The sequence below is a fragment of the Marmota monax genome, unplaced genomic scaffold (assembly GCF_021218885.2).
Source record: "Marmota monax isolate L192 unplaced genomic scaffold, Marmota_monax_Labrador192_F-V1.1 WCK01_AAM20220418_F8-fsc00190, whole genome shotgun sequence".
Taxonomy (NCBI): domain Eukaryota; kingdom Metazoa; phylum Chordata; class Mammalia; order Rodentia; family Sciuridae; genus Marmota; species Marmota monax.
In genome coordinates, this window is record NW_026693010.1 from 119,769 (window position 1) to 356,507 (window position 236,739).

At 43.9% G+C, this 236,739-nt stretch overlaps 1 protein-coding gene and 1 long non-coding RNA gene across 11 annotated transcripts; one reads left to right on the top strand and one right to left on the bottom strand.

Moving 5' to 3' along the window:
* The first annotated feature begins 80,976 nt into the window (after positions 1 to 80,976).
* On the top strand, positions 80,977 to 220,970 carry Ppp2r5c (protein phosphatase 2 regulatory subunit B'gamma). 10 transcript variants are annotated; one of them, XR_006853547.2, is made up of 17 exons: positions 80,977 to 81,099; positions 81,730 to 81,795; positions 100,548 to 100,713; positions 161,338 to 161,537; positions 184,650 to 184,760; positions 185,875 to 185,967; positions 186,049 to 186,179; positions 192,044 to 192,103; positions 193,922 to 194,030; positions 194,970 to 195,023; positions 200,417 to 200,587; positions 202,883 to 203,010; positions 205,982 to 206,083; positions 207,674 to 207,746; positions 212,293 to 212,409; positions 218,212 to 218,979; positions 220,522 to 220,970. XR_006853547.2 is itself a non-coding variant. In XM_046453200.2 (17 exons), the coding sequence occupies exons 1-16, from the start codon at positions 81,073 to 81,075 to the stop codon at positions 215,945 to 215,947; spliced, it is 1,656 nt and encodes a 551-aa protein (XP_046309156.1). In that variant the 5' UTR covers positions 80,977 to 81,072; the 3' UTR covers positions 215,948 to 215,955; positions 218,212 to 218,349. The 10 variants fall into 10 exon arrangements, 9 of the variants coding, with proteins under 9 accessions (XP_046309156.1, XP_046309154.1, XP_046309155.1 ...); XM_046453200.2 differs by lacking the exon at positions 220,522 to 220,970 and adding an exon at positions 215,900 to 215,955 and having other exon boundaries at positions 218,212 to 218,349; XM_046453198.2 differs by having other exon boundaries at positions 218,212 to 220,970.
* LOC124098348 (uncharacterized) lies at positions 120,306 to 123,749 on the bottom strand. Its single transcript, XR_006853548.1, has 2 exons — positions 123,659 to 123,749; positions 120,306 to 121,777 (listed from the first exon to the last, which is right to left on the bottom strand). It is a non-coding gene; the product is annotated as an uncharacterized LOC124098348 (long non-coding RNA).
* Positions 220,971 to 236,739: the final 15,769 nt, after the last annotated feature.

Sequence of the window (236,739 nt, forward strand, 5' to 3'; positions counted from 1 at the left end):
AAATCAAAATATTGATTAACTATTATTCCCCTTACAAAAGGCTCATCTAGAACATGCTTTACATCATACAAACACTAAAGGACTTTGTAAAAAATACAAAATAACTGTTCATCATGTGCTCCTTTTAATATTCCTTACTGTCCTCCTGGTGTTGATCCAAGGGGACTCCATCCTAATGCCCTTTCACAAATGGATGTTGTTATAATTCAGTCATTTGTACAACTAAGATATGTACATCATACTATTGACACTCATACTCATTTTCTATGGGCCACAGTTTATCTTAAAAAAAAAGGCTGATACAATCATTTCTCATTTATTATCTTGTTTTGCTATCATGGAAATTCCTTAAAAACTTAAAACTGACAATGCACCTATATATACCTCACAAAAATTACATTCATTTTTACAAAAATATTACATTACACATACATTTGATATACCCTATAATAGTCAAGGTCAAGCTATTATAATGAGGACAAATCATATGTTTAAAAATATATACTAAAAATAAAAAGGGGGGATATGGCTATGGCTTATACACCTCAAAATATACTTCATAAAACTTTACTAACTTTAAATTTTTTAAATGTCTGGTCAACTTCCAAGGTTCCTGCAGCCCAGCAACATTTCTCTACATTTAAATCTCAGCCATTATTTCTAAAAATTAAAAATACCTATGTGGAACAGGGATGAAAATAAAGAATGGATTTCTAGGTTGTTGCACCACATGGGAAGGGGATTTGCTCTTATTTCTACAGGTAAAACACCTTTCTAGGTACCTTCAAGACTTATCAACTTGCAGAATGAGTGACCCATTTGTCAGACAATTTCAGGAGCTGGCTATGCAGAAAACTTCTACAATGGCAACGAGAACAGCAGACCCCCCAACATGGGGACAGATAAAAAAGTTGACTCAAGAAGCTAAAAAAACCCTTCAAAAGGCAAATCAGCCTTTAAATCCTGTTAATATTTTATTAGCTATGCTTGCAGTTATTAATTGCCAGGTAAATATAGTTTCTGCTCATTCTTTTGCTTATTGGGCCTGTGTTCCTAACCCTCCTTTGGTGCGCAGTGTTTCCTGGGGAGAACCTGAAGTTCATGTGTGTACTAATAATATTAATTTCCCCCCTCCTGTATGTGGGGGAATTAAAAATATTCCATTCCATAAAAATCTGTATAATATTTCTAATATAACTGTAGCTGTTGAAGGAGTCCCATTGTGTATAGGGGCCCGATCTTTCTGTTTGCCTCTTATAGCACATAATGACTCTCATTCCTATAATACTTGGGGAGTTAATTATCGTAGTTATTCTACTGCTGTTTTTACTGTCATGATATCTTCCCAAGGATTTAATACCTCTAGTATGTATGTTAATCAATCATAGCTATTATCTGAAGAATGCTTTGTCAGAACTCATCTTCCTTTATGTTCAGCTAAATATTTTGAAACATTTTTAACTCATTTAAAGTGGGATAAATGTCATGACCATCACCCTAAAACACTAGTCAAATATCAAAATATCACTACAGTTGATTGGAGTCCTGATCATTCTAAATTTATAGAAAGTTGGTCAAATCGTACTTTAAGATGGCATCAACATAATGGGACAATAAATGCTTGGGGTAATGAGACAATTAAAATGCAACATTATGCTTTGGTCCCTCCAATGTTACAGCATATAAGGTTTTCCAATATTCAAGGGGATATATGGAAATTATGGGCAGTATCTGGGAAACTCACTGTATGGACTAGAAATTTCATGTTAGATGTATCCCATTCCTCTCCTTTTGAAGTACATCTACATAATAATCTGACTTATTTTGCTTCTACATGTGTTAAATTCCCTTATTCTCTTATGATTGGAAACTGGGAATGAAATGTAACTTGGGGAACAATATCATGTATAGACTGTTATCTTACTCAATGTGTAAATAGAACTAATTGGCAATTAATAAAAATTAATAATTATTCTTTAGTTATTGTTAAAGCTCGCACAGAATTGTGGGTGCCTGTTAATTTGACTCATCCTTGCTCTGATTCATTGTTACTCATTTGTACAATGCTGTTCAAGTTTTGTTACATCGCTCTCTACGATTAATAAAAATAGTTATAGCTTCATTCCTTGCAGTTGCTTCTGTAACTGCCACTGCTGCAGTAGCTGGAGTTGCTTCACATCAAGACATTCAAACTGCAAATTTCGTGAAAACATAGCATCAAGATGCTCATTTATTATGGCAACAACAAAAGGACTTAAACTCTCAATTGGCTACAGATGTGATCAATTTACAACATATTGTTTCCTGGCTTGGCGATCAAGTGACTATCTTGGCTACCAGAAGTGTTCTGAAGTGTGACTGGAATTCTTCTCATATTTGTGTGACTCCTGTGCCATATAATACCAGTGATTTCTGGGAAACTGTTAAAAGACGGTTAAATGGACATCAAAATTTAACTTTTGAAATTATAAATTTTTTTAAAAAACTATTATGGATACCTTTAGTAAGACATTATCTGAACTAACAGGATCTGACATTTTACAAAAACTGTCTTCAAGTATTGCTAATTTAAATCCTTTAAGTCATTTCTCTACCTTGTTGCCAACTTCTTTAGGTAACACTGTAATAATTTTTGTTTTGTGTTTTGTTTTGTATATAGTCTTCCAATGCTGGAAAAAGCGAAGGCAACTGAAACATGAAACCTTTCTTTTCGCTTCTGCTATGGCTCATTTACAAAAACAAAAGGAGGGAGATGTAGAGAATCAGATGTAACTGCGTTACTATTACTGTCCTTGATGGAGTCTGCCTGCAAACAGGATATTCTGTCAAGGTATAGATAGGTAACAGAGGACATGCTTGAAAACGAGGTGTCTGCTGTCCTTGGGAGGGCCTACTTGCAAATAAGAGGCTCCTTCAAGGTTTAGATAAGGTAACAGCGGACATGCTTGAAAACAAGGTGTCTGCTGTCCTTGGGAGGACTTGCCTGCAAACGGGATGTTCTGCCAAGTGGGCTAGGAGGGCGCTGAGAAAAATTTTATTATCTGTTCTTAACAAAGAGCAGAGCTCAACATACTCCGGGCCAAGAATAGATTAGCCATGAGAAGCGGGTCACTTCTGATTAGAAAGTAAAACTTCTGTATGCTATGTTTAATTAGCTAAAAGACCTGATTTATTGATGTTGGAAGGCTGCCTTCTTCGTTCACAATACTATAAAAAGATTGCTTGTACACAATAAAGGACTTTTTTTCTGCTGCTGCTTTGCTTGCTCTGCTTCTTCTTTCTTTTCCCATGCTCACCTGCACGTGAATTACTGCTACAGAGTGGGCTAAATGAATCCACTCAATAACTCCCAATCTTTGCTATATGGCTCCTGTTGGGGTATGCACAGTTGCAAATATTAATAAATATACTAGTTCATTAGGATTAATCCTAGTAAGCTGTACATTTTTAATTGCACTTTAAACCTTTTTTAAAGCTGCTCCAGCCTCTATTGTCAGCTAATGTGGAGAGGTTGGAGAAGGATCTCCTTGCAATATCTGAAATAAAGGACTTAAATCAGAAGTAGTTAGTTTTAAGGATGGCCTCAGCCAATTAATATCTCCTAATAATTTTTTTTTTTTTTTTTTTTTTAAAGAGAGAGTGAGAGAGATAGAGGTAGAGAGAGAGAGAATTTTTTAATATTTATTTTTTAGTATTTGGCGGACACAACATCTTTGTATGTGGTGCTGAGGATCGAACCCGGGCCGCACGCATGCCAGGCGAGCGCGCTACCGCTTGAGCCACATCCCCAGCCCCTCCTAATAATTTTTGAAAGTCATTAAGGGTATGTAACTCCTTAATTTTTATCTGTAGATTTTGAGGATGGATTGTATGTCCTTGAATTATCTGACCTAAATATTGAAAGGGAGGCACCTTTTGTATCTTTTGAGGAGCAATGCACAAACCCATTGCTGTAAATGAAGCCTCTAACTGAGTAAAAATTTCTAAAAGTACTTCTGATTAGCATGAGCCAATAACATATCATCCATAAAATGAATAATATATTCATCAGGAAAATTCTCTCTTATAGGAGCTATCGCTTGACCCACAAATTTTTGACATAAAGTTGGACTATTACACTCCCCTTGAGGCAAACCCTTCCAGCAATATCTTTTAACAAGTTCTTTAAAATTAATTGCTGGGACACTAAAAGCAAATTTTTCACAATCATCAGGATGCAATCTTATTGAGAAAAAACAATCTTTTAGATCTATTACCATTAAGCTATAATTTAAAGGAATTGCTGTGGGGGAAGGAAGTCTGGGCTGCAATGATTCCATAGGCTGAATTGCATGGTTTATTGCCCTTAAATTCTGTAATAACCTCCAATTATCTGACTTTTTCTTAATAACAAAAATGGGGGTGTTCCAAGGACTAAGCATTGATTCTATATGACCAGCCTGAATTTGTTCCTCAACTAACATATGAATTATCTTAAGTTTTTCCCTGAGATGGGCCACTGAGAAATCCATTTAGGCTCTTCTGTGAGCCAGGTGATCTGTTCTGCTGTCTTCTGAATCGGGGAGACACTCAGGGCCCCTAGTAAAAATTTTGGTTTGGAGTATTTACTAATCTCTGTCAAGAAGACTGGTTTGTAAGCAGATACTCTCCCTGATAAGTTCCCTCATTATCTCCAGGAAGAAGCCCTTGATTAATTTCCTCAAATGATCTCATAGAATTTGAAATTACTAATAATAATTTTATTTTGTTTAATATATTTCTTCCCCATAGGTTTATTGGTAAGGACTCTAACACATAAGGTTTAAAAACTCCACTGTTTCCATCAGGATCCTCCCAATGGAGATAATTTGCACTTTGAGCAGGCTGTGAGACTTGTCCAATTCCCTTTAGGTTAGCTGGTGTTATATGTAAGGCCAATTTTTAGGCCAGATGTGACTAGACAGGACTGATATATAGGCTCCTGTGTCCACTAGGCCTTTGAACTTTTTATGATTAATTTTAAGTTCCAGTAGAGGGCACTCCTGCCACACTAATTGAGACCAGTACACTCTGGCGGTTTGGAAACTGAATTTACTTGTGGGTGTCCATCTGAATTACAAGGTAATAAAATTAATTGAGCAAATGTATTTTTTGGAGTAAGCCGAAGGGCATAATTTGATTTTACAATAACATTTAATTCTCCTTCAAAATAAGAATCTATTACTCCAGGTATTAAATTGATGGCCCCTTTTAAATTGTTACGTCCCAAAATTAACCCTATACTTTTTCTAGGGAGTGGCCTGAAAATCCCAGTAGGGATTTGTTGTGGCCCTAATTCAGGATTTAATTCAATTGTCATTGAGGGTCATAAAGAAACTGTCTGTGAGATTCGCTCCAGTAAAAATGGCGGCTCCCCATGGTCAGTGGTGATGAAATTAAATTGTGCGAACTTCCGTCTAGTTCCCTTGTTTTTTCAGCCCGGGGATGGGCCGACCAGAAGTTTTTTGTCTTCCTACCAGGCAGAAGTGAGCGCAAGAAGGCAGGCTGATCAATGCCATCTTGGTCGGCCATGTGGTCTTCAACCCTGTAATATTTACTTCCAACAGAAGAGGGAGCCCTGAGCTTAAAATTACAGGCATTACAATTTAGCAAGTAATGGCCATTCCTTTCACAATGAAAGCATCTCCCACAGGGTCTGAGTACTAATTCTTGGAGCTGCAGAGTTTATTTTAAACCCGCGGCAAGCATAATTATTTGTAAATGGGCTGGATCGATATCAGAACACAAGCAAGTAAATTCTGAAACTGTGCCCTTTTTTCTATGGGGTCTGAGAACATCCTGACAATATTTACTTGCATTTTCAAATGCCAATTGTTTAACAATAAACTCACAAGCACCCGGATCTCCAATGGAATGGTTTGCAGTTTGATAAAGTTGTGCTACAAAATTGGAATAAAACTCATTGGCACCTTGTTTAACTTTAGTCAGAACTAAGCTAGATTAGTCCCTGGAAGTAATCTGTCTCCAGGCGTACTTTGCACAGGCTGTAATCTTATCAGACACTGCAAATTCATAATTTAGCTGCCTTTCCAAATCAATAAATTCACCCATTCCTAAAAACATCTCCCCCCCACTCAAGCAAGCCCTAGAGATGGAAATCCAGTCACTCAGTGGGAGCAGTTGAGAGCAAATAGTCTCAAGCAAGCTCTGCATGAATGGTGAATTTGGACCATAGACCTTGAAGGTGTTTTTTAACTCTTTAATAGTTTTAAAAGGAATTACCATGTGGACGCAAACACGCTGGTCTTGATCATTAACCTGCTCAAAAACTGGGAAGAGCTGAAATTTGCTAGTATCTTTCCCAGCTTCCTGTGCCTTTCTAATTCCCTGCTGGAACAGAGTAAGAAAGTCATTGCCAGCTCAGAGTATATGTTAAAATTTGTCCTTTTAACAGACAATGGCCAAATTTGAATGGCCAGGGCAGGTGCTGTTAAACACAGCCTGTTGAAATTCCCTGGTAAATCCTGGATTTCATTGTCGAATACTCTCCTTCAGATTGCGATTCCACTGTAGATTCTCCCCTGTTGCCATGTTGAATCTGGGACTTTCTATCTCTCTATGTATCTCTTCCAGATTTTCTTCTCTGGGAGAAAGAACTTCTATCCCCCCAGAGGCTTCCTCTCTATGATCTCCCTTTATATGGTCTTCCTCCAGACTACTCTGGTTTGGTGCAAGGCTAGGTTTTTGTCACGAGCAGCTTCTCAGCCTTGTCTGGTTACCAGGAGTTCCCTTCCGGATATCTGCACTGGACCCCGGACCGCGACGTACGCGAACACCAAGCACGAACTCGATTGCCTTTTGAAATGCTGGTTTATTCGCACACCACACAAAGCAATACACGAGGTGGCTGGCTCACACTGCACGATCTTACTCTCAGGCGATGAGAGTTGATTGTGAGCAAATACATGGAGTTTCCCTCGCGCTTATATACTCTATATGTTTACAACAAACTTGTTTATGTCTAACTTATCTAACATAAGCACACTACCTAGTTACATCATCAACTTATCTAACATGGGCATACTATCTAGTCATCCTATAACCAAAACATGTTTACAACTAAAAAGTCACTTAGTCACTGCAAAGTCCAAAACAAGTCCAAAACAAGTCCTTTTGCTGATTCATGTTGTTTATTCATCCTTGATGTTTACTCCTGTCAGTTTTTACTTTCGGTTTTGCCCTGAGGTTTTTTGTTTGAATATAATGTGTCTTAGTTTTTTGCTGGCTTAGAGGAAAAGACATTTCCTTAGCCTCAGGCAATTTTTCCATTTGAATAGACTTAATGGCTCTCTGAACACCTTTCAATAGATCTTGGGGGTGGGGGGCATGGACTATGGCCTATGTAATCACGAAGACAGATCTTTAATGCAGTCCAAACCTTTTGAATATTCTCAAAGTTTCTGGGTAATTCATTAGAAAGGCAAATTTTATGTAATTTCCTTTCTAATTTGTCCCATGTATGTGAATTTGGTAAATCTTGGTCACAAAACCAAGGGCAAAATTCACCTACAACCTTTAAGAATTGGAGAAACTGAGTCTTTTTTAACTTGCTTTCCCTTTTGATTAATTATTGTCTCTACAATAGTCAAATACATGTCTTTATCAGTAGAAGTTGAATTCCCCATTATTAAAATTTTTTAATGTCTCTTCACTCCAAAAGCTGCCTGGTACTTCCATGACCCTAAAAATGTCACAAATTCTGTATTTCTATAGCACGTTCCCTAACTCAACCTAGTCAATTTAACCCAAGAGCCCCACGTTGGGTGCCACTTCTGCCACGCGACCAGCGCTGGCTTTATGAAAGACGGTTTTATTCATGAGTAAATGCTAGGGAGTTTTAAATTAAAGAGACAAGACTCTTATTACCTTTAATACCAGCTCTGGGACAGCTTCTCCTAGCTCCTGCCTCCAGCCACCTAATTCGATAGCGAGGTTTACAAAAGAGACTAGCAAGAGAGAGAGAACATGCCAGGGAGTGGGCTTTTATTGGGGAACAAAAAATTCAAGAGAAAAATCCCATCCAATGAAGGTTAAGGGGGGCAGCATCCCCAGGTCAGGGGCGACAATTGGGTCTTTGGGACAGTGGCCAGGCACGCCTCTGCATGGACAAGCCCTTTGACCTGGAAAAGGGTGGGGAATAGCTCTGACACAGCTGTGTCTAAGCACCTCTCACCCAGCCAGGGAGGTAACTCAAATCATGTGCAAGGATGGCCTTCCACAGCCAAGTCAAGTTAAATACCAAAAATAAACAAAAATGGCTGGGAATACAAATAATGTCTCAATAATAACCCTAAATGTTAACGGCCTTAACTCACCAATCAAAAGACATTAACTGTCAGGTTGGAATTTTTTTTAAAAAAAGACCCAATAATATGCTGCCTTCAAGAGACTCATTTCATAGGAAAAGACATCCACAGACTAAAGATGAAAGGTTAGGAAAAAACATACCACTCACATGGACTCCAGAAAAAAGCAGGAGTTTCCATCCTCATATCAAATAAAGTAGACTTCAAGCCAAAGGATAAATAAGGACATTTCATACTGCTAAAGGGAACCATACATCAACAAGACATAACAATTATAAATATATATGCCACAAACAATGGAGCATCTACATTCATCAAACAAACTTTTCCCAAGTCCAAGAATTAAATAGACCACAACACAATAATTCAGGGTGACTTTAGCACACTTCTTTCACCATTGGATTGATCTTCCAAACAAAAGAAACTATGGAATTCAATAATACAATCAATAACTTAGACTTAACAGACATATATAGAATATTTCATTCATCGACAAGTGAACACACTTTCTTCTCAGCAGCACATGAATCCTTCTCTAAAATAAACCATGTATTATGCCACAAAGCAGCTCTTGATAAATACAAAAAAAAGCAGAGATACTACCCTGCATTCTATAATATCATAATGGAATGAAATTAGAAATCAATGATAAAATAAAAAATAGAAGCTACTCCAACACCTGGAGACTTAAAAATGTGCTACTGGATGAACAATGGGTTGCAAAGGACATCAAAGAGAAGATTAAAAAATTCTTTGAGAACACTGATACAACATATCGAAATATCTGGAACACTATGAGTGCAGTATTAAGAGAAAACTTTACTGCATGGGGTTCGTTCCTTAAAAAATGAAAAAGTCAACAAATAAACCTAAAATTACATCTCAAAGCCCTAGAAAAAGAACAAATCAACACCAAAAGCAGTAAAAGACAGGAAATAATTAAAATCAGAGGTGAAATCAATGAAATTGAAATAAAAGAAATGCTTGAAAAAATTGATCAAAAAAAGTTGGTTCTTTGGAAAAAATGAATAAAATTTATAAATCTTTAGCCATGCTAACAAAGAAAAGGAGAGAGAAAACTCAAATTACTAACACCCATGATGAAAAAGGAAGTATCAGGATGGACACTACAGAAATACAGAAGATAATTAGAAATTATTTTGATAATTTGTACTCCAATAAAATAGAAATTATTGGAGGCACTGACAAATTTCTAGTCATAAGATTTGCCCAGACTTAATTAGGATGATATACACAAGTTAAACTGATCAATTTCAATCAATGAAATAGAAGCCTACCAACCAAGAAAAGCCCCGGACCAGGTGGATACAAAGCTGAGTTCTACAAGACCTTCAAAGAACAAATAATACCAATACCCCTCAAGTTATTTCATGAAATATAAAAAGAGGGAACTCTTCCAAACTCATTCTATGAGGCCAATATCACCCTGATTCCAAAATCATGCAAAGACACATCAAAGAAAGAAAACCCCAGACCAATATTGTTAATGAACATAGATGCAAAAAATTCTCAACAAAATTCGCACAAATCAAATACAAAAACATATCAAAAAGATAGTGCACCACAATCAAGAGGGGTTCATTCCAGGAATGCAAGGTTGGTTCAACATATGGAAATCAATAAATGTAATTCATCAAATAAATAGTCTTAAAGAATCATATGATCATCTTAATAGATGCAGAAAAAGCATTCAACAAAATTCAGCACCATTTCATATTCAAAACACTAGAAAAACTAGCAATGACTGGAACATATCTCAACATTGGAAAAGCTATCTATGCTAAGCCCCAGGCCAGCATTATTCTAAAAGGAGAAAAATTGAAAGCATTCCTCTAAACACTGGAACAAGACAGGGATGCCCTCTTTCACCACTTCTATTTAACATAATTTTTGATACTCTAGCCAGAGCAATTATACAGATGAAAGAAATTACAGGGGTATGGATAGGAAAAGAAGAACTCAAACACTGTTTGCCACTGACAAGATTTTATACCTAGAGGATCCAAAGAATTCAACCAGAAAACTTCCAGAACTAATAAACTAATTCAGCAAAGTAGCAGGATACAAAATCAACATCCATAAATCAAAGGCATTTCTGTACATCAGTGACAAATCCTCTGAAAGAGAAACTAGGAAAACTATCCTATTTACAATAGTCTCAAAAAAATAAAATACTTTGGAATCAACTTAATGAAAGAGGTGAAAGACCTCTACAGTGAAAACTACAGAACACTAAAGAAAGAAATTAAAGAAGACCTTAGACAATGGAAAGATCTACCTTGTTCTTGGATAGGCAGAATTAATACTGTTAAAATGACCATACTACCAAAATCATTATACAGATTTAATGCAATTCCAATCAAAATTCCAATGACATTCCTCACAGAAATAGAAAAGGCAATCATGAAATTCATTTGGAAAAATAAGAGACCCAGAATAGCTAAAGCAATCCTTAGCAAGAAGAGTGAAGCAGGTGGCATCACTATGCTACAGAACAATAGTAACAAGGGCTGGGGCTGTAGCACAGTGGTAGAGCAACCGCCTCACACATGTGAGGCACTGGGTTCGATCCTCAGCACCACATAAAAATAAATAAAGATAATGTGTCCAACTGCAACTAAAAAAATATTTTAAAAAAAGAACAATAGTAACAAAAATGGCATGGTATTGGCACCAAAATAGACTTGTAGACCAATGGCATAGAACGTAGGACACAGAAATAAACCCACATAAATACAGTTATCTCATATTAGACAAAGGCACCAAAAACATATATTGGGGGGAATAGATTCATGAAAAAACAAGGGAAATAAACCAGATACTCCAATAAAAGGATCCACTGACACCACCATGAAAGAAATGTTAGAGAAGGTATTTAGAATGTACATGGTTAAAATGATTTGTGAAGTAAGGACAATGTATGGAGTGAATTCAGAGAGAAAATAAAGAAAATGAAAGATCACTTTGATAAAGAGATAGGGATTCTGAAAAGAAATGCAGAAATCCTCAAAATTAAGGAATAAAAAAATTAAAAATTCAATGGAAAGCATCAACAGACTACACCACTTGGAAGCTCACATTTCAGGTAAGGAAGACAAAATATGTAATCTTGAAAATAAAATTTACTTTGGAGAAAAGAAGGGACCATGAACATAATGTCTAAGAAACAAGGGATAACCTGAAAAGTTAAATTTAGGATTCATCAGGATACATGAAGGCTTGAAGATACAAACCAAATGAATTCACATCTTTTCAATCAAATAATATCAAAAAATTTTCCAAGCCTAAAAAAATGAAATGGAAAATTAAATACAGGAGGCTTATAGGACCCCAAATATACAAAATTGTAACAGACCCACATTAAGGCAAATTATTATGAAAATATATAACATACAGAATAAGAATAGAAAGTTAAAGACTGCCAGAGAGAAACAACAGGTGACATTTAGAGGGAAACCAATCTGGATCTCAGCTGATTTCTCAACCCAGACCCTCAAAGCTAGCAGTTCTTGGAATCATATACACCACCCACTGGAAAAAAAAAAATGAATGCCAGCCAAGAATACTATACCCAGCAAAATTAGGCTTCATAATTGACAAAGAAATTAAGCTTTCCATGATAAACACAAGTTAAAAGATTTCACAACTAGAAAGTCTGCACTACAAAACACTCAATAAGATATCTCATAAAGAGGAAATGAAACATAAAAGTGAAAAACAACAAAGGGAGGGACTACAATAGAATAGTCAACCAAAAAACTAATTCAAATTAAAAACCAGAAAAAGGTCAAATAACAGGGAATAAAAATTATTTCTCAATAATGACATTGATTGTAAATGGCATACACTCACCAATCAAAAGACATAGACTGTATGATAGGATTTAAAATCAAGACTCAACAATATGCTGTCTCCAAGAGACTCACCTCATAGACAAAGATATCAACAGACTGAAGGTAAAAAAGATGGGGGAAAGGACTGGGCTGTAGCTCAGTGGTAAAGCCCTTACCTCACACATATTAGGCACTAGTCTGATCCTCAGCATCACATAAAAACAGGTGAATAAATAAAGATATTGTGTCCATCTACTGTGGTGAGCCGCTTCTGCCGTTTCTGCAGACTATGGTCACCATTACAAGATGACGCTGGCTCCGCTGTGGTCTGTGACAAACAACTCCTTATCTGGGAAAGTTGGCACATGATTTTTCACCACCCTGTGAGAAAGCTCCACGCGGCAGCTTTGCATTGGGGCTTGGGATGCTTTATTAAGGCTGGGAGGGGCATCCGAGAGAGAGAAGAAGAAATATCAAGGGCCTGAATAAACTGCTGAAAGAAGATTCCTGAGTTGCGTCTTCCTTGCGGGCAAGGGGTCGCGACAAGTGGTGCCAAAACCCGGGAACCAGAACTTTCAGCAGTCAGGGGTGGTGCACCGGTTAGTCCCAATAAGTGGGATCCGCGACCAAAGCGGGGTTAGTCCCAGGTAAGTGGGATCCGCTACCAAAGCGGGGCAGCTCCTCTGTAAAGAAAGAGAGAGCATTACATTTTATTGCAGCTGCACTGTGTACTTTCGCTTTTGTTTTTTGTGCTTCTTTTGTTGTTGTGACGACAGGGACGCTTCCCTGTAAAAGGAAGAGAGCGGGGAATTCATAGAACGGAACGCTCCCCTGTAAAAGGAAGAGAGCGGGGACTTTTGTACTTTCACTTTCTTTATAGCTCTAAAAACATTATGGGTGTTGCTTCTTCAAGCCCAATTTTGTTGGCCCTAGATGGGTTGTTACATTCAAAAGGACTTAAGATAAAGCAGAGTACTTTGCAGATGTTTTTAAGAGAAGCTGATATAGCGGCTCCTTGGTTTGCTTTTTCAGGGAGTCTTACGGTTCCCAGCTGGGACAAATTAGGGAAAGATCTAGATTTCGCTCATGAGCAAGGTACCTTGCAGGGTGGCATTATACCACTTTGGAAGTTAGTTAGAGGATGTATAACAGATGGTAAATGCCAGGAAGCTGTGAGTGAGGGTCAAGCTATTCTTGAGCAGCTGCATGAGGAAAAATCTGAAGGATCATGTAGTGAAGTGGCAGAGAGTATTAAAAGTAACAGTAGTGAGAAGGCAAAAGAGCCTGAAGATAAAAATAGGAGAAGGCTCTACCCAGACTTGACCGAATTAAAAACGCCTGAGAACACAAGCGACTCAGAGAGTTCTGAGGACCTTGATATATTGTTACAACAACTACATAAGATAAAAATGAAAAAGAAGAAAAAGGAGACACAGGGCACGCAGGCCTACTGTAAGAAGGGGAAGGGAGTTAACATTGGTCAACAAAACTCTGAGGAGGAGGAGGTAGAATATCTAGAAGAAGATATGGTGCCGATTGCCCCACCTCCGTATGTGGGGGGAGCCAAGGTTCCGGGAGATCTTTTCATGCACAAGTTTGGAGGACAGTTAATACAGATATGGGACTTGCATACCCTGTATTTCAGGACAATAACAGGGGAAGATATCATGAGCCTTTAGACTTTAAGATAATTAAAACCTTGGCAGAATCTGTCCGCACTTATGGCATAGATGCCGCTTTCACTCTCACTCAGGTGGAGGGACTTACTAGATTTTGCATGACTCCCTCAGATTGGGCTAGTCTAGTCCGCGCTTGTGTTTCCCCAGGGAAATATTAGGAGTCCAAAGTTGGCTGTTTAATGTTTCTGGCAGTACCCAAGACTCGGAGCGAGGTAGGAGACTTAAAATTACTTCACATAATTCACAATTATCTAATGCTACATTACCCTCCGCAGCAGTCTGTCTCCAATCTCCGTTCCTGTTTCTTTTGGCTAATGTTACATTACAGGGGATGCTTAATTGCTCTAATATTACCTGTTATTTGTCTGAGTGTTGGAATGGATCCTGGACTACGGCAATGGTTATGAAATTTCCAACTTTTGTCCCGATCCCGGTTACTGCAGATCCAGAGTCATTTCCTATTGTTGAACTGATTAGAGCCCGTAGAGATTTTGGAATTACGGCAGCTATAGTGACAGCTGTGGCGGTGTCTGCTGCTGCAGCAGTTATAGCTGGAGTAGCCATGGCCAGCCAGGTACAAACTGCTGCCACTATTAATCAGGTTATTCAACAAACATCCACCATACTTGAATCTCAAAGTAGAATTAATCAACACATTTTATCTGGGATTCTGGCTGCTAATCAAAGGATAGATCTACTTCAAGCTCAAGTTGAGGAATTGTCTGATCTAGTACATTTGGGTTGTGTTGACCAACGTGCACATTTATGTATAACCTCTGTCAGATTTAATGATTCCAGAAATGCCTCCCGCATCATCGGAGAGTATCTATCCAGAACCTGGTCCATGGCAGCGGAAGACATGATCCAGTCTCAACTAACCCAGATAGCTGTCTTGAACAGTACTCGTGTCGATCCTGTGACTTTGGGTCAATTCACCGATTGGATATCTTCTGCTTTTTCCTTCTTCAAAGAGTGGGTGGGAGTAGGCATTTTTGGGGCAATGTGTTGCTTCAGTGTTGTGCTTTGTTTGTGGCTCCTCTGTCGCCTTAAAACTCGCCATGCACAAGAAAAGGCTATGATCATACAAGCTCTTGCAGCTTTAGAAAATGGCAACTCGCCTCAAGTCTGGCTTGCGCATCTTAAGCAGTAAACCTTTGTCATGGTCGTTACACCCCAAGTTATTATAACATTGCACTGGGATCGACATGACTTTCCTTGTTATTCTCTTAGTGTTGGAAAGCCCTTGCACTCTGCCGGTCTTACTGCCATTGCACGCAGATGGGTTTCCACACTAGTACTTTTCTATCGCCTTGAAGTTCGTGCCTTTCTTTCAGGGTGCTGTCAACTTGTTTGTCGTTATAAACAGCCACAGTTCAGCCTCAGCTATCCCCCTTCGTCCACCATCGTCACGATACAGGATGCGAGGCAAGGCACTGCACTTGAGTGATCCTTGACGTGGACCTCAAGGAGAGCATGTCCTATTGCATGCGGGTTAGACGCGTCCACGCCCCGCCCCACGGAAAAAGGCGTCGGCTGATATGGCCTCAGATCTGGGGAAGGGCCCTCCTTAGGACTGAGCCATACTATGCAGCCACTTCTGCACAGTGGGATAGGACCTCTACTCTCGCCTGTATTGTTTTAAGAAAACAGAAAGGGGGAACTGTGGTGAGCCGCTTCTGCCGTTTCTGCAGACTATGGTCACCATTACAAGATGACGCTGGCTCCGCTGTGGTCTGTGACAAACAACTCCTTATCTGGGAAAGTTGGCACATGATTTTTCACCACCCTGTGAGAAAGCTCCACGCGGCAGCTTTGCATTGGGGCTTGGGATGCTTTATTAAGGCTGGGAGGGGCATCCGAGAGAGAGAAGAAGAAATATCAAGGGCCTGAATAAACTGCTGAAAGAAGATTCCTGAGTTGCGTCTTCCTTGCGGGCAAGGGGTCGCGACAATCTACAACTAAAAATATATTTTTTAAATATGGAAAAAAACTTATCATGCACATGGATCTCATAAACAATTGGGGTTCCGATCCTCATATCTGATGAAGTGGATATCAAATCAAAGATAATCAGAAGGGACAAAGAAGGTCATTTCATACTGCTTAAGAGAATCATATATCAATAAGACATAATGATCTTAAATATTTTTGTCCCAATCAATGCAGCATCTAAGGGCATCAAACAAACCCTTCTGGATTTCAAGAATTGAATAGACCACAGCACAATAATACTAAGTGACTTTAACACACCTCTCTCACCTAGATGGATGTTCTAAATAAAAACTAAATAAAGAAGCTATAGAACCAAAAAAATTCAATGAAAAATTTAGACTTCACAGACATATATACAATATTTTATTCAACGATGACTAAATACACTTTCTTCTCAACAGCACAAGAATCCTTCTCTAAAATGGACTATATCTTAGTCCACAAAGCAACTCTTAGCAAATAAAAAGTAGAGATAATACTTTCATTCTATCAGATCATAATGGAATGATATTAGAAATCAATAGTAAAATAAAAAATTAAAGATACTCTAATACCTGGAAAGATCAATATGTTATTGAATGATCTCTGGAAAGCAGAAAAAATCAGGGATAAAATTAAAAACACTTAAAGGTAAGTATATATACTTACCTTTAAGTATTATGTGTGTATATATATATATATATATATATATATATATGATATATTTGGTTGTTATTTAATGAAAATAACAACCAAATGTATCAAAATATCTGGGACAGTCTAAAGGCAGAACTAAAAAGAAAATACACTGCATTCAGTTCATTTGTTAAAAGAATAGAAAGTCAACAAATAAATAAACTAACATCACATCTCAAAGCCCTAGTAAAATAAGAACAAATCAACAACAAAATCAGGAGAAGACAGGAAATAATTAAAATCAGAGCTGAAAACAATGAAATTGAAACAAAAAAAATCATAAAATCAATGATGCAAAAGTTGTTTTGTTGAAAAACTAAATAAAAGACCCCAAAAATTCCACCAGAAAAATTCAAGAACTCATAAATAAATTCAGCAAAGTAACAGGATATAAAATTAACACCCATAAATCAATTGTGTTTCCATATATTAATGATGAATCAACTTCAAGAGAAATTTAAAAAATAATCCCATTCACAATAGCATCAAAAAAATTGGGAATCAATATAACAAAAAAGGTAAAAGACTTTACAATGAAAACTATAGAACAGTAAAGGAAGAAATTGAAGAAGGCTTTAGAAGATGAAAACATCTCTCATGTTTTTGGATAAGCAGAATTAATATTGTCAAAATGTCCATACAACCAAAGCCACTATACAGATTTGGTGCAATTAAACCAAAGGAGAAACTAATTCAAATTAAAAACTCGAAATAAATCATAATGACTGAGAATACAAATCATATCTCAATAATAATATTGACTCTGAATGCCCTAAACTCACCAATCAAAAGACATAGACTAGCAGATTGGCTTTAAAAATAAGACCCAACAATATGCTGTCTCCAAGAGTCTCACAACATAAACAAATATATCCACAGAGTGAAGATGAAAGGATGAGGAAAAAAACGTATCACTCACATGGATCACGTAAACAAGAAGGAGTTTCTATCCTCCCATCAGATGAACCAGATTCAAGACAAAATTAAACAGAAGGAACAAAGAACATTTCATACTGCTTAAGAGAATTATACATCAACAAGACATAACAATCATAAATATTTATGCCCCAAGAAATGCAGCATCTATACACATCAACAAACCCTTCTCAATTTCAAGCTTCAAACAGACCACACACAACAGTACTGGGTGACATTACCACACCTCTCTCACTAATGGATAGATCCTCCAAACAAAAACTAATGAAGCGTCTGGGGTTGTGGCTCAGTGGTAGAGCACTTGCCTAGCATGTGTGAGGCACTGGGTTCGATCCTCAGCACCACATAAAAATGAATAAATAAAATAAAGATATTGTGTTATCTACAACTAAAAAGTTTAAAAACTAATTAAGAATCTATAGAACTAAATAATACAATCAATAACTTAGTCTTGAGATGTACAGAATTTTCATCCATCAACAAGTGAACACACTTTCTTCTCAGCAGCACATGGATCCTTCTCTAAAATAGATCATGTCTTATGCCACAAAACAACTCTTAGCAAATACAAAAAAAATACACATAATACCCTGTATTTTATCAGATCACAATAGAATAAAATTAGAAATCAATGATAAGCAAAAAACTAAAAGCTATTCAAACACATGGAGAGACTAAACAATATGCTATTGAATAATGAATGGACGGACAACAGAAGAAATCAGGAGGAAATAAAAATTACTTAGAGGTAAATGAGAATATTCATACAACATATAAAATCTCTAAAACACTACAAAGGCAGTGATAAGAGGATAGTTCAACATTACATCTCAAAGCCCTAGAAAAAGAAGATCAAATCAACATGAAAAGCAGGAGAGAACAGGAAATAATTAAAATCAGAGCTGAAACCAATGAAATTGAAACAAAATAAACAATTCAAAAACTTGACAAAACAAAAAGTTAGTTAATTGAAAAAAATGAAAAATTGATAATCCCTTACCCACACTGATGAAGAGAAAGAGAAAACTCAAATTACTAAAATTTATGAAGAAAAAGGAAATGTCACAATGCACACTACTGAAATACAGAAGATAATCAGAAACTATATTGAATATGCCAATAAAATAGAAAATCTTGAAGATATCAATATATTTCTAGAGGTATATGACCTACACTAATTGAATTAGGAGGACATAGAAAATTTAACAGATCAATTCCAAGCAATGCAATTGATAATGCCATCAAAAGTCTATGTAGAGCGCTGGGGATGTAGCTCAAGTGGTAACGCGCTAACCTGGCATGCACAGGGCGCTGGGTTCGATCCTCAGCACCACATAAAAATAAAATAAAGATGTTGTGTCCACTGAAAACTGAAAAATAAATATTAAAAATTCTCTCTCTCTCTCTCTCTCTCTCTCTCTCTCTCTCCCTCTCCCTCTCCCTCTCCCTCTCCCTCTCTAAAAAAAAGGTCTATGTAGAAAGAAAAGCCCAGGACTAGATGTATTCTCATCAGGTTCTACCAGCCTTCAAAGAAGAACTTACACCAATAACCCTCAAATTATTCCATTAAATAGAAAAAGAACCCCCACCAAAGTCATTCTATAAAGCTATTATCACCCTGATACCAAAACCAGATAAATACACATCAAGGAAAGAAAAATTCAGACCAATATCGCTGATGAACATAGTTGCAAAAATTCTCAATAAAATATACCATTGCATACAAAAACATATTAAAAAGATAGTGCACTATGATCAAATTGGGTTCATCCCAGAGTTGCCAGAGGGTTCATCATATGGAAATCAATAAATGTAATTACCACATCAGTAGACTTAAAGACAAGAATAAAATAATCATCTCATTAGATACAGAGAAAGCATTTGATAAAATACAGCACCACTTCATGTTTAAAACACTAGAAAATCTAGGGATAGTAGGAACATACCTCAACATTCTAAAGGTTATGTATTCTAAACCAACATCATTCTAAATGGAGAAAAATTGAAAGCATTCCCTCTAAAAACTGGAACAAGACAAGGATGCCCTCTTTCATGACTTTTGTTCACCATCATCCTTGAAACTCTAGCCAGAGCAATTAGAAGAATGTAATTAAAGGGGTACAAATAGGAAGAGAAAAACTCAAACTATCACTATTTGCAGAAAATAAGATTCTAAATTTAGGAAATCAAAAGAAATCCACCATAAAACTTCTAGAAGTCATAAATGAATTCAGCAAAGAAACAGGATATAAAATCAATACTCACAAATTAAATGCATTCCTATATATCAGTGATGAATACACTGAAATAGAAATTGGAAAAACTATCCCATTCACAATAAAATTGCCCCCCAAAAAAAACATTTGGGAATCAATCTAACAAAAGAAGTAAAAGACCCCTACAAGGAACACTAAGGAACACTAAAGAAAGAAATTGAGGAAGACTTTAGAAGATGGAAAGATCTCCCATGCTCTTGGATAGGCCAAGTTAATATTGTCAAAATGGACATACTACTAAAGATGCTATACAGATTTAATTCAATTTCTATTAATATCCCAATGATGTTCTTCATAGAAATAGAAAAAGCCATCAGAAAATCCATCTGGAAAAATAAAAGACAACCCAAATAAATACAGTTCTCCCATACTAGAAAAAGGTGCCATAAACCTACATTGGAGAAAATATAGCCTGTACATCAAATGATGCTGGCATAACTGATATACATATGTAGCAAAATAAAATTAGACCCCTATTGCTCACTCAAAACTCAAAGTGGATCAAGGATGTAGGCACTAGAACAGATCCTGCACCTAACATAAGAAAAAGTAGGTTCTAATCTCTACCATGTGGAGCTCAGAAATTAACTTCCATTACAAGACTCCTAAAGCACAAGAAGTAAAATCAAGAATCAATAAATGGGATGCAGTTAAACTAAAAGACTTCTTCACAGTAAGGAAACAATCAATAATGTGAAGAGAGAGCCTACAGAATGGGAGAAAATCTTTACCATCTGCAACTTAGATAGAGCTTTAATCTCCAGGATATATAAAGAACAAAAAAATATAACACCAAAAAAAACCAAATAACCCTATAAATTATGGACTAAGGAACTGAACAGACACTTCACAGAAGAAGAAATACAATTGATCAACAATATGAAATTAGAAAAATGCATATCAAAACTTCACTGAGGGGCTGGGGTTGTGGCTCAGTGGCAGAGCACTTACATAGCAGTGTCAGGCCCTGGGTTCAATCATCAGCACCAAATAAAAATAAATGAATAAAATAAAGCTATTTTAAAAACTACACTGAGATTCCATCTCACTCTAGTCGAATGGCAATTATCAAAAGTACAAGTAACAATAATTATTGACATGGATGCTGGGGAAAAGTTTCACTCATAGATTCTCATGGGACTGAATTTGGTGCAACCAATCTGAAAAGCAGTAGGGAGATTCCATAGAAAACTTGGAATGGAACGACCATTTGACCCAGTCATACCACACATAAGTTTATACCCAAACAACTTAAAATCAGCATTCTACAGTGACACTGTCACATCAATGTTTATAGAAGCTTAATTCACATAGCTAAACTATGGAACTAACCTAGGTGCCCTGCAACAGATGAATAAATTCTAAAAAGTGTGGTATATATGCATGATGGAATATTACTCACCCTCAAAAATGAAATTATGGCATTTTTCTGGTAAATGGATGGACTGAAGAACTTCATTCTAAGTGAAATAAGCCAATCCCAAAGAATCAAAGACCAAATATTTCTCTGATATGTGGAAGCTAATGCACAATAAGAGGGATGGGGAAAATGGAAATACTTTGGATTAGACAGAGGGGAGTGAAGGGAGGGAAGCAGGATGGGGGTAGGAAGGACAGTAGAATTAATCAGACATTATTGCTCTATGTGCATATGCAACTACACAACCTGTGTAACTCTACATCATGTGCAACCAGAAGAATGAGAATTATACTCCATTTATGTATGATGTGTCTAAAGGCATTCTACTGTAACATGTAATTAATTAGAACAAATTTTTTTAAAAAAGAAAACTTGGAATGGGACCACATTTGACCCAGTTATCCCACTCCTCAACATATAAATGACTTAAAATCAGCATGCTATAGTGATGTCAGCCACATCAATGTTTTTGGCAGCTCAATTCACAATAGCTAAGCTATGGAATAAACCTAGTGACCTTCAATACATGGCATATATACACTATGGAATATTACTAAGCCATAAAGAAGAACGAAATTATGGCATTAGCCAGTGAATGGAACTGGAGATTATCATGTTAAGTGAAATAAGCCAATCCCCAAAAACCAAAGGCCTAACATACTCTCTGATATGTGGATGCTAAACCATAATGGGGGTGGGGTGGGGGGTAGAAACAGCAGTTCACCGGACTAGACAAAGGGGAAAGAAGGGAAGGGAGGGGAGGCGGAAATAGCAAAGAGTGTTGAATGAATCAGTGATATCTTTGCTGTGTTCACATATGAATACATGTCCAGGGTAACTCCACACCTTGTACAACCACAAAAATGGGAAGTCATATTCTATGTATATATGATAGGTCTAAAAAGAACAAATAAAAACATTTTAAAAAGATAGTTGTTCTTTTGTTTTGTTTTGGTTTGGTTTTGTTGTTTTGCTTTGTTTTAAACAATCATTATTTTAATGTAATTTAACATGTACACTTGTGTCAGAACCACCCACAGTAAGCAAAGCCGGAGGCTATAAAGGAAGGATTCTTAGTCAGGAGGGCCTGATAACTAACAAAAGAGACTGTCAGAGTCACAAGCTTCTTTAAATTAATTTGAGACCTGCAAATCTTCATGACATTTTAGATAGGCAGGGCTGAACTGTTTCTGTGCTTGCTACAATGATTATCTAGCCCTGCTATTTATCCCTCATATCGGTCTAGAAGATGCAATGTGGCACATAAAAGACCTAGCTAACTTTACCAAGAAAGCCCCAAGTGACAGAGATAAAGGGATCTCTATTAAACCCAGAGATAATGCCAATGGAAAGGTATTTTTAAAATAATCAGATGGGAATAGATATCTTAACTGTACCTCATGGGGACATCTATGACACTATAAAAACTAAGTGTTGTGTAAGTATATCTAACAATTCTGCTAATGTGTCTAAAACCTTAAATGGTCATGTGGGACTCCACCTTAAGCTTCAAGGGGTTGTTGTATTCATGGTTTTCAAAGACTGACCATTAATACTGATTGCCTTTGTGCCTACTGATTGCAAGAAAATTATGCTTTGTTGTCCTATGTGTTGTTCTAGCATGATCCTGGCCCTATGTACACCTCACCCAGTGGCCTGCCAGCTGCTGCCAAGGGACTCTGACTCCCTGATGCTGAATGCCCTTGAGTGTCCATGCCTCACCTGATAGAAAAGCATTGACAATCTAGGGAATTAAGCTACAAACCCATTCCATAAGTGGACCCAGACACTGCACTGTCTCATCTTGACCAGACAGGGTGGGTTCTGTGAATTCCAAATAACAGGGACAACAGTCCATTATCTATCTGAAGCAGTCACAAGAAGATGAGACCTTCACCCCCTCAGCCACCCAAAAAGAATTTGGGGATCAAGTCTCCCATGGAGAAATGTTAGGTAGGTGTTCAGGGACACCAAGATGGCAGAGTCAGGGTATTAGGAAGAAGTCACCGGATTGCAGCAGCTCAGGAGGCAGAAACAGGAGGATCACCTGCTCAAAGCCAGCCTCGGCGACTTAATGAGGCCCTAAGCAACTCAGCAAGATTCTGTCTCAAAATAAAAAATAAAAAGGGCTGGGGTGTAGATCACTGGTTAAGCACCCCTGGGTTCAATCCACAGTACCAAAAAAATCAAAAAAGGTGCTGGAGGACGACAAGGAGACGAGTCCTGTCCCTGTTTGTGATAACCTCCATCACTGTGACAACTCCCACCACAGCTTCAATGCTCTAAAATAACCAATGGGGGGAAATTGGGCAACATTCCAATTAGATATCATAAAGTGACTAATGGGAGCAGTGGGTTCATATTGGGAAAAGAACTCCTCGAAGGTCAGCATGTCAGATACTAACTTCCGGAAATCCAGGCTTGGGCTTCTCTCTCCTGCTGGCCCACTCCACTCTACCTAAAGGAGTCTTACTTCCACCTTCAGTAAATCCGTGCTCTGCCTGTTACTTGTGTGTCTTGGTCAATTCTTTCTTGGGGACACCAAGACCTGGACCCCATCTGCCCTAATGATAATACTGATGATAACAATCTCTTCTTTCTCTATCCTGTGAGGTATCCTGTGAATGTGCTCATTTGGGAGATATCTCTCTCTCTCTCTCTCTCTCTCTCTCTCTCTCTCTCTCTCTCTCTCTCTCAATATACAGGCATTTATTACTATAAACTTCCCTCTTTTGCCTGCTTTTGCTGTGTTCTGTAAGTTATGTTGTCCTGTGTTTCCATCTTAATTCGTTTCAAAATATTTGTAAATTTCTCCTTTGACTTACTGTTTGTGTAAGAGAGTGATGTTTAATTTCCACATATTTGTGAATTTCCTGAAGTTCTTCCTGTATCAGTTTCTTGTTTCATACCTTTGGGCTCAGAGAAGATATTGGATAGGACCTTGTACATTTGCTGACTTGTTTTGGAGTCTACATAGACCTGCCCTGGAGCACGTCTGTGTGGACCTGATTGTTGACAGTTTGACTGTGTTTCTTGTGCTAATCTTGTCTGGGGTGAATCTTACTGGAGATCTTACATCTTTCTGTACCTGGATATTTAAAATTTTTCCCAGGTTTGGAAAATTTTTTCTTTTTCTTCCTTTCTTCCTTCCTTTCTTTCTTTCTTTCTCTCCTCCTTTCTCTGGTAATGGGAGTTTCCCACAGGGCTCTGTGTGTGTTAGGTAAGTGCTCTAACAGGAGCTATACCCCCGTCTCTAACTTTTTTATTGTTTTAACTTTTAGGACTTGGTCTAAATTGCCCTGGCTTCCATCAAACTTGCCATCCTTCTGCTTCAGCCTCCTGAATAGATGCCATTACAAGCATGTGCCCCCTAGCCTGGCTTGGTATTGTTTTTCTTTTATGCTTTTTAAACATTTTGTTAGTCTATTACACTGACACATAACAGTGGGCTTCATTTTGACCTATTCATAAGTGTTGTAATATGATTTGCTCCCTTGCAATCCCCAGTGCCCCTGATTTCCCTCCATGTCCCTTGCCCTGCTCTCTTTCCTCCCCTCTACTGGTCTGTCTTCTATTCATTTATTTTTTGGTTGGAGCTGTATACATATACACAAGTGTCGAGTACAGTGTGATGGATTCATACACGCACACGCATCATTCACTCAATTTCATTCTGAAGTTCTCCCCTCTGCCATACCTCCTCCCTCTGCCCCCTCCTTCATCTACTCCCCTGTTCTCCCTTAAGTTCGTGGGATTCCTCCCTTTTAGAAATCCCTTATTTCTCTCTAGCTATGAGAGAAAACATCCACCCGTTGACTTTCTGTGTCTGACTTAGTATGATGTCCTCCAGTTCCGTCCATTGACCAGTAAATAACATAACTTAATTCTTCTTTGGGGCAGAGTGAGACTCCACTGTGTGATAGCACCTTGTCTTTACGGGATGATCTCACTGCACAACTGGGCTGGTTCTTTGATCTGGCTATCATGAGTCGAGCTTGTCCTCTTCCAATTCTTAGAGAAAAAGGTTTAAAATTTCCACAATCGAGCATGACATGTGAAGTGACTTTATGACACTGTGTGTGTAATTTGTTGTGAGATATATCTATATATATAAACTGTTTATTCATTGTAAACAGCAACACAGACACAGGCCATAGAAACCCAAAGGCAGAGGTGCGGCTCGTGGGGACGCTGCTCACTTTGGATGGGAGGCGCCTTAGGACACCAGGTTCTGAGCAGGGTGTGGGCGGGAGGGACAGGGGCGGCTCTGAACGCGAAGCAGGCTGCATCCGAGCAAAGGAACTGGCTCCTGGGGGCTTACCCAAGTATAAGAGTTGATCATTTCACAGCAGCTGAAATACTGGCGTCAATGTTAAAATGAAAGCAAGTTTCACACAACACCAAAAACACAAAACACTGAAGGAGGAGACCCTGAGTGAAAAACTGGGGCAACTCGGCGCCTGGAGAAAATGGGAGGGTCCGCCCCACCCTCCCGGCCACCGGTACCTGCACGAGCGACTGGAGATTTGCAAAAGGTGTGACCAGCTCTTCCAGGTCGCAGTCCACGAGGGTGCAACGTCTGGGCCTGGGCTCGGACCTTCTGCCTGCTCCACCTGCTGCGGCAGGTCACCGTGGGGCCTCGCGGAGCCGGGTCCACTTAGTCCCTTATTCCTAACACGGTCTGCCCGACGGGTCCTCGTCCCCTCCAGGACGCACAGACACGGCCCGGGAAGGGGCCCCCTTGAGCCAGCGGGAACCAGCAGGGGCTCCAACGGGAGGACCCCCTTTGAGGAGCATCCGCGGCTTGAACAAGCTCCTTCCCACGGTCCCCTCCTCTCCTGGGACGGCACATGCCCAGCTCAGAGGTCCCTTCTGCCCTCGGGGTCTTGGTTGGGACAGCCACAAGCCAAGGGGACAGTCCTGCCTCCGGCTCTTCTCTCCCTGGGTCTGCTGTGAGATTTTAACACGAAGTGACATTGAACTTTGTAAAGTGACTTTTCTGTGCTTTTGAGATAGTTGTTATTCTATGGTTTTTATTATGATACACCACATTTATTTTATTTTTATTGAATATTTTTTAGTTACACATGACAACAGGATTCATTTTGACACGATTATATATGCATGGGATATAATTCGTTCTAGTTCGGTCCCCAGTACTTCTCCTTCCCCGGGCCTCCTCCCTCCCACGTTCCCTTTCCTATACTCTTCTGATTTCTCTGGCATTTACTGTTTGTTTCTTTGTTTGTTTGTTTGTTTTTCAAAAATATTAGTGGCTTGTGGATGAACATCCCAGTGAGATTCACTGAGATATACTCCCAAATTTACATAGAAAGATTAGGTCAGATTCATCCCACTGACCTTCCCTATCCCTCTCTCCCTCCCTTCCCTTCACTCTCCTTTGTCTAATTCACTGATCTTTCTTCTATTCTATTTTATCCTTGCCCCCATTATTTTGTATTAGCTTCCACTTATCAGAGAAAACATTCAACCTTTGACTGTTTGGGACTGGTCTATTTCAATTAGCATAATAGTCTCCAGGTTCATCCTTTTACTAGGAAATGTCATAAAATCATTCTTCTTTATGGCTGACTAATACTCCATTGTGTGTATAAACCACATTTTCTTTATTCATTCATCTGTGACAGCCACCTGTAGGTTCCATAGCTTAGCTATTGTGAATTGTGCTTAGCTATAAACATGAATGTGGCTGTGTCACTGAAGTATGCTGATCTTAAGTTCTTTGGATATATACCAAGCAGTGGAATACCAGGGTCATTTGGTAGTTCCAATCCTAGTTTCTTGAGGAATCTCCCTACTGCTTTCCAAAGTGGTTGCACTGTTTGCAATTACACCAACAATGTATGAATGTACATTTTTCCCCACATCCACACCAACATTTATTGTTACTTGTATCTTTTTTTATTTGTTCTTTTTAGTTATACATGAAAGTAAAATGTATTTTGGAATATTATACGTACATGGAATATAACTTATTCAAATTAGGAACCTATTCTTGGGGTGATACACAATGCAGAGTTAACCTGGTTGTGTATTCAAATATAAGGCTAGGAAAATTATGTCTGATTAATTCTATTTCCCTTCCTATTCCCCTTCCTTCTCCTTTCCATTTGATTCTCTTTGTCTAATCCAATGGACTTCTATTCTCCCCTCCCCACACTGCCTTGTTGTGGGTTACATATCAGAGAGAACATTTGTCCTTTGGATCTTGTGGACTGGCTTATTTCATTTAGCATATTCTCCCATTCCATCCATTTACTGGCAAATGCCATAATTGCTTTCTTATTGATAGTTGAGTAGCATTCCATTGTGTATATATACCATATTTTCTTTACCATTCATCCATTGAAGGACACCTAGGTTGTTTCCATAGCTCGGCTATTGGGAATTGAGCTGATATCAACCTTGATGTGGCTGTATCACTGTAGTATGCTGATTTTAAGTCCGTTGGGTATACACCAAGGAGTGGTATAATTGGATCAAATGGTGGTTCCATTCCAAATTTTCTAAGAAATACCTATCCTGCTTTGCAGAGTAGTTGCACCAATTTGCAGTCCCACCAGCAATGTATGAGAGTACCTATCTCCCCAATCCTCGCCAATATATATTGTTACTTGTATTTCTGATAATTGCCATTTTTACTGGACTAATATGGAATCTCAGTGTTGTTTTAATATGCTTTTCTCTAATTGCTAACGATGGTGAACATTTTCTCACATATTTCTTGTCCACTTGTGTTTCTTCTTCTGTGAAGTGTGGTGGGACTAAGATATGTCAAACTGCATTCTACTACAGTGAGATGAAATCTAAGTTTTCATTTTCATTTCTCTAATTGCTAAAGATGTTGAACATTTTTTCATATGCTTGTTTTGTTTTGTTTTTTTTTATTTTTTTTTATTTTTTTTTCATATGCTTGTTAATATATTGTACTTCCTCTGTGAAGTGTCTGTTCAATTCCTTAGTACATTTATTGATTGGGTTATTTGGTTTTGTTGTTGTTGTTGTTGTTGTTGTTGTTGTTTGGTGTTAAGTTTTTTTAATTCTGTACATATCCTGCAGTTTAATGCTCTATCTAAGGTGCAGGTAGTAAAGATTTTCTCCCATTATGTAGGCTCTCTCTTCCCATTTTTGTTTCCTTTGCTGTAAAGAAGATTTTATTTGATACCATCCCATTTATTAATTCTTGATTCTACTTCATGCACTTTCAGTGTCTTGTTGAGGAAGTCAGTTCCTAAGCCAATGATAATGGAGTGTTGGGCACACTTTTTCTTCAAGAACAGAGTTATCTGGTCTAATGCCTAGGTCCATGATCAGCTTTGAGTTTTGTGCAAGGTGAGAGAAAGAGGTTCAATATCGTTTGCTACTATGAATTTCCAGTTTTCCCAGAACCATTTGTTGAATTGGTTAGTTTTTCTCCAATTTATGTTTATGTCACTTTTCTCTAGTATGAGGTAACTGTATTTATGTGAGTGTGTCTCTGTGTCTTCTATTCTGTACCATGATCTATGTATCTGTTTTAGTGTCAGTACCATGCTGTTTTTGTTACTATAGCTCTGTAGTATAATTTATGGTCTGGTATTGTGATACCACCTGCTTCAAATTTCTTTTGGAGAATTGCTTTGTCTATTCTGGGCCTCCGGTTTTTCCAAATGAGTTTCATGATTGCCTTTTCTGTTTCTATGAGGAATGTCATTAGTATTTTAATGAGAATGGCATTAACTCTGTGTAGCACTTTTGGTAGTATGTCCATTTTGAGAATATTAATTCTGCCTATCTGGGAACATGGAAGTTCTTTAAATTTTCTGAGGTCTTCTTCAAGATCTTCCTTGAATGTTATGTAGTTTTTATTGTAGAGGTCTTTGACCTCTTTTATTAGATTGATTCCCAATATTTGGGGGGTGGGTATTATGAAGGGGATAGTTGTCTTGATTTCTTTCAGCTTGACATGTTACTGGTGTATAGGAATGCAATTGACCTATTGCTGTTGACTTTATATCCTGCAACTTTGCTGAGTTTGTTTACGAGTTCTATAAGCTTTCTGGAGAAGTTTTGGGAGTCTTCTAAACATAGAATTAAGTCATCAGCAAATAGGGATAGTTTGAGTTGTTTTCCTATTCATATCCCTCTAATTTCTTTCTTCCTTCCTTCCTTCCTTTCTTTCTTTCTTTAATTGCTCTCACTAGAGTTTCAAGGGCTATGTTGAATAGGAATGGTTAAAGAGTGCATACTTGTCTTCTCGCAGTTCTTAGAAGGAATGCTTTCGATTTTTCTGCATTTAGAATGATGTTGGCCTTGGGTTTAGCATATATAGTTTTTAAAATGTTGAGGTATGTTCTTACTACCCCTAGTGTGTCTAGTGGCTTGAACATGAAGGGATGCTATATTGGGTCAAATGCTTTTTCTGCAGATGTTGAGATAGTCATGTGGCTTATATCTTTAAGTCTTTTGATGTGGTAAATTACATTTATCGATTTCCATATGTTGAACCAATTTTGCATCCCTGGAATGAACCCCAATCCATCATGGTACACTCTTTTTAATATGTTTTGGTGTGTGATCTCCCAGTATTTTATTGATAATTTTTGCATCTATATTTATCTCAGGGATATTGGCCTGAAGTTTTCATTCCTTGATGTGTCTTTGTCTGGTTTTGGTATCATTCATAGAATGAATTTGGTGGGGTTCCCTCCTTTTCCATTTAGTGGAATAATTTGGGGCGGGGGGGAATTGATGTTAATTCTTCTTTGAAGACCTAGGAGAACCCAGTGAGAATCCATCTGGTCTTGCGCTTTTGTTGTTGTTGTTGTTGGTAGGCTTTTAATGGCATCTTCTATTTCATGCTTGAAATTGATCTGTTTAAATTTTCTATGTCCTCCTGATTCAATTAGAATAGGTCACATGTCTCTAGAAATTTGTTCATGTCTTCAAGATTTTCTATTTTACTGGAGTATAAATTTTCAAAGTAGTTTCTGATTATCATCTGTTTCTCAGTAGGGTCAATGTTGATATTTCTTTGTCATCATGAATTTTAGTAACTTGAGATTTGTCTCTCTTTTCTTCATTAGCTTGTCTGCATCATTGTTTTTTTTTTAATATTTACTTTTTAGTTATAGTTGAACACAATATCTTTATTTTATTTATTTATTTTATGTGGTGCTGAGGATTGAACCCAGGACCTCGCACGTGCTACGGGAGCTCTCTACCACTGAGCCACAATCCTAGCCCCTGCATCAGTTATTATATATCTACTCCTAAACTGGGAGATGTTATAAATCTTCAGGGACATTATAATTCTATAAAGTAGACACCCTACTTCCTCAAAACCAACTGTTAGATGGGTAGACATACAAAAAAAAACATGAAAAAGCAAGGGAATAATTCACCTCAAACAAACCAAAATATATTAAAAACAGAATCCATAGACACCACAATGGAAGAAATGTTAGAGAAGGAGTTGAGAATGTTCATAGTTAGAATGATATGTGAGGTAAAGGATGATGTAAGGGAGAAAATGCAAGATGCAAAAGATCACTTCAATGAAGAGAGAGAAATTCTGGAATAAAAAAGAAGTCCTCAAAATGAGGGAATCAATAAAACAAATCAAAAATCATTGGATGGTGTTACCAACAGACCATTGGAAGACAGAGTCTCAGGCAATGAAGACAAAACATATAACCTTGAAAATAAAGTTGGCCACAGAGAAGTTAAGAGACCATGAACAGAACTTCCAAGAAATATGGGATAACATGGAAAGACCAAACTTTAGATCTATCAGGATAGACAAACTCTATAGATAGATAGTCTATCCTGAGATAGTCTATCCAGAGATACAAACCAAAGGAATGCACAATCTTTTCGATAAAGTAATGACTGAAAATTTCACAAACCTAAAGAAGGAAATGGAAATCAAATACAGGAAGCATGCAGGACCCCAGTATTCAAAACTACAACAGACCCACAATAAGCACATTCTTATGAAATTGCCTAACAGAGAAAATAAGTATAGAATTCTAAAGACTGCCAGAGAGAATGTCATATCATGTTTAGAGGGAAACTAATTTACATCTCAGCTGATTTTTCAACCCAGATCCCTAAGGCTAGAGGGTCTTGGAATAACATATCAAGCTCTGAAAGAAAATGGAGGCCAACCAAGAATACTTTACCCTGCAAAACTAAGGTTCAGATTTGAGGAAATAGAAACCTTCTGTGATAAAAAAAAAAAACTTAAAAGAATTCACAACTGAAAAGCCTACACTACAATATATCTCATTAAGAAAAAATTAAAAATTAAAATTAAAACCAGAGAAGGGAGGAACTACACTAGAAGAATAGTCAATCAAAAGATTAAAAATTTTAAGATAAAATATTTACCTCAAGAAATAATTCAAAATGACAGAGAATAATTATAATAATAAATAATAAAAAATATTTTATTATTATTATCTCAATAATAACATTGAATGCAAATGGCCTAAATTCATCAATCAAAAGACATAGACTGGTAGATTGGATTAAAAAACAAGACCCAACAATATGCTGTCTCCAAGAGACTCACCTCATAGGCAAAGACATCCACAGAATGAAGGTAAAATGATTGAAAAAAAAAACTACAATTCACATGCATCTCCCAAACAAGAATGTTTTTATCATCATATCTGATAAAGTTGCAGGCTACAAAACATAAAAATCAGCAGCATTTATATACCCTAGCAACAAACTATCTGAAAAACAAGATCAGTAAAACAAACCTATGCATAATAATTACAAAGAAATAAAGGAATAACTATAACCAAGGAAGTGAAAGATCTCCACAGTGAAAATATAAAGCACTCATGAAAGGAATTAAAGTCAAAAATAAATGAGAATATATACCATGTTCACGAATTTAAAAAATTAATTGATGTTCTTTAAAATGTCCATATGAGCCAGATGCAGTGGAATATGTCTGTAATCCCAGCAACTTGGGAGGCTAAGGCAGGAGGATCCCAAGTTTAAGGTGAGCCTCAGTAACTTAGCAAGACCCTGTAGTTCGGTGGTAGAGTACCCCAGGTTTATTCCCAGTACCTAAAAAAAAGTCCACACTTCCCAGAGCAATCTACAGATTTAATGCAATCCCCTCAAACTTGTGGTATTTTTTTCATATAAATAGAAAAAAATCCTAAAATTATGGAACCACACAAGATAAAAACAGTCAAAGCAATATTGAGCAAAATAAAACAAAGCCAAAGCATCATACTACCTGATTTAAATACTATTACAAAGTTCCAGTAATCAAATAGGGTAGTACTTCATAAAAACAAACCCCTAGACCAATGCATCAGAGCAGAGTGCAGAAATAAATCCATGCACTAACAGTCAGTGATTTTTCAAGAAAGATGCCAAGAACATACCATGGAAATGACAGTCTCTTCAATAAGTGGTGCTGAAAAACCCTGGATGTCCACATACAGAAGAAAGAAATTGGACCCTCATCTCCCACTATATACAAAACAATTCAAAATGGATTGCTAGAAACATAAATGTCAGTCCTGAGACTGTAAAACTGCTAGAAGGAAACAGAAGCAATGCTACAGGGCATTGGTCTGGGTCGATGAGTGTTTTTGATGTGACCCAAAAGCACAGGCAACACAAGCAAAAATAAATAAGTCATCTGCATCAAACAAAAGGCTTCTCCACAGCAAAGCATACATCAACAGAGTGAGGAGACAACCTACAAGGGTGTATATTTGCAAATTCTACATCTGATTAGGGGTTAATATCCAAAATACAAGGAAATCAGAAAACTCAATATCAAGAAAACAAAAACTCCAACTAACAAATGGACCCAGAACCTGCCAATTCATCTTCCAAAAGAAGTCATGCACATGCCCCAGAGGAATATGGGGAAATGCTCAACATCACCAGCCAGAGAAATGCAAACTAAAACCACAGTGAGAAATCACATCATGCCTGTCAGGATGGCAATTACCAAAAGATGAAAGATAACAAGGGTTGAAGAGGATGCAGAGACAAGGGAACCCTAGCACACTGCTGGTGGGAATGTGAATTAGTAAAGCAGCATTACCCGCTACCTGAACCTAAGAAGGACACAACAAAAAGAAAAATACAGATGAATATCCTGCATGAATACAGATGCAAAAATCCTCAATAAAATACTTGAAAATCAAATTCCACATCACATTTAAAAAATCATACACCATTATCAAGTTATTTTGACCCAGGGATGCAAGGTTGGTTCAACATGTAAATTAATAAATGAAATACATCACATAAATAGAATCAAGGATTAAATTGCATGATCATCTCAAGGAATGCATTAAAAGCATTGATAAAATGCAACACCCCCTCAAAATAAAAACCCTGAATAAATTGGTTATAGAAGAAAAAAACGTCAACACAATACAATAAGCCCATTGCCAACATCCCGCTAAATGGGGAAAAACTGAAAACATTTCCTCTACAATATGGACTAAGACAAGAGTACCCACTCCCACCATCTTGTTCAACATAGTGTAGAAGCTTTAGCAGGGCATTCAGACAAGAGGAAGAAATAAGAAGGTACACGTAGGAAAAAATAAAGACAAATTCCCTCTATTTTCATTTGATATTATTTAAATACCTTGAAAAAAAGTAATAAGTCCACCAAAAACCTCTTAGAACTGACAAATTCAGCAAAGTAATAGGCTACAGAATCGATATACAAAAATCAGTAACTTTCCTGTATGTCATCAATGAACTCACTGAGAAGGAAATCATGAAAACAATCCCATTCATAAAAGCCTGAAAAAAAAATAAGATAAAAGGCCTAGAAATAAGCCTAAGGAGGTGAAAGAGCTAGCTGTGCGATGAAGGGGAAAACTGAACATTCAAGAAGAGGGGAAGACATCCCATGTTCATGGACGGGGAGAATTAACAAGGCCAAGATGACTCTACTACTGGAAGCAATCTGCAGATTCACTGCAATCACCATCAAAATACCAGTGATATCCTATACATAACAGAAAAAAACTATCCTAAAATTCATATGGAACCATAAAAGGCCCCAAATTGCCAAACCAACCCTGAGCAAAAACGAACATTGCCGACTACAGCCCAATGCCCAATTTCAAAATATACTCTAGAGCCATGGTAACAAAACAGTATGGCATCGGCATGAAAGTAGATCAGTGAAACAGATTAGAGGACCCAGGAATAACCTCACACATCTGCAGCCATCCAATTCTCAACAAAAGAACCAAACACATACATTGGAGAAAAGACAGCCTCTTCAGCAAACGGTGCTGGGAAAACTGGACCTCCACTGTGGAAGATTGAAACTAGATCCCTGTCTCTCACCCTGCACAAAAATCAACACAAAATGGATCAAGACCTGAAAATCTGAAACTCCTAGAGGAAAACACATAAGGATACTGCCGCAGTCTGGCTGGGCACAAATCACGAGCCACTGAAGCAGGAACAAACTTTATTTTTAAACTGCAGGAAAACACTTCACACAGCTCCGGGGGAATCCTCCCGATCGCGCCAGGAGGCTTGTCCAGGAACCCCCAGCCGGAAATATCTCTCCCGGAAATCCCTCCTCCTGCACTTCCCCAACCAATGGGAACTCTCGGGGAATCCCCGGAAATCCCCACGAGAACTCCAAAATAGTGCGAGAACTCAAAAGTTGCGGCAGAGGCGGATAGTAATGCCTCGCCTGTCAATCAATACTGTTGGCAAAATGCCAGGGGACATACAGACTCGGCCATGGCTCTCAGCAGGATACAGGTATAGGTAATGATTTCCTAAATGGGACTCTGATAGCTCAGGAAATAATAGCAAGTATTGATAGATTCTTTTTAAAAAATATATTTTTTTAGTTGTAGTTGGACACAGTCCTCAGAATGCAAGGAAAGATTTTCCAGATGTCCCTCTGGAAGAGGATTAATATCCAGAGTACATAAAGAACTCAAAAATTCAACAACAGTAATCCTGTTAATAAATGGGGGAAACAGCTGAACAGACACTTCTCAAAAGAAGAAGTACAAATGGCCACTAAAAGTACAAAAAAATGCTCAATATCTTAGCCATCAGGGAAATGCACATAAAAACTACATTGAGATTCCCTCTCATCCCCATAGAATGGCTCTTATCAAGAAAACAAGCTGGGTATGGTGGCGCAGACCATAATTTCAGGGATTGGGAGGCTGAGGCAGGAGGATCTCAGGTTCAAGGTCAGCCTCAGCAACTTAGAGAGGCTCTAAGAAACTCAGTAAAACCCTATCTAAAAATTTAAAATTTCTAAAATGGGCTGGGGATGTGGTTCAGTTGTTAAGCGCCCTTGGGTTCAATCCCTAGTACCAAAAAGAAAAGAAAAAAAAATAACAAATTCTGGAGAGTACTGCCCCCCGCCAGCGCAGGCAGCCAACTAAGGGTCACTTGAGTGAATTTCCTAAGGTACCAAAATAAAACGCAGACACACAATTTACCTTTAATACAAGCCCCAGGATGGCTCCTCTGCCCTCAGCCTCAAGTTCCCCAAATGGGAGAGCGAGGAATGTCACAAGAGGCTGGAGAGAGAGAGAGAGAGAGAGAGAGAGAGAGAAATGCGAGTGAGAATGCTAGCACATTCAGGAGTGGTCTTTTATTGGGGGGACTCTCATTCTTCAGAAATTTCCACCTAATAAAGGTCAAGAGGGGCGGGGTTACAAGGACAGGTAAGGTCACTCGACCCCTGGGGCCGTAGGAAGGCACTCCCACACATGAAGACACATTTTGCGACATTTTTACGACTTCCAAGATTGCAGCCACTGTCTAGGGCCACTTTAATGTGGCCAGATCACAGGAAGTGACCGGCAGAGCCTCACCAATCAGGGAAGGTAAGTGCTGGTCACATGGCGTGGTGACCTCCCACAGGAGAGGATACGGAGAGAAAGGAACCTCACGCACAGTTGGAGGGAATGTAAATGAGTGCAGCCACTATGGAAAGCAACATTAAGGTTCCTCAAAAATCCCAAATAGAGGGCTGGGGTTGTGGCTCAGCGGTAGAGCACTCACCTAGCACCTGCAAGGCCCTGGGTTCCATCCTCAGCACCACATATAAAAAAATAAATAAATAAAATAAAAGTACTTTTAAAAATCACAGATAGATCTACCAAAGAGTCCAGCTATACTAGTCCTGGGTGTGTATCCTTAGGAAACAAGGTGAGCATAGTATGGAGACACCTGCATGCCCTTCATTACTGCAGCACTAGTCACAACAGCCAAGTGGGATACCCATCAGTGGATGAATGGAAAAAGAAAAGGCAGTCCATGATGGAATATTATTCTGCCATAATGAAGAACAAAATTGTGTCCGTTGCAGGAAAACAAATGAAACTGGAGATCATCATGTTAAGCAGAGTAAGCTGGACTCAGAAAGACAAGGGTCACATGTTTTCTCTCCTATGTGGAACCTAGAAAGAAAACAAAGACAACATGAAAGTGGAAAGGGGGCCACTCGGAAAGGGGAAGGGATCCGGGGAGGGAAGAGGCAGGCTCCCATCAAAGCTCATTGTGTGCATGTGTGGAGCCGCCACGATGAGACCCGCTGTTTGTACAATTAATATGCGATAATAATCATAATTTTAATTGTATTGATACCTTATCAATTTTATTGATAAACACCTGCATCCTCAGTGACATTCCACAACAGGGAGAGAGAAGGGAGGGCCCCTTGTGAAAGAAGCTGATTCACGTAAAGCAGTGGTGGGCTCAGGCCCCACTCTGGTCCCCAACTGGTGAGGTGCTCAGGGAGTGACCAGGCCTCGGGGTGACAGTGCTTGAGTGTGGCAGACGTCATCCACGTCCCACCATCTGCCTTACTCAAGCTCATGGGCTTTCTGACCAGGCCCAGGCAAGCCGGCAAGCCAGGGATGTGGGGGTCTCAGCAACCCCCCAAATCGCCCACCACAATGACCCACAAAGGTTGGTGCATGAACAGCTGGACTCTCCTGGCGCCTCAAGTGACACCGTCCCAAGGCCTGTGTTTGACACCTCTTCCTGGAGACCCCTGCAGTGCCTGTGGTCACTGGCTTCATAACACACTGCTATGACTGTGTCCCCTCCAGGTGCCACTTCACTCCCTTCCCACAGGCAGTTCTGCTCTCAGGTGCTCAGGACCAGCTGTAGGAGGACCACAGCCAACAGTAGTGGTGCCAGGAGCAGTCCCCAAAAACAGGTGCTCTGAGGGGATTCTGGACAGACCACCAGCCACAGGACATGGTGTGAGTGGGACAGGCATTCCCTATAGCCCCTCACAGTGTCACGGTCTCTAGGGCTGTCACCTGTGAGAGGCAGGTGAGGGGCATGAAATAGCTCAGCTATTCACATAAAGAAAAAAGACAGCGCGGGCAGCCAGCCACTAACCCGGGGCAGTGTGACGGTGCCAAGGTGGCCCCATCTCCTACAGCTGCAGGGCAACAGCTGAGGGAGGGTGGGGACTGCAGGCAGCCTCACTTCCCAGCCCAGCAAACCTCCTCAGATACCTTCAGGGCTCTGCCTGGAGGACGAGGGTCTGAACCCTGATGTGGTCATCTGGTGTGTACATGTGGTGAAGCTGGACAGTCCCCTGTGCCCGCTGGGCCATCAGGGACAGCACATACACATGTCACAGGGAATGGGTTCCCTTCCCCTTTGTACAGACCCTAAGAGCCCCTGCTGAGGCTCCTCAGGATTTAGACCCTACTCACTGCCCCCCACCTCAGGTCCTAGGACAATAAAGAGAATATGACCTCTGAAATAAATAGGTGGACATCACAAAATATGTAGTGCATATTGTTTTGTACAATTAATATGCAATAATAATTATAATATTTATGTATTTAAATAAAAATACTTTATATTAGAGTCCCTTTATAATAAAGTAAATAGGCTGTAATCCAGGCTGAGCTTGGCTGGCAGTGGCCAGGTCTGCGGTTAAAAAACAAACAGCAAGGACACAGGTGGTCACAGGAGGCTTTAGTAAGGACTATCCTGGGGCCTTGACAACAGCTTCACTGAGTCCCAGAGCTTCTCTGTGGGAAGCTGAGTTAACCAAAATGCTGCAAAGCCCAGTCTCCTTCAGTCTCGTGGTGCCTGGGTGACAGAGGCCCTTGGGGCTCCTGGGGACAGGTGCAGGCTGGAGTCCCCAGGAGCATCAGTTGACAGGAGCCACTGCTGCATTTCCTTGGGACGCTTGGGCTGATGAATAATGACAGTTTCTGACAAAGACCCCGAGGGAACCTGTCCCCAGGGAGTCCAGATTACAACAAGTCACAGTCCTTCAGGTGGAAGGAAGCCCTCCTGACCCAAGCTCCGGAGGGCAGGTGGGAGGGAGGAGGCTGGAGCTCACCTGTGGTTAAACCTATGGCAGCGCTGACCGCCCAGCAGAGCCGGCAGGGTCATGCCAAGCTTGGCACACAGGCATAGAAGGGGAATCTGTCCCAACAGAGAAGCAGGATGCAGCCAAAGACCCCCTCACGTCCAGCTCCCCTGGGAAATGAAAGAAAGAAAAATGCATCCCGGGTGTCAGGAGTCAGGCAATGTGTGTTGGACCGGACGGACATCCAGTGCAAATCACAGGACAGCAAGAAACATGTGGCACAACCAGAGCGGGAGGAGATGAACAATGTCAAACACTGAGAGGCCAAGGGGAGGACAGAGGTCAGGAGGAGGCGGGTAAGACCCAAAGCCAAGGACGACCTGAGAGGAGTGAGCCTGGCTACATCAGCAAGGGCCAGAAACACGTTCCGATCACCAGGATAGAAACACAGACACAGCTGTGAGTCCAATATGAGATCAGCAGGAGGGTGAGAGCCAAGGGACGGGAAGAGGAATAGGAAGCAAAGTGAGCAAGGCAGATGCACCCACACCCACACCGGAAGGGGTCCAAGGTCAGGCAGGAGATGTTACCTGGAAAAGGCAGCAAAGGAGTTACCCCCAAGAACAGTGCACACCCTAACTCCAGATGCACTTGGTAAGGTGGCCTGGGGACCATTGTGCAATAGTGACACGATTAGCAGGAAAACAGACAAATCCATTGTTAAAGTATGGTATCTTAAAACTTCTCTTCTCCTCTCCCTCAACCCCTCTCTCTCCGTTTTTGTTTTTTGGGTGTTTGGGGACTGGGGTTGAACCCTGGGATGCTTACCCACTGAGCCACATCCCGACCACATGGTGGTTGTTGTTTTGAGATAGGGTCTTGCTAACTTGTGTAGGGCCTCTCTAAGTAGCCCATGCTGGCCTTGAACTTGGGATCCTTCTGCCTCAGCCTCTTGAGATGCTGGGATTACAGGCATGAGACACCAGCCAAAAATTTCTGTAACTAATAAAAGAGACAAAAATTATCTGTAAAGATTTGAAAGATCTAAACACAAAATTGACAATTTTGACATGGTCACATATGTAAAACACTGTGCATTAGCTCTATTAACTGGACCCTGAACAAATGTCCACCTGCAGATAGGCGAATCAGTCAGCAGTGCTCTGTCAGGGTTGGGCCACATTAAGAACAAAACCAGCTACACAAAATCCTATGCAGGAATCTCAAAGTAATGACCGTGAGAGCAGCAGCCAGACACAGGGGCCAGAGCACATGATGCTATGCAAACACCAAGCTCATCTGCAGTGATAGACATCTGCACAGAGGCCACCACCTTCTTTCGGGGTAGGGGTTTAAAACCCAGAAGATGGCACAGAAAAGCCCCGGAGGCTTGGCCCTGGTAGCTTGATCTGCATGCTGGTTCCAGAAGGTTAGTGAGCATCCCTCCAAGTGTGCACTTGTGACCTGCAGAGCATTGTGTGTGTGACACTTGAACCAAGCTCTGTTAAAGGGTGGTGTCCCACTATAACTAAAAAATATATATTATAATGTCTAGGACACTTCTTTGCAAAGGGCAATGTCTTCGGGAGAGGCTGGCGTGGTGGCAGCTCTCACCCCGCACACCTGGCCCTGTGCCTGTGGGCTCTCCAACACTGCCTGGCTTGCTCTTTTCACCTTGAGGGTTTTGGGTCGCTTCACCTATTGTTTGAAGGGCTGGGCTGGCTGTCCTGAATGCTGCCTGGCACCTGTATGCTATTGTTAAAGGACGGTCCCTCCCACCAACAGCCTGGATGCTCCCAGCAGGAAAAGGTGCCATCTTCCAGACTCCATGGTGCTGACCCAGAAAACAGGCCAGTGTCCACGAGCCATGGGGTCATCCATTCATTCCCAGACACTGACCATGTGGTGTTCATCATGCACTGGACGAGGTGCTGGCAAGCTATGGCTACACAAGTCAAGCACAGTAAAAGGTGAACATTCCCATTTGGTTTATTTTTGTTTTCTTGGTTTTGGGGGGTTTTCCCCTAGGGAAAAAACAAGCTAATGCAGTTCTGAAGACCTTGTTGTCCCAAAATATAATTTTTTTAAAAGTCTTAAAATTAAATTTAAACTAGGAGCTGAGGTTGTGGCTCAGAGGTAGATCACTCGCCTAGCATGCGTGAAGCACTGAACTCAATCCTCAGCACCACATAAAAATAAAATAAAAATAAAATATTTTTATAACTAAAAAATATATATTTTAAAAAATTAATATTAAACTATAATTAAAATGATTTCTATCAAAAGTTTTGTTAATATCAGAAAAAGTAGCACTTAGAATGAATAGAATTAAATGCATTTAAGAAAGACTGTCAATTAATGAGCTAGGTCTCCATGGTAAAAAGATAGAAAAAAAAACTCAGGGGGCTGGGGATGTGGCTCAAGCGGTAGCGCGCTCGCCTGGCATGCGTGCGGCCCGGGTTCGATCCTCAGCACCACATACAAAGATGTTGTGTCCGCCGAGAACTAAAAAATAAATATTAAAAAAATTCTCTCTCTCTCTCTCTCTCTCTCTCTCTCCCACTCTTAAAAAAAAACTCAGAATAAATGTAAATAAAATTTTAAAAAGTAATAAACATAAAAGATGAGATTAATATATAAAAAAGAGAAAAAAGCCAAAATTCATGCTTTAAGCAAACTAAATAAGATACACCTCTGGTGAAACCAACATGAAATAAAGAATGCACAAATAAAAAATACTTAAAATATTAAAAAGGCCAAACTAAATGAAAAGGAAACTGCATCACATCAAAATTAGTAGGATATTGGCCAATACAGTATTGAAAGAAACTTGAGAGTATTGTGTTATTATACTAGAAAAAATAAAGGTCTCAAATTAATAATCTTTATTTTGTTTATTTTTTTAATGTGGTGCTAGACATCGAACCCAGTGCCTCACGCGTGCGAGACAAGCCCTCTACCACTGAGCCCAGCCCCAGACCCTCAGTCAATAATCTAAGCCTCTATTTAACAAACTAGAAAAGTAAAAGCAAGAATAAGCCAAAAAAAAACACAAAAAGGAGGAAAACAGAAGAGCAGAAATCAATTAAGTTGAAAACAGAAAAATCAGTGGAGATGAATTAATGAAATTGGAAGCTGATGCTTTGAAAAGATGGATAAATTGACAGAATACCAGTCAGACCGACAGGCAGGAAAGAAACTGTTACAGAAATAAGGAACATAAAGGACAGAAGTTACTGATTTCAGAAATAAAAGAGGGGCTGGCTGCAGTCCCCACAACCACGGCAGGGCCAGGGAGGACGGAGCACAGCTCTGCCCACGGGCTGCACCGTGGAGGTGAAACGGCATCCCCAGGGGGCACCACCTGCCCAAGCTCACCCAGGGAAAACAGGCAACTGCCAACCTCATGTATAGGAAAGAAACTGAACTTACAGCTTAAAATCTTCTGAAAAGAGAACATCATGCCAAGATGGTTTCAATAGCGAGTTTTACCAAATGGCTATTAAAAAAAGAAAAAAAAGAAAGAAAAGAGAAAAGAAATCAGGTCTACACAATCCCTTCCAGAAATTAGACAGAAGGGAATGCTTTTAAGTTCATTTGATAGGCTAGTGATTTCCCTGATACAAAAGAAGGAAGGAGGGGGGGTGGGGAAGAGACAAAGTCAGTACAAGAAAAAAAAAAATTATAAACCAATAGTCCTTGTGAATATAGGCAAAAAATCCACAACACAAAATTGTGAAATAGTTCAGCAATATACAAAAGAACGACACATAAAAACCAAGTGAGTTTTATCCCAGAAATGCAAGGCTGCTTCAGAACTGAAATCCATCAGGTAATCCACCCTATTAACAAAAGACAGAAAACTATGTGATTAGAGCAATAGATGCAGAAAAAGCACTTAACAACATGAGCCCATGCACATGCTGAACCTCAGAACCAGCATACAAAGCAGTAATTTCACATGTAAATTTAAAATTAATAAAGTCAAACTAAAAATAAGGCTCCAAAAATCAGATGGAACTAATTTAGAGTGTATTCTCCAACCACCATGAATTTAAGGTAGAAAGAAATGACATTTAAAAAATTTAGAAAATGTTCAATTATAAGTGATACATTTTTAAATAATTGTTTGGTCAAATAAGATATCCAAATAGAAATTAGACAATGTTATTGAACTAAATTATAAAAAAAATAGGACATTTTCTAATTTGGGGAATGTGCTAAAACAATGTTTAGAAATAAATTTGTAGATTTAATTGCAAAAGGTTTACAAAATTTTAAAAGGCCTAAAAAACAATCAATTACTTAAGCCTTCATCTCAAAAGGATAGAAAAAGAAAAGTTAATAAATTGAAGGAAAGTAGAAAATATGAGCAGAAATTAATAAAATACAAAACACCCATTTAATTGAGAAATTAATGATATTGAAGTTGATTCTTTCAAAAAAATGAATGAAATTTTAAGCCCTAACAAGAATGATAGAGATAAAACAAAGACAAAATCAAAATTGTTTATATCAATTTTTAAAATATAGTTGTAGATGGACACAATAACTTTATTTTATTTATTTATTTATTTTTATGTGGTGCTGAGGATCAAACCCAGTGCCTCATGCATGCTAGGCAAGCGCTCTACCACTGAGCCACAACCCCAGCCACCCCCCATGTCAATGTTTTGAAAAGGAACAACTCTTCATACCCCACAGATGTCAAAAACAATGGTGAATACATAAACACAATATACCCATAAATTTGACAATCTGGATTAAATATACAAATTCTTCAAATAATACACCCTATCAAGCTGACAGAATAAAATTAAAATATGAGTAGTCCAATAAAGTAATTGAATTTGTCTAATCTTCTGATAAAGAAAAACTCAGAACCAGGTGGCTCTGCTTGTGGATTCTCCCAATTCGGTATGAAATGACACTAATATTGCCCAATTTATTCCTGGGAATAGAGAAAGAAGAAATATTTTCTAACTCTTTTTATGAGGCCAACATAATCTTGACAAAGCTATTACAGGAATATTTTAAAAATATATAGACCAATTAGTCTCATAAACAGATATGCAAAAACATTATAAGCAAGACTAATTTAACCAATCAAATTCAGTAACAAATGTTAAGGGAGAAACACACAATTGACCTGTATGGGAAAATACCTAACAATAAACCAGGATTTATCCCAAGAATGCAAAAGTGCTTCAACCCTTTTTTTTAAAGCAGAGTAATTCTCTACTTGTGATGATTAATTTTATGGGTCAGCTTGATTAAGTCACAGGGTGCCCAGACATTCAACCAAACATAATTTTGGGACTGTCTCTGAGGGTATTTCTGAATGAGACTAAAACTTGAACCAGTGAACTCAGTGAAACAGATTGCCCTCCCAAAAGTTGGTGGGCCTCATACAATCACTTGAAGACTTCAACAGAATAAAAAGATCAAGTTAAGAGGGAACTCCTCCTGCCTGCCTACCTGTGCTGAGAGAGTGTATATGTTTACACACATATGTGCTGTATATGTATATTCTTAGTATACATATAGTATATTATACATAATTCTGTGAGTATGTTATATAGTAATATATTATACATTATATAGTAATATACATAAAATAATTATATATTAATATATTATTATATTAACATAAGTGACATTGTATATCAATATATTTATATATTATAAATATGATGAACATTATTATATAATATGCTGTATATTAATATTTATACATAAATGTAATTTTATATATGATATACCATATGTACTCTCAGCTCTGTCTTTCTGGAGAACCCTGACTAATAAAATTCATCAACAGGAAAAAAATTTTTTTAAAAATCCCATGACCACTTAACAGATGAAGGAAAAGTATTTAACAGAATGAATGATTAAAAACCTTTAGAACACTTAGAATGAAACATTCATCATCTGATAAATGATCTGCAGAAATCCCACACAAATTGGCAAAATATTGAGAGTCTAGCCCCTGAAATCCAGAACAAGACAAGAATATCCACTCTGATCATGCCATTCAACAGTCCTGAGGGTCGCAGTCAGGATGGTAGAGCCAAGGAAAGAGGTAAACAGGATCAGGATTTTAAGACTGTCCCTATTTGCAGATAACAACTATGTATTAGAAAATCCAAGTGAATCACCGACAGTCTAGCACAGGCAAGGCCATTGATTGGATCCTCAGCATCACTAAATAAATAAATAAGACTTTCTGATTTCCTTCTTCCTGAGTGCTTTGAATTTAGCAATGTTGTTGGATATAAGAGCAATATAAAAAAAATCAATTCCATTTCTATAAGCCATCAATAAGCCAGAATATGAAATGTTAGAAACCATACCATTTACCAAACCATTAAAAAATATAAAACCCATAAGAACAAATGCACAGGATCTCTACACTGAAAGCTAAGGAGCACTGTTAAGAGAAATTAAAGACTTAAATAAACAGAATATCCCTGCTGGTTGGTTGGAAGTCTCAGTATTTTGAGGTCAATTCTGCCCCCAACTCATCTAAAGATGTGGTACAATGAGAATGCAGAGAAGACAATGATCCATGGGACCTTCAAAAAGGAGATGGTGGAGGATGAAGGTTCAGAGGAACTAGAGGTAAGGAAGGCCGTGATGTGGGTGCAAAATCAGAGAAACCAGCCAGCCAACAATTACTGAGAAACACTCACACATACTCAGTCACCTGGACTGTGACATGGTGACCCAAGAGCACAGCAATCTGACTTACCACTAAATGGTGCTGGGTTAATGGATGTTTATCTAAAAAAATAAAATTATTGTCACCCACTAATCCAAACAGGCCATGCACAACTGTGAAGCTGTGAAGTCCAGACAGATTGCAGGGTTGTTTTGTTTGGGTTTGGGTTTGGGTTTGGTTTGGGTACCAGGGATTGAACCCAGGGACGCTTAACCAGTGAGCCACGTTCCCAGCCATTTTTATGTTTTATTTGAAGACAGGGTCTGGCTAAATTGCCTAGGTTGGTCTTGAAATTGCAATCCTGCTGCCTCAACCTCCTGTGGTGCTGGGATGACAGGTGAGCTCCATCAGTCCCAGCAGACGATGGACCTAAACCATAAAGGTCAAACACTAAAGCTTTTTTCTAAAAAAAGATTTTCTCTTATTTTTTCCATATTCAATTTAACTGGTCACTACTCTTACATTTGTGATTGCCTGGCTGGGGTGCAGCTCAGTGGGAGCCGCCTGTCTAGCACAGGCAAGGCCATGGATTGGATCCTCAGCATCACTAAATAAATAAATAAGACTTTCTGATTTCCTTCTTTCTGAGTGCTTTGAATTTGTTTGCTCTTCTTCTGGTTTCTTAATGTACATAGACTGTTGGTGTGGGAACCTGCTTGGTTTCTTGCATACAACTTCAATGCTACAAATGCTTAGCCAGAACTTCATAGAGATGAAGTGTGCCTGTGACTACAAATTACCTTCAAAGGGTTCCAGAAAAATATGCCTACATAAAAAGACTGAGAGAAAACAAATGTGGCAAAAGGTTATCAACTTTGAACAATTACAAAAGAATTTTTTTGGCATGCTGGGCATGGTGCTGTATGCCTATAATCTCAGCACCTCAGGAGGCTAAGGCAGAAAGATTGAAAGTTCAAGGCCAGCACCAGCAACTTAGCAAGGCCCTCGGGGGACGTAGCGAGACCCTGTCTCAAAGTAAAATTTTAAAAGGGCTGGGGGTGTGGCTCAGTGGTAGAGCACCCCTCGGTTCAATCCTAGGACCAAAAGCAAAAACTATTTTGGCCTCCCATCTTTCTGTGGATTTGGATATTTTGTCTAGTCCCCAATCCTAACAGTGTGGTGTCACACCTGTCCCAAGCACAGTTACCTGTGACCTTCTCAACTACAGGGAAGAAGCCTGCAGGGAAGAAGGGACACCAGGAGGGGCATGTTCAGTGAGGACCTCAGGCTGCTCCCTGCGGCCTCGGGAGTGTGGAGTCCTCCCATGGCCCATCCACCTGTTGCTGCATGGCCCAGGCACCTCTGGGTTCCACAGCACTGTCTCTGAGGTGACCTGTTCATGTAGAACTCAGTCCCACCAGGGAATCTCCCCACACTGTGCACACACACACTCACACACGCCCTCACCCCACCAGCACCACCTGCAGTTGCTCCATTAGACACTATTCCTTTTTCTTCAATGGTCAACGCCTACTAAGAGCATCTGTCCTCGGGATGGCCACCCTGAAGGCCATCACTGTGAAGCAGTGTGGGAAGGTGAGGAAACCAAGCAGAAGATGCCCTCCTAGGGACACAGGAGCTCAGGGCAGCTCCAGGCATGGAATTTCAGAATTTGCCCCTGTCCCTGGGAAGGGGAAAGGAAGCCCAAGGACCTGGGGGCCACAGTCAGATCAGGTTCTCAGGCACAGGTACTTGGGCTCCTACACCCAGAGGGTGGTTCATGGGGAGGGCGACCCCACCTCCCAAGAGGCAGAGCATGTGTGCTCCTGTGCAGACCATAGGGACCCAGTGTTGGGTGGGGGTCTTGCCCTGTGATCTGGACCAGGGGCAGGGGCAAATTCTAAAACAGCCCCTGCTGCCTCCCAGGACCAGCAACTGTCACCAACTGTCATCCACCTGGGCAGAGGGGACACGTCAATCACATGACTGGGCCACTTACCCAGCCAGTCCCAGGCACAGGCACTTCATTGAAGGGAGACCTTCTACACCCTCATGGGGTTCACAGCTTGATCCTATAGTGCTTGGACTCATGCTCTCCCCCAACCCCTAGTGTCCCCAATCAGCCCTGGACTCTCTGTCCTCAGCCAAGACCCTGGAGGTTTCTCTCCACCGGCCTCCCCGACCTTAGCCTTCGGTCTCTCCCTCTGGCCACATTGCAGCAGCCCCTGCCTGACCCCCCACCCGGGGGGACCTGATGACTCAGCCTACACCTCCCCTGGCCCAGGGAGAAACCTGACCTGTCGGAAGGACCTGAAGGTCAGGGATGGAGAGTCCTGGCCCCCTTCAGCCTGGGGTGGCCTCCTACATCCGGTAGCATCCCTGTGGAATTGGGATCTATTGGGCTCCCAAACTTGTGAGTCTGGGCCAGCAAGGCAGCCCTCCTGACTCAGCAAATGTTCACTGACAGCTCCTGGGAGCCAGGCCCTGGGCTGGGCACTGGGACACAGGGGAGGGACAGACATTTCTCACCCTTCCCTAAGATGAGAGCACGGGAGGAGGCTGCCCTGGAGAGAGATCAGGCAGGTTGTCCTAAGGAGGACCCTCCCAGACCAGGCAGGATGGCAGAGATTCCGTCAAGACTGTGTTACGGGTCCTTGAGCAGAGGGCTTCGGGGCACAGCTGTAGCCCATCCTCCCAGTGACACTTCAGGGCAAGGTCACTTCCCCATTTTTCCAGGGAAAAAACCCTTGGTGTGGTGGGGACCAGGCACAGAGCTGTGGGGAAGGATGATGAGTGGTGGCAGGAGAAAGAGGAGGAGGGGAGCTAGAGGGGAGCAGACCCCTGCTGCCCTGCGGCTGGGACAAGGGTGGCTGCTGGGGACACACAAAGGGGCTTCAGGAAAGATCTGCCCTCCCCCTGCAAGCAGTAAGGAGGTGAGTGGTCTCCAGAGAGTTCAAAAACAATAAGAAATGGGCTGAAAGCTCCATCGAATTCTAAACATCAGTGATAAAATAGTCCTTCCCCGCCCCAGCCGCAGACCACGCCGAGGGAGCGACAGATGCACATGTAGAATTAACAGCCCTTCTGTTTTCAGTGTCTCCATCTTTAGCTACCTTTGGTTTCCGGCGAGGGACACAACTCATCTCCGTTTCCAGCCTTGATATAAACGTTGTTTTTCCAAGCTGGACTCCGAGTCCCCCCAACAAGAGGACTGGCGGACGGCACGTGGGGCGCACTCCCCTTGGCCCGTGGACTTGACCTCCCTGGGTCACCGGACCCTGAGGACCTCGAGCGCCCACGGTGCAGAGCGCAGGGGAAAGAGCAGGGAGAGGCCGGCTTTGCCACCTGCAAGACCACACGGAAATGCCCCGCAAGCCCAGGGGAGGAGGGGGGGCTGGAGCGAGCGGTGGGACCCAGATGAGGAAGCCCTGGGGTACGGCTCAACAGCCTCCCCCAAGCACTGAGCGCCCCCCAGCCGCAGCCCAGGTCCCTGCTGCAAGTACTGACACGCCTGCCTCCCCGCCTTGTTAGCCGCCAGGAGCACCGGGGACGGGCGCCATTCTGAAGCGCCCAGGGTACGGTATCAGCGCAGCGTCCTGAGGAGGCTGCTAAGCAAGGTCCTAGGGGCTGGCCCACAGCAGTTAACCACCAGCTGCTGGCTGCAGTGAGGAATCACCCAGATGGGCACAATCTAGGGTGTAATGGCAGACTTATGGCTACCAGATGGCGCTAAATGATCAGCTTTGCTTTCAGTATCTCAGCCCGCAGAAAATCTCAGCACGCGCCAGCCACTCACTGGTGCAAGCTTATTGCTTGTATTAACACACTCCTCACTCCACAACCACTGTATAAGAAGTTTGTTGCCATTTTACTAATTAAGTTCAGAGAATTGCAGTAACTTGCCTGAGGTCACACAGCAGTGACACTCGGAGGCAGGTTCAGACCCTGGCCTTGTTTCCAGAGACTGTACTCTGCACCCACTATATTGCTTCCTGTTTGACCTGTGTGCTATCTTATACAGTTCATGTTCTAGCATATTCTCTTGTCTATGATGGCAAATATTAACTTGAAATGATGAACAGGGCACATACAGCTCAGGGAAAAGTCTGTGAGTCATGGGGTACAGGTTGTGCCCCCGAGGCTCCCTCATCCCCGCCAGTGTCCAAGCGTCCTCAGCACCATGGATGGCCACCATGGGCCATCCCAAGCCATCATGCAGGCTGTTTCAGAGGGGAACCTACCCAGGAGTCCACCTCTGAGCTGGTGAAAGTTACATTTCCAGCTGGGCCCACAGAGCAGGCTCAGCAAACATGGCCCATGGTCCAAGACCCAGGAAGTCCTGGCCAGGTCTAGAGGCTTCTGTAACATTGTCAGCTGAGGAGGGGCCACGTGGCATCAGCTGAAGATTCCTCCCTATTCCCCCTAATCTGCAGCTTCAGATGGTCCTGGAGACCCAGCTCTGAGAGAACTCCAGCTCTGCATGGCAGGGGCCACATCCTCACCCCCAGCTCTGCAAAGCCCCAACAGGGAGTGATGTTCCCCACGAATAGTCAGAGGGAAGGAGCAGGGAGGAGAGAGGGCAGAACGCAGGGAAGGGAGTATCCGGCAAAGGACCGCAGGTACACAGCCAGCCTGGTCCACTTGACAATCTGCAGGGGTTCCATGTGCCTGCTGAGGACGGTGAGTGTGGACAGAGAAGAGCCACCTGTGTGAGCTGGGAAGGACTTGGGCCTTACCCTAAGTGATTCCATGTGTCCAGCTCACATGAGCAGTTACATTTTGGAAATGTTTTTGCAGATTGGCTTTTTAAGCACAAGCATTATTGAAACCCCAGTCTTCTGGGCAGAGAGTGTTGGTACTGGCCTCACAGATGGTTTTAAGGATTGAGTGGGCTCCCGGCAATGCCTGAGGTTGTGAACCCCAGTGTTCATAGTGAGGAAACTGCTGACCAGGTGGACTCTGCCCACACCCCTTCAGCTGGGGCAGCTCTGCTTCTGTCTCTGTAGTGTTATATATATTTTTAAAAGGTAGTGAATGCAATTAATCCGTCTTTATTATTTCTCTGTGTTATCGCCCCTGCTGTTGAGACTATGTCCATCTGGGGTCTCTGTACGGTGGAGACCCTGTAGCACTGTGAGCTGTGTCTCTTCCTGCCCCACACACATTATAACTGCAGGTTGCTTTGAATTTGGCCCCAGAAGGCATATTTAAACCATGGAAACCTCAAATGCTCCGAATGAGGGCTCTTTGTCCAGAGTCGGCTGTTAAACATTCACGTGTAAGCAACCCACTGCTGTCTGTTGGGATCAATGTGTGCAGACTGTAACTTTTAAAAGATCTTGAGAGCAGGAGAGCCAGGAAATGTGGCTCAAGTACAAGCATGAAGTGGCAGGACCAGGTCGCACCTGAAATCCCAAGGGCTTTGAGAGCAGCTGCTGGCTGGGGCCTGGCAGAGACCAAGCCACCCCCAGTCAAGGCCTCTCGCTTGCACCGCGAGGCAGAGTTTAGACCTCTGGTCCAACTTCTCCACAGATAGAGGAAGTTGCCTGCCAAGCACAGCCCCCACGCTGGGCCCCAGCCTGCTCTGGGGTGTATGTCTCTTGCTCCCCACTTCTTGCTGGGAGGGCCTCTCTGCCAGGGCCTTTTGCTGCCCAGGAGGAGGGTAGGGGGTGGCTGTGCTGGTCAGCAAGCTGGAGTCGCCACCCAGTCCTCTCATTGCCAGAGATGAGGAGGCTGCAGAGAAAGAGGGCAGGGCCAAGGTGGGGAGGCCCAGGGCAGGTGAAGTTCCAGACTCCGGTCACACTGAGTCCAAAGCCAGGGCGGCAGGAGAGGCGAACTTGGGCATGGTTGGCTGATAGATGAGACCTCCAGGGATAAGCAAGGTAGACAAATAAAAGGGTTGAGGGGAAGAGAAGGAGCTGAGGACGTGGGGTGGGGCCCTGACAGAGACAAAGGGCCCCTGCAAAGAGCTCACACCCAGGCTGGAGAAGTGCCTGCTGCAACCATGTCACCCCACTGCCTTTGCTAGTCCAGCTGAGCTGCAGACATCACAGCCTGAGTGAGGAGACAGAGGACACATCTGCCCCAGATGTATCTTAGGTGACCTGGCTCCTCAGACCTGCCCTTGGCCCTCAGGATGGACTGTCCATCAGCACAAGGGTCCAGGAGGTGGGAAGTGGAAAGGTGATACCTTTTATGCAGTGGCCACATCCACGGACCACACCTGCTGACCACACCTGCTGCCTCATGTGCCCCTACCAGTGGCTGCAGTGTCATTCATTCCCCCAGGGGTGGCACTGTAGGGGATAGGCGGGGAGGCTCAAAGGTGAGCTGTGGTCAAGAAGCCCTCCTCCCCAACCAATATCACAGGTGAGGCCCAACACTACAGAGACAGAAGCAGAGCTGCCCCAGCTGAGGGGGTGTGGGCAGAGTCCACCTGGTCAGCAGTTTCCTCACTATGAACACTGGGGTTCACAACCTCAGGCATTGCCGGGAGCCCACTCAATCCTTAAAACCATCTGTGAGGCCAGTACCAACACTCTCTGCCCAGAAGACTGGGGTTTCAAGAGGCCCACCAACAGTCCAAGAGCACACATGCAGGAGTAGGCCAGGCCCTGCCCAGCCACCCCACCACGCTCCCCGTTCCCTCTCTGCCCTCTTAGCTCTTAAGTGGACAGTACACCAGGCCCTGCCCAGCCACCCCACGGTGTGCAGAACAGGTCATCAGGCTGGAGACCTTGTAAAGCAGCAATTTGAGCTGTTGCATTCTGAGTACCGGTGCCAAGTCTGAGCCAGTTTGCACCTTGTTTGCCCAAGTGAACACCCACAGCTCCACCACAGGCACAGGGTGATAAACAACTTAAATATGCCAACTCAAACTAAGCCAGGAGCACCTGGACATGCAGACATCCCAGATCACATCTCACTCCTATCAGAATGGCAATCATCAAGAATATAAGTAACCATAAGTGTTGGTAAGAATGCACAGAAAAAGGTACACTCATACATTGCTGGTAGCACTGCAAGTTGGTGCAACCACATAGAAAGCAGTATAGAGAGTCCTTAGAAAACTTGCAATGAAACCACCATTTGACCCAGTTATTCCACTCCTTGGCATATACCCAAAGGACTTAAAATCAGCACACATTAATGCTCATAGCAGCTCAATTCACAATAGCTAAGTTATGGAACCAACCTAGATGCCCTTCAACAGATGAATGGTTAAAGAAAATATGGTATGTATACACAGTGGAATATTACTTAGCCTTACAGAAGAATCAACTTACAGCTGTGCTGGTAAATGGATGGAACTGGACACTACCATGCTAAGTGAAATAAGCCAATCCCAAAAAACCAAAGGCTGAATGTTCTCTCTGATATGCAGATGCTGACTCAAAATAGAAGGTGGGAAAGGAGGAGTGTCACCAGATTGGACAGTGGAGAGTGGGGGAAAGTGAGGGGGGATGGGCAGAGGAAAGACAGTTGAGTGAACTGGACATCACTTTCCTATGTTCATATATGAATACACGACCAATGTAACTCCACATTCTGTACAATCACAAGAATGGGAAGTTATAATCTATGTATGTATAAAATGTCAAAATACATTCTACTGTCATGTATATCTTAAAAGAACAAATAGGAAAAAAAAATCATTGTTCGACAGCCTATAATGACTCTTTGACCCTTTGCATTCATATCTTTCTCTGCCTGCACTCGGCACATCGTCATGGAACCCTGTGGCCATCTTAACCCTTTTTAAGTCTTTCTGTGATACACACATGTGTATGTGTGAGTGGGTCGGTGTGGGTGTGAGGTATGATATGTGACTTGAATATTATAGATATAGAAATTAAGATGGGAATAAAAGGACTTGTGTTTGCCTGGCTCATGACCACAGACGACCCTCCAGTGTCCTGTGGATGCCATTGCTCAAAGTGGGACAGCCTGTGATTGACTGGTATTCAGTACACAAAGGCACTTGGTCTGAGTTCATGGTGTAACTTGCTCACACCGTACAGCTTTTGGGCGGCGGCCTTGTGGATGGTCTTCACTGGGCTCATTCTGGTTTCCCTGTGACCTTCGCCTCTGGCACGTGTGACTCTGCCTGCGAGGCTCAAAGCTGCTTCCATCTAATTATTTGTCTTTTCATTTTATATTTAGCACCAAGAACCTGGAGCCATCAGGGTGCCCACTGGAAGTTACTGCCCGGTTTTGGGTGCCAGGCACGGGGCTGGGAAAGGCACCCCCAGTAAATCAGCACCACCGGCCTCATCAGCTCCTGCAGTCTTTGGATTTCTGTCATCAGGGCCTGCCGGGCTCTCTCCAAACAAAACAAAATAAAACATGTAGGGAGCCAACCAGAAGACACCAGCAACTCAAAGGACCAAAGGGCAGAGGGTGCCACAGTCCAGGTGTCAGCATCCCCCAGAAAGTGAAGTGTTGGCATCCTAGCCATCACAGCAACGGCCTTCGGGGAACTTGACACCGAGGAGTAGGAGCTGCTGTGACAAATACCTAAGCAGCTTTGGAACCGGGTAACCACTGGGGGCTAGAAGAATTTGGAAGTGCCTAACCTGAAAAAGCTTCCCCGCCTGAACAATCTGAGGCGATCCTGGAGAGGGCCCAGGAAGAAAAGCAGAGGCTGCGGGGAAAGCCCCCTGTTCCTCGAGGGGCCACAGGATCCTGAGGAGGCCCTGCAGCGAAGGGGGCAGCGGAGGCCACGCCTGGGCTCGAAGGCAGTGAGGCAGCTGTGGCAGTGCAACAGGAAGAACTTCCCTGCTGGAAAGCCAGAGGACCTGCCGGGTGGAATTGTGTCCCGGGGAGCCGAGCCCGGGAGAGGTGAGCCAGCTGGGTGTGTGGCCGAGGAGCTTCCAGGAGGTGCTGAAGGAGCAGCCTGGTTCCCCTTGACTGCTTCTTAAGCAGGTGCTCATCAAAGGGACTCGGGACAAAGATTCACAAGACCCTCAGCTTTCCCTGCATGGTGAAGAGTGAGGGGCACTTTCAGAAGGAAGTGGAGGTGTGGCCAAATGACCTGAGGCTGGGAGACTCCCCAGCCACCTCAACAGCACCAGAACCTGCTATTGTTCAAGACATGGACCAGCCCCACAAAGGTCAGGGCCGGCCTCTCAGAGCACCAATCTCAGAGAGTGAGCGGCCACCACATACAGCCCCGGGTCGGGCATACTCAGCGGTGCCAGAGGGGCCACATGGCCCCAGACTGATAGAGCCACCAGCGGGGATCCCTGCATGACCCGGCACAGATCCACCATGGAGCTGGGGCCACCACAGAGAACTGCCCTGGATCAAGGCTTGGAACGGAGCTGCTGCAGGGCAGAGCTGCCAACCTTGAGGTTCCAAACCCTCGCTGGCAAAGCCACGGAGGCAGGATCTTGGCCTCCGAGCCTCTGGACGTGGATCCTCACCCCCTCACCCGCCGTGTGTGTGCAGAAGGTCCCTGCCCTGCGCAAGCAGAACCGCCAGCCCAAGAGGATCTCCCTCAGCCTCAGAGTTGAGGGGGTTCGCCCCCCAGGCGCTGGACTAGCTCGCTCCCTTCTTTGCGAAGTCCCTTTTGCATGGGAACGCCAACCCCATGCCTGACCTACGTGTGTTTTGGAAGCTTGTGACTTGTCACAGGTTCAGAGTCGGAGAGCAGTTTGCCTCAGGGCGCACCGTACCCTGAGCCTCACTGAATCTGATTTGGGTGATATTTAGATGATACTTTGATCTTTAGACTTTGGAGATGATGCTAGAACAAGTTGAAACTGTGGTGCTGTTGCAATGGAGTTTTGCAAGGAAGAAGAATATGGACTTGGGGAGCCCAGGGAAAAATGTTCAGGTCTGAATGTTTGTGTGGCACCAGACACGCGTGTTGAACCGGGTTGAACCGCTGACCTCCAAGGCCGTGGTGCCGGGAGGCAACGCCCTTGGGGTGATGACATCACGAGTGTGAGGCCTCAAATGGGAATCAGCGCCTCTGTGAAAGGAACCCCAGGGCCTCCAATCTCTCCTGCCCGTGAGGACACAGCCACGGAAAGCCAGCTGCAGATGAGCCAGTGAGTGGGCCGAGCAGCTGGGCCCCATGTGAGTCAGAGCCAAGCAGTGACTCTCTGGTGGGTCGCAGAACATGCTGGAACATCGGGACTGAGAATGAAATGAAATCTCAGAAAGAATCCAGTGAAAACCCAGGAGCCCACGGAACCAGCTCCCAATGGCCAAAGCTGGGACCATTTGAGCAATAAATAAATAGCAAAGCACTGGATTATAACCCAAAGCACAAAACAAACACCCACCCAGCCCCACTGACAAACAGACGATCAGATAAATAACTGAATGGGGAAGAGAGGAACCTGCCTGCACAATTCCAGACCGCTGCACAGAAACACTCCCTGAGGAGGCGGAGCCTGGCCCCTCTCCTCCAAGGCACCTACACACTGAGTGTCCTACAGTGAAGACCCGGAAAGGCAAGGGGGACCAGGGGAGGAGTGGCTTTTATTTTATTTTATTTTATTTGTCATTTTGTCAGGAAAAACTTGATAAGCATTATCTCAGCCCGGTGGTCAAGGACAACATCAACAGTGATAAATCGCGTTGATAATATTTCTTGTTGATATGATGTGATAGAATGGCTTCTACTTCTGCGGACCTCCCTGTACCCAAAACCCCAGTCAATTATGAGAGAAACAGAAGACAGGTCCCTGCAGAAGGATGTCCTACAAGGGGCTCCACCAATGCCCTCAAAACCATCAAGGTCAAACAACGGACAGTGAAAGAGACAGGCTCACCAAGCGGAGCCTCGGAGCCCTGATGCGTGATGATGGGCGACGTGGTGTCCCAGATGGGGTCCTGGAACCGGCAGGGAGTCATGAGAACTCAGGAAATGCGAATGGATTTCCTTGCCTTGGGGTGAACGGGAACCCTCTCGCCACCTGCACAGTGACTCTGAGGCTATAAAACTGTCCAAAAGGAAAGACTTTTTTAAAAAATGCGTGTTGGTAAATATTTGAGTAACCTGAAACAAGGAAGTTCTTCCTACGTGTTGCTCCAAAGGGAAAACACACGAGAGAGCTTGACTTCATGATAAAACACCTAGTGTGGCCAAGAGGAAGAAACCACTCTCCACAAACTCTCTGTCCTGCTCACTGCACCCAGGCACCGCTGTCACCTCACTAACCCAATTAACCCCACGACACACCTAGGGAGTAGTCATTGTATCCCAAATTATAGCTAAGGACCCTGTAGGAGAAGCAATCTGGCACAGGTAGGTGTTGGCAGGGAGTGTGACTCCAGCTGCACCCTTAACCGCAAACACAGAGGACACACCACAACCGGAAGACTTCGGAAACCATATGTAAAAAGCAAAGATTGGTATTTTTTTTTTTTGTAGTTGTAGATGGACAGAATGCCTTTATTTTATTTGTCTATTTTTATGTGGTGCTGAGGGTTGAACCCAGTGCCTCACGCATGCTGGACAAGCGCTCTGCCACCGAGCCCCAGCCCCAGCCCCCGCCCCCGCCCCAAGATTGCTATCTTTATGACAGTAATGAATGTGTGCACTCTCACCAACAGGAGAAAGACAAGCCACTCAACAGAAAGGCAGGCAGAGGAAGTTACACTTCAGTCCACCCAGGAAGTCGTGGAGGAGATTGACCTTGCCCGCTGGCAAAGAAAGGCCAATTGAAAGGAGCACCTCCCACCGATGCTCGTTTTAAGGTTCCAAGGGTTTAACAACTGACTCGGGCCAACCGTCTCCAGGCAGCGGGCCCTGCAGGTGGGTCTTGGGAAGCCGTGAGCAGGCAGCAGGAGTCTGTGAGGAACGTGCCTGAGCACCAACAGCTGTGGAAAGAGGGCAGAAGCAGGAGTGCACGGAGGAAAGCTCATACAGACCCACCACAGCCCTGGGGATCCCACAGGGAGAAACTGGGTGGGACTGGTCCAGGGAGCCTTGTCCAGAGTTGGCAGAGATGACCCCCACATTGATGTGTCACTCAGTGAGGATGCCCAGGGAGGGGCAGGACTTTGGGAAGGGTGCTTTGCAGCACGTCCTGAGGGATTGACAGCTGAATCACCCCAAGAAGCTGAGGTGGCAAGTCCTTCCTGGACAAGAAGTCTGCAAGACTCACCACAGTGACAATATAGAAATATTAAATTGTGGAAGCCCGGCTCAGTGGTATGTGCCTAGCCACTTGGGAGGCTGAGGCAGGAGGTTTGCTTGGGCCCGGGAGTTCAAGATCAGCTGGACAGCATAGCAGTACCCCGTCTCAAAGAAAGAGCTGTTTATATTAGAGGAATGCAAATCAAAACTACAGTGAGCTTGGAGTGCACTGGTATTATTACTGAAAAAAGAAAATAATAAGTGTTAGTGAGGATGTAGAAAAGTTGGAACTTGGACACTGATGGTGGGAATGTGGTCTAAACACTGTGGAAAACAGCATCAGGATTCATCAAAAAAATCGAAAATAAAATCACCATATGGCACAGCAATTTTACTTGTGGGTATATAGAAACTAAAAAAAAAAATTGAAAGCAAGGTCAAAGAGCTATTTGTACAGCCACATTCATTGTAGCATCATTCACAATAGCTAAATGGAAAGCAACCCAAGTGCCTGTGGATGGACGAATGGATACCATGGAATATTTTTCCACCTTGAAAGAGAAGGAGATTCTGCAGTATGCAGGAAGAACCTTGAGGACATCATGCTAAGTGAGAAAAGCCCGGCACACAAAAATGCAACTGTAGGCTGTGCTTGCACCAGCTCCCAGGGGGTGCAAACAGAGACAGAAAGAAGAAGGGTGGTCTTAGCATCTAATAGGGAGAGAATTTCAGTTTTCAAGGTGAAAGTGCTATAGAGACAGTCGGCAGTGGGGTGGTTGCACATTACGAAGGTACTTAAAACGGTTGGGATGGTAAACTCTATGTCATATGTATTTTAGCACAGGAAAAAAAAATCTGAAAAACATAAGTCACTGAGATGTGCAACCCAGAGTCTCTATGCTCTGTGACAGAGGTTGCAAGGGGGTTACAGCTCTGAGTGACTGTGACAAGACCCCAGACCCCTCCCCAGCCTGCCGCCCTCTCTTACCTCACTCCACACCCTCTGCTTTAGAGACCACTGGTGCCTACCCAGTGGGCCTCAAGCCAGTGGTCTGCTGCTGGAGCTGGCTTGTAGCCGCTTGCAAGAGCTGATTGCCAAAAAATTAGGTTTTGTGCAAGCCAGTTATTACACCACTGAAACCTTAAAATGGTGTGAGCAGTCACCCCACAAAATCAGCACACACTGCCAGAGAGGCCACAGAGTGGGGCTGACTAAGCCTGTAGCACACAGCTGATCTCCTTCACCAGACACCCAGGACACACGCGCCCTCCACACCAGCCCCTAATCCCCATCAGGCTGTGCTCATTCCCAGCCCAACTTCATCCTCCTCCTTTCTCTGTTTCCAAGGACCCTCGATGGCCCTGCAGAGCAGAAGTGCCTTTCCTGCCCTTTCTCTGGGCCTTCTTGCTCTGCCAGCACCCAGCTCCCTGCAGTGCCCTCCTTGCCTCTCAGGGGTATCTCCAGGTGGCCAATGCCCTTTGCTTCCCCAAACCCTCCAGCTTTGAAGCTCATACCATGGAAAGATAGATACCCTTCCCGGTGTCACTCCCCTGCAGAACCTAGCCTGCTGCCCTTGTTCCTAGAAGAACAAGGCTGGCTCCTTGTCACTCTGGCTGGGCCAGTCCCATCCTGATTCTTGGTGGTTCAAATCCCCACGAAGAGGACCTCTTTGTTCCTTGACCTTCTTCCACCAGTGAACTTGTCTTCCACCCCATCTCGGCCACCACTTCCCTCCCAAGGTCATTCCCTAGCCCTGTGCTATCCAATGCAGTGGCCCCAAGCCACCTGAAATATGGCTCTTCAAAAATGAGCTTCACTGTCAGGGTTTCAAACATGACGGTTTTCAAAGACTTCATACGGGGAAAATGTAAAGCACTTCTGTAACTTTTGATGTTGACGACATGCTGGGATGATGACATCTGGGACATATTTAGGCTCACATGAAATATATTCTCTAAATTAATTTTGCCTGCTGCTTCTTACTCTTTTAATGTAGCTCCTAGAAAATTTTTAAATCATGCAGGTGGGATTCGGAACGCGTGCCTCCCGTGCTGTTTCTATGAACAGCTCCTCTCTAGGCCTTTGCAGTATCCACCATCCACCCATAGCCTGGGTTCAAGCCCACCATGTTCTGACCACCAGCTCCTGTCTTTCCAGTCCACTGCCCCAGTCCCCCAGGCTAAAAACTCTTCAAGCCACTGGGACCTATCAGCCATTAATTAGTCCTTCCACTTTTTTTTTTTTTTTTTGTACCAGAGATTGAACTCAGGGCATATAACCACTGAGTCACTTCCCCAGCCCTATTTTGTATTTTATTTAGAGACAGGGTTTTACTGAGCTGCTTAGCAGCCTTGCTTATGCTGAGGCTGGCTTTGAACTCGCCATCCTCCTGCCTCAGCCTCCCAAGACACTAGAATTACAGGCATGTGCCACCAAAACAAAGACAACTTCAGACAAATGAATCTTAAAGAATTCATCACCAGCAGTCCTGCACACAGGAAATGTTAAAGGACATCCATAATGCAGAAAGAAAATGGTACCAGGTAGAAATATGGATCTATACAATAAAGAACACAGAAAATGGTGACTTCATGGTTACTAGTTATCTTAAAAATTTTCCTTAAATTTCTTTAAAATATAATGTACTCTTTAAACAAACTAAAAATAATGTGTGGTGAGGTTTTATGACATATATAAAATAAAATGTATCATAGTGGCATATATGAAAAGAGAGGTTATACCATGGAGGTATATTACTGTATGGTTCTTTAAAATTTTTTATTTGTTCTTTTTAGTTATACAGGACACTGGAGAGTGGTTTGACATATCACACATACGTGGACTATAAGTTGCCATTTTTGTGGTTGCGTATTATAGGATTCTTATATGTGAAGTGATATAACATCATGAAGGTAGACTAAGTTAAATATGCATATCATAACCCTAAGCAGCCACTAAAATAACAAAGATTTATAGCTTGAAATCAACAAAGGAATAAAATGGAATCATAAAAGTTACTCAATAAAACAGAAAGCAGAAAGGAGAAAAAAATAAAGAATAAATGGGACAGATAAAAATAGCAACATGATAGTCTTAAATGTAACCATATTGATAATCACATGAAATGTGCTCTAAACACCCCAATTTAAAGGTAGAGATTCTCAGATTGAAGTTTTATTGGTTTTTTTTTAAAGCAGTATTCAACCATGTACTACCTACAAGAATTGCAATTTAAATATAAAGCTATTGACCAACTAAAAGTAAAAGAAAATGACATAGTATACTAACACTAATCAAAAGAAAGATGGTGTGATTCTATTAATGCAACACAAAATAGCCAGATGTGGTGGTACATACCTATAACCCCAGTGACTTAGGAGGTTGAGGCAGGAGGATAGCAAGTTTGAGACCAGCCTTAGCTATTTAGCAAAAGCCTCAGCAACTTAGTGAGACCCTGTCTCAAATTTTAAAAATAAAAAGCGCTTGGGATATAGCTCAGTGCCAAAGCACTCATAAATTCAGTCCCTAGTACCAATAAAACAAAACTATATATAAATATTTATATCAATATAAATATCAATCAATATATTTATTAATATATTTCAATATATCAATATATTTGATATATTGAAATATATATCAAATATATTTCTATTTACATATAGATATATAGTTATTTTCATATGTAGTTATCGCACACAAAATCAATTTCAAATTTAAAAAAAAATGTTTCAGGGAGAATGAAGATAGTTCCCCAATGATAAAAATGTTGATTCATCAAAAGGACTTAACAATCCTAAACACTTTTGCACTTAAAGTCAGAACTTCAAAATACATGAAGGAAGAATTATTAGAATTGCAAAAAGAAATAGATAAATTCACAGTTATAGTCAGAGATTTCAGAAGGTTTTTTTTTTTCAAAAGTTTATAGGACAAGTAGACAGAAAACCAGTAAGGATACAGCAAAAGTTGAACACCATCAATCAACTTGAGCTAATTGACATCTATAGACACTCATCCCACAACATCCAAATATACCTTCTTTTCAAGTGCACGTGGAACATTTATTAAGATAGATAATATTCTGGGCTAGAAAACAAGTATCAATACGTCTAAAGGATTCATAGAATTCAAAGTAAGTTTTCAGCTAAAAACAGCAGAGAACCCAATGAAGCCAAAGCTGGATCTCTGAGATCAGTCAGACGGATACGGCAGATGGATCAGGAAGCAGGGAGAAGCCACAAGTCACCAAAACCAGGAGTGGAAGGCATAACATCGCACAGACAACACGTCCCAAAGGATGATAAGGTGATATTCTGAGCAGCTTTGTGCCTACACTGTAGACAGTTGAGATCAAAAACTGAAGTGCCTTACTTGATGTGAACAATCCAAATTTTCTCAAGAAAAGAAATAGATAACTCCAATAGGTTTACCTATTATTTATTTATTATCTACCTATTATCTTTATTAATTAAATAAACATTTATAGCTAAAAAATTCCACTCAGATGTCTTCACAGTATGAATCCTAATTGACAAAAAAAAAAAAAAGCTCCTTCCAGAAAATTGAAAAAAAAAAAAAGTGAACATTTCCCAATTTACATGAGTCCCGGATGACCCTCATACTAAAACCAGGAATGAAACTACAAAAAGAAAAGAAGGAAGAGAGGGAGGGAGGGTAGAAGAAAGACAACCACAGACCAAGTCTCCTTGTGCACCGGCACAGAATGCCAAACAAAATTACGGCAAATAGAACCAGTGACACATGCAAAAGGCTACCGCGCCATCGCCGATTCAGGTCTGTGCTGGAATGCAAGGTTGAGTTACTGACACACACTGCTAGAGTGATGAGTCTCAAAATAATAACACGGAGTGAAAGACAGACAAGAACACATATCACATGACTACCTCTATGCAAACTTTTAGAAATCCTGTATTATACACAGTAATAGAAAGCTGGTCAGTGTTTGCCTGGGGTAGAGGGGACATGGAGGAGTATGGGTGGACTCCAAAAGACCTGGAAGAACCCCACACATGAGAAGGGGCTTGTTCTTCCCTTGTCAAAAACCTGCTTTCCTATCTGCTGGGCTCTTCTCCTTCTTCTGCAGTACTGGGATTGAACACAGGTGTGCTACTGAGCTACATCCCCAGCAGTTTTTATTTTGAGTCACAGCCTCACTAAATTGCTGAGTCTGGCCTTGAACTTGCAATTCTCTTGCCTCAGCCTCTGGAGTTGCCGGGATTACAGGCGTGTGCCACTGCACCTGGCTTCAGTTGTGCTCTGGAATGACCAGGCTGGACGCTGAGAGCCCTGAGGCGTGCCTGCTGTCCCCAAGCTCAGAGTGGGGAAGGGGCATGGGAGGGGTACTTGGGGCCCACTGTAGTTTGGTTTAGGTCAGAGTTACTTATTTCAAAGAGGGCCAAACCTGAGTTGTCCTTGGGCATACTGTGCATTATTCTGCAGTTTCTGGTGATTTTCAACTTCCTCCCAGAGATAGCAACTGTGCAGGTACCTAGGGGTATGGGTGAAACTACCAAAAAAAAAGAAAGAAAAAGAAAGAAAAAGAAAAAAGAAAGAAAGAAAGAAACTAGTGCTTGATGCTTTTAGCAATCTCTCAGATCAGGGGTTTGCAAACTTTGGTGTCTGCATCAAAGTATGAGGAAGCCTTGCTAAAAACGCAGGTGTCTAGTCCCACCACAGCCTACAAAATAAAAGCTCTTTAGAAGGTTCTAGCTCCCCCTCCCCCCGCCCAAGAGATTCAAACACTCACAGGCATTCGCAGAACTCTCACTTGGGACCTGAATGACCCAAACTCTGAGCACAGAGTTGTCCCTGATCACATGTGGGAATAACGTCCCTTCACTCTCTCCTACATGGTAGCTGAGAGGAGGAGAGGAGGGCGACACCAGGAAGACTGGGGCTGCTGGAGGCATTTGAAGCAGAGCTGTGGGCTGGAGCGGTGGAAGGAGCAACATGGGCTTCCCAGAATCCTTGGTGCAGGGCACAGCAGGGCTGGTGACAGAGCCCTGGGAGCCAGAGCCAGCTGCTGAGAAAGGGCCACCTGTCAATAGCAGAACCTTCATGCTTCCCTGCCTCCATCTCTTAAATCCTTCCAGGTATGGAAGGAGGTGACTAGAGGCTTTGCCCCCTCTGAAAGCTCATCACCAGCAAGGGAAGAGCAGGGAGGAGGACTTAGAGGAGCCACAAGCCACCCTGTTTAGCGTATGCTGAGAGGAAGTCCTGCCCCAGCTGGGACCGGAGGTGAGTCATCCACTGTGTCCTCAGCAGCGAGACTGTCCTCATCAGACCAGAAGACTGTCACGTAGCAGAAAGACCTTGGACTTTGCCCCCAGCAGTCGTGGGTTCAAACTCCAGCTTTATCATTTACAAGTCCTTGGGAGCTATACCCACACTGCACAGCCCCTCCCAAAGCTTCAGCCTCATTTAATATTCATAATTTTGCATTCTTTCTTCCAGGGGCATCCCAAATATAAAATCTTTAAGCCCTACAGGATCTGAATCACCCACTTGATGGGCAGGATCTCCCCTACCAGAGGATTCTAATCACCACTGGGGACCAAGAAGACGGAGAGCAACGTGTCACACACCCAGAAGGCATCCAGGCCCGGTGCCTGATGTTACTACCCAAACACCATCACATTGACCACAAGGACATGCATCCCTGAATTTTTTCCTAAAGCTTGAGGCTTGGGATAAAAGCCCATTGCAAGGCTTCCTGGGCCAGTGTATCTTAATAGCTCCTGCAACCAAAGCATTTCAATATTTAGACACTGCACTTTTCTGATTGGTGCTGGGATCAAAATAACAAAAATTCAGTCCAGAAAGGCAGGATAGAAACCTCAGATTTATTATTTCACAGGCTGTTCTTCCCAGGTAATCACACCTAATAATATCTGCTTAATTAATGAACAGCATTGTCTGTGAGGCCCTAGCTCCAAGGATGTTCTGCATCTCTTAGCAGCCTCCACCCACCCATCTCAGACAGCCTGGCTGATAGTTAAGTGGGGCAGATGAAATTTGTGCATCCAGTAGGCAATATCACGTGCACACACTGAAGCATGCCATGTGCAGACGGCCAGGCAGCATCGCTCGTGCCCATGCGGTCAGCTCGTGTCCTATAGGCCCACTTATGTGCTGTTCCAGCACTTGTTGCTGTCTTATGAATCATCCCCAAACAAAGTGGCTTCAACAGCAAGAAGCCTTTTACGATGGCATGCTCCATCTAGGCGCTCCTGCAGCCACAGCCGGCTGGGCTGGGGTCCTCTGAAGGCCTGCTTACTGGTACAGCTGTGGGGGATCCGCTGGGCCCTCGGCATGTGACTGTGCTTCCTGCTAGCAGGGAGGCTGGGCCCTGAGCCCCAAAGTCCAGAGAGGGGCTGGCGGAAGCTGTGTCACCGATTACGGCCTGACCTCAGCAGTTACATAGGCTACATCAGCCATGGTCCTAGGCCTGCCAGTTTCAAGGTCAGGGAGCACAAACCCCAACTCTTGACATCATAAGAAGAGCAAGTGGGATGGGAGACCTCATTCAGCCACCCTGGGAATGGTGACCCGTCATACACACTTAAGCACGAAGAGTAAAGAGTGAATCATGCTTCTCTGGTGTTCAGCCTCTGAGGAGGCCTGGAGGATGTGCTCTGAATCTAGTTGCCATCACTGTCCACGTGATGAATTTACGATTAATGAGGAGTGCGGTCCCTTGAATAATGAAAATCCATGACTCAGTTTCCCTGCTCACATCAATCTCTCCACTTCTCCATAAGAGTGGTTCCACTCTATTTTCTGGGAGGATCCATCTCCTGAGTGGCTCTTGCGACTCCCAAGGCCAAGCAGGGGTCTCTCTCTCTCTCTCTCTCTCTCTCTCTCTCTCTCCACATTAATATAGTATATCTATATTTATATGTATACATATGTATATATTATGTGACTATAATCACACACACACACACACACACACACACACGAGAAGGCCTTCCCAGACACTTGGGTTCCATTTCGCCCCTCTACCTTTTGGCTTGGGGACAGACCACTTTGAGTCCCCCACCCCAAAGGCCTTGCAGGCAGTGGCCTTGGGCGGTTGGAAAGCCATGTCTGCAGATGCAGAGAAGAAGTGTCAAAGGAAGGAGGAGAGCTCACTTGCCTTCAAAGCCACTCTGGACAGGAGCTGCGCCAAATGCAGAGAGCAGCAAAGGTTCTCTCTGGGTGACAAGTTCAAGAGGCACAGCCCAGAATGACGCTGAATGTCTCACAACCAGACTGGGTTCCATGCCAAGGCCATTTGCTCCCATGGGAAACTCACGGAGCTCATTTTAAAAGCTGGTTTGTTTGGCAGCTGGGCTGTGTTAGAGGCAATGTGTTGCGTCACTGGGGGCCTCAGCACTTAGGGGCCACTCCTAGATTCTGGAAGAGCTCTGTACTAAGCTCCGGTTAAGGAAGTGGCCAGACACAGCTGGCCCTCAGGTTCCCAGTGGGGTGCACAAGTTTCTCCCTGTAGGGAGACAGGCCACATGGGTAAGAGGGCTAAGGGAGCCCCAGAACAGTTCCCTGGCCCCAGAGTGAGCCAGACGGTGGAGAAGGAAGCCCCAGGAGAGGTAGTTAGCCAGGGGAAAGGAGGGGCCGGAGGAGCTTTGGGAATCCCAGGAAGAAAGCGCAGAGTCGCAGAGTTGCATGAGCCCTTCAAGAGCTCCAGGCCAAGCCCAGGGGTGGAGTTCATGCTGAAGGGAGATAACAGGACCAGATTTGGGGTTTTAATGTGTGGTTCTGGCTGCTGGGTGCAATGGGATTGGAGGGAAAGGGCTGGACTCTGAGGTAGGCTGATGGGCACTTTGGAAGCTGCAGATTCTGAGTTTGAGAAGCCCCACAAACACCAGATCCAACTTGTTTAAAATGCACTCACAATCTACACTTGAAATATATAATTCCTCTGTGCTAGAAGACATATTTGGAAGATTTTTAAATATTTTACTTTTGAAATTCTTTGACTGTGAATTGCTTCTCATGCAGTCATTCATCAACTCTTACTGTGCATACCAGCAGACTCCCTCCTCACCTCCATGAGACTGGGGCAAAAGGACAGATGGAGGCCCATCCCACACCTACACAGGTCTCACATGTGTGGCTGCTGAGATTCCAGCCTTCACATCAAGCTCCCTGTACCCTGCCTCTTAAACAGCCTGGGGACTAGAAGGCCAGCTGTCTATGCTTGGGAGAAATGGAGGAGAGCTCTGCACGGTCCAGGAGAAAAGCCTGGGGTTTGGGAGTAAGGAATTTCAGGATCCCGAGTACCGGAGGGAGGGGGCTTTAGGTGAGGCCCTTGTTCCTCCCAGGTAAATGGGCTTGCTGGAGATGGTGGGCCAGGGTGGAGCCTGGTCAGAGACCCCGGGCGTCCATCCTTATGGCTGCACTTTGTCTTCGGGAAGCCTTGGGAAGCCAGAAGCCCTAGCGCTGCCATGGCTCTCAAGAAGCTTTGTGGTCTTGCTCGCTGTAACCGCTGAAATTGGCATGACCCCAACTTGCCTCTTTGTGTTTTTCTGGCCCCTGAGACACTGGTCCTTGCCTAGTAAGTGTGGTGGCCTGGCTGGGACACCAAGGCGGCTGCTGCTGTCCCTGTGAGGGGTGGAGGTAGGGACCCAGCAGCCCCGAGGCTTTGCCAAATGCTGCTGGGAACCCTGTGTGTGCCACACGGTCTGCTCTCCTCCGGGCTCCAGCCTTCTGCAAGAAGATGTGGCCTGCTGTGGGGAGAGCCCAGCCCTGCTCCGGGGTGGCCGGCTGCTCCTGGCTGGTAGCCCATCTGGAGCCAGGGACGCAGCCTGGCGACCGTCACTCAGCCTGCCTCGCCTTCCTAGAGGGAAGTGATTCATTCCCTGCTCAGGCTGGGGTCCTCTTTCTCTCTGGTTTCCTCACCTCTGGGAAACCTCTCCCAGCAGCCCAGATGCACGACTTTGAACTTCTCTAAGACTCCAGCGCTGGAGCTCAGAGCGTGACCTATTTTCTCAATATGCGGCTCCCTCGCCCTCCGGATCCTAGTCACTCCCTCCCCCACCTTTCCCCTTCCCTTGAACTGCCCAGGTCTTCTCTTCCCCCTCCAAATCACACCTTTACAACGTGATGCTACAACTAGATACACTTTCAGCTCTCTAGGACCCCAGGCCATAAGGTGACCTCTCCTGTCGTGAGTAGAATTAATTGTGTCCCCCTCAAAAAACACACTGAAGTCTCAACATCTAGTGCCTTAGAAAGAGACCCCATTTGGTTATGGGGTCTTTATCTATAAGGTCTTTATTAAGGAAAGGTAAGGTCATTAGGATAGATCCTAACACCGCACAGTTGGTGGGCCTATGAGGAGGGAGTGTGAGCCCGAAACAGGCACAGAGGGAAGAGGTGTAAAGAGACAGGGAGAGGGTGGCCATTCACGAGCCAAAGAGGGACCTGGAATAGATGGTCTCCTCACTGCCTTCCAAAGGAACGGACCCTGCCAGTGTGGCACACACCTAGAGTCCCAAGTACTCAGGAGGCTGAGGCAAGAGGGTCACAAACTGGAAGCCAGCTTCATCACCTTAGCAAGACCCTGACTCAAAATTAAACGTAAACCAGGGCTCGGAACTGGGGTGCAGCTCAGAGGTAGAGTATCCCTGCGTTCAAACCTCAGCACCAACAAGGAAGGAGGAGGAGGGAGAAGAATCCAGCCCTGCCCAGGTTTTGACCTCAGACTTCCAGTGTCTAGAACTTCAAGACAAAAAATTGGTCATCGTCACACACATCTGTGGGGCTTTGTGACAGCAGCAGCCTGGGGGCAAACTCACCTGCCTGTTGAATTTCCACAGTGAAACAGACACGTAGAGCTGCTGTGTAAGGGGGAAGACCACTGAGTCCGTGTCCCATGAGCTGTCACTGAGCGTGGACAGTGTGCCCGGGGCCACAGCTGGGTGCAAGGAGTTGGCACAACCAACTCTGATAAAGCCTTTCACCTGTTTCCTCTACAGGAGTCTTTTGCCAGGCCTCTGTAGAGGTGGGGTCCGCCTGAGTGGGTGACGGTCCTCACAGCTCCCTGTGAATCATTAAGCACATGGCATGTGCTTCATGAATGCCTAAAGAATTGGCTTCCTATGGATTTGAAATAATTGCAAGGTTTTCCGTGTGTAGGTCTGTGCGTGGGTGTGGGTGCTGGATATTTTACAGTCTAGAGCAACATCCAGAAAAACAAACCACAGCTTGGGATCAAAACTGCCTCATCTTGCACTATGACAGGCCTGCCCTGTTGTGTAGGGCACAGGACAATGAGCCCAAAGTGACAGCATGCTGCCTGCCTTCACAGCCCCATCCTGTCTTGCAGGGTGTGAATGGTGGCTCTGGAGAGTGTCTGGGGTGAGACCACGTTTTCCGCATGCAGCTGCCTGTGGATTCATTTAAGCATCTGTGTCTGTCACTTCAAACTGGTCTTTCGGAAGTTCTGTACTATTCAAGGGTGTGTGGAGGGAAGACAGGAGGAAGGAAGGCAGACAGATATCTGGGGCAAAATCAGTGTGGACATCACATGATACCTGGCAGAAGGGTCCTCAGCACAAGACAAGGAGGCCAAACGCATCCATCCCGGTGCTGTCTTTCTCTGGCCATGATTATAGGAGCCAAGTGCCTCAGGGTGCTATGGCACCCTGGGGCCATCACATCACTTTTCTTTGCTCCTCTGGGGTCCAGAGAACTCAGCATGACTTAGCACCTGGCCACAGCACCCTGACCTGGGAGAAATGAATGAGAGCCTGCTTTCAAGATGTGTTCAGAACACATTTCCCGAGTGCCCAGGTCCTGTGGGAACCCAGGCAGGCCTAATGTGTGGCCTGGCCTGGCAGTTCAGCCCCACAGTCATTTATTGAGTGACTACTGCATACCAGGCACAGTGCTGGTTCAGGGGTGGAGGCACAAGATGAAGCTTTCATGATTCTGACCCCCAAGGGATCATAGATCAATGGAGAAAGGTACATAAGGGTCACTTATTTTCTCTTTCATTCTCATAGCAGAGGCACGATGACTTCACATATGTGGCAAATGCCCTGAGGAGTCTGGGCAAGGACCTAGCACAGCTCCCTGTGCTGGGCTACAGAATGGGTGAAAGACCAGGGGATGGGCTGGTAAGCAGCCCATGAGGATGCAGGAAAGGGCAAAGACTGCCTCCTAGAGGTGCTCAGACAGTGTCCTTGGAACTAAGAGGGGAGAGACTGCAACAGGGACACTGGGAGAGGTGTCTGACTTGGGGTGGGATTTGAGCTGAGTTTGGAAATCCAGCTGATGTGAGGACCTCAGGGAAGTCATGTCCACCTGCCCAAAGACCAAGAGGAGGCTGGGAAGAGGCAGAAGACAGGCCTGACAGCCAGAAGGTGGCAGTCCTCCGCTGACTGTTCTCGCAACACAGAGGGCTGCCAGGAGGTGACTTTCAAGAGCTCAGCAGAGAGACAGAGGGAGGCAGGCAGGGGACGTGGAAGGTGACTGTGCCTCTGCTCCAGGGCACCAGGGTGAAGACAACCTCCCCAGCAGGAGCACCCAGAGAAGCCCCACAGGAGCAGCATTGTCTTTGGAGAAGTCAATCACAAAACTGTAGGTTAGTGTGGTCACAATTGAGTCAACGAGGAAAATACCTAAGCATAGAAAAAAAAAAAAAAGATGGACACAAAACACGAACCATGATTGTCTTCAGGGGGTGGGGATTATGGTATTTTAAAACTTTTCCTTCTCTTGTTCAGTGGGCTTGCTAAGACCCATGCAGTGCGTATTTTATTTGTGGAGTGAGCCGAGTGTTGCAGAAAGGAGACCGATGGTACAAGAAGCCATTCCTGGTCGTGTCAGAACTGATTCTAACAGCAGTTTGTGAACATGGTGTCACCAGGCTGGTTGGTGTCACAGTAATAGCACAGTGAGCCCCAGAGTGACAAAAGTGTGACATTATCAAATACTTTTTTTCTGTACAATCGAGGTGATCCTCTTTGTTCTGAAATCGTGCTGGAGTACATTGATTGACTTTTATTCCAGGAATAAATTCCCCTTGGTCCTGGGGTATAATCCTTGGAGTAGCTGTTGAATTCTGCTTGTCAGTATTTTGTTGAGCACTGTTGCACTGATATTTATCAGAGATACTGGTGTGCAGGTTTTTTGTGTGTCTAAGTTTAGTAGCACGCTATTATTGTTTGGTCTAAGATTATTCCCCAAAGGCTCATGTTTAAAGATTGGTCCCCAATGCAGTGATGTTCAGAGGTGGGACTATTCGGAAGTGATTGGATCATGAGATTTCTGACCTTGTCAGTGGATTGTCATTGATGTGTTCATAATTTGATGGCATTATTGGGAAGAGGTGGGAACTGTGGCAGTGGGGCATGGTTGGAGGAATTGGATTACTGGCGATATTCCCTGGAAGGGGGTATCCTGTCCCCTGCCCCTTCCTCCCTCTCCTCTCTGCTTCCCAGCAGCCATCAAATGAGCAGATCTCCTCCACCACACCTTCCTGCCATGATGTTCTGCCTCACCTCAGGCCCAGAGAAATGGAGATGGCAGACCATGGAATGAAACCTCTGAAACCTTGAACCCCAATAAGTCTTTCCTCCTTTAAGTTGTTTTTCTCAGGTATTTTGTCTCAGTGACCAAAAGCTGCCTAACACCTATACTAACCTTAAAGAATGAGTTTGTGTTTCTTACTATTCAATTTCTTGGAAGATTTTGAGGAGCACTGGTGTGAATTTTTCTTTAAATACTTCATAGAATTCCCCAGTGCAGCAATTCAATACTGATTCCATGACATTGCCTTTAGAATGAATTTTATAATTTTTACATCCCCCAAAAACTTCTGTCAGAGGAATAGTTCATAACTTTGGGAGGTGACTTTTCATAGTAATGTGATTTTCTCAGAAGATTATTAGAACATCTTGTTGAAATAGTGAGTTTTGATTACTTCACTGCCATAATTTCTATTTCTTAAGTATCATAATTTGTTTTCTTCTTAAACAACCCCCATCCCCCTAAAAAAAAATCAAGTAAAACCAGTCAGTAGCCTTGACCTTACCCAACGTGGCACACATGACCTTTGGCTTTTTGGGTTATCCAATCCACACTCAGAAAATAAAGATTTGCTACCATTCCAGGTACATACTAGAATGTGCCAAAGGCTGTGGATGAGCTCTAATTCACAGAACATGAATTTACAACTGACGACAGATGGTTCCTTTGCATGGTAAGTTCTTAGGAAGGGCTGTCCACAGGCCTTGGCAGCCCTGATTTCACAGCAAGAACAGAGAGTGCAAGACGTCCTGCATGGATATGGCTTTGGCCACGTGCTGCCCGTGCTGTCTTGAGCAGCCTTGCAGAGCTGATTTTCTGTGGTTTCTCAGAGCAGTGCTAGCCTGGGAATAAAGCCATTAGCTCTGGCCCAGTGACAGTTAGCATCCTTGGGGTGTCCCTTAATGTGAACTTGTGGACTAGTGACAAGAACACTGACTTTGAAGTTAAAGCCACTGTCATTCATCCAACCACCCATATATTCATTTATCCATTTATTCTTTTCACTAAGTCCCCAGAAGTACACTTGTTCATTTAATTGCCTTGGGGCTCAGCTTCCTCATCAGTTCAATGGTGATAAGAGTACCCCCCCACAGGCTTTGTAAGATGAAGTTCCCGGCAAGTGTGCAGTTGGGGTTGGTTTCGTGGACCTGAGACGTGTGCAGTCAATCAGGGCATCGTGCATAGGAGGGCCCTCTCTTTACTTACTGCTCAAATATTACCATCCTGAAATTCTTCAGTTTCTTGAATGAGGGGTGCTGTGTACACTTTTCCTGTTGGGCCCTTCCATCACCTAGCACGTGAAAGCTGCCTTGGTGCTGGAGGGAGTCCTTATGACAATAGTCTCTAGACCACCTGGTAGCTGCTCATACTTTTCCCCACCTCTTTTCTCTGGGCTTTCTGAATCCTGAGAAGCTTCTGGCAGGCACCCAAGGAGGGCATCTTCAGCATGTACCTTAACTGCCATGGTCTACAACCTCACTCTGAGCCATGACGTGCATATGCAGGTGTTGGATGTCAGCAGGGGCCCTCTCTGTATTGCTCTACTTCCCAGTTTCAGGGCAATGTAGCCTTTCTGCCTTGGGCTCTATACTAGTCCTTTTTTTTTTTTTTTCTATAACAAAGTACCTGAGGCAGGGTACATTATTAAAAAAAGATATTCATTTACTCTACAGTTTTGAAGACTGAAAGTCCAAGATCATGTGGCCCCATCGATCTAGCCTCTGGTGGGGACCTCCATGGCAGATGGCATCACAGTGGTAGAGGTGCCTGTGAGGGTGATCACACAGTGAGGCAGGAAGCCTGAAGTGGAGAGTGGCCAGTCTTGCTCTTTTATAACAATTTGCTCTAATGAGAGGTGAGTCAGGGTCCTGTGAGAACTACCCTCTTGAGAGTGCTCCAGTAACCTAATTACCTTTCACTAAGCCCCACCACTTAAAGGTTCCACCACTACCCAGCACTGGGATGAAAATAAACATTTCCGCCAGTTGTGTTCTGTGGGCCACAGGCAGGAGCCCCCGGGAGCACATGATCCAACTACAGGTTACATGAAAGCTGGGCCTCCTGCGCACAGACAAGATGGAAGCACTCGTAGCCAACACTCAGACCTCTGTAAGTCTTGGGGATACATGGCAACGCCTCTGGGCAGAGCATTGGAAAAGCACTGTGGATAGCAGTGCACAGCAACTGAGGGGCGTGTGTACGTGTGTGCATCCAAGGCTCACCTCAAAACAAGACAGAAACATGAAAGCCAGGTACTGTTTAACCCATCAAAGCCACATGTGAACATCTCATCTATTTTTTCTTTATATTTATTTAGAAATGATTTTCAAAATTTACAAATATAAAAATAGTATGAAGAACATCCATATACCCCATACTCAGATTGACCTATTAACATTTACCTTGTTTGCTTGACCTCTTTCTATCATCTGTTTGTTTGTTTGTTATTTTGTGGTGCTGGGGATGGAATCCCAGGGCTTCACACATGCTGGGCAGGCACTCTACCATGGAGCCACATCCCCAGTGGTGCAGCCCATTTCCCTCCCAGGACCTGAGTTTTCATTCCCTGAGATTGGGGCTGCTCTCACACGGACTCAGTCCATAAATTTGTATCAACTTAATGCTTTAATCTATTGCCCTCCTTCCCCTTTCATCAGTTGACCTAATATCAGCTTTTATGACATGTTTTTGCCCTCCAGTACAGGACCCAACCTAATGTCAGGCATCGCATTAAATGTTGACGTCTCCTTAACCTCTTCCACCTGGAGCATCCTCACAGCCTCTCTGTGTCTCTTTTGATATTGACATTTTTAAGGAGTACAGCCCTCCCACTCTAAGGAGAACTCCTCATTTTTATATTTCCTTTGATTCACTTATGTTTATCCATTCCTCCCTTTTTATTTTATCGTGTGTGTGTGTGTGTGTGTGTGTGTGTGTGTGGCACTAGGCATTGACTCCAGAGATGCTCTACCACTGCGTCCTTTATTCCCCTAGTCCTTTATTTTTCTTTGGGGGACAAATTCTTGCTAATTTACTAAGGCTGGCCTCAAACTTGCCATCCTCTGTCTCAGACTTATGAGGCTCTAAGCAACTTAATGAGACCCTGACTCTAAATAAAATATTAAAAATGGCTGGGATATGGCTCAGTGGTTAAGTGCCCTTGGGTTTAATCTCCTGTTCCACGCTCCCCCCCAAAAAAAAAAACCCATAAAACTCTTGGAAGGAAGCCTAGAGGAATAGCTTCAGGACATTGGATTTGGCAATGATCTTTTGGATATGACAGCAAAGCAAAGACAACAAAAGTAAAAATATAAATAGTGCTACATCAAAATTGAAAACTTCTGTGCATCAAAGGACACAACTGACTGAAAGGCAACCCAGGGGATGGGAGGAAATACATGAAAATCATATAAGTAATAAGGAATTAATGTCCAGAATACATAAAGAATTCTTACACCTCAACAACACCCAAATAACCCAATTTTAAATGGGCAAAGCACGTGAAGAGATGTTTCTCCAAAGAGTCTACGGTACAATATCTGACATGTTCAGCATCACTAATCATTGGGGAAATGCGAATCAAAACCACAAGGATGTGCCATCTTCACACCTTTTAGGATGGCTGTGATTAAAGAAAGAAGAAGAAAGGGAGGGAAAAGAAAAACAAGTGTGGGAGAGGATGTGGAGAGACTGGAATGTATGTGCATTGTCAGTGGTAACATAAAATGGTGCAGGATCTATGAAAAACAGGAGGGTATTTCTTCAAACAAATAAAACTAGAATTCCACATCTGGGTGCATATTGAAAGAATTGAAAGGACCTCAATTCTTGTTCATAGCAGCATTACTCACAACAACCAAGAGATGGCAGCACCATCCATGGAGAGAGAATTAGAAAAAACAATTGTGGTGTATACATACAATGCAACATCATTGCACTTTAAAATATGAGGGAAATGCTGGCAGATGCTGTAGCATGGGTCAACCTCAGGACAAAGCCAGCCACAAAAGGATGGACATTGTACAATTCTATTGCATGAAGTCCTTTGAACGACCCTTCAGAGACAGAATGGTGGTTCATGAGGGACCAGGGCGAAGGGCTACAGAGTTGTTTACTGGGGATAGACTTCAGTTTGGGAAGATTAAAAAAAAAAAAAAGTTCTGGAGATGGATGGTGGTGGTGATATCACAACAGCGCAACAGCGTGACCAGCATGAGGGTACTTAGTGCCACTCAAGCGTGCACTGAACAATGGTCAAGGTGATGCACGTTATGTGGTATGGGTTTTGCACGACAAGCAGGTGGACCTGGAAGATACTCCCCTGGCTGGGGCACCAGCTGCTCTCATCTGTCTGAGGCACGTTCAAGGTTTCTCTTCCTCCACACAAAAGGCCACACAGAAGACAATTGTGCAGGGTGTGACGTGAAAAGCTCCATTGGGTGGAGAATGTCTTCTCACAGGACATCGGAGGGCACAGTCTGACTTTGGCCACTGTCCTCTGAGACACCGTGGGCCAGTGAAGGGCGGGCAAGTTGCCACCCCCACTCTCCCTGAGTCTAGCCAGCTTTCTTCCCTTCAGTGCTGCTGACTTAGGGGGCTGGAGGGTCCCTGCAGTAGGGGCCACTCTGCACCTTGTGAATGTTGCGTGAAATCCCTGCCTCTACCCACTAGATGCTGATAGCACTCCCCACCCACCCAGTGGGGACAACCAACGCCCTGTCCCTGGGGGAGGGAGGGAGACTACCCTGTGTGAGTACTTTCCTTTTCAGTATTTGAGACTCACAGTCCACATAAACCACATCTGCTAATTCCAAGGGTCTCATTTCGCCACAGCCAGGTTGCTCTCCATCTGAAGTGCCCTCGAGAGCCACGGCCTCTCTCAGCCCTGCTCCCAGCCCTGGAGCCCATGCCTAGGGCACACCCCCACTGGGCTCCCTGACCCTCTGGCTCCAGGTTGGGACAGGGGAGCACTGATGTGAAAGGAGGGTGGTACAATAGCTGCCCACCCTGCCCCACTAGCTGCACCCCAGGATTCTGACAGCTGCTCCTGACAGGCCCTGGCAGCATCTTTGCCTCCCTCTGACCAGGCAAGTTGCCACCCCAGGACACTGGTGCCACTAGCCCCATGCACTTGGCTCTCTCTAGTCTCTCTCTCTCTGACCCTTGCCTGTCTCCAAACACACACCACTTTTTAAATTATTTCCAATTAACCCCCATTGATGGTGCCATCTGTTCCCTGCCTGTCAAAACCAACAACCCCAAACTTAGGACAAGAACTAAAATCCGAGGCTTGAACACACTGTGGCTCTTTATCAAAGCCTCTCCTCGCAGCACACTGGCACCGCCCACGTTGGAGTGTGCCTGCCTCTCCCTGAAACCTCCAGATCTGGGTCTCTAATGCTCTTAAGGTATTCTGTCTCCACCTCGGGTTATTTCCGTACCTTCTTATCTCCTCTGCTGGACTTAGGGATTTGTGAGGAAAGAAGAAAGGGATTGTATTTCACCCTATTTATCTAAAAATGAATTATTTGTGTGTTGTTGCCCATTTTTCTTCAATTCTTGGAGATAAAATTTTATTAGTTTCTAGAACATTTCATGAAACTTACAATTTTTAGAAGTTTATGGATTCTCCCATTTGGTGTTCACAGGGTTAGTAAGTAGCCTGCACGTGTTACCACAAGGCCAGAGGGTATCTATACCCAGCCATGGGGCTGACTGGTCCTTGGTGTCCACAGAAGCTCCTCAGGAGCCAAGCAGAAGACTTGCTTAGCCTAACAGAGCTCTCTGGGTACCCTTGGGCCTTAAAGGTATGGCTTTTGGGTTTTCCTTGGAGTCCTCAGAACCCAAAGGCACCTCATGTCAAATCACTGTGCTCTTGTTGGCAACTGGATTTACTGAGAGCTTGATAGGTGCCTGGCACTGGGATCCACAGTCTGTATGTGTGGATAATTAATTTAAAAGTAATCCCACTTGTATCTACTCCCCACCCCTCTGCCCCAAATCTGCAAGCAACTTTGTAGTGGAAGGAGTTGGGTGTGTGAATTCATAGATCCAAACTCAATAAAAAAATGATTATGAATGACATTTCAGTGGAAATGAAGTGAGCACAAGGCAGGGGTTGAACTTCTAGTTTGGTCCTTGCTTAGCATCTGGATAGCCATCTTAAGTGATAGCCACCAACTTAAGAAAAAGTTTTGCTTTCCGCCCAAGGACGGTTCTGATGTTTCTGAGAAAGGCTCACTACTCCCTCATACCAACCCCACCCTTATCCACCCACATTAGGACCCACTGGGCTCTAATCCCTGAAAAGTCTGGAACCCAAGCCTGTATTGCCTCTCTCCATCTATGGAGACATAGCCTTTATTTGTCAGCTCTGACAAATAAATTCTTGTATGCATCTCTGCCTGGTCTCTGTCTTTCATTTCTCACTCGCCTGACTCCTTGTTTTCCTTTCAGCCTTAGAGAAGTAACTGTTCAATACAGACGGTCCCTGGCTTGGAAGGGTGAGGAGGGTCTGGATACTGGGGCTGGTGACGTGGACAAGGCTGGGGGAGACAATAGCACAAAGAAAGGTGGCGTAAGGTTACAGAACATATCTCAGACATGGGGTCAAACCACAATAAGCAGCAGACTCAGTTTCCCCCAAAGCTGAGTACATGGGTAACAAAGACCCGAACACTGCCCCTAGGAAGCTCAGCCAGAAATCTAAGCATGTCCCAGGCATGTTGGCCCTGGCCTGTAATCCCAGCAACTTAGGGGCTGAGGCAGGAGGACAAGTTCAAGGACAGCCTCAGCAACTTAGTGATAGTCCGTCTAAAAAATAAAAAGGGCTGGAGAGGCAGCTCAGTGGTAAAGCACACGGGGTTCAATCCCCAGTACAAAACAAAACAACACACACACACACACACACACACACACAGAGAAATCCAAGTATGCAAGATTGCTTTGACATCCAGAGCACCTGGCTGGGCAGCAATGACATGAAGGAAGCCCCACAAGAAGTGACTTCCTGGGGCAGTAAGGTTACCGCTGCAGCAGGTGAGGCAACACAGCTTCACACCACCTTAGAGGCAGCAAACCTGCAGCAGGTCAGGTGCAGGACCAGCACCTGAGCAGACAAGCAGGATGGGAGGCCAGCACAGCTGAGTGTGGGCAGGGGTCAACCCTCCTCCTGCTCTGCACTGCCCCTGCTCCCCAGTGTGCGCAGGACTCTGCAGGTCCTTGCCTGACAGGGGGGGGTCACCTGGGAACCTCTCTGACCCTCCAGAGGGATATTGGGGGTGTAAGTGAAACCATCCACCATTTATCTCCTCCTGTAGTAGCTGGTCATGGACAAAGTACACCCAGGTTACCTGGCTCCTCCTTGAAGTGTCCCTGAAAGGTGGGGGCCTGAAGAAAAGGAGTTTTGTGTGATATGGGATATGCCTTTATGAACATAGAAAAGTGGGGCTGACCTGGAAGAGGTGCCACTCAGGCACACTCACACCCTTACACACACATGTGCACACACGCACGCACACACATTCACACTGTCGCTGTATCCCCTGGTGATAGCCTATTCTGAACCCGTCTTTTGAGAGCAGGAACAACATCTATCATTGGCGTTCCTGTGAAGGCCACAATATGCAGTACACTGCACAATACCCAGGATCCTCTGTGAGTGGCCAAAAACTCTCAGTTAATATTGGTCATGGAATTGCACCCTCTAATGTGGGCCCATGAAAACCAGTTCAGTGTGCCACTGACACGTGTGTCAGGTGACAGTGTTGAGTCAGATTTCTCCAGTTACTATGGTTTCAAGGTCACTGGGTGTAACTAGGCAGCTTTTCTATTATTGCTATGCTTTCCCTGGAACTCAAAATTGACCTGACAAATACCCAACTTGACAAGCAGCTAGACCTCTCTGCTTTGTTTCCAACTGCCACTTGGACCCTCAGTATTTTGCACACATAGTTCAAACTCAACATGTCCCAAACCCAAATCACCATGTTCTCTCACAGCTTGCTCTCTATTTGCATCCCCTCATCACTGTTATGCAAATGGAAAACACAGCTCTACTCTTTTATCTGTCACCCTACCTCTACTGCCTCAGCCACATCCTGGGCATCTGTAAGCCTGCCTCCTGTCACTGCAGAGGATGAGACTCACACCTGGACAGTTCCTGCCTCCTGTGGGCTCTTTGCCTCCTGACTTCGCCAACTCTAAGCTCCTTCCCACACTCCCACCACAGATGCCTCCTAAAGTGCAATTGTGAGCACACCACACATCACTCTCCAATTTAATTATTTAGGAGATCAGCAACCCTACATTGCATTCAGAAACAAATCCAATGCTTTGGCAAGCCGAATCAAGTCTCAATCCAGAGCCTTTGTACATACATCTCCTCTCTGGCCACAAGAAAACATCCTGTGCAGTATTCCTTCATGCTTCCAAGTTCGGTCACCCTCACTCCAGTCCTTGAAGACTTGACATATGTCAAGACTTCTGAGAGGGTTTTCTTGTTTCCATCCAAGCATGTGAATTGCCAGAGAACAAGAATAGTGTAGAACCTCTTGCATCGTGCTTTACACATGGTGGATATCCAAAAACTGTCTGTTAAATCCAAGAATGATGTGCAAAACTGGATCAGAGGCTGTGATACAAGGATGTTAGTGGCACAGACTTATCTTGGAGAACCCCTCAAGCCTCCTTAGAGTTCAGCAGTCAAAACCCAATAATTTTAGTTACTCCTATTGATATGGATTTATGATAGTGTTTTATTTTCAAAATGTCATTAAATTAACTACAGACAATGTTCTAGCCTCTCACGTTTTTAGCTATTTATTTTGGGGAAACTATTAAAGAGCAGTTTCTTTTCCAGAGATAGCTGTTTGGGACTCTTCTGCTTACCTGCAGACAGTCCTCTGCGAGCACAGAGGCACCTGCAGGCAACAATTAATCTCAGAACCCCCCACAACAGCCCTCATTTTAGATCTTTTCCTTTTTTTCTTCTTTTCACTTTTCTGTTGTAGGGCAACAGAGAACATCTAAAAATGCTTTGCTTGGCAACTTTCAGGAACAAAACGGGGGCTGAGAGGATTTGTAAGTGCCCAGTCAAGATGCTGCTCCTTAATGTTCAAAGCCCCCAATGCCTTTCACGCTTGAAATCCGTTCACTCCCAATCTTCCTACCTAATGCATTTCCGAAATCTCGGATATCTATCATTAACACCTCCAAATTGCTTGGGGGCTCCAACCGGACTGCGGAAGAAGTGTAGTAAAAAGTTAAGTTTTTTCCCTTGAAAAATTCATCTCCCCGGGTCTATTAGTGAGGCAAGAGAAATTAAGTGGCTCCTGGTCATCGTGCAGAAATTTTCTCACGCGCCTTAAGATAGAACCACAGCAAAAAAAAAAAAAAAGAAAGAAAGAAATAAACCCCCTTGGAACAGCACCGCCCAGTTTGCGGGCGGAGCCAGCGAGGGAAGGGTGGGTGGGGCTGGCCAGGTGGGCGGGGCCTGGAGAGGCCCTGCGAAACCGCCGCTCCCGGACTTCCTCGGTCACCCACGTGTACCGCGTGGGGACCCCCTCGTTTTGCAAGAGCCGGAGGGACGAGGCCGGAAGGCCGCCGTTCGCGCCCCTCCGGCTGCAGAAATTATTGTCACACATTTCAAACGTACAATTTCCATGCCTCGCTCGTCCCCGGCTCTCTCGGTCCGGCACCTTCACAGCCGGCAACGGCCCTGTCACCAGTCACCACAGTAGCTGCAGCACCCCCAGTCCCCGCCGAGTTCCCCAAGCCGCCGGCCCACCTCAGACCCCGGCCCCCCAGAGCCTGACGCTAGCCGAGCGGTGCGAAGGGGGCGGGGATAGGCCGCGCAGGGGGCGGGACGGCGCGGCAGAGCGTTAGGGCACGTGAGGGCGCATCGCCCAATGGCAGGGCGCCGTTGAGGGCGGCGGGGCGGGGCTTGAGGCGGCGCCTGACGGGCCGGGGCGGGCCGGGGCGGGCCGGGGCGGGCCGGGGGAGGGGCGGAGAGACGCCGCCGCCGCTGCCGCCGCAGCCGCCGCCGCCGCCGCGGCTGCCGCAGCCTCTGAGAGCCTGGAAAAGGGGAAGCGAGAGCGAGCAAACGACTCAGTCCCCGGGCGGCGGCGGCGGCAGTGGCGGCGGCGGCAGCCGGGGCGGCGCGACGGCCGGGGCGGGGGCGCTGCTGCGGCGGGGTCAGGCGGCGGCAGGGGCAGGAGCGGTGGCGGCGGCCCGCACTAGCCATGCCGAATAAAACCAAGAAGGAGAAAGTGAGTGGGGCCGGGGCCGCCGGGACGGGCCGCGGCGCGGGGGGCGGGCAGTCGGGGGCGCAGGTGCGGCGGGCCGGCCGCCAGCCTCGCGGCCGGGAGGGACGCCGAGCCGGGCGGCGAGCGGAGCGGACCCGCGACGCCTGCAGAACTGCGTGCGCGGGAGCGACGGCGGGGCTCCGGGCTGGGCTCCGGGGCTCGGCTCGCGCTGCTGGCGCGGCGCCTTGCGCTCTCGGCGGCCTGGGTGCGCTGCCTCAGGTGGAGCTGGAGCGTGTCAGGGTGGCCCCAGAAATCCTCGCTCCCAGGTGCGGGTGGGCACGAAAGGGCTGCGAGGTGGTCCTTTGGAAACGCCAGGAGCACTGGATGGACTTGGGCTTCTCTGTCGCTGCTTAAAGTTTTCAACCCGAATACTGACGAAGGAAACCAGAGAATCCGAATTTGGGTGGGTGGGGTGTAGTATCGCAGTACTGTATCTTTAAACAGTATGACGTAAATTTCCTGACGGTGTGGGTTAAAACCACCAGAACCTCTGGTTAAATTATATAAATCAGTTTTGAAACTGCATGTAGTTTATCTGATGTTTAACAGTCTAAAGATTGAGAAAATTAATTGCTTTTGTTTGATGTTTCCCAGGAACCACCAAAACCAGGGAAGAGTGGGAAAAGTTCAAAAGAAGGACAAGACACAGTAGAATCAGAGGTAATGGTCTTCAGATATTCACTTGAGTTTTTCGTGAACAGCTTTTAATTTAAAATATGAAAACTGGGGGTGAGCCTCCTGCCATGGCACACACTTATAATCCCTGATCCAGGGGCTGGGGTGGGGGACTGAGGCAAGATTGCAAGTCAAGGCCAGCCTCCGTAAATTAGTGTATCCTGTCTCCAAAATAAATAAATAAATAAATAAGGGGTGGGAATGTAGCTCAGTGGTTCAGTAGGACCCTTGGGTTCAATTTGAAGTATTACCCCCCCCCCCAAAAAAAAAAAAAAAAAAACCGAGCATAATAAAAACCAGGGTTTTCAACAAAAGTTGTTTATCTGTGGAACTGGTATTTTTTAGTTCATTTTCCACCTCGACCCTAGCAGCCCTCCTGTGAAGGGGGTGCCTTTGACTGGAATTCCTTTTGGCCTTGGGGATCCCCCCTACCCGCCCTCCACCTTTGCAAGCTGCCAGGTGGCTTTCTGAGGGGTTTCTGTCACCCTTGTTCTTCTTGGTGCAGTCTCTGCTCCTGGTGTTCTGGGAAAGCTTCCTTTTTCTGTTGTTGGCTGGTTGCTTAGCTTTTTTCAACCCAGTAGCAGTGGTATTTTTTATATACCTAGTTTGGGTATTTTTGTAGATTCTTGTATTTCTCCTCTCCTCCCTCCCCCACCTTTTTTGGTGAGTTGACTTTTTTTTTTTTTTTTTTTTTTGGCTTATGGTCTTTGGTCCCATTTAAGAGTTGGAACCTTTATGTCTACCTGCTGAAGTCTGTGTTCCTTGACATGGTTGTGCCTTGAGAGGATTTTCAGAGTCACCACTTTCCTTTGCCTTTTCTTCCTTGTGACTAATTGTCAGGAACTAGAACACCTAGGGCCAAGGGTCCAAGAGACATATAGGCCCAGACAGAGCTGGTAGGTCCTTTTGAATGCATGCGTAGTGTCAGTTCTGCAGGCCTGGATCATGGAGGTCCCTGGTCTTAGCGTAGATGACATTAACTTTGTGAGCATCAGACCCTTTCCTGTAAACTAAATTAGTAGTTAAGTTCTGCCTGGGAAGTACAGTAGACTTTTTTTTAGCCCCAGGTTATCTTTTCTCTGTCATTTGGTATATGCTAAGCCTCCCTCCTCAGCAGCAGGTGGTTCATTCTAGCAAATCTGTTGCCCTGCCTAGAGCAAATAGTAGAACTGGAAAATGTTCCTTAAGTACCAATAGTTCGGATTATTTGTGCCAGTCTTTCCCTAGCCTTTCTTTACAGCAATCAAGTTTTACTGTGGCCTGCTTGGATTTGACTTGCTTACTTCCTGTGCCACCCTTATTAGAGTGTAGATCATATAGTTGCTCTGCAGGGGTGCATGTAGCATGCTTTCTTTTTCAGTGTGTTGCTTTCATTAAAACTGCTAAGACTTCCTACTGTTCCCTAAATCTTTCTTGCTAATATACCTGTCTTCCCTTGCTGTTAGGATCACAAAGAAATATCAATCTGCACATTTATTTTATTCCCATTTTAGTGGAAAGAACTTGGCTATAAAAATGAATAATGTTAAGTTTGAACCTGAAAAATCCATCAGCAATTCAGAGATGCCAAAACTGCTACTGTGTGTGTTTGTGAGATGAACTGGGTTTTGGGGCTGTCAGTTGAGTAGACTAGAGTGGCCTGCAGTGTCTGAGTGTGATGCCCCACTTGTCTTTTTGTATTTTTTCTAGTGCTACTGTCTAGGAGCTGGAGCCACAGAGTTGAAATTACCACTGAAAAACACTGAAATATTGGGTCCTTCACTACTTCCTCATAAGGAGACCAGAGGCAGCATGGCACATTAAGCATGACACTGTGTCGTTATCTTGCAGGAGTACAAACTGAGGCTCTTCAGTTCATGTGAACTTTGAGTTGACTCTGTTTGATTGTTGCTTCCCCCCCTCAGCTCACTGCTTCACTTCTAGTTCCACCCACTTACCAAATATGATTGACTCATGCAGGTGAATTGAACCATTTCTGCACACATTTCTCCTCTTATGTCTCTCAGTGTTACTATGGATTTGAATATTTTAACCAGAACAATTTAAATAGGTTTGATATTCCCATGTTGCTTTTCAAGCCTTTCTGATATCACATCACCTTCACAAGCACTCCTGGAGGCACATGCAAGAGTCCCCTTCTAGGGCAGACCAGCCAGGTTTGGGAAATATTTCCAGCAGAGAAAATATTCCAAGATCTTGGCCTGTGGCTGACTTAATATGCTACCTCTAGTATGTAAAGCGTCCTTGTGCTTTGGAATCCTGGCTGGCTGTCTTCTAGTCTCACAGCAGACCAGGTAACACCTGGCTTATGTTGCAGAAGGCCTTTTGGTTAGAACAAGAGAACATTAGATGGCATGGGTGTTTCATAAGATGAAGTGTGGGAGAGAGAATAGAGTAGGACAGTGACAGTATTTCAGCCTGGGGGTTAGAAAAAAAAAAAAAATGCCGTAAGTGACACTGCTTAACTTTTGTGACCCAGTTGAGTAGGTTTTGCTTTTCTTCAGAAATTCCTCTGACAAGATGTACAGCAGGATATATCTTTCAGGGTGACAAAACATTAAAGGTCATACTGGCTTCTGAGCAACTTTTGCTCATTGTAGAAATTTCTACTTAAGTGACATTGGTATATCCCTCTCCCTGCCCATCTTTCAATAGAATGTTTAAATTTGACTTGTTACTTATCCACAATTTCTGGAAATAAAAGTTTCTGTCTTGCACTTGCTCTTGGTTTATTTTATAGCACACCTTTAAGGAATGGGGCCATAACTGTGTTCCTTGGTCACTTGAAGTTGGAAAATGTTGTGGATATAGACAGAGGGAACATGTTTTTGAGCAGCTGATCTCAGGAACATTTGCCTCAAGAAAAGCATGACTAGGCACATTTTATGAACATATCGAATCTTCAGAAATTGCTCTGAGATCCTCAAGTTCATTTTATAGGGTCAGACCAGAGGATGTTGTTGCTGCATTGTTTTGTTTTTTCATTTGTATACTGGGTCCAGAGTTGCATTTTCAGAAGTGTTAATGCTTTTTCTGAAGTACTTTGCTTTCTGCTCACTAAAGGTGGTTTGGTACTGTCCCCTGGTCATGTGTTTTGCTTGTCTGAACAGTCCTTTCCAACCAGGGAGCTTATTTGGACACTTACCTTTCGGAATGACTTCTTTCTCTGTATAATTTGTGCTTTTTACATTCCATTGCCACCACACCCTGGCTTTCCAGAGATAGGGAGTCAGACTTGCCTGAGGTTATATGGTTCTAGGTAGTAATTTTAATTTTATAAATTAAAATTGAAATTTTAAAATTTGTTAACTAATAATATACCCATTACATGTTATGTATCTTTTCAGAATGCTTTTTGACTTTCCCTTCATTGCTTCTGTAGCAGGAGTTTTCTCTTGAGTTGTGAGATGAAGGCCGTAAGAGTCATTTGGGGAAAGTGGTATGGTGGTGTAGCTGCCTCCAGGGAGATTCCCCTCCATGAAAAACCAAAGCCACCATCTGTAGACTGGGTCCTGAGCTTCAGGCTTCCACTGGGGTCTCCTGTACCTCATTTCCATCACTCTTTCCAGCATTTTTCCATACAACTCTCAACTGAAATCCGGAGAGGACCAAAAGAAGTCCTCTTAGTACTTGAAAAATCCCTTTTGAGAGTCCTGTGTAATAATTATGTAGGAATGGAATTCCCCACTCCTAATTGTCATGCCTAGGTTCGATCTTCCCAGCCTCCCACCATTCTTGCCCAGAGCCCAAGTATGTAGGAAGGTAGAGGCTATGCAGTGGATCATCAGTGCAAGTGTAGAGCTTGGGAGTTAGGAGGTTCTGCCCTGAGCTTGCTGCCCTTGGGACCTCCAAGAAGCAGTTGGATCTACTGTGAGCCCTGGCTTCTGCTCCTGTTCATGTATAAGCTGCACAGCTGGTAGACACCCAGTGCCCTGTGGGATCACCACAGCTCCAGACAAAGGGTCTCAGTGTCTACACTGGACATGTGGGACCATCCTGGGGTTCTGTGTTTTGTTGAAGGTTCACAGTCTCCTGGCTTACCCACTAGGTGTCAGTAGCAGGCAAAAATGCATCTAGGCATTGCTGTCTCCAGGAGGACAGTCCCCCTGCTGAGCTGCTGCAGGAGAAAACCCTTCCTTCACACAGTGTGTGTGTTTGCCTGCAAAGCAGGACTGGCACACTCACCTGGTTATGCTGGCTCCTGGAGAATAGCAGTGTCCAAGCAGAGGGAGAGCATTCCTTACACTCTTCAATTGTTGAAAACCCCACAGAGTTTTTGTTTAGTTGGGTTATATCTGTCTATTGATATTTTTCAAATTAGAACTAGGTTTTTAAATGTTAATTCATCTAATGATAACTCCCATTACACAATAACAAATGTAACATTTGTATGAAAAACAACTTGAAAAAATTGAGAAGAGTCATTGCTCTGGCTTTGCAAGTACGTTGATATCACATATGTAGCCTGTGAAAAGTTCTATATCATGGTGGCTCAAAGGACGAGTCAGGTCCTAGTGTTATGAAAACAATTTTGATCTCTTGGACTCTGGAAAATACCTAAGGGGACCACACTGAGAGAGCTTCAGACCATGCTTTGAGGACCTCTGTTTTAGAATACTTTTTCCATCTTCTATTCCTGAACGCTTTATCTTTTTAGCTCCAACTTGAACTCATCTATTCTGAAACTTAAGGGATGCTTTTTTTTGTTTTTATGTGGTGGGGATGTAGCTCAGTGGCAAGTGCTTGCCTGGCATGTGCTAAAGCCCAGGGTTCATTCCCCGGCACTACCAAAAAGGGGGCTGAGTTCCTATCTTGGACCATGTTTTTTTGTTTTTTTGTTTTTTTTTTTGTCTTCTAAACTTGGGTAGTAATTATTTGCTGCATTAATTGTAATTCATGTTGGCTTCAACCACCTTTATTTACCCATAACTTGCCTCCTTATCTAGAGGAAACCCCATGATTCCTCTTTACACTTGCCGTGTATACTAGGCTATGGAGTTAAGAAATATTTGGTTGGTGGATTTTAAAAACGTTCAGGAAAAAGGAGAACTTCAAATCAATTAGGTTGCTGATTTTTCTGATGCTATAAATTGGCAAAAAAAAAAAAAAAATCTTTTGTTTAAAAGGTTTTTTCCTTGGGCCGGGGTTGTGGCTCAGTGGTAGGACACTTGCCTAGCATGCGCAAGGCACTGGTTCGATCCCCGGCACCACATAAAAATAAAAACAGATAAAATAAAGATATTATATCCATCTACAACTAAAAAAAAATTTTTTTAAAGGTTTATTTCTTTATTACCTTTTTGATAGCCTAAGGGAATTTCAGTGCAGACTGTTCATTTATTGTTATTTGTTTTAAATAAACAACATTGGGGCTGAGGATGTGGCTCAGTGGTAGAGCACTTGCCCGGCATGTGTGAGGCACTGGGTTCGATCCTCAGCACCAAATGTAAATAAATAAATAAATGAAAGAAAAGATCCATTGATAACTAAAAAAATTAATAAATAAGAACATTATACTAATGCAGAAAATTGTGATACTTAAAACTTTTTCTAATGTCTTGTGACAGTTTTAAGAAAGAGTATTTTTAGTTTGCTTTTACATACTTTGTAGAAAAAGAGTAGTCTTGTAAGATCTTGCTAATATGGTCTCATAAGCTATTTAATTTAAAACATTTCAAAAGAGGATATCCATTGAAATATATTTCCTAATTTAAATTCATTTGGGGATTGTTTCTCAGTGGAATGTATTTTTAGAATGTTTTATGAGGTGGATAGAGTGAGATACGGCTTTGTTTTGAGCATCTCTGGCCCTGCGCAGGTCTGTATTGAGGATCTGTGAGGATCAAAACAATACACACAGTCCTGACCTGCTAAGAACTTAAGTTGACTGTTGCATTATTTGTGACATGTGACACCTGTTGCCTCTGGACGTAAGTGTACTTGGGAGTAACTTGACCCCCACCCCCATTCAGTGAGACTGTCATCACTGAATGGATGGGACAGGATGACACCCATCCCATGGAAGTAGCCCACTGGAGCTTTGGGTAAGAACCTCAGGTGCTTGAAAGTACCTAAGCAGACACAGGCTCTGTGCTGAGCTGTGGCATTCAGAGAGCGCTTTGTGTGGTGGGTCAGGCTGCAGACACAACCACTCAACACTCCTCTTCCCCTCAGCAGCCTAGGAGGAGATCATGGAGAGGAGGGTAGGAAGCAGTCTTCAGTTGTCTTGGTGGTGAGGAAGCTAAGAGTTCCTGTATTCAGGCAGCTGCTGAGCCCTGCCTTGCAGCAATGGGGACGTTTCCACCTGCCCTTGTGGAGTTGCTGGCTGTCAGCCAACCACCAGCATGGATCCTGGCAGTGTCTTCCTAAGGCAGGGGGAATTTGTCTGCAAGAACTCAGTCATGAGAAGAGTCTCCAGTGTTTCCTTGAATGTTGGGAACCTGCCCAAGTCAGGCTTGGCACCATGCTGTGTTTAATCTCCATGAATTTTCCTATCAGGGAGTTGTGATAAGCCAAGACTTCCCTGTACCCTTCTTGATCAGGTTTCAGATGTGTTGTAGTGAAGTGGTGCCTCCAGGTCCAAATAGGGTTGTCGTTTTTGTTTTATCCACTTGGGGGAGGCAGAGAACAAGCATAGAATTTAAACTTCAGGGAGAAAATGCTTTAATTTGAGGACACCTAGGATTTTTCTTCATCTTCTGCATGTTGGGGGCGTGCATACACGTTTTAAGATGAGGTTTATGGTCACTGCCTTAAAAAGAGTGGGTTTTAGACACCTGGAGTCTGCAGGTGTTAGTTAGTACTGATCAAATGCTGGGTTTTTGCCCAGCAAAAGTTTATATCTAAGTAATGTCAAAGTACCTCAAAGCTTTGAAGGTGTTAGAATGCTCCAGAAAAGTATTAGACATTCTTTTTAGCTATTTTATTTAAATATAAACTAGTGAAAATGAAATTAAAAGTTTAGTTACTTAGGGCACTAGGCACATGTCAAGTGTTCAGTAGCCACACGTGGCTAGTGGCTGTTTTGATAGCCCACAAATATAGAACATTTCCAGCTTTCCAGAAAGTTCTCCGGGACAGAGCTGCCTTGGGACCCTAACAAGTTCTTCAAAACCAATTCTAACATGAGCGTCTTTAACTTATCTATTGTTAGCATTGTTTGTAATATTAAATACCAAATTTCAGGTTAAATTTAAAGCAAAAGAAGACAAATAAATTGGCAGAAGAGGAGGAAGTAGATAAAATTCAGAAAAGGAGGAAGGCAAGGAGTAAAGGGGGCACCTCGATGAGGAAGGGAGCTGCATCTGCCTTTTGGTTCATGGCAGCCTGCCCAGAGCCACACACGAGGAAGACTCCAAGTCAGGTTCCAGGGAGCCCAGGAGGCCTCACTTTCTTCCAGTTATTCTCAAAGACAGTTTCTCTTATGTATTTGTTTTTGGGTCAGAAATCACACATGGCTAATAATAGCACAGTACAGAGGTATGTGGCTCCCCCTGCCCCTGCCCAGGTGCTTCAGGTGGTCCAGGTGTCTCACCAAGGAGGCCACATTCCTAGTGGGGCCTGAATGCCCAGGGTCTCTTTGGACTATTTTGCTTAGCTCAGGGGAAGCAGCACCATGGCTGGGGGCAGCTCTGGATCAGACACCTGTTGCTCCCTCAGGGTTCTCTCCTGGTATGTTTTCTTTCCTTTGTCTTGGCCATTCTCTAACTTTGCCTCCCTCCAGTGACCCAGAAGGTACTTCTGGGGTTCAGCCCCCAAGACAACACATCCCTGCATGATGGAGTCACCCTCAGTGAGGCACAAAAACTGAGTACTGTGAAGCAGGAATGTTCTGAGTGTGCTTATTACATTCTGCCTAAGCAGTGGCCCTTGGGCTCTCATCACCTCAGTTACAGCTAAATCTGTCCTCATGAGTCTTCAGGCCCCCTGATAGGTAGGGCCACCCTTGGCAACCTGTGTGCGGAGAGCAGAGGCTGCTCAGGTAGGTAGAATGGTCTTGACATGGGCACAGTGTTAAAGGTTGGAGTGGAATCTTAAGGACCCCGTGGCGCAAAGAACATTCTAGCCCAGGGCAGCAGCTAGTGCAAACGTCCTAAGGTAGAGTGAGCTTGGCATGTCCACTGGAAAGTCTGTGTGGCTGAAGAGAAAGTGATGGGAAGGGTGTGGGAGGATGGAGGAGAGGTGGGTTCAGCAGACTGGAGCAGGATCTTGCAAGCAATTCTGGAAGGGTTTGGGGCTTTTGTGCTGAAGGTGATGGGCAGCCATCAGGTGTTTGGAACAGGGAGGTAGAATGCTGTGATTTCAGTATGTACAGATGTCTTGCAGGCTGCTCTGTGGGGCAGCTGCAGAAGTAGAACAGGGCCACAAGCTTGAGGACTGAGTGGTTCTTCCTTCATAGGAGAGTGAGGTACTGGCACCATAGCCAAAGGCTCTGGACTTGGTGGACTTGTCAGCTGACCACTTGTTTTAGAGATTTTGGCAGGAGCTGGCTCTCAGGCTTTTGACCCTCAAGGGCCAGAATGTGGAGACTTTTCCCTGAGGAGCCAGCTCCAACACTGGCAGCCTCAGTTTTCCTAGTCAGTTTGCTTCTGTGGAGACTATTTTTTTCCAGTTCTGAGTTCTGTAAAGATGCTGCAGGAGAAGAAGATGCTATGGGAAGATTAGTATCAGATGTAAAGTGAATCTCCTGCTCTGTACTCCTCCTCTGCTCTGCCAGGTTTCCACATCCTAGACTCTGGGGATGCCTGGAATCAGATCAGTCTCCCCTGGGTGACTTCCAGGTCAAAGCCACATCTGTGGAGTTAATTTATCTTGTTGCACCAGTGTTCCTGGAGGTCATAGCTCTCTTGAGCCTTCCTTATCACTAGGAATGAGGCTCAGAGTTGTGTTGATACTTGTAAGCTCTTCGAAGACCTTAATCAAGGACAGTGCTCCTGTTCTTTCTCTGCATCTGCCTTTCAGCTAGGAATTGATGGCCTAGAAAAAACTATTCTGTGAAGAGCCAGAGAGTGAAAATTCTAAGCTCTGTGAGCCTGTAACATCAGTCTCTGAGCAACTACTCAGCTCTGTTGTTGTTTCGAGGAAGCAGCTTTAGTCAGTGGTAAACAAATAAGTGCCATGTTCTAATAAAACTTATTTTCAGAACAGGAGGGAGTCAGATGTAGCCCAGGGGCTACAAACTACAGGAACGCAGGCAAGGGTCATCATTGACAAAGTGTCTGGCAAGAGAGTGGTCTTACTGTCACCCTGAGAGTCTGTCCTAGGACCCTTCTCTGAAATCAGTGCTAGTTACTTCAGTGAAAGAAGTATCTTTTGAATTTGGCTTCATTTGCCACCTAGAAGCTGTTGAGAGACCAATGATTGGATCCTGCCTCCATTGAACAATAAACACCTTACAACTTGTTGTGAATTTTTAGAATTTCGAGTTTGAATGAAGGGAAGGAGCTGCTTGTGTAGTGTAGTGATCCCTTATATGGTAAAATGTCTGGTAGTGAGGCTTTGTCATAAAGCCAGTTGCCTGATGTGCTGTTTGAATGAATAATTTCAAGGTGTAGAAACTAGCAAACACCCATGTAATCTGCTGCCTAGATATTATTATTTTTTTTTTTACTCCAACTTATATGAAACTGTAGACATCTGTCTACAGAGGAGCTTGTGGGGAGTCCAGTGACCTCCGGGTACCTAAACATTCAGGCATGATATGTTTCATGTTAGAAGCTTTTGCTGAGGGTGAGGGAATCCTCTAACATCTTGTTCCTGTCCTCAGGTAGCCTTGCCCCATGGCTGTCGGAAACGCTTGGGGAGTAAGCCTCGTACTCCTGACGCAAGCAGTGCGCAACGGGGACCACAGGGCAATGAGCTAACTCCTCGGGCTGCCTGAGCCCAAACATAGGGTCATGGGTCTGCCTGGGTAGTACCTTGCCCTACCTCACCACAGGACCAGCTGCTCCACTTTCCCTTTTCTCAAGACCCCTCCCCATTCATGTGACTCCTGCAGCCCTAGGGCCCAGGTGCTTAGTCAGGAGGCCCAGAGAAGGGCAGAGGGTGGAGGCTTCCATTTTATGGTGTAGCTTTCATTGATGTGGCCGCTGAGGACCTCAAATACATCTCAACATCCCAAAGTTGCTCTTGGTAGCCCAGCAATGCAGCTACTTTGCAGACAGGTGGGGACTGGGGTACTCACCTAGAAACCTCTGGGGCACTCACTGTAATGGCTTCAAGTGAAGGGAGAAGGTCAGCCATTTTGACCTGTGTGATAAATAATACGGCATTGAGCAGTGGTGCACGCCTGTAATCCCAGCTCCTCGCGAGGCTGAGGCAGGAGGATTGTGGGTTCACAGCCAGCCTCAGCAACAGCAAAGTGATAAGCAACTCAGTGAGACCCTGTCTCTAAATAAAATAGGGCTCGGGATGTGGCTCAGTGGTCGAGTATCCTGGGTTCAATCCCCGGTACCAAAAATAAATAAATAATACTGCATTGATCAATGATTTTCCAACATTGAGCCAAAGGAAAGGAGCTGAAGTGAATCCTGAGGCTTCTCTCACCTCATGAGTAACAGGTAAAAGCAGAACTACCCATCACTTACATTCCAGCAGAGTGGTAGTAAAGGGAGAATCAGATCTTTTTTAGAATTAGCCCAGTCAGGTAGCACAACAGTGTCATACTTCTTGACAAAAATTAATTTTAAGATGGATGCCTAGTTTTTATTTTATGAGGAACTCCTAACCTATAAAAGGTCTTATTGTCACCTTGAGAGTCTGTTCTGGGACCCTTCTCTGAAATCAGTGCTGGTTACTTTAGTGAAAGAATCATCTTCTGTATGCTTCATCTGCCATCTGGAAGCTGTTGGGAGGCCAGTGATGGGACCCTGCCCCATGAGCGACCTGCTGTTGCTCACTTAGTGTTCAGCAGGGGAACAGTGGCCCTCCCACCCCCAGGCACCTTGCTGGCACTTATGGCACTCTTGCTGTTTGTGACAGCAGGGCTACAAGAATCCAGAACATGCAAACCCATGCCCATTAAGCAGTCTCTCTTCCTCCCCTGCCCTCAGTCCCTGGCGGCCACCAACCTCTCAGTGGCTTTGCGTGCTCTCTGTTTCTTACCAACGGATCATGCACTGTGTGGCCTTCCTTGTCTAGCTTCTTCCACTCAGCACTGTGTCCAGGCTCGGCTCTGTTGGGCCCTGTGTCAGGGTTTCATTCCTCCTTGTGGCTGAATCCTGTTCCATGGTAAGGACAGATAGATTTTATTTTATCTGCTGATGAATGTTTGCGTGGTTTGCACCTCTCACCTCCTGTGAACCCTGCTGCTTTGAGCATTGTGTACACACTTTTGTTCGAGCACCTGTTTTTAGTTCTTCAGGGTATATACCTGTAAGTGGATTGCTGGGTCACATGATAATTCTGTGTTTGACTTATTGAAGCCCCCAAACTGTTTTCCACCTGTCTTACAGGAAAAAGTGTGACAAACACCCAAAGCCACCAGCAATGCACAGGGTTCCAGTTTCTCCACAGATTGCTATAATTATTATTTTCCACTTTTAAAAAACAGTCATGCTGCTATGAAGTAAGGTGCTAGTGTAATTTCCCCGTGGAAAGGTCCTGGCTCATGTCTAACCCACTGACTTGTGTGTCACATCTCACTATTTTGATTAAAGTATTCCACTTATGTATGGTATATGAAAATGCATTCTACTGTGATGTATAACTAGTTAGAACAAAAAAATTCTATCCTTAAAAATTTCTTTTTTTAAAAGTTCTTAATCAACATACAAAAACAGACTTTGGGAGGACAAGCAGTTTGGCATCGTTGGAACCCACATGTGTGCTGTAGTTGGGACAGCCAACTGGGGGACAGATCTAGAGGTAAGAGTCAGGGGGCAGTGTAGTAGTCAGCCAGCCCCACAGCTGGCACCTGAGTACTGCAGAGGAGACCGACGAGACATGGCTCCTGCTCTCAGAAAGCTGGACAGGTCTTTTAGAGGCAGACTGTGACTTGAGGCATGGCATCAGTTCAGGGCAGCACCTTGAGAATGTCAAGGACAACGTGGCTGAGCCTGACTCCTGTGAGGAAGTGGGGGATGTTGAACAGAAGTGGCACTTGAGCCAGGACCGAGGGTTGAGCGTTTCAGAAGCTTTCAGAGAGATGGAAATGTTGGAAGGGGAGGAGGACATTTCATGTAGAAGGACCAGGTGTTGAAACAGGATGTGTTAGAGAACATTCTCCACCCTGAGCTGAGTGTAGCCTGGCATGCCTGAAACAAAGATTCAGCAGGGGACGTCTGGTAGCAGAATATGAATAGGGTTGCGGCAAAGGCTGGGCTGTTCCATTGCACTGGTCTAGTCTAGAGGTGAGGTTTCTCGTATACACAGAAGTGGAGGGAAAAGTGTGACAAACACCCAGGTCCTTGTCACCCATCTTCTTGAGGAGGCCAGCGATACAGCTGGTCCCCCTGCGCTTGCCGCCCATTCCCCTCCTCTGACTGCTGAGGCCCATCTCATCCTGGTCATACCACATCCTTCAACCGGGCCTCTTTATCCTGAACATGCCTTGGCTGTGTGTGTGCTCACGGGGGCCAGCGTGACATTTCAGTACATGCAGCAGGGCCTTGGTCACATTCAGCCTCTCTTTACCCCCTCTAGTGATCCCTCTTCTACATTCAGGCCAGCTTTATTTAACTTCCACAATGAGAGAACATGTGGTACTTGTCTTTCTATATCTGGCTTTTTTTCCAATGTCCTTGTTTCATTCCATGTTGTTGCAAACGATAGGGTTTTATTATTTATGTCTGAATAATATTCCATTGTGTATATGTCATATTTTCTGTATCTGTTCATACGCTTAGGTACCTAGGCTGATTCTGTATCTTAAATTATTGTAAATAGTGCCACAATAATCGTGGGCATGCAGGTATTTCTCTGGTATGCTGATTTCATTTCCTTTGACTTTATACTCAGAAGCGGGATTGCTGGATCCTACAATAGTTCTGTTTTTAGTTTATTGGGGAACCGCTATCCTATCCTCGGTAACAGTGGCACTATTTCCATTCCTACCAAGTGTAGTTCCCTTTTCTCCACATCCTCATCAGCAGTGGTGGTGGTGGTGGTGGTGGCAGGGTTCTTACTAGGGTGAGGTGATATCTCATTGTAGTATTTTCATGTATTTGTTGGCCATTTGTATTTATTCTTTTGAGAAGAGTCTATTAAGTCGGTGACCCATTTTTTATTGGATTTCTTGCTCTTTGTTGTTTTTTTACTGTCTTACACATTCTGGATGTTGACCCTCTGTCAATGGACACTTGGCAAATATTTCCTCCCATCTATAGGTTGGCTCTTCTCTTTGTTTAATGTTTCCCTTGCTGTGTAGAACTTTTTAGTTTTATATACTCCCATTTGTCTCTTTTTGCTTTTATTTCGTGTGCTTTTTGCACTCTTAAAACAAAACCAAATCACAATCATCAGACCTAAAAAAAATACTAAAAAGTTAATGATGAATATTGGAATCACTGCTGCCCCTGCCGCCTTCCTTGATCAGCTGTATATATTATCAGCTGTTATGTGTCCTACATTTCTCTTTTTAGATCTCTGCTTAGATTTTTTTTTCTTTTCTCGCAGTTTAGTTGTTAAATCAAATTGTTCACACATGTTTGAAGGATGTGATTGTCAACCAAGGGTGATTTTCGCCCCCCAGGGCACATTTGGCAGTGTCTGGAGACATTCTTGGTTGTTACAACTTGGGCAGGGGCTGCTTGCTTCTTGTGGGCAGGGGCCAGGACAATGTAAACCTCATACAGTGCAGACTGCAGCCCAAATAACAAAGGATTTCCTGGCCAGATGTTAGCAGCTGCAGTGGAGAGCCTGCCACCACTCCCCATGCCACGCTCTGCAGAGTGGACCCCTGTGCTGGTCAGCGTCTTCCCTTTTCCATTCCATAAAGGCTTGATCAGATTCTGGCTGGAAAACACTTCTTAAATGGCTGTCACAGGATATCATATAGTCTCTGGCTTATAGTGATGGTAGTTGGGTCAATCCGTTATCAAATTGCAGAAGGGGAGAATTTTGAGACTGCAGAGCAGAATTGTTCTCCAGTGTGTGGTGTCAGTGGCAGGTGATGAGGCAGTGCTGGGCTCACCCTGGGACACAAAGTCCATTGATGGAGCAGGGTCCAAGTGTGGTGATACCATGTACTGTGTGCCGCTGGTGATCACCCCATACTCTGCATCTCATTTTCCTTGTCTGTGAAATAAGGACACTGCAGGGCATGGGAGTGCCTGCAGATTGTGTGCTGTTCTGGAAGAGCTGCTCCCAGGAGTCTGCCCTGGCCCCACTTCCCTCCAGGTTATGGCATCACCAAACAGGGCCACAACTGTGTCACTCCCAGGGTCCAGCACAGACGTGCACTGGACAGATATTTGCATGGTAATTAGGAGGACTCTGTGTGCATAGTGCTCCCTTGGGGCACTGGCCCTTGCTAGTGTGTTGACCTGATGGGCTGCTTGCTCATAGCTACTCACTTCTCCAGGCACCTTGCCCTTTGTCCTCCACCAGGTGATCCCCTCTGACCTTTTCACTCACTCAGTCTCCTCCCTCCACCTCTTTACAGTAACTGTAGGCAGATGGCTTCATATGGTTCTTTTTTTCCCTCTCTCCCTCTGCCCCTCCCTATACAAAATCATCAGACTGGCAGGTGTCTGTACCTCATACCATCCTTTTCCTCTCCTGCCCTGTTATTCCTGCAGACCCAGGTCCAGGTCTTCCCTGCATAGCCCTTCTCTCAGCTGCAACTCCTTCCTGGGGCCCCATCCCCCCCAGCATCCAGGTACACCAGCCTTTCTCACCCTAAATTCTTGGAGGCTTTCTCCCCAACCCTCTGCTTCTTCCAGTGCCCTAACTCCTCTTTTCTTTCCAACCAGTTCTTTCAGAAATATTGCTAATCCTCATGGATTCTGCCTTGTCCTCAGTTGTAGTTGCTTCTCCCAGCCCCACTCCAGGAAACCGATCTCTGTCTGCCACAGTCTCTGTGCTGCTGAATCTGGTAGGCGCTTGGCCATTTCAAGGCATTGAAATCCATCCATCCTGAAAGGCTCTCTCTGCCTTCTTCAGGAGACCACGCCCCCAGGGTTCTTCCTGCCTTGCAGCTGGCCATGAACTCCTCAGCCCCAGGCTGTCTCTTGCCTCTTTTCTCCCTTGTCATCCTCTGTCTGGGGTGTTCATGCCCAAGACTTCAGGAACCAGTTAGGGACTGTTGACTTCCAAATTTACATCTCCAGCCCAGACGAGATTTCCTGAGTGCTACCTGGGTGGCAGGTAGCACTGCCCTGGACACTGGGACATGGGTGCAAGGGAGGCAGAAGAGATCTTGCTGTCTCTGGAGCAGGGTAGGACAGCCAGCAACCAAGAAAGTAAGCAAAGAGAAATCCTGCTGCTGATTTGTTAATGAGGAAAATAAAATATAATTGGTTCTGGAAGAAGTAGGGAGAAGTACCTTGGCTCCTCACGTATGAGAGCCGGAGTTGCCACAAGGGACTTGAGACTGCACACTCACTGCACCTCTGAGGCCTGTGTGTGCTTGTCTTTCTCTCTTAGCTTTGGCTTGCCACCATGCTGAGCCTTTGGGGGACCCCAGAGCTCCTTTCCTCGGGGGGGGGGCCCTCTTTGGCTTGGTGGGTCCCAAGTCCTCCAAAGAACTGACAGACAGGCCCTGCCCTCCTGGACTCATGGACCTGGTCAGGGAGAAAGGTGTCTATCTCATTGCTGCCAGAGGAGAGTAAAAGTACCACATGCTAGGGATGATGGGTCCACCGTGTGACATGACACAGGAGCCGACAGTGCCATGTGGGCCCCATGAAGAATGAGTCTAAACATGGTGGAGGGTGGGGCCTGAAGGAACCAGAGTAGTCACTTGGCAAGAGGACAGAAACATGGTGGTAGGACATGGCTGGGCAGAGGAAGGTAATTTCCCTGAGGCCAGAAGACCTGGGAGCTGCCACAGTGGGTTAAGCTTAGAGTATGGGAGCAGATTTTCTTTTCCGGAAGTTCACTCTGTTGCCTCCTGAGAGAAGGCTCTGGAGGGGGCTGGGTGGGGAGAGTATGGTAGGGTTCAGGGGAGAGGAACCAGTGGGATGGAGTCTGAGTGATTTTTTATTTCCACAGACGTTAGAAACCTTATCTCAACCGGTTCCCTGTGAGGAGCTTCATTTCCTATGGATTTGTTTTGCTTCTGATTTATAAGTTAGCCAGATCACCAGGTTGTAGTCTTACAAGAGTGGCCACATGAGATGCCCAGTTTATTATCCTGTTGGGGTAGAAGCAGCTATGGAACTGTGTTTATCTATTTTCTACCTATTGTTTATCAAGGTCATTATGTGTATAGCACTGGATTGGGCATTATGGAAAAATAAAAATAAAAATAAAATTTATGATCTCTTGGAACACATATATGTAGCTTGCCATTTAAAACAAGGACAGGTCCTGGAAGTATCTCTGTGACTTTGGAGTAAATGCTAGAGGTTTTTCTAGGGGCATCCCAAGAAAGTTGAGCAGTTAAGTTTTACCTAGGGGAATTCCGAGGAGGACGTGGGTTATAGGTGGTGTTTTTAAGAACAGTATATGTATTCTTTCATAATCTGACAGAAAGAATGATAGATGGTGTATTAGTTGGCCTTCATCACTATAATGAAATGCAAGATATAGGATCTTTACAAAGAAAAAGAGGTTTAATTTGCTCCCAGACTTGGAGGCTCAAAGGCATAGCACCTGCATCAGCTCGGTTCTGGTGAGGACCAAAGGGCAGATGGTAATGGTGGGAGTGTATCCAAGCCAGCAGTCCCATTTCAGATCCAGAGCAGAGAGAGATTAGTGTCCCACAGTCACTCCTGAGGGCACACTCCCAGTGATGCATGGGCCTCCCAGTAGGCCCTGCCTTTTAAAGATCCACAGCACCTCCCGGCACCACCATCTTGGAGACCAAGTTCCCATGATATGAACCTTTGAGGGGAACATAAACTATATTCACACCATAGCAGATGTCAAGATCAAAGCCAAGAAAGTACATTTTGACCAGGGAACAGGCTGTGTGAGAGAAGGTAACTTAGGCCTGAACTCCCAGTTCAGAATTCTGTCTGCTGTGTTTTGGGCAGTCTCATCTTGGAAAACTCTTTTCAATTTTTCTTAGGTAAATTATTGAAAAATAAAGCAGCTCTTACTGCTTAGTGAAAATTTTTTTTTTCAAAAATGAGAACAGATTTGGGGTTGGGGTTGTGATTCAGCGATAGAGTGCTCGCCTAGCATGTGTGAGACCCTGGGTTCGATCCTCCACACCACATAAAAGTAAATTAATAAAAATTAGGTATTATGTCCAACTATAATTTAAAAATAAAATATTTTTTAAAAAAATGAGAACAGGTTTGTTCAGGGCTCAGTTACATTCCTGCTCCCTTAGGCCCTGTACAGCTGGGGAATGGGTTGGGTGGTTGTTGGCTCTAGGTCAGAGCCTCATGGCCTTTGCAAAGTGCATCTGGGCAGAAATGAGCTCCACTGCTTTGGGCAGACAGATGGGGCACAGCGGATATGTTTGTGTCAATCCTACAGGCAACGAACTGCTGGGTGCTGGTGGTAACAAACTATCCCAGCTGGTCATTGCCCAGAGAGCCCTCCTGATGGGGGACCCAAGGCCCAGATGATCTTCATGGGGTCACAGTGGAGAGCACATCCCTTTAGGCCTTTGTGGATGACAAGCTCCCTGGTGGCTCTGCTGCATGTTCCCTCTGATTCTCCTCTACTCTGCCCCAGTATTTCACTGGTGTGTTACAGGCCAGCCTCGTGAGTGGGATGGCTCTTATAGTTGTGATGCCATCTGGAGATAAGTGGGAGAGTAGGAGCCTAGAGATAGGCACACAGGAGAAAAGCCAGGAGGAAGAAAAGTTCTAGGTTCAGGGGAGCGCCTTTCTGCAGCCTAGTGAAGGGGCCAGCAGGGAAACCTTTTCTCTTAGGAGGTGCTAGACTGAGTTCACTTCCTGTTGCTTCTGTTACACATGGCCATGAACAAAATGGCTTATGGGAGCACAAAACTTAGCATCTTACAGTTTTGGAGATCCAAAGTCTGAAAGGGTGAAGGGCATGGCTCTGCTGCTTCTGAAGACTTCAGAGGAAGACCTGCCTTCTGGACCTTTCCGGGTTCTAGAGGCCGCCTGTATAGGGGCTTGTGGTCCCTCTTTGGTCTTCAGCTCTCTCTGACTCTGACTTCTGCTTCCACCTTCCATTGCCCTTCCAACCCTCTGCCTCCTCTGTCTGAACCACCTGCCTCCCTCCTGGAGCCTGAAATGGTGGTGCAGGCCTGTGATCCCAGCTACTCAGGAGGCTGGGGCAGGAGGATTTCAAGTTCTTTAGTGAGACCCTGTCTCAAAATAGAAAGTTTAGAAAACAGCTGGGGGTGTAGCTCAGTGGTAGAGTACCCATGGGTTCCATGCCCAGTACTGTTTTTAAAAAAAGAGACACAATGAGAAAGAAAAGGAGGAAGGAAGGAGAGAGAGAAAGGAGTGAGGTATCTTGTGAGCCTCTGAAGTCCAGCATTACTGGAGGTGGGATGTGAGCCTTGCCCTCCAGCAGCTCCAGGGAATCGCCTGCAGCAGAGCAGAGAACATTGTCCCAGAGCAAGACTTGAGGGGTGTGTGTTTTTTCTATATTTCGTTTGTCCCATAAGCACAGCTGTTTTACATGTTCTGTTTTTATTTGGAAAGCAGATTTCCAGCAGGAAGAACAGCCTTGTGGCTGTCCAGTCTTCAACATCTTCTAAAATAAAGGTACCAGCCCCTCAGCCCATTGTGAAAAAAGACAAGCGGCAGAATTCTTCACGGTTTAGTGCCAGCAATAATAGAGAACTGCAAAAACTACCATCTTTAAAAGGTAATTTTTATTTGTCTTTTAAAAATTAAATGTTTCAATACTTGGGGAAGAAATAATGTTTTGATAGTTGCTGCTTCTTATTCCTTCACTGTGTTTATATTTCTCGGCATCATCTTCTCACTTGAGTTTTTTCTTAAATGGAATGCCATTGATTTATTTACTCAACTAACATTTTAAGTTTCAGAGCTATTAAGATACCAATCCAATAACTAATGTATTATAAGTATTCTACACTAAGAGGAAAAGTTTCACATCTTTTCATAGTAGTTTCAAGTAGGCTAGCCAATTTTTCTTGCAAATTATTCCCTTTTATTAGTCTTTGAACTGTAGCAGTTCAGAAAGGAGTTTCTACAAGTAGAGTAGTTGTAAAAGTTACAGTAGAACCTCTTCATTCTTCTAGTATTAAAGAAATGAAGAAGTAGCTGTGGTACTCCATGGACTTGCTTTGTTATGAATCATTTGGAGATCACCTCCAACCAGGGCTCCTCATGGGATCAGTCAGGGGAAATTGCAGTTCACTTGAAATTTTCCCCCAAATGGCGCAGCTGCCTCTGTCCATTTGAAAGTGCAATTCCTAAAAGTTTCTTTCAGATTTTGAGGTTGAGATTTTGAAAATCTTATCAAGGAAATGGGGTAAGGACCCTAAAGAAAAAAATGTGAACCTCTGAAAACCTCTATATTTGCCAATATAAAAGCTGGTACATTAAATTAAAAAAAAAAACACTGGGTGTTTTTCGTATCTTAAATTCTATTACTGGGCCTTTTACAGTTAATCTTCACTGGGCTGGAAGGTTGTCTCCTTTATAACTGTATTCCTAGCACTTTCACACCATGGGGCACAGCAGGAGCTCCATGCAAATGTTCAGGGATTGAGGGGAAATGGGTACATGGACAGGTGAGCACATGAGTGGGTGGGTGGTTGGATGGATAGTTGGAGGGATGGAAGTGGGTGGGTGGTTGGATGGATAGATGGAGGGATGGAAGATTTATGCATGAATTTCCTGTCATTTGCTTGCTAGAAATCCAGGTTCTCCACTCACTGCATTCTGCAGAGCCTGTGTTTGGCTTATTCACTTTAGCTTTGTGATTTGATAATAAGGTCACTACATCATTTTTGATGATTCTTCCCCCTCCCAAACAGTCCATGCCTTTCTGGTGCTACTTGTTCCCATTCAGCTGGACACTTAGGGAAGCAGGCCTGTTCTAGATCCTGGGGGTGCAGCATTAAACAAAACAAAACCCCTCTCTGGCACTCAACAGTGGTGACTTAGCAAAAAGAAGGGATGTGTGCATGATACTCCTCCCTTCGATGCTCTCAGTAGGCCCAGGGTCAGAATGACTTGGATGTCTGGGATGAAAAGGCTGGGCATAGCTATTACTGACCCTTCAAGCACCAAGCCCTGCGCTAGTCCTATCCCAGCTGGCACATTGGGTCTGAGCTGTGCCCCTTTCACACACAGGTCAGAGCCTGGGCAGGCACCAGTGTAGGCTTGAGTGTTCTTCTGGTCTTCCTTCACATCTTCCAGGGAGTCTGTGTACATGCCTCTTTTTCCAGCCATCACTCTGCCTCTCTGTGCTGCTTTCAACCCCCATTTCTTTCTTTTCTGATTATACCTGTCACACAGTATTCTTCCACTGACACCTAAATTTTCATTGTTCTGCAAAAGTGTAAACTCTACATGGTCTATCCATGTCTAGGAGCATTTCACACTGATCAAGACCTCACAGGAAGCCACGCATGGTGTCACACGCCTGTAATCCCAGCAGCTCGGGAGGCTGAGACAGGAGGATCACAAGTTCAAAGCCAGCCTCAGCAAATTGAGGTACTAAGCAACTCAGTTGAATGCTGTCTCTAAATAAAATACAAAATATAGCTGGGGATGTGGCTCAGTGGTTGAGTGCTCCTGAGTTCAATCCCCAGTACCCCCTCCCCCCCCCCAAAAAAAAAAAAAAACCTCATCGAGCTTGTTTGATAATTCTTTCTCTGGTATTCTAGAACATCAGTAATACTGTCTGGTTCAGAAAACATCAGAATTTATTGGCATTATCTTAAAGTTCTCTATTAATTTGGATAAGAATGATATTTTTTATAACTTTCTCCTTCTGGAAGAAGACCCATTTTTGTGGGTCTTGTTTTCTGCTATGTTTTGGGCTTCTTGTAAGCCTTCACCTTTTCATTAAATTTATTTTTAAATACTTTGTAATTTTTGTCACTCTTGTGACTGGATTTATTTTTGTCATTTTGATTTATTTTGATTCTCGTTAAATTCCTAAAAACAATTGGTTTTTAAATGTTTTCTTTTGCCATCACCATACCAAATTTTCTTATTAATTTAAGTAAGTCTTTACTAGAATCTGCTTATATAGCTCTTAGAGCCCTGTCAAAAGTAACTAATCAGGTCTTTTATCTCTGTTTCCTTCCCCTCCCTGCCCCAGTACTGGGAATTTCATGCGGGGCTTTTCACATGCTAAGCAAGTGCTCTACCATTAAGCTACATCCCCAGTCCTCTATTTTGTTTTGTTTTGAGAGTATCTCACTGAGTTAGTTACCCAGGCTGGCTGCAAAGTTACAATCCTCTTGCCCTAGCCTCCCAAATAGCTGGGATCACAGTGTGTCAGCACTCCTCTCTCTCTCCTAGCATTTATACCAGTACAGGTGAGCACAAGTGGGTGGGTGGTTGGATGTATTCTAATTTTATCTTAACACTGACCAGGACCAGTTAAGCCCAGGTAGTAGGGGATAGCAGGCATCCTGTTTCTCCCATTTTGATGAATAGCTTCAGGATTGCCACATACAATGTGAAAGTGGCTCTTGGTTCTGAGAAATGATCTTCACTGGGTGGCTGGTGTCCAGGATGTGCACCAGCATGGCCCTGGCTGGCTGTGCAAGCCAGGTGGTGCTGTGCCAGTGCACGTGCTATTACAGAACCAGATTAAATGCTGTGTGATTTTTTTTCTCTGCAAGATGTTAATGCAATATTATAATTGCTGTCTTGATAGATCTTTCTGGTTTTGCATGATCTTTGTTGGAATAAATCTCAATAATATGCTTCAGCATATTATTGTTTTTATATATTGCCTGATTCCATTTACTTAATTTTCTTAATCTTTGATTTTATAATAAATGCTGGAGAGGATATAAAGAAAAATAACATTTTCACACTTTTGGTGGGATTGCAAATTAGTTCAACCACAATGGAAATCAGTATGGAGGTTCCTGAAAAGAGTAGGCGTGGAACTACCATATGACCCAGCTATACTACTCCTCAGTATTTATCCTGAAGAATTAAGTTGTCACACTACAGTGGTACATGCATTACCCATGTTTAAAGCAGCACCATTCACAGTAGCCAAAGTATGGAAGCAGCCCAGGTGTCCATCAGCAAATGATTGGATAAAGAAATGTGATATATAAACACAATGGAGTTTTATTCAGCCATAAAGAAAAATGAAATTATGTAAATTTCAGGAAAATGGATGGAACTTGAGAACATTATGTTGAGTGAAATAAGCCAAACTCACAAGGTCAGGGGTGGCAAGTTTTCTTTCGTGGAAACTAAAGAGGGAAGAAAGGTGAGGGGAGGGAATTTCATGACAGTCCAAGAGAGATGAATAGAATAAAGTGACCAAGGGAGGGAGTAAGTGCAGGGGAGTGATAATTGGCCCAATTATATATATTTTTTCTCTCATGTTGTTTTATGAGTTCCTTGAATTTTTACAACACTACCTTGGGAAAATGTCAACCTGGTGAAGGCAAAATAGCCAAATTTTTGTCTTAAGAGTTGGTTAATCCATGTTAAATCTATTTGTAGTGACTCTGTCACTGTCAAAGAGGTGATAAAACCGCTAACAGTTACAGCATATAGATGTAAGAAATAACACAGGTTTGAGTGACTATGCTACAGTGTTGGGACAATTAAAGTGGAAACAACTTGGGAATAAGAGAGTATATACTGGGTGTGTGTTTTCCTTTGAGAATAAAGTCCTAGCTGAATTCACAGGAGATGTAAATCTTGAGTTTATAAATTTGTAGGATTGACAGCACACTACTGCAGTAGAATAGTATGTGCAGTTTCTTAAAGCTTTGATGAATAAGTTTATTTCCTGAATTATTTCCCTTGCTTTTAAAAATATATATATATGTATATGTATGTTTGTGTGTGTGTGTGTGTGTGTGCATGTATGTATGTATGTATGTATAATGTGGTGCTGAGGATCAAACCCAGTGTCTCATGTGTACTAAGGGAGCGTTTTACCACTGAACCACAAGCCCAGCCCCTCCCTTGACTTTCAAACACAAAATTGAGGAGAAACAAAAAGACAACAAAAGTTGATAGAGATGCTCCAGTTTAAGGATCAAGAATTTAAAAGACAAGGGGTTTGGACACCTTAGATGTATATTTTCAGTTACAAGTAGTTATTTTATTCAAGTAGTTATTTCCCTTGCTTCTAGAATACTTGAAAAAGTATTGCAGCATACTTGAAAAAAGTAAACTTTGTTTATTACAGTAATCTGCAAAAATAAGATGTATTTCCATTAAGCGATTAGTCATGTGCTGAAGGTCCAATAAATCTATTACTTGGATGTTCAGGCATTAAAAATACTTTTTAGCATAATTATATATTGTTATATTGTGTGCACATATGAATATGTGTAACAACGAATCCCACCATTAGTACACATATAGTGCACCAATAAAAAAATGGGAAAAAAACAATATTTACTGCTTGAAGCTAGCATGTAGTGTTCTTCCTTTTTGGTACAATCATAGCTTATCAAATCTAGGTGCATTGATACTGGCACTCTGATCTTTCCTGAAGGTGGTCCACAGATGGTTTCTACCCAGCTCCTCATACCGCCATCTCATGGCAAGGATCGATGCATCGACTTCAGAAATAATAAAATTGTCTTCATGAAATAAAGTTAGAAGGTTGCTATAGGACCCAGCTGGGCTGAGTGCTTTTCTCTGTAATAATCCGTAGCTTCCTTTTATAGTGGGTCACATGGGAACTAGTACAGAGTACTGCTTAACAAATCCTTTTGTGGTCCTGGGGATAGAGTCTAGGGCTTCATGCCTGCTGGACTAGAGCTCTATCAGATCTGAGCTATATCCCCACCTCTTTATTATTCCATTTTGAGACAGGGTCTCTAATTTGAAGAGGCTGGCCTCAGACTTGGGATCCTCCTTCCTCAGCCTTCCATCCATACCCAGCTTAATGAATATTTTAATCTCTTCCACCTCTGTGGTTATTATTTCACTTTAGGAGTTCATTTATCCTTTTGACTATTTTGTTTGTGTTCAGTATCATTCATCTCTACTTTTATCTTTAATTATCCTTCTTATTTATTAAGTTGAATTCACTTATCTTTAGCTGATTTTTAATAATAAAGGAATTTAAAGCCATATATTCCTCTGAGAATAACTTTAGCTCTATCTCATGATTTTTTTTTAACTTTTCAAGTCACAGATTTTATTAATTTTATTGAGGCATAATTTGCATACCTATTGTGAATGGGAAAGTTGTCTTACTCCATGGGTAGCGTTGTGCATCCATTACTGCACTCCAGTTCTAGAACATTTCCATCTTACCTCATGTGCTCATTTGCCATCAGCACCCACTCCCAGCCCCCGCTGCAGGTGACCATTTCTATGCTTTCTGTCTCTAGATTTGAGATTGTACAAGATGTGGTCTTTTTCTTGTAAAGTTATGTGTTAATAACCTTCTGACTTCTCTCTTCTAGTTTTCTTGATATAAATTAATACCTCTACTATGCACTGGAACACTAGAACTTATTCCTCAAACCTGATTTTATTTTGGCATCCATTTTCTAGCCTCTCATCGTCCCCCAACCCTTATCCTTCTCAGCCTCTAGTAACTACAATTCTATTCTCAGTTTTTCTGAATCCGCATTTTTAGCTTCCACATATTAGTGACAACATAATGCATTTGTTTTTCTGATTTATTTCATTTATTTATTTATTTCACATAATGCATTTGTTTTTCTGACTGATTTATTCATTGTATTAGTACAATGTCTTCAAATTACATTCATGTTGCCATATATTACAGGATTTTATTCTGTTTATAGCTCAGTAGTATTCCATTGTATGTATACTCCACATTTTCTTTATCCATTCATTCTTGATAGATATTTTGGTTGATTCTACATCTTTGCTATTGCAAACATTGCCACAATAAACATAGGAGTGTGGAGGTCTCTTCAACATACTGATTTCATTTCCTTTGCATATACCCAGAAGTGGGATTTCTGGATCATTTTGGTAGATCTATTTTTAGTTTATTAAGGATTCTCCATAATAGTTGTATTAATTTACATTCCCACCAAAAGTAAGAGCCCCTGTTACTCCACATCCTCATCAGCAGTTGTTATTTCTTGTGTTTTGATAATAGCAATTCTAATTGGAATGAAAAGATACCTCATAGTTTGAATTCATATCTCCTGGTTATTAGGGATATTGAGCATTTTTCACTTACACATTGTGTTTGGATATTTTCTTTTGAGAAATGCCTATTCAGATCATCTGCCCAGTTTAAAATTAAATTATTAGGAGTAATTTCTTGCTGTTGAGTTCTTTATATATTTTGGGTATTCTTCTTGTCAGAAGAATAATTTGCAGATAATTTCTCCCCTTCTGTAAGTTGTCTCCTTGGATCGTTTCCTTTGTTGAACAGAAGCTTCTTAGTATGATATAGTCCCATTTGTCTATTTTTGTTTTTATTGCTTATCCTTTGGGGGTCTTATCCAAACATCTTTGCCCATACCAATGTCTTGAAGTGTTTTCCCTGTTGTTGTTGTTTTTTTTTTTTTTTTTTAAGTTTCAGATAATTTTAGATAATGGGATTTCTTTCTTGATTTATTTTTCAATAGGTTTGTTGTTATTGTTATTGTGTAGAAAAAATCTGATATTTTTATATTGAGTCCTGAAACTTTACTGAATTTTTAAAATCAAAATAATTTTTTAAATCATTTAGGTCTTTGATCCATTTTGAGTTTTGTTTTTATATATTGTGAGAGATAAGGGTCTACTTTCATTATCCTTTGGGGGAGGATAATAGTTTCTTGATGGAGTCTTTAGGTTTCTGCATGCATCCATCTGTCCCAGCACCATTTATTGAACACACTGTTCTTTCTCCATTGTATTTCAGCACCTCTGTCAAAAATCAATAGCTGTAGATGTGTGGATTTATTTTCTGTTCCCTTTATCTGGGTGTAGTTTTTATACTATTTACCATGCTAGTTGGGTCATTATAGTTTTGTGTAGTTTATTTTGAAGTCATGTATCATAATGACTCCAGCTTAATTCTTTTTACTCCAAGGTTGCTTTGTCTATTTGGGGTCTTTCGTGATTCCATATAGACTTTATGAACTGTTTTTCTATTTCTGTGAAGAATGTCACTGGTACTTTGATAGGAATTACATTGACTCTGTAAATTAAATTACACGGGCTATCTTTCCACTTATGTGTGTCCTCTTCAGTTTTTTTCTCATCAGTGTTGTATAATTTTCATTGTAGAGATCTTTTACTTACCTGTTTATTTTATTCATAAATATTTTAATTTTTGTGTCTATTGTGAATGGGATTTCTTTCTTGATTTATTTTTCAATAGGTTTGTTGTTAATGTGTAGGAAAAAATCTGATAGTTTTATATTGATTTTGTGTCCTGAAAGTTTACTGAATTTTTAAAATCAATTTTAATAGTTTCTTGGTGGAGTCTTTAGGTTTCTCTCCATATAAGATCATGTTGTCTGCAAGCGGAGATAATTTGATTTTTTTCCTTTCCAATTTGCATGTCCTTCATTTCTTTTCTTGCTTAATTGCTCTGCCTAGGATTTCTAGTATTATATTGAATAAGAGTGATAAAAGTGGACATGCTTGTCTTGTTCAGGATCTTAGAGGAAATGCTTTCAGCTTTTCCCTATTCAGTATATACAGCCTTTATTTTATCAAGGCATGTTTCTTCTATACCTAATATATAGAGTTTTTTTTCTTCTCATGAAAGAATGTTAATTTCATCAAATGCTTTTTTGTGAGTGTATTGAGACGATCATATGGGTTTTATCCTTTATTCTCTTGATGTGATGTGTTACATCAAGAGAACCAAAAATGCGTCGACCAGTCTTGCCTCCCTAGGATAAATCCTACTTGGTCATGATATATAATCTTTTTGATGTGTTAATAGATTCAGTTCACTAATATTTTGTTGAGAAGTTCTGCATCTTTTTTCATCAGAGATATTGGCCTATAGTTTTCTTTTTTTCAGTTATGGCCTTGTCAGATTTTTTTTTTCCTTATTAGATTTTGGCATCAAGGTAATGAATTTGGAAGGGTTTTTCGTTTTAAATTTTTTTGGAATGGTTTGAGAAGAATTGATGTTAGTTCTTTAAAAGTTTGATAAAATTCATCAGCAAAGGCTTTTCTTTGTTTAGAGATTTTTTTATTCCTGATTCATTCCTGTTTCTTATTATTAGTGCATTTAGGTTTTTGTTTCTTCATGGTTCAGTTTTAATAGGTCATATGGGTTCAGAAATGTATCTTTTTCTTCAGTTTTCCAATTTGTTGGCCTGCAGTTTTTTATAATAGTTCCCAATTATGTGTTTGTGGTTTTATTTCTGAAATATCAGATGTAGTGTCTCCTTTTTCATCTCTGATTCTATCTGTTTGACTCTTCTTTTTTCTGAGTCTAGGTAAAGGTGTGTTGATTTTGTTTCTTTTCAAACTTTCAGTTTTTTGTCTTAACTGATTTTTTTGGTTCTTTTAGTCTCAGTTTTGTTACTTCTCTGATTTTATTATTTATATTCTTCTAATTTTCGGTTTGATTTGTTCTTGCTTTTCTAGTTTCTTGAGCTGCATTATTAGTTTGTTTATTTGAATTTTTTTTTTTTTAATAGAGGCACTTATTGCTATAAACTTCCCTTTTAGTACTGTTTGCTGTATCCTGTAGGTTTGGGTATGTTGTGCTCCCATTTTCATTTTTGTCAAGAAATTTTTTTAATTTCCATTTTGATTTCCTTGTAGGTCCATTACTTGTTCAGGAGCATGTTGTTTAATTTCCACGCATTTGTACAATATTTAAAATTCCTCTGATTGATTTCTAGTTTTACTCCATTGTAGCCAGAGAAGACACATGATATATAGTTTTGAGTGTTTTTTGAAATTGTTAGGACTTAGTTTGGGAGTGACATATGGTCTGTCCTAGAGAATAAGTACCATGTGTTGATTAAGAAAGATTTGTATTCTGCAGCTGTTGGATGAAATGTTCTGTAAATATCTTTTAGGCCCATTTGCATCCTCCAATATTTTTGTACTAGCGTCTATCTCTTCCTTCACATATAATATTTGCTTTGTATATTTGGGTGCTCTGCTGTTGGGGACATAGATATTTGCAATTGTTATATCCTCTTGTTGAGTCGATCCCTGTGGGATCTATGATCCCAAAGTAAGTTTCTTATAGGCAGCATATAGTTGAGTCTTATGTTTTTTTTAATCCATTCAGCCAATCTGTTAACTGTAGGATTTGGTCTTTTTACATTCAGGATTATTATTAATTGTTAATAACATATTCCTTTCATTCTATTAATTTTTGTCTTTATGTTTTGCCTATTATTTGTTCCTATATTCTTCTCTTATTTATCTTTGTGGTTTGATAGTTTTCTGTACTGATGTTTGATTTTTTTTCTCTTCTGTATGTCTGCTCTACTGATAAGTTTTCTACTTTTGCATTTATTCATGATCATCTATTTGCTTATACATATAAGAGTCCCTTACATGTTCCTTTTAATGCTGGTTACTGGTAATAAGTTTCCTCCAGTTTTGCTTCTCTGGGAAAGACTTCAGTTCTTTATTTATGAAGGATAGTGTTTTAGGCACGTTTTTCATCACTGTGACCAAAAGACCTGACAAGAACAATTTTAGAGGAGAAAAAGTTTATTTTGGGGCTCTTGGTTTCAGAGGTCTCAGTCCATAGATGGCAGCTCCATTGCTCTGCCTGGGATGAGGCAGATAATCATGGCAGAAGCGTGTGGCTGAAGAAAGCAGCAGGGAACATGGCACCAGGAAGCAGAGAGAAAGAGACTTCTCTCCCCAAGGAAAAAATATATACCCTAAAGGATGCCCTAATGACCCACCTCCTCCAGCCACACCCTGCCTACCTGCAGTTACCACCCAATTTATCCCTACCAGGGGATTAATGCACTGATGAGGTTAAAAATCCCAGCCTAGTCACTTCACCTCTAAGTGTTCTTGAAATGTCTGACATGAGCTTTTGGGGTACACCTCACATCTAAACCACAACAGATAGCTTTGCTGGGTGTAATATTCTTGGTTGGCACAGTACATGATCTTGTATGTCTTGCTTGATAAAGGTTTTGGAGGCTCGTCCCTGTTGAGTAGTTTGTTTCTTTTGTTATTGTGAATATTGCCACTTTTTGTTTGTCCACTGACCAATTAATGGGCATGTGGGTTGGTTTTTTTAAGCTAGTATGAATGATACTGGTGTTATAAGTCTTTGTGTAAACATGAATTTTCATTTATTTTGTGTCAGTATCTATGAATTGAATTGCTGGCTTATGTGGTAAGTTTCTGTCTAGCTTTTTAAGAAACTGCCATATTATTTTTCAAAGAGGTCCCACCATTGATTCATCACAGTTCCCATGTGTCCCCTTCATTTGCTTGATATAGCCTAGCCACTGGACTGTAGCCTTTCTGTGGGTGTGTGGTGGTTTTCATTTGTATTTCCCTAGTGATTGAAAATGGCATCTTTTCATGGGCCTATTGGCTGTTTGTTTATCATTTTTAACGAAATGTATGTTCAAATCCTCTTGTATGTTTTTAAGTTGATTTTCTTATTATTATAACAGTTCTTTATGTATCTTGGATATCAGTCCTTTATTTTATCATTAAGTACAATAAAAATAAATAATTGCAAAAGTGAAATATAAAATACTCCCATAATTTTTTTATTATAGTTAGCAGACATAAAATTACTGCTAAATTGCTACCAAAGTTTCTAAATCATTGTTCTCAATTTCTACCTGATTGAGAATTTTCAGGTTTGTCTTTATGTGTTTGACCCATTTGTTGACCTTTTAACTTCAGAAATACTTTTTCATGTCTGAAAATTCTATTTGGTTCTTTTTAAAATCTGCAGTGTCATTTTTAAGGCTCTTCCTATTCTTTTGTACATTCCGTGCAACTTTACAGTGAGCATCACTATTCACAGCCTGCATCATAAGACCAGTGTCTGCAGTTTCTGTCACATTTTGTGCATAAATGTCTTGTTTGCTTGTGTTCCTGATCATCATCATCATCTCTGGTGTTGTTATATACTGGTCTTATATTCAAATATTTGAAACCTAGAGTCAGGGTTTTCAACAGGGATTTGTTATCGTTTTAGTAGACACCTGGGGACACCTTTGCCAGAGACTTGCCAGTCTAAACCACAACAGTGACTTATTAAGTTAGCCAGGCCAGTTGTTCTGCCCAGGTGTACCCTATAGATGCTGTAAGTGGAAACCTCGCTTGGCTAGACTACGACAGGGTTGGTGCTGCATAACTCAGCAGATGGTGTCCTCCTTGTGGGAGATACGTAATCTCTGGTTGCCTAAGAAGTGAGGCTCAACTTCACTAACACATGGGAGCAAGGACAGATTGCTCTCTCCATATACAGTTAAATGCTTCCCTTTGCAATTCAAAACCACTAATAATAATCTGTGAGGTATATCCTGACACCCAGCCGATGTTTATTCCCCATCAACCACATTAATCTTTTAAAAAGCTGTTGATAAACCTTTCCTGGATCTACAATTTTACAAGTTAATTTGGCATTCTTTTGGAAATGATTATTTTTCATACCAACTGGATAGTTAGTTATTCTGAAATATGATTCATGATAGAAAAACAGGATCAGCATAATTCCTTTGTCTTTGAGTTTTACTGGTTTCCCTGAAATGGTGACAACTTAAGCTTTTTTCTGACTTCTTTTCTGTGAATATTATTGTGGATTCTAATGTATTGTCTTTTATTTCAGTGTTTTAATCTAAAATCATTATTCTTCCTGTGTTCAAATGCATAATTTCGACCTTGGTGTCCTTTAGGCTAACTCCTATGTATTTTTTAGATCATGTATTTTTGATTTCTTGGTTTTCAGCAGTGAGATTTGCTACAGGCTCATTTTGCACCTTTCCTGCCCCAAACCTGGAATCAGCCAGTTCTCAATAGCCCTGGTTCCTTTCAGTGAGAAATGCTGTAAGAGACCAGAATCTGGATAGCAAAAGTACTCATTACTATAGGACTGAGATTACTTTTAATTGTTTTCAGTGGAGGGAGCTAGAGTATAATTATTTTTATTTTATTTATTTATTTATTTATTTTAGAGAGAGAGAGAGAGAGAGAATGAATTTTAATATTTATTTTTTAGTTATCGGTGGACACAACATCTTTGTTTGTATGTGGGGCTGAGGAACCTGGGCCGCACACATGCCAGGCGAGCGCGCTACCACTTGAGCCACATCCCCAGCACGAGTATAATTATTTTTAAATCATGCATTTAATTTGATATCTTTAATTAAATTTCATTATTATATAATAGTATTTTCACTTTTTTTCTTGGATTTTCATAGTTTTACCTCTATCTTATATTGAAAATCTTGCTAACATCATCAATGTAATTTTGGCTATATAGTCTACTAAAACAATCCAACAGTGATTCTACTGTCATTACAGTTGGAACTTCGAATTGGCTCATCTCATTGTAGAAAGAGCTGTTGGCATTTTTGTTGGAATCCTATTAAATTATAAAGTGTCCAAGGAATGGTTTGCATCTTAAGGTGTTTGCCTTCTGTTTTAGGACTGTGCCGTGTTTATTTTCCAAAGCCACTTTTGTTTCCTTTAGGGATATTTTATAGTTTCTCTCATGTGGATTTTACACATTTCTTATTAATACCCAGATAGTCCATTATTGCTGCTGTTGGAAATGGAGTTTTCTCTTACATGTGTCTTCTACATAGTAGTCATTATTTCTGAATGTTGGCCCTTACTTTTGCCTCATGCTTCTTTACTGAATTATCATCTTACTCCTTACAATATTTCTCAGTTGATTCTTTTGAACATTCCAGCTATCTAGATCATCTGCATGAAAAGATAGTTTCACCTCTTTGCTTTGATTCTTACACATTGCATGTCTTTCACTTGAGTTGATTGATAATTCCAGTACAGTGGTTCACAGTGGTGGTAAGAGTGGGCATGCTGGTCTTGTTCCTGACATCAGTGGGAATGGCAGGTGTGATTTCTAACCATTGTTTATTATTTCATTGTGTGGGTACCCCAGATTTTCAGCTGTTATAAACAGTGCTCTTATGTAAATCTATTATTGTCCTGTTCTCATCTCTGCACTTTTCCTTAAGCTGGATTCAAAGTAAAGAAGTAGTGGATCAAAGAAGATAGATTTTCAAAAACTTGCCAGACTCTGCACACATACCATCTGGAGAGAGGACACCATAAGCTCATACTCCCAGAGCCTGTGGGGTGTCTGCACGATGGCATTTTTCCGGCACTGTGATAAGTCGGAGGCTTTGGTCATTTGCTAAGTGAAAGACGGTATTTTGTGTTTTAGTTTTTGGTAACAGGTTGAGTATGGTCTTCAGACCTATTCACTGAAAGATTTCTCTAAATCGATCCCATCATTTGGTATATTTAGTTTGAAAGGTAGAAGTGTTAAATGTTAACTGAAGAGATCAATTTTTTAAAGTGACTTACGGGTACAGTAAACTAATCATGTTTCTTGAGGACATTCTCCTTGTTTTAGAAACAAAAGGCCAGGAAGAAGCCAAAGTTATAATGGAATGATGTGGGCTGTAATTTTCGGTTACCTGGAGACCCTGACACAGGAGACCCTGAGGTTCTGGCCTTCCGTGAAAGCAGTCCTCGCGATGTTGTAGGAGAATGTGCTTGGTTTTCCCAGTTTGGCTTTTGAGTGGCAGTTAACGTTTTATATATCCTGCTCTGCTTTCATCAAAATACAATATTTCACCTCATTCAGAGCAGTTTCTTTTCAATACAGTTAAAAGTTTTGCCATAACAATGCATGTTTTTACTGCTTAAAAATGAATTATGCATATATTTACAGAGGGCTTAGCCTCTTGCCTCTTAGTTGAAGAAACTAAGAATGGGGTGTGAGAAATTTACCAGACTGCTGACTTGCTCTGGTCAGCCTAGAAAGGGCCAAACAGGAAGACTCTGCTCTGATGAGTACTTTCTTTCATCGTGTCTTTGACATGGTGCCTTCTTTTGGTTACCCACAGTCCCTATGCTTGGTGAGGCAGGTCCCAGATCAGAGCAAATATTTGACCATCTGTGTTGGTCAGAGCTGAAGAGGAGCTGGATGATAACCAGATGCCCCTAGCCCTCCAGGCATCACAGAGTCATGGCAGTCCTTGGTCAGCATCTAGGCAGCAGAGGTACAGCCGGTACTGGGCTTGTAAGTAATTGAGAGCTAGCTGCCTATGTGACAGGCCAATCCCTCATCCAGCCCAGACTCATGCTGCAAGTGCTGTCCTCTCCATGCCCCTTGAGCCACAAATGCCCCATTGAGTCACTCAGGTGTCAGCCTCAGACCTCTCTGGGTGAAACCCCAGGGTTTTGGTCTCTAACTTCCAGCTGCATTCACACATTTCACATAAGTACTGAGCTTCGGCCTTCCATGCCGCTCCCAGGCTTCCTCCCCAGTACCTGAAATTCAGTTTATCAACACATACACACTTCCTTGGACATTTCTCTCTCTATCCATTCCCTCCAGCTGGAGATCTGGCTCCCTGTTGATGCTCCACCCTCCCCAGAGTCTGTACCCTGCTGCTTCTGCTCCCAGTGTCCCCTGAACTGCCTTGGCTCAAGCCTGCCTTATCTTCTTTTTTCAGTTGTGATGAAATATGCATAGCATATTATTTATCAGTTTAACCATTCATAGTTGTATCTCTCAGGGGCATCAGATACATTTACTGTGCTATAGATCTGCAACCAAGACTTTTTCATCAGACCCCATAGAAACTGCCCCCATGACACAGGATGTTCCCCTTCCTCCCGACCCCCTGGAAGCCTGCACTCTACTTTCTATCTCTAGAGCTTGACAACTCCAGAGACCTCATGTAAGTCGAGTCTTATCTGTCCTTCTACCTTAATTGACTTAGCACAATCTTCTCCAGACTCTCTTGCTGGGGTTTAACTCTCCTCAGTTCCTAGGAGGGCTCGTCCTTCCTGGTGGTGAGTAGGAAGAGCTTCACAGAGCGTGGTATCCTGGGTGAGGAAGGGGAAACTGGGCTACCTCCTCCCCTCCAGTGTTTAGATGGAATCAAAGCAGAAAAGCTGTGGCTGTGAATTAAAAGGACTGTCCTGGTACAACGTGAAGAAACCATAAGAGCAGTGGCTCAGCCTGTCCTGTACCTACACCCCCTGCTTGCGGGCATGGGCTGCCTTCCATGTTGCCCTAGCCTGCTGCCCTGGGGAGCACCTGAGGAATAAAATGGCCATACTCTCTCTGTTGAGTTCTCTGGGATTGGGAAAATGCTGGGGCCTTTGCAGACCTTTGGTTGAACACTGTCCGTGTGGCAGCATGTACTAAAGGTTCAGTTCCTTTCTAAGGCTGTGGCATTCCATGTTGCAGACTTACTACATTTTGTTCATCCATCAATCCCTTGATGGATGCTTGGGCTCAGGACACTCCGACATGCTACTCCACTCTCCATGTTAGCTGCTGTCAGTGCTGTCACCGAGGGCAGGGGCCGTAGTACCTGTGTCTGTGGTATCCATGACCACATCTGCCAAGAATCCAGGGAACAGTGCAGCCACACTGCCTGTCCTCTCCCTATCCTTGCAGTTTTCACAGAGACTGCTGTGGCATCACCTCTCAGGGCGGCTAAACCTAGCCTGAACTCACCGCTTCCTTCACATCACTCCACCTCAGGCTTCTTCTTGGAAAACGAGGTTTATCGCTCCATTGACCTACTGTAGGTTTGGCAAGGGTATGGGCCAATTAAAAAAAAAAAATTGGTATGATAGTCTTTGACATAAACGGACTTCATCTACTGCATGGGGGCTTCCTGTGCTGTCAGAACAAGGAGGGCTGAGAGCTCTTACCTTCCTGCAAGGCTTCCAGCCCAGTGCAGGGAGTGGTGAGCAGTGATCGAGCCCAGGCTTCACCCAGGAGCCAGGGTGAGGTCTTCGTAGCTCCTCCACCTAGCTGTGCTGAGCTTCCCTGTGGGCGAGCTCAGCCGTGGCTTTCTAATTACTCGCAGGACTTAGATCAACAGGGCAGCCAGTGCCTGTCCCTTTGTCCTTGCTGTTGGCAAGCAGAAGTTCCCTGGCAGCCTTTGAGCACAGCTGAGTGTTAGGTACCTTTGATCTGTCTAAGGAAAAGGTCTATTTTAAACTGCAAGTGAAGCCAAATTTTTTAGGTTAGATTTCTTACCCAACAATCTATGCTTGTGTGGTTTCCAGTTTTTTGGTTTGGGGGTTTTGTTTAAAAAATAGTGCTGGCCAGCCCAATGCCTCTGCATTATGGCTATAGTGTCACAGATCTCTAGGCTCAAAAAAAATCTGTTAATTACTGTAAAACTTATCTACTAAGATGTGAGCGTATGTAATTTGCCTACAAATGGGCTTGGGGAGATAAAAAGAAAACCTTTGGCTGAATTTAGAAATGAAAATATGAAAGTTTTATTCAGAAATACTACCTAGAAATAAAATCAGTGGGATGTATTTACAGACAGTTTGTTTTTAAACAGAGAAGAAAACAGTGGTGGAGGGATGAGAAAATAAAAGGTAATTCCTTTTCAGAGCTAAGCTGTCATATTGTGCAGATTTTCCACATTCGGCGTTTGCTGGAGGGTGCATTGAGAGCCCAGGTCTTCTTGCCAGTTTCCTAGTGGAAGGTGCACCGTGCTGAGCCAGCCACCAGCCTTGCCTTTTGAGCTCTTCCTGGTGTAGTTGCAGCCAGGAGGGTTATGGAAGCATCGTGGGAGGCCAGCCTAACAGGCGGATGGGGCTAGTCAAGGTGACGATTAGAGGTGTCCACTCCTGGCACCAGAGTGGAACAGGGTCTGTTTCAGGGGCGTGGAAAGTAACTGTTCAGGAGATGATTCAGTACACTGACAGGAACCCCCTGGTGCCAGAGACTGTCCAGCGTCTAAGCCAAGAGAGAAAACCTGTGGCTGGAACTCTTGCTGAACCTAGCAGGAAATAAAAGGAAGATTGCCCAAAGGGATTACCCTAAGTGGAGGTGCCTTGCGTGGCTCAGTGATATCTGTGCACTGCAACCAGGGGTCTTTCCAAAATGCTGTTGATGGGCAATGAGGTTTTTAGAGTGAGGTAATGCACACTGCTTCCTGCATTTGGCCTGTGCTGGCTGGGGCTGCATTTAGTGGCATCCCGCCTGGGTCCTATACTCTCTGCTCCTACCCAGCAAGGGAGTCTACTCCCTGTATGATGTGAGCCCTCTTAACAACATGAGGAATCAGGTATATCCCTTTTCAGGTGAAGACAGAACCAGCGGGGTTCTTCAGGGCAGTCTCTTGCCCCATGCTGATCTTTTCCCTCTGTCCAGTCCCTCCCAGGAAGGTGTCAAAACATGTCCTAGAGTGAGTGACATGGCTGTATTATGAGCCCCTCTGGGTTGCATTTGCCAGTACTTGTTTCATCAGGGCAGAGAGCTTCACTCCAGAGACCACTTGAACCTTGACCACTTAGATGAACCCAGACTCCATGCAAAGGTGACAAACTCATGGTGAGAAACTCAGGCAGTTCATAATTGAGTCTTTGAGACAAAGAGTCATCATCCTTATCTGTTATTTAAATTTTTTATGCCTGATTTCAACAAAGTTTTATGGGTTTTTTTTGCACCCATGATCTCATTTATCATCATAATAAAATCTTTGTATCAGACTTCTTGGGTTCCTATCACCATCCTTTCCCTGTTCTTAGCCTGACATTTAAGGGGAAACTGCATTAAAGATTCTTTCTGCTATAACTTAATATATGTCTCCTTTTAAAAATTGTTACTTTTATATCTCATTAAAATAATAATGTAGTTTTCTACAGTGTTAATAAACACAGGGAGTTTCTAAAAGAAAAGGCATCTATAACTCTACCATTCAGTGATGACCATTGTTAATATTTTGAGATTATTTTCTGATCATACTATTTATGAAAAATCATTCTCTGACTTTTTCACTTATATTTCAGTTTTATAAATGTGTAAGTATTTTTTAAATATTTTTTTAGTTGTAGTTAGATATACAATATCTTTATTTATTTTTTGTGGTGCTACCCAATGTCTCACTCATGCGAGGCAAGTGCTTTACCACTGAGCTACAGCCCCAGCCCCTGTATAAGTATTTTTGATGGATGCATAAAATTTTACAGAGTATGTGGGGTAATCCTTTTGACCTTAAGGTAGTTTCCATTATTTTGGAACCATGAGTAGAATGTAATACTCTCAAAAAGAATAAAATATTTAAGCCAGGCATGGTGGTGCATGCTTGTAATTCCAGTGATTTGGGAGGCTGAGACAGGAGGATTGCAACTTCCAGGCCACCCTGGGCAATTTAGCAAGAGCCTGTCCCAAAATAAAATAAAAAGGAGTAGGGGGTGAGCTCAGTAGAGTGCTCCTGGGTTCAGTGTACCAAGTAAATAAATAAATGAAATACTTATCAAGGAATTGAAAGGCTTATTCTCTCCAAATTACAAATGCCCCTGAAAGAAATTAATGAAACCCATAAATGGAACGGCATCTTGTGTTCATAGACTGGAATACCTAATGTTGTTAAGATGTCAGTATTTCCCAAAGTGATCTGGAGAGTCAGTTGTAGTACCTGTAAGAATCCCAGTGTTGAGCTGGGGCTGGGGCTCAGTGGTAGAGCGCTGGCCTAACATGTGTGAGGCACTGGGTTTGATCCTCAATACTATATAAAAGCGGAGAGAGAGAGAGGAAGATAGGAAGATGTTGTGTCCATCTACAACTAAAATAAAATTAAGAATCCCAATGTAGTTTTTTCCAGAAGTAGAAAAAGCTGGAGGACTCACCATTCCTCATTTAAAAACTTAAAACAAAGCTACAGTAATCAAGACTAGTGTGGTATTGCCACCAAAACAGACATATAGATGAATGGTATAGAACAGAGCTTGTGCATATGTGGTAAGACTATTCAGTGAGGAAAAGACAGACTCTTAACAGATGACTCTAGAAACCTGGATATCCACATGAAAAAGTCTGGTGTTAGTTAGACCCTTACCTAACACCGTATACAAAAATGAACTCAGAATGAATCAAATCCTGGATGTTAAGAGCTAAAACTATTAAACTTCATGACATTAGATTTGGCTGTGGTTTCCTGAGTATGACACCAGAAGTGGTACACAACAGAAGTAAAAACAAGTAAACTGGACTGCATCTGATTAAAACAGCACTGAAGGACACAGTCAGCAAGGCGAAAGGCAGCCTACAGAATGAGGAGGTTTCTGTAAGTGCTGTATCTGAGAAGCGATTAACGTCCAGACAAACAACTCCTACTACTCAACAGCAACCAAAAAGTCTTGGTTTTAATAATGTGTAACAAACTTAAGCAAACATTTCTCCAGAGAAATACACAAATGGTCAGCTTGCCTGTGCAGAGGAGCTCAGCATGACTTGTAGTTCGGGACTGCAGCTCAGTGTGCACCCCGAGGAGAGGGTACTGTGCAAAGGCGTGAGTGCTCTGAGGATGTGCAGGGGCCCGGATGTGTTCTTGGGTATGCACTGGTGTGGGGTGTGCAGTGGACAGCCACTGGGATAACAGCATGACAGTTCTTCAGAAATAAAAAAAAAAAGGTATACCATGTGATCCAACAGTTCCTCCTAGCTGTGTCCCCAAAAGAATTGAAACAAGGACATGAATGTAATTAATGCCACTGAACTGTACTCCTAAAAAGCAGTTTGGATGGTAAATTTTATATCATGTGCTTTATTTTAGCATAATTTCAAAAATAGGTATTTTTTTAAAAAATACTATATTTTTTAAATATACATTTTTTTAAAATGTGGTACTCATTCATGGTTATTACATTTCTAGAATGAATTCCAAGAAGTAAAACAAAAGTTTACTACTTAAACAAAAAAAATCTTGAAACATATTTCCAAATATTTTCTGAAATCATTATCTGAAGTTGCAGTCAGGTACAAATGTTGTATACCCGTAATCCCAGCAACTCAGGATAAACTACCATTAAATGCCATTAATCTGCCATTTTAGGAAAAAATTGACATTAGCATATTTATAGTATTTATGTTTCCAAATCAGAAATATGCCTTGTTTGTTCAAGTCATTATTTCTTATCTATATTTTGTTTTATCAATAATTTCTTGATCTCAGTCTTTAAAGAACTACTTTATATGCATAAGGTTTTTAAAGAGTGTGGAGGGGAATCACTAATAAAGTTGAGATCCTTTGATCTTAGATCATTAGGAAAAATACATGAAAAAGTGTCTTCCTTTTCTGTCCACCTTGTGCTTCTCGCTGATGCTCCTGGGGTCTCTGGCACAGGCGCATCTCCCCAGACTATCTCACATGAGTGTTGAATCTGGCTGGAGGTCTCGTCCTGTTGAAAGTGCAGACCGCAGCAAGCACGGGCTTCTGATCCTTCCCAAGCCCCTGCGCACCCTGTTCCCCATGAGTTCCCTGGTGTGGCTCCTGGGGAGGGGAGGTGGCACTGAGTGGAAGTGAGTGCAGCAGTACCTCAGCACTGAGGGCTGGTGGTGGTCCTCTTCTCGAAGCCCCGGGCAGGGGAGAGGTCCTTGGAGACACTTGGACAGACAGAATCTGAGTTCAGGTCACCTGACTCGAGGCTTGGTCTTTTTGTTTAACCGTGTCTGCTGCTCAGGTAGCATTGTTGCCAGGGCAGGCGTGAGGCCAGCAGTGTGCACTCATAGGGAGACAGCCTTGGGGTGGTGTCTGCTCTTGGGGCTCAGGCCCACTGGAAGCTGTTGGACCTGCCATGGAGTCCTGCAGTTCTCAGCCCTGGGGAGAAGGGGTGGATAGGATTCTGGTCACTGCTTTTCTGACCATCACACAGCTGTTGGCACGGTTGCATCTACCCTCTTATTGCAGGGAAGACCAGGAAAGTACCTCCAAATGGGTGCAGTGGTACACTCATCTGCTGAGGTGTGTGGCATCCAGGCCCACAGGTGTCATGGCCACCCAGCAGCAGCACATGTTTCTTTTGCTGCAAATTGTGTTTTGGAGTTACGGGGCTTTTTGGTTCTTATTCGCAGGTGGAGCAAATGGGTGAGGTGGGGATTGTGTGGGAAATGATACAAAGGAAAACTTTCTTGTTTGTACAAAGAAGTGAGGAGATAGCTTCTGCTCTGCTGAAGAGGTTTTTCTAGGTTTATTCGTTTTCATTTGGCACTGGTGTCAGCTCTTCTCTCTGTAGGAGTTGTTTCCCTGCCACCTCCAAGCACTCCAGGTCAGAGTGACCTTTCTTCTTGGAGCAACTTTTTCATTAACTTTGTCTGAAGACAGGAAACTAGGATCTGAATGTTGCTTTTAATAATCTCCCATCAAAAGTTAGTGAAATATCAATTTTTAATCTAAACAAAATATCTAAAACCTAAATAAAAGAATCTGATATGTCGACATCTTTAAGCTCCAGAAGAAAGCACCATAGGGGCTGGGATTGTGGCTCAGCGGTAGAGCGTTCGCCTCGAACGTGTGAGGCCCTGGGTTTGATCCTCAGCACCACATAAAAATAATGAATAAAGGTATTGTGTCCACCTACAACTACAAAGTAAATATTAAAAAAAAAAGAAAGAAAGCACACATTTTATGTCTGTTTTAGCTCCCACAACCATGTGGAATAAGGACTTTAATTTGTAGCACTTTCTAGCTATTGAATACAAAGCAGCCTTCATTTTTCATATAGTTTTTCAATCTATGTTTTTCAGAGGGTGGGGAAACAACTAGGTCTCAGGGAAAACCAGTGTTTGGGGATTATAAATTCATAACTTGCCCACTTGGTGGTAGCGGAAGTTGAACAAGAGTCTGGACTAATGAATTGGAATTATGTAATATTTAAATAGCCATGGGCTTTAAATCACCGGCTGGCTGTCATGATACATAGGATGTACATGTGAAAGTACAACTAGAAAGGAGAAGATGGACGGGGGACATAAAGTGCCGCTGAATTTGGGGTATCAGGGAAATGCCAAAATGTAAAGTTCCCACAGAACACCTCCTATGCACACACCTTTTTTTCTCTCTCTCTCAGAATCATTTGTTTACAGTCTGGCTGGGGATTGTGGCCTCCAGTCTGTCCCCGGAGAGGTGGGTTTTCTGCCTGAAAGTTACTGAGAAATGAAGACTGCAGAAAGCCGGAAAATGCCCAGGCTCTCAGTGCGCACTGACAGCCAAGCAGAACGCTCTTTCCATTTGCAGGGTTTTTTTTTTTTTTTTTCAGTGTCATTTTAAGTTGCAGCTTCCAGCCAATCAGCGAGCTCCGTGCCTGCTGACATCACTAGCCAGCCAGTTCCCTCCAGCTGCAGAGAGCTTCAGTTTGTCTTTTTTTTAAACTAAAATGGAGGCTGGTTTCTTGCCCTAGGAGTACACTGCCTTCCCCGCAGGAGTCTAGATGTTGACATGTAATAAGGCGGGCAGCGGGATGGTGGTGGATGCGGCCAGCTCCAATGGGCCTTTCCAGCCCGTGGCCCTTCTCCACATTCGAGGTGAGTTATTGTGTGTTCCACTGACCGGAACCTTCCGTGGGTAGTTAATAAATGGCTATTGTGCTTCAGATAGGAAAAGCAGGAAGTCCCTTCAGCAGAATTCACTCCACTTTGCTGCAGGCTTCACGGGAGCAGATGGGGTGTGTCACTGCCATTTGGCATTTTACAAACTACTTACAGAATCTGCCGCTCGAGAGAGGCCTTGCATGCATAGTTCAAAGCTGGTTTTTCTGCTTTCAGCTCGCTCTCCCATCCCCCTTTCGAAGCTGTGCTGATGTCAAAGGATGTGAAGTCACTGCCCGGGGAAGGTATTGGGTGGGGGTAGGAAGGAGAGGCGGGCCCGGCCAAGCCGGGCCAAGTTGCTGTCGGTACGCAGAGTTTCTGTTACATTGGTGTTGCTTAATACTGCAAAGGCTTTGCCGGGGACATATCTAAAAATTAAAGATAAATTGCAATCTGAAAATATGCAGAATTGATCAGAAAAGAGCTTCCTTTAGAAGGACTATCATTCTTGCCATAGAGCGTTTTTAAAAGAAATGTGCTCATGCTTTGAAATCTGAAATCTGTTGGGGGTTGTAATTTTTAAGATGTTAGCATTTTTATGGAGTATTACAAACTATTCAGCATGCATATAGGCTGTGTGTTGCCATTTGGTGTTTAAATTTAAGATGGCAACAAGTTTCTAGGGTGTGCAGACATCATTATTTTAATAATCGCAGTTTGCCTTTTTACAGTTGGTACATATTTGGGGTTTAGAGTTAGCTTAAAAATGCAGTTCCTGTTACTCGTGTTGAATTGTTACCAGGGTAGTACATACTTAGTTGGCATTAAGATATTTGTTATGTAAATTTTGCTCGTAACTGGGTGAAAGAGAAAATGGTGTTAAGCCTCACCAGATCACTTTTTAAATATAAGATCACAGCTTTTCCCTCATACAAAACAGTTTTCACTATCAAAATCTCCTTAAGGACCTGTGTGAAGGAAGGGTGGGTGCAGGATCTCTAGGTGACTAACAATCCCTGTGACTAAAATGCTGGGCAGGATTTTTCAGGTCCTAGGGTGTACCCAGGAAGATAGAAGCACGTGAACACCCAGCCTGCTAGAATGAAATGCATGTTGCTTTTCTCCCCAAACCCTCTTTGACAGAGCTGGTGGAAATCAGCTTTCACTATAACCAAATATTTTAGAGTCAGCTATGAATTTATTGTTTGGCTGTGCAGCCAGCCAAGAAACAGGATGACTACAGTTAGCATTAGGTGTTCTAGCTGCAGAACCCAAGTGGTCAAGAGCAAAATGTAAATTGTTTGGATTTCAGTTTGACCTTAAATACTGAATAGTTAGCAGTTAAAAAGAAAAAAAATTTGATTGCATATAAAATTAAGATTTTTCGTTTGTGGGTCTTCTGATTTTTATTAGATACCTAATGTACTCGTTACCTTTTGAATTATGAATTTATTCTGAAATAGAATCATTTGATTTTATTTGTTAAACCACCACTGCTGCTATTGTTAATTCCAAGACCTTGTTTGCTGTTAATTCCAAGATCTCATTTGCCCAGTTTGGATTTTTCCCTGTGGCTGTTCACTGTGTAATTGCAGCAGGGAAACCAGTGAAGTGTATGAACTTGAAAAAGACTTGACTTTTTACAGAGCAACCTTTAGTCTAACTACTAATTCAAACAGTGAGGGTATTTCTAATTTTAAAACTCAAAGAATGCTTGATTATTTACTCCTAAGAACTACTTTTTTTTTAATTTATTTTTTAGTTTTAGTTGAACACAATACTTTTATTTATTTACTTTTATGTGGTGCTGAGGATCTAACCCAGGGCCTTGCATATGCTAGGCGAGCGCTGTACTGATGAGCCACAACCCCAGCCCCCCTAAGAACTTCTTAGAGCAAGCTTGTTAATACGAGGTTTCAAAAATGTGTTTTATTTATTGAGCTCTTAGACTCTTAGTTGAACCTTTGATTAGCAGCTGCTGTGTGCCAAAAGTGACTAGGATATAGCCCCTGCCCCAGAGGAGCTTATGGTTCTGTGGGAGAGACCCAGCCATGGGGAAAGGGCACAGGAGGAACTCCCCCTGGGCAGGGTGCTCTGGAGGGAGCAGGGAGCTGGGAAGAAGGCAGTACAGGAGAGGGTTTGGTGCTGAGTTATCTGTTTGCTCATCCATCCCATTTAGGGAGGAGGCGGGTAGCTCACTCAGAATGGAAAATAACTTACCCAAGGTCTCATGGCTGGCCCTTACATGGTGGGCCCAAAATCAAAACCCTGATGGCTTTTTTGTTTGGAATCTTTTTTTTTTTTTTTTAAACTTACTTTAAGTAGAAATTCGAGCTGTTTGTAGAACATCTGCTGCAGGGTTACAGAGGTGTATTTACCCACTGCCATATCACCTGTTCAGTTCAGCAGCCTCTTTTCACAGGATGGTTTTGCACCCGGGTTCATTTCTTATTCATTTTACCAATACTGTATGTGTGTCAATATCTATCGTGTGTGCTGGGCAGGGTCCTAACTTGGAATACAAGCAAGCATAATGGCCCAGCTTTCACAGAGTTTACAGTTCACTGGGGATGGAAGGCCGTTAACAAGTAAGTAAAAATGACCACCTGATGACTTGTAGTTCTTGTTGGTTTACAGTTATTGTATACCAAATAGTCTGAAGCTTGTGTTCATTGTAGTGAATAAGCATATCCTAGGAGTTCGAGTGTGAAAGGGATATATTTTAACTCAGTGCAGACCTTTCTAAGGAGAGACAGTGACCCAGAACTTGATGACTGTAAATTTAGTTTGATGACTTAGATCCTATACTTCCAGCACTGCCCAAGAAAACTGCCTGCAGTGGTGGGAATGTTCTCTGTGCTCTCTTTTGCCTTAGCCACTGGCCACATGTGACTGTTGAGCCAAGAAGCTGGATTTTTAACTTAATTTTAGTTATCTTAAATTTAAAATGTGTCTAGTGGTTACAGTATTGAACCGCACAGTTCTAGACTGGAATTGGCAAACATTTTCGGAAAAGGGCCAGATTGTAGATATTTTTGGCTGTGTGAGCAAACGCAGCCATAGACAGTAAAGGAATAGGCATGTCTATGGTCCAATAAAGTTTTATTTACAGAAACAGGAGGCAGGCTGGATTCGGCCCCTGGGCCTCAGGCAACTAACCCTGTTCTAGGCTAATCCTTGATTTTTGGTTGCCTGTGAAGACCAGTAAAGCCTGTTTCCTGGAGGTTCCCAGTACTGCCTCTCCTGCCCTTGATGGCCAGGCCAGGTGGAGGTGGGCTGGGATTTGGTGGCCATTTCCTCCTCCCACCCATTCAAGAGCTAGGTTTAAGGCAGTGAGAGCCAGGCCAGAACAAGGTTAGTGGCCAGGGAAACCATGAGAAGCCCGGCATCTCTTCCAGCTGGCCTCTGTCCGGGCCTCCAGGGACTGCTCTCACCTGTCCTAGTCCGTGGGGGAGGCTTTGCAAACCCTGTGGAACCTGGAGAGCAAATCATTCTTTTTGAGGAAGATACTTCTGGAAGTGGACGTCTACTCAGGGGAACCTGTGGTTTCTCACAAGTACATGCTGAGTTGCCAGCCCAGTGGTCTTCACCTTTCTCAGAAAGACACACAGGAAGCACGTGAAGAAGCCAAACCCTGGTTTTCATTTCCTGCCACACTGAATCTCATGACTTACTCAGCGTTAACAATAATGATACGCAGGTTGCTGAATTTAGAATACACCTGCATGGCACCATCAGTAAGCACTGGTGAGCGTGCAACCTGTTACCCATGTTACCAAAATTAAGAAGGAGAAATATTTGAATGACAAAAACAAAAGACCCTTCAAAAGAAGAGCAAAGCAGTGAGTGATTCTTTCTCTCTGAAGAGTGTCTCAACTCAAGATCCCAACTTCATAGACACCTAATTACTGTGTAGCTGCAGTTAGTTCTCTGTGAAGTAACTGTTCAGAAACACACCTATACACCTGAACACGGGTGAGCCTGTATACAAAGGTGTTTTTTTTTAATGTCCCTGGGGTGGAAGGTAACCTTAGTAACAGACAGCCCTCTCGGGGGTGGTTGTGTAAAGTGCATACCTTTTGATAATTAGTCTTGCCCTTGAACTTGGGCATAACATCTACTCATGGGGTTTCTTTATAGTAGAAGCTGCTGCCTAGAACTTCTTCACTGAGATGTGTTAAATCATGTAGAGAAAGATACAAGTTATTAGTCAAGTTTTTAAATCTAGGAAGAGGACAAATGGAAACTCAGATCTGGTTTGGGGCACATCCTGCTTCCGGTTGCTTGTGTCAGATGTGATTGTAACTTGTTCATCCTGTAGCATTTGGCCAATCCCAGCAAGCTTTTGTGAGCACCAATGTACTCGCTCCTGTGTGCAGGATGAGCAGGACAAATTCAGGTGTGTCTTCTCCCCAGAGTCACCCAGCCTGAGATCCTCAGTAAAGGACTACTGCCCCAGAAGCTGCTACTGGTGATTGTCCTGGAGGGAGGAGAGCATCGATTGAGCACCTTCAGTGTGCCGGGCCAGAGTTCCTTCTCTCTGTCCTCTCCTTGAATCTGCCCAGCACTGTGAGGCATTGTTTATGATTTTTGTTGCTGTTTTTGTTTTCCTGGAAGAAAAAGGAGAGCCCCTTGCCCAGGGCCACACAGAATGTTGAGAGCCTGGCACAGTCTGAGCTCAGCACAGCTCCCATCCCCCCTCTGCTCCAGGGTAGTTTTCAGTGTGGGGAGGTGGGAAAGTCTCTACCATAGGCGCCTCTTGGTTTGCACTGCTCTCCTCAGAGTGCAGTATACCTTGGAGTGTCTGGAGCTTGGCACCTGGGCTTGCAGGTGTCATTCTTGGTGTGTGGAAGCTCCTTCTTCTCCGCCATCCCACTTCACTTCCCAGGTCTACCAGGCATTACTTTCTGGCTGTTTTCTTTAGAAAATCGTGAGCATCCTAAAGACAGTCATTTGGGTTCCACCTCTCTCATGGGGCACTGAGCATGGTTTCTAAGTCATTGTCAGCGCATTGAAAAGAAAAAAGTTATCTCTTTGAATACTCACTAAGACAATAACTATCCAGTGTATTTCTTGGCCAACTACCTGGTCGTGGGAAGGACCTACCAAGCTCAGGAGATACTGCCCATTCCTGCCTGGCCTTACTGAGACTAGACCTCCTCTCTCTGGCCCAGGGGAAGGTTGACATATGGAGAACTTTAGCAGGGTAGTTTTATGTCACTAATATGCTTTTTTAAAAAATCATTTTCTTTTTAATCTTATAAAGACATTGGCTCAAGTGCACAGTTGTGGACATCCTACCACAGCAAATTAAGGTCTGATTTTATTTTAGGTCCTTGAACTATTTATAAATCAAAACCCTCTAGTTTAAAAATAAAGACTGAAGTGATAAGACAGTGAAATACAACAAGTAAGCCTAGATCAGATCCTTGTAATAAAAAGCACAAAATCGAACCTATAGAAGACATTTCGGAACATTTGGGGAGAGCTAAGTACAGAGTGACACTGGCTGCTGTGGGAGTGCTGTGCTTGCCCAGGTGCAGTGCAGGTGGTGTGGTTTTTAAGGAGCCTCTAGTTGTTGGGGAATGTGAGGTGTCTTGTTCTCTGTAACAGACTCAGACCGGAAAGAATAATGTGGCAACAGTTGTTGCTTCTAGGGAAGGAGATACACCAGTGTTCACTCAGCTTCTACATGGATCAGTGTTTGAGGGAAATATCTTTAAGAAGGTTCTGCTTAACACAAAAATGTGCAAATCAAATGCAGTAGTTTGGAAGCTGTTTCAGTGAGCAGCAGTCTTGTGTGGTGGAGATTTTGCCCCCGTCACTGACTCATAGCCCCATGGATGGCCAGCCCTGTCATATCACAGGTGTTTGGGATGTTCACTTTGTTTGCTGTTCACTGGAATTTTTACTGGTCTTAAGAGTAAGGCACACTGGGAGAGAAAACCAAGGTTCCTCTGAAGTTGAGATGCTCATGGTTAGTGGTCAAGGGTAAGAATGAGGTCTGGAGCCTCACCAGAGTTAGACCCCACCCCACACCCTCTTGCTACTGACTAGCTGAGCCGTGGTGGGAAAATGAGGCCCTCTCTGTACCTAGAAATGAATACAGCCTACCTCTTTGGAGTCTGTGAGGTTAAGTAAATAAATACGGGTAAGTTGCTTAAAATGGCGTCTGGAGTGTTATAAGACAGTTCAAGTGTTAGTGGTGGCCATGGTGACCCCTTTTGTAGGTCACATGTGGTACTTCAGAGCTCAGCAGTTTAACCACAGTCTGTTTTAATTTTCTACAGCTGTATTACCTATATTTGTTCATCTTGAAGCTCATCCGTCCATCTATCTGTCTCTCATTTCCGGAGCCTTTTCATCTCTTGCAGTCTAGTTGGCATTTTGCCACTGAAAGCAGTTAGTGTCTTCTATACTCTAGAGGGTGTGAAATCAGCTGCCCAGATGAATCCAGGTGCCACCTCCATGGCCTCTGCCCCGAGTTACTCACTGGTCCCCGTCCATCTTTCTGTCCAGAGGAAAGTAATGACTTGGTACGGACACTGTTAACCCCTGGAGAGAGTTCAGCATAAGGAGGTTTATGTTTAAAAGCCAGAAAAGCATCTGTGACTAATCATAAACAGTGTGACTTCAATGTGTCCTTCCCTTTAGTCGCTATAAATGCAGATGTTGCTCTCTGCTACTTTTAGCCACTTGACTTTCCAAAGGCTCGTCATGTTGTGTCAGACCTCATTGCATTAAACTCTGCCGAATTCCTGATTTGTTCCCACCATCATGGGGTCTCAGTGTGTTATTCAGGCCGTCCTTGAACTCCTGGGCACAAGTAGTCTTCCTGCCTCAGCCTCCATAGTGGCTGGAACTGTAGGCATGTACCACAGCACCTGGCTAGTGCTGTTTTTTTTTTTTTTTTTAATTAGATAGATCTGAGCTATAACCCTTGAAATTTTAGTATAGTGGTGGGGGTGAGGTGGTAGAGCACTTGCATAGTATGTGTGAAGCACTGGGTTTGATCCCTGGCACCACATAAAAATAAAAACAAATAAAATGAAGGTATTGTGTCCATCTACAACTAAAAATAATAATTTCTTAACAAAATTTAGTATAGTGATATTTCCAATCAAATTTGAGCTATTAACACTGTTGGATTAGGGAGTTTTTGGCCTCTTCTTTGACATATGGCAACTTTTTTTATCATACAGCTGAATTTTTGTCTGTTGTGTTATTCATAAGCAATGTGTTCTGATCATGGTATTTTAATTTGTAAAATGATGAGATTAGTGATGTGTCACTCTAGGGAGCAAGCCTAATTCTTCTCTACTTTCCCCGCCTTTCACTCTTGGTAGGCTTGAAGGAAGACCTGGGGAAGGGCTGTACCTGTGTGTTTGGAGGCACTTTGTGGACATGGACAGCTAGCGATGGAGTTTTTCCAACCTCGTGGCCTGGGTAGTAGGCCAAGAACATTTGATAGCCACTTCCTCAGAACTCAGACTCTGGGGGTGCCCTCAGTCCGCACAGAAGAGCACCTCCAGGGTGGCCTATGGATCTTCAGTTGCTGAGCTGCTTTCAGGGGTCTGCAAGGCCAAGGCTATCGTCACAGAGATTCCACACTGCTGGGTTCCAAGGCAGCAGGGGTAAAACGGTTCCTTCATGAGGGCCGTGGTGTCCAAGGGCAGCCATTCTGCCCTGCACACACCGTCAGACCTGAGGCTGTCCAGGGTGGAGCCTGAAATCACCAGTTCAGCTCCCAGTGCTAATCTCACTCCTGCTGGGATTGGTGGTATTGCTAGCAGAGGGACTTTCCTACATATGGTGGAAGGTCCAATAACTTAGCACACCACTGTGTTTCCAGCGACTAGGATAAATGAAGCCACATAACACACACAGGAAGAGGGCTGTTCAAAGTGTGAGACACACCACTGGATTTTAACATAATTGAACAATTCAGTATGGTTTCACATACCACATTGTAACTTATCTTTAAAAAGCTATCAATTGTTGAACTTTGGTGTAGGATCAGAGAATATCAAAACTTTTTTAGAAGGCCATTGAAGTACTCCCTTTTTCAGAAACATCTCTGTGAGCCTGGATTGGTTTGAACTTTTTTGATTTCCCATATACTTAAGCCAAAACAATGTATCATGGTACCTTGAATACAGGCTCAGATGGGCAAAGCTACCTGTCACCTGTTGAGTCAGAGGTGAAAGATGTATACCAAAATGCAAAACAGTGCCATTTTTCTCCCTGATTTTTTAAAATAACTTTCATAAAGATGTTATTTAACATGAAATGGACTTATTGCTATTTTAAATGGGTTAATACGTAAATATTTTTTTTTAATTCCCTGTTATAGTCAGTATTACTGGCTATAACCTATGTAAGTAAAGCTCTTTTGGGTCCTCACACTTTCTAAGAGTGTAAATAGGCCCTGACACCACAAAAATTGAAAATGCCAGGCCTAGGAACTCTAGCATGATCTGGAAGTGCCCCCTGACCCTGTGTGTGCCAAACCTCTGTTTTCTCTCTTCCTTCTCAAAAAAAAAAAAAAAAAAAAAAAAAAACCAAGTAGGGGCTGGGGCTGGGGCTGAGTGATAGAGCACTTGCCTAGCATGTGTGAGGCACTGGGTTCCATCCTCAGCACCACATAAAAATAAATGAATTAAATAAAGGTCTATCAACACTAAAAAAATTATTTAAAAAAAAGTAGGAACAGCAACATGAACCCAGTCACCAGCCAGCCTTGTAAATGTGTTTCTAGGGCCATCCAGGTAACAGCAAGCATCCGGGGCCAGCCAACCTGCAACCTCTCCTGCCTTTAGTTGGTTTCCCTTTCTCTTTTCAAATTTTTAATCAATCAATTACTAAAGTAAGTGTAACCTTTTTTATTTTTTTTTTCTTAATTACGTCTGAAACTAAAATTCTCCCTGATCTGCTGATCCTGCAGATTGTCCCCCACATTCCCCATATTTCACAATGACTATTTGGAGTTTGCTGTGTGCTATCCCAGAGGTACCTTGTCCCCACCCTAGAGCATCTCTGTTTATCTGCATAAGTAACGTATTCATTCACAGATAGTACATAGAGAGTGGTTTCTCTTTATTTCTTAAGGGGAAAAAATTTGACAAAACAATTTTTCTTGTTTGTTGAAAGCTCTCTTCAATGGTCAGCTGTTGCCCTGAGCTGTGTTACATCTTATTATCCTGTCTCACATCTTATTATCCTGTCTCGTGCTGTGTGTACATATGTGGCATGGACGTTTTGGTGTGGTTTTTGGTGTGGTCTTCTGCACCTTTCTGTGCATTTGATTTTCAGACTAGGTACGTGTCTAGAAGGGGAGGCAAGTGCCTGTGACCATCCTTGGAGCTGTCACCAACACTCACCTCCCACAGCCAGCAAACACAGCACTCTGCTCTGCACTCATTTTACAGGTGTCAAAAATGGCAAGGCCAGAGCAAAACCTTGCCTTGCCTGATTTTTAGAATGGAGGCCTCATCAGACTGTCGGAAATGTGGGTTTTTATTCCCCTGTTCTTCAGACCTGGTCCTGAGGAAGCATTTTAATTTAGAGAACATCGCTTACCCTTTTAACCCTTGACCTTTATTAGGTGTTGGAAACTTTGAGGTCTTGCTCATCAGAGACCCTTCCCCACATACACATCCTTTCTAGAATTAGCAGCTCAAATCATACAGGAATCCAGAACTGCTGGATCCTGGTTACAGACCCAGCACTGTAATGGGGTCCACGGTTAGGTAGATGCACCTCGCTGAACCGCCACGGAACTGTGTTCTCGTCAGAAATGCATTTAATTCCTTATTTTCAAGGAAGTTAAAAGAAAGGAACTTCGATTCACATTTCAGTCTGATATTCCCAAGAATAAGAAACACAAAATGAAAATGAACAGATTTCTTTTTTTATTCGCTCATTATGTAAAAGAAATGTCCTGCCAGTAGACTATCCAATGGGCAGGTGTTTGTTGTTGTTGTTGTTTTAAGAATCTTAACGTTCAGATATCCTTTTTCTTTAAATCACAAATGGCATTTACTAGGCTTGTCATTACTATTAAACAACAGTTAAATTCATACTTTAAGCCAAAGTTAATTTTGTATTCTGAAATTTTTTATTTAGCTTACTCTCCTCCCTACTTTCTTTCTTTATGTGTATGTGTGTGTGTGTGTGTATATATATATATATATATATATATATATATATATATGTATAGTTGTTGATGTACATTTATTATTTATTTTTTTATATGTGGTGCTGAGGATTGAACCTAGTGCCTCACACATGTTAGGCAAGCACTCTGCCACTGAGCCAAAAACCCAGCCCCCTACTTCCTTTATTAAGAACTCCATTCTTTTATCTCTTTATTTCCTAGATGAGGCCATCTATCAGGTGTTGAAACCAACCCTTTTTTGTAAAGACAGTTTTAGGCTTTGTTGTTGTTGTTGTTGTTAAAACACAATATTGGTGATCTGAATCTTGCATTTTACTTCTAAATTTTATGCCTCATTTAATTGTCAGCTTTCAATATATATTTTTGCATTTTATGTTTGTGTGAGTTGGAATCATTACCACAGATTGTCCTGCTTACCTACATTGGAAAGTAACTTTGGTGGGGTGCTTGGGTATGGGCACACAAGGGTTTGTGTAAAGCCAGATACCAGCTTGCCCAGCTGGGCCTGCAGCTTGTTTGGCCAACCCAAGCCTTTGCGGATTTGAGCCTTTTCACTCTTTGTTTCTTAAAAAAGAGGAGGGCCAGAGTGAAGGTGAGCCACACATGAAGCTCCCTGAGTGATTTTTAACATTCCACTTCACATTTAAATGTGAAAAAAATAAAATAAAATAAAGGGAAGTTTAAGAAGCATGTTCTGGGAAGAGTTCTTTGGCAGGAAACAGGGACTTATCAGCCAAGTTAATAGCCTCAGCTGAGGCGTCCACAGTAACTAGACATGCCGCCTGGGTAAATATTTACCCAGTTATCCCTGCTGCAGAGCCCAGGCAGCTCCAGTGCAGCCACCAGAGCTGCGTCTTTCCTTTTATCAGGACACCAACGTTCATCTCTTCCAGAGTTTTTCAAGATTGTATAAGAAAAAAAGTTTACTGGGAGCAGTTCCACATGCTTTCGGCAGCTCCCGGATGAGAATAGATAGGCTATTATTGTTTGTCATTAGCACCCAGGAACCTTTTTAATCTTCAAAGCTCCTTACAACTGTTCATTAACCACCGCCCTCTTTCCTGTGAGGTAGTAAACAGGTATTATTAGTCCCACTTTTACAGCTGTGGAAACTAAAGCAGAGAGGTTCCCCAACTTGCCTGAGGACCCAGAGGAGTTGGTGACAGAGACCAAGGATCACTTGGGTTTTCTGACTAAGATTTTGGGCCTGCGCTGCTCTGGATGGGCCTGGGAAGCTGCTCTTGCAGGTTCCTTTATCACAGAGACCCATCTCCGTGGCGCTTTCTGCACTCTGTACAGTGGTGTAGAGTGCAGTGCCACTGAAACCAGGTTAGTTGATCTTATGGTGTCATCTAGAAAAACAAGAGATGCAGATTCTGGGTCATGAAGGTAAGCCTCTTCCTTGGGGGTTTGTGGCTATGGGTGAAGTTAATTCAACCGGCCTTAAATTGTCTAGCTGCACCATGGCCTGGCATGGGGCTCCTGTTGGAAGGGTACAGGCTCACAACTTACCTACCTCTTGAGTCCACAGTCTCGCACATCCTGGGAGGTTCACCTTCCAGCTGCATTTTAAACAGACCTGGCGAGAGTATTTCAGTGTTGAACGTGAATTTTATACTGGTAAAGATGCTCGATGAGTAGTTTTTAGAATCTGGTAAAAAAAAATTAGATATACTTTTTCTTGGTAGTGATAGAGTTTGGAGCTCTTGAGTAGAACAGAGAGGTATTCTTTTTTAAATTATTTTTATGTTTAGTTATAGATGGACACAATACCTTTATTTATTTTTATGTGGTCCTGAGAATTGAACCCAGTGCCTCACAGGCTAGGCACGTGCTCTACCACTGAGCCAAAACCCCAGCCCCAGAGAAGCTTCCCCCCACCTCTGAAAACTGGGTGTTTTGGTTTAGGCATCCAAGGGGCAACAGTAGTAAAGCAGAAATATTCCTCAGTGTATACAATGAGATAATGTTTACATTGTAGTAAAAAAGAATCATGTTCCTGGTTTTAACAAAGCTCTGCAGAATCCTCCTCATCCCCTGCTCTAGGTACCATGTATGTCCTGTGTTGGTCATATAGCAGCCCTGCAGCCTTTTCTTGTGTTACGTGAGGGTGGAATTCAGACTAAAAACTTTTAGTTAACCGAGTTTATTTCAAAGGAAGGAGAGCTTCATGGAACATACCTAGCACAAAAAGTAGAACTGAGTTTTAACCTTTGGCCTAAGGCCTACCAGCTGGACAGCGCTAACCAGGCTACTGTTTAGATAGCAGCAGTGTGGTGCTTGCCCTCTGCGCAAGTGCTGGAGTTGTCAAGAGTGCTGTAGGTGCTTTGAGAGGCACAGAGGGGACAGCCCAGACGTCCTCCTCTGCTCGAGTTTGATAAGCTAATCAGTGGTCCCAGGATATATCTGTGGAGATGGGATTCAGCCTGCTGGAGCATGTGCTGGGGATGGGTTTGGCCAGGGGAAGAGAAAAATCCTGGAAAAGGGTTCAAATGAAGTAACGAGAAAAGCAGCAGCCCTTTATGAACTGATAAAAGGAAAACAGCAGAGAGCCATTAGTGGACGGATAGCAAGACAAAACAGTGGGGTAGTGTGCCACTGTTGTCATTACACAAGGGGAGGTTGGGCTAAGAACACATGCGTTATCTTTCCATGGATGTGAAGGACACTCTCAGCAACACCTGGTGGGTGGTGGTGTAGAATGATTTGCACCATGGGTGTGTGCATATATGCATGTTTGAATCACACAAACATGTTACCTGTTCGAAAAAAGTAAAAGGAAGCAAAAGCCTTATGCGATGGCTGCATCCCAGCGACTCGGGTCTGAAGCAGGAGGATTGCTGGTTTAAGGCCACCCTGGGCAACTTAGCAAAGCCCGAAGAAATCTAGCAAGACACTGTCTCAAGATTTAAAAAAATAAAAAGGGCTAGGGATGTGACTCACTGGCAAAGCACCCCTGGGTTCCATCCCCAGCACCAAAACAAAAGGAAAAGCATAGCATTCAAAGTGGGCGCACAACAACAGTCACTAATATGGCATCATGTGAAAATGTGGATGTGTAACCGATGTGATTCTGCAATCTGTATTTGGGGTAAAAATGGGAGTTCATAACCCACTTGAATCTAATGTATGAAATATGATATGTCAAGAGCTTTGTAATGTTTTGAACAACCAATAAAAAAAAAGAAAAAGAAAAATAACAAACTTAAAAAAAAAACAAAGTGGGGGCACATGTCAGTAACTGAGTCGGGCAGCACAGCCTTTCTCAAGTGAATGCTGTAATGGTAGCCTGTGCTATTGCCCAGGTAGTTCAGTACTGAAAGGCTGCAGTCGTGAGTTTGGATTTAAGACGTGGCTAGAAGTCTATTTTCCCAGTCCTTGTTATAGAGTATGCCCTCTCAGCTTTCCCAACCCTGTGGGAGGGCAGGCTCTTGTCTGCAAGGACACCACAGTATAGGAATGCAGGTAAATGGCACTACTCAGTCACCTCTCAACTTGCTCACCAGGGCCTCATTCAGGTCCTCTCCTGTTCAGCTGATATTTCATTCGTGCATTTCATTCAGTTCAGAATGAACCCAGTGTTGCTATTTTAGATGCTGTCACTAGGTGGTCAGCCCAGTTCACTGCTGGTGAACCAACTCTGGCTAGCAAAACCACCTCTGCTGAAAACCAGAACTTTTAGTGTTATCTTTAGCAGGGGTGGTGTCAGAAATTTCTGTTGCAGGAAGGGGAATTTAAGAAGAAAGTTGGGAAGATAGGGCCTTGTGACTTTGATATGAAGCCTCAGCAGAGAATTTTGAGGACAGAAAAATAAATGAGACCAAAGATGGTTGGAAATATGGGAGGCCTGAGGGTGTGGCCAGTAGTGGTGCTCATCCCTCCACACAGCCAAGGCCTCTGCTCTGGGTGCCTGTTATGGTTTGGATGTGAGGTGTCCCCCCAAAAGCTCACGTGTCAGGCAGTGCAGGAAAGTTCAGAGAAGAAATGATTGGGTTGTGAGAACCTTAACCCAATCAGTGAATTAATCCTCTGATGGGATTGACTGAGTGGTAACTGGAGGAGGTGGGCGTTGGGGCCGTGGCTTTGGGGTATATATTTGTATCTGGCAAATAGAGATCCCCCTTTCTGCTTCCTGATCACCATGTGAGCTGCTCTACCACGTCCCAAGGAATGGAGCCAGCTTCCTATAGACTAAGACCTCTGAAACTGTGAGCCCTCAAATAAAACTTTCCTCCTCTACAATTGTTCTGGTTGAGTCCTTTGGTCACAGCGGAGAAAAAGCTGACTAAAACAGTGTGGGTCTCTGTCACCTTGTCCTTAGTTCTGTGGGACTTTGTGCTATCTCGATGGTGTCATTTTCAGTACAGACTTCTACTTCGGGCAAGCAGAAACTCTTAACACTCAGCTGTGCCCCAAATTCTTTATCTCACCTCAGAAATGGCTTTTACCAACTTTACACTGAAAAACTAGAAGCTTTGAAGATACACTCACAGATACACTCACAGTCAGCCTGTGCTGAGTGTTGGATAGAAGTTCCGCCGTCAGAGATGAAGGCAGCCATTCGCTCCCAGGCTATTAGCCTTGAAGCAAGAGAATGAGATGATTTTAAAAAATTAAAATACCTTCTATGATGTTCAGATAAGTCATTATCCTCGTGACAAGTTCTGAGTACAGCTTTCTTTTTACACTGCTTCTTCCATAGTGCTGTGAGGTGAGAGATGAAGAGGTCACCCAGTTACAGAGTGGAAAGTAAATGTCACCACCAGGGCAGCCTTCATAAGACTGCTGGGCCTTTAGCAGCTTCACACGGGACTGGGGAGATGGAACACGAGACCTGGCAGAGAAAACTGCATGGACAGTGAAGAAACACAGGGAAGCCTAGGGTCATGGTGGGGCAATGGATGTGTGGCTATGTTGAGTACTTAGTGAAATGTGTCCACTCAGCAAATGCTTCTGGTGCCCAGTACCTGCTATAGGCGACTAGGTGAGCATCCATGTACAAGTACAGCAGTGCCACGAGGCACACACCAGAGGAAAGCTGTTCAGGGATTGTGCCAGAGCCCAGAGGAAAAGCAGCTCACTCCGCTTTGGGGGAAAAGGTGTGTGCTGGTCTTAGTATGTTCATTTTGCTGCTTTGGTGGTATCACTGACGAAGCATGATCCTTCTTGATATGTTGGTAACAATGATATGTTGGTATTGTGTCTTAATGTGTAAGACATGCCCTCCTTTTTGTGGGACATTATCATGCTTTTTTTGGCTACTTCCAGGGAAGAATTTGATTTGAATCAGCTTCAACTATTAGAACATCTTCAGAAGTGTATTACATGGGGAAAAACTTGTGAGAATCCAGTTAGAGGAACAATTCACCTTTGAATGGAATTATTCAGCAGTTTCAGAAACTGTTTTAAGCCAACAGGCTGATGGGCATGTCACCTTCTTAAGCTTCCTATGAATTTGTAGCTGCAAATCCATTGCAGATCAGCTCTTCCTGTGTGATTGATAAGGTGGAACATGCCACCTGATTGTATGCAATTCCTTAAGTTAGTAAGTAAAAGAGTTCATCTGTTATTTACACTAGCTAATGTTGTTTAATTTGTCCAAAGACATACTTATTTGAGCAGCAATATTATGATGTATATTTGAAAGCAAAATTTAAAAAGGAACCAGTGGGTAGCTTGGGACCTGGGGAGAGAGTCTAACACTGGGCTCCTAAATACTACTTCATTTATAGAACCAAGACTGGCAGGGCCAGTCATCCAGGCTAGAAAGCCCCTCCCTTGCAGTATGCTGAGGGATGCACTGAAAGGCTAAGAGGACATGGTCAGTCTGAAGGGTGGAAAGAACCACCACGGAGGCTAAAATGATTTTCCTTTTCTCATTCAAGATGTTAGTTGGAGACTTCAGATGCAGTTTGCCGAGCAGCAGTCATCGTCAGCTTAGAAGTTGTGCATTAGGTAACAGGGTTTCTTGTCCTATCCTTCACACCATGGGACAGCCCAGGAGTCCTCTGAGTGTGGTCAGCACACAATGCCACTGGCTATACAGGGGACAGGGGCAGGATTTTAAGTCAGAGTTGCACGTCTGTTTAAGCTAAACACCCAGGTAAATGATGGCATGACCACAAAGAAGTGTCGAAAACCTCAAAGGAGCTGGTAAATGGCTGGGGTGTGGGATGCCTGGGACCAGCCACCAGGGGCTCAGGCCTATCCAAAGAGGCCTTCCAGGCTCTTCCCCTTGGCTGCAAGCAGCAGCAGCAGCAGCAGCAGCAGTAGTAGCTGCTGCTGCTTGCCTCTCCCTGGGAATCAGATCAAAGGGAGGGTGTTCAAGACATCACTAGAGAAGGGACCCCAGCAGAGGAGCCTGTCAGAGGAGCCAGCCTTGGGGCCTTGGGTCAGATCCCAGAAGCACAGCTGGCTCCCTGTGTCCTCAGCTTTCCCTCAGGGGCTCGGTACATTTTCTGTTTGTGTGATCTGAAGCAAGTCACCCGTCCTGTTGAGTGTTGTCCATCTGTAAAGTGGGAACAATAGCAGTATCTCCTTCACAAAAGAGCTGTGGCTGTTCAATAAGATTGGGGGTGTGACCACTTGCCCAGGTCTAGAACACACCAAAATCAGTAATACCAGCACTGACACTAGATCCACCTGCTTCCTCCCGTCTCCAGATTTTAGTTAGTAAAAGCCGCTTGTTGGTAGCTTCAGTTTAGGGGAGACCAGCCTTGACATGGCCTAAACATTGCCTCTGGTCAAGTAGTTTTGTCCAGTCCAGTCTGCATGGGAGTGGGGTCCAGGTGCTGACCAACATGGCAGGCTGGGCCTGCTTTTCTGACTGATAGTGGGTCAGCAGGTGCTGAGCGCTAATGCTCACCCATCTAGTGCCAGGTTTTCCTTGGGTAATAAGGAGGTGGAGCTTCTTGGCCATCCTGAAAATGAGGAATCTTTCCCAGTTGGTCCTGGCCAGCTTTGTCTTGTTTGATCAAAAGTTTTAAGAAGGTAGCACTACTAAGGGTCACAAGTTTGGCAAAAGTGTTAAGACGATCACAAAGCTACTGAAAGTGACAGATAATTTTAATTAAGTGGCTTGTCACCACCATGGGTGAACCTGTGTGTTAATTCTGCATTTGCTCCTGCTCCCTCCAGTCATCCAGGCTAGAAAGCCCCCTCCCTCGCAGTGTGCTAAGGGATGCACTTCACAGGGCTCCCTGGGAGAGGACAGAGGGTGAGGGGGCAGAAGCACCTGTGTGAGTTCCATTTTCCCCAGTAGTCGCCAAGTCAGGTAACTGGTCCAAAGCTTTTTTTTTTTTTTTCCCCAGAATTATGAGAGCCACACGATGTGGTGTTTGCAAATACACTATCTGAAATGTCAAAGTTCTGTTAACATGTTTTTGTCTTCCATTCTCTATTATGGCTCAAAGGTCTTACTTCCCAGCCATCTTTACTGAATCAGAACTTTGAAGGGATCTCCCCTCTGCTTAACCAAACATGGTCCAATCAGGACAGATCATATCCCAAATCAAGTGTTCTCTTGAGAATTTGAGCAGGGGACCTGTCTGGAATTAAAAAAAGACCTTGCCTGGCCCTGTGCTCCTGTCCACTGTGTGTGACAGCGGTACTGAGGCTCTGTGTCTGCAGAGAGTGCTCTTCCAAGCTAAACAAAAAGTCTTCTCAAAGCTGGAAAGAAGGGAGGGCTGGGACTGTGGCTCAGCGGTAGTGCACTGCACTTGCCTGGCATGTGTGAGGCACTGGGCTTGATTCTTAGCACCCCATAGAAATAAATAAATAAAGGTCTATCAATAACTTAAAAAAATGTTTAAAAAAAAACAAGCTGGAAAGAAGGAGAGAGTGGCATAGACTTCTCCCTTTGTTGGGTGTGAGTGGCTGCAGAGGTTCTTGGGTCACTAGCATTTTCCTCCGTATATTGGGCAGCTATTCCAGCAGAAATGGCTCAAGGAAAAATTCCCTTCCCAGACTCAGTGTTTCACAGGTGAAACACAGGTAAAGGCACATTGCCACCCCTGGTGTCTGCGTCTCTTAAAAATTTGGGCGTGTTATGTGTGCTTACAGCTCCAGGGCCATGAAGTTGATCCAGGACATTTCCTGCTAAGAATTTACCCATCAAGACATTAATTTGGTCTTATCAGGAACCTCAGGTGGGATTGGAGAAGTAAATCCTTATTATAGGCTGATAGATCAGAAGTCCACCCTCTTAACAGACCACCACTGCTCTCTTGGCCTGGGATGCAGTGAGAGGAGTCTTAGAGATTGTCTCGGCAGTCAGAATACTTGTTGACGTGAGAATGGGTGTCAGGGAACTGCCCAAGGCCTGGAAGCAGCTTGTGCAGTGCTTCCCTTCCTACCAGATGCCACAGAAGTGGCTCTTACTTCTGGAAGTGTGTTCAGAGCACGTTCACAGTAAGAAGATGCCGCCTGTGTCTGTGGGACTTGGGATCTCTGATCCCAGTTCTGCTGATTACCTACCACCTAGAACTGGGAGGGTGGATATTGGACTTCTCCCGACCAAGTGGAGCACAGCCTGCTTGGATGGAACACCTAAGTAGGGAGGTGTAGGCTGTCTGGCAGATGCAGGGAACAGTGACATGGGGTGAGGGATGGCTGAGGACCAGGCATTGGTGGAAGGCTGGCCAGTGACTCACCAAGGAACCAAGGAACCTAAACCTCACAGTGCCTTCCAGTGGGACAGTTTCCTGTTGATGAGCATTCTAGAGGACTGAGTAGAGGGAAGGTCCATGACGTGAGTACTTGAGAGGGCTCCTTGTACTTGCCCCTCCTCAAGTGTGATGCAGGCTAATGGGGAAACCTACCTGTGTCCAAGTTATATTAGGAAACATTGCTTATAATTCACAGGTGGTTTTCATTGGGAGAATTAAATTCTTAAAAGTATGACCAAATGGCCCTTGGTCATACGTTCAAACACATCACTCTGATTTTTTTTTTTTTTTCTCTCACACATTTTACTGCATTTGCTCTACTGTTTCTTGCTCCTGGAGGACAGCTTTGCCTTGACAGCACCTGGGAGATGACAGGGGCGCAGGGAGAAGGAGGCTGCAGTTGAGCACTGTGCAGCACCTGTCCCCACAGGGATCTGCAGACTCTGGAGCCACCCTGCCTGGGCTCGAGTACCAGCTCTGTCACTGCTGAGCCATGTCACCTTAGCCTCTCTGTGAGTCCATCCTCATTTGTGTAATGGGGAAAATAACATGTTATAAAAATTAATGGGCCTAGAAAAGTTTCAGTGATACCTAGCATGTGGAAAATACTCAATGATGATGAGCTTCTGTTTTTCCTTAAAAGAATTAAAAATAGTAGGAAACATTAGTAAGATTAAAATACGAAAATTAAGTGAGAAATTTAATGTTTTTAATTATATAAGGAAATTCTTAAGTTTATAAGCAAAAATAAATAAGAAACTTAGACTTTCCAGAAGCTGAAATGCTTTTTGCAGTTGAGGCTGTAAAGCTGGACAGAGCTATGGACTGAGCGCCAAGGCTAGAAGTCCCCTGGCTTCCAGCTGGAGCCACCCAGGGGAAAGAGATCAAATCAGCTTTCAGGCAGCACAGGAACCTAGACCAAGTGCCAGCACCTCCTCCTTTCTCTGCTCTCCCCCTGCGCGCCTTCAGACCAAAATTACCTGTACTGGAACCATACACTCAGTTGCAGCTAATTTCTGTGACATTGTTCAGTCATCATAAATAACTCATTCTGTTATTTTGGAAATTTATATCTCACACCAGGGGATCTGAAGATAGTTCTTCAAGATGTTGTTTCTAACTAAATCAATTTTTTTTAAAGTATGATGTCTCAATTTTAAATATCTGGGGCGTTTCATGCATTTTTTCCTAGAATGTGTTGGGCAGATGCAAAAGAAAAACAGGGGTCATGACAGTACTTATTAGGCAAAGTTGAATTCAGGGGAAAAAATAATAATAAATGAGATAAGATGACCTTGTGATGCTGACACATAGGTTTTTGGGGTGATGGAACTGGCATGAACCTAGGTGGCGTGATTGACGTTGAAATATCTGAAGCCAGAACTGTAGAGAATACAAGACAAACTGACGATGGCAGCAGTGGCAGGAAACGGCTGGACTTCAGCCCTGGTGCGTCCTGTGGCAGAGAGAGGTTGTTACTGTGGAGGTTTGATGGCTGAACAACAAGCATTCACAGGAGTGGTTTCTTAAATCTGAAATATGATAACTTACAAAATACCACTACATTGTGTTTCTGAAAGGTGATGTAAGCAGGAACTGTACTCTCCTCGGAGTGCAGTAGAGATGGCATCAGATACACAGTTAGCAGTCCCCAGGGCCTAGGGCTAAGGGGCAGTTGCTCACACCCAGCCCTCACTGGCACTGGCTCATTCTTGGTGTTCACATTTTGGTCCTTGGTGTGTCTGTGGGACCACAGACATCTGAAGTGGCCCTTGGTCATACATTCAAACATATCACTCTGATTTTTTTTCTCTCACACATTTTACTGCATTTGCTCTACTGTTTCTTGCATATTTACATTTATATTTGTATTTATATGTATGATGAACAGAGGTTTCACCAGGCCCTTCCCCACCTTCAGGGCCCTGGCCTTGTTTTTTTTTGTTTTTTTTTTTTTGTCTTATTCACCAAAGAGGCTGTAAAAAGCAAAGGGCTTGTGCTTCTCACCACCTGTTCCAGAAGGGCTGAGGCTTAGTGCATGAGAAGTCTGCTCAGGTGCAGCACTCATCCTGTGTCTTTTCTCTTGGTCTTATAAGTCTTCACTATTTTGCAAGCTTATCGATGCCTTTCAACAGGCTTGGTCTGGTTTGAAGGCTTGCTTGTCGCCATGCAATGGAGTGTTGGCTGTAATGACTCTGATTTCATCAGAGGCAAAAGCCTTACAAGTATAGAAAGCCCCTCATAGCCCCAGGTGAGAGCCCTCTAATTATGTGATCACAGGTGGCATGGGCTCTGGGGGCTTTTGAGTAATTTTTCATGGCTGTCTACCTGCACCCCTCTCCTACAGATCCCTGTGCCATCCTGATCTGGGCCTTTGGGCTTCACCAATGCACATTGGGTTGCTGCTCTACTGTCCCATGGCCACACTGATATCCAGCATCCCCTCTTCCTGGATGCCTGGCTGCCCTGTCTGTCCCGTCCTCTTCAGCGTGGAGTTCCCGGGCCTTGAAGGCACACGCCTTTACAGATGCACTGTCTTCTCAGAGGTTTTAGCAGGGTGCACTGAGTGAGTTTGCTCCCCTCTGTCTGCAGTCATAATGAAAGCATTATCTATGATGACTTTTGCTTAAAAAGAGTAACAGGAGAAAGCTGGTTCAATGTCTTAACTTGTAGTATAATGTACAGTGAGGTTTAGACAACTAAAGGTGATATTGATCCCTTTATTGGACATTGGACACCAGGACATGGGATGAGAGGAGTAACAGCAAAAGGGCATGTAGTGCTTGGTCCTGGGGCACATTCATATGACTCTGCCTCACAGGGAGGACCCCGGTGTAAGTGACATCCAGATGGGAACAGCTGAATTTTTCTTTCTTGTCATTTGGATCATTATTTTTTTAATTTTACAGGGAGCCTTTCTTTCTAAAGATAAATTTTTCAAAAATATGTAGTATATGTTTACACATGATATGTTGGCAGTCAGACACTAAGGTGTTGTTTCACGTAAACACCAGCAGTCAGCTCTCTGCAGGGAGGGGGATTTCATTTATAGATTTATAGGTTCCAGCCCTGGGTCTTTACGTGTAGTACTCCCTGGTAAATTCTTCTGGATTTAAGTACAAATGCACGTACATACACACCTACATCATTCTTTCCAGTTTCTGTTTAGGGCCCTATTGTGTTTTTCTTGTCCTCCTCTAGGATTTTCTGCTAGTGCTTGAGTTCCTGAAAGAACCTGATTTTTTAGTTGTAGAGAATGAGGCCCAAACAGGTCAAACAACTGGTCACACTGGATTGACAGCAGTGTCTTCTGCTGCCTGGTCTACTGAGGAGTACTTTGCAGTTTTTCTTTATCTTCTTACCCATGTGAGCTTCCAGCACCCCCCCCAAAAAAACACAAAAACAGAAAGGAAAAAACCCAATTCCACCATAATCATTTTAAACCAGCAAACTTTAAGAATATTTTTCTGTTCAAATCTAGTTATTGCCATATCTTGGTAATACTAACATATTCGTGAACTTGCCAGAGAGATTGGCTCCCTTGGCCTAGTGGGCACGTCTGTCCTAATTTGATCTGGGGTTCATTCAGTTTGTTAGCCAATGTCTAAGTAGCTGTATTGTGCTGCCCTGCTCTTACAACAAGAAGAGCAGGCCCAGTTTCTGGGCTCTGTTTGCAGGACAGGCACACACTTGTCTTGAACAGAACCAGTCACTGTCCAGTGGGGACTCTGCCTTTTACTAGGTACAAATTAGTTGCTGAGTACAGTGTATTAGTGGCTGGCTTGGAAATGCCTGGAGAGGATGAAAAATGTTGCCTCCCTCAGAAGTGAGTGGTAGAATAGAGTAAGTCACTTGGCCTATGACTAACAAAACAGAACAACCTACATTGACCAAGGGCACACCATTTTAGGGATCACACCAAGCACATTAGTATTTCTTAATTCACTTCATGTATATGTGACAAAATACATCCTACTGTCATGTATAACTAAAAAATAAAATAAAATAATGCATCATATATGAAAGCAAAAAACATACATATCTCCTAATTCACAACAACTCCAGGGAGTACACGTATTCCCATTTTCCAGTTGAGGAAACTGAGACCCACAGAGAGAAAGCTTGCTGGCCAAGATCACTGAGGTCTTAGAGGAGGAGCTGGGATCCAGACTAGGTACTCCCTCTTTCTGCCGGGTTCCTGACTCCTGTGCTACTGCTACCTCATGTCTAAAGATTTGCCAAATGAAGGATTCAGATTTAGAAACAAAGGGGCAACTGTACCATAGGACGGCCTCAAAGTACTTCAGTTACACATTTTACCTAAAATCTGGACTATAAAGGACAAATCTCAGAAAGTATCATATACAGAAACGTGGAACTTAGGAGGCTAGATTGGAAGTTCCACAGAGGTGGCACTGAGGGTCCCCAGATCCATCTGTGGCTTGCAGGGTGGGAGGCTTTAGTTTGAGGCACGTGCCAAACTTCTGTCCTCACCTGAGGAGTGGGGCAAGGAAAAGGGCTGTCCTGACTAATGGGTTGTGCGTTTTGTAGTAGAACTGTCTAGTTTTAGAGCAGAAACAGAGGACTGTCCATGGTCCTGGGAGGTAGAGGACAGTGCCTGCCACTGGAGCAGGAGCTGAGCTGGGCAGCTTCAGGAGGCTGGCACCACGCTCCCCCGGACAGCACAGGCGTCTGGGGAGGAGCACACACAGCTGCTGGGCCTGCCTGTCCTTCCTCACACATTGTGCTAGCCCTTGCCAAGCTCCTGTGAGCAGTTCTGCCGCCCACCCCGTCCCCCTCAGTGCTGCTGCCAGTCAGCCATAGAGTCCACCCTTCTTGCCAGGCAGAAAAAGTGGCTCTGCCCTGGGGGTGCCCTCATACAGCAGGTTTCCCTGGCCTGACCCTGCTGCGTCAGGAGACTAGGAGTTGAGAGGAAGTGCATGTCTGGTCCTGAACACAGTCTCCATTTCCCCTGCAGATGTGGCAAGGGGGTCAGCTTTGTGACTGGGTATGGCCCTCTGGTGAGGCTTGCCTAGCATGTGTGCGGCCCTGGGTTGCATCCCCAGTGCTGCGAAATAACAAATAAAGGAAGGTTTGATGTCTTTCAGCACATACCTAAGCATTGCCACCAGAATGTCTCTCTTTAACAATAAAAACATCAAATGTTTATTACCACATTGGCAAACTCCTCCAAGGGAAAAATGAGCCCACTGATAGACCCCGGGGACAACGTGCTAACCTGAACCACATTCACAGGTATATCATCCAGGGAGCATGAGGTCACAGCCCCTTTTATAGAGTGGCAAAATGTGACTTCAGTCGAAGGCCAAGGCTCCTCAGTGCGCACTCGACTTCCTTGAGTCCCCATTGAGAAGGATTAAAGGGCAGAGTACTGATAGGTTCCAGGGTGGCCATTTTGCAGATTGGAGCTGCAACTGAAGTCCTCCAGACAGTGGAGCGAGCAGCGAGCAGCTCTTGGCTCCAGGCAGAGTGTGCTCATGTGCTGCCATCCGTGGAGCCACCCAGATGTGCTGGTGACATACTGCAGGGTGTGGCATTGAGGGCTAAGTGCACCACTGACCACCCCTGCCACCTCACTGTCAAGTCCCCTCCCCTCTGTGGGAGCACAGGGCATGGGGAGAGGTGAGCACTGCAGGGCCACTGCTGGTTCTCCCTTTGGGAATTGCCCCTCTAGGCACAAGTCTGTGTCCGGCCCTCCCCCAGGTGACTTGTAGCACCCTCGAGAACAGTGCCATGGCATCCAGTCACACTGTGGGCCCAGACCCCTCAACTTGTGAGGGGCAGTGATGGGAGTTTCCCTGCTGGAGGAAAACCCTTGCTTTTTCTTTGCATGTCTTATTGTATCCAAGCAATCAGTTTGAAGTATTTATTACTTGAGACAGTAACATAACAGGTTTAAGCAGTGTGGAAGCTTTGCCAGGAGAGTTGGTACATGCCTGTAATCCCAGCTCCTGGGAAACTGAGGCCCAAAAATCACAAGTTCAAGGCCAGTCTTGGCAACTGAACAAGGCCCTGTCTCAGAATAACAAAGTGTTAGGGATGTCACTCAGTGGTAGCTCAGGGCTGGGTTCAGTCTCCAGTACTACCAGAAAAGAAAAGAAATGTGGAAGTTTCCATTCACATTATGCTTCAGAATCTGGGTTTGCTTGTTCCTAACGCTGGGCGGTAGCTGCTGCTGGTCACCTGCAAGCCCCCCCCCCCCACACACACACACACACAGGAAGAATTTCTGTTCCCCAGGGGATGCCCCTGGTCAGCTTCTCTTAACAGCAGATCAGCTACAGACAGCAGGAGCATGGAATTCATGGGTCGTGAGCACCTGTGGAGTGATCAATATCATTAAGACACTGTTGTCATGTGCCTGTTATTTGTAAACACCAAGCTCGGAGCTGGAGATCTTCAGAAGCTGATGGGCCAGAGTGCAGGATGCATGGTTCTTTCTTGACCACAGTTCTCTCCAGAATTACAGAATGAGATCAAGTTCAGTGTCAGGGATAAGTCAGGTAGTCCCCAGAAACCCTTGTCCAAGTCTCCAAGCAGTGAGTGCAGCATGGGCCACTCTCCACCATCAAAGCTCTGCTGAGCCCTGAAGAACCCTCAGAGATGGAGAGAGCTGCCATGCATCTTCACTGGCTCATAATGTCTCTGATGCATCTCAGCAGTGACAAGGTGATGGCCAGGCGAGATGGAGTTATGTTAACACTAATTGTTTTTAGTGAGTTTTCTTTTCTATGCAGATATTCCTGAGGCTAGGAAATTTATAAAGGAAAGAGGCTTGTTTAGCTCAAAGTTTGGGTTGGCCTATTGTTTCCACCTCTGATGGGGACCTTCTTGCTGACAGAGTCCCAGCTTCACTGAGCATCATATGGCAGAGCAGGGAGGGCAAGCCAAGGTCTGCATGTATTCTGTCTCCCCCTCTTCTTACAGAGACACCAGGATCCAAACAGAGGGCTCTACCCTGACAACCTTATCTAGTCCTAGTCACCTCCCAAAGCCCCGCTCTGAGCACAACGGTGGATAAGTTTTCATCTTCTTAATACTTCACAGCAGGGATTAAACTCCAACACATGAAGCCTGGGGGGACACACTTAAGCCGTGTCCGAACCATAGTAGTGAGTCATTTGCATTTTAGCTATAAGCAGAGACACGCAGTGGGTTTGGGGAGGCAGCTTGCAGGAGGGGCCAGAGCAGTTTGGTGCCCATTTCTCTCTGCCTCATTTCCCCAGAAAAACAAATGCACACTGTTCCTGACTTCATGGTGCCTGGATTGCTTTGTGATTCTGATTCCCAGGTTGTCTTGGTGAGGCTGGAACTGCAGGTGAGAGCCCAGGACCGCAGGTCCTAGTACCCAGACCCTTGAGGTATACTGCATTATGTCCTTCAATGATTCTGCTCCCAGGTCTGGGCCATCAGGTGTGAAGAAGGAGCCCAGAATTCGTAACGAGAGTTTGTGTCCAGAAAGAAGCATTCACACCTGGTCTAAGACACAAAGAAAGGAAATAGAGAACATGGAATAGAATCTGAAAAAACACGTATTTGTTGTCAGTATATCCTTCTGACAACACCACACTGATTTGTCTACTGGTAAACATATTGAAAGTTCTGGAATCTCTGTTCATCAGTCTTTCATTAATCAAATATAGTAAAAGCTGTTACTTTTACTAAAACAGTATCTGCCCTTGTTTTTAGGTAAATGATCTACATGTTGCTAGAGCTGCTGGTCTCCAAGTACAACAATATTATTTAATATTTAATGAGTAAAAGACAGAGTGAGAGAGATCCACCCCAGGTGTTGAAAATTTGCTAATTAGAGTGTGTAACTTTGTTCCCCACAACTCAGTTCTGAAATGGGGAATGTGGCCTGCAGTAGCAGATAATGCTGTGTTGGATTCTGGATCATTCCTCAGAATTTGTTTGACCTGTCTTAATCTTTTCCTATTAAAAAAAAAAAAGCCAAGTCTCATATGGCTCACACCTGTTGGATTCCTCTCTTCTGGATCACCTGCACCAAGAGGCAGAGACACATCCTGTATGTGTGTGTGTCCACAGGAGCTTTATCGCTTCAGGAACCTGCAACTTCGGATAACTTCCATGCTCTTTTTCTGCAGAGTCTAGACTAGAAGTTGGCCTGTCTCTTCTGTGCAACTCAAGTCTTCACTACATGTTCACCTAACAGAATTGAAAACTTTCTGAGGAAGCCAGTCTCTCCTGGCGTCCGTCCTATCTCTGACTGACCTTGCTCTACCTCACCTACCCTTCCTCACCCATCTCCTATTCCCTGGGGTGGGCTTGGCTTCCACCACTGCTCTTCTAAGTGAAATTAATTGCTCTTATGAATTTCATGGGAAAGGGAGTTGGGAGTCAGTGATGGCCTGTCGTAGGACAGCAGATCAGACCCTTCTCTTGTACAGCAGCTGAACACAGGCCCAGAATCAGCAAGAACCTCAAAGGGAGGACCCATGTGTCCAAGGCAAGAGCAGTTTAGGTTTGTGGAGGACCCAGATTTGGCCCTGGGTGAGCAGCTCTTCCTGCAGGAAGGAGGCTACAGGCAGGGTGAAAGTGTACGACAAGGAGAAGAAGCCACAGAACTGGGGTATATGAAAAGGTAGCAGCTTGGGAGCAGGGGCTTTGGAGCTGTATGTTGTCTCTATCCAAAAGTCTCAAATAGAATGGCAGTGCAGAAACCACGAGCCCAGCTGCGTTTCCACATGCACACCTGGTTGGCTTAGTAGGCAGGGCTTTTGCTCTACCTGAATCCCACCCATAAGGTATACAGGAAGGACAGTTTCAGGACCATAACGATGGCCTCACTGTGGCTCCTCTTGGAAGACCTCCAAACAAAGTGCAGCTGCGGGTAGACAGAGGGACACACCTAGGATGGTGACAGCACTGTCTGCCTACCTTTACCAGATTACCTGGCGGTTACTTCAGCCCCCCTTCTGTCAAGTACTAGAGAACATGAAGAGACGCAGAGACGTTGGCTGCTTTTGAATGAAAAGTTTTTTCTCAGCAAAAGAAACAATAAGAGAGGTAAATAGAGAGCCTACATCCTGGGAACAAATCTTTACTCCTCACACTTCAGATAGAGCCCTAATATCCAGAGTATACAAAGAACTCAAAAAATTAGACAATAAGAGAACAAACAACCCAATCAACAAATGGGCCAAGGACCTGAACAGACACTTCTCAGAGGAGGACATACAATCAATCAACAAGTACATGAAAAAATGCTCACCATCTCTAGCAGTCAGAGAAATGCAAATCAAAACCACCCTAAGATACCATCTCACTCCAGTAAGATTGGCAGCCATTATGAAGTCAAACAACAACAAGTGCTGGCGAGGATGTGGGGAAAAGGGTACACTTGTACATTGCTGGTGGGACTGCAAATTGGTGCAGCCAATTTGGAAAGCAGTATGGAGATTTCTTGGAAAGCTGGGAATGGAGCCACCATTTGACCCAGCTATTCCCCTTCTCGGTCTATTCCCTAAAGACCTAAAAAGAGCATGCTACAGGGACACTGCTACATCGATGTTCATAGCAGCACAATTCACAATAGCAAGACTGTGGAACCAACCTAGATGCCCTTCAATAGATGAATGGATAAAAAAAATGTGGCATTTATACACAATGGAGTATTACTCTGCATTAAAAAATGACAAAATCATAGAATTTACAGGGAAATGGATGGCATTAGAGCAGATTATGCTAAGTGAAGCTAGCCAATCCCTAAAAAACAAATGCCAAATGTCTTCTTTGATATAAGGAGAGTAACTAAGAACAGAGTAGGGTCGAAGAGCATGAGAAGAAGATTAACATTAAACAGGGATGACAGGTGGGAGGGAAAGGGAGAGAGAAGGGAAATTGCATGGAAATGGAAGGAGACCCTCAGAGTTATACAAAAGTACATACAAGAGGAAGTGAGAGGAAAGGGAAAAATAATGCAAGGGGGAAAAATGAATGTCAGTAGAGGGGGCAGAGAGAGAAGAGGGGAGGGGAGGGGAGGGGAGGGGGGATAGTTGAGGATAGGAAAGGCAGCAGAACACAACAGACACTAGTATGGCAATATGTAAATCAATGGATGTGTAACTGATGTGATTCTGCAATCTGTATATGGGGTAAAAATGGGAGCTCATAACCCACTTGAATCAAAGTGTGAAATATGATATATCAAGAACTACGTAATGTTTTGAACAGCCAACAATAAAAAATTTAAAAAAAAATAAAATAAAAAAATAACATCCATTCAGAAACCTGAGCGGGGCTGAGGTGTAGCTCAGTGGCAGCGCTGTTGGCCAGCATGGACCAGGCCCTGGATATATGCAGCACTTTAGAAGCACACACCTGAGCCAAAGCACTACCTATATGTGTAGTGAAGCTAGACTGCCTTATCTCATCAGACAGTATTTTGAGAATTATCAGGAAAGAGAGTGAAAGATAAAACTTTATTTTAGAATATTTGAAAGAGGACACTTGCACTTTGAAATTAAGAAAGATTTATTATAGGGCTGGGGATGTAGCTTAGCTGGTAGAGTGCTTGCCTCACATACACAAAGCCCTGGGTTCGATCCCCAGCACCACATGCCAAAAAAAAAAAAAGAAAGAAAGAATAAAGATTCATTGTAAATTTAATTTTGAGAAGATTAATTTAGTTTTGAGATTCCATGTGCCGCTAAGGGTCAAGGTCAAAGTCAGCGATTCACATCACCTTGTACACATTAGTTATGTGTGTTTATTCTGCTCTCACATATTGGAGTTTGGATCTGTAGAGTGATAGGTTATTTTCACCACAGATGACAGCCTGCTACCAGCACCCAGGAAGCAGATTTTGAGCATTGTGACTGAGTACTTCCAAAGGGGTCTTCCTGCTTCTTGCCCCAGGTCCAGGTGCACCACTCATCTGCTCACAGAGCCTCTGGGGTTCAAGTTCATCCCCACATGGAGCCCTGGCTGCGGAGACCTCAGGGTGGGGAAATGCTGTCAAGAGCAGACGGCTTCTCTGGAGCTCTGGATCTTGTCTTAAAGTTCATGTAGACATTGCATTCTACTCTTGATATGTGTGGCGTTATTTTGATGTTAATGTTTTAAATTATGGTACCTCTCAGTTTAACTTGTTTCCCTCAGAGCTACCACTTCATTCAGCAAAAATCTGAGGTCCCACTATGGGGATAAAATGGTGAACAGACAAAGCCATCGCTCCATAGAAACCTGTCATTAAGTAAGTGTGCAGCATGATTAGTCTGGGGCATGTGACACTCACCCAGTATCATCATCAGTCAAGGCAACTGTCTTTCAGGAGCATTGATTTTTTTTCCAGAATAGAATTTGTCCTGTAACTCCAGAGCCCCCCGCCCCGATTTGAGTAGTGGGCACCCCTAGATGACCTCTCCCACCTAGTAAGGATGTCCGCACCTCCATGGCCGCTGGTGTTGGCCTCCCTCACCTGCAGCTCCAGTTCTCCCTGGACCTTCGTGCCTCTGAACTGAAAGCAGAATGGCTCTCCTCCTACCCAGTCTCCCTGGTGCCTCCCACCTGGCTGTACTATAGCACTTATCATGGCTCACACATTTTCAGTTGTTTTTCTTTTAGAGCAAGGATTTTGCCTTAACTTTCCTCCATCAGCAGTACAAGCACAGTGCCTGGAACATAGTGTTGGATCAACTTCTAAATCAGTTCCTAAAGACATGCACTGTGTCCTCAAGATCACCACCTGCTCCACGATGGTTCTCACACCTGTCCATTCACACAGATGCTTTAGGTCCCATAGATAAGCCAAACCACAGTTTTATCTTGTACACTGGGATCCTAAATACTGATGTTTTCTTGAAGAGAGTGAGAGATAATCTTTATGTAAATGGAATCAGAGATCGTTCAGATCCTCATTTTGGTAGGGAAAATTTTTGAACAAAAGAAGGCTGTCTAGAGCCTGGATTCCTCCACACAAAGCTTTGTGTAGAGGAGCATTCGGGTGTGTGGGGACTCCCATGTGGGTGTGCCCCAGTCCCAGGTGGACCTTCAGTTAGTTTAGAGTTTGTGAGTGTTGACTCCTCTCAAGCCCTGTTGAAAGCCACCGATTTGCATATGCCCGCTGGCCTGCCGCACCCTGGACCAAGCAGCAGAGGTTGCCTCTGGGAGAAGAGAGGAGGCCACAGATGGTGTGGAAAGAGGAGTCTCCCACTCCATGGTGTGTTCCTGATGCTTTTGTTTGATCTACATTTATTTATTTATTTTTGCTATATGCATGCTTTCTTTAGTCTTTTTTATTTGAAATACAAGTCACATGCAAGAGCATATGAAGCAAACGTAAAGTATAGTGAGTGGTTATAAAACAAATACCCATATGACCACCACCCAGGCCGTGTACCCCAAAAGTCCTGTAGGTCCTTCATAATAAAGTTTTAGGTGTGCTAAATAAGGCGAGAGTGAATAGAACCAGTTGGTTGGTGTGTTGCCTCTACTGTGCAACAGCATTTTGTAAGATTCATCCATATCATGTCACCCTTGTAGTTTTGGAATGTTGATAGGCCACAGTGTCTGATCCACCACTAATGGATAGTCTGGGCTGTGAGGACAGTGGTGCTGTGGACACGTGTTGTGGTGCACATGTGCACCTTGTCATGAGGTCTTGTGCCCCGTGTGCAGATGTCTGCTGTACCGCTGGGTAACTCCCAGCTCTGCAGCCCACTAGCATGGTGTGCACTCAGCTCCTCGCACACTGTTGAGTGTGTGCTACTCTCTTGAGTGACTGGTGTGTCTCATTGTGGTTTTAATTTGCATTTCTCTAGTCATTGAGAGGGGCAATCCTGTCCCATGTGATTAACCATGTAGATATATTTGTAAGAGCCTGGTTAAGACTGTATCTACTTCCCTGTTGATGTTCTGTGGGTTTTTGTTTGTTTATTTTTAACTGATTGACTGGAAGAGTTCTATGTTCTGGATCTGAATCTAGTGGTTACGTGTATTCAAGTAAGTCTATTCTGTGACTTGCCTTTCCATTCTTGATGGTGTCTTGAAAGTGTTTGGTTTTAGAATAGTTCACATGATTGGCTTTTGCTTGTTTGTTTTTATACCTTTATTTATTTGTTTACTTTTATGTGGTGTTGTGGGTCGAACCCAGTGCTTCACACATGCTAGGCAAGTATTCTACCCCAGAACTACAACCCCAGCCCAGTCCAACTGATTGGTTTTGAATGATTACTGGGTTTTGTGTCTAAAGAAGTCCTTTCTGATTCTTTTTTTTTTTTTTTGGGGGGGGGGGACTGTGGATTGAACTCAGGGGCACTCGACCACTGAGCCACATCCCAAGCCCTATTTTGTATTTTATTTAGAGACAGGGTCTCGTTGAGTTGCTTAGCACCTCAGCCTCCCAAGCTGCTGGGATTACAGTTATGCGCCACCACACCCGGCCCTTTCTGATTGTTCACTACCCAGATACCTTTCTGTATTATTTTTTAAAGCAATATAGTTTTGCCTTTCAGATCTAAGTCTGTAACCCTCCAGTTTGTTTTATTTTTGTATATAATGATCCATTTTTTCCTTCTTCCTCCTTCTTCCCCGTACCCCATTTTCTGGTCCCTGTGTACTACTTGTCCTAGTGCCATATGTTGAAAGAGTGACCTCTAAACTGTGCCACTCTGACATCCTGTGATGTCAGCTGTGATATTAGTGGCCACTTAGGACTCCTTGACACAAGCCTACAGTGGCTCTTCACTGCTTAGCAATGGTCTCCAGACCCCCTCACATCTGCCCAATCGTAATCTACTGTGTGCTGATTTGTATATGAAATGTTATTACATTAATTTCTTGCTTTTTATAGAAGAAAATATTAGTAGGCACACTGCTGTTTTCTTTCCCTGTCCTGCTAGTCCAGGGCTCACCCTGCCTCAGTGGAGCCAGCTCAGGTCCTTGTGTCTCATTCTGGTGCTGTGCGATGTAAGAACACTGCCCTTCTGCACACTGGCACCAGAGACATTTGCAAATCTAGAAATGGACGTGCCCATCCTACTTCAAGGGTAGCTTCTGTTGAGCATAACTGTGTATCACTCATGAATGACAGGCTTCCCTTCCATAGATAGGCTTTTATATATTGTTCTTATTCCACCATCTTTCTTTTTTATGTGTTTTTATTTGTTTTTCATAGATATACATGACAGTAGAATATATTTGGACATGTTATACATACATAGAATGTAACTCATGCTAATAGGATCTCATTTTTGTGGTTGTACATGATGTGGAGTTACACTGGCGTGTATTTATATATGAACGTAGGAAAGTTATGACCAGTTCATTCTACTGTCTTTCCTATTTCCATCCCTTCTCCCTTCCTTTCATTCCCCCTCACCACCATCTTTGTTGACCTCTATTGTTTCAGAGGCCCTCGTATGTATGTTTTTCTCCTGGGTATTCATTGAAGATCTATCCTGAAAAACTGGGTGGTATCTCAAGTTCATAGGAATAAATTAATTAAAACTGGGGGATGCTGAAATAATCTGGGCAGATGTTAGGTGTTTCTAATAATGTTTGCACTGTTAAGAAATCAGCCGGGTGCAGAAGCACATGCCTGTAATCCCAGCAGCTCTGGAGGCTGAGGCAGGAGGATCACAAGTCTGAGGCCAGACTGGGCAATTTGGTGAGACATTCTAATAATGTTTGCACTGTTAAGAAATCAGCTGGGTGCAGAAGCACATGCCTGTAATCCCAGCAGCTCCGGAGGCTGAGGCAGGAGGATCACAAGTCTGAGGCCAGACTGGGCAATTTGGTGAGACCCTTTCTCAAAATCAAAAGAGTTGGGAATGTAGCTCAGTGAGAAAGAGAACCCCTGGCTTCAATCCCCAGCATTGGGGAAAAATCAGAATCCATTAAGATGTAAAGCCCATTCCTCCACCACCTCCATCCATTTTTATTTCCCTGTGTTACTGTCCTATTAACACAGCAGAAAATAGCCTCTTTTTTTTTAAAGATGTTGATCAAATACAATTTTTATTTACTAAAATGTATTGGGTTTAAGATTTTAAAAATGAATGGTGAAACACAATACATGGATTTTACTTGAATTAAATACACTGCTACATTTAACAAATAAAATTGAATTGTGTGCATTATCCTTGAAAAGGATTGACTTCTGTTTTTCGTAAGTCATCATCTTCTGATAATTTGTCACAAAGACTTTCTCAGTTTTAGCATCAGCACTCAGTTTAAGTAGGAACTTCTCAAAATTCGCCTCTTAAAGGTTTCTTGGTAGCCTCACCGCCCTTTTTTTTCCTGAATTTGTCAAGCTTCTTGTCTGTTCTTTGATTTTAGGAGTTTTATTTGTGTTTTGCTTTCCTCTCCTAAAATTCTTTTAGTTCTTTGCAAATTGTCTTTTTACCTCCTTTACAATATCAGTATTTTGGAACAGGTGGTGGTTCTTGTGATAGTTCAGTGAGTTTAATCTTGATATGTTCAGGGACTTTGGAAGTGCCAACTAGCTCATGCATCATAAGACAATATAAAATCAGCGAACTCTTACCTCCAAAATTGAAGAATATGGCGAAACCCTGGCCCATAATGGGACTTTGTTATTGATCTCGAGTCTTCCTTGACTACGGACTTTGCATATGCTCTTGGATTCTTCAAAGTTTTCAGAGGTCTCGGTAGACAGCAGACTCTGTGACTCTGGGTCCAAGGTGAGCAGAACTTCATGGTGTGTGGAAGAGGAAAGCGGCTCAGAACATGGCAGTCTGGAAACAAAGAGGGCTAACTTGCATTTTTTTGAAATGTGAAAATATTTGATATGACCTAAGGGTGCATTTTTTTTTCATTTCCATGCTCAATTAGATTGTTAAAGATTTTTTAACATTAATATTTTTTAAATGGCCAAATGGAAGTTGAACTGTTCATGAGATTGTAATGACAAATCTATTTGTAGACCATAAACAAAAATATTACAGTAACATCTCAACTGCCTGGGATCCTGGGAGAATTAAGATAATTTCTAGAGAGTTGAGACTTACTTGCTTTTTAAAATCATTTTAATAGAAATATTATAGAAAGAAATGGCTTATTCTTCTTTCTTAATCACAATAGCTTTCTGAATATCATTTATCGCTTTTATCATTTAAAAGCAGTTGATGGTTTCCAGGCATTCTGAGGTCTCTGAAACTTACTGATCTCACCCTGAGTGATCACAACATCCTTTGGGTTTCCATTCCCAAATACAAGGCGTATCTTATGTGTACCCTTGCCCTGTCACTGAGCAGCACTGGACAAGCTCTTCATCACTCAGCATGTCCCTGTCTCAGATGGGTCTGAGGGTACCATCTCGATACCATCCTTGTCAAGGACTCAGCAAGGAAAACTCCTCAAAGGCAGATCCTGAATGAGGGTGCTGGTGGTCCTTGGGGTGACCGTGGTCTTCTAGGTTCTCTGCACAGTACTGAGAAGATGAGAATGCCAGAGACAGGTTCCAGGTAGACAGGCTGTACCAACAAGTGGGAGCTCACTGAGGGATCCTGGCAAGCTGGAATTGAGCACAGGTGTGGAATAGAGAGGACCACAGCCAGCAGGGAGGCAGTTCAGAAACTCTGTTCTCGCAAAGGCCCTGTGCATTAAAGATGGTCAAACAGTCACTGGAATACGTGGAGTATTTAGGGTCCAGTGTTGGATCTTGGGATTTCTAAAAAGCCAGCGCACTGCCACCCCATGCCTGCTTGTGTGCTGCTCATCTCTGCATGCAGTATAGCAAATAAGGAGGCTGTGGCAGGAGGATCGGGCTTGCGGGCCGTCCAGGTCACAGTGTCTGTGTGCCTGTCAGCCAGGCTCATGCTGGGCATAAGGGATTCCGAGGACTAAAAGCAGTAGGGTCCATGGCGCTCATGGAGCTTGCAGTCAAGGAAGCCACAAGCAAGGTTGCTGTTTAAAGCTGCAGGAGGCAGATCCTCAATGAGGGTATCTCCTTTGTAACTAGGAAGTAAGGAAAGGCCTGTAGAATATACCTAAGCAGAAACTGGCGATCAGTAGGACAGGAAACGGCAAGAGAAGTGGGAGGAACCGTGGCCTGAGAACAAGCACATTTGCTGAGGAAAACTTGGGGGGGGGGCATTCAACCTGCTGTGGTAGGGCGGTAGATCTCAGGATCCCAAAGCTTCTGTTCATGTGATGTTAGATATCAATATTGACCTTACTTTTCAACAAACCACAGAAAATTTTAATATATATTTAATAATATGAATTCATTTAAAAGAATAAGCTTACCACGTGTTAACAAGTTAATATTTTTATGAAGATGGACATATTTTCCAAAACAAAACAGCTTGAGTGAGAAGAGTGACATTGGTTTTCTATTTTTCAAGTGTCTGTTCTGTCTGGCTTGCTGGGAATGACTGGATTTTGCTGCCTGCCCCTGCATCCATTCTTGACTATATGTCACTTTGGTGGAGTGTAGGAAGACGTGGTTGGGAAGAGCAGAAGTGTTTTATTGGTCTTTTAAGAAAATATGGCATTTTCTTTGATATTATACTAAAACTTAATAAATGGGCAGTTTCTTAAAGGAAATCTGCAGTGTGGGACCTGAAATCGTGTCTGTACATTTATTGCACTAAAATCTAGTGACTTGCCTTGCACTTCAAATGCTTCTTTTGCCCTTGGATGCTGTTATAACACCATTCTTTATTGTCTTACTGTAAAGGTTAAGTGACAAAAAGTGTGTATTTATATATAAAAGTTTTAGCACAAGCTCTGGCTCAGGTAAGCACTCACTAAATAATTGTTATTGTTCTCATTGCTACTCCTATATTGCTGTCACTAACACCCCCGTCACCACGTGTGACGGGCCGACTCTAGCATAAGGAATGAAATGTGCTCAGGAGCACTAAGGTGCTTGCTGTTATTGGTTGTCTTACTAGTAGTTTGACAGTCTTCAGATTGATGCAAGTGTTTGTCAGTTAGCCAGAATGGACAGCCACCTTTGACCTGCCTGTGGAATTTCAGAACCAGCAGACACACATGAGCAAGCACCCCTGCCTCTGGTCCTCTGCTCACCTGCACCTGCTTTCTGCAGTGGTCACATGGATTAAAGATCCACACCCCTGACAGAGAGAGAGAGAGAGAATTTTTTTAATATTTATTTTTTAGTTTTCGTCAGACACAACATCTTTGTTTGTATGTGGTGCTGAGGATCGAACCCAGGCCGCACGCATGCCAGGCGAGCACGCTACCGCTTGAGCCACATCCCCAGCCCAGACAGGCTCACCCTTTACCTCTTGTTCTTCCCTCCTAGTCCAGTGCAGTGCCAGGCGTGTGATCACTGGCACTTAGAAAGTATTTGTTGAATAAATGCATTCAGAGGGAATTTATTTTGAACCTTACTTTCAACACAGTTTCAAAAAGTGAAAAACAGCTAGGCACAGTGGCACATATCTGAAATTCCAGCAACTGGGAGACTGAGACAGGAGGATTCAAGTTCAAGGCCAGCCTCAGCCATTTAGCAAGGCTCTAAGCAACTTAGTGAGATCCTGTCTCAAAAGGATGTGGCTTAATGGTTAAAAACTCCTGGTTTCAATCCTTAGTATCAAAAAATTTTTTTTTCTTAATTTTTAAAAATGTGAAAAAAATAGCTGGACATGGTGATGAATGCCTATAATTCCAGCAAGTCTGGAAGCTGAGGCAGGAGGGTCTAAAGTTTGAGGCCAGCCTCCACAACTTAGGGAGACCCTGTCTCAAAATTTAAGATTGTAAAAGGTGCGAGGATGCAGGTTAGTGGTAGATCACTCATGGATTCAATCCCCAGTACCGAAGAGAAAGAAAAATCCTACTTTATCATACAAAACCTGTGATCTGAGCAGTGACTAGCTGGTTGTTTAAGGAATGTTTAACCTCTATTCACCCCACCCTCTCTCCTTCTTGAACCTCTATTAATACAAAATAAGAAGAAACAAGCACTTAGGCATGTGTCGTAGTACCTTTGGGTTAGGCACTCGAGATCAATGTGCTTTGCCTTCTTCCTTTCAGATGTTCCTCCTGCGGATCAAGAGAAGCTTTTTACCCAGAAGTTACGTCAGTGTTGTGTCCTCTTCGACTTTGTTTCTGACCCACTGAGTGACCTCAAGTGGAAGGAAGTAAAACGAGCTGCTCTAAGTGAAATGGTAGAATATATCACCCACAATCGGAATGTGATCACAGAGCCCATTTACCCTGAAGTAGTCCATATGGTAAGTAACTGCAGCCTGACCAGTGCGTCCCAGCCCTGAGCTGCAGAAGGACCCTGATGTTTTCAGGACAGGCTGGGACATCTGAGCCCAACACAGCACTACCCAGAAAAAGCCTCCTCCTTTTCCAAGATTTGTGCTTGTCCCAGGAAGGATGAAAGTGTTCTTTGTGCTGCACGCCGGATTGTTGTGATGATAGCAGTGAGAGGGCCAGCTGCCTTCTAGCAGGTGTTTTGCATTATTAACTTGTTCAGTCTTCACAATTACCCTGTTGGGTAGAAATACTAGAACTTTTATTCATATTTATTATTTTATCCTCTTTAAATTTTTTGTTTTTAAAAAACATATGTGCTGGGAGCTGTGGTGGACGCCTGTAATCCCAGTGACTCAGGAAGCTGAGACATAAGGATAACAAATTCAAAACTAGCCTCTGCAACTTAGCAAGGCCCTGAGCAACTCAGCAAGACCCTGTCTCTTAAAGTATTGAAAAGGGCTAGGGATGTGATTCAGTAGTAAAGTGCCTAGATTCAATCCCTGGTACCAAATAAATAAATATATATATATATAATACTAATATACTAGAGCCCTTATGTTGTTTAGAAGTAAGCACACTGTCCCTCCATGTTCTAATGCTGCGACAGAGTTAAAGTGTTGATGGGAACCAAACAGATGTCAGCATGCTGTGTCCAAGCCTGTTGGCTGGGAAGGCCTTCGTCTGTTGGTCCTGAGATCAGGATAGTATCCCAAGTGACTGAGAGAGTCTTGTCCTGCAGCCAGGTCTCTTATGCAGACCTCCTCCCTGCCTATCTGCAGGTCAGTGGCGGCTCTTACTCCACTCATTGTTACCTCAGCCCTGAGCATTTCACAGGATGGTCACAGAACTGTTGTTTGAGGCTGAACTCCAGTTTTCTGTTGCATTTTTTTTTCATTGTTATTATTTTATCTGCCTTTGAAATTAGTCCCCCCAGTTATTGGTAAGTTAACATTGCTTAACATGGAATTTTAAATCCTAGTTTTCATTGAACTCTCTCTCTTAAGTTACTGATTTTTCCCACCAAAGCTATGTATTTCAGAGTGGACTAGACTTGTTGACCTAAAATACTTTTATTTCTTGCTTTAGTACTTTTGCTTTGGAAAAAGAAGATGAAAGGAATGTTCCTTTTTGTAATTGAGTCTTTTGTCAAAAGATGTGATCAGCTTGATTATTTTCAGTTACTTTTTCTGACCAGCACAGCTGTGCATGGCCAGCCTCAAGGCTACAGGGCTGTGTGGCCCCTCTGCCTGACTCCTGCTTGGAGACGAGTGACAGGTGTGTGCTGAGCAGAAAGTAAATGCTAAAATGTCCCTTGTGTGGACCAAGGAAATGGTGTGTCTTTTTCAACTCTCACTTTCTTTGGAAGGCTACCCCAGCCCCAGAATTGTACAGAAAAAAACTCTAATATTTTCTCCTACAACTTAACATAATTTTGTTCTTCACTTCACCTTCCTTTTTTTGTTTTTTGAGGTTCTAAGGACAAAAACTCAGGCCTCACATGAACTAAGCAGGCCTCTCCCCTGAGCCATCCCCAACCCCATGTCACGTTTTTAATACTTATGGGACTTCTTTTATAGTACAGGCTTCATTTTCTCATAGAATTGTTGAAAAGTCATTTGTCCTTGCCTCATACATTGAATATGCTATTTCCCCATTTGAAGTGCTTATTGTTAGTTGTCAAGTTATTTCCTTTTTAAATTAATTTCTTGGTACATATTAAGTTTATAGATACATAAACCACCTGTATGAAAGACTGATCCATTTTTAAGGATTTCTGTAACCAGGAGTCCCTGATGTGCCAGGAAGGAAGAGTCTGCAAAGACTGAAGGGACTCTGGTCTTCCTGGTTGGGTTCAGTACCTGTACTTGAACCAAGCATGCTCCTGACTGCCATTCCTCTGCTCCCCACTGTGATTGTTCCCAGCTAGAGTTCCTCCTGTATCTTCATTTGCCCTGCCCTGAGCATCAGCTAGCTCTTGGGTGCTGCAGCTGGCTCTCGGAAGCGCCTCTGCAGACCTGTCCTGAGCTCCCCTGGAGGAGTGGATTTCATTGCTCTTTGGGTGATGAAATAGAGTTGGGCACAGGTTTCTGCTCTCCCGAAGCTTTCGTTTTTCAGTGGAGTCAAGCATAAAATAAGCCAGCAGTGCTATACTGTATTAGATGATGGTACTTTGCAAGGAGAGTCACCCAGGCCAGGCGGGTGGGCTGCAGTGTGGAGGTGTGCCTTCTGCCCTCCGCCCACATGGGCAGGAAGAAGGTCCAGAGAGAAAATACCTAGAGGCCTGTTGCACTGTCCCCTGAAGAACTGTGCCATGCGGTTATCTTCTGGAATCACTGAGGGGCAGGGGACACTTCATTCTCCTTTCTGCTCTGATTCAGGGAGATAAGTTCAGAAGAGAACACAGCCTCTTCCCTGGCCCTAGTCCTCAGTTTGGGGATGGAATGGGAGCAGGGACGCGCTGGGCTCTCTGACCTGATGCTGCTCTTTCACATTGCAGACAGCGCTGATGAGATGTGGAATGGAAGAGAACATGGTGGGGGTGGGACTGTACTGTGTGACCCTCCATCACCAGAGGCCACAGAAGTCCGGCCCCCTCCCTCCCCAGGGCCTCCACCCGCAGGCAGAGTCCTCCTGGCCGGGGGGAAGCTGGACTCTGGCAGGGTCCTTTCTGCTGAGGAGCCCTGCAGCCCGCGGCTCTGCCTGCTGTGCTAGTCACCTAGGCAGCAGTCAGCCGGCTGGTCTGTGTCTCTGTGATGCTTGTGTATATTTTGGTCATAGTGTTTTTAGAGACGTTAATTTCCACTGACTTTGAAGAATTGGAAGCTCTGTAGATGTTGAACTCCTATCGCTGCCACTTTTAAATATATTGTCTGCTAGACTAGACTGCTATGTTGCTTTTTTAACACATTTATTGACATATTACTCACATACCTTAATTCACCTTAAAATATGTACTTCAGTGGCTTTTGGTTTGAATATAAGGCTGTACAGCCATCATCACATCTAATGTTAGGACATTTCTACCACCTACAGGAATTCTTGTCCTTACTGCTGTCACTCCTTTTCTCCCAGCCCCTGCCCTGAGCACCATGGTCTGCTTTCTGTCTCTATGGGTTGCCTACTCAGGACATTTCACGTGCCTGAAATTACCCAGTACAGGGTCTTTTATGACAGGTTCCTTTCACTTAGCTGGAGTTTGGCTCATCCGTGTGCTACCATTGTGGCAGGAGCTTATTTCTCTCTCTTTTTTTTTTTTTTAACGAAATAATTTTATTACCCTATAATATTCCCTTATTCAACACCATTACATCTTACTTATCACTCATCTGTTGGGTCACCTCGGGGTTGACTGCTGTGCATGATGATACTCTGGACGTTTCTGTGCAGGCTTTTGTGTGACAAACAAAAACCATCCATCTGTTTTTGTTTTTGTTTTAATTAAATTTTCTAGTTAGTTTGCTTCTTAAGCTGGACGTTTTTCTGATAGTCAAAATGTTGGTCAAAAAAACAAGTAACAGTATATTTAAGAAATTCAAAGCAATAAAAGTAAAACTGCTTTGATAATAATGTTTAAGGAGTTAAATTCTAGGGTTGGACCCTTTCAAAAATCTGAAAAATGGATCTATGTGCCAGTTTTTACCTATGATTTCAGAGCATTTTGGTTCCTTACAGCCTGCAGTAGATCCCAGATTCAGAGCTCTGGAACCTCTCTGTTCGAATCAGTGGATCAGAGGTTCCTGGCCTGTGGACCCTTGCAGAGGGTCTGTGGAGTCGAAATTATTTCCATAATAACGCTAAGACTTGTTTCACTTTATTGACATTTGCATCGATGGTCCAGAAGTGAGAGTAGGTACAGCTTCTGGCACCTCAGCAAGAAGCCAGGCAGTGGCACTAAGGTGACCTAGCATATTAACAGCCACATACTCAGTTTCACTTGATGGCCTGGCTAAAGCAGGCCGATATTAAATATATTACATCCTAGCATTTTAGTCCCCGTCTGCTGAGCTGTGGGGTTTGCGTAAGTACTGGGGCTACAAGGCTTAGTGGAGTTGGAAGGGTAGGGAGGCACCTGTGCCGTGGTGTCCTGAGTGGAACTGCCACATGTGCAGGGAACACCATTTTTGCCTGGAAAATGACTAATAGACAAATGAGTTATTCAGACTTAAATATTTAACAGGCATTTTCTCAAAACATAAACTAAATGAGAATGTCACTTGAAGGAAAATAACTGTGTTGTCAATGATAAAATTTGAGCTTTTAAGGGAACTTCGGGCTCCCTGGTGATGCAAATGAATGGGATTTTTTTAATAGATACCACGAAATGAGTCACCACTTAGAAAGTCTTTGTAACTCAGTGAACCAGTATTTTCCAGATGACCAATAAATGACATTATACAATCATTCATGGGCAAGAGAGCCATGGAGAGGGCAACGTCCATCACTGGGCTTGCATGTAGGAGAGAAGAGGCCCCCTCTTGAGATTCGCCATCCATGTAGCAGCACCCCTGTAACAAACCGCCACACTCCCCTTATGTAGTGTCAAAAACCCACAGTCATCTGGAAGTGCTACCACCTGCTCCTCCCTTCCCAGGTGTCCTGCCTATATTTCAGTCAGAACAGCCCTCTGAGCACAGGAGCTCGAGTAATGGTCCTGATCTCACGTTGACGAGATCGGCGGGAATGGAGAACACGCCACTCTCCTCACTACAGTCATTTGTGTTTTGGGAAAAATAGTTATTTCTCATAAATGTATATTCTGTATATTAAGACATAATAAAGCCGGCGCAGTGGCGCGCGTCTGTTATCCCAGTGGCTCAGGAGGCTGAGGCAGGAGAATTGCAAGTTCACAGCCAGCCTCAGCAAAAATGAGGTGCTGAGCAACTCAGTGAGACCCTGTCTCTAAATAAAATACAAAATAGGGCTGGGGATGAGGATCTGTGATCAAGTGCCCCTAAGTTGAAGCCTAGTACCCCCAAAAAGAAAAAAGGGAAAAAAAAGATATAATAGTTATTATAGTTAAATTTCTCTGGTTTAATTTCTAATATAGTAAATATCAATAGATATCTCATAAACAAAAATTCTTTGTGGTCCCCAATAATTTTTAGGAGTTTAAAAGGGTCCTGAGACCAAAAAAATTAAGAGCAGCTCTTCTGAAACAGTACTTTTCAAAGGCTGCAGCCTCAGCACCACCTGAAAGCTTGTCTGAAGTCTATGGATTCCTAGGCCCTACCCTAGCCCTGCAGAATCAGACCTTCTGGGTGGGCTGCAGCTCTCGGTGTCTTCACTCATCTTCCAGGTTGATCTTAGCCAGTCAGAAATTTAATAAAAACACCCATCTTTGGATTGTAAAGTTTCTAAGTAATATACACTTGCATTTTTTCCACTGAATTCAGCATTTTTATTTGGTAGAGTTTCTGAATTGACTTGCACACTGAGACTAGTCTTAGTAGGCACAGGTGAGTATAACTGAAGTTCAGAAAGGGAAATGGTGATCAATGTTTGTATGAGTTGGACGATTAGAGGCACTTCACATCAGATGGGCCTCCCTGGAATTACCCATTCAGTTGACTGTGCAGGATTGCTAGATGGAACACTGCCGCTCACTACATCACTCAGAAACGTGTGTACCGCACAATGCTGGATTCCAACACAGGTATTCAGTAACAGTCTTGGCTTTTGCAGAGCCTGCCCTTTCTTGTTTAAGGGATAAAACCAGAAAGCAGATAGGCACAGGGGCTGAGTGCTATGAAGGAGCCTGGAGTGGAGCAGAGGGGAGGGTGCCTCTCAGGGAGCCCGCCCAAGCCCAAGACCATTGGAAGAGAGAGATTTGGGGATGGAGCACTTAGTGAGGCCGAAGTCTGCTGTGCCTGGAGCCTTGGGCTGCCCCAAATGATCTGGCAGCACAGTGAAGTACACACTGGGGTATGAAGAGATGCAAAGGAACTGGGTTGGGGCTGAGAGAACATTTCAGTGGACGGGGTGGATTGAACCAAGTGGCTATGACGGTGGAGAGAACCAGGCAAACAGATGTTAAGGTAGAAATGAGATTAGTGGCAGATTTGGTTTGAGTTATTTAGGGAGAAGGAACAATGACCCAAGTGTGTGGGACCTGGTGTGAGAGAGGGCAGGTTTGAATCATGGCACACCCCATTCACCACTGTGCATGCTCAAAGGGGAATCTCAGACACAGGGATAGCTCCCACTTGGTCCACAGTATACCCCAGGCCTCCTGCTCTGTGTGCTGTGTTCTCTTTGGTGTGGCTTCCAGGAAGGAATGGTATGCCTATGTACCTCCTGCCCATCTTTAAACCATTACTGTAGCTGGGGAGGTGGGTTCTGATTGTTACCCACCAAATCACATGGTAGACCTGGGGAGAAAGACGTCCCCAGAGCAAGTGTGTCCATCTCTGTAGCCACTGATGATGTTGCATTGGGCAAGCAGGCTTGAATGGGTGGGGTAAAAAGAAGTTTTGACAACCATCTGCCTCATAGGAGGAAAGGGGACAGTGTGGAAAACTGGATGGCCCCAAGATAAAGTTGCCACTCAAGCGTCCTTTCCTTTCAGTGGCCTCAGAAATGGCCCAGAAAGCAGCTGACTTCCAAGACTTTTCAGAACTTTCACCAGTGGGTGGCAAAATGCATCCTCCTCCTCAGAGTGGTGTAGGTCTTATTCCTTGATATTACTTTTTTTTTTTTTTTTTTTTTTTTTGGTTAGGCTGTGCAACTGCCTCATAGAGAGATAGTTAAGTTAGTTTAAATAGTGATTGAAGGATTAAAAACACATGATCTGAAGTGTGATTTCATGTTTCTAGCATAGAAATGAATTCATAAAAGTAAAATTAAATTTGGGGAGAGAAAGCAAGTCTTGAAATGCTACACACAGCACAGCAGCATCATGCACGCCAGAGACTGATTTATTGATGGCACTTTATAAGTGGGTTATAAAAATGAATTTAGAGGAACACAAACTGTAGCTGCTTTTCGATAGTATGATCATGTAAGTTTTCCAAACATACTGTATATTTTAAAAATTTTAACAATGATCATATACCACAGTACATGATCAAAAATCAACAAAGGGGCCTGGCATGGTGGTGCACTCCTGTAATTGCAGCTACTCAGGAGGCTGGGGCAGGAGGATCCCAAGTTCAAGATGAAACAGAGCAACATAGTAGAAAGAACTAGGCAAACAGAGGGACCTCATTTCCAAAAAGAAACAAAATCAGTAAACGTATGTTTTTCATTCTTTGAACAAAACCCAAGAATTAAAAGCAGGTAGTTTTTATGAAGTGTAGTGGAAGTGCTGCTAGCATTCATATTAGGTCCCGGGAGCATGAGCTTGTTCCATTCTAGTCCTTCCACTCTGTGAATGAGTAGAGGCTGACTTGGAAGCTGATGGGTGCCATTGCTGTTCCAAGGGTGTGTTGGCCGGGTCCTTGGGGAGGCTCATTCCGGGCCCCAGGAGGGTTGGCTTGTGCTTCACTTTAGAATCCACGTTGGACATCTTCACCCTCTTTCTCACACCTGATACTTGCAGTGGGTTCTGGACAGCCCCCCTTTCTGCCATAAAGCTGATGCTAGTTGGGAAATTGGTGAGAAAAGAGCATCTAATGCTGAGGGGTGTACAGTTACAGGGAAGTTTCCAGTGGTGTGCATCTTGCTTCAGGAGAGGGTTTAGACCAGCTTCCTCATTTTGCTTGGTCATTTTTTGTTTTGCCAAAGTTAAAATAGCATGGGTTAAAGAAGAGCAGACGTCAATGCTGAGCCAAAGGTACATTTAAAAAATATACTTTCTGAAATTCAGAGAATATTTTTTTTTACTTTAAACAGCAGTGATCCATTTTTAGAGATATGCTCTTACTGTTTTGAGATTTTTCTTTATTTTGTTTGATAGTTTTTAATTACAAAAGGAATGCATGCTTATTTTATAACATATGAAACAAATGTTGTTTTCTCAAAAGTCTGTTACGAAGTTTGAGGCTTAGGGAGTGAGTTCATTATCTGATTGTAAAAGGGTTTCACAGGTGCACACATGTGCTAAAAGCATCTAGCCCAGCACCTTGAATATGTGCAGTTAGTTGTATGTCAGTTATGTCTCAGTACAGCCTGGCTTTAGCTGCAGAGTTCTTAAGTATTTCTTTAGTCTTGGGACACAGCGATCACTCAGACATTAAGGACATGGTGAACCAGGAAGCTTTGCAAAGGGACTTCTGGCCTAGTGAATCTTTTTTCTGCAACTTCTTTTAATTTTGTATTTATATTTATATACAGCAAAAGTCACTAGTTTGTGGAGGTTTGATAAATATATGGAGTCCCATAACCACCACACAATAGAGATCTATTATGCTGCTGCTTTGTAGTCAGAACCTTACCCCTGACATCACTAATCTGTCCTCTGTAGCTATCAAGTTGTCATTTTCCAGAATGTCATAGTAGATTTGTGCCTTTGGGTCTATTTTCTCTTGCTTAGCATGATGTGCTCAAGATTCATGCATGTTATCGCACATACCAGGAGTTGATTCATTTTAATTATCATTAGATAGAGGTCGCTGGTTTGTTTATTCATTCCCCAGTTGAGGGACATCTGGGTCATTTCCAGTTAGGGACAGTAAAGCTGCTGTGAATATTCATGTACACGTTCTGGACATAGGTTTCCATTCAACCTGGGTAAACACCCAGCAATGGGATCATCAGAGTAGTGTCACGTCTGACTTCTCAGAAACCGCCGTTTGGCCCCTGTCCCAGCAGCGCATGAGCTGAGCCTGCTCACATCCTGTTGCGTTTGCGCTGCCCTAATGACTAGTCATGCTGAGCATGCTTGTCCTGTGTCGTCTTGCTTGGTGAATCTCCTCACACTATTTGCCCTTTTTTAGTTAGATTATTTTCTTTTTGTTGAGTTTTGAGATTTTTTCTTTTTTTTTTAATATTTATTTTTTAGTTGTAGTTGGACACAATACCTTTATTTATTTATTTTTATGTGGTGCTGAGGATCGAACCCAGGGCCTCACACATGCGAGGCGAGCGCTCTACCACTGAGCCACAACCCCAGTCCCGAGATTTCTTTATATACTCTGCATATAGATCCTTTGCAGATATGATTTGCAATTATTTTTTCTCACTCTGTAGCTTTCTTTTTTACTTTTCAAAGGATCTTTTGCAGAGCAAAGGGTTTTTTTTTTTGGGGGGGGAGGGTTAATACCTTTATTTCACTTATTTATTTTTTATGTGTTACTGAGGATCGAACCCAGGTCTCGCACGTGCAAGGCAAGTGCTCTACCACTGAGCCACAACCCCAGCCCCCAGAGCAAAGGTTTTTAATTGAGATGAAATTTATTTTACAATTTTACCAGAGCTGCTTTTGGTGTTGTATTAAGGAGCCTGTCCTAACCTAAGCTCAGAAGGGCTTTCTCCTATGTTTTCATCATAGTTTTACATTTTACATGTAGGCTTATGATCCATTTTGACTAAGGTCCTCCTTTGGATGTTAAAGTGTTCTGTTTGTTGAACAGCATTTGTTGAAAAGACTGACCAAGGGGCTGGAGTTGTAGCTCAGTGGGACAGCACTTGCGTAGCACATATGAGGCACTGGGTTCAATCTCGAGCACCACATAAAAATAAGTAAATAAAGGTATTTTTAAAAAGTTGAAAAGAAAAGACTGACCCATCTCCATTGAATAGCCTTTCTGTCTTTCTCAAAATCAACCGACCCTATCAGTGAGACTTTTTGCACTCCGCTACCTTCTGTTCATTTTGTCTGTGGATCTCCCTGTTCACCAGTACCTGCTCTCTTCAGTATTGTCACTTTGTGGTAAATCTTGAGATCAGGTTGTGTTAATCCTCTTTGTTTTTTTCCTCAAGTATTTTGGCTATTCTAGTTATTTTCCATTTGTGTTTTAAAATCAGTTTGTCAGCCAAGAATGATGGTGCATTCCTGTAACTCCAGCTACTCTGGAGGCAGAGGCAGGAGGATTGCAAATTCAATGGTAGCCTCAGGAACTTAGTGAGGCCCTGTCTGGGTAGGGGGAGAAAACATTAAAAGTCTTCATCTACCAGATGCCCTTTCAGGGTTTAGTTGGAATCTCTTTGTGTGGATATGGAGGGAATTGGCATCTTAACAGTATGAGCCTTGAAAGCAAGAGCATAAGTGTCTCCCATTTTGGTCTTCTTCATTTTGTGTCTCTCAGCTTACAAATTCTTTTCCTGTTTCTTAGGCTCCTCAATCAGCATTTCATTTTTTGGTGCTATTGTAAATAGGGATGTTCTTTATTGGTTGGTTGGTCGGTGGCCCTGGGAACCAAACCCATGGCCTGGTGCCTGCTAGACAAGTGCTCTACCAACTGAGCTACAGCCCAGCCTCTGTTTCTTTGTTTTCGATTTGTAAGTCTTGTCCTTTTCTGTCCTGCAGTCCTGTCGCGTCTTGCTTCCTGTGGTTTGGTGCATACCTTGTAGTGTGTGTTTTCTTGTAGGTTGCTCCCTTACCACCACCCCTGTTATATCTGTATCATGTGCCCTGGGAGCTACTCATACAGACCCTCCACCCTCTTTTCCTTTTGGTCAATTTGTATCTTTGTGCTCAGAGTGGCTTGTTGTGGATGGTATATAGTTGGTTTTTGCTTTTTTATTCAATCAGATAATCTCTGCCTTTTGATTGGAGTGTTCAGATAACTTACTTTTAATGTGATCATTGATATACTGGGCTTAAATTTACTATCTGGGCTCAGATGTAGCTCAGAGGCAAAGCATGTGGTAAGCATGCATAAGGCCCTAGGTTCAATCCTCAGACAATATTAAAAAACAAACAAACAAAAAAAAAAAAAACCTACCACTGTGCTGTTTTTTCCTGTTTGTCGCATCTCTCCTCCATTCCACTTTCCTTTTTTTCTGCTTTCTTTTGGGTCAGTTCTGTGCTGCTTATGACTGCATTCTATCTCCTCTCAGCTTTTTTTTTTTAATATTTATTTTTTAGTTGTAGTTGGATACAATATTGTTAATTAATTAATTTATTTTTTTAATGTGGTGCTGAGGGTCAAACCCAGGGCCTCACCTAAACTCGGCAAGCGCTCTGCCACTGAGCCACAACCCCAGCCCCTCCTCTGTCAGCTTTTTAACTTCAACTCTGTCATTTGATTTTGTTATTCTGATTAGTTATCCATGACAGTAGAATGCACTTTGACACATCCTACATAGATAGAGTGTAACTTCTCATCCTTCTGGTTGTACCTGGTGTAGAATCACACCAGTCATATAGTCATATATCACATAGGGTAATAATGTCAGTTTCATTCTTCTATCCTTCCTATCCTCCAACCCTCCCCTCCCTTCACTCTGCTCTGCCTAATCCAAAGTAACTCTGTTCTTCCCTGTCCCCCTGCCTTTTTGTGAATTAGCATCTGCATGTCAGAGAAAACATTTGGCCTTTGGTATTGGGGGATTGGCTTATTTCACTTAGCACAATATTCTCCAGCTCCTTGCATTTACCAGCAAATGCCATCATTTCATTCTTCTTTAAGGCTGAGTAATATTCCGTTGTTTAAATGAACTTCATTTTCTTTATCCATTCATTTATTGAAGGGCACCTAGGTTGGTTTCACAGTTTAGCTATTGTAAGTTGAGCTGCTGTAAACCTCAATGTGGCTACAATACTATAGTGTGCCAATTTTAAGTCCATTAAGTATAAACCTAGGAGTGGGATAACTGGGTCAAATGAGGGTTCCATTCCAAGTGTTCTGAGGAATCTCCATACTGATTTCCATAGTGGTTCCACCAATTTGCAGTTTCATCAGCAATGTATGAGTGTACTTTTTTCCCCACATTCTCGCCAACATTTATTTTTGCTTATATTCTTGGTCTTAAGTGTTTATTTAGCTTTTCTAGAATCCATCTTTAATAATATCGCAGTCTGCCTTAGGTTACAATGCCATGTGGAGTGTAAGAAAAACCTCAACAGTGGTCCTGTTTCTTCCCTCCCAGTCTTTCTGCTGCTGTTGCCACACATTTTACTTCATGTTGCAAACCCCATGATCCATTATTAGTTTTGTTCTAAGTGGTTGTCTTTTAAAGAGATTTTATAATTTGTAACATCTTTTGCAGGCATTTTCCAGTTTCCAGTGATCTCCATTCCACTGTGGAAGTCCAGGTCCAGAGGCCCATCTGCTCTTGGTGTCCTGGCTAAGGGGCTTCCTTGCACGTTTCTGTAGTGTGGGTCTCCTGATGGTGATATGGACTGTTTCAACTTAAATGTGTCTGAAGGTCTTTCTTGGACTTCAGTGCTCATCTGGCTGTCTTGTTTGCATTGTTTGTGATGAGAAATCTGTGGTCATTACATTGTTCCTCTGGATATAAAATATTTCCCCCTTTTGCTACTTGCAAGATTTTCTCATTCATTGCTCTTTTCAAACCATTTGATGGTGATGTGCTGTGGCATGGTTCCCTTTATCTTGTGTCTAGAGTTTATCTGTAGTTTTCATCAAATTTGAAAAACTGGCCATTAACTTTTTTTTTCTTTATTCTTTTTCCCCCCTTGCTATTATCTTTTCAAAAACATTTTTCTGCTGGGCGTGGTGGCACATGCCTGTAATCCAGTGATTCAAGAGGCGGAGGCAAGAGAATCACAAGTTCAAGACCAGCCTGGGCAACTTAGTGAGACCTTGTCTCAAAATAATATAAAAAGGGCTGGAGGCGTAGCTTGGTGGTAGAGAGGCCCTGGTTCAATTACTCGAACCACATATACAAAAAAATTCTATCCCCTGCCCTTTATCAGAACCACTTTAGGGACCTCAGTGATGCGTGTATGAGGGTTCTTAGTCATCCCGCAGCTCGCTGGTGCTGTTTCTTTTCTCTTCACAGTGCTGGGGGGTAGACCCAGAGCCTGTGCGTGCTGGCACTCTCTGCCACTGAGCCACACCGATTGTGCGATTCTTTTCATCCCCCATGTTTTATTTGCATAATTTTCTGTCCTCAAGTTCACTGATCTTTTCTGTAGTGTCCCATCTGTTTTTAATTCCATCTACCACGTTTCTCATCTCACATGTCTCACGCATATCGAATAGTTTGATGTGTCTGTTCTTACATCTTCCACATCTACACGTAACTTTTTCAATACATAGAATTAATATCCTCACTGCTAATTCTGATACCCATGGCAGTTCTAATTGAGCTCAAGTGACTGGTTTTTTCTGGTTATTGTAAAGCATATCTTCCTGCTTCTTTGGCCTTTTTGTGTGTGGGTGGGGCTAACCGGGATTGAACTGAGAAGCACTCAACCACTGAGCAACACCCCCAGCCCTATTTTGTATTTCATTTAGAGACAGGATCTCACTGAGTTGCTTAGTGCCTCACCATTGCTGAGGCTGGCTTTGAACTCTCAATCCTCCTGTATGTGTGGTCATGAGATGTCTGACGTTGTGAATTTTGCCTTGTTGAGTGCTGCACACTTAGGTATTTCTGTTAATGTTCTTGAGACTTGTTTGTGAGTGTAATTAAGGCACTTCTTTTTGTTCTTGTGTTAGGTAAGATTCGAGCCATATTGATTTGAGGGCTCATTGCTTGCTACTGAGACAAGAGCTTTCTGATGATGAATCCGAGGTTCCATGAATTATGAGTTTCTCCAGTCTGCTTGGTGGGAGAAGGGACTATTCCCAGTGCTGGGCTGGTATAATCATCCCTCGGTTTCTGTGGGGGCTGGCTTCAGGACCCCTCACAGAGGCATGTTCCGTACAAACAAAACATTTTTCAACCTTGGTTGGTTTAATCCAAGGATTTGAAACATGGATATGGAGGTCCAGGCTGTTCTGGGTTCTCACTAAGCCTTTGGGTGGTTTTTCCCCCAACTCTGGTAGTTTCTCATACACATTTGTGGATTGGCCTTCTGCTGTTTGACAGGGGACCCCGCAGACCTCTGGGTCAGTGTCTTCTGTGGGAAACCCTACCTTGTGAATCTTAGCCCCTGGCTGCTGTCTCCACCTGGGTTCTGTCTCCAGGCCCTGCAGCCTGCAAATCTGTCAGGACTGTAGCTGAGGTGATTGTAGGGCTTGCTGTTTCTCAGGGATCGCTAACCTTCATTACCTGAAATTCATTGTCTGCAAAACTATTCCATGTAATTTTGCCTAGTTTCTTGGTCACTGCAGGGAGTAGAATACACCCCATCCCAGTTACTCCATCTTGCTAGAAGCGTAAGTCTCTGCTTCATTTTTAACATATTCTCAGTAAACAGTTCTGTCCACACAGATGATCCAGCAATAATTGTAAAAAATGTAGTGAGGATGTAGCTCAGTGGTAGAAAGTTGCCTAACATGCACAGGGCCCTGGGTTCAATCCCTGTATACTACCAAAAAAATTAAAAATAAAATAAAAATCACAGACTACTTCATCTCTCTTTTTAAAATATATTGATCCAGCTATGTGCATCAACTAGAATTCTGGGTTTGGGGGTCAGGGGATGTAGTGTGAAGTTGGTTGGCTCTACACATGTGACCGAGAAGTGACAAGCCCTGTAGTTCTCAATGTCCCAAATCACTTTACTTATAGCATGTGGGAGCAGACTATATTCCTCTGGATTCAATCCCTGTACCCCCCCCCCAAAAAAAAAAGCCTACACTGAGATTTCATCTCAGACCAGTCAGAATGGCAGTCATCAAGAATACAGATAACAATAAATGCTAGAGAGGATGTGGAGAAAAAGGACCACTTTTTACACTGTTCTTGGGACTGTAGATTAGTACCACCACTATGGAAACCAGTAGTTTCTCAAAAGGTTCCTCAAAACGCTAGGCATGGAACCACCGTACAACCCAGCTCTACCACCCCTTGGTATTTATCCTAAAGGATTAAAGTCATCATATTACAGTGTTTTTTTCAGATTTTTCACCTCTGTGACTAAAAGTTCTAAAGTATTCTAAACCTCCTCACATTTTATTTTTAAAACTTATTTTATGATAAAGCAAATTATTAGAATGTTGATGGCAAAATCTAGGTGGCAGCCATTCACTATACAGTTCTCCCAACATTTTTGGAAATTGGTCATTAAAAAACGTTGGGATGCATTATTTAGAATCTATATAAAACTAACCTTTCTCCCACAGTTAAGTTACAATAAACTTCCAAAGCCATTGATATTCTTAAATGACAGTAATTAAACTGGATTACAAATATTATGAATTATTACTTATCATGTATAGATTTTCTGTTCTTAAACTTGAAAAACAAAAATTTTAAAGTAAATGGCCAACAAATATATGAAAAAAATGTTTAACATCATTAGCAATTAGGTAAATGCATATCAAAACTACACTGAAGCTGGGCACAGTGGTACACACCTGTAATCCCAGCAGCTCAGGGGGCTAAGGCAGGAGGATTGCAAGTTCAAATTCAGCCTCAACAACTTAACAAGACCCTAAGCAACTTTGCAAGACCACATCTCAGTAAAATATAAAGGAGGGCTGGAGATGTGGCTCAGTGGTTAAGTTCCCCTGGATTCAATCCCTGTACCCAAAAAAAAAACTACATTGAGATTTCATCTCAGACCAGTCAGAATGGCAGTCATCAAGAATACAGATAACAATAAATGCTGGAGAGGATGTAGGGAAAAAGGACCACTTTATACCCTGTTCTTGGGACTGTAAATTAGTATAACCATTATGGAAACCAGTTTGACGGTTCCTCAAAAGGCTAGGCATGGAACCACCATACAACCAGCTCTACCACCCCTTGGTATTTATCCTAAAGGATTAAAGTCATCATATTACAGTGTTTTGTCAGCTTTTCACCACTGTGACTAAAAGCCCTGACCAGAACAATTGTAGAGAAGGAAAAGTTTATTGAGGGCCCACAGTTTCAGAGGTCTTAGTCCATAGAAAGTGAGGCAGAACATCATGGTGGCCAAGTGTGGCAGAGGGAAGTAGTTCACATGATGATCAGGAAGCAGAAAAAGAAACTGCACTTGCCAAATACAACTATATACCCGGAGCCATGCCCCCATGCCCCACCTCCTCCTGCCACACCCCACCGACCTTCAGTTACTACTCAGTTAATCTCATCAGGTGATTAATTCACTGATTGGATTTAGGCCCTTGTGACCCGATCATTTATTTTATGAACCTTCTTGCATTGTCTCACACATGAGCTTTTGGGGGATGCCTCACATGCATACCCATGTTTATAGCAGCACAATTCACAGTAGCCAAACTAGGGAACCAGCCTAGGTATCCATCAACAGATGAATGAATAAAGAAAATGTGGTGTATGTACACAATGGAATTTTATTCAACCATAAAGAAAAATGAAATTATGGCATTTACAGGAAAATGGATGAAACCGGATATCATAATGTCAAGCAAAATAAGACTCAGAAGGTCAGGGTCATATGTTTTCTGTCATAGGCAGAAGCTAGCAAGGAAAAAGGAAGAGAAAGATGGGGTGGATCTCATAAAAATCAAGGAGAGAGCAGTAAAGGGAAGGGAACAAGGGGTGGAAGGTGGGGAGGGAGCGGGGAGTGATATCAGGCAAATTATATTGTTATATTACATATAGTGTGCATGAACGTATATGTAACAATAAATCCCATCAGTATGTACAACCATAATGCACCAATGGAAAAGGGGAGGGCGGATTTTAAGTAAACTCAAGCCAAAGCTGGGCACACTGATGCACGCCTGTGATCCCAGCTACTTGGGAGGCTGCAGCAGGAGAATTACAAGTTCCAGGCCAGACATCATAGCAAGACCCTATCCCAAAGTAAAATAAAAAGGGCTGGAGATGGAGCTCAGTGGTAGAGATCTTGCCTGACATGCTCATGGTCCTGGTTTCTGTCTCCACTACAGCAAACACAAACAAACTCAAGTCAGGTGGGTGGTAAAAGCCTGCAGCCCAGCTACCAGGAGGATCACTTGAGTACACAAGTTTGAGATCGGTCTAGACAACATAATGAGAACCCTGACTCAAAAAAATAAAATAAACTACATTCATACACATAATTGTGGCTATCATATTTTCATGCTTATCTGAAGTAAGGTCTTGTACATTCAGTTATAAAATACTTATAAAAATTATTCATTGTTGGGCTGGAGCTGTGGCTCAGTGGTAGGGTGTTTGCCTTCCATGAGTGGGGCACTGGGGTTGGATCCACAGCACCACATAAATAAAATGAAGGTATTGTGTTCATCTAAAAATTTAAAAGATATTTTTAAAAACTTATTCATTGTTTCAAGAGTTGTAGTTAAATGTCCTTTATTAGTATTGTACAAAGATTCTGTAGGTTTTTGTTTCCATGCTTTCACATTTTATTTAAGAACATATAGTTGGAGCATCTAGTCTGAAAACTGAAATCTAAAATATTCCAAAATCTCTAACATTTTGAGCATCAGCATGACAAGTGGAAAATTGCACATCCAACTTTATGTGAGTGGTCACAGTCAAAATGCAGGCATCTAAAAATATTGTATAAAATTATTCTCAGGCTTCAAAAAAAAAGCTAAAGTACAAAAAATAATTAAGTGAAAAAGGATTTTTAGATTTACCTTCAGGCTATATATATATGTAAGGTGCATATGAAAACTAAATTTCCTGTGTATACTTGGATCTCATCCCTAAGATATCTCATTATGTAAATATTTCAGAATCCAAAAAAATCCAAAACTCTTCTGATCCCCAGCATTTCAGATAAAGTATATTCAACCTATATTTGAGTAGATGATGAAAATAGCAAGCTATTCAAAATAAGAGTTTTAAATATAGCTTTCTTTCCTTAAATAGTATATTCTGGCATCTGTTTTAGAGGGAAGATTGCATTCTTTTAAAGCAGCTGTGGCCATAGAGAAAGTGGCAACAGGACTGTTTTTGTTCTCCTGGAGAATGTGCTGAGTATCTGTGCTGTCGCCGGTGGGGCAGGAAGAGGACACCCCAGAACCCCCTGTTCTCTGGTTACATTTGAGAAAAGTGTCAGGAGAAAACATGCGCCTGAGTAGGAGAGCATGCAGTCAGGGACCCACATGGGACTGTCATCACGATACAGTCGAGAGCTGTCTGATCTGGCAATTTCACAGTTCTCAGGTGTTACTGGGTGTCACAGTTCAAAGATGACTGATGTGTGCTTGTCCCAGAGGATCCAGTTGCTCTCAGAAAGTACTTGAGGACCTCCTAGGTGCCAACGCTTGAGTCTGAGCAGTGTGTGACTTGGGCTTTCATTTCCAAGTTCTGGCACCGTGACAGCCAACTAGAAATCACTAGACTGGTGAGGAAAGGGGCCGTTTAAGTTCCTTGAGTTCATAAAAACTTCAGCTAAACTTGTTTAAAGGTTGCGTTCAACCAGGGTATTGTGGTGCGCACCTATGATTCTAGCTACTCTGGAGGGTGAGGCAGGAGGATCGCATGTGCCAGGCCAGCATGGGCAGCTTAGTAAGCCCCTGCCTCAGAATAAAAAGTGAAAAGGGATGGGATGTTGCTCAATCCCCACAAAAAAAAAAAAAAACAACCACCACCACCACTTTGCATTCCTCTTGTGAATTGCTGTATGAGCCAGCTGTTGTGGATGGCAGCTTCTCCCTTTCCTCAGGTCTTCCTGAGGCTCTTATCAGAGGCTCTACTCACTCCACTGAGGCCCTCTGACTTGGGAAGTTATCTCCTAGGCATTGAGAGTATTGGTTGGGAGGGAGGGGGTGCGGTCTTCCTATCTGGTACACTTCCTCATTGCTTTGATAGAAGAGAGTTCTACTGTCAGCTTTGTGCTTTGGTTTTTGCAGCTGGTTGTGGACCATCCAGCTGTGATGTTTTCTAACAAAGGACAGCTTTGTGAGTTTTTCTTGTTGTTATTTAGGGTTTTTTATTTTTTTCTTGTTGTAGTTTGGTTGGTTGGTTGGTTATGGTACCTGAGATTGAACCTAGGGGTTCTTAGCCACTGAGCCACATCCTCAGCCCTTTTTTGTGTTTTTAGAGACAGGTCTCGCTGAGTTGCTTAGGTCCTCGCTAAGTTGCTGAGGCTGGCTTTGATCCTCCTGCCTCAGCTTCCCAAGCTGCTGGTGTCACAAGTGTGTGTACCACCATGCTCTGCCACGGTTTTGTATTTAAAAAGCTAATGTTGGGCTGGGGATGTGGCTCAAGCAGTATCGCGCTTACCTGATAGGTGCGGGGCGCTAGGTTCAATCCTCAGCACCACATAAAAATAAAATAAAAGATGTGTCCACCGAAAACTAAAAAATACATATATTAAAAAATTCTCTCTCTCTCTCTCTCTCTCTCTCTCTCTCTCTCTCTCAAAAAAAAAAAAAAAAAAAAAGATAATATTGCCAGGCACAGTGGCACACACCGGTAATCCCAGCAGCTTGGGAGGCTGAGGCAGAATGATCTCGAGTTCAAAGCCAGCCTCAGCAAAAAACAAGGTGCTAAGCAACTCGGTGAGACCCTGTCTTTACATAAAATACAAAGTTTAGGGCTGGGGATGTGGCTCAGTGGTCGAGTGCCTCTGAGTTCAATCCCCCATATCCCCTCCCAAAAAAAAACTAGTGCTAAAGGGACTTACCCCCTTTCCCAGGAATGTATCTCCTAGCAGCCCAACTCTCAGAACCTAATGTTCAGTGTGTGCGTGGAAGAGAGAGGCCACTATTCTTCTAGTGGACTCACCTGTTATAAATTCTTTTCAAGCCGGGTGCAGTGACACACACCTCCCAGCCACTCTGGAGGCTGAGGCAGGAGGATCGTGAGTTCAAAGCCAGCCTCAGCAACTTAGCAAGGCAATAAGCAACTCAGTGAGATCCTGTCTCAAAATAAAATACAAAATAGGGCTGGGGATGGGGCTCAGTGGTTGAGTGCCCCTGAGTTCAATCCACGATACCAAAAAAAAGAAAGGTGGGTAGGAGTTACAAGTAGACTTTTTTTTTTCTTACACAAGAGAAATACTTCTAATCAACAGAGTGGCTCTAGGAGGGTCATTGTCAAGGATGCCAGAACTGAAGATTACAGGATGCTGGCCTGACCTGTGGGCATCCGTTTCTCTCTAAGATCAAGGTGCTGGCAGGGCTCCAGCTTGCAGAGGATGGCTTTGTCCTCACGAGGCCTTTCCTCTCAGCAAGTGCAACTGGGTGGGGGAAGTCTGATCTCCCCTAAGATCAGAACCCACCCTTAAGGACCTCACTTTCCAGTTACTGCCTGCATGCTCCATCTCCAGCTACAGCCACGAGGGGTTAAGGGCTTCAATGTCTGAAGGAGGGGTGCAAACATTCCATACTGAAAGAGGGCCCATGGGTCACAACAAGGTGTTGTGTTCACCAGGCAAGCACCTATCCAGCACATGGTCAGTGAACATGGCCTGTGGGCCTCGGCTGAGCACTGCAGGGGGCTTCAACTTGAAACTGCAGTTACTACAGCACAACCAGTTCACTAAGAAACCCCAGCTAACTGGCGTTCAGTCAGGGAGAGAGAGGGTTTTCAAGCAGCAGGAGGCAAGTGGGTGGAAAGCAGGCAGCTCTGGGCTGGCGAGAGGTGGGATCTCTTCTCCCTTCAGGAAGCCATAGCTTTGATCTTAAAGGCCTTTGACTGATTGGATGAGGGCCACCCACACCATGGAGGGTCATCTCTTTTTTTTTTTTTTTTTTTTTATTGGTTGTTCAAAACATTACAAAGCTCATGACATATCATCTTTCATACATTTGATTCAAGTGGGTTATGAACTCCCATTTTTACCCCAGATACAAATTGCGGAATCACATCAGTTACACATTCACATTTTTACATAATGCCATATTCGTGACTGTTGTATTCTGCTGCCTTTCCTATCCCCTACTATCCCCCCTCCCCTCCCCTCCCATCTTCCCTCTCTACCTCATCTGTTGGAGGGTCATCTCTATTCAAAGTTCACTGATCATAGATGCGAACCACATTTACAAACACCTCCACAGGACACCCAGTCAGTGTCTTCTTGAATAAACCGAATTCCAGCCTAGCCTGGTTGGCATGAGGTGAACTGTCACACTGGGGAACCTGTGCCTCTTTAACTCTTGCCTTTAACTGTGATCAGTCACATCACACCCTCCTGCCCTGGGTACATCTTGAGCAGAAGGCTTAGCTTTCTAGTCATCTCTAGCTACAGGGCCCCCTTGAGCTTAAAGCTGTCTTTTCAGACTTGCCCAGTCTCACCCAACCCCATCCCCACGGGCAGCCAGCTCCCTGAGGGACTTGAAGTGGGGGTGGGAGAGGCTGCCCCTCTGCTCCCCCTGAGCCGAGCTGGAAGGCAGTTGCCCATTTGTGCCTTTGCTCTCTGTGGCCTCCACAATGTGGTGGTTCCTCCCTGTGTGGTGCGCCTGAGTCTCCAGGTGGTGCTCAGCCTCTGGGAGGACAGCACCACCCCTTCCTCCACACTCCAGCCTCCCTGCTGCGTGAGCCATCTGTCCCATGGTGGTCTCCTTGGCGGCCCCGTACACCACTCTGCCATCTGCTTCTGCCTCTGGCCAGGTGCCATCCTGGTCCCCAGAGGCCTTTGCTCCCAAGTGGGCACCTAGCTGGCCCTGCAGCACCCACTCACTGAAGAGCCAAGTGCCCCTCCTGTTCTGAAGGCAGCCCTTGACCCCTCCCCTACTGTTTGCTTTGAGGGGAGCCCAGACAGCCGCAGGTTAGGAGGGCTGGAGACTCGTTTCTTGCTCTCCTCTCAGCACTTCCACAGCCCCAGGAGGCACAGAGCTAGAGAGGGGGGTTGGCGATGACAGATGCCATTCTTCGACCCCCTTTACAAGCCCTGGAGGAGACAGTGGCCCCCACAGACCGTGTGGCCCCCACAGACCGTGTGGCCTCCTCAGTGGCTATGCTCCTTGTTCCTCCTTGCCTTGTCCCTGGGCTCTCGGAGCAGGGGGCACGAAAAGCCCTCCCTGCCTTCTGCTGAGGGCCTGCGGGCTGGTGACGAAGAGCGTCCTGCCTACCAGTCTCTGGATTCACTGCTGGAGGTCTGGGAGGACTCACAGGGCCTGGGCACACACCTGGTTCACAGAGGGAAACATCGCTGGAGACACACCCCAGCAGCAGCCAGAGCTGCTCAGGGTTAAATTCCAAGTTTTTTCCCTTTCTACTGCAATCTTAGGAAAATCACTCCTGTATTTTCACCAAAAGATTTTTTTTTAATTAGTTGTGGGCTTCTGGTCATTTTTTCCTCCTCCATTCCTGTACCACCTGCACCCACTGCAGCTGCCCTTCACGTCAACACCCCACAGATGACACACACTGAGCACTGGTGCTCTGGCCTTGGTAGCTGATGACTTCACAAGTTGGGTATCAATAACTGTAAAGAAAAGAAGAAATGGGCAGCAGCGAGCGCTCACTGACCTTGACCAGAGGGGACATCTCAGCCTGCTTGCTGGGCTCCCTGTTGGCATCTCCTTGTCCCTGTCCTGCAGCTGGATTTTATCTTTATGTCAGATATTTGATTTGCACATTTGAAGATGCTCACCAGTAAGCCAGGCTCCAGAGCGCAGAGCTGTAAAAGGCCCTCGTTGGGCTCACAGATCGGCAAGGTAACAAGTCACATCTAGACTTGGTACAAGAGAAAAATAGGCTGGAAGTTGATACAGAAAAACTAAACTTTGATGCTTATATCACTGACCTGTCAATGTGTATTGTGCAAGTCCAAAAGGACTGCGGAGTTTAACCAGCCAGTCCCTAGGGATATCGTGTGTGACACTGCTGCTTCTCGTCGTGACAGGAGCAGTGACAGGGCAGTGTGGTGCAGCCTTGGCTGGTTTTCAGCCTCTACTCTGCCGCACTAGAACATTCTCCTTGCTTTCCCACCCACTGATGGGACAGGACCTCAGAAGTTACCGCTGCCCTCTAAGCATTCGTTGGCATCGTGTCTTTGAAAGTGTGACAGTTAAAAGGCAAGATGTCTCTGGGGGTCAGCTTGATGTTCACCTGCCTGAGGTGGCCGATTTCCTGCTGCACTTTTGACCCAGGCTCCTTTTGGGGACCCACACTACTTCTGAATTTTGAGGCTAACGACAGGTCACTTTACCATGAGAAGCAACTATCATTAAGATTACTAATGTGTTTTAAATGCTCTTGGTAAATATTTTAAACTTCCTGGTTGTAATCATAGACTATGTGGATTTTAGTTTGCAGTTAACATGTTTCGAACATTGCCGCCTTCCTCCAATCCCACGGGAGCAGAGTTTGACCCAGAGGAGGACGAACCAACATTAGAAGCAGCCTGGCCTCATCTGCAGGTGCTGGACTGGGGGGATGGCAGGCCTGAATAGGAGGGTGCCAGCCACATGTGTGTGTGTGTTCCCCCAGCTCAGTAGAGGCCTGGCTTCAGCTGCTGGCCAGTGCACATCGGGTCTTTAGTGGCACAGACCTTACAAAACTATAGATAAAAGAAAAATGTTTTAGCAGAGAGGTGTGTGTGCACACTTGATACTGACTGTAAAGACATGGAATCACTGATAAGTCTTCTGTGGCAGTGCCCTGTTGGTGGTTAACCATTGAGTTCAAGCCTAGAGGACTTGGGCGGGTATGTTTCCAGCCTTCAGTACCTGGATTTAACTGTGCCACTGTGTTCCCAGGCTCCTGAGCTGACTGACCCCTTTTTATGATGTATATGTGAAACACAAGATTGTTAGGTTAAGAGGCACCAAGGCCAGCATGAGCAAAGCAGGGTCAGGCATGAGGATAGGGAGGGCACATCACCCCTAAGGCAGAAGAGAAAGAGCTGGGAAAACGAGGAAGGAACCAGACAGTGGGACACATGGGGAGGGTTCCTTGGAAGCCAGGCCCTCCCCTCTCAGCACTTGGCTTCCACATGTGCTCCTGACAGGCAGGCCACACAATGATGCCCTGTACACTCACCAAGGGGAATCATAGCAGCTGCCATTGAGGGTCTCGTCTTTGTGCCTGTCTTCCCTAGCAGACCCAGAGTTCCTGTCAGCTTGGCTCTGTGCCTCAGCACTGCAGGACACTTACAGGTGACAGGTTGCAGATCCCACCTGGAGTTTGGTCATGACCTGAACTGTGCACCGTGGGCTCTGAGCAGTTACTTAAGCATGGGTGACATAGGCCATGGAAAGCATTCTACTGAAGTGCCATTTAAGGGAAGTCTCAGTTCTCACTAAAAAAATAATAACCATCCCTAGTTATTATGTGCAAGACCACGGCGCATTCCCCAGCACCCCAGCACAGAACAGAGCCCAGTCCTGACTATCCAGCTGTCGCCATTCTGTAGAGATGTGGCTTTTTGTAAAAATCTAATGTTTTCAGGACATTAAAGATTCAGCTAAGCATATTTTCATCTCTTGATGAAATTCCATGATGTTTGACTCACTGTTGTTTTTTTCCTCCTAGCTTGTTTATGAGTTTTTCTTAAGATTTTTAGAGTCTCCAGATTTCCAGCCTAATATAGCGAAGAAATATATTGATCAGAAATTTGTATTGCAGGTAAGGTCACAGATTAACTGAAATTTCAGGAGCTCTGATCTGCAGAGTGTACATGTCACTGAGTATCTTTTTTTCTTGAAGCTTTTAGAGCTCTTTGACAGCGAGGATCCTCGGGAGAGAGATTTTCTAAAAACCACCCTTCACAGAATTTATGGAAAGTTCTTAGGCCTGAGAGCGTACATCAGAAAACAGATAAATAATATATTTTATAGGTAAGTCTCTGCATGGGTGGCGTTCCTCCTTGTGCATGGTGTGTTCATTTTCACATTTGACGCCAGCGTCTCCCTGGCCTGGGTGAGTACAGCAAAGGAAGGCTGCAGCAGCGTGGCGCTACAGGCCCAGTGACACAGTGTCAGTGGGCCAGGCTGCTCCTCCTTCCTTCCCTCCATTCCCTGACCCTCTCTCTGCATGCTCCAGGGCCTGCTGTATAGGTGGCTTCCCTCCTTTGTTCCATTTCTGCTGAATTGTCCGGTTGTCCAAAAATGTGGATAGATTAACTGTCTGAACCCACTTGTTCCCTCTACCCGTGTGCTACCTCATTCTTTTCCTGTTGGATCTCAGTATGGAAGAGGAATGAGCAGGGAAGTAACTAGCCTTAACCTGGCAACATCTGTGAACACAGACCCAGAAGAGGAAGCACGCTGGGCACAGTAGGCAGAGCAGGACAGCTTTCCAACGCTGCACCCATGCCTGGGCCTGCAGGACCCTGGGGAGCAATCGCAGACAGCCCGCAGCGCAGAAGGAGTGCTCCAGGTGGCCCCAATTGCAGGGTGCGCCATAACGTCCTCACACAGCCCTGCCTCCCCAGCCCTGTTCACATCTCTGGCCAGGCCTCGTGGATTCTAATGTCCCTCAAACTGCTAACAAGCTTCTGCTGCTGCCCGCATCCCCCACACGCCCACCCTTCTCTGGATGGTGGGGTGCAGCCTCCTAGTCTTCTGCTCGCGTCCAGCTATCCGTGCCAGGGCCTTGCCGCCTTTGTCACCCTCCCGGCTCACCCTCTTCTTCTAGCTCTTGGTTCCCTGATCTCTCCAGGCTTCCCGAGGATCCTCTTCCCTGGAAACCCACCTGACAGTGTCTCTGTCCTATCGCATCCTGTGCTCTGTTGTGTCCCCAGGCCCAGCACCAGCTTCATGGGCTGCCTGCAGTGGCACAAAATGAATGCCTGATGGAGAACACGGTTCCTGTGGTTCCTCATCTGTCCCTGGAAGGCTTACCAAATAAGCAGTTTATTCTGTAATTTTAGTTGCTCAAGTAGCTTGCCTTTCTATGATATCTGACTATAGGAAGTGACAAATCCTAGTGATGATGGGAACACTGTAACAGTGTCCCTTCATGAGATAAGAAAGTGGGGGAGTTCCATGTAGTCTATCCACAGGGCCGGGCCCTGGTCATTGTCCAAAGAAGGAGCCCAAGATGCCAGCCACAGTAACACGCAGGCCTGGCAGGTCCTCCCTGCATCACAGTGTCTGGGCAAGGGAAGAGGAGGCAGGGGCTGAGACAGGCTCATGGAGCAGCAGCCCTCCTTCACCCGTCCCTCCCTTCTGACCTTTGGGCACCCAGTGGTTGGAGACATGAGCCGCATCTGTGCCCTTGTCTGCACCCTGATGGCATTTTGGCACTGGTGCTCATTGTGTATGTGGCTTTCCTTTGAACTCCTTCCAAGTTCCCCAGGTCCCGTTTGTATCATGGAGCCCACAGCTGAACAGAGCCCAGTCCTTACTCCAGCTGTAGTCAGAGAATGACGTCATTCTCCTAAATGTCATGTTCCTGTTTTATGTTTCTTGGTACTGCACTTCCTTTTTAACAAGATCATTACTTGCCTGCTGTGAGTATCTATCAGAACAAATACACACTATTTAAATAGCATCGAACAGGTGCGACTTAAATCCCAGCCTTTTAATCCTAAAATTAAAGCTTTGCTTCCAGTGGTTCTGTTTCCTCAACAGTAGTGGGTTTGCTCAGATAGCAGAACCACAAATGCATTGAGCACCTGCACTGAGCAGAAGGTGGGACTGGTGTGCTGCTTGCTGGTGGAGCACCTGCACAGCACGTGCAAGGCCATGGTGCATTCCCCAGCACCACAAGATCAGTAGGCAAGTAGATCTCAGACCCAAGGGAAACTGGATAGCCAAAATACTTAGCTTATTGAAAAGTTATTGCACATAACTTAGTTCTTTTTTCATCAAAGGGTTAGTGCTAGAGTATCGTATTTTTGTGTTTTTTTCCTCTAATCTTTTCTGTAATTATTTTGGAATATACAGTCAAAAGGGAACATGTTATTTAGATTCTGTGATTGGCTTGGTCCTTCATTGTTATTTCAGGTGAGCTTTTGAGAGATGTATTCAGCTTACCTAAGTTCTGTGTCATACAGGTTGAGCATCCCTGATCTAAAATCCAAAACACTCCAAACTCCAGAACTTTTTGAACCGGGTGCAGTGGCACATGCTTATAATCCCAGCAGCTCCAGAGTCTGAGGCAGGAGGATCACAAGTTCAAGACCAGCCTCAGCAACTCACAGCAACTCAGTGGGGCTCTAAGCAAATGAGGAAGACCCAGACTCAAAACATAAAAAGGGCTGGAATGTGGCTCAGTAGTAAAGTGCCCCTGGGTTCAATCCCAGGTACCAAAAAAAAAAAAAACTTTTTGAGCGTTGACATGATGCCACAGGTGGAAAATTTCACGCATGACCTCATATGATAGGTCACAGTCGAAATGCAAGCATGGCATAGCCAAGTGTAGTACTCCACTCCTTAAGTCCCAGCTACTCAGGAGGCTGAAGCAGGAGGATCACTTGAGCCCAGGAGTTCAGGGCAGCACAGTGAGATATTGTCACAAAATTCTTTTTAATTTAAAAAAATAAATGACAGGAATACTAAAACCATTGTATGAAATTACTTTGAGGCTGTGTATAAAAGATGTATATGAAATATAAATGAATTTCAGGTTTCAACTTGGGTCCTATCCTCAAGATTGCTCATTTTATGTAAATGTCATAAAAACTGAAGAAAATTTGACATCCAAAACTGTTTTAGGTAAGGGATTCTCAACCTATACAACTGCCTCTTATAAGAAAAGTATTTCAAACCTATTTCATTCAACTTCTTGAAAATATTAATACAACCAAGCACAGTGGCACACGCCTATAATCCCATCAGCTCGGGAGGCTGAGGCAGGAGGATCACGAGTTCAAAGCCAGCCTCTGTGACTTGAGCCAGGTGCAGTGATGCATGCTCATAATCCCAGCTAGGCCCTAAGCACCATAGTGAGACCCTGTCTCAAAATATAAAAAGGGCTAGAAGGTAGCTCAGTGGTTAAGAACCCCTGGATTCAATCTCTGGTACCCAAAAAAAAAGAAAAGAAAATGTTAATATAAAGTTCATGCTCATGACATCCCATTGTAGTCAGTTTGCTTTGGATACCTCTGGGTGCTCTGCGTGGCAGGTGGTGGATCCAAGGTTAGGTGGGCAGGGCAGAGCAGGGGGCTCTTCTCATTTGCTGCACCACCCCACAGCCTAGTAGCCTAAGTCACCATCTGTCATTCCTCACAGTGCTATCGTCTAAACTGGACTCAGCAGGACTGCTCTGCTCCACATGGCATCTGCTAGGGCTGGAATGTCCAAGGTGGCTCCTCACTTGTGTCTGGTGGCTCTACTGGAGTGGCACGCATGACAGGGGCTGCTGCACGTCTCTGTCCACATGGCCTCTCTGGGTGACATGCTAGAGCTGCCACAGTTGCTGCTAGGAGAAAAGATGCAAAAGCTGCCGGTTTCCTAAAGGCTTGTTCCAGAACTGGTGTGAAGTACATCTGCCCTTTGTATTGTGGAGGCGGTCACAAGGACAGCCCAGATTGACAAGAGGGGAAACAACCACCTCTTCCTCTAAGGCAGGAACACATCGCACAGGAGGAGAGAAAGTGGTGCTGTCCATCTTGGAGACCTCTCCACAAGCAAGTTCTAGCCTAGATCTTAGGATTCTTTTCTGCTAAAGAATGAGAAACACTTCGCTTGCTCTAAAGGATTTCCATGACTTCTCCCATTCTCTCTCCTCTGGAAAAATAAGGAAGAGAACTAGCTTCATTTTCTCATTATCCTCTTCAAATTGAATTAAGATAATTAGAAATTAAGGATTGTTTAATAACAATATAGTAATGTCAGCAGAGTGTGGTAGCGCACACCTATAATCTCAGAAATTTAGCAAGACACTGTCTCAAAATGACTGAGGATATAAGGATGTAGCTCAGTGGTAGAGCATCCCTGGGTTCACTCCCTAGCACCCCCCCCCCAAAAAAAAAAAAATGTCCTGCTGGTTTAGGAAAGCCAGATGGCTCAGGGCTGAGGGCCATTCCCATGTAAATGCATACAGTGGGGGAGATGACCAGAAGCAGCACCCAAGGGGTCCCCTGCTCTGGCTCACCTCTCAGCTGCATGGATGCACTGTCCACAGAACTTCAGCCTCGTGCATTTAAACCATTATAAGTATTTCAAATAAAATAAGTAAAGGGGAGCCTTCAGGTTGAGTTTTAGAAATTGTGCTTTTCCAAATGGATGCATGCAGAAAACGGACTGTGGTTTGGTAATGCTGCATGCTCTCAGGATAGAAGCTAGAAAGAGGTGGGAGAGGCAGATGTGACCGCAGCACCAACTCCTGAGCACAGGCCAAGATTTTCTGGGCACCCTCTTGCCATGCTTTCAGACCACAGCCAAGTGCATCTTCCTGTTTCTGTGTTTGGCTGCCCAGTCCTGCTGCTTCTGGGATTAGATCTCTGTCACCGAGTGGCCATGGAGCCTTCCTCGCTGCCTTCCTACCTCTCACCCTGCCTCCCAGACCTATGTTCTTTCCCACTCCACACCCCATCTTTGTGAATCTGTCAGAAACCCTCTTTTGGAGCTCAGATCAGGCCCCGTCCCTCATAATCCTGGCCATCTGGGAGTACAGAAACATCAAGACCCATGTTCAGGCATACTTCCTATCTCTAGGTGTTTGCCTGTTCTTCACCTTAAGGTCAGTAGTCCCTTTGTTTCAAATGAAGACAGTGAAACTTCTTCTTTTTTTTTTTTTTTTTAATCTTCACAAAGATTACAAAGTTTGGCTTAAAGCAATCTCTGAATGAAAGGTTTCATCTGCTAGGCAGGGACCTTTTCAACACCTCTCACTTCATGCTGATCCTGTGCATGTATTGGTGTAAACCATCGCCAGGTGAGCCTAGGTTGGGGGCAGTAGTGGGCCTTCTGCTCCTGTGAGAGTCCCTTGGGTGAGAACTTTTCCTGTTCTCTCTTCGTATCCCCAGTTCATTTAGCAGATTTAGGCATTAAACAGATTCCAAGATTGGTCCTCGAACTGGGAGCAAAGTAGCTAGAAGTCCTTGTCCCTGCCTGGAGGGAGACAAGCTGGGGAGGCTGGGGCATGTGGTCTAGGAGCTCCTCCAGAGGCTCACGCAGGGAGCACGACAAGCAGAGGCTGCTCAGAGAAGGGACCCAGGGCTGCAGCAAACTCACTCACATTGGTACTTTGGAAAAATTGCCCTTGAAACGGCTCAGAGGAAGTGCAGGATGTCAGCAGGGAAGTAGACCACGTAATCCAAGAGCCGTTCAGGAAAGAGCTTGTTCCTGTTGCAGCGACTGTGCTGAGTAATAGAGGCCATACCAGTGAACAAGACATCCACTGTGTTGAAATGCAACAAAAATTAAGATGGATTAATGAGTGGATAGAAGGACAAACGGGTGTTCGTGTGACAAAGCAAAGAGAGCCCCTCATCAGCGGCTAGATCTGGGTGGTTGACATGTAGGTAGTCCCTCTGAAGTTCTAATTTTTCAAAATAAAATATTGGGAAGAAATCTGAGCAAGAAGAGCCCTTTACATTCAAGACATTGACGTCCCCAGGCTTTGTGAAGCTCTTTGGATTCTTGAAGGGCCACTTGGGCAGGGAGCCTCTACCCCGGAAAGTTTTCACAGATGCACCAGCCTCTTGCCACCTGGTTCCCTGGCTTCCTTCTGCAAGCTTTATTTTTTCAGAGGATTTTAGTCTTTCCAGCTGTTTAGATTCTGATTCTAACTGGCAAAATGTTTTTTCTAGATTTATTTATGAAACAGAGCATCACAATGGCATAGCAGAATTGCTGGAAATATTGGGGAGGTAAGTTTCTGTGACTGGCAGCAAAGGATGGTGGGTGGAGTATATGCCAGAATGACCCAGCTCATGGAGCTCAGCTGTCTCCCTCCCTGAGCAAGATAGCTTATCCACTCTGAGAGAAGGGACTTGGAGCCGGTGAGCTCTTGGGTTAGAGCACGCCAGATGGAGGCTCCATCTAGGCTTTTGGTTGTATCCAGGTTCCGTTTCATACACCTCAGTGTCGATACTGGAACTGCATTTCTGCGGGAGCAATGTAATTACCTGAAGCAGGGTGCAATGGTGCACGCCTGTAATCCCAGGGGCTCGGGGGGCTGAGGCAGGAAGATCGTGAGTTCAAAGCCAACCACAGCAAAAGCAAGGCACTAAGCAACTCACTGAATAAAATACAAAATAGGGCTGGAGATGAGGCTCACTGGTCAAGTGCTCCTGAGTTCAGTTACCTGAGGTTTATATTAGATGCTTATTAGAAGGTTTACACTTGGGGTATTGCGTATTAATGTACGCAATATCTCAAATTGTTTTGATTTTGTGGATTTTTCATAAATATATATATATATGTACACACACACACACACACACACCTGTAAAGTAATTGCCATTTCAACTTTTCATCATCTTAATCCAGATAAAGTTCTCCATTACTGTCATTCTTTTAAAATCCGTAGTCTGTAGATTTTATATTAGGCCTCCAAATCCACTGTTGCAGAGTTCCTCAGGGTTCCAAGGTCAATGGCTTGGGAGTGCTTTTCCACTCTGCCTTTGATGTGCAGGAGCGGCTTGGGGTTCTGAGGAGCCTGCAGTAAAGAAACCTGTTCTCATACTGAATCCAGTGGTCCCCACAGCATTTGAACACAGAATCTCATCTCACAGACACTGTTGTCTGGTCCTGAGCAAGAGTTCTGAGAAAAACTTGGCTTCTGTTTTGGATGTGGTTTGAAAAAGCTCAGTCCCCATTGGGAGTTCTCTTAGGTTAGTGTCCACATGCTGGACAGGGTCTCTCAAAGCATGGCATAATGTGGTTGAGGATTGTTCCTTCCCAGTTGCACAACCTGGGACAAGTTCCTTCTTTCAAGTGGGAAGGATGATCACGTCCCCAGTCAGGTGCCAAGGAGAGGGCATGTGCTTTGCAGGTGTGAAGGCCACTGTGCTGCTCTCACTCCTGCCATCTGGTTTTTATCCTGGGGTTTGCCCAGGGGTTTTCCCATGTGAACAAGCTTAGGGCCCCAGCGGGTACCCACTGCACCCTAAGCTCGTGGATTGTGGAGGAGCATGTTAGAATTGCTGTAACTGCTCTGTAACTCTCAAACATTTATCTGCATTTGCCTAGTTATAAGAATAAATAATTAAACCAGTTGATGCTTGAGACTAAAACTTGAGTTTGGAGACCTTTGCCCTTTCCTTGCACAAGGGAGCAGCTTTCTAACTGATTTTTGACCAGCCATTGTGCCCACACCTGGATTCTGTGGCCAACACTACAGTGAGCCTGGATACTCCAGGGACACCTTCCCAAAAGAGAGACGCAGCCCAAAAGAAGAGCTGGGACCCCTCAGCTGTGCAGACTTTCTTCCCCCAGGACCCCTGTAGTACAGCCAGTTTCCTGCTCCTGAGCCACTCCCTATAAACCCAACTTAATCATTACCTTGTAATCACAAGGATAAAAATGGTTATACTTCATCAAATATATTTATTTTATATTCTGCTGATTCATATGAAATACATATTTTGTCTACTAGATTTTCATGCTAGAAAGAAAAATACAATATTTGATTGTAATCTGAAATTTGTAAATATTTAAACTTTGAATAAATTCTTTCTTCACAGTATAATTAATGGATTTGCCTTACCACTAAAAGAAGAGCACAAGATTTTCCTGTTGAAGGTGTTGCTACCTTTGCACAAAGTGAAATCTCTGAGTGTCTACCATCCGCAGGTAAGGGGGCAGGCATGAAGACATGCCATCATCAGAACCCAGGGCAGGGATCCAGCCTGTTCCCAGTGTGTTTTCTTTCTCATGTCACCACCTTCTGTAATAAGGCCCTCGCAGTAATCGAATAAGAAGCAAAGAGAGATTGCCTCTAAAATATTCAGGAAAATCTCTGAAATACATAATAATACGATTCACTTTTAGCATAGAAAAGGGAGTAGCTGCCTCTGCAAAAGGAGGCGAAAAGGACTACCAGACGACAGCTGTCTGTCGCAAAGTCTAGTAAGACAAAAAAAAAAGACTGGATTTCTAAGATACAGATCTGACCAGAGAGTGCTGCAAGATCAGCCAGCAAGTGGTTCCATCTGGTTAGGTAGCTCTGTTGGCCTGGGAGACTAAGTCTCCTCCGCTCTGTGACCTCAGTGCTGGCGGTTCAGGAGGGCTCCGCCTTGAGCAGCAGGCCACTGCACGTGCATCCTTGGCGGTCACCACTGTTAGTTCCACCAGTCAGTTGCTGCTAACTGGGGTATTTTTACATTCAGTTTGTTGTTGTATTAATTGTACAAAAGGAATTAATAGTTCAGAGATTTCAGATGGAACCAGATTTTAATTTGTTCCCAGCTGTTTGATTTCTTGTTCACACTAATCTCCAGAAGGACCGCAAGGAAAGCCCATCGTACTGGGTCATCTTGGTCATCTTGGTGGGTGGGTAGTGTAAAAGGTGCTCTTTTTTTTTTTTTTTTTTGCTTTCAGATCATTACCAACTAATTGGGAAAGAGCAGGGGTCCTGGGGTCCCTCCCTGAGCATCCCACTCAGAGCCCTTGGGGTGGGTGAACACCCTGGGGCAGCCGCTCAGCCACATCAAGCTGTCTTGTCAGAGAAGGGTGTGAAGGGGACGTTTCCACACTGCAGCCAGGTGCTCACTCTCTCTCATCCCTTTTCAGCTGGCGTACTGCGTCGTGCAGTTTTTAGAGAAGGACAGCACCCTCACTGAACCAGTAAGTGTGCTCTCTCAGGCCCGACCGCCTTGCCTGCTCTCCTCCTCCCCTCGAAGCACCCCCGCCTCACCAGCGTGTGGATTAATTCACTCTAGTAACCTACAAGCTGGTCTCATTTGAGCTTGACAGGTTTTCAGAGTGCGGTTGTTTTCACTGCGAGGTCCTTTACTGTGTGGTTCTGCTACGTGATGAGCTTGCCCTGCCCACGCTGTGCTTCACACCTGTGAGAGCAGAGCACTGAGCAGCTACAGCCCCCAGCCGTGCATGCTCAGGCCTTCACATCAGTGCAGACCTACAGCATGTCCCGACTCCAGTTGGAGGTGGCTTAGTGAGAGTGTGAAATGCTTGTTTTATACAAGAGGTTGTATTATCCTGAAGATTCTTTCCAAGTTAGGGTGTAGCTGTTCTATGAGCTTTGAATTACAACTCAAAACTAGATGGATGCCATTCAGTTTTGGATTTCTAATTTTCTTGGCATTTTATCTTCATTAAAAAATAAAAAAGGCTATTGTAGCCAAGATTAACAGAATCAGGCGTGTCAAATGATAGTTTCAGGATTTGAAACAGCTTTGTTAAGATATAATTCACTTACCATACATTCACTTACCATTTAAAGTGTACAAAGATTTTTGGTATATTACAATACTGATTTTTTTATTGTGGTAAAAGATATACATCTGGAACATAAAATGTTGCCTTTTCAACTACTTGAAGTGTACAGTTCAGTGTCAGCAAGTATTATGCAACCACCACCAGTGTGTTTCCAAAACTTTGCCATGCTACCAAACAGGAACTCTGTCCCTGGTCCATGATGACTTCCCACCCCTCTCCCAGCACCTGCTACCTGAATCAGTCTCTCCTGAAGCTGACTGCTCGGGTTTCTCAGGAGAGTGGAGCCTGCTGTACTCCTCCTCTCCCATGGTGCAGTGCCTCACAGGCTTCGCCCATGTTGTAGAACATCGCTCCTTGTTGTGGCCGCATAGTGCTCTATTGTCTGCACAGACCACACTTTACTCCCCGTCTACCCATCAGTGGACACTGGTGGCCCTTCCTCTGGCTGTCATGAATGATGCTGCGTGAACAGGGTGTCGACTGTCTGCTCCAGCCCTGCTTTCAGTTCCTCAGGGTGGGCTCCTGGGGTGGGACTGCTGGTTACATGGGGACTGTCTGTTTTTCTGAGGCTACCCTGTTTTGCACTTGGGGTAGCAGCTATGGAAAATAGCATGGCAAGGATGCAGGTGCTTGTTTTCCTTTTTGTTTTTTGTTTTGTTTTGTTTTTAATTTTTAGTTGTTGATGGATCTTTATTTTATTTGTTGTTTGTGGTGCTGAGAATCAAACCCAGTGCCTCACGCATGCTAAGCAAGCACTCTACCACTGAGCCACATCCCAGCCCCCTTCATTTTGTTTTTAATTGTCACTCCAGCCATCCTGGTGGATGAGAGGTGGCACCTGTTATGACTTTAGTTGGTGCTCCTCTACCAACTAATGGCTTGGGCTGTCTTTTCATATTCCTCAGCCATCTCTGGAGAAATGTCTGTTTCAAATGCATTGCACTTTTTAAAAACCAAGTTGTTATTCCTTATTGAAGAGCCAAGAAAGGAGCATCAGGTGCCAGTTTAAATATTTGAGTCCTCTTTTTCTAAAAAGCTTCTGTTAGAATTGAAAAGATAGATACTACAATTCCTGAGTCCTTAGTCCTATTAGCTATTCTTCACGGTTTCCTTGTGAGATTATAGTTTTTCTAATAAAAATGAGTGAGAAATTCTTCACAAATTCCCAAGTTACACTGACTTTTGGTCACTGCCTCCACGTTATTAAATTCTATATGTAATCCACCCCCAACCCCAGCTCTCCCATGAAATTCAGGAAAAGCTCTCATTCTGCAGATTTCAGAGGCAACAGCCTGCAGTGCTGCATGCCAGACCTGCCAGCAGCCCTCACGGGTGCCCTGTCCTGGCCCTCTTCTCCCCTGGTCTCCAGATACCTCTGCCTCTCCTCTAAATGAGGTTCAGGAAGACCACAAGGAATATGCCAGATCATATCAGACTTCAGAAGAAGCATGGTTAAGATTCTTAGTCAAATTTTCTGTGAGGATGTTATTTTTATCCTCTTCACTGGACTGCAATCATGTTAGGTAGAGAAGAGAAAAAAGAAAGTGTTATTAATTTAAAAACGTGGGTAGACCACCTGCCTAGTGTGTGCCAAGGCTGTGGGTTTGGTCACACAGCACCACCCACTGGTGGGTGGCAGGGGGCTATAGTATTTTCCCCCCTGGTTATATGCCCTAATCCTCCATCTATTTGATGTTTTTCCTGAAGAAAGTAACATGCAAAGAAGTTCCACCAGCCCCACCCCATTCTTCCATTCAAACCAAAGGAAAAGAAAGATATAGGAGAGGAAAAAGTACACAAAGTATTGTGATTTTTCTTTGTACACTTTTCTCATACTCTTTTTTTAACTGTGCTTTGAAAACATTCTTTACCATAGCATGCACCTTAGTAGGAAAGATGGGGAAATTCACAGTTCACTCTTTTATTTGCTTTTGAAAAGATCTTCAGAATACAGCTAGTAAGTGATTGTTGAGTGACACATACTCTTATCAAGCAAATCTTGTCCCTTAGTGGTAATCCATGGGAGTAGGAAGAGATGAAAATGATTTCCATTCTTATATCCTTAAAATGTGCTTTTTTTTTTATTCTAATTTGTTATATGACAGCAGAATGCATTTCAGTTTCTCATACTCTTTAATGGCTAAAGAACTCACCAAATGTCTCACCCCGTTTACTACAGCCTGAAACTTCTCCCACCCGTCACCTCCCACAACACCCTGCCTGCCAGCCGCTGTCACCTGAAGCCCTGGCCGCTGGAGCTCAGTGTGCAGGCTCCACCCTATCCCCTCCCACCTGGGAGTTGGTGTAAGCTGATGAAGTTTGTAAATGACTTTAATTCCCACTTATATAGGAAGTAATCAAGCACATGACACGTGGCAGAGCGAGAGCTTGACTGCCACAGTCTTGAAGAAGGCAGGAGCCATGTGGCCTCGCTTCTAAGCTGTCATGCTGAGCTCTGGCTCAGCATCAGCACAGACAAGCCACAGACCCAGTCCCTGGCATGTCCACCCAGGACCACTTCGTTTCTTAATTCTGCTGCACAGATAATGTAACAGTACTCTCCTGCCTACGTAAAGCAGATTTAATTTTCTATATATTAAAAACATTCAGATCCTCACCTCAATGAATTTCTTCCTTTGAAATTAATGATTTAGGAAAATACAAAGGCCATTGTGTCTGACTTCAGCAGTAGAAACTAACCAGGAATGCAGTCCAGTCGTGGACTCTGAAGGTGTGCCTCCACTTGAGTACCTGGAGCTACCTTTCCAGGCTCAAGAATACTTTTTTGAAGTATGGTCCACTCGAATATTACAATTTTATAAAGGAGATTTGTCCTGTTTGTAACCTACAGTTAATGTCATCTCATTTCACATGGTAGGCCATGCTCACAAGCTTCTGGGCACATTAAACCTATTTATCATTGTAAGAATAAAGGCTCATTAGAGAGTTTACAGACAAGTATTATGCCTGTTTTCACCCACCTGCCTCTTGGCTAATCGAGTTTTACTACACGGCCTGGTGCAGCTCTTTTGCCTGAGTGCACCAGGACAGGGAGCTTCCTAGGGCTTGAGGCCATGCCCAGAGCCATACTCACCAGGACTGCTCACCCTCCAGAGGGCAGGTAGTCCATTGGGTTTCCAAGGAAGCTCAGTGCCCAGAACTGTAGGCAAGTAGCCTTTTGCCCAGGATTAGCAGTCCGTGAGTGGATACCTCCTCTACAAAATCCCACCATGTTCAGGAGCAGCTGAGATGGCTGAGTACTGATCACAGGGGTTTCAAGAAGCAGGAGGAATAAGTCCAGTGCGTGAACCTGATTGTACAACTAATATCTTTTCCAGTGAAATAAATAGCTAAATCAGTTGTTTTGTGTAACTCAAAAATTAATATATTTCTCATTATAATATTCCATTGGCAGACATAAAGGCTTATGAAGTGATTTGTAATCAGCGTCTTCGTAACAATAATTCCAGCATGCAGAATAGGTAGTTAATAAATATCTACTAAACAATTTTGAGCTACAAGTAGAAGGTAAATGATTAAATGATGCACTTTTAGAAATAATTCCTTTAAGACAGTTTTGTTGTTGTGAATTTTTATGTCAGACTTCAAAACTAGGAACACTTTTTTTTTTTTTTTCAGTACTGGGGCTGGGACCAGGGCCTTGTGCATGCCAGGCAAGCACTCTGCCACTAAGCTATAACCTCAATACAAAGAGCACTTTTTTAAATAAAGGCTGAAGTTTCATGAAACATAATATTATAAACAATTACCCAGGAACCCAAGTGCTAAAAGCATCACACAGAATTATTCTAGGTGTGCACTGTGGGGCACTCCTGTAATCCCAGGAACTCAGGAGGATCTAGGAGGATTACAAGTTCAAGGCCAACCTGGGCAACTTAGCAAGACCCTATCTCAAAATATAAAACAAAAGGGTCTGGATTGTGGCTCAGTGATAGAGTGCCTCTGGGTTCAGTTTCCAGTACCACAGAAAGGAAGGGAGAGAGGGAGAAGTGAGAAGGAAGAAAAGCTTCCCCTGCAGAATCCCTTTCTAGCTGTCTAACTTGAGCGAGGAACAACATCCACAAATCAGGAACCCCTGTGGTCTGATTGGGTGGGGCTCCAGGCCAGAGTCACTACTGCCACATGCTCCTGCTGGCTGAGGGCCCACAGGCAAGCAGTGGAGCCAGTGAGGACCCTGCCCAGGTCTGCCACGCACCCTGGGTGAGTTGGCATCTGCTTGGTTCACTGCACTCTTCTTGATGCTTTTTAACACAGTTACAAACTGTTCCACATGCATACATGTGTGGGTGTGCATAAATACATCAAGTGTTCAGTTAATCTGAGAAGTGGATTGCACGTGCCTGGACATGTTGGCAATAGTTTCATATCTGGCCACTTCCACCCCAGAATGCACAGATGAAGGCATATGCTCTGCAAGGTCTCCTCTAGTCTTTGACAGAATTCTCCTAACTGCTAGCAGGTTTTGTTTTTTGTTTTGTGTCTTTTTTTTTTTTTTTTTTAATTAAAGGAACTGACTTACTGAGATGGTGGTTGATCAGAGAGTGGGTCACATAAATTAAAACTGTGAGTCTGAAGTAAAATTAGGCCTGTTTATCAAATTATAAAATACTTCTTGTGAATTACTGAGTCTGATCGTCCCACCAGAGGCCAACACCACCTCTGTGCTGCTCTGCAGTGGGGGGCCCCTGACTAGACAGAGACTCTGCCTGCCCAGGTGTGGCAGCTTAGGGGCGTCACTTCCCATGTCATTTCTTTTATAGGTGGTAATGGCACTTCTCAAATACTGGCCAAAGACCCACAGTCCAAAAGAAGTAATGTTCTTAAATGAATTAGAAGAAATTTTAGATGTCATTGAACCCTCGGAGTTTGTGAAGATCATGGAGCCTCTCTTCCGGCAGTTAGCCAAGTGCGTTTCCAGCCCACACTTCCAGGTATGTGGGTTTCGGAGAAAGATAATTAGATGATTTCAGAATGTTACTTTTGGAAATAAAACATTCCAGTATATAACTGTGGTTTGCTTCTCATATAATTTTAAGGTAAAATTCAAGTTTTTACTTTAATCATACTTCAAAAATAAGGTGAAAAAAACTTTATTTCTAAAAACTATATCCTAGAACCTTGTCCTCACCACTGAAAGCATTTTTCTCAATAAGAGCTATGAAAAGCAGCTTCTCTGTGAAAGTGTCATCAAGCTCCGAGTCCCCCAGACCACCTGACCTTGTTTCCACAGCTGACTGATCAGTAGTGATAGATGATGTGATGTTCAGAATCTCCAGGTCTGAAATTCTTTTTCCCTGTAAGTTTATTTCTGACATCATATGTCTCCCCTTACACTTAAAAAATTAATAATAATGTTTCTAGTCAGGAGTGGAAGTGCACACCTGTAATCCCAACAACTCAGGAGGCTGAGGCAGGAGGATTGCAGGTTCAAGGCTGGGCTGGGCAACTCAATGAGTCCCTGTCTCAAAATAAAAAATAAAGAAGAAGCTGGGCACACACCTGTAATCCCAGTGGCTCAGGAGGCTGAGGCAGGAGGATCTCGAGCTTGAAGCCAGCCTCAGCAACAGTGAGGTGGTAAGCAACTCAGTGAGACCCTGTCTCTAAATAAAAATACAAAATAGGGCTGGCAATGTGGCTCAGTGGTCGAGTGCCCGCGAGTTCACTCCCCAGTACCAGGAAGGAAGGAGGGAGAGCAAGGAAGGAAGGAAGGAAGGAGGGAGAGCACTTGCTTAACATGGCGATGGTCCTGGGTTCCATCCCTGGTACTACTATTACTACTAATACTAATAATAAATTGCTGATGTTAAAAACTGAAGAATAATTCAAAATTTAAGCCATTAAGCATCTCAAACTTCTACTTTCAAATTTAGACTTAAAATATTACCACAAATATATTTATGGATGTATGGGTGTTTTTTAAAACTCAAAGTATCCAACTCTTAAATAGGAATGATCCTAGAAGCTACTGATGCTATCCTGATTCCTTTATAAATTAATGCTCTCTGTTCTCAAACATCTTTCCCTCCCCTTCATCATATTCACCCAGATTCTGAAAAGCTCACCCACCTGGCTTTCTCTGAGAAATCACCCCTGATTCTTGAGCCCTCCACAGGCCTCACCCACCATACCCTCAGCATCTGCCTGCACCACCACACATGAACTCAGAATCTCTAGGTTTCTGGTGACAGAAATGCCATCTCTGCTTTGCTCTGAGCTTCTGAGGACTGCTGCCAGATCTGCACACTGAGATGTGATGTTGGGAAGTAGTTATGGAGGCGGGTCGACTCTACCTAGGGAAGCACATGCCAAGTCAGGGATGGGCCACGTGTCCTAGTGGCTACCACACACTCTGACTCAGATGGTTCTGCAGAATGTGCATGGGTGTGGCTGTCAACTACAGCCGGACAGCAAGGAGGGCCAAGGTGCACAGCCACAGTCCTAGGTGGAGGGATGTGGGTGCTCATACAGCTTTGTGTGTTGGAAGTTTTTAGTAATGAATATTACTAAATAATAATAATGGGCCCTCCCACAGCTTCCTTCTCACCAGAGTGTGGGCTCTGAAATGCTGCTTTGGGGTCTTAGCTCCCCGTCCCCCTTGCTGGTTCCTCCCCTACTCCTTCCTCCTCACTCTTAGGACCTGCCCTCCCCCAGGGCCTGGCTCACATGTCACCTTCTCCATGCTGAAGTCCCACCCACAACCCACTCGCCTGCCCTTCCCTGCTGCCTTTCTCCATGACTCATCATTTCTAGGAAATCAAATAATCACTGTCCTTTGTCTGCTCCTCTCCAGAACATAAGCTCTGCAGAGTCAAGCATTTCTGCCTGCCTTCATCCACTGCCGTATGCTCAAGCTGAACACATGTCATATACTAGCAACTAATGATGTTGGTGGGGGTATGGAGAAATAGATAGGTGGATGGGTGAATGGATGGATGGATGAGTAGAATGAACTTATTTGCTTTGTATCCTGAGCATCTAACCTAATATCTAGCATAAATTGAATAAATGGAGAGGTGAATGACGACGTTCTTCATTTCTTCATAATAAGAAATTATCTGCTGCCCCATTGTTGTAGGCTCTTTAAGGTTACAGTCTAGAATATTTTGAAATAATTAATTTTCTGATGCATTGTAACTCGTTATCCTGTTTATAGGTTAACAGTGAGGATATTTGCCTCCTGTGCTGGAGCATGAACACCAAGGACACTAACGCATCCTGTCTTCCAGGTGGCAGAGCGAGCACTGTATTACTGGAATAATGAATACATTATGAGTTTAATTAGTGACAATGCAGCAAAGATTCTGCCCATCATGTTTCCATCCTTGTACCGCAACTCAAAGACCCATTGGAACAAGTAAGAAAGAATGGGCTCTCTCTCTTTCCTGCATATTTTTAAATGTTTATGTTTTTCTGTTACTGCAATAAGAATGTAAATCCAAATTTTAATATCAGTTTAAAATTATGTTGATTTTTTTGAGGTTTTTAAGTTACACATGTAGAGTGTCTGCATTGGCTTTTGTTTTGCTTCCTTACTCCTATTTCAAGCCAAAACAGAGGACCCTGTGTCTGCACCCTGCTGGTTTCAGTAGCTGCACCTTCCACACATTTCCTGAGTGCCCCCAGGGGAGTTGAAGGTCACTGCAGAGCTTGGGCTCAGTGCTGTGAGAAGCACAGGGGCCAACCTGCTGACAGACCCCCTGGAGCCCCTCTGTGAGACCGGGAGCCATCCTGCTGTGGTCACTGCCTGGAGGGCCAGAGGGAAGAGCAGGCATCTTTAACACACCTGAGGAACTGAGAATATCTACTTCTCTCCTTCATCTTTTCACTTAATGAAGGTGAAGAAATGGAGTCTCCCAGTGACAGCCTTCTGAGACCTTAAAAGGAAACTATCCATGTGGGTGCTGCATTAGGATTAATACTGAACTTAATACTCGTGTTATTCAAATAAATGTGGGTACCAGAGTTTTTCTTTCTCCATCTTTTTTTCTTTTTGTGTTATCATAAATTAGAATTTAAATCAGGGCCACGCACAGTGGCACACACCTGTAATCCCAATGACTCAGGTGTACTGCTATAATCCCAGCCACTCAGCAGACTGAGGCAAGAGGATCACAAATTCAAGGCCAGCCTGGGCAATGTAGTGAGACCCTATATCAAAAATTGAAAGGGCCTGGGATACAGACAGCTTCAAGCTGTACACCTGGGTTCAATCCCCAGTACAAAAAAAAAAAAAAAAAAAGAAAGAATTTAAAGCAATAAGGGCAGAGCTGTGATAGCTAGATTCCTGCTTGTCCTGTAGACAGGAAAGCAAACTGGAAGGGACCACACACGATCCTGTAGTCCTAAAGCTGGTCAGCAGCTCCCTGGCTCCAGTGTGGTCTCCTAACCCGCAGTGTCTGCCATGTAGTGCTCCTACTTCCCATGGCCAACCCTCTGCGGAGCTCTGTCCTGCCCACTTGAGGCTGCAGGCCACATGGCTTCTTTCCCAGAGTAAGCCCAGGGCAGCAGGCTTGCTCTGTGTTTTTCTGCCTGACACTCTGGGGCAGCAGGGGCCATCCAGGTGGTGAGCAGAGAGCAGGCAGGTCAGAAGCAAGCTCCACCTGGGCAAGGTGAACCTCTAGGTCTTCCCCAGCCACGTTTCCTCAACTGAAAAATAGAGAAAATACTGACACTCACCACATTGTTTTGCTGTTTAAGGTAATGCCTGTATATATTAAGTGTTTGTTTTGTGGCCCCCTTTGCCTGCTTGAAGACTTCCTAAAGCCAATATACATAAAATGCCTGGCATGAACAGGCCTCCAGTGCATGTGGCCCTAGCTTTGCAGTTGCAGGTTTAGCCAGGTGCGGGCCTCCTGTCATGGGAGTTGTAGTGTTGAACCCAGGGGTATTTTCCCCACTTTACCACTCGTCACATCACCAGCCCTTTTTATTTTTATTTTGAAACAGGACTCACTGAGTCACTGAAGCTAGTCTCAGACTTGAGACCTTCCTGTCTCAGCCTCCCAAGCCCCTGGGGTGGCAGCATCCTTCATCCAGTCCAGCAGGATAGTGACTTCCAGTGACCTTTGTTTTGAAGCACTTAGGGTTTTTACTGAGCACAGCGGGTGATGGCAGAGCCCCAGTCTGGCCATACTCCTGCACATGTGTGCAGCATGACGCCAGAGCAAAGCTGGTGGCTCCATCCTGCTTTTGCAAAGAAGGAAGCATTTTCTAAGATAAAGGAGTTTCATTATGAAGATTAAAAAGTGGTTATGGTTTGGCACTCAGTCCCCTTCATTTTGTTTGCTATTTTATTGCTGCTCACAACTGTGGGTCAGTGGTGCTCTGCTGGGCAGTTTCCTTGCTCTTCTCAGGGCTCTGCATAGATTCAGCGACAGCTGGGCCCCTCCTCCTCCATGTGCATCAGGCCAGAGAGCTAAGCTTTGATCGAGCTCTTTTATGGTCTGCTTCCACATTATTTTTGGTTTTCTTTTTTTTTTTTTTAAGAGTGGGAGAGAGAGAGAGAGAGAATTTTTTTTTTTAATATCTATTTTTTAATTCTCGGCGGACACAACATCTTTGTTTGTATGTGGTGCTGAGGATCGAACCCGGGCCGCACGCATGCCAGGCGAGCGCGCTACCGCTTGAGCCACATCCCCAGCCCGTTTTTTTTTTTTTTTTTTTTTTTTTTAATATTTATTTATTTATTTTTTAGTTTTCGGCAGGCACAACATCTTTGTTTGTACGTGGTGCTGAGGATCGAACCCGGGCCGCACGCATGCCAGGCGAGCGCGCTACCGCTTGAGCCACATCCCCAGCCCCAGTTTTCTTTTTGTTATTTGTTGACTTTGAGGTTTCTTTTTGTTTTATTTATTGTTATTTGGGGGCAGGGTTGCAGTGCCTGAAATTAAACCCAGGACCTCATACGTGCTTAGGCAAGTGCTGTACCACTGAGCCACACCCCAGCTCCTGGCATCGTTAAAATTATCCTCAATGAATAAGATTGAAAGGAAACTGACATTTATAGACATTTACTTCTGTATTGTATTGTCTTCATTATATTTCTTGGGGTTTCAACATTTTTAAATCAGTTTCCAAGCAAGATGGCTTTGGCTGCTTGTAGCCAGGTGGTGAGCTGAGTGGCCTGTGTGGGGGGCTCCTAGACTGAGTAGCAGACCCCAGGACAGATGGGAGTCAGACCACAGGTCTCCCCTGTTGAGGACTAGGAAGATGGGAGTGGGACTGTTGAAGTCCACAGTAGCCTGAGAAGTCTGAAAGAGGAAAGTGGGGAGGGAGAATGACCCAAAGGTCCAATGTTGCGTCTCACTGTGTAATCTTCTATGCAGGACGATACATGGCTTGATATACAATGCCCTGAAACTCTTCATGGAAATGAACCAAAAATTGTTTGATGACTGCACACAACAGTTTAAAGCAGAGAAACTGAAGTAAGTTGTTCCTTTTGCAAGTTGCTGTTTCCAGGGTTCTGGAATAATACTGAATAAGCCTCCACCATTGTTCCATTCTAAAAAAGTCGTTCTTAGCTTTAGATCAGTACTGGTCCTCTCATATGTGGAAAGCAAACTAAAAGTTAGTTAAGGTGAGTTATTTTCAAGGAAAACAGGTTAAAAAGTTGGCCGTCCTCCCTTCTGTGGTTAGTCAGTCATCTTTGCAGATGAGAGTGTGTATGTGATCAGGAATCTAGCATTTGGGGTGGCTGTCAGGTGTAGTCATTTGTCATGCTTATAAGGCAGGAATTAGAATCGCATCCTGAAGGGTTTATGAGAGAGCAAGAACCCACACTTCAGCATAGCTTTTTCTAATTAATCATCTCCATAACGTGGGCATCCTCAGGAACCTTCTGTCCTTGACAAAGTTAGGGTTCTGCTTTTGTGCCTTTGAGAACTTCAGAGCTCACATCTGCCCAGGGACAGCCTGGGTGACAAGGTGCTCTATCCCTAGGCCAAGCTCAAAATCATGTGGTTGGTTAGTAATTGAAAGTCACTCTTCAGAGTCGAGTGCAGACTGTTGGCAGATTTTATTCTTTGCTTGGCACTTAAAACTGGCTAGGGTAGATAAACTTTGAATTTCTGTAATTCACATTACAAAATGTCTGTGTGGCCAACTTATTCATTCTTTAGACAAATGTGTGAGTGTAACATGTACTGCAGACTCTGTTTTAGTTTCTAACAATACGGCCGTGAATACAACAAATGAAATCATTGCTGTGACAGAATTTGTATTTTGCGTAAAGAAAGTAAAAGAGAACAAAATACAAAAAAAGTGAAGTATAAGGTATGTGAGATGACAGCAAAATAAAGGCACCAGGCCATAAGGAGGCACAGTGACCCTCTTCCAGCCTTCCAGCCTGTGCTCCTCCTTATCTGAGGGCTGAGGTTGCATGCAGGTAGGGAGTTTCTAAGCATCATGGCTTCTCTAGTGGCACATCCTCCCTTCAGGGAATCAGTACTCTGAAAAAGGCCTTCAAGCTCCTCCTAGTACATTTTTCTGCATTTGAAAAAAAAAAAAAAAGTAGACAAATTCATTGTCTTCCAGAAGGTCTTATGATTCTTAACAGCAAAATCAGACAAGAAGCCAGGTCTCCTGGCTCCCAGGACTATTCCCTGGTGACCCATCAGTACTGGAATGCCGACTCTTGCCAGCTTGCTTCCTTCCAATCTGTGATGGAGTCTGGTTCTCAGTGAATGAGTAAGCTCCTCATTAGAGTAGTCTAGGTCCTCTGAAGAAGCACCTGACCCCAAGAATGCGAATATCACACTTGAATGAGTGAAGAATTTAAATTCTCAGACTTATTAAATTTTTAGCATTTTTCATTGTTTAATCTTCTAAATCTCAGCCAGTTTTTAATTTCATTGTTCACATTATGCACCTCTTGAGAAGCACTGTGAGGCGTGTGGACTAAGACCCAAATAACAAGAAGAAACAGTGGTGTCACGGCTCTCTCCCTGCTTTCCCTCCTGTGTGTCGTCTTCAGTATCAACCATCTCTAATACAAATAATGTTTTACTATTTTTCAGAGAGAAGCTAAAAATGAAAGAGCGAGAAGAAGCATGGGTTAAAATAGAAAATCTAGCCAAAGCGAATCCCCAGGTACTAAAAAAGAGAGTAACATGAAAATGTCAAGGGTGTTGCTTGACTGCCTTATCAGATAGGGGCGTGGCTGGGCATGGGAATTGGCTCTCACCGACATTGTATGTGGAAGTGTCTGCAATAAAGGAATAATTTTCACCTTCATGACCCTCCTCTTGTACAAGTACTTATTTTGCCCCATAACGTTTTACCACAGAAATGACATTTTTCTACTTTTAAAAGAAGATATCAATCTTATGAAACATACTGTGGTAAAAAGAAAATCAGGATACAGCCTCTACTCCAGGATGTGGTTTGTTTTCTCATATGTCTTATGTGCAATAGCTCAAACCATGTTTCCCTTTTTTTTTTTAATATTAAATTAATTCTAGAAGTAAGAAAATTGAATTGAAATAGATACAGTGGGAAGATGATGTCCTCTTTCCTGAAATAAGATTTCTATAAGCTTGGTATTTTGTTGTTAAAAATTAACCAAATTCTGCCTTTTAGCACTAACCCTCCTCTTACCCCAGCCAGGAGCCATGCGCTGGTGTCTTCGGAACCCCCCAGTCCAGCATTGTCTCCTGCAGCATCAGCCCCTGGGTGGGCTCCAGGGCTGCTGTGGTCCTGGAGGTGCTCACAGTCATTGCCTTTGGGTTTGGCGTGCACTAGTCTAAGTAATTGGCAAGAGGTGGCTGTAAATGGTCCCCCTTGCCCTCTGCCTTTCTGTATAACAGTGCCACTTAATGAAAATCACTAGGAACTCCTAGGCCATCTCAATTCCCCAAAGAAAATACCTTATTAAACAATGTATTTCTTTTGGTGAGGAAGATACATGATCATTCTCTAAATTGGGATGTAGGTTTTTAACTCTTGACATTTGATACAGGAATATAAAGTTTGCAGTAGGTATTTTACCTATATAAAAACAAGTTGACCTATATTCCCTTTGATAAAACTGTAATCAAGAGACAGCAAACCATGGGAAACTGAATGACATTCTCAGTCATGTGTCCTTGATTCTACCTAAACCAGTAGCCAGCATTTTTCTAAAAGTATTTTATCCACGTTCTTACAGAGAAAAATGCTCTTTTGAGACTACTTTGAGAAACTTAACTGAGGTAGATAACTGTAGTTATCTGCTTTAGTAAATAGAGTTTATGTTCCAAGTGAAATTCAGTAAGTCTGGGGCAAGTTTAGGTGGTTCAACCCTGCCTGGTGTATGCCCTGAGAGCCTCAATTTGTTCTGAAGGGCCCCGGCTGAAGGAGTGTGGACAGGTGTTCACACCATCCAAATCAGCAGCCTTGAAAAACTTGCAAAATATGTATGAATCAGAGCATCTGGTTGTTTTGTTGTTGTTTGTTTGTTTTGCTTTGCTTTACCTGGAATATAGAAATAACCCATTGAACAAGCTGCATAAAACTTTTGTGTTGCAAATGAAGATCCTGTGGCTGCGCCAGCGTAGTGGCCTGTGTGCTCTGCTGAGCTGTGCTGCTGCAGGGGAGGCCTCAGCACTCCCTTCCCCAGTTTGCTCGGGTGGCTTGCTTATTTCCTTGGTTCCTGTTGACACTGTGACAATCACTAACAGTGCCGAGTTTGGCCTTAGCACTCTGGTGATCTCCCTGTTCCTCCATCCTCACCCCCCATCTCTGTGTGACCCATCATGAGTCCCTCGTGCATGCCTTAGCTCCATGACATTGTCTCCAAGTGGAAAATACTTCATGAGCTAAATGTCAGAACTGAAAATGCAGCCTCAGAACTCACTTTTCAGTGAGAAAAAGCCTTCCTAAACGCGGGTCGCTGCCTGACTCGCGGCGCGGTAGAGTCTGGTGGATAACACAGTATGTGTCTTATTTCTCTAAGAAAGATGGTTGGGTTTTGAAGCTCGATTCCTTCTCGATCTGCCTTGGTGAGAGTTGGTTTGCTGGCTTCACTTTCTGAAGGTAGATCCTGTCATTCACAATCTGCTCGCTCTCCCTGGTGCTCACCTCCATGTTTCACAAACCAGGATCTTATCCCCTCAGACAACATGGAGCACCTGGCTGACAGGGCTTTGGAGCTATTGCACCTCCGGAGTTTTATCCCGTTGTCTTAGCAGTTGTGGTAGCTTCACTGGAGTTTCTTTTTTTTTTTTTTTTTTTTTTTTTAAAGATAGAGTGAGAGAGGGAGAGAGGGAGAGAGAGAGAGAGAATTTTCAATATTTATTTTTTAGTTTTCGGTGGACACAACATCTTTGTTTGTATGTGGTGCTGAGGATCGAACCCGGGCCGCACGCATGCCAGGCGAGCGTGCTACCGCTTGAGCCACATCCCCAGCCCCCACTGGAGTTTCTTAACGTCGCACATGATTTAACTTTTGAAATCCTAAAACACTGAAGACTTCTAATTTAAATGTGCTTCTCCTAAGCCCCAAGAGAGGTCAGTGCCTTCTAACCACTCACATCCCTGGCTTTGGTGGGAACCGTGTATATGAAGGGAGTACTTCTGTGTACTTCAGGTGTGGCCGTGCGAGCGTCTGGGCTGGCGCCTCTGCTAATAGAGGCTCCAGTGGGTCGTGTGTGGAGGCCAGCACTCCCTGTGAGCCACCACGCACTGTGGTGTCTGGTGTGCTACAAGCCTTGTGCAGTGTCCCTGAGCTCCTTTCCATCTGATGCCAGGAGGGCGAGAGCCTGTGCTGAGCACTGGTTGCTGGCACGTTCCACAGAAAGCACTGGCTGTTTTTCTCAGAGAAGCCAAATATTGAAAGGTTGGTTTAAAAACAGTCCCTGGCACATCTCATGACTGCTGCAGTGGTTTCTGCTTCTCGGTCTCCCCACCTAATGGTGAACTCCTTGAACACAAGGTGGGAATTCCCAGGTAGATGGAGCTGAGAGCAGAACACAGCCCTGGTGTCATGGAGACTGTGGTCCATTAAGGGAGCCAGTTGGACACAGCTTACACACTTTTGAGTGATGTGCCAGAGATAGTTGACGTCTTCAAAGAAACCCTGAAAGAAACAAGGCAGGTGTGGACAGGCCACAGCTGCGGGCCCAGGGCACCAGGAGCAATCACAGGGCAAGTAAGGGACCCACTTGCATTGGCACCCAAAATTGTACAGATGTGAAAGGGCCAGGACGGACTGAGTGGCCCAGGCAGAATTGTAGTTTTGGAAGCTTCTCTGGTGACAGCAGGAACAGAGTGCCAGGAGGAAGCAGGCCCAGAGAGGAACTTGGAATGTGTAGAAAGGGTGCTCACGGCATAGCAGGTGACATGAGGGGCAGGGGGCACTGAGCGGACCAGGGACTCATTGGTAGTAGAAGAAAGAATCTGAGCCCAGGGTGTGGCTCTAGCAAGGTAGCCGCTGATTTTCAAAGACTGTTGGAGAGACGTGGACAGCCAAGGGGCCCATACTTGAGAGGACTAGACCATGGATGGACAGGGAGGACTGAAGGCCATGGGGTGTGAGATCCTTAGAAATGGTAAGCGACTGTCATCCAAGGAATAGGCAGAGAAAGGGGGACCTAAGACGGGCCTCAGAGGGAGGAGAGAAGCCAGGAAGGAAGGACTGTGTCACAGAAACCGGGGGGAAGGCTCCAGGGGATGACTGTTGGTACTTCGTGCCACAAAGAGCCCCTGTAAGGTGAAGCCAGATGTGGGATGGCATCCAAGAGGTAGCCCTCGTACCAGCAGCTCCAGGCTAGAGGCTGGGGCCCGGATGGACAGTGGCCTAAGGTCAAGCCTTGGACAAGCTACTGTGTCCCTTCCCACCTCAGTCCCTCCAGCATTCATGTCACCCATTGCCTCTCAGCTCCAGGAAAGCCTGAGCCTGGACCCGCCTGCCGCAGACACAGACTCCCCTCTCCCCTCTCCCTGCCTCACAGGGAGAGTAGATGCCACACGCTAATCAGCCATGCTTCCACAGCCTCGGGCCGGGAACACCAGACCCGCAGGCTGGGTACCGCTAGGGGCAGCTGCCAGCAGTTCCACCTGCTCAGCCCCCCCCCCCCCAGAACACAGGAGGGTAGGGGAGGGAGTCGGGGCCTGCAGCTGAGTTGAGGGGCCCCCAGCACTCCCGCAGCTCCATGGCAGATTGGCAGTGCAAAGGAGGCTGCGTTTGTTTTGGTAGCAAGAAAGACACTGGGGGAGAAGGTCTAAGCTAAACTTAGGAAAAGCCAACAAAGTGAGTGGAAGGGAGATGGCTTGAGGTCCCCTGCAGTGGTGCGTGCAGGGAGGAGGACTGAGGTCAGCAGACTGTGCACAGATAGGAGGTGGGGGGAGGTGTCTGCTGGAACAGCCTGTCTGCCCCTCTGTGGTGGCCCTTATGGAATCAGTGTCAGAGACTGTAGGCTGGGTGTGGGCTGGCTGTCCATCAGACACAAGAGACCTAGGATGGGTGTGGAAGTGACCTTGGGTCTAGCAGGAGGCCACCCATGGCCTGGACTACAGGAGGTTGAACAGCTTTGTGGTGTGCAGCAGGCACCAGGGCCCAGGGGGAGGGCAGCAGGGAAGACATGTCCCCTGTCAATTGAGACCCTGGAGCACAGAACCCAGCGCCTAACAGAGAGTGATTCCACACTTTGCATTGCAGTATGCAGTGTATAGTCCAGCCAGCACCGTGAGCTTGCCAGTTGCCATGGAGACAGATGGGCCTCTGTTTGAAGATGTGCAGATGCTGAGAAAGACAGTGACGGAGGAGGCTCATCAGGTAACAGTGCCCTGAGCACTGAGCTCAGCAGGGAAGCGCCCACTACAGATTTGCTTAAGAAATGAGAGTCATAGCCAGGTGGATCCAGCCACTCAGGAGGCTGAGGCAGGAGGATCACAAGTTCAAGGCCAACCTGGGCAACTTAACGAGATCCTGTTTCAAAATAAAAAATAAAAAGGGCTGGGGTGTGGCCCCTGAATTCATTCTCCAGTACCAAAAAAAAAAAAAAAAAGAAAGAAATGTGTGTGATTTTAGTAGGTATCATGATATATACATCAGGGCCTTCTGTTTAAGCCAAACTTATAAGTTAAATTTTGGTAATCTTTTTTTTAAATACCTTTATTTTTATTTGTTTTTATTTTTATGTGGTGCTGAGGATCGAACCCAGCACCCCACACATGCTAGGCAAGCACTCTACTGCTGAGCCATAACCTCAGCCCCAAATTTTGGTAATCTTTCAGGAAACATTTTATCCATAGGTCTTAGTGATCGAATTATATTAACTTGAGCAAAACCAGAATCTTTGCAGTAATATCTGGCCACTGCTTTCCCTTTCCCCCTCTGGCTTCTGCTCTGGCCCAGAGATGTTCCCTTTCAGTTCTTCATAACAGGGTACTAACCCCACCCCCACTCAGGACACCAGGCCAGGGCTCTGCCAGGTACACGTCTGGTAATACCCACAGCCCGATGGCTTCTTTTCCACTGTGGGAATAAACATTGTGATCACCTCTAATCCAAAGAGGGCCTCTTACCACTAAGTTGGGAACATACACAGCCTCAAGAGCAGCCCACTGAGCACCTGCTTGGGTCTGAGGAGCCTTGTGCCACTGTGCTCCCTGACATAGTGTCGGCAGGATGTCCTAATGGACTTGAGGACTGCAGCTCCAGGCTCTTTGACCTGTGAGACAGTTCCTGAAGACAGCCGGCACTAGAAGCTCACAGGTGAAAGGAGTGGCTGGAGTGACCCCTGCTGCATACTGTTCACTGTGCACATGGCTCGTCAGTGCCCGTGTCATTCAAGGCTCAATTAAGTCATCGGTTGCCATTTTGATGTTAGAGTTTGTCAGAAACCAAGCAGCAGGCCCCCGGACACTTATGTGCAGAAGCTTGGAACGAAATCAGAATGTTACCTATTTTGGTTCATTTCCCACAAAACAGGGTGTTTTACAGACAGCCCAACACCCCATGCTTATCCCCACAGCAGCATGAAGCCCCATGAGACACGAGCACTTGAAAGGGGCCCAGGATTAGGTGTAAAGACAGCAGCGCTCCAAGGCTTAGTGTGTAAAGGGGGGTGCGACATCCCATTCATGATTTTTTCTTTTCACTCATGGTTTTTATTATTGATCATGTGTTGAAATGATTACATTTTTGATATGTTGGGTTAAATAAAATATAATGTTGAGATTAATGGGACCCATTTCTCTGTACTGTGGCTACTAAAGGGCTTGAAGGTGCAGGCATGGCTGGAGCTGTGCTTCAGCTGGACAGCTGCAGCCCTGGCTCCCACTAATGGGCTCTGAAAAGAGAGAGCCTTTTTCTTGCCCAATTAGACCCTCTACTTAGTTTCAAGTCCAAAATAGGTGAACAAGTACTTCTTTCAGCTCACCAGAGCTTGAAAGTACCGTTAACACAGTAGGAGCTCCGCTACCACTCCCTGGACGCAGGAACTAGTTTTGCGTCTGATGCAGGTGTGTTTCGTCCTTCCCTCAGTGATTAATCTCACCAGTGAGTAGTTTTCATCAAAAACGTGAAAACCCATATATTTGATTCTGTCTGTGGAGTGTACATTTCCCTCCTTGGTCTTTTTTTTTAATTTGGAAAAAAAATCAAGGAAACGTTTTATTATTACCATTTGAGTTTACAGCTTTGAGTTTGCCAAAGGCAGGCCAGCCAGCCCCCTCACCTGCAGACCCTCAGAAGGAAATCATAATGCTGTCTGTGGGAAACCTGCATGGGAATTTGTAACCTCGTGGGTTTTGTTTTGTTTTGTTTGATTTTTTGTAGTTGCAGATGGACAAAATGCCTTTATTGTATATCTGTATGTATTTATTATGTATTTTATATACTGAGGGTCAAACCCAGTACCTTACACATGCAAGGCAAGTGCTCTACCACTGAGCTACAATCCCAGCCCCTCGGGTCATTTTTAAAACACTTGGGCCATACAGAATCAAAAGGAAATTGATGATTTAGGAACAATACTTCACACAATAAATATTTGAGGGTTGAAGGAAGTTTTCTTCTTGGTACATCCTTCAACTTAAGACAGAATCAAAACTAGAAACAGTCATAAACTTGCCTGAATGTAATGAAGCTAAGACATATTTACAGTTTATGTCCTACTCTATAGTAGACCAAGAGCCTGGTTCAGAACACAGACCAAAATAGCATCTGGAGTGAAAGTGCTCTTGAGAGTGGGCTCTGGTGTCGGCAGGAGCCCCGCTGGCTGCTGGGTCCTGCTGTTCCAGGAGGGCCCCAGGCGATGGGCCAGGCCTGCAATCCGAGGCAGTCTAGTCTCAGTGGAGGCCCAGACAGGAGTTTCTGGGAAATGGCCAGGGCACTTTGGTGTCCTTGCTGGCTTTCGTGGTCCTCGATACTAGAGGGATAGCTGAGTCTCCCTGGCCTTTCCTGGGTCTCATTCCCAGGTCAGAAGACTCAGATGCCCCGGGGATAAGTCTGTTCTACCCACATTCTTGTGTTCTCAACTAGAATCCCAGCAGGCTTTTTTTTTTTTTCCTCCCTTCCCCTTCCTTAAGCAGTTGACAAACTGACTCTAAAATCCCTGTGGGAACACAGAGGACCCAGAGTAGACAGACAGACTGAAAAAAAAAAAAAAGAGAGAATGGAGGACCACCACCACCCAGCGCCCAGCCTTATCATAGCTTTCTATGTGCTAATTGATTCAGTGAATCCATTAAATTCAGTCGAATCTCATCCTATAGATGAAGGTACTTATGAAGTGTGGAATCTTAGGTATGATATTTGAAATGATAGAGTCATAATTTGAAAATGTTTGGAACCATCTTCCTGAAATTCTCTGAAGCACTGTTATAGCAAGGAGGAGTTACAAAGGTACAGGAAAGGGCATGTGCACAGTTTGGTGACCAAATTGACATAAGAAGTTACACTGAAAATTAATGGTTGGGTTTTTTAATAGAGTAATTTGAATATTTTCAGTGCCCCTTTGAGTTTATTTTCAGCTATTTTTCCAAAACAATTCCACGTTTCTTTAAGCTGATTTGAATGCTGGGTTAGGACAGGGAGGGAGGCAAGTGAGGTACGCAGAAGACCATCACACTAAGGGAGACACTCGGTTTGATCTTTATGGAGAAATTCAATGATGTATTTGCCTGTCAGAGCCATTATCTGACTTTTCTTTGAGAAACTCATGCAAACCTATACAGAATATGCAAAGAAAACTAGTAAGTTTCTCATGAATGACAATGATACAGAGGCTTAAAATGTTTGCAATTCTCATTTTTGACAGTTGGTCGGGAGGAAATCAATGTCAACCACGCAAGTAAGGAAGGTGTAGAGACTAAGGTAGGCAGTACAGGTATTTGCTGTTAAATATGTAGAGTATGCTTAATAAGGCTTTTATCTACAAAAAGATTTGACAAACTAACATCGTGTACATGAAGTATTTTCCCTTTTCCGTGTCATTCCAGCCTGTGATGGTCAAGACAAAGCTAAAGAAATTTAGTCCCTTAAGAAATTTTGATCAGTCCTACCCTAAATTAAGTAGTAAAGTTTAAACCCATGCCTCTATGAAAGGAAGAAAATTTTCAAAATGGTGTGCACCCAGCCTTCGTACCCACACCACATACCATTTAGTTCTCCTGGCACACCAGAGCAGAGGCCACGGAGATGCCCCACCAGAGCTTTCCCACCTGCCCCGTCCTCCTGCCCATGCCAGCATGCTTGCCTGCACGTGTCTCCACCAGGACCACCACGTCGCACATCTCATTTCTTCTCACCTCCTGCGTCTCTCATTTTCCCCTTGTGGTTTCTAAAGTCATCCTCTGCTTCCTTTGTGGATCTGAAATACATGTGCAGAAAGGCCCAGGTGTGTTCGTCAGCTCTTTGTCCTTCCAGAAGCTCTGGGGTCAAGTGGGTTGTCAGTTTGCCTCACTGGTTCTAGCTGCAAGTGTTTTGACGATTGCCTTCCTCTGTTAAAATGTGTCTTCTCTTTGCCTTTTTTAACAATAATTACATAGTTTACGATTGCCTTCCTCTGTTAAAATGTGTCTTCTCTTAGAAGTGCCTTTTTCAACAATAATCACATACTTTATGTGCATAAAACTCTTGGTTTTTGCTTTGCTTTATTTTATGTACAGATCAACATATAATGGGCATAAAATTCAGGGTAGAATTTCACCTTTGAGTTTCTGATGGGTTGAGGCAAACCTGCTTTACAAAGCTAGAATGTTCTCACAGGTACACTGAGTGGTGACACAGTTCTAGGGGGACATGACCTTCACCATCTCCTGATGTAGCTCTCCTAACACCATCTCACACTAGCCCCAGGGGAAAAAGACAAAAGTCTTGCCTTCCCATGATGAATTTAATGTTCAGGTAACATTTTTAGAAGTAATTCTAAAATGATATCACACCAGGTTCCTTCTAGACCTTGACGTCATTGCTGTTTCATAGATAGATTTGCAGAGAACTCTGTTAGAAGCTACTTGGCTCTGCAGAATGGTGGCCTTTTCCCTTATAACCGTGCAGGCCCTCAAATCTCCAAAAGCAAAAAGAGGCATATTCTACACACCAGGCTGAAGTCAGTTTATCTGGGAACTCTGAGAAGTTGTCATTCTTTTTGTTGTGAGATTAACTTTAAACAGCTTTTTTCTAGTAGATGCACCACAGAAGTAACTTACTTGGATACTGTCTATTTTTTGATGGAGACACTGAACAGAAAGGGAGGCAATTCTGGTTAGGGAATTCCTATCCGACATAGTTGCTATCTAATTGGCAATCTTCCAGCATATGCATTGCATTGGGCTGGTGTAGATGGTTTCTTGTTTTGTTTCAAGGCCCAGGTATTATACAGCAGTGGTCCTCCTTTAGAACTGAATTCTCACAGAAGTAGATGCTTTGATACATGAATGCTCCAAGTCAGGCTCCCTTCCTTTGCAGACAGTTCTAAACCCTTCTGCAAAAATGGCATTCATTTAACTTTTAAAAGAGTAAAACCAACATTTTCTGAACTTCAGAAAGAGAATGGAATACAGAGGAGAGTCTTTTGGTTTTTACCCTTAATATCTGGAACGTTTATGTAAATAAATACGGTTTTTCTAAATGCTAGAGGTGCTTTTTTTTTTACCCCATGTCCCATTTAATGCCTATTCTCTTAAATCTTTTTAAATTTGATAGTAGATTTCATGTGTGTGTGTGTGTGTGTGTGTGTACATATACTTTTAGTTGCCAGTGGACCTCTACTTTATTTAATTTCCCTCCAAAGGGAATTTCTCATCTGGAGTCCGTCTGTAATGGACACAGTCATGAAGTGGCTTTGGTAGCACTTTATGAACTAGACAGGTATTCACTAGGGTGGGTGAATTCTACAAAGCCAGCCCCGCACCATTTCCCCATGCTGCTTGTCATATTGTTTTCATCAGACAAGATGTTTTTTGGGAATGACCACAAGAAGAACTATGCCCTGTCCCCGAAGCCAAGAGCCTTGGCAATGGGAGGTACACATAGGCCCCATGATTCTTCTTTGAATTCTAACTTGGAAGTGAGCTGCTGCTTGGGTGGCTTAGTTTATAGCCAACTCCATTGCATTTTTGATTGCAGGCACAGAAAGATCTGAAGAAGGACCGTCCTCTTGCGCGCCGCAAGTCCGAGCTGCCTCAGGACCCCCACACCAAGAAAGCCTTGGACGCCCACTGCAGAGCTGATGAGCTGGTCTCCCAGGACGGGCGCTAGCCAGGCCAGCAGCCGCCACGCCAGTGCACTTCTGGGTTCTGTAGAAAATCCACACTGTCTGTGCCATACCAATCAGTTACTCAAGGCAAAGCTTCCTCCACCCGTTCTGTAGGCAAAGGCGCTCGCCTGCCTCAGCTCAAGATTAGGAGTTCAAACAATGGTGGCTTCTCAGACCTGCTGGCCAGCCGGGCTGATTACGGTGTCCTCACAGCGTCATCCCCACCCCTGCGTAGCCTAGGTCAGACTGACAGTCCGAGCTGTAGGAAAGCACCCTGGTCATCATCTTCATGTTCTGCCCACACAGAATCAGGGAGCCTTTAAAATAGGCGCTCCTGTGATGATGTTTTCAAATTAAAGGAATACTTTTAAAGGTATCACCTGTTTTTTGAGACTTTGACCTCTGCAATTGTTTCCACCTGATGGTTAGGCCAGCAGTTTTTGTTTGCTTATTCTCACAGAAATGGCTCTTGCTTTCACGTCCTAACAGCCTACTGGGAGAGTGACACGACAATCCTCCGCCGCGGGCACCTCTGGGCGTTCCTTTTCTTTGGTCAGCGGCATGTACACCCTGTCCTCCTCGTATGTCTACTGAAAGCCATATTCCCAAGCCTGTGGGACAGCACCAGGATTCCAGGGGTGAGCTCATACAAGAAGTTTATTTCAAAAGAGCTTTCTCGTGTCTACCTTAACTGGAATTGAAATTTTAAAATTATGTGTTCGTATTTTTATTTGCAGAATCAGTTTTTCACCTATTTACACATTGTTGCCCTTCAACAAGGCTCTCAAATTAATAGAATCATATTGTCTAGGAGTCCCACATTCTGTAGAGAGTTAGGATGAGACCCATTTGAGTTAAGCCTGCTCTTGGCCCAGTGCAGACGGCAGCGCCTTTGGCGTTAAGTAACACAGTGGTCAGTGTGGCCAGCCCACTGCTGTGACATGGTCCTCAGAGCCCAGAGGAAGCACCAGTCACGGTGGCGCTGGGTGAGCCTCCTCTGGGGAAGAGCACACATCACATCACCAAGGAAAGGACAGTGTCTGAGTTTCCATCGGTCTTCAATGCTGCTGTGTGTTCCCCAGACTTCTTGCATGGAGTACACTTTTGTCTAGATGGAACAGCACGAGAAGGAGAACCTTTGACTTAGTGCTTTGTCTCTTCTTTATTTCTCTCAGGGTGGCCAGTATTTTGACTTGTTTATCCTGCTTGAAAGCTACTTGAGATGTGTGCTGCTCTTCTAAACAGTGGCTCTAGTTTTTTTGTTTGTTTGTTTTGTTTTTGTCTCTGGCATATATAACTTAACGTTAACTGTCTTGATGCATAAGATAAGAGATAAAGTGTGGCTTCTTTTAGGATCTGTTTTTTTAATCGTGGTCTCTGGTATCCATGGAAAGACTGTGGAAATTAGACATGGGTCCTGTGTGGCTGCAGTGCCTGCTGCCCGGGTTCCTTTACGCCCACTGACAACGCTGATGTCCTGGTGTCTTGAGGGAAAATCATCTGGGGGAGGGGATTCCTCATGTTGAGAGCAAGCACAGCATGAAAGGAAAAGATGGCCCCAGCCGAAAGTGGACAGGTCAGTCCACTTGGCGAGAATACTTCCTGAAAAACTTGACAAATATCTATCCATTTTACCATTATGAAATCTATAATTTAAAAAAAAAAAAAAAGTTTAGATGCCTTCTCCTTTTGAGGGAAAAAGGGTGCTTTTATTGTATAAAGCAACGTCCTACATATTTTGATATACCATTGTTTGAACTTCTGTCTTTAGCTGATAGGTTCACACATCCCTTATCTTGGATGTTTGGTATGTTTGAGAGAAAGGTTTCTGGGAAGACTCTCCTTCTGCCCTAGGGAAAAAGCAAAATATCATTGTCTGGCTGATTGTGTAAAGCTCAATGTGTAAGAACATCTTTTGGTCTAGGTTTTATTTTGGCTCTTTATTGAAGACAAACATTCACCAATGGGGGGGGGGGGGTGAGAAAAACTAATTTTATTTGACAAGAGTATTACTTAATATTTTGGCCTATGGAAGTTTCCCTAGTTAGTACTCGGATTCCCTGTGCTAATTGTTCAACTTATATATTATAAATTATATAGAGACACTGTTTATTCTGTACCAAACTGATTTCAGAAGTACTGCGTTGAAAATAAACTGGTGACTGTTTTTCTTCATAAAGCTCCGCGTGGCATCTTCACTCTCCACAACGCACCTGTGCACCAGAAGTGTCCTGGTCCGAGTGTCTGTTCCGTGTGGCTGTAGTATGGCTTCCTTTTAATATTGTACATACATTGTATCTTTGTTTTATGGTAATAAGTAATAAAAATGTAGACTTCATATTTTGTACAAAATGTCCTATGTACAGAATAAAAAAGTTCATAGAAACAGCAAAAGTAGGTAAGTGGCACAATTATTTTTCTTTAGAAAATATCTGTAACTTTATGCTTTAGTGAAATGTTAAGTACCTACATATTTTTTAACATTTTGTAATTCCAAACTTTTTTGTTTTGACATTGTTTATGAAGATAAACTTCATACACTTGCCATTTAATATGCTCTTTTACCTAATTTTAAAAATCTCTAAAAACGGTGTATTATATGGACTAAATAAAGAACATGTGAATTTTATTGCTCATCATGAAACTAAATCTGGCCGTGGCCTTGGGCAGCCTGGTTCTGAGGCTGTCAGGCTGCTGTCAGGTGCAGGGACGGCACTGCAGGGACGCTGGCCTGAGGCTGGGAAGCTGTCCCTGGCGCAGCCCCACAGGGTCCCCCAACGCCAGCTCCCATGCACGCTTTCCAGAGCTGATCCCCACACTGATGACGCACCTCTTTAAGGGAAAGGCAGAAGTGACTGCATAGACATCTCTCGTTTATTGAGGAGGCAAATGTAAATCAGAATGCAACCTATAGAAATTGAATTCTTTCCAGTTCTGGGTTTTCAGAAATTTGTGAAGAAATTAAGCAATTAGATGGAGAACTAGAGCAGAACTGGTGAAGACAAGTTTGGAGCCTGGTTAACCGGCCTCGTCCTCTGCAGACAGATCGCCATCCTCACTGACATGGTTTCTGAAGCCCGCAGGAACAGTGCCAGGGTGAGGTGGCATTTCCTCTAGGCATTCAGGAAACTCCCTTCTACTGGCTTGAGCCCAGTCCATGTGCCTGGGGTGGGTGACCCTTGCCCTGGAGTTCCTCACCTACCGTCTGGTCTTCCCTATTCAGTGGCTTCTCCCAGGACCAGGTGTTCACTGCGGCCAAGCCCCAGGCAGAGAGGCCTTGGGCTGCCCCAAGTTCTTGGGCCTAAGTAGCAGTGAGTTGGGTATTTTGGAAACCACCGGTACCCCAGCCCACCAGGAGCAGGTCAGAAGACCGAGTAGATCTGGGGCTGCGACTGAGACCAGAGGGTCACCCTCTGTGTCTCCTCTTCTTCATGTGGGAGAAGCTGTCCTGTCAAGTAGCACACATGGCAGGATCCCTGTGAGGGCCGACTGGACAGGAGCATGCTCGAGTGCTTTGCAGCAAGCAGCCCCGATGCAGGTCTGCCCTGGTGCTCGGTCCCCTTCATGGGAATTGGCATCACCCAGTCAGCAGGGAACACAGGGAAGGCTGCCTTCTCTTCAGCTTGTATCAGGACCCATCACAGGCACCTCATGTCCCTGACTGGTTTACTTAATTTTCAGAACTCTCCTGAGTATTTGCCACACATACCATCATTCACAAATGAGACAAGCACATAAAGGTTAAGTCACTTGCCCAAGGTCACACAGCACTGGGTAGAACTAGGTTTTGACCCAGGCAGCGTGGCCCTGGGGCGCAAGCCCCTGGCCACCCTGTTAGTGGGTAGAAACGCCCTCTACATAGACCACACAGGTGGCAGTGACACAAGTGAGGCCCCCATCTCTGTCACCATCGTGCCAGACTGTAGATGCACCCAAGTGGGCAGTGTGATGAGAACTCTAGGCAAAGGCTCCATGTCTGGTCTCCACTGGGTCACGCTGTGGGAAACCCCTAAGGTGAACAGGTGGAGGGCCCCCCATCAGCTCTGTTCACAGCCGTGTTGCCCATCCAAACCCTACACTGCGCCCACTGGGAAATCTGCCTGAAACTGTCGAGGGACAGCATGGACTCGGGAGCATGTGGGCAGTGCACTACTTCTAGAACCAGAAGAATGCGGAAGTCCAGCCTAGTGGTGCACGCCCGTCTAAAGAAGCCACTGTTGTCATGTAAATTTTAATTTTATAGCATTTTAACTTCTAAAAAACTCTGTGTTTTAATGAGCGTTTTCACTGCTATGACTTAAAGACTCAACCAGAACAATTGTAGAGGAGGAAAAGTTTATTTAAGGGATCACGGCTTCAGAGGTCTTAGTCCATATATAGTCAGCTCCATCATGGAGGAAGAGTGTGACAGAGGGAAGCAGCTCACATGGTGATCGGAAAACAGAGACTCCACTTGCCAGATACAAATACATAGCCAGAGCCATGCCCCCAATTCCCACCTCCTCCAGCCACACCCCACCACCTCAGCTACTAGTCAGTTAATCCCTATCAGGGGATTAATTCACTGATTGGGTTAAGACTCAACCCAATCACTTCTCCTCTGAACCTTCTTGTACTATCTCACATGTGAGCTTTTGGGGGATGCCTCACATCCAAACCATAACACTCTGAAAATATACAAAATTTCAGCACTTTAGAGACCAATACATGAACCTCTATTCTCATAACTTTGTTATGAACATCAATCTATAGAGTTAAATAGAAATGTAGCTCTTAAATGGTTTCTCACAAGATTTGATGGGAAAAATGGGTTCTATTACCAAAAAGTATGAAATCCACGAACCATAATTTAAGCCTTTTTTTTTTTTTTTTTTTTCCTCACAAGAGAAGAAGCCATTCTATACCTTGATGGGATGGGGCAGGTCAAAAACGAGGAAGGAATCATCTTTCTCTGTCCCTAGGTTTCCTGATTGTATCCAGCTCAGGGTCAAGTTAGCCTGCTTTGTTTACTTGTATGGCAGTTTTACAACTATACCACTAAATATAGGCCATGCTGAGCTGAGTATTATGGTTTGTGTATTTTTTTAAAATACATATTTTTAGTTATTGATGACCTTTATTTATTTATTTATATGCAATGCTGAGAATTGGACCCAGTGCCTCACATTTTAGGCAACTGCTCTACACTGAGCCCCAGGCCCAATTTAAAGGAAGATGTGTAACAAGTTGGTTGCTAGTCCACCCAAGAGTTTTTTTTCCTGTAGTAAAAGCAGCCAGTAACAGCCAGATACTGTGGTGGACATTCAGCACCATGTGATTGGAAAATGGCAACGGAGGAACAGCAAGGAGCTGCAGGAAAGCAAGTGGCCCCTCAGTGCGCCTTCTGCAGCCACTGAGTAGCCTCCTCAGCTCTCCATGGTGACACATCAGTCATCTGTCTTCAGAACACACCTTAGAGGAGTCTGCCTCCGAGGATTTGCAGGTTGGAAGGCACCGTGCAGCCAGTGTCTGCACCCCTGTTGGTGTCTGTGCTGAGCCTCCTGCTCAATCCTTTCCTGCAGGATTCTCTCCAGGAGCCCCGAGTTCCACCCTGTGGGGTGTTATGAGCCACAGCTTCCACTCCAGCTTGAGGCAAACAACAGACTTTGGTGCCCTTCATCACAGGCTTCCATTAGTGCTGAGAAGTCTGTTGAAAGTGGGTCCCCAACCAGGTGAGCCCCTCAGAGTGGGCACGCTGCCTGAAGGTTAAAGCCAGAGCAGGGTCTCCAACTGCTCCTCCTTTGGCAACTCCTGCAAACCAAAACCTTGAGCCCCACAGAGCCCACCCAATCCCACTGCCCTGTGATTGCATCAAGTGACTGGTCTTAAGCTGAAAGTAAGGACTCTTGTGTAAACTACTGAATGGATCCAGACCACTTTTTTTTTTCCCTGAAGTTCATATGATTCCATGGTGAATTTCTTTGCTGTGAAATCTAGAGTTTTCTTCTTTCAGAATGGTTTATCTTGGGTTTCAAAAAGACATGTTATGAAACCCTCCATGTAGAATGAAATATCTGTTAAGCTCCCGAAGCTTCTCAAGAGCAGGTTGGTGTGAGGCCCACATGCCTGGCAGATGCCACCCGCACCAGGAGCCCGCTCTGCGCCCAGGCGTTACAGACTGCGGTGTTGCTGTTGCAAAGTTCAGGAAGTCCCACCCTCCCTCAGGCTCAAGAACTCCCAGCAGGGCTCACCAAGGTTAGTAAAGCTATCTACTCACTGTTAACACTTGTGACACGGAAAGGACACATTCAGGTCAACAGGAAGAGAGGCACAGGGCAGGGGACTTGGAGCTCAGGGCTGCTAGTTGTCCTCTGCCAGCAATATGCCAAGACCACACACTTGGCATACTGCCAACCTGGGATGCTCGCCTGCACCTCAGTGCACATGGTTGTACTGGGATTAATCGTGTTTCCATGCTAGCCTCAGTGTCCAGCCCCTCCAGATGTCGAGCCTCTGCCCTGCGGCCCAAGACCCCCACCATAAACCACAGTGTTAGCAGGAGCATCCCACATGGCCCAAGGCCCCCTGTAGACAAAACACTCTAACCAGGCAGGATGTCCCCAGGGCACAGTGGCTACCTGGGGAGATGGGGACTCGGGTCAGCCCATCTGGGGAAAGCTAATCCACTACCAAGGAGCCCTCCTCGCCAGAAAAGGAGCTGGAGCACAGGTCCATGAACCTGGCCAAGCAGATGATAGACAGGAGCAATACAGGGAGGCCAGGGTCCTCACGCCAACCTCCACAACCCGAAGCTCTTCCCACTGCCAGCCAGGGGCAGCCAGCAGGAGAACTTCTAAGCTCGAGTGTGAGGCCAGCCCTCCAGTTTACCTGGAAAGGAGAGGAGCAGCAGAGCCTGGGGATGTGGCCTCTCAGCTTTGTAATTTTTGTTTCTTCCTGCTTATTTCTAAACATCCAGGAACAAAAGCTAATAAATGAGTGGGCACAGGATGGCCAGTTCCAAAGCCAGCAGGGCAGTCATCGCCACCTATGAAAAGCTCTGGCCTCCATTATCTTCGGATGATCTCTCTGTTTGTTACTTAGGTTGACAGAAGGCAGAGCCGTGAACGTCTGTCTTCAGTTCTCACCACCACAGAAAACTGACCCCTCCCCACGTCCAGACATAGAACAAACAGGAGACTTGGAGCAGAACCTAAGTGGCCAGGCACATCCTACAGCTACAGACGAAACTCAAAACAGATAACACTGCTCGCCAAATCCACCTGCAGCATTTATGAAAACTGGTCATATACCAGGCCACAAAAATCCAAAATTCCAGAACAATACAGCAGCACTCTGACTGCAGTAAAACTGAAAGTTAAGAGGGAAAAAAAAAGGTAAGGTTCTTTCACCTGAACATTTTTAAGCCACAAAAAAAAAAGACTCTAAGATGAAAAGGGGAGGAGGAGGAAGGAGTTTTTTGTTTGTTTGGTTTTGTTTTGTACCAGGGGTTGAGCCCAGGGGTGCTTTACCACTCAGCCACATCCCCAGCCCTTTTCAGGGTCTCATTAAGTCACTCAAGACCTCACTAAGGTCCTAAAGCTGGCTTTGAATTTCCAATCCTCCAATCCTCCTGCCTCAGTCTCCTGAGTTGCTGGGATTACAGGTGTGCATCACCTCGCCTGGAGCGAGATTTCTTTTAAGGAATTGGCTCATGCATTAGGGAAGCTGGCAAGTCAAAACCTACAGGATGGACCAGAAGGCCAGGGGCCCAAGGAAGAGCCAGCACTGCAGTTCAAGTCTGAAGGTGTTTGCTGCAGAAGTCCCTCTTGCCAAGGGGAGGTCAGGCTTAATCTATTTAGACATTTATCTGATTGGATATGACCCACCCACGTGGAGTGTAATCTGCTTTTCTTAATATCAACTGATTTACGAGTTACAATCATCCTGCAATGCACTAGCCCTTTCCCCTGAAGAGGATGCAAAGTCCTTGGGTGGTTTTTATTCTTCTTGACATCCCATAACTAAAATGCTATGATGCAAAGTTAACAATATAAATGCTATGATATAAAGTCAGTATATCTATGTTACACGATAAGGATTAAGAAAAAATAAAGATTACATATACTTATGTACATGAATATGTATATATGTACACAAACATAACAAAATTAAAAAGAAATATTCATGGGCTGGGGTTGTGGCTCAGCAGTAGAGTACCTAGCATGGGTGAGGCCCTGGGTTCAATCCTCAGCACCACATAAAAATAAACTAACTAAAGATATTGTGTCCAACTACAACTAAAAAATAAAAATATTTTTTTTAAAAAAGAGGGGCTGGGGTTGTGGCTCAGTGGTAGAGTGTTTGCCTCCCACGTGTGAGGCATTGTGTTCGATCCTTAGCACCACATAAAAATAAATAAGCAAAATAAAAGTATTAAAAAAACACATTTGTCTTTTAAAAAAAAGAAAGAAAGAAAAGAAAAAGAAATAGTCATATGACAATTACATATCCCAGAAGGTTTCACAGGTAAATCTATCCAAACTTTTTTCTCAGTCCACTTCGTATTACTGTTACAAAACAGCTGAGTCTGAGTACTTTAGAAAGAAAAGATGTTTGGCTCACAATTCTGGTGACCAAAAGGTTGCTCAGCGACTTTAATTCCATCTACACCTTCATTTCCATTTTCCAAGGTCCACAGAGCATGGCACCAGCATCCTGGCAAGTGATCTGTGGCTGTGTCAAAATATGGCAGAGAGCTGGAGACGTGGCTCAGTGGTAGAGCACTTGCCTAGCCTGTGTGAGGCCCTGGGTTCCATCCTGACACCACATTCACAAGTGGCAGAGAAGGAAAACAAACGAGGCAAGTCCTAGAGGGCTTTGGGTCCAGAATCAATTTTGAGACCCCGGCACAAGGAAGGGAGAACCCGAGCAGAGGCAGATGGGTTTAGTGAGCTGATGAGACAGGGAGCCGAGGAAGGCTGAGGTGGCAGAGTGCGTGAGGTCAAATGCCTCACTGCAGAAGATACACAGGGTTCCAGAAATTCATACAGGAACGTGTAGGGTAGAGGACCCTAGGAACAGATCAAAAGCAATTTAGGGACAAAGCAATCACCAGAGAGCTGCTCACCACATGACTTCCAGAGTTCCCGGGTGTTGCCACCAGCTAGAGCAGGGGGGATTTGGTGGGTACGGACGGGGGCAGCAGTAGCAACCCACGAAATCGAGTTTCAGCAACAGCTAAACTGTCCCCAGGAAGGACACTTGTGGACCCACACCAAAGATGCAAAGGGGCCAAACTGACCTGCAGGAACTTAACTGCCTTCCAGAACAAAGCCAAACACCATTAAATGAAGGCCACGACATGGAACTCATGAAAATTCAAAAAAAGTATTAGACACGCAAAAGCCAGAATACAAGTCCCATAACCAGGGGTGTGTGTGTGTGTGTGTATTAAAAGTATATAAATCTATTTTAAAGTCAGTATCCAAAATATATATTTATAAAATATGCTTAAACGTATGAAGAAAAAACATTACGGGAACAAAGGGATAGGGAACATATTGAAATTGAAGGGCTAGCAAGAGACTCCCCACAATGAAAAACAGGCCAAAAAAATGTAAAGAGCATCACATCAGTAAGCTGTAGGGCAATTTTTGGTGGCCCGGTATACCAGAGTGGGAAGGCAGAAAATACACTGAGAAATACAGAAAATTTTGAAACTTAATGAAAGTTATAAACTCAGATCCAAGAAGGCCAATGAAGCCCAAGCACAAGAAATAAGAAGAAAACATCTCTCCCTGATTCTCCTGACCTGCCTCCCTCGTCCATTGTGATGACATTCGGCCATTGGGATGGCACACAATCATCTCCCTATTTTTAAAAAATATTTGTTTTTTAGTTATAGGTGGACACAACATCTTTATTTTTATTTTTATGTGGTATTGAGGATTGAACCCTGTGCCTCACGCATGCTAGGCAAGCGCTCTACCTCTGAGCCACAACCCCAGCCCAATCTCCATATTTTAAAGTCAGTTGCTCAGCAACTTTAATTCCATCTACACCTTCATTTCCATTTGCCAAGTAACAGCATATTCACAGGATCCAAGTATTAAGATCATGCTTAGCTCTCACACACTCCTGTTATTAGGTATAGTCATATTGGATAACAAAGCATGACCCAACTGTATGCTACCTACAAGAAACCTCATCTAAACATAAAAGAATAGAAAATGCATGCCACATGGTAGTAGCTAATCAAAAGAAATATCACAGCAATAAGGCCGTTAAATATTGCTGAAGAGCTTGGTTCATCAAGAAGACAGTGGGAGGTGGGAATGTGAATGCTACAAGCAGTGGTAACAGAAGGATTGAGGTTATATGAGCAACCAAGGAAATGACTGTGATGGCTGATTTTTCCTCCCTTAATAGTGAGGATTGAACCCAGGGGGTACTGTACCACTGAACCATACCCCAGCCCTTTTATTTGTTATTTTGAGACAAGGTCAGCAGTGCTGAATTGCCCAGGCTGGCTTTGAACTTATGATCCACCTGCCTCAGGTATTACTGAGGATTACTGGTATATGTCACCACACCCAGCTGTGGTTGCTAATTCTATGTGTCAATTTGACTATCCTAAGGGGTTCCCAGATAGCCAATAGAATCTGTTTCTGGGTGTGAATGTGAAGATGTTTCCAAAAAAGATTAACATTTGAATAAGTAAAGAAGATCTGCCTTTGGCATTGTGGGTGGGTGTCATCCAATCTGTGAAGGGCTTGGAGAGAACAAAAATGTGACTGGCAAGTTTACTGTTTCTGTGCTGGGACATCCATCCTCTGCCCTCAGACATCAGAACTCCTGGTTCCTTAGCCTTCAGACTCCAAGCCTTGTGCAGGTGGCCCAAGTCCCATCCCTTGGGCTAGAAGGTACACTGTAGGCTCTCTTGGCCCCCCGGCCTTTGGACTCAGACTAAATTGCACCTTCGGCTTTCCTGGGTCCCCAGCTTGCAGATGGCAGATCATGGAACTTTTCGGCCTTCATTACCATGTGAGCCAATTCTTGTAATAAATCTCTACTTAAGCAAAGAAATAGATATATTCAGGAATATGAATGTCAGATTTCTCACTATTTGAGAGGATTTTCAAACATGGAAAGAAGAAAGCTAGCCAGACGTAGTGGCACCCTCCTGTAATCCCAGCAACTCAGGAGGCTGAGGCAGGAGGATTACAAATTCAAGGCCAGTCTCAGCAATTTAGTGAGGCCCTAAGCAATTTAGAAGAACCTTTCTCAAAATAAAAGGGTCTGGGGATGTGTCTCAGCAGTAAATCTCTGGATTCAATCACCAGTACCAAATAAACAAACAAATAAAATAAAATAACAATTGAAAAAAAAGAAGGAAGCTAGAAAGGGTCCTAAGGGAGGCTGAATCCGAAGTGTCAGTGTGAGGGCTGGAGTCATGGCCCAGTGGCAGAGTACTTGCCTAACACATGTGAGGCACTGGGTTTGATTCTCAGCACTGCATATACATAAATAAAACAAAGGTCCATCAAAAACTAAAAAAAGTATCAATGTGAGCCGACCACAATGGCACCTACACCTCTAATCCCACTTACTCTGGTGGCTGAGGCAGGAGGATGGCAAGTTCCAGGTCACCTCAGCAGCTTAGCAAGACCTTATCTCAAAACAAAAAATAAAAAGGGCCTGAGATGTAGCTCAGTGGTAGGCACCCCTGGGTTCAATCTCTAATACAAAAAAAAAAAAAATTATATGATTTCAGGATGTATACATGCACGTTCAGACATATGTACAGACATATATTACAAAATAATTGTGGGCCTGTTTCCTACCCATTTGCTGAGAGGATCTAGAAATAATGATGTGCAACAGTGAGCATGCCAAGTGCCAGCACCTTGTTCTCTAAAATCTGTATAATTCTCTACTCCACCAAAAGGAAACAGTTCCTTGGAGAAATGGCCAAGTCTATCAAAAAGTCTGGAACATCTTTGTGTACCCCAAAGTAAGGAAGTGCTCAAAGAATGATGCAGACACGTTAAAAGAACACAAGAGCCAACTGGAAGGGCATTTCACTGTTCAAATCTAGGACAACTTGAGCATCAATATAAATAATTATCAGGTGACAATCCACTGAATAAAATAGTATTCATGCATCCATAGTAATAAATAAATGGAAAAAATAAACTATACAGAGGAGAAGGGAAAGCCCTTCTTTACAGCAGGAGGCCAGTTAGTAAATATGGAAGGATAGCGGAGACAGACAGGATCTGGCACGGCACCTGTAAGGGAGGCAGTTGACGGAGGTAGGGGTTCTCAGTGGATGCCAAGACTGGTGCTATGGTTTGGATGTGAGGTGTCCCCCAAAAGCTCATGTGTGAGACTGCAAGAAGGTTTAGAGGAGAAGTGATGGGGTTACTGAGTGGAAGCTCCAGGCAGGGAGGGTGTGGCTGGAGGAAGTGGGACTGGGGCATGGCTTTGGGGTGTATATTTGTATCTGGCAAGTAGAGTCTCTGCTTCCTGATCACCATGTGAGCTGCTTCCCTCCACCACACTCCCCCGCCATGATGTCCTGCCTCACCTTGAGTCCCAAGGAATGGAGCCAGCTGACCATGAACTGAGACCTCTGAAACCAGGAGCCCCCCAATAACAGCTGGAGTCAGCCTCACCCACTTTTTTTATTTTTTAAGTTGTAGATGGACACATCCTCCTCAACAATTGTTCTGGCCAGGTCTTTTAGTTACAGCAGCAAAAAAAAAAAAAAAAAAGCTGATTAAAACGACTGGCAAGTGGACATTTGATGAGAAACCCAATATTGGTGTAATGGTGGAACATCTCTCCAAAAAATGCTAACCAAATATAAAGTAGGAAATGGTGACTTCATGGTGGACACTGGCAGAACACGTTGACCAGGTGGTTCAGTTAAAGCAGGACGCTCTGAAGCTCCAGGTGTGATAACCAAGAGGAACACCTCAGCTCTGTCATTGTCTTGCCAAGAAGGTTGCCTGAATCTGTTCCTGAGGACACATGGCCAGGACCCAGGTTGACTGTCATCCCACAGAAGATGACTTGTATTCTGTAAGACTGTGGTCTCATTGGAGTGTTTGTATCCCCTCCAAAACTCATGTTGACTGAGTCCACAGTGCAACCGTATTGGGAGGTATGGCCCTGAGAGGTACTGAGTCCTGGGGGATTCACCCTCAAAAGCTGGTATACTGAGTCCAGAGGGATTCACCCTCACGAGCAGGTGAATAAGAAAATGCATCAACAGGGGCTGGGGCTGGGGCTCAGTGGTAGAGCACTTGCCTAGCACACGTGAGCCATCTTCAGTACCACATAAAAACATAAATACATAAACTAAAGGTATCATGTCCATCTACAACTTAAAAAAAATGGATCAACAAAGGGAGTTCAAACCTTTTTCCTCCTGCCATGCAAGAATTCCTCCCCTCCAGAAGACGCAGCATTCAAGGGGCCATCTTGGAAACAGAGACTGGGCCTCACCAGACAACAAAACCTCTAGCACCCTGATTCTGGACTTCTCAGCCCCCAGACTTTGAAAAATCAAATCTGTTCTTTATAAATTACCCAGTCTGTGGCATTTTGTTACAGCAGCACAAACAGACCAAGATAGACTGCTGAAGAATACTGGAGATAGATAGGAAGAGGTTGAGGAACTGTTCCAGACCAAAGGAGGTGGCTGTGACATGACAACTCACTGCAATGCCATTCTTGGAGAGAACTGGACCAGAAAGGAAGAGACCAGCAAAAGTGGGTGAGGTTGGGCTGGGGCTGGGGCTCAGTGGTAGAGCGCTCACCTTGCATGTACGAAGCACTGGGTTCGATCATCAGCATCACATAAAAATAAATAAAGTTATTGTGTCCATCGACAACTTAAAGAAAAAGTGGGTGAGGCTGACTCCAGCTGTTAACAGTGTTGATTTCCTGATGGGAGGAGGTCCCTAGATTCTGGACTACGGTCAGTGAGTTCAGGGGTCTTGGGTATTAAAGAAGGCAGTATAAATACACCTATGTGAGAAAAAGTGGGGAAGGAAATAGGACAAAATGTCCCCAAGGGGAATTTGGGTGCGGGGGTATATGGTCAAGAGGTAGGAGGAAAATCAGGGGACTTGTGTCACTGAAGCTAGAACACATGTTTCAAAGCCCAGGGAGTGAGGAGGCAGCGAGGGGGGCCCAGAGGCCAAGTGCAACCAGGCAGAGTCAGGACTGCTGGGTTACACGACAAGGTCACTACTGACCTGGGAAAGAAATCTCCATGCCATGGCGGAGTTTGGATGCACACTGGAGGGTGACAACGTGCACACGGACTGTCTGGGCATCTTAGTAGACACTGTGGCGTTTAGCAAACAAAACACATGGCCTTGGCAAGTGCGGGAGGAGAGGGGAGGAGGGGTCAGCCTGGGCAGGAGATCCATTGTAAAAGGAGGGAGAATTTATAAAGGGGCAAGGAGGAGATCCTTCAGGCAAGCATACCCATGTGGGGTTTCTCAGCAATTATAAATGTACAAAGGAGGCCATGGTCACGAAATTTAAAGTGAAACCAATGATGAACTTCTCTCCGGCCATGTGGGGCAGGGGCGAGGACTGGAATTTCTCCCCACCGGCATGCCCTTCCCCAGGAGAGGTTTTCCTTAAGCCTGGTTAGGGGCCCGTTCCACTTGCACCTGCCCTTTCAGAGTGGCACTGGGCGATAGCCCAGAATCCAGGAGGTAGCTAGCACTTCACTCCCTAATGGAAGGGAAAGCCCCCTTTCCTCCAACCGGCCCCAGGAGAGCATTCCTCTGAACTGTGAAGAGACCTCAAACAGATCATTACCATGCTGCTCACTAAAGCTGTAAAAGCAGAAGTCCCCAGTGCTGGGGACATGGCATCCCTGCAGCACTCCAGTCTGACCTCCAAGGTGGGCTCTAGAAGGCCAGCTCTGTCCTCATCTTCCTGAAATGGAAGTGGCAATTCCTTCCATGTGGGTGCTGAAGAATTGGAGAGATTTGTTCACAGCAGGCGGAGGAGGCTCCGGGCGACACCTGCTGTGATGAGTGTAACTGTCCTATCCCCATTTCACATGAGAAAACAGAGGCCTCAGAGGGAAAGAAATTCCAGTGGCAGTGTGGAGCATGGGAGGAGATGATTCATGCCACCCTTAGGAAGGGCAACTAGGTAATGTTTAAAATATCGGGTGTTGAACCTACTTAAGACGTCATACACGCTAGGCGTGGTGGTACACACCTGTCATCCCAGCAGCTCAGGAGACTGAGGCAGGAGGATTGTGAATTCAAAGCCAGCCTCAGCAATTTAGTGAAGCCCTAAGAAACTCAGCGAGAACCTCTCTCTAAATAATATAAAAAATGGCTAGGGATGTGGCTTGGTGGTTAAGCATCCTGGGTTCATTTCCCTGTATTTAAAAAGAAAGAAAAGAAAAAGGGAGGGAGGGAGGGAGGAAGGAAGGAAGGAAGGAAGGAAGGAAGGAAGGAAGGAAGGAAGGAAGGAAGGAAGGAAGGGGAAAAGAAAGGAAGGAAAAGATAACATACTTGTGAGCCTGCAGTCCTGCTTCTAGGGATTTCAGCAGTGAGCCCAGAGGGCTAACTACAGCACCATTTTCCAAAAAGCAATAGAAACCACAGGAGCCCATCAATAAATAAATAAAAGTGCATCCTGAGAACTGCAGAGCTCTGACACATTGACTCCTTCCACATCCCTGCACTAAGAGATGACCAAGCTTAGTATATGTCCCTCAAGATGATCCCTGTCCCCCAGGAAAACGCCTGCCTGACAAAGACTAATGATGCCAGAACTGTTTTAGCCAAGACCAGATGCTATGGTTTGAATGTGTCCCCCAAATTTCACGTGTTGAGAACCTGGTCCCCAATGCAGTAGTGTTGAGAAGCAGGGACAGAGTCCTTCCTCATGATCGGATAAATTCACCTGTGGTTAACAGGCTGCCACAGGCGCGTCTGCTGTGTGAGCAGGAGCTCTCTTGCAGGATGTGCTTGCTAGGTCTCCCCATCCACCAAGGCATGACCCAGCAGGAGGCCTTTACCACAGGCTCACAGATGTTGGCACCATGCCCTGGGACATCCAGCTTCCACACCTATGAGCTAAAGAATCTTCTAGTCTTCATAAATTACCCAGTCTGTGATATGCAGTCATAGCAACAGAAAATGAACCAAATCAAAAAATGATAGGCCCTTGACCTCAGAGCATTTACCAAAAATGCCTTACAAATAAGAATCCTTCTGTCTCTTTGAGATGCATATGTGTCTCTACAACTCAAAGAGTGTCTTTCTCAAGGACCTGAAAGGTATTCCTTATATCACTTGGCAAGGCATGGTGGCACATACCTGTAATCCCAGAGGCTTGGGAGACTGAGGCAGGAGGATCACAAGTTCAAAGCCAGCCTCAGCAAAGAGCAAGGCGCTAAGCAACTCAGTGACACCCTCTCTCTAAATAAAATACAAAATAGGGCTGGGGATGTGACTCAGTGGTTGAGTACCCTGAGTTCAATCCCCAGCACTCCCCACCCCCCAAAAAATAAGTCTCTAACTTCCATAATTGCAAGCAGACAAACACAGATGGCTGAATCACTGTGACTACGGTGCCCCTTTGTAATGTTTCACTGGAACCCATTCCTTCCCTACACACACACATTATCCTTTGTCACCTCTGCACAAGTTAGAATGAAACCCTCTCTTTCCCTTACTGCCAGTAATTATTGAATACAATGTTTCCACCACTTTAATGTCCAGCTCTATTATCTTTGAGGTGGAGAGAATGTTCCTTTTAAAGAACTGCTTTGTGAAAAGCACTGAAAGTAGTGCCTGGTGCATTAGCTATTATTATCATCATTATTATTAAATTTTCATCTGTTGGGAAAATGCATTATGGGTGCATACATATATGAAAATTCATTGACCTGTAGGTTTAAAATTAGCCTGTTTATGACTGTATTTGTCCACTAAAATGCTTTTTTTTTTTTAATTGGAGAATGTGTTAAAACTGTACAGGCTCATATGGAAAGTTATCTGTCGTGTTCCATGACTAAACACTTAAGGTCACTTCAGGTGAACTGGGCTGGCACAAAATAACCACAGAGAGAGAGAGAACTACCTTTTACTTTGGGTCCTGTGTTGGCTCCTCTGACCTTAGGGGTCTGTAGAAAGAGAAATACGGGAGCACATGCTGAACCCTTTTATTGTGGAGAAGCCATTCAAATGAGGCAAGGGGTAGGATTACAAAGGAGTAGGTGAGTATAGCTCAACCCCTGTGAGTGATACCTACACCTGAAGCCATGCCTTGCTATCCAAGCTGGGACAATGCCTGAGTCACCACAAAATGTAGTGATTGGTCAGAGCCTTGGGCTTCAGGACTGGAAGGCATGATCATTCAGAGTGGCTCCCACAGTTATCCAAGATAAACAAGCAAATTACAAAACAGCATATTAGAAACATCTCATGCAAACACATACAGTCACCTAAGATCTAGCATATATCATATACTGCGTGTTAGTGTGTGCACAAAATTAGATGCGTATCCCAGGGCACTCTCTAAATGCCCTGCACAGCATGCACTGCCTTTCTAGGAGATCATGCCCAGTGCCTCATCTTACCACCCTGAGCCACCAGGTCCTGCTCACCTTGCAGGCAATCACACTGCTTCAGAGGTGCACTTGGTAACTCACCAGGGGGTAAGAGGCCGCCACCGATTCTCCCACCACCCAGCAGCGTGTGGAATGCCTGTAAAAATCCTCCACTCTGCTAACTGCTGTCAACTGAACTCTCAGCTTTGTGACATTTCCCCAGTTTTACACGTTCTAAAAACCTCTGAATGAAATTAAACTTGAGATGAAAGAGGTAAACATCAGTTGGTCACATATCTCCAGCGTAACCATGATAGGCTCTTCAAAGCCAAAAGCAGAGAAAGAATGGCAGTCCCCTTCACTGGGCCCCTGCAACATGCTGGGCTGGCCCTGTGCACGCACTTGTCTTCTCTCATCACATCCCTCACTACTGAATTGGTCTTGCTGAGATTCTGAGGGGTTATGTACTCACACCAGCTCATCAGTGAGTCCAGACACAGGCCCACACTGTCCTAGTATATTGTTTTGCCCTCTATAAAACCTTCACTTGTCCCAAACATATGAAGAAGCTAAAACCCAGTATGTTTTGGTGTCACGCTCTCAATAAAACTCAGGTGCCCAGGAACCTAGAACATGTCCTTGTTAATACTCCATCTGCCTTCCAATCTTACTAAATTTGATAAGATACATAAGTGTAAAAACAAGAAGTCCCGACATCTCTGAATTGCCATGTTGCTGATAATTTTTTTTAAAAAAGTAAAAAAAATTTTCTTTCCAATTCTCTCTGTCCCCCAAACCCCAACAAATACACCAAACA

Bases quoted from the DNA above. Each gene is read 5' to 3' on its own strand.
- Ppp2r5c (XM_046453198.2), top strand. From the start codon at position 81,073: ATGCCGAATAAAACCAAGAAGGAGAAA. The intron at 186,180-192,043 runs GTAAGTCTCTGC...TGTTTTTTCTAG, and splicing joins ATAAATAATATATTTTATAG to ATTTATTTATGAAACAGAGC. The intron at 192,104-193,921 runs GTAAGTTTCTGT...CTTTCTTCACAG, and splicing joins TTGCTGGAAATATTGGGGAG to TATAATTAATGGATTTGCCT.